The sequence below is a fragment of the Marmota monax genome, unplaced genomic scaffold (assembly GCF_021218885.2).
Source record: "Marmota monax isolate L192 unplaced genomic scaffold, Marmota_monax_Labrador192_F-V1.1 WCK01_AAM20220418_F8-fsc00109, whole genome shotgun sequence".
NCBI classification, from domain to species: Eukaryota; Metazoa; Chordata; class Mammalia; order Rodentia; family Sciuridae; genus Marmota; species Marmota monax.
Window position 1 is genome coordinate 2,556,660 of NW_026695229.1, and position 284,752 is coordinate 2,841,411.

The following is a 284,752-nucleotide window of genomic DNA, read 5'->3' on the forward strand; positions in this document are numbered from 1 at the left end:
GAAGGGATGGGCTGGCCCTGCTACAAGTTGTTCTCAGGTCCTGTCCCCTCAGAGCCAAATAGGTAGCGACACTGAGTAGAGGCCAGAGATAGAAGATATCACATAATTCTAAGGTCTCTCTATAGAGACTTTGGTAGGTGAAATATCAAGTGTAGGACCTAACGCCATCTTTAGGTAGAATGAACAATTACATATATAGACAGATTTGTGTCATTGTGTTGCATATTCGTTTCTCAACATAAGAAACTACCCAGCAAATTAGGAACAACTGTGCTTTGTCTCATTTAGAACATGACCCAAAGTTGTAATTTTGGAAAGTCAGATCCACTGTGAGATCTTCTAATTTTTCTGGTACTTCTAATGTGGAATTGCTCTGGTCCTCTTCATTCATTTGAGTTTAAGTTCTGTACTGTAAGTTGACACAGCATCTGATTGCTTCACCATCAAGATAATGGGATTGTTTGAGCATACACACATTAGGACATATTTTAATATAAATGGCTTTCAACTTCTTCATATTACAGTTTGAGGTATTATATTGATTTTTAAATGTTTTTGTGAAGCTAAGTTGCATATCTGAATTGAAAAAAAAATGAAATGAATTTTACTTCCAGACAATAAAAGAGGTGTTAACAAAATATTTAAATAGGGGACCTGGAGTCTAATGGATGAGAGTGCCTGCCCTCTTTCAGCCTACCACTGATATATATGGGCCTTGCATAGCTGGGTTGGGGTGAGTGTTGCCAGCAGGTCCAGCCAGGGAACCCACTCCTGCCTCTCTCAAGCAGTCCAGCTTCTCTAGCTCCTCTAAGATGCCCCTGGTCCCTCAAGAAGCTGGTGAAGTTGCTGCTCTGAACAGCAGAGGGCGTCCCGGCCCCTCTGTCCACAGTTCAACACCACCTCAGAGTCCCTGTGACCCTCTTTCATGGGGTGCCAGGGGAGGGTCCATGCTCCAAAAACTTCATGCAAAACAGAATCACATAGACCTGCTGTGTGCAAGCCCTCTGGGGTTCAGGTGTTGAACAGGCTGGGTGTTCAGGAGGAAGCTACAAAAACAAGTTAGCCATCAAGTGAATGGGAAACATGCCCACAGTTCCCAGTTAATGTCATCATAGAGGTGCTAAAGGAGGTGGAGTTGAGGCTTGTAGGACAGCAATATTCCAAATGAAGGATATGGGAACACTCTAGAAGAGCAGGCCACAATAGCAGGGGCACAGAGGTAGAGAGTAGCCGGTACACTTTTCACCCCCAGAATTGCCCCAAAGCCAAGTAAATGGTCCTACAGGGTATAGACAACTCAGAGATGCCTGCTGTCACTTAGTCAGGGGGCAAGAGGCCAGAGCTGAAGGTCTTCACCAAAACCTCTGGGAATCCCAGGTTTTAGACCAGAGATCATCCTCAGAAACACTGTCTCCTTCCAAGCAAAGTGGTGCATGCTTGTAATCCTGGGGGCTTGAGGGAGGGAGGTTCAAGGCAGGAGGATCACAAGTTTAAAGCCAGCCTTAGCAACTTAGTGAGGCCCTAAGCAATTTCAAGACCCTAACTCAAAATAAAAAATAAAAACAGCTGGGGATGTGGCTCAGTGATTAAGCACCCCTAGGATCAGTCCTTAGGACCAAAAAAAGAAAAAGAAACACTGTCTCCTTAAGCCTATAGGGCCTGGACTGGCCTGGCCTAGCCAGAGCCTGAACTGGACCTGCAGAAGAGATTCTCAGATAAGGGGCAACAGGAACCCTTAGCTGGTACCTATAATGGTGAAAGCTTTGAGCTACTCTGCTCTGGGGAGACACAATGAGTGGTCACATGAGATGGATGGACCCCAAGATGTTACATGTGGACATGAAGGTCACCAGGAATGTAACTGGAATCTGCTTGGGGCCCTCATCCTCTTCTAGCCCAGTCAAGGGCTGCCAAGTTTGGGCCTGTTCTCTGCTGCTCTCCTTATTTGGACCGCCAGGTGATAAGGCTGGGACATAAAGGGGGTCTGGCAGCAAGAGGGAGCAGCAATTCGCGTCAGAGAAGATGGTAAGTGCCTGGTGGGGACAAAGAGACCAGCAGTCTCCAGGGTTGGGAGGGGACGGAGCCAGGGACTTCTGTGGCTGTGTGAAGCCTGAAAGGTAGTACCCAGGGCTGGAGAGAGGATCCTCACCCTGAGTCTCCTAGGACTGCTCTTAGATTGTGCATGACGAGAAAGGGACATTTAGGGGACCTGGGGAGAGGACTCCCTCTCATCTACAGTATTGTAGGCCAGCAGGAAGACTGGGATCCGGGGAAAGGCTGCAGCCACCAAGCAGACTCAGCGTGGATCTTCCAATGTCTTTTCCATGTTTGAACAAGCCCAGATCCAGGAGTTCAAGGAAGTGAGTGCCCCACCCCCAGGAAACCCTAACCCCATCCAAAACCTACCCCTTCCCATATGCACACTCTTCTCTGTGTGTTATGGCCCTGGCCCCTGATTGTCCTCCATACACGACCCAGGACTCTCTACCTCCTCACAGGCATTCAGCTGCATTGACCAGAACAGAGATGGCATTATCTGCAAGTCAGACCTGAGAGAGACCTACTCCCAGCTCGGTGAGTGCCTCTGCCTTCCGCCCACTACTCCCCCATCTGCTCACTTGCTTTCCCAAGGGTCCCTGCTCAGGGAAAGAACTGTTTCCCTGCCCCCTTCTCTCTCTCCTTCCCATCTCCTTACACCTCCCTTTTCCTGCCTTTTCACCAGAAGCCAGGAAAAAGGGGAAGGGCAGACTGGCCCTTCTCTGGGATACCAGAGTCCCTGTGTTTGTATCATCCCCACCTTCATAGGCAAGGTGAGCGTCCCAGAGGAGGAACTGGATGCTATGCTGCAGGAGGGGAAGGGCCCCATCAACTTCACGGTCTTCCTCACACTCTTTGGGGAGAAACTCAATGGTGAGCCTGGGGCAGCTCTGGGTTCCCTTGACCAGACATGGAGTCTGAACCTGCCAAACCCACCTGACCCTGCCAGAACCCTGTCTGGACTCTGCCTGGCCATGGCCCACCCAGGGGATGTGGGGCCTACCTCTGCACATCCTGGGCCCTGGTCAGCCCAGTGCTGACTTGAGTTCAGGAAACATCCATTCCTAAATCCTAACTCCTAGCCAGCCCTGCCCACTTCAGGAGGGTGGTCATTCCCAGACCCTCTGATCCCCAAGGAACATTCCATAGGGGGGAATGCCCCCACCTCTTCTGGAACATGGAGAGCTCCCCCCATGCAACTCTGGGCTCCTCTTGGATAGGGCTTGAAAAGCTGGGGACCTGAGTATTCACCTGGCTGCCTTGGTCTCCCAGGGACAGACCCCGAGGAAGCCATCCTGAGTGCCTTCCGTATGTTTGACCCCAGCGGCCAAGGGGTAGTGAACAAGGATGAGTAAGTGTCAACTCCCCTACCCACAGTGAGGGACAACATGCAGAAGCAGAAAGGGGCAGTGGGGCCGCTTACGTGGGGGGCCACCTGAACCTTGGCCTTCAGTGTTCTTTGAGGGGTGACCAGCTCTTTCCTGGGCTGTGCCACCCTTTCTCTTAGCTCAGATCCTCCCCACTTCCCAGGTTCAAGCAGCTCCTCCTGACCCAGGCAGACAAGTTCTCTCCAGCTGAGGTGAGCCTGCCCAACCCTGTTAGTACCTATCCCTAGGAACTTCTCAGGGCCCTCCCCAGCAGGGCATTGGGGATGCCTCCTGACCCACTGCCCCCATCACCAGTGTAGTATAGGCTGAGAGGGCAACTGGGCCTTTCCAGAGGATGTTCCATCTCTATCAAGACCTGTAGGGGTAGATGTGGGGTTGGAGGGTGGAAGTATACCAGGCAGGGAGACTGTGCAGACCAAGTGACCATTGGAAAAGTGTCTTCATAGGAGGCTGGGACCATCTCTGTGACCAGGGTGCACCTTTTGACTTCTGCCTCCGTTTGAGCCTACTGCTTAGTCTGCCCAATGATGACCAACAGGAAAATAACCAGGCATTTGGGGTTTGGAGTTAAAAAGTTTGAGGCCCCAAAACAGCCCCAGGTTGAGGGTAAAGGGTCCCCTAAGCCACATCTCCGCCAGTTGTTGCCTTCACAGGTAGAACAGATGTTTGCCCTGACACCCATGGACCTGGCAGGCAACATCGACTACAAGTCCCTATGCTACATCATCACTCATGGGGACGAAAAAGAGGAGTAAGGGGCAGGCCTGGGATATCACAATAAACTCTGTTTCTGAATGAAAATTGTAATGTTGGCTTATCTGTGACAGAGGGGGTGGGGACCAGATAGGAGTCTCAGGGACTAATACAGGCCCACTAAGATAATGACCATCACACACACAACTCACTTCATCCCATGCTGCAAAATGAATTATGAACCATGACCATGAGCAGTTTATAGATGAGTACACTGAGGCCCAGAAAAGTGGTCACCTTGCTCAAGGCCAATTTCTAGAAGAGGATTTGTACCTCCTTCCACAAGCCCATGAATGAATCTCAAAGTAGGCACTGTCCATATCCTCCAGGTTATGCAGAACAAAGGGTTTCTGGGCACTCAGCAAACTTTCTACCCAACTAGTGACAGCAGCCCCAACTGTAGAGCACCCCAGACCCACTGTACATTCCCCTCTTGGCACAGTGGTGTAGGTGGGTCCCATGTGAAACCATCCAAAAGCACAACCCAAATCTCATGGGAAATACAGGTGAGAATTATGGCATGACAGGAAATGGACACCAGAGCCCAGACCAGAGCACTTGGAGATATTCAAAATAATACCAGAAATTGGCCTCGAGTCTCCTGAGCCCCTTATGCGTACGGTGAAAAAGTACGGGAATGGGGAGGAAACTAATCTCACAGAATTGTGAGTGTCCCCATCTCCTACCTTATTTCAGAAACCAGTGGCTGGAGAAGTAGGTGACTCCTATCATTGGTACCTAAGGGGCAGCAGGGGTCCCCCAAAGCACCTGAGGGAGAGATAGAGAGGCAATGACAGTTTAGTCAGACCAGAGCTGAGTAGTAGCAGCTCTTTGTGCCCCTCAGCTCCCTGCATGCCCTGCTGCAATGTCTGTAGCTAGTCAGATGAGAGGAGGTGATCAAGAGAAGGATGAACCACCCAGGTTCTCTTCCTGAGGTCCCAGGAGAAAAGGCATTTTCACCTCAAGAAATGTTAAGTTAATCAGGATTTGGCAATTTTATTACTAAGTGAAGTCTTGAGATTTGATGTACTCATGGGTGGGATTTTTGTGTGTGTGCATGTGATACTGGGGGATGAACACAGAGGGGCTTTACCACTGAACTATGTTTAAGTTGCCCAGGCTGACCTCAAACTTGAGATACTCTTGGCTCAGCCTCCTGAGTCTCTGGGATCACGGGCATGCACCTCCAAGCCCACCTTCAAGAATAGCTGATTCTAGCAGGGCATGGTGGCACATGCTGGTAATCCCAGCAGTTTGGGAGGCTGAGGCAGGAGGATGCTGAATTTGAAGCCAGCCTTAGCAACTTAGCAAGACCCTTAGCAACTTAGTAAGACCTTGTCTCAAAATAAACTATAGTGGGGCATGGTGGCATACGCTTGTAATCCCAGCAGCTCGGGAGGCTGAGACAAGAGAATCGTGAGTTCAAAGTCAGCCTCAGCAAAAGCAAGGCACTAAGCAACTCAGTGAGATCCTGTCTCTAAATAAAATTCAAAATAGGGCTGGAATGTGGCTCAGTAGTCGAGTACCCCGAAGTTCAATCCTAGTACCCAAAAAATTAATTAATTAAATTAAATTTTAAAAAATAAACTATAAAAAGTGCTGGTGATGTGACTCAGTGGTTGAGTGCCCCTGGGTTCAATCCCTGGTTTTAAAAAAAAGAACAGCTGATTCTATTGCTTACGAATGATACTGAAATTCATGAATCTGCTTGTGTTTCCATTCAGACAGTGGCCCCTGTTCATCCCTCCAAGCATGCTGAGAAGACAGGGTGAGCAAATCAAGGAATTGTCCTTATGCTATCCTAAGTTGTTTTTTTTTTTTTTTTTCATGAAGTAAGGGATAAATTTAAAATCCAAGCCTCTACAGGTGAAATTGTGATAGACTTTGAAATGGATGAAAACACCACAGGTGTCTCATTATTAATTGGATGGAGTCCTCTGCACCTTTATCTTTAAGCAATTTCATAACTCTATAGGTTATAGAAAACTAATAGCAAGGCAATGACTCTTGTCCACAGACATGCAAATAAATGTTCAGTGGAAACATTTATTTTCCCTTTTACTCTGTTAAAAGAAGCCAATTTTGCAACTGTTAAGCAGATTCACCTCAGCATTCCTGACTGCCTATCCATATGGATGCTTTTTGCATTCTTCCTGAATGAGTTGTAACATTTTATTGTTTCCCTAGTGAATTAACAAATAAAATCTTTGGTGGTGTTCACTATTTGCATGTGAGTCATGACTTTGCTTTGGAAAAAAAATTAAAAATATTGATAATGCACTGCATGTCTTCAAAAAGCTGGATGAAAGGATTTTAAGGGATTTCACAACAAAGGAATGATAAACATTTGAAGAGATAGATATGCTTAACCTGATTTGGTCATTATTCAATGTATACATGTATAGAAACTTCACATAGTCCTTCATGAATCTGCATAATTATCATGCATTAATTAAAAACAAATAAGAGAAGATACAATATTATTATCTTTCTTTTAGAGCATTTCCTTTAGAAAACTTATAATTGTAGGTTCTTTGTCAACTTCTTTTTATGTAAATCTGCCCAAAGGCTTCTTGCCAATTTTACAACTCAGGAACAATTCATTAAGGACCTGGGAGCCCCATCTGAAATGTCATCACCATGGTAGACAACATTCTTATCTCCCAGTTTCTATGAGAGGGTGTTTCTATGAGAGGGTGGGAGTCTAAGTTCAGCCTGGTGCCTGCCTGAAATTGTAAACCCACTTCCTGTCTTAAGATATGAGTTTATTTTTTCCTTTGGATGAAAGCAATTAACAAACCAGATGGCCCAGGAGGACTCAGTGTACACTGCATGTGATCAGTGGTGTTGTGGAGACCTCTTACCTGAGGACAAGTTCCCCATTTCTCCTGAGAATGTGGACAGAATGGATTGTACCTGGCTATGTACAAGGGCAAGATGTCCATCTTTGCAACCTCTTAGAGGATTGCCAATAATGAGCATTACAGTCTACTTAATGCTTATTTAATAATTTAACTGTTTTTTTCCATTTACTTTTATGGAAGATTTTCTGGTTTGGCAGATTTTGTTTTTAATCTTCTGGCCAACATGGCCTGATGTTCCATCACTCCAGAGACTCTGCAAGCTGGGGGAAGACATGGGGGTGGGGAGGGACTTTCCCCAGGAACAACTCCAGCCACGCTGGCTGGGGTGCAGAGCATAGGCTGATCCCTCAGAGGCTCAGGTCAGTGGTGGTCAAAGCCCTGCTAATATTGTATCTTCTGATCTTATCCTGAGTTCCTTTTAGCCCTCAGGGTGGATCTCAGGCCCTGCCCTGCACCCACACATCCTCCTTCTCTACACATTCTTTCTTTATCCAAGTTAACACCACTGATAAGGTTAAAGGCAGGCTCTTTAGCTGTGTGCCCTGGCATGAGGAATATGTGACCCTGCATGCTTCTCCAGCAGGCGTAGGCTGTTCAAAGTCTCACACTGTCAGGGCTTGATGGATGCCTGCTGTCTCACAGCCCACCCACTCTCCAGTCCAGACGCTCTCCTCAGGCTGAGACTCCTCCTCAGGCAGAGGTAGCCAGAAGGGAAAATACAAATTAAAATAATAAAAAGTTAAATGATAATTTCATAAAAGTTGAAAGTCAACAGTGGTTGCCTGAGGCTGGGAAGAGTGAAGTCAAAGAAGGAATGGGAAAAGGTCAGTCAATGGTCCCAAGTCACAGTTAATAGGAGAAATTGCCTCCTCATGCTCTAACCACAGTGCACAGGAGTGTAGATGGTCCAGGTATGCTGGACAGATGGGGGAGTAGGTCCATGTGTGTCTCTTCCCATGCAGCTAAACTTCTGGAATTTTATGGACTGAAAGTTAGCAGAGGGGGCACAGCTGTGAGTGAGTCTGTACCTAAAGTAAAGGAGCAGACACCCCCGCCCCAGTAGGTACATAAGTGCTCCCAAAGTGTCTGGAGCTTAGTGTCCTCATATGTCAAGGAGGGTGGGACTGCATATTGATAGGATCTGATGGCCATAGAGTTCTCTGCCCTTGACACTCATCAGGGCTGGCGCTCCATGCACATGGCAATCAGCTCATCCCCAACTGATGCCCTTCCTCTTTCAGGACCCTAGAAAAAAGCCTCCACTTTCAGCCTCCTTTGGTGGCAGGGGTGACCCCGCGTGGTGACAGTGTTCTCTTTAAGAGACAGATATGTGCACCTCTATTAAACCCTATCACATAGCTCGTACACAGCCTCCTTGGGCCATGAAGGTGTGGGCAGGGGCTACAAACTGGGCCGTCATGGGCCCTGACACAAGGGTATGTCACACATCACCTCAACCCCTAACACAAAGAGAACAAGCTCCATCTGATAGAAGCTGCTACTGTTGGGAGTCTTTATACTTATAGTGGAACCTAATCCTAAACAATACAGAGTGACTTATCCCCATCTTCAGATAGGAAATAGAGGCACTGCATGGCTAAGCAAAACCTGTCTAGGGTCATAAACATCCCAGAGAGGTAAGTTTGAATTTGTCCTGATCTTTGTTTAGATCCCAGAGCACAAGGCAGCTGTGTGGGGCTCCCTCTCTAGGAGCATAAACTAGCTGTACATATCCCATAGATCCTTGCACCTAGAAGTTTCTGTGTCCCCTGCATAACCATGGCCTTCGAATGAAGATGTCTGAATTACACAACCTCTTGACAACACCTACCCAACCTTCGGGCCTCCTCTTCTGAGGCCCTCCCAGAGTAGGCTGATTTTAGTTCAGAACCACTTGGTATATCCACAGGCTGGGGGCCAAGTAGCACTGGATTAAAGAGCAGATGGTTCTAGGGAGGGCCACTACCCCTGATCATCTCCTCCTCTCCAGGTGGCAGAGTCCTGGAAGCCACAGTCACGTCCACACACCACCCAGAAGTGATAATATGATAGAATTCAGTACATCATTTAGTGCAAAGTTTCTACCATCATGAGTCTGAGGCCACTTCTCCACCTCCTGAATTGTTGCTGGTCTATGGCACATTGACTTCCACCTTGCAGTTCTGCCCTCAATTTCTTGAAACCCAAAGTCACCAGGCTGAGACAAAACCCAGAATAAAAGATAACATGGAGATAGAAGCCTGGCCCTTGGTCATCCACCTAAGACTGGACATGAGGGAATGAGGCCTTGATGAACCCTCAGCCTCAAATAGCCACATCCAAGCTCAGGCAGGAAGAGAAAAGACCTGCCTGGTCAGCCCATTGTTACTGTTTTGAGCCAGTAAGATTTGGCACAGCTTGTGCTGTACCAATAGGTAAGTGGTACATCAACTTAGCCAATATCCTGATGAAGACAAACAGAGGCATTGATAAAGTTTTAAGATTAGTCAGAAACTGAGACACTTTTCTTGATTTTGACTATTGGTTTCAAGAAACAGAACCCTATACCCCAAATACTGTTTAGTAGCACCCCAGGTACCAAGTTCTCTGGCTAGTTACTTTGGGCCATGCCAAAATAGAGGGCAGGGAGCACTGAGGTTGGAAGAATTCAGTTGAGGTATATGGGAGTGCAGCCAGAGGCACAGGGACAACTCTTGCCAGATCATCAAGGTTGGCCCTCCAAGATCATCCTTACTGCCGCAGTCTGTCTGGCTGCAGCAAAATAACCAGGGGGTGACGAATAACTTGTGTACGTTGATACAGCAGGAGTGGGAGCCCTTTATTGCAGGACAGGAGCAGTATTTATACATTCCACAGAGCTTATCTAATTAGCATAAACTAGATACATCAGTCAACCAATCAGGAATCTCCACACTTAATGGCTTGCTTTTGTTACTTCTCAAACCACTCCCTCTGGCATTTTGCCAGGCACCATCCAGACTTGTTTACGAACTCTAACATTCCCCTGGCAAAATGCCAGGTGTTATTTTGACTTGTTTACAGACTCTAACACTTACCTTGCAGTGAACCCCCTCAATCCAGTCTCTGCTACCTGCTGGGGACTGTCCCCTTGCTCCTATTTAGAAAAAAAAAAACTTATTTAATAATACTGATTAAATCATGCTAAGGAGACTTTATTCAGGACCATTATGATAGGTAAAGGACCATGGTGATGGGATTTTGCAGTGAGAAGAAACTTTAGGATCAACTCCAAATACAGTGTGGTCATGTGGAATTTATAATCAAGGAGCAGGTGGAATCAGTAGATTGAAAATGACTAAGAGAAGACAACAGGATAGGAAAATTCAGTGACATTAACCTCCCAGAATTCTTGCCAACGTGGTCAGACATCATGGGGGGAAGGAACAGGATAAAGAATCTGATCAGTTATGGGGACAAGGGCCTCTGGTTAAACTAACTTAGCGGGTTCTTTGCAAAAACTAGAGAAACAGAAGTGTGCCAGTGAGCCTAAGAAAAGGATCAGGGGTACTTGCTTTGGCAGCATATATACTAAAATTGGAACAATACAGAGATTAGCATGGCCCCTGTGCAAGGATGACATGCAAATTCATGAAGAATTCCATATTTTTATGTATGACTAATTAAAACAAACTTTAAAAACTAAAATTTAAAAAAAATGATCAGGGGCCTGACTGTAGTTTGGCCAAGTGGAGAATCTCTGTCTGCATGGGGTTAGAGGGAATAGACCTGGCTCTGCCTCTATGGCTTCAGGTCTCAGCCCACAGTCACTTCATCCAAGAAGGATCTCCTGACTCAATGCTGAGCACCATTCCTCCCAGGGCTGGCCTGGATCACCATGACTTCCTGTGAGCACTTTGAAGGTGGCAAACATATTTGTCAGCTCTGTCCTGGCACAGAGCACACAATCTGCAAATGAATTGTGAATGAGTGAAGTGACATGAATCTCTAGACTGTGAAGGTTGAGGAGCTTTTATATAGATGTTGTGGTCCAGTGAGTTTGCCAGACTCAGCTGTTTATAATTGGGGGTTCCTCACTGGGTAGTAAATAAAGTACATCTTCATCTAAAAGCCATCAGCATGGGACCTGCCCTGGTAGCCAGAGGCAGTGCACCAAGGGAGCCCCTGCAGTAGGAAAGAGTCTCCTTGTAGCTGCTATCTGTGCTGGGCATGTGCAAGTGTGCACAAGGGGAGAGGGGGTTGCACATGTGCATGCATGTGTGTGTATGCATGCAGTGTGGGTGCTGTAAGGAGACCCCCTCTTGCTGGCCTCTCTTCCACTGCCCATGCATCCCTGTCACCACAATCTGCCCTCACTGTCCCTTTCCTCTGGGATACATGGCACTCTCTCTGCCACCTCAGGCATCTGGAGAAGCCTCTGATCTTCCATTTGCCACTTAACCTCAGCCCTCCCCCTCCTGTCTATGGATCATCCCCCAGGATGTTCTGCTGACATGCAAAGCCACACAGCTCCAAAATAGAACCTTATCTCTGCCAGCAGCACCTCCACCCCCTTCTCCCCAGGACCCCCTGAACTCTCAGCTTCCTCTGCATCTCCACCCCTCCCACATGCCAGAGAAATAGGCTGGGCTTCTGCACAAACAGGGGAAACACCCTGAGAGTCCTGTGAACAGTTTGGTCAGAGACACTCATGTCACTGCCTACTGCCACTTGCATGCTTATGACTGGATGTCAGGAATCCATTGCAGCAGCCCCAAAAGAAAGAGATGACTGAAGAAACTAAATCAGTAACCAAAATGTTAACCATACTTTAGAGCACAGGTGCAGCTGGCTTCACCACTGAGCATCACCAAATTCCCAGAAAAGTATGTATGATGTGTGGGAGCAAGAGTGTTCTATAGTTTGTGACCATGTTTTAGCAAGCCTGTGCCCCTGGGCTGTGACTTTCACCAGTGCTTCTCAGGCTCTTTTTTCCGCCCATCACTTCCAGGCGAGATAGGAAGGATAGAAGTGCCTAGAGTTGGAGGAACACACACACACACACACACCACCACCAGATAGGCTCTGGTACAAACTTCCCTTGTGGGCAGATCTTGTTAAGAACAGAATGCTGGGGCTGGGGTTGTTGCTCAGTGGCAGAGCACTTGCCTAGCATGTGTGAGGCAATGGGTTTGATCCTCAGCACCACATATAAACAAAATGAAAGTTTATCAACAACTTAAAAAAAAAAAAAGAACATAATGCTCTAAAGCTAGGCTTATGGTTCACACCTGTAGTCCCTGCTACTTAGGAGGCTGAGGCAGAAGGAGTGAAAGTTCAAGGCCCGCTCAGCAACTTAGCAAGACCCTGTCTCAAAATAGAAAATAAAAAGGACTGGGAATGTAGCTCAGTGGTGAAGCACCCCTGGGTTCATATTCAATCACTGGACTAACCAACTAACAAAAAACCAGAATGCTCTAGAATATTTCAAAATAGTTATTTTTGAAATATGCAAGGCCTGCCTTCCTTCCTTCCTTCCTTCCTTCCTTCCTTCCTTCCTTCCTTCCTTTTTCCCTTCATTGTGAGAGCTTGGTTGGGCTTCTGGAGATAAAACCTCATAAAAGCATGGAGTCTTCCTAAGAGTGCTTCCCTGGAGTTTTTAATTCTTGAGATTGTCCATGTTGAACCCCCAACAAATTTTCAATATTAATGTAAGTTCTCATGCCCTAATACTGGATGCAGCTGTGGATTTCTGTATTTTCCTGTCAGAATCAAGTACACTGTGGCTATGTGTATTTGCCTGTCAGAATCAAGTTTCTATTATAATGGTTTGTCCTGAGACCCAAATTCTTTGATGGATCTCAGTTGTTAATTTTCAGTTTATTCAACTTTTATTTCTTATTGTGAGAATTGAGTGGTGACTTCCAATCTCTTTATATGCCTGACCAGAAACCAGACGTTAAAGCTCTTGTTAAAAAAAAAAAATTCAGTGTCTCTTTATATTAATTTTTTTTCTAAAAGTATTAGTAAGCAATTGAGAAGTGATATCAGGAAAGATGGTGGAGCAGGAAGTCCCCAGATTCTCTCTCTCCACCTAGATAGCAAACCGGCAGAATCCAACTGATACAGTATTCTAGATTCTACATTTGTTTGTTTGGTACCTATTCATCTGTAACCAAAAAAAGTAACATTTTTTTCTCATAAAAGGAATATGAAAGCCAACATTTTTTCTTTTGTGAACTTGCTTTATATTACTCTGTTGTATCCAATTTTTTTCCAATAAGAAAACCCCAAAGAAGCTGGGTGCAGTGGCACATGACTGTGATCCCAGCAGCTTGGGATGCTGAGGCAAGGAGGATCACAAGTCCAAAGCCGGCCTCCAGCAACTTAGTGAGACCCTGTCTCTAAATAAAATATAAAAAGGAATGGAGATGTGGCTCAGTGGTTAAGTGCTCTAGGTTCAATTCCTGGTACCAACGTAAAACAAAACAAAAAAAAGCCCAAAGAGATATAAAAGTATAGTAAATGGCCTCTAAATGACTGTTATGGTTTGTTTGTCTTTAAAGCCAAAAACCTTTGAAAATTGGCCTTCAGATTTGACAGATTAAAACAAATTCTCAAAAATTCACTTTCTCCAAGATTTCAACTGGCAAGCTTTCCTACTATAAGTTGTGTACTTTCTACCCACATGCTCCCATAAATGTAACTTCAATTCTTCAATTCATCCTCCTCTTCTAAAAGATCACATACCTTCTCTAACAGCTGAGTCTTCAGGCTGCTAATGATATTAACTCTCGATATTTCAACAATTATCCTGATTTTTTTCAGAATCTGGCATTCTAGCTGAAGGCAGTCCTTTAAATAGGAGTTTGTCTGTCTCTTCTGCATCTTCTCCATGAAGTACCAATGTGTCCCAATATTTCCAACGAAATTTAAATCTAACACTGAATTTGGTTATGGTCAACTTCACAGCTCTCTTTAGAAGCCAGTTTAATGATCTTAGTCCTTAATTGTATCAGTCACTCATTTCATTTGTATGACTTTTCCCTTCCTTGAAGTTCCTATCTGACCTATCAGTTCACCTTGTAGAAGAACTTAGCTCACCCACAATCAATCAGTTTCCTCCCCTGAGTAATGTTGCTGTCCAGCAGGTATGAACTGGATTTCCTGCTGCAGTTTCTGCTGCTCTCAGAGAAGTTTTCCTCACTGAAAGGCCTGAGAGGAATATTTCTTCTTGGGTCTGCTTTAGCCACCTCCTCTTTCTGACTGATGACAGATAGTCCTTTGATAATGACATCTCACTGCTCCTTGAACTATTCACAGACCCAGTAACCATTCTACTTTGGTTTTCAGCATTTTGTTGTGACAATGTGATAGATACTTTCCCAACAGTGGGATGAGAAGTCAAAATTGAGAAGGTGCCTCTTGGAATACAAAGAGATCTCTGTTGACTTTGCTCTCCCTCACTGTGCTCAGTCTGTATTCTTCTGCCATCACTATGGAGACAGGGAATAGTCAGACCTAGAACTGTGTGGCTGTAGATCTGGGAAGATTCTGCTCTGTTTTTCTATAATATATTCATATGAATTCAACCTGTTCTTTGGCCTTTGGTCTTTGTTTAGGGGCTCCAACAGCCTCACTGGTTTACTCTCTTCCCCACTGCCATTGACAGAGGACCATAGGCTTTCAGGCTGAGCACTGGACTTAGTGTTACCCTGCAGACCCTCTTTCTTTACTTGAGAAATATTGCATTTACCTTTTTGCTTGTTAGAGGCATCTACGTGTCTTGGTTGATTTTTCAGAACTACATTGTAATTTATTTAGTCTCTACTTTCTGCAGGTAAGATGTCAATATTTACCCTACTGAGTGTGACTAGTGACTCTGCAGTATTGCTCATGTCTGGTTTGCCGGTGTGGCCTTCTAGAACAGCAGGTTATTTCAAGGGACTGATGGCCATGAGTTTCTCCTGGGATAAATATTTACCTTCATTCATTACATGTGACTTGGAGCCCTCAGCAGAATGTGGTTGGGGATGGATTACTTCATGATTTGATTCTGCCTTTCTAGAAAACAATGGTAACAACAGGTTTGGATTTAGAATCATCATTTTTAATGTTAGTTTTGGAGGTTTTTGTCTTTGTAGACTCCAAAATCAAGGAGAATGGGTGTTTTATCTGGGCCACCTCAGGATGTTCTTCATAGAGGGTCTTTCTTCATAACTTTCCCTTAATGTTCTTATCAGTTTTGCCAGCACTGGGCTATAAACTCTTGACCTTGGTGGAAGCTTTCCTTCAATAATCCAATAAAGAATTCATGTTTTTTTTTTGCATTGAAATCATGGTTCAGATTCAGAGTGGCCATTACATAAACACAAATCAAGATGTAGGCTCAGACCCTGGGAAACAGATTCTGGATTCTGGATCCCAGAAGGTGAAGGAAGATGTGAGGCACAGTTGAGATAATAGACGTTCTTTATTTGGAAGCTACAGCAACCCCCCAGTCTCCAGCTCCAGCCTCCTGAGTCCTTCCATGGATCATCTTTTTTTTTTTTTTTTTTTGCACCGAGATTGAACTCAAGAGCACCCAACCACTGAGCCACATCCCCAGCCCTACAGGGTCTCACTGAGTTGCTTAGTACCTCGTTTTTTCCTGAGGCTGGCTTTGAACTCATGATCCTCCTGCTTCAACCTCCTGAGCCGCTGGGATTATAGGCATGTGCCACCACGCCTGGCTCCATGGACAATTTTTAATATGCAAGCCAGACAAAGAAGACATATTGCCAACAGGTTACATAAGTCGATGAATGCTCACAAGCAAATGTTCATGGCCTTGAGGACATACACTGAGTCAGGGTGTTCATGACCTTGGCTACATACAAAAACCTAGTCTACTGAAAGCCTCAGCAAAGAGCGTAACTATAGCCATCTTGGCTTGCCCAGCAACACAGCATCCCTAAGCCCAAACATCAGACTTATAGGATCTGTTTAAGAATAATTCAAGGCTCATCTAATAGGGTAGGCCAATGAGGCTGTTTGCCATGTCACAGTGTTCTCTAATAGTCAATTCCTAGGTCACCCATTTGAATGATGTTTGTTCATATCAGAAAGAGATTTTGAGTTTTTTCAGATCTAGATGAAGGTTGTATTTCTTATGTAAATACTGAAAAGTTATGCCAAACTGTACAAACCACTCTACTATTAGACTGTCAGGCAGAAATTCCCCTTTTTGCTCCTGGAGCTCTGGGTACAGATCACCAGCTTCACAGAGGCCATGAACAATGTAGAATAGACCTCTCCTCCCTCCCATGATGCTTTGTAGTTGACAGTGTTGGAGTACTTCAACTGAGACAAGAACTGAGCTTCCTGTTCAACATCTGGAGGTATTTAAGAGCTTCATTTTTTGATATCATAAATTCTGATGTCCCACTGGTACTTCATAAGCATCACCTCCCTGTAGCTTCCCTGCCCACAATCTGCAGGGAGCAGTAGGGGCATATTCCCAGCTCAGACCCCAGGTGGGATGTGGCAGCAGCATTGGGTAGGTCTGTGGGCCATGGCAGAAGGCCCTGCTCATGCTGGAGAGGCTGCAGGGGGATAGGCTATGGAGGTCTGGCCAGGGCAGGAGAACTGAGACCTGACCCACCACATCATTGCTGCCATAGCTGATAGTAATAATTTTTAAATAAATAAAACTTAGCAAACTTGGAGAAAGGGGAAACACCTGGTTTTCAGAGTTTTCACATTGTGAAATAGAAATATTCAATTTTCAACTAAAAACATCACAAAGCAGACAAAGAAACAGGAGTGTATGATCCATTCCAAGGGAAAAATAAATCAACAGAAACCATACCAGAGAAAGGCCAAATAGGGCCAGGCTTGTGGCTCAGCGGCAGAGTGCTCACCTAGCATGTGCAAGGCCCTGGGTTCAATCCTCAGCACCACATAAAAATAAATAAAATAAAGGTATAAAAAAAGAAAGAAAGAAAGGCCAAATAGGTGACTTGCTAGACAAAGACTTTAAAACAACCATCTTAAAAATACTCAAAATAAAAAAGTTTCTTCTCAGCAAAAGAAACAATCTGTGAGGTCAATAGAGAGCCTACATCTTGGAAGCAAATCTTTTACCCCTCACACAGATAGAGGACTAATCTCTAGGGTACATAAATAACTCAAAAAGCTAAACACCAAAAAATCAAATAACCCAATCAATAAATGGGCCAAGGAACTGAACAGACACTTCTCAGAAGATGATGTACAATCAATCAACAAATATATGAAAAATGTTCATCATCACTAGCAATTAGAGAAATGAAAATCAAAACTACTCTAAGATTTCACCTCATTCCAGTCAGAATGGCAGCAATTATGCATACAAACAACAATCAGTGTTGGTGAGGATGAGGGGGAAAAGGTACACTCATACACTGCTGTATGACTGCAAATTGGTGCAGCCAATATGGAAAGCAGTATGGAGATTTCTTGGAAAATTGGGAATGGAACCACCATTTGACCTAGCTATCCCTTTCTTCAGTCTCTACCCAAAGGACTTAAAAATAGCATACTACAGGGATACAGCCACATCAAAGTTTGTAGCAGCACAATTCATAATAGCTAAACTGTGGAACCAACCTAGATGCCCTTCAATAGATGAATGGATAAGAAAACAATGTGGTATATATACACAATGGAATATTACTCAGCAATAAAAGAGAATAAAATCATGGCATTTGCAGGTAAATGGATGGAGTTAGAGAAGATAATGCTAAGTGAAGTTAGCTAATCCCAAAAAACCAAATGCTGAATGTTTTCTTTGATATAAGGTGGTTGATTCATAGTGGGATAGGGAGAGGGAGCATGGGAGGAATAGACAAACTCTAGATAGGGTAGAGGGTTGGGGGGAAGGGAGGAGGCATGGGGTTATTAATGATGGTGAAATGTGATGATCATTATTATCCAAAATACAGGTATGAAGGCATGAATTGGTGTGAATATACTATGTATACAACCAGAGATATGAAAAATTGTGTTCTATATGTGTAATAAGAATTGTAATGTATTCTGTTGTCATATATTTTAAAAAAGATACCAGAAGAGATAAGTGAAGATATGGACAGTCAAGAAAACGATGTATGCACAAATGGGAATATCAGTAGAGAGATAGAAAACTTTTTATTGTTGTTTAGGTAGTAAAAAAGAAATTCTGGCTGGGCACGGTGGCACATGCCTATAATCCTAGTGGCTCAGGAGACTAAAGGAGAAGGATCCAGAGTTCAAAGCCAACCTCAGCAACTTAGCAAGGCCCTAAGAAATTCAGCCCTTTCTCTAAATAAAGTATTTTAAAAAGAGCTGGGGATGGGACTCAGTGGTTAAGCATGACTCTGGGTTCAATCCCAGTACCAAAAAATAAATAATAATAACAATAATAGTAATAGGATGAAGGGAGGGAAGGGGAAATGGGATTAGGAAAGACAGCTAAATGAATTAAATATAACTTTCCTATGTTCATATACATTACCAGTGAAACTCCACATTCTGTACAACCTAAAGAATGGAATCCTAATTAGAATTAGTTATAGTCCATGTCTGTGTATGTCAAAATACACTCTACTGTCATGTATATCTAAAAAGAACAAATAAAAAATTAGAAAAATAATTCTGGAGCTGAAAAGTACAATAACAAAATGAAATAGTCATTAAGAAATTCAAGGACAAATTTTAGCAAACTTGAAGATTAGACAATCTAAATTATCAAATATGAAGAACAGAAAGAATAAAAATGTTGCAGAAAAGTGAACATAGATTAAGGGACCTGTGGAACACCATCAAGCAGACCAATATATCTATGATGGGAATTCCAGAAAAAAGAGTTCAAGAGATGAAGGGATTATTTGAAGAAACAATGGCTAAAAATTTCTCAGTTTGATAAATGATATGACTATAAATATCCAAAAAACTAAAAAACAAACAAACCTCCAAGTATGCTAACCTGATACCCATGCTGAGGAAAAAAGTGATACAAGTCATGCCACAGTATTCATAGTGGATTGGTTACACACCACCAACAGATATCAAAATTAGTAGATGCCCAAGTCCTTTAAGATGGCTCTCTGTATCCACAGATGCAGAACCCATGGACACAGAGGGTCAACTATATAACAAGCTGCTAAAAGCCAGCTTTTTTAGAGAATATCTAAAAAAAATTTAAATTTTAATCACACAATAATTGTACATATTTATGGAGTATTGTGTGACATCAATTTATGTATACAATGTATGATCAGGGCACCTTAAGCATTTACCATTTCTTTGAGTTAGAAACATTCAAAATTCTATTAACTATTTGAAACATATAATTTAACTTATAATTTGAAACATATAACATAATTAACATATAATTTGAAACATATAACTATTATCATCCATAGTTACCCTCCTGTGCTATAAAACTTTAGAACTTATACCTCTTATCCACTTGTATCCCTGTAACTATAAACTGTTCAAGGAGACAATCTTGAAGGCATCAGGAGAGAAGTGACCCATCAAATATAAGGGATACTCAAAAAGATGATCAGATTTCTCATCAGAAATCTTGGAAAGAAATGCTAGGGGGAGTCCTGCAAGTTGAAAAGAAAGTAACTCAAAATCAAGAATAAATAAATAAATAAAGACCTCTGGTAAAGGTGAACAGGGGTAATTATAAAAGCTAGTATTGCTGTAACTTTGGTTTGTAGTTCCACTAAGTGGTTACTAAGTCTACCAAGTGGGATTTTCTTCTGAAATGCAAAAATGGTCCGACATAACAAAATTTAAAAATGTAATAGATCACCTGAATGAAAAGGGGCAGAGGGAACCACATGATCAGCTCAATTTATGCAGAGAAAAGTATTTGGCAAAATTTAACATCTTATCATGACAAAACAAAAACTTCAGAAAACAAGGAATATATGGAAACTATCTCAAATAATAAAATCCATATATGAAGAATTCACAACTAACATCACACTCAATGCTGACTTTTGAAATTTTTTCCTTTAAGATCACTTTCACCACTACCGTTCAATTTAGGTATGGGAAATTCCAACCAGAAACAAGAAAACAGAAAAGGCAAGAAACAGAAAAGGTATCCAAATTGCAAAGGAAGAAGTAAAACTATGTACGTTTGCCCAGTACATGTACAATGTTACAAGTGAAGCCTCAGTACAGTACAATGTTACCAGCAGTCAGGCTGCCTTTGTATGAATCCCAGTTGCTGCTAACTGGGTGACCCCTAATTTGCCTGTTTCTTCATTTGTAAAATGGAAGGACAGTTTATGCTTCAAAGGGTGGATTAAAGTGTCAAGTACTTAGAACAGTGGTAAATCTATTACGGAGCTTCCTAGAAACCCTCCACCCTGCAGAAGTACTGGGACTTGAACCCAGGGACTCTCAATTAGTGAGCTACGTCCCTATCCCTTTTCATCTTAATTTCTGACAGGGCTAAAATCACCCAGGTTAGCCTTGAACCTAGCCTCAGGGTCCCAGCAGCTGTGATTACAGGTGTGCACTATCACGCTGGTCCACTACAGGAGGATAGTGTGTTCATTATCAACTTCTGACGGAGACTCACAGCAAAGGTGGGAGAGGGAGGAAAACTGTACAGGGAAGAACCGATGGGTTCCGTTAGAAATACTACGAATTAATGGGCAGAAAGAGTACGAATTCTGGGGTGTGGAGGACATCGGAGGGTGGGGAATATAGGATGGCCGCTGTGGAGCACTTGACAGCAGCCCGCCGGGGTCGGTTGCACAGGGCTGCAGGACTGGAGGGCAGAGAGGGACTGGCCGCTGGCGCCTCCTTCCTTCTGCCAGGATCCTCTCACTTGCGGCCGCTTGCGATCCCTTGCGCTCAGGTGAGCCACTCTGCAGGGACAGCGAGGACCCTGGGAGACTTTGGGAGACCCGCCAGGCAATTTCGCGGGGCAGGGCGTCAGGGCGAGGCCTGACAGTCAATGAGACCCAAAGCGACCGGGTACCTCTCACCGCTCACCCAACCACCCAGCTCCCAGCGTGCACGCATGCGTACGGGATCCGCTGCGCCTTTCCCCGCCCCTCGTTGCCAAGGGAACCTGGGACTCGGCTAAGCGCTTCCTTAGCTGGAGCTTCCCCGGCTAAGGTCGCGCGGGGGTCGGCGGGATACGGCGCAAGATGATGGACGGAGATGAGCGGCAACGATTGGCAAGATGCGAATATGGGCGGGTCAGGCGCGTGGGGATTGGCAGAGAGCGGCGATGGGTGGGACAGGCGCGCCGGGATTGGTGGGATGCGATGACGGGCGGGCCGGGCGCGCGGGGATTCGCGGGATGTGGAGAGTCGCGCGGTGAGTGCAGACCTGCGGGGTTAAATGGGCTCAAGGCCACGGGTCCGAGACAAGGGCTTCCCGGGCCGCAACTCGCATCTTGGGGAACATTCCGCACTGCCGCGCGGGACCTAGCTCCGGACGCTGGGGGGAGGGCGGCCACGGGTGGATCCGACTCCCGCCATATGAGACGCGGTAGCTGGCGGGCCGCGGCCACCGTAGTGCACGTTTGGCTTAAAGTTGATTTAGATTCGCCCTTTGGGCTAATAACGAGAGCTTGCATTGTGCAGCACAGCTGTCCAGTACAGGGAACACCAACCAGCTACGAGGTTTTGAACTTCCTAAACAAAACAACAAGTAGGTTTGGGGGTGGAGAAAGCTGTGGTGGTAAAATATCCAAACTACTGTCATTTCAATTGTGTATGAAGAATATCTTGAGATATTGTTTGTATTACTTTTCAAAATCACATGTACGTCCTGCAGGTACAACTCGGTTAAATTCCAATGAAACAAACAGTGCGGTTCTAGGTGCTGGTAATATCTCCAGGAATAAAACAAAAATCTTTGCTGTCCTGGAGCTTATCGTCTAGTTGGAGGAGGCAGGCAAACTTAAAGTATACAGTTTATTAGGAGAAAATGCTGTGAACAACAATTAGAGAAGCAGACATACCGGGGAGGGTTGCACTTGAAAATTAATATGGAGAGGGGTAGGTGAATTTTTGAGTAAGGACATGAAGAACCAGTGAGGTATATGGGAGAAGAGCCAACCAGAATACAGAGACCTCTCCTGGAGCCCCTGCTGTGGGAGGGTCACTAGGAGGAGTGAGAGACATCGCAGGGGAGGACCATTGGGGCCGATCTCATAGGCCACTATAAGAACATAGGACTTTACATAGTGAAATAGGGAATCTTTGAAAAGTTTCCAGCAGAGCACCAACTGATTTATGTTTTATTTAAATTAGTTTTATTTTTATTACTTAGTTATTATTATTCTTTAATGGTAAGCTTATTTAGTAATAAGGCTGGCCTCATTTTCTGAGATGAAGCAGGGCTGGGGAGCTGGATGGAGGCAAATCAGGTGTTCCAGTTGGGTTGTACTAAGTTTGAGACTCTGGTAGCTGTCCAGATGGAAATGCCTGAGTGGATGCCTGAATTTGGGATTTGCAGAGAGCTCCAAATGGGAGAATCACTCTCAGCTTTCCTTTTCTCCCTGCCTGGCCTAGGGTTACAGAGTGAGACAGATATCCAGACACAGATAGTTCCAGGAAAACACTATGTCTGTTCTCCCTTCCCCTAACCCTTTTTTTTTTTTTTTTTTTTGTGCAGGGGATTAAACCCAGGGGTGTTTAACCACTGAGTCACATTCCCCGACCTTTTTATTTTTTACTTTGAGACAGAGTCTCCAGAAGCTGCTTAGAGCCTAAGTTGCTGAGGCTGGCTTTGAAATTTTGATCCTCCTGCCTTAGCTTCCTGACCTGCTGGGATTACAGGCTGTTCACTACCCACACCCAGCTTATGTTCCCCTTCTATCTTAGTGCCCTTTGAAGTGTGGGCAGCTTGGTTGAGACACCAGCAGAATTGCTGCCTTGGGTTGGGACGGGAGTGGCAAGAATGCCTTTGTTTTCTTGCAGTGACCCTCTTTGGCCTGGGCACAGCTGTCTGACGGACAAAGCAAGCCAAGAGTACAGCCATGTTTTCTGAACAGGCAGCTCAGAGGCCCCACACTCTGCTGTCTCCACCAACAGTCAACAATGCCACCTTCGCCCGGGTGCCTGTGGCAACTTACACCAACTCCTCACAACCCTTCAGGTTGGGGGAGAGAAGTTTCAGTCGACAGTACGCCCACATTTATGCCACCCGCCTCATCCAGATGCGACCCTTCTTGGTGAGCCGGGCCCTGCAGCATTGGGGTGAGTTTAGGGGGTAATCCCCCTACCAGCTCAGAACTTAGAATCAAAATTTTTCTCTAACTTCTACTTTCTAGTTACCTTGGGAAAATTAACCTCTTTATCCTTCAGTTTCTTCTTAAGGTAATAATGAGGATTAGGTAACCTGTGGGTTTAATGTTAGGTTTAGTTCAGAGACTGGTTTGAGGTAAGGGCTTAGTTTTGGTGGTGACAGTGAATATTTCATTAGCAGAGGGAAATGTTTTTCCTATCTTCAGTGCAAATTATTCAGCTGTTTGTTCACACTATAGCTAAAGGGCCCCTTGGTATGTCAAGAAGACAAGATTTCTGGAGATGCACACTATGGTCTCCAGGGACCCCTCTCCTTACTTCACTGATGGCTTCTCCTGGCTTCCTGTATTGGTAGCCTTGAGTCTTCTGTCTCTTGGGCTTTCTCTGTCTTTCCTAATAAAGTGGCCTGGGCAACATGACCCATTTTCTTTTCCTCATTTCTTCTTTGGTGATTGCACCTGCAATTAGATTATTCTCAGTGGTGAAAAAGGACCCCCATCTCCCACTTTTAACTTTTGGATGATGTTACATTCTCATGATTTGCATGAGTGATTTTCCATGTTGTTTTCAAATTCATCTCCTATTATGTTTTTAAATTGAGGCTTTTATAGGTAAGACCCTGCCTTACTTATCCCTAGCACCAGACTTGGTGAATCTCAGCCCTGGTGGCCCATGGGAACCACTGGGAACTTTGAGAAACACTGGCTGTCAGGTCCCTCCCACCTCTCATTGAACCATTGGATTAATTCTCAGTTTGTTTAGGCAGTGGGAGAATTCTGGGCCTGGAAGTTTGCTAGGTAGATTAGCAAATTCTTTGGGGATGTGATGTTTTCTTTACCTCAGCCCAAAGTACTATTTGCCTGTCTTCTACCACATAACAAGGGGCTACTTCCTCCCTCTGCTAGAGGAAACACATAAAGGGGAGTAATTTGAACTTTTTCCTTGCTTTCCTTTAAGCCGCTGGGGACACTGTCCGTGGATTCTCCTGCTGCTTGGGCCCAATGTCAATACCACCTTTCAGGAGTTTTACAGCAGCACGTTCTTTCCCGGTGATTGAACCTGCTAACAATGCTCCCAGGTGATTGACAGCAGCCATTGCATTCCACACACTGACTGTGGGCAAGAATTTAGGCAGCTTCCACAATGAAGGGGGTGACTGGCAGCAGGTCACCACAGACCTGGTGGTGGATGCTGGCTATCACCCAGAATACCCACAGGAGGCTTCTCTGTGTAGCCTGGGCTTCCTCATTAAAGCTTAGCCTGCCTCTCAGAATGGGTCTCTCTCTACTCACCTGTTCCCTGAACATGCCAAGCCTTCCTGCTGTAGGCTTTTTCCATTCACTGGCACATTCTCTCCCTAGTCTTCTGGCCTTACATTCTCACCTAAGGTGGCATGTCCTTAGGGAGACCACCTTTGGTGACCTTAACCTGTCAGAGTCCACTCTATATTTTCTACCTCAGCTCCCTATTTGTCTGTGGGCAATTATTTGTGTACTGTCTGTTGGCTGTCTGCCTTCTGGAAGGGGATCAGTGAGAGCAAGTGTTGGTCTTTGTGTCCAGTTTTGTTGTTGGTACCAGTGCATTACTTGGAGAAGGGTATCCTGCCTTGGGTTAATGTTTCTACCAAGTACTTAAGGTCATACATTTGTATCCCAACTCTGTGACCTTGGACATAATACTTAACCTCTCAATGCCTCAGTGTGGGTATAATATTTATTCTTAGCGTATTGTTAGGATTGACTGAGTTCAGTGTACTGTGCTTAGTGGGGCCACCTGGGGTGTGAGAGCATATATTAGTCCATTTTCTGTTATTGTAACAAAATTCTTAAGGTGAGGTGCGTCGTGTAGAAAAGAGGTTTATTTAGCTCATAGTTCTGGAGGTTAAAGGGTGTGATACCAGCATCAGCTTCATTCCAGTGAGCACCTCATAGCAAATAGTAGGAGCACATGCAAAAAAAAAAGGGGGGGGGTAGAGATCACATCATAAAACTGGAAGCCAGAGAGCAGTTCAGGGACTGGGCTCATTCCTATAATAACTCACTCTCAGGAGAGCTTTAATCTCTTCTGGGGGCTGCTCCCCCAGTGAGATAAGGACCTCCCACTAGATTCCCCCTCTTAAATATCTCTCTACCTCTCACATTGTTACACTAGGGACCAAACCTCCAATACATGAACCTTTGTAAGACAAGCCATATCCAAATTCTAGCAGGAATGTGTTGTTTTCTTTGGTGTGTGGTGTTTCTTACTGGTGGTGGTGCCCCTCTTATCTTGTTTCAAATTACTCCCCTCTTTGTGCTTCCCCAGATGTACCTCGGAGGAATGTTTTTGGTTCTTCCAGGGCAGGAGAGGGTTGGGCTGTGCAGGGGTCAGTTAAGCTGAGGGACTACATGATCTTCACATTACTGTGCCTCCTCCTTACAGGGGTTTTTCCTAGGCATGGGGATCCATTGTGATGAGTCCACAGGCCTTTAGAGACTTGCATTCCTTCCTCCTGCCCACCCTGGCTCTCTATAGCTCTCCTCTAGAATGTACAGAACATTCTGATATGTTCTAACTTACCCCAGGATCCTGGGTATGCCTGGTGATCAGGGCTGCCTGACTCCAGAAGGAACAGAAAACACAGTGGGGTGGAAGAGGGTAGGATGTCTGACCTTTGGATATCTCTGTTTTCAGAGGATGAAGCATTTGGGGACAGAGGATAGAGCAGAAGAATGAAAACTCTTAAATTGTAATATTTTTAGGGCCGGATTCTGTTGGGATTTAGCATGCTTCTTTTTAAGAATGACTATTATAATTTAGGCATAAGTGAAGTAATGCTCTGTACTAGTTTCTTATGGCATTGTAATAAAGTACCACAAACTTGCTGACTTAAGACAATATTTATTCTCTCCATTCTAGAAGCCAGAAATCTGAAATCAAGTTGTCAACAGGGTTGGTTCCTTCTGGAGACTCTAGGGGAGGATCCTTCCTGCTTCTTCCAGCTTCTGGTAGCTCCAGTCCCTCCCAGGCTTGTGACCACAGAACTCTGGTGCCTGCCCTATCTTCACAAGGCCTTGCTTCTGCATATCTGTCCCTATTTGCTTCTGACTGTTAGGTGGATACTTGGCATCTTGGGCCCCACCACACCCACAGGCTTTGTCCCTCTGGCAGATCCCCCTTCACTGTTGTGCTGAGGTCCAGGAGGTCTTTCCTTCCTGGTAAAGACAAGGGCCCAGGCCTACAGCACTCTGGTGAGGCTCTTTGTAAGTGCCCCATGGCAGAGGGCTGGGCAGGGGCTTCCGCTTGCTTGGTCAGGGGTGGGGCTGGTCTCTGAGTCTGTATCCCTTACACCAGGCAGTGAAGTTGAAGTAAAGAAGCTGTGTGAGCTGCAGCATGGGGAGAAGTGCTGTGTAGTGGGCACTCTGTTCAAGGCCATGCCACTCCAGCCTTCCATCCTGCGTGAGATCAGCGAAGAGGTAAGACCTATGTGGGAGGACACTGATGTGCCACCCTAATAGACCCAAGGGGTTGGGGATGGGTCTCTGTCCATGGAGAGCGAAGGAGCAGGTCCAGAGGGGCAGGGGCTACAGTACCATCTTGAAACATAGGAACTTTGGTGGCCTTGATCCCAAGACTATCTACCATCTCTGCCTTTCAGCACAACCTGCTCCCCCAGCCTCCTCGAAGCAAATACATCCACCCAGATGATGAGCTGGTCTTGGAAGATGAATTGCAGCGTATCAAACTGAAAGGCACCATTGATGTGTCAAAGTTGGTCACAGGTGGGAGCCCAATGAGAGTGGGTAGAGCCCAGCATGAATATGTTAGCATGGGGAGAAACAGGGAATTCAATGAGAGGGTGGTAGAGGTAGGGAGTCCAATGAGGGTATATTGGTAGGAGGTTGGGAGAGACTTCACCATGGTTGTGTTGGGGGGCTCTGTGGGGGCTGTCAGGGCTTGTGCTTGAGAGGCTGGTGCATTTATGTTTGTGGGAAAGTAGGGTGCCATCACTGGGTGAGACCAATCTTCCAGCCTCTACCCAGGGACAGTGACCCCAGAAAGTTGGCTTTAGTTTCAGAGTCCTAAAGAAAATTAACTGGTGTGTTGAGAGGGGCTGGTGGTTCTGCCCATTTGGGTGATGGGAGGAGGTGGGAACACCTGACCACCTCACTGCTCCCCAGGAACAGTCCTGGCAGTGTTTGGCTCCGTGAGAGATGATGGAAAGTTTCTGGTAGAGGACCACTGCTTTGCTGACCTTGCTCCACAGAAGCCTGCACCCCCTCTTGACACAGACAGGTGAGGAGTCCCAGTGCCAGGGCCCCAGTGCCAGTGCAAAGAGAGGTATATCCTTCCATGGCACCCTGCAGGACCCCACTGTCTCTGCAGGTTTGTGTTGCTCGTGTCTGGACTGGGCCTGGGTGGAGGCGGTGGCGAGAGTCTGCTGGGGACTCAACTGCTGGTAGATGTGGTGACGGGGCAGCTCGGGGATGAAGGAGAACAGTGCAGTGCTGCCCACGTCTCCCGGGTTATTCTTGCCGGCAACCTCCTCAGCCACAGCACCCAAAGCAGAGATTCTATCAACAAGGTATGGAGGCTACCTGGCTGTATTCAGCCTTCCTGCTGCAGTGGGCGGGCTCCTGCACTGGGGCTATGTTCACAAGCAGCCCTGCTTCTTGATGGTATATGGGCCAGAGAGGGGTGCAGGGTCTATGAGGCAACTCTAAATCTTTCTGCTGGTGGGCTTTGCTCTGCTTTCCTCAGCTGAGAACTTAGGTGGGCTCTGGGTGTCCCTTTGACCTCAGGGCCTAAGGGCTTCCTGGGTTTCTACTCCCAGGCCAAGTATCTCACCAAGAAAACCCAGGCAGCCAGTGTGGAAGCAGTCAAGATGCTGGATGAGATCCTCCTGCAGTTGAGTGTGAGCAGCTTTGGGGGCTGGCAGGGTATGGAGACCCCAGTCTGTGAAGCTGTTGAGTGGGGATCGGGAGGTTGGGTGGCTGACTTGGGAAGTGGGAGCTCCCTCAGGTCCTGCAAGCTTTCCCTACCCTATGCCCTCTAGGCCTCGGTGCCTGTGGACGTGATGCCAGGTGAATTTGATCCAACCAACTATACGCTCCCCCAGCAGCCCCTGCACCACTGCATGTTCCCACTGGCCACTGCCTACTCCACACTGCAGCTGGTCACCAACCCCTACCAGGCCACCATCGATGGAGTCAGGTAGCTGGTACAGCAGAAGGAGCAGGGGAGAAGGTTGGGGAGGAGGCAGGGCAACAAAAGGTTCTTGTACAAGGTTGGCCTGGAGCACCCCAAAAATATGATATGAGCTCTGGGCTGGCTGTTATGGGTGGAGCAGAAGCAGTGGGCCCCAGGCCAAGGGTCAGCAGAGCCTTGCCTTGCAGGTTCCTGGGGACATCAGGACAGAATGTGAATGACATTTTCCGATACAGCAGTATGGAAGACCATTTGGAGATTCTGGAGTGGACTCTGCGAGTCCGTCACATCAGCCCCACAGCTCCTGACACCCTAGGTAACAGCATAGTCACACTGGTGGGATCTGTGGGCCAAGACAGCTTCCTGAGATTACACTGCCTTGCCCAGGCCTGTTAAGGAGAAGCCTGTTCTGGAAGCTACTCTAGACTCTTAATTTGTCTTTGACCATGGCTCCCCAGTGCTCAAGACCATGGGAGTATATTGGAAGTTTGGGTTTTGCATGGTATAACCCCCCAGTCCCCACCCCTGAGGGCAGAGGCAACAGGGCCCCTGACCTTCCCCTCAGGCCTTGTGGTAACATGGCACTTTTTTCACAACTGGGACCTGCTACTGGCATTTAGTGGGTAAGGGGAGGAATGCTGCTGTATATCCTGTGCAGAATAGCCCCATGGCAGGACTGCCTAGTCCCGGGTATCCTCTATACAGGCTGAGAAGCCCTGCTCAGCAACAGGCCCCTTTCCAGGTTGTTACCCCTTCTACAAAACTGACCCATTCATCTTTCTGGAATGCCCTCATGTCTACTTTTGCGGGAACACTCCCAGTTTTGGCTCCAAAATCATCCGAGGTAAGTTTTGTCTTTTGACAACCCTGAGCTCACAAGAGCAATTTGTTCTTCCCTGGGGGAGAAGTCCCCATGAACTAGATTGCCTGGGGTCTGCCCTGTGACTGTTATTTTATTTAAGGGGGCCAGGCTGACTGGGGGCTGAAATGGCTCTGAGCTGTGTACTTCTGTTGTCACCCCCCACTGTGACTCCTCTTTACTTCTGGGGGCTTTCTTGTGAGGCACACCTTGCCCAGAACCCTAAGTGGATCCAATATGGCTCCTTTGTAGGCCCTGAGGATCAGATGGTGCTATTGGTGGCCGTTCCTGACTTCAGTGCCACCCAGACTGCCTGCCTGGTGAACCTGCGCAGCTTGGCTTGCCAACCTATTAGCTTTGCTGGTTTTGGAGCAGAGGATGATGACCTTGGAGGCCTGGGATTGGGCCCCTGATTTAGAGGGGCAGCCTGAACCAGGCCATTTGCCTTTGCAATATAAGCCTTGTAAATAAAGCATTTATGTTTACTTGTCTGAGCTTTGACCTCCTCCTGGGCATACCTGGGATAGGATCCTAGTAGGGGGCCAGCCTCTCCCCTTAGAGCTGGTCAGAACAGCAATGGTCAGTGCCATGAGCTTGTTTTATTGGTGTGACCTTGGGTGTCTCCCTGCCTCTCCCTGAAGGCTGGCAGGCAGGGCAGGAATCTCTGCACAGACACTGGCTCTTGGGTCCTTGTCTCCTTTGTGTCCCCTGCAGGACCTGCACGAGGGGCCTTCCATGTGCTGATGGGTGTGTCTGTGGGCACAGGCTTGGGAAGTGTTGCTGTAGCTTGAGCTGGGCCAGGTGGTGATGAGACCCTGGTCTCAGAAGTCTCCAAAGTTCACCGTGTAGGTCTCCACTGTTGTGAAGGGGAACGCAGGGCCAGTAGCTATCTCCTCTTCCTCCTCTTCCCCCTCTTCCCCCTCCTCTTCGGGCTCCAACTCAGTCCCAAACTCTGTTCCAAACTCTGTCCCAAACTCTGTTACTACCTCCGTGTAGGTCTCGGTTTCCGATTCCTCCCAACCTGCAGTGGTTGTAGGTAGAAGGCCCCAGGGTCCCCAGGTAGTGCCTGGGGTGGGAGCAGCAGTGGGGCTGGGGACAGGGGTTGGAGTAGTGGTGGGACCCACAGTGGTATTGAGGCGACGCAGTCGCATCCGCTCTCGCATTCGCAGGCGGTACTGTAGGCGGCGCTGCTGCAGGCGGCGCTGCTGAGGGGTCATGGGGCGTAACGGGTCAACACGCAGAATGGGCCGGTTCCCATTCATGGCCATGATCTCCCGAATGCGTTTCCAGTTGGAGCGAGCCAGGATGAAGTTGCACTGGGTGGCCCCAATGTCATAGTCCACATTGCAGGTCTTGGAACTGGAGGTATAACCCTCTGCATGGGCTGTCACTCGATACTCACCCGGGTTCAAAATGCGCCAGTAATCACCACCACTTGCTACACAGGAAAGACAAGCTGGCTGTCCCAGAGCCTCTTTAGCTCCACCCTTCCCCTCTGAGCTTCCCAGCCCCAACCTCTTCTAGGTGCCCACTAGTCCCTGTTCTTCCTGTGGCCAGGCCTTTCTCTGGCTGAGTCCTGCAGAGCAGGCCATCTTGCCTCACAGATGTGTCTCCCTTTGTTGTGGGTACTTGGGGAGGACAAGATAGACTCCACCTGGGGAAGGTGGGTAAAGGTATGCACACAAGGTACCTGTCTTCACGCCATGGTTGATGCCATTCACAGAGATGGTGGCATTGGCAATGGGAATGCTTTGTTCATCTGTCACTACACCTTTGATGCCACGATGCACCTGTGGGAAGGAGGGAGATGAGGCTGGGGGACCACATGGAGACCCTATTTTGAGGACCCTGTCCCAGACTTCACCCTTCTCTCCACATGCAGCCCAGACTGCCCTACCTGCTCCATGAAGGTGAGCAACGCCTCCTTGTTGTTTTCCCACTCCCGGGGCAGCTCACTTTCATGGGGGAATTTATCACAGCCCAGGTAGATAGAGAGCTCCAGGCAGTTGGTATGCAGGTAACTGAAGTCATTGATAGCTGGACGGACAGATAGAATTAGTCAGCCTCTCCTTGGGCTGTTCCCCACCACAGCCCGTCCCAGGCTGACTCACTCCCTGACCGCGGATTCCACTTGGCCCCGTTGACAATGCCCATGCCGTTGGTGTAGTCCTGGGCCTGACAGCCTCCTCGGTAGGGCTCTGTCATGGTGAGGTGAGCAGAGGCAAAGGAGATGGCCAGCCAGCGGAAGATGGCATGGTCTGGGGTCTCCTGAGCCTCAGATGCCTCTTCATCATCCTCTCCACGGGCAGCTGCCATGGCTGCAGCTAGCAGCTGCTCCTGGCTGGGTGTGCGGGCCATATCATAGGGGTAGGATACGAGCCGCTCACCACCATTCAGATTTGCTCCGAGCACAAAGGGGTTCTTCTCCATCCAGGCAATGATGGCTCTGACCTCCGTGGATACCTGGGGGTGGCCAGCACAAGAGGCCAAGGCTCCCATCATCATACCCCCTCCATCCTCCATAGATGCTCATGACAGTGGCTCACTTTTCTCATCCTGTTATGTCCCTCTGACTCTCTCCCAGCCCCTAAATCTTAGCACCTGAGGTTAAGCCACTTTCCTACTCCCCAGCCCAGATTTTCAGGGTTAATTCCTCACCGTGGCATCTGGAGACAGGTAGCGCTCAGGGATGGGCAGGTTATTGTTGGGGACCCGGTAGGGGACCCACTTCCTCTCCTCAGCTCCCCAGAGCACAGAGTTTAGATCCGGAAAGTCCTCAAAGATGTCAAAGCCTTCCTCGGTCCACAACCCCAGTGCCCAGTTCCCAAACTCTGAGCCCTGTGAGAAGTCAACAGGGTCAGCTTTGGCCTCTTCAGCTGCTCATCCCCCAACCCCCACCCTTCCCTGGCCAGCCCCAGGTCCCACCTACCATCTGTGCAGCCACTTCATAACCATCAGGGTTCAGTGAGGGCACCAGGTGGATGCGAGTGTCCTGCACCAGGTTGCGCACACGGGGGTTCCCATCACGGTACTCTCGGCACAGGTACTGCATGAGCAACAGCAGTAGCTCTCGGCCCAGCACCTCGTTGCCATGGATTCCAGCTGTGTAGCGGAACTCGGGCTCCCCTGAAAGGGCAGGAGCCACAGCAAGCACTCAGTCTCACGAGGCCCAGGGCGTTTGAGAAAGGGCCCAGACTCCAGGGGACAGGGGGCAGGGAGCAGCTGAGGTTTATGGTGCCCAGCAAGACAGGCCTGGATCCCCAGAGGGACTCCAGGAGCAAGCAGGAGGTGGTGAACTCCACATAGCAACTGCACAGGCCCTGCTGCAGTGCCAGGGTCTTGCCTCTGATCCTCTGTGGAGTGGAAGCTGAGCCAAGTAGCTCAGGGCCAGGCAGCCAGGGCTAGCAGAATGATGCCCTCAGGCCCTCACCCAGCTCATGATCCCCAGGGTTGTCCGAGATCTCCATGGCATATATCTTGAGCCCTCGTGAGCTCTTTCCCAGGCTGTATGTGCGGGTGATGGTGGGGCATTCTTCATTCACCACCTTCATCAGCTGGCAGGGAGAGGGCACCACATCACTGACCATGCCTCTTCTTCTGTCCTGATCTGTTTTATGGGATGGATAGCTAAACCCAGCCCCTCTCAGGTGGCCCACAGGTTCTAGCCTTCCTAAGTCAAGGGGCAATCAACATCCCTCTAAGGGAGGCTGGGCCCCTGAATCAGCAGGACTGGGCTAGGTATGAGTTCCAGTCACCCCTGCAAAGGGCCCACCCTGGCATGGGACACAGGCTTCTAACCTGGCGCATGTCCTTGTAGCTGTGGTGCCGGAAGTCCAGGTCATCAGTCGCCACCACCTCATTCTGTGCATAGTAGCTGTGGACAGCTGCAGAGGGGTAGGCAGTCGGGATCTTGATGTTGACTCACCCACAGATCAACTCCAGCCACCCCAACCCCTGGCCAGCCCCTCCATACTCACGAGTCACGGGGCAGCCCAGCACTTCCAAGCGCATGCACAGGCTGCCATTCCAGGTAAGTGGGTAGATCCGGATGAATCGGGCCACCACTGGCTCTGGAAGCTCACTCAGCACAGGTGTGTCCTTGTCCACATTCCCGTGGAAGATCTGGGGAGGGACAGGCCTCAGAATAGCACTCCTACCCCTTCTGAGAGCCCACTCTGGCCCACACAACAGAAACAGCACAGGGTTCAGGTGCCTACCATTTCCTCATAGCCATTGGTGTACATCATCCATGTCTGGCTGTCATTGCTGAAGCCCACGAAGAAAGTGGTCACAAAGTCGTCACTGTGGAGAAGATGTTGTCAGGGCAAGGCTTCTCTCCTGCACCAGGCCCCAGGCCCCAGGTGACCTAATCCCCCTTTCTGAACCAGCAGGGCTATGGAGTTTTACTCAGGCATCAGGTACCAGGTCCTGTGCCTGTCCATGGCTATGGGTGGTAGTTTGTCCCTGACCTCATGCTCATCTGAACTCAGGGGCTAACTACTATGGCTGAGGGTCAGGGGCAAGGCTGGCCACTCATGGATTTTACTGGCTTTTCTGGACCAGCTCAAGGGCTGACTGAAATGTCCCAAATGGGACTCCAAACCTTGCCAACTTCCCAAGAGCCCAGCCACGTACTGAATGCTGGAGTCTCGGCCCTGGGTGATGACGCCAGTGAACCGAGTAGTCCTCCTGGTGTCCACCTCAATCCACTGGGTCTGTGAGTCATCCTCAGCACACCATGCCCCATCATAGTAGTCATCCTCATTGGCACCAGCCTGTCCAGAATAGTAGGTGCTGAGCATGGGTGGAAGAGCCCTTTGCCTGCTAGGGGATGGGCCAACCACTCACCCACCTGCATGTTGAGCCGGCCACGCTGTGCCCCTAGGCCATGGCGCAGCATGGAGGAGGCGCGGATCTGGTTGTCCTCAACGCGGTGCGACTCCATCCCAATGGGCGGGCACTCTGAGGACACACACCCCAGGCTGATGGCTAGGGGCTCAGATCTCCCTCCACCAGCCCAGAGCTACAGGGCCTACAGCCCATTCCCCTCAAATCAGAGATGCTAATTGGAGGCTGTGGCAGCTTGTGGCTCTGCTTCCTCTGCTTGGGCCACAGCTGCCCTATCTGGAGAAAGAACATGCTGATGGTGCCCAGCTCTCAGGAACCCAGGACTCACATTAAATCCCGTGCAGAGCCCTGCCAGTCATGACTTCACCCAGATGATGAGGTCATCTGCACACTGGCCCCCACAAGGATGCCCACCTGTAAAGGCAGCTGGAGGCCTTGATTTTCACCCAAGGCCCTCCTCACTCCCTACCCTGCCCCAGCTGCAATTTTATTTGGTGTATGGTCTTGAGCTAGTTTTTGTCCTATCCCTACCCATCCCCACTCACTGATTTTCTCCACTGGAGCCCACTCCTCTTCCAGCTCCTCGCCCTTTCGGGGACCTGTGGACAAGGGAGGAGCTAGATCCAAAGGCCCAAGGCAACAAGAGTCAAGATGCCCCATGGGGACCAGCCACACACCTTTTTGGTCCTTGCCCTTTTCCACAGCCCACTTGTCCTCTGTTTCCTCCTTGGGGCTGCTGCCCTTTTTGGGTTTCTCTGGAGGATGCAAGGTAAGAGGTCTGTCATCCTGGGCCTCAGCATGGGTGTGGTCAGACTGAGCTGGGACGTGTGAGTAACAGACTAAGCTGCGAAATGGCTGAGTTGGGACATATAGTAGGTGGGCAGGTTGAGCTGGGGTACTTGGAGGTTGGTCAGGCTAAGTTAGGGTATATGGGGGGTCAGGATGAGCTAAGACATATGGTGAAGCTTAGCTAGAGCATTTGGGAAGTCAGGATGAGCTTGGACTCATGGAAGAAGCTAAGCAAGGGCATATGGGGGGTCAGGCTGAGCTAGGGCACATGAGGAGGAGGTCTGGCAGGCAGAGCTGGCCGTAGGGGGTGGCCCTGGTCCCACTCACTTAGCTCTTCCTTCTCTTCATCTGTTTCCAACTCAACATGGGGCTTCTGTGGCGGAGGAGGCAGGAAGTAATAGTCCACTGTGGGGAGAGAGAGCTTGGCTGCGGCAGCTCTGATCCTGCTCTGGGGGCCTTGGTTCCTGGGTTCACAGGAGTCCACAAAGCAGGACTGGGCAGGAGGGGAGGGAGGTAGGGATCTCGGGGACAGGCTAAGAAGAGGAGAGGGGTCCTCCTATGAGAGGGTGGGGCATCAGGTGGGACAAACAAGACCCTGCTGAGGTCCCCAACTTGGTCCCACAAGGCAGTTTGGCCTGAGGCAAGAAGGAATCAAGACTGGGCAGAGAGTGGTACCAGGGCAGATGACATGCCTGAGTGGCAGCTGGCACCCTATGGAACCGTGAGGACTGAGCTAGAGAGAGGGTTGGAGGAACTGACAGGGATCTGGAGGCAGGAAAAGAATAAGGACCTGCTCAAACCCATAGCCCAGGAGAAAGGGAATCTGCAGGTGCCACAAGCACTGGGGATGATGAGCTGGAGCAAGGTGACCCTCAGGAAAGGTAGCAAGGAGCTGGGAGGAAGGAGACTAGAGCACAGGACAGGGAGGGCTGGGCATGCATGGAATTGAAAGGCCTAGGGACACCCCTGAGGGGATAAAGGCAAAGTCAGGAGCCAGGAAAGCAGGCAGGGAACGCCCAGTCCCTGGCCAGATTCCTGGCCCCATGTGTCCACTCACCTACATCCCTCAGACTCTAGGACACTGGATACTCACTGTCATCATAGTTAGGGATCACGAAGCCATCCCCGTAGTCAGGGGGCAGCACAGGCTTTGGAGGTGGCTCTGTGGAGGTGTGGAGTTGGGGGTAGGCCAGAGTCCCTCCCCTGCACCTTTTCCCCTTCTGCCCCCCATCCTACCAGTTATCTCCTTCCTCTCTTCTGGCTCCTCAACCTTCTCCTTTGGGCGCTCTGGCCAGAGCCTCCTCCTGATGGGTGGTGGCCTAGGCTGCTTCTGGCGCCGGATGTACTCAACTGAGGGGAGGCAGAATCTGATTTGCCCTGCTGAGACGAGTCCTCAGGTAGGGCCACCATTACCCAGGCCAGGTCTGAGCCACTGGGACAGCGGCCTACTCACAGTCCTCGTAGTCCTCCCTTTCTATCTGGTCATTGTAGTCCAGAGTGGGCACCTCAGTCTCCTCCTCAGGCACTAAAGGAAGATGCCAGTGGCTACTAAAAACCCCACCCAAGCCCACTCTGGGAAACCCCTCAAGTGCAGCAAGCCAAGGTGGTTTGTCACCCCGAGGCCAGAAGGATGACAGCCACTCACCAGGCTGGTGCTCTCCGGCCTCTACATGGATCTCCTCTCCTTGACCCTGCCAGGTATTTGGGAAGGCTTCTCCTGCAACACAGATGCCCCAGGAGCAGGTGGATGGGGGCCTGTCCTAACCACCCTGACAGCCTAAGGCCACCAGCCATCACAGGCCCTGTGGACATACTGCTAAGCCCACACTCCTTGGAGTGAGCACTCCTGTACCCTGCTAGCAACCCTGAAGTCAGAGAGCTGGGCTGGCTATTGACACCAAGGAAGACAGGAAAGAATCCTGAAAGTTCATACAGCTGGGGACAGAGATCCCCATCCCCAAGCTACCAAGCCCTCTTCCTACCCAGGAAAGGCTAGAGCTCTGAGGAAACTCATTGGTCAAATTGCCAAGTTCATGATAAAAAAATGAAGCCCCAAATCCTACTTTCTTTGTAGGGAGAAGAGTTCCAGGGACCTACCCTCCCCATTCCCAGCCTCTAATAGAGGTCAGAGCCCCATAACCCCAGAGAAACCTGGCACAAACCTCCCTCCTGAGGTGGCTCCCCAGGGTCGGTGTTGGGGGGTGGGGGCAGTGGCCACTCCAAGGTTTCCACGGGGGCTGGAGTGGGGAGTCTCTTCCCGGTCGGGGGCCTTTTGGTGGCCTTGGGTGGCTTCTCCTTGGGCTTCTTGGTGGCCTTGGGTGGCTTCTCCTTGGGTTTCTTTGTGGCCTTGGGTGGCTTCTCCTTGGGCTTCTTAGTGGTCTTGGGTGGCTTTTCCTTCCCCTTCTTGGGAGGCCTCGGGGACCCCTCCAGGGGCTGCTTGGTTGCCTTTGGGCCTTTGTCCTTCTTCCCTTTCTTCCCTTTGTCTTTAGCCTTTTCTGGAGGTACTGTCCAAGATTAAGATTTAGAGCCCACTCTGTCTCCGTGTGGCCCCTCAGGATGCCCACAACTTGGGTACAGAGGCTCTTATCAGTCCCCAGAGCAGTTCAGGAAACTAAGAGGTTAAACACTGTGACAGACCTAGTATTTGAGCCCCAGCTTTCTATCTGTGAGTCTGGGATTGTCACCATCATATCTCAGACTCTCTAAAGCCTAAGTGTGTGACACTCAGATCCAGGGAGAGGCCTACACCTGCCAAAACCTCAAGAGGAGCCCTCCACAATCCACTCCTTCACCAAATGTCCCTTTATCAGTCATGGAGTACCATTCTGTGCTGGACATGGAAGGGACAGAGAGGTGACTAAATCATGCAGGCCTGAAGAAGCAACAGTCATCCCTGTAACTATCATACAAATTGAAGGACATGGACCTGGGGTCTCCCTGCAAAGACAAAGAAACTTCAAAGAAAAGGCACACTTGGTGGGTCCTGAGGCCCCCAAAAGAAGAAAAAGTAAGAGATCTTGGATGGGTTGGGGACCTGAGGGCCACACAGGGGACAGAGGAATAGTCTAGGATCTTCTGGCTGCCGGGTCATCTCAGGGAGTCTGGGAGCAGGTGCCCCAGGTGAGGCTGCCCCATGGGAATCCTCCCAGGATGCATTAGCAGGAGCTGCAAATGCTGCTGTGAGTTTAATGGTGGATGGGAGACACGAGGGCAGTTTGGCTGAAATACAGGAAAGTTACAAAACAACCAGGAGAAGGCCAGTTCCAGCGATATTCCAAAACCCTAGACAGCAAGCCTGGGCTGCTGAAGGTGCCGGGAGGTGAGTTGTACAAGGAGAGTCAGGAAAGATCTACAGCTGGGGCTACAGGGAGCAGGAGGAGGAATCTGCTGACCTCAAGAACGATGAATGGTGCCTTAGAGTCTCCTGGGAGAGAGATCATAAGATCTTTTGCCACCCTCCAGAGAGCCACGGGAAACAGCCAAGATTTATTGACAACTGATTATATAAGAAACCTTGGGTTACATGCCTTGGTGATGCATCACCTCATGTAATTCTCATAATAATCCAGGATTGCCCACTTCCACCTATGGCCGTGGGCTATAGGTCTTCAGCAGCCCCTCCCCATACCTGTGCACTCTTGGGGTAGGTGGGCAAGTGCAGGCGTGGGGTGGGGGTGGGGGTGTGGCCTGAAGAGAAGGCCTGTCAGGAAGGACAGCTGGGTGATGACAGTTCCCTAGCCTAGCCTAAACCCTCTTGGGGCCTGGGGGGGATGAGCTATTAGAACAATTGTATCCACTGGCTCCCCAAAGCGGCCCTACCACCCTGTGCTGGATGTGCCTTCAGGTCCCAGGGCTCCGCGCCAGCACTGCCCTCGTCTGGCACAGCGTCCCAACAGGCGCGGTTGCAAGTCCTCACCATGAACAGTCTGGGGAGGAGCCAGGCCCTTCAAGTCCTTTCATGCTCACCTAAGGTGCCAATCCCCCCACGGGTCGCCCCGGCCCCAGGCTCTCACCTTCTGCACCCGCCCCCAGCTTGCCCCCTGGCTTGGCTTTGCGGGCGCGCTGGGTGGGTTTGGGAGGCGGCGGGACCTCCACGTCGTCCTCCCGAGGTTCGGGCTCCAGCTCTGACAGGAAGCCTTCGAGGAACTCCTCGATCTCGTCGTCGGTCAGCACCGTCTGTGAGTGCCCCCCAGGACAGAGTGCTAGCAGTGCCAGAAGGCAGCCGAGCAGGGGCACGGTACGCACTGCCATGGCCGCGGCACGGGGTGTGGGGGTGTGGGGCAGGGGCGCTGGGGGCAGGGGCGGGAGAGGGGTTCTGAGAACTGGGGCGGGGCGGGGATCCTCCGGAAAGGGGTGCAGAAAAGTGCGGGGTAGGGGATTCTGGGAAGGGGTGTGGGTGGCACGGGAGCAAGGGGATCTGGAAGAGGGTGGGAAAGCGTTTCCGAGGTGAGGGGAGGTCTGGAGAGAAGTTCGGCGGGCTCTGAGGCTGATGCGGCTTGGGGGTGGTCGGGGGCGCTCCAAAGCTCTGGCGGCGACTGGGCACTCCAGCCCCGCGTGGCGCGCTCCCGCGCGGACCGCCCTCCAAAATGCTAGCTGCGGCCGGGGCGGGGGCGCCGGGGCTTCCGGAGCGGGCTCCCCACCCCCCGAGGGAGGAGGAGGCGAAGGAGGAGTCCGGCACCGACCGAGGGGCTGCGGGGGCGGGGATGGGGGGGTGGAGCAGTTAGGGCGCCGCGCTCTTGGCAGTTCCCAATGCGCGGACTACCAGCGCTGTCCCGTTGGAGGCCGGAGCCCAGCACCGAGGATCTGAGGGTCTGGGTGGCAGGGACGACTGGGGGGGATGAAGGGCCTAGGAGAAGAAAAGGTACGGTCTGGGGGTAAGTATCTGACGAAGCCAATGCCTCTACCCCACTTTGATCTTAGCACTCGCCAAGTCTGCCAGAGGTGCCTGGGAACTACGGGTCGTGAGGGTTCTGGTCACCCCATCCTTTCCACTCTGTGAAGCGTTTGCCGGAGGGCTCTTCGAAATGTCACCTGCAGCAACCCAGTGTCAACTTCCCGCACTCGTCCCGCCAACCTCACCAGGTTTGTGCAGGACCAATCCCTGTGCTTATAGGAAGAACAGCACATTGAGAATTCACTTTCTAGCCTGGGGCAGTACAAAACTGCTCTCAGCAGCAACTGCTCTGTTTTGGGTAGATGCCTCAGACAGAGGCATCACCCCAGGTCTAAACATGGACAAATTACCATTTCATTTCTTCCCCTTACCAATACCTGTGTTTTTTGTTTTTTGAATTTACACCAGGCATTGGGCATCCTCCTGTATTCCCAGCTATTGGAGAGGCTGAGACAGGAAGGTCACTAGTTCAAGGCCATCCTGAGCAAATTAAGACGCTGTCTCAAAAATAAAAAAGGCTGGGGATGTAGCTCATGATGGAATGCCCCTGGGTTCAATCACCAATACTGCAAAATTAATTAATTAATTAAATATGTTTCTAATGGCTCCAGGTACCACAAGAACTCAAGGGCACATAGATTGGGTATCAGGGCATCAGGATCCATCAGTGGTGTCCATCATGGTGCCAGTAGAGGGAGATTTACCACATGTGCCTTGGTGTTTAGCTTCTAGAAGAGCAAATATTGACTGGCCCAAAATGGCTATCACAGCTAAGGGCATGGCTTCTACCGCTGAAGGAATAAGGAATTCAATTCACCCTTGAAGGAATAAGGAAGCAAGACAAAGCACACTTGTAGCCAAAAGTCAAGGAGAGCAGTAGCCAGCAACCTTAATCCAATGTTGTAAGAGTTTGACCCTAGTAATGTAGTCCTATAGGAACACCCAGGAGCCCTGGAAATATTAAGAGTTGAGTTTGGACTTCGTATGTACATAGAGAGAAAAAGCAAGTCAGGAAGCACCTGGGTCCTGATGTGCCCTGGGCCAGCCTGAGCAGACAGCAGCAGCCAGGCACATCCCAGTGGGGCTGCTGAGCTGAGCACCAACAGGACTCACCAGGAGTGGGAGAGTCCTCCAAGGCCTTCCCTCTGCTTTCCCACTGGCTCTCCTTAAGAAAGCAGGGGCACAGTCAAGAGCTGGTCCCTGAAGTCAACCCTGGCTCTGCCTTCCTGGCCCTCTGATCTCTGAAAGTGACCTCAACAGTACTCATCACTACTACTATGTGTGGATCATGCATGTGCCATACCTAGCACATGTGTTCAGTATTCACACCCTACTGGCTCTTGGCTCCTGATTTCCCCTGGAGACCAGCATGGTCCCCAGCCCCTGGGCTCTCAAAATAGCCCCTCACAGCCAGGCCTCTGCCTGCCCTAATGGCCCCAGCCTGGTCCTAGTGGCAGCAAGTGTGAAGCAAGCTCTCATCAACCACTGTCCCCTGCAAACCTCTGACTCATCATTCTCAAAACTGCTTCTGGGAATTTGCTCTGCTGCTCCAGGTCGAGTGTGTCATGCTGGAGGCCCAAGGCTGGGTGAGGGGCTTTGGAATGTCACTTCTCTGGGAATGGCTCACACATGAATTGAATTTGAGCCTGACATCTTCTGCCAGGGAAAATAGAAGCCATTTAGAAAAACAAAAAAGAACTATAAAGAGCCCTTTCCCTTAGCTGCAGTGAATCACCAACATGAATTTGAACAGAAGCCCCGCCACCACCACCATGGGGAGCTGGACCCTCTGTGTCCAGGAGGACTAAGGGTTTGAGGGCCTCTAACTGGGCAGGAGAGGGCAACTTCTCTCCAAGCAAGGCTGAAGTTCCTCCCCTTGGGACCCCTGCTAAGCTTAAAGATCTGCCCCCAGGCGGTCTCTGGGGCTCTGTCTGGGATAGGGAGATCAATCAGGGAGCCTGTGAGGAATCTTCTCTCTCTGCTGAGGAGCATATGCCAAGCTTCCCAAAGGCACAGCCAAAACCAATCTAGAAAGTGGGAGGCTCCTGTTCTCCGTGACCTTGAGCACTAAGGGGCTTCAGAGTCCCAGCCCCTGCCACACCTCAGAGCGTCTTTATCTACATCCAAGGATTTTCCTGAGCTACCTTGGGGGGAGTCAGCTAGAGACCCAGGTGACCTTTCACCCCATTCCCCCTCCCTCCTGCTTCTCACAGCAGGACTGGGCTGGCCTGAAAAGGGGAAGGCCACCCTCTCCCTTGTTGCTACACAGTGAGAAGCAGAGCTGTGGAAGAGCCAAGGAACTCTGAGGGTGGAGGCCTAAAGCAGAGGAGGAAAGAGCAGAGAGAAAGTGGGCTTCAGCCGGTGAGTATGTCCTGGGAAGCTTGTGGGCCAAGAGTGCACCTCTGAGGACCCTTAAGAAAGAACCCTGCCAGGAAGATTCCCTGCTAGGGGAAGCCCCAGGAGAGGGAGAGAGAGGTCAGGCCAGGGACACCTCAAGTTGTCAGGGGCAAGGCCACAGAGGAGGAGTGGTGCCATGCAGAGTGTCACACAGGGAGGGGGGCGCACCAAGGCCTCTTTGCCCTTTACAGTAACACCTCTCCTCCTAGAAGTAAGGGCCCCCTCCTCACCCAGGGAACTTTCTGGGATCAAGCCTTTGGGGTGGGGACAGGAGATGCTGCCAACAGGATGAGAAATCGAAGCTTTGAGTTAGACTGAGTTTAACTAGTTGATGGGCCAGCAGTGGGAGGGAGGGGCCAGAGCCGGGCTGTGAGAACAAAGCCCTGGTTTCCTGCTTTCTCCCACTGGTCTGCATCCAATTTGCAGGCTATGACTTTAAATAAGGTCTCTGTTCCCTCAGGCTATGTTGGGGGAGGTCTTCACAGGAAGGTCCCATTCCTTTGGATAGTTTTGTGGCAGGTACAGTTTGGGCCTAGAGGCAACACTGGTCTATCTGTACTTGGGAGGCATGAGGGTCAGTCCTGACCCTGCATGTTGGTGATCTGACCCATCTCTTCTCCTCCCCTCTGGACTTAAGAGTGCCATCTTATTCACTTTGTGACCATACAGTTTCCACTAGCCCTCATTCAATTCTTCTTGTTCAGAGAATACTGTGACTCCTGAAGGAGGACCCCAAGACCTGGGTAGCCTCTCTTTGAAGATACACTTCTGATCCCACAAGAGTGGGAGACACGTGGACTGGGGTTGCAGGTTAGTGGAAGAGCACTTGCCTAGCATGTGTGAGGTACTGGGTTTGATTCTCAGCACCACATATAGATAAATAAAATAAAGGTCCATTGACAACTAAAAAATATTTTTTAAAATAAAATAAGAGTGGGAGGTATGTGCTGCAGCTCCCTCTCAAGGAACTGGGAAAGTCTAAAGGTCTCAGCAGAAGTCCATGCAACATACTCTGTACCCAAGTACACTTGTCAGCTTCCCTGAGTTTGTGAAAAGACACCCTTAGCCATCTTGGCAGGACCTGCAGCACCATTTCAAGAGAGGACTGATGAGATGTCACTTGCCCCACTTCTCTGTGGCTCCACATATGGGGTGAACAGGATAGACCACTATTCCTCAACCTACCAGGCCACCCTGAGCCCCCACACCCCGCACCAGTTCAGTGCCCTCTAGTTTCCAGGGCACCATAAACACCTCAAAGGTGTGTTCCTATCAGTGTTTCTTTGGTTCACTCAGGGTATCTATGGAACTTTCAACAAGGTGTAGGTCTGAGGGTGGTCCAGAGGTCCAGCAATCATTGATAGGTAACCTCCCTTCAAAAAGCTAAGGCTGGATGGGGCCTGAGGCATACAAAGTCAGCAATTCAAATGCCTAGACACAGAGGGCATAGGTAAGGACCCTGAACTCCTTGGGGGAAGGAGGAGGGGAAGCTCAGGCAGGCAAATTCTGTCCCCAGGCCCTTCAGGGCATCGCAGGTAGCACAGTGACCTAATACTTGCTAAGTATGTGCATTTCCCCATTTCTCAGAAAACTGAGACCCTGAGAAGTGACTTGTTCAGGACACCTCATGTATGTGATAATGAAGGTCCAAATTAATCCCTCTGAGGCTGAACCAAACACTCCTTCCACATGGGCTTCACCCTGTGGGGCCATCATGCAACAGGGCCACAGCAGCCTCCCTCCAGCCTCCCTCCTGCTGAGACCCATGCCTCAGCCCCTGAATGCCACATGAGCCATGAGCCTCACTAGGGCCTCAGCTTGACAGGGGACCTAAACTCACCTGCCAGCAGGCTCCAGAGGGCCTGTGTTCTATCTGGGAACCCACAGAACACAGGGACAGGAGGCTTCCAAGGCCTAGGAGCAGATCCTCCCAACCTGAGTCTGAGGCCTCCTGGGCCCATGTGGCACAGCTCAGACAAAGAGGGTTGTGCCCCCAGAGGAATGAATCCATGATTAGTGATAGCTTGGGGGTTCCTTTATGCAGAAACTTGTTCCACAGTTCACTGTCCAGTAGCACTGTATGCATTTGTGTGTGTGTGTGTGTGCATGTGCGCACGTGCATGTGTGAACTAAATAAAAGGTGCAGGAAGTCTGATCTTAGCCAGCAGGCCCCCCAGATCCTAGATACTGTTTCTCCTGGAGACTGGGTTCACCCATGGGCAAAGGAGAAGGGACCAGGCCTTGTTCCTCCCCTGGGGGAGGTCTTTAGAGACACCCCCTTCTCAGTAGCTCAGGTGCCTGGATGTCATCAGTAGGGTCAGCTTCTGGAGTCCACAAGGATGGGTGATTCCCCAAGCTGTGGTGACTAGGGTCTTCCAGACAGCGTCTAGCCATCCTTACAACTGGCAGAACAATTTCCTTGGTTTCCAACAACTTGAAAACCACATGTGATTTTCCACAGTCCCGGCTCTGCAGGCCTGGCTGCTGAGTGAGCAGAGTCCATGCTGAATTCCTTCCACTCACCGCAGGGCAGACAGCAGGCCCAGCTGTGGGGAGATTCACTGGGATGGGGGTCACCACAGCAAGGCAGGGGCGGACTTCCAGCACTGATGAGTAATTCTGCAGTCAGTAAATCTGGGAAGAGGGCATGTGACCACTTAATGTAACAATCAGCCCAGTGTTAAGTTACAAAGGAGGAGGCATTCTTCAAAACAAGGTTGAGTGGCAAAAATAGTTTAATCCCCACCTCACATCTTCATCAAAATTAACTCCAGAGGATGGAAGATATCAAGGTTAGGGGAAAAAAACCTCAAATGTAGTAAAAGAAAATATGAGTCCGTGTTTATATTCTTGGTGGGGGAAGTTATCTAAGGAAGGATAGAGAATTTTGATTTCATAAAATTTTTGCCTTCTGTATAATAAAAATACTCTGAAGATAAAATTTAAAAGCAGGGCTCGGGTCATAGCTGTGGTAGAATGTTTGCCTGGCATGTGTGGGGCACTGGGTTCAATTCTCAGCACCACATATGAATAAATAAAGGTCCATCGACAACTACAAAAAAATTTTTTTTTAATTTTAAAAGCAAACAAAACACTGGAAAAGAATCTGTAATCCTTCCATCTGAAATAGCCTCTTGTAGCCAGGCACAATGGCACAGACCTATAATCCCAGAGGCTCGGGAGGCTGAGGCAGAAAGCTCACTAGTTCAAAGCCCCCTCAGCTAAGCAACTCAGTGAGATTCTATCTCTAAATAAAATACAAAATAGCAGGGCTGGGGTTGTGGCTCAGTGGTAGAGTGCTTGCCTCGTGTGTGTGTATGTGTGACTGGGTTCAATCCTCAGTACCACATAAAAATAAATAAATAAAATAAAGGTATTGTATCCATCTACAACTAAAAAAAATTTTTTTTAAAATGGTACAAAGATTCACAGGTAAAAATCCAGACACTTATGCCTTGATAAAGGAAAGCTGCTAAATAAACTTCTTTATATTTTTTAAAACTAATTTGACTATATTGTTCCTTTAAAAAGTGATCTAGAGTGCTGCTTGCCTGGCATGCATGAGGCCCTGTGTTCTATGCTCAGCATTTCAAAAAGAAAAAAAAGTGAGCCAAGACTCAGTGGAATACTGTGTGCTTAGCATGCATGAGGCCTTGGGTTCAATCCCCAGCACCAAAAAATATGTATAAATAAATAAGCTCACAAAAGGAGAAACATAAATGAGTAGGAAACATGCAAATGTTCTACCTCACTAAAAGTTGTAAAAGTTCAAATTCAAATGTACCCAATACTGCTTTTTCCTTAATTCTCAGTTAAAAATCTCTCAATGTAAGCAGTAATGGGAGATTACTGTCTGAGTACTACTAGTAACAGGGACCTTCACACTATTTGGGTCATCTTATTCAAGGTGATTTGATTGAAAAGAGCAGAAGCCCTACAAAGCAGCTGAACCCCAATCAGCCATCTTGCTAAGTGACAGAAAATCCGATGTAATAATGACTAAAATAAGGTAGAAACATATTTCTTGCTCACGTAACTAAATTGAGGCAAGTAGTCTGAAGCTGGTATGGTAGCCTAACAACCACCAGAGATTCTAGCTCCTTCCATTTTGTTGTTCCCCTAAGCTCCACAGAGAGCTTCTTTCTCAAGAGTACAAAATAGCTATTTGAGACCCAGCCATCATTGCATCATCCTAGCCAGCAGAAAGAAGGGAAGGGAATAATATTAATGTTCAACATCTTCCTCTACAAACACTTTCTAGAAGCTCACACAAAACTCCATGTTCACTCCGTTGGCCTTAGCCACAACTCTGTCACAGGCCATGCCCAGCTACAAAGAAAGCTAGGAAGTATGGTCTTTTTCTGATGTTCTGGGCTCACTAAATGTCAGGTGTTCTATCCCTAAAGAAGGAGACAGATACTGAGGAATAATTAACAGTCTTAGTTACATATGGTATTCTCTTGCTTTTGTGTCTAGTAAGAGTGCTAAAATCTTAGACCAGTGTAAAAAAAAAGTCAATATTTGGAAGAGGAAACTGTGAAAGCTGAAATCCCAGGAAAGTGTAAGAATAAGAAATCAATGGTGGCATTAGCAAGTTTGTAGCCAGTTTCTGAGTGAGGTATTCATATCCTTGCCTGTTTGTCTGCAGACTCAGCCCGTAGCTCAGCCAAGGAAAGCAAGAAACAGGCACCAGCTTCAGGAAGGGAGGGGATCCTAAAAGGCACCCATCCCATTTCCACAGCTCCTGCTGTTAGTGAGGGTGCCAGAAGGGCTGGGGATGTAGTTCAGGGGTAGAGTATTTGCCTAGAATGCATGAGGACCCTGGTTAAGTTTCCAGCACCACAAAAGAGAGAGAGAGAGAGAGAGAGAGAGAGAGAGAGAGGTGGGGAGCAGAATGCCCCCCTAGTCTCTAGCTATGACCTCTTCTAACAGCCACGCTTCTCCAAGGAGTTGTTTGCACTTGAAGTTTCCAATTCCTCAGCCCCAGGCATCTGTTCTTGCCCCTGGCATCTGGACTCAGACCCAGGGACCACACAGGCAACCAGTCCTGCCCAGCCACTGCAGGCTTTCTTTGACAGGGTTAAGTCTAGGATTGCCCCGTTTTTCTCCTCTCCCACCCCCAAGGTCAGCTCCTTTTTTCCTTATGAAAAACCAGCCTCTACCTCAGAGCAAAGCCTGCCCAAATAGGTCCCCAACTGAGGGAACTATGATTGGTTCCCAAGTTTCCAGACAAAGGGGGGAATGAAAAACCAGCCTCTACCTCAGAGCAAAGCCTGTCCAAGGAAGGGACATGACCTTTGTCCTTGGAAAGACCCACAGAGCTCTCCTAGGCACATTCCCACCCTGCTAAGTTGTTTATCTACAAATAACAGGAGAGACCTGCTGCGCCAGGTGTCCCTGACTCAGTGGGGATCCATAGTAACCCCCTAGCAGCCACCAATCAGCATGAGACAGGGAAATACCTGGGATGCCAGATGACCCTCCCAGTAGTTTATGGTGGTTGATAACATGTTGGGAAACCATGTAGTTCAGCACGTACACCCGTCTTGGCTTAAACCAATCAGTTCAAATGAATCCCCCTCTTGTAGTAACCAATCACCCCTACCCAACTTGTTCCTGTCAGTGAATGTGCTAATCATGTCTTAGAGTTGTTATTTGATTTTCCCGTGGTGTATGATGATTTGCTAAGAGATGCTATGATGTATGTGGGGGTCCCTGCCTTCTCCAAAGAATGTATAAAACAGCTGCAAACCCTGGGCTCGGGGCCTCTCAGCGTCACCAGTTGCTGTGTGTGCGCGGAGGACCCAGCTAGCTCGCAATAAACACCTTTTTGCTGTTTACATCGATCTTGGTCTCTGGTGGTCTTTTAGGAGTCCCGAATTCAAGCATAACACTTACTCTGCCTTTTCTCTCTGGGAACCTGATGCTTTCTCCCTGTTTCAGAGACCTCCCCACCTGCCAAAGATACTTCTTCTTCTTTTTTTAATGCCAACATCCTTGGCCTTTGTAATAGTTAATTTGAATTGTCAATTTGTCACAGATTAAGAAGATTAAGAGGATTATGGCTTTGTAGATAAGGGTGTGTCTAGGAATGACTGGCATGTGGGATAGCCAACTAAAATGGAGACCCTCCCTAAACATGCGCAGCACCAACCAATAGGTTGATGGTTTGGATGGAATAAAAGTTGGAAGAACAAAGAAGCAGCAGCTGATGAAAGCTGCTTTCTTCTTGAACGGGTTCTTGATTGCTGCTGCAATCGTCTTAGGATATCAGACTCTCTCTTCTTCACTCTTCCAAAGTGGACTCTGATAGTGATTTTCCAGAAGGCTTAGGTCTCAGACTAGAGTAGCACTGTTGATTTCTCTTGTTCTGGGGCTTCAGCCTCTTGGACTGACCAGCTATTGGTTTTTCCAGTTCTCCAGCCTGCAGGTGGCCCTCGTGGACTATCTAGCTTCTGGTCGTGTAGCCAACCTAATAAGTGCCCCCCCCCCCTTTTTTTGATACTGGGAATTGAACTCAGGGGCACTTGAACACCGAGCCACATCCCCAGCCCTATTTTGTATTTTATTTAGAGTCAGGGTCTCACTGAGTTGCTTAGTGCCTTGCCTTTGCTGAGACTGGCTTTGAACTCGCAATCCTCCTGCCTCGGCCTCCAGAGCTACTGGGATTACAGGCATGCGCCACTGCGCCCAGCCAAATCCCCTTTTTATAATTATACTTCCTATTGATTCTGTTCCTCTAGAGAATCCTGACTAATACAGCCTACTGCCTCCCATGAGCCTAAGCTTTGGTCATTCTCCAGCATTCTCACCACAGCTAACCCACATGCCCATTCCAGGCCTCTCTTTGAGCCTCCACATATCACCCACAGACCATCATAGAGGGCTTGGGGAACTCCCTGTGTTCTTCAAGGAGGAAGTTTCACCCTCTGCTTGAACCCCTCCCGAACTTCCTCTTCCCTCAGGCTTTGGAATGAGCCTGCACTCCCAAGAAGCAGGTACCTCATTTCTGGGCCCTTGAAACCCATGCTCCCTCCAGTTCACTATGGCTGAGCCTCACCACTGCAGGCCTAGTACCTTGTCCCTTTGGTAAATCATTCCTTCACAGTCCTGAAGGAAATATATTCCCAAAGGGTAAGGAAGGCTGACTTGGTCACTCTGTGTCCACTAGCTTAGAGCTCACTTTTGGGGACTTAAAAAAAAAATTAGCTTTCCGGGAGGTTACTATTGGTGCATCTAAAGCCAGACATCAGGGCCCTTGTGAAGTGTGGTCTGCTGATAGGATGGGGGCGGGAGTCTCCTAGTAGGAAGTACCTCTCAGGGGCAGCAAGAGGCAGGGGCTTACATTCAGCACAAAGACCATTTGCTCACTCAGAGAATATCTGTAAACGACTTCATGTGTCAGGATCCCAAGCCCACACAGAGGTGCCCTGCCCTTGGAGTCTTCTCTCCAGAAGAGGAAAGAGTTGGCTACAACCTAGTGCTGGGGGTACATGGGGCCCAACCCTGAGGACCAGCATGGACTTCCTGGGGGAATGCATGAGTGGGATGAACCAGGTGAATCCCTGGGAGAGGGTGACAGGGTATGTCAAGGCTCCAGTTAGGATGACCTTAGGGGATGTCAGAAATACGGGCACATGGTACAAACAGGGTCTGAGGACATGGGAGACCAGCCTGAGATTGGGTTCCATCATGGGCAGAGGGGCTTCATGGGGCTAACTAGGCAGGGATAGCAAGTCACTGGGATGGCCTGCACTGAACAGAGGTGGATGGCCAATGGGGACAATGCTGAGATAGACCACAAGAACTGGCCCAGGAGTTTATGGAGGCTAGGACAGAGCCAGCAAGGTTGAGAACTTGTGGGAGGTATCTGAAAGGGCTATGGGGAGAGCAGGGGACTGCAGATGTGGAGTCCCCCATCCCCAGGGCCTCTTACAGAGAACCAGCTATACATTCCTGTGAAGAGTGAGGGGAGGGCAGACAGCAGGTGGTGATAGGGACACATGAGCCCATTCCAGCCAAATGCAGTGGTAGAACTGGATATAAGGAAGGGGTAACCACATTGTTTATCCTCCCTTGAGATGTTACTTCCCAAAGTCAGTTTGTGGTGTGGGGCCTGAAGGGCCACAGGCTCCCATACCCTATGTCCCTTAATGCCTGGTGCCAGGCTGGACACCAGGCGTTTCTGTTGACCTCCCTGCCCGGTCTGCACTCCTGCTAGCTGTTCCCCATCACAGCTCAACTGGTTCTACACAATTGCTACTGACACAGGGAATAAGGATGGGGACAGAGAACTTTAGAGTGGTCAGTGTCTTCCCCCTACCCTGAATTGCAGGACCAGGCAGTGCCTCTGTCCATATTGGTCAGTGCCTTTCCCAGTTGCCCACTAAAGCCAGCAGGAGCCTGGGCTCAGCACCCACCTAGCAGAAGCCCTTTCATGCCCATGTTGGTCACCCCACTGGCTGTGGCTCTGTTGAATATGCTTACTTTTAAAAATATATATATTTATTTTTTAGCTGTAGATGGACAAACACCTTTACTTTGTTTATTTATTTTTATGTAGCTGAGGATTGAACCCAGTGCCTCACACGGGCAAGGCAAGTGCTCCACCACTGAGCCACAACCCCAGCCCGGATATGCTTACTTTAAAAAAAAAAAAAAAAAAATATATATATATATATATATATATATATATATATATATATTTTAGTTGTAGTTGGACACAATATCTTTATTTTTTATTTATTTATATGGAGTGCTGAGGATCAAGAACCCAGGGCCTCGCAAATGCTAGGCACTGAGCCACAACCCCAGCACCCCCATATGCTTACTTTTAAAAAGTCCTTTATTATGCAAGTACTGCATGCTCATTGTAGAGAAATTAGAAATGACAAAAGGCCAGGGGCTGGAGTGGTAGCTCAGAGGTAGAGTGCTTGCCTGGCACATGTGAGGCCCTGGGTTCAATTCTCAGCACCACATACAAATAAATAAATTAAATAAAGGTCCATCAATGACTAAAAAATGTTAAAAAAAAAAAAAAAGAAAATAAATGACAAAAGGCCAAATAACAAAGCTATTCTGTTTTATCAAATTCCAGACCATCCCACCTCCCAGGAAGAATAACTACCAGTTTGTTACAACAATGTCCAGAGGTTTTTTGGAAGTGAGCAGACCTGGAGAAGCCCTGAAGGAGCCAGACAGCCAGGTTCACACCCCAACACTGCTGTTCATCAGCTATGCAAGCTTGGCCAAGGGGCTTGCTCTGTCTGTGTCTACAACTCCTCCCCAGAAGGATGGGGACAGTGATATCACCCTCTGACAGGAGTTCCAGCACATTCATGAGTTGACACGTGTAAAGTGCTTACAGCAGTCTGGCACAGATCACTGGGCAAGGCTTGATCTCATTTTGAATATGTGCACACACTTAGAAACATTCTATTATGGAAAATTTCAATCATCTGCAAAAACAGTGAAATGATATACTGAACTGTCTGCCCTGGCACCTGCTCCTGAAGTTCAACTCATGACCCACCTTATTTCATCTGTGTTTTACCTTTTCCTCCATCCGAAGACATCACATGATTTCACCAAGAAATATGTTATTGTGCCTTTCTTTTTTCTTTATTTTCCTTTTTTTTTCTTTATCACGAGGAATTGAACCTAGGTAAATGTTCTAACATTGAAGTACATCCCCAGCCATTTAAAAATTTTTTAATTATATTTTGAAAAGAGTCTTGCTAAGTTGCCCAGGTTGGCCTCCAACTTGTTTGTGATCCTCCTGCCTCAGCTTTCCCAAATATTTATTGTTCATTTTTTAAAAAATTCTCTTTCCTATAAACTTTTATCATTTTTGAAAATTCCAACTATAATTCCTTAATAGCCAATATCCACCCATAGTGCATATTTCCTTAATTGCCCCATATGTTTTATTTTTATTTTTTACAGTTTATTCATTTGAAACAGGATCTAGATAAGGATAGTGGGCTGGGATTGATAGAACTCTTACATCTGTTTTAACCTATAGACTCCCCCTCTTTTGTGGTTTGGATCTGAAATGTCCTCCAAAAGCTGATGTGTTGGAGGCTTGGTCCCTGTGTTAGACAACTTTGCAACACTGTGACCATTTTCAAGGATTCAAGAAATGGTCAGCTGGCTCCATTGCTCTGGGCCTTTGGTGAGGCAGAACATCATGGAAGGTTTGCAGCCAAGGAAATCTGCTTAGCTCATGGTGGCTGGGAAGGAGAGAAAGACAGAGAGAAAAGGAGAGAGGAAGGGGTCGGAGAGAAAATAAATTCTTCCAGGGCATGCCCCTGTGATCTACTTCCTCCAACACCTCCCAGGAATCCATTCAGCTATCATCAAATAGATTAATTCACTGATGAGATAGGAGCCTGTTAGGGTTTGGATATGAGGTGTCCTCCAAAAGTTTCTGTTAATGCAGTAATAGTCAGAGGTAAAATGATTGGACTGTAAGATCTGTGACCTAATCAGTCCATCCTTGCTTGAATGGACAGATTGGGGGTTAACTGTAGGCAGGTAGGGCCTGGCTGGAGGAGGTGGGTCATTGGAGGTGTACCTTGGAAGGGTACATCTACCCTGAGGCCCCTTCCTCTACCCCCTCTCTATCTGCTTCTAGACCCTGCCATGAGTTGAGCAGCGTTTCTCCACTGGGCTCTTCCTCCATGACATATTGTCTCACTTTGGGCCCAAAGCCATGGAATCAGCCATCTATGGTCTGAGATCTCTGAAACTGAGTTCAAAATAAACTTTCCCTTCTCTAAATTGTTCTTTTCAGGTATTTTTGTTACAGTGATAAAAAGCTAACTAAGACAGCCTCATCATTCAATCATTGCTTAAAAGCCCCACTTCTGGACACAGCTGCATTGCCTCCAACACATGAGCCTCTTAGGGGACATTCCAGATCTAAACCATAACAGTCCCCAAAGCAGCAGTATTCCAAGGCAGGAGGTGATTGTTAATGAGGGCTCTAATCTTATCAATGGAGGAATTCATTGATGGATTCATAGCTTAATGGGGTTATTGGGAGGTGGTGGAAACTGTAAGAGGTGGGGCTTAGTTGGAGGAAGTGGGTCACTGGTGACTGGTCCCAGAAGAGTATATCTTGTCTCAGGTCCCTTCCTCTCTGATCCTATCTGCTTCCTAGCTGCCTGAGCTAAGGAGATATCCTCTACCAAACTCTTCTGTCATGGTGTTTGGCCTCATCTCAGGCCCCAAGCGAAGTGGCCAAGCAATCAGGACTGAAATCTCTAAAATCATGAGCCAAAACAAGCATTTCCTCCTTTTAAGTTGTTTATGTCAGAATTTTGTCACAGCAGTGGAAAGCTGACTAACACACCCTCTCTCTCTTTTGTTCTTGTACTTTATTTGTTGAATCTAGGCTGATTGCCTTTAGTGTTCCCCAAGGTCTGGATTTAGCATTCTGTGCTAAATATTTAAAACATAGATGAAACCATTCTATTTTTTTTTGTGAGTGTGAATTTAGTCTAACAATTCAGAATGCCAGAAATGCATTTTAATTTTTCCTTGTAGCAGTGCTGATGCATGCCTGTAATCCCAGCTACTTGGGAGGCTGAGATAAGAGGATCACAAGTTTGAGGCCAACTTGGATAACTTAGTCTCAAAAAGGACCTGAGATGCAGCTGAGTGGGAAAGTGCTTGCCTATGCATGAGGACTTGGGTTCAATCCCCAGTATTGAAAAAAAAATGTTTTCCTTTAGTGGGTTCATGTCCATTTTGAGTATCCCATTCCACTTCAGTCTGTGGGATACCTGCTTCCCTTTTCTTCCCAGGTCTCCAGGGCACCAGCATGTAAGGTTGAGCTGGAGCATCTGGTCCCCAAGGTCATCTATGTGCTGGAGCATCTGTCTTCCCATCCACATGTGACCACAGAGTCACCATGAGTAACCCAGGGGGATGTCCAGGTGGTAGGGAGGGTACAGCTTGGCATCTGTCAGTCTACACTGCTCAAAACCACTCCTCTCACTCCAAGGAAAAAACCAAAGTTCCTCCAGTGACTGCAAAGCCGCATGATAGAGCAACTTTCTACTCCTTTTCCCTGTCAACTTCTGGGTGAGCTATCAGTTGCCCTGGGTGCTCCCTCTCCCCTTATCTTGACTTTACAGCAGTGATACAGTACTCTGTTTCTATACGTTGCTGCCCCTTCCCAGTGTCAGCTGGAGCCACCATGCATTGGTACTCAGCAGGAGCTGGAGTTGGTACTATCCCTGCAGCCTTGGTTCTTGTCTGACATGGCCTCTCATCACCACAGACCAAGCAGCTGCAAGCCTTTGTAAGGCTGAGCCTGCAAGGGCTAAAATATCACTTCTGCTGCACTTTGTGAGTCAAAGCAAGGAGATCCCAAAATTAAGGGGAGAGAGCAAGACCCTAACTCTTGTTGAGGGGAGCATTAAAGTCACTCTGCAAAATGGTGGCAGGTAGAAGAAATTCAGATGACCAGCTTTGCTATCACTGACTACACCTTCTGGCCCAGCACCATTCTCTCCTAATTGTTGCTCCACTAAAATATCATGTGGGCAGGGGTTTCTATGTCACAGATGCTATGCTCCTTATGTTTCGAACAAGCTGGAACACTACCCTGTTTGTTGAATGGATAGTAGTAGGGAGGATGGCTATGAAGTTCAATAACCAGCATTTTTGTTTGCTTTTGCTTTTGCAGGGCTAAGGATTGAACCCAGGGCCTCATGTATGCTAGGCAAGTGTTCTGCCACTGAGCTATATCCTCAGCCCCACTAGCCAGTGTTTAAATCACTTATGTGAGATATATGGTCCTTCTCCATTGCCAACCATGCCTCAACTGTTGGCTGAGCCAGGACTGATTGGCTAAACAAACCCAAAGTGCCTCTATTATTATTATTATTACGTGCTGGGTATTGAACCCAGGGACTTGTGCTTGCTAAGCAAACACTCTACCACTGAGCTATATTCCCAGCCCTAAAGAGCCAGCCTTCATTTTAAGGTTCCATCCCTTCTTCACTGTTCTCTGGCCAAATCTGTGGATAGAAAGGAGTGAAAATTCTCCTTTGCTCCTCCATCACAGTCTTCACACTTGGATCCTATCCCAGCCCTCCAATTCCCCACCCCGTTTTTACATGGAGCCTGTCCATGAAGCAAACAGACACATACCTTCCTTAAAAGGCAGTAATAGTTTCTTAAAAATAAAGCATCTATATTTGTCACATAACCAACCAGTCCTTATGCAGTCCACAGTCCCAACACTAGCACATCTACTGTCAAAAATCTAAATCCCGAGGATATCACCCCAGTTCTACTGGGAAGACGGGTAAAACTGGGCCCAGGGTAGCAGGTTGAAAAGTACCCTCTCACCAAATTAATATCCACTCAGAACTTCAGCATCGGACCTTATTTGGAATAAGGGTCTTTGCGGATGTAATTAAGAAAAGAATCTTGAGATAAGATTATCCTAAATTAGGATGGCCTAAATTCAATGACCAGTTTCTTTATAAGAAGAGTAGGGACACACAGACAGAGACCCAAGGAGAAGGGGGCCATCAAAGGTAGCAGAAGAGTCTCCTTCTCCGGAGAATGCAGGGAGCATGGCCCGGCTGATTCCTAGATTTTTTACTTCTGGCCTCAGAAACTGGGACAGAATAAATTTCTGTTGTTTCAAGTCTGCGAGTTTGTGATAATCTGTCACAGCAGTCACAAGACAGGAGTATACCAGTTTACCCTAACCACAACTATGTGCCGAATAGCTCAGAGATGGCCCGGGCCAGCACCACTAGGGCCAACAGCCCTCAGGAGCTTGGGTCCAGCGACATCAGCAGTTTGGCCACGCACTTTCCAAGTGCTGCTGGCAAGCAGCCTGTAGGGAAGAGGTGATCAAGACAGGAGGTGGGCCCCAGAGCAGGGCAGAGTCCTGGTTCCTCAGGCCTCCAAATAGGCCGAACACAGCACTGAAGTGAATCTGGAGCGAGGTGCCTGGGGAGGGGGCTTGAAAAGGTTACAAGTACTGAAAAGTCACCCCTATGGACCTCTCTAGAGCTGAAAGTTGGAACAGGAAATAGCCAGATGAGATTCATCTTGGAAAAACACAAACTCATACATCTGGGCAAAAATAATCCAAAACATGCACCGGAATAGCCATGGCTGGGAAACAGCAGACAGATAGCAACCCTCAGGGTAGCCAGCAGAGCCCAGTCAGGAGGTCTGAACAGACTCCCTGATGTTGGAAGAGAAGGGGGAGGAAGCTGGGGTTTATACTGGAGCCCCCAAGTCATGTTCATTGATAGAGCCTGAAGTTCTTACTTCCTACTAGTCCTGACAGTCCACGGAGCAGAGGAGAGGAGAGGAGACCCTACCTATCCACCCATCCTTGCTGTAGCCCTGCCCACTACCTAGGCCTGCCTTCCTTGGGCCATCTCCCCTGTCTTGCAAAACTTCCCTAGGCTTTGTTTCTGGGGAAAAATATGCAAGCAGAGATTGGCATTTCACACAGCCCCAGAAATAACGATTGGCCTTAGGCTAGGAGGTTCTTCATTTACAAAATGAGGTTGGAAATTTGTTTTTCTTCCTAACTTCCCTCCCTCCTTTCTTCCTTCCAAGTAATATGCCCCCTTTGTAGGAATTTTATTTTATTTATTTTGGTACTTGGGATTGAACCCAGGGGTTAAATGCAGCCACTGAGCCATATCCTCAGTCCCTTCTATTTTTTAATTTGAGACAAGTTCTGACTAAATTGCTTAGGCCCTTGCAAAGTTACTGAGGCTGATCTCAAACTTGGAATCCTCCTGCCTGAGCCTCCTGAGTCACTGGGATTACAAGTATAGAAAGTTTAGAAAGAACAACCAAAATGAAAAACTTTTAGATCACTCGCAATCTCACTAACCTTCACAAACATTTTCTTGGCCATGTTGCCACTCTATTTTTCATGTATGTCACATATACAGAAAGAGGATTTTAGAAATATGGCTTCACGTTATACACACAGCTGTCTGTTTTCATCAGGAATAATATCAGGCAGTATCTCATGTATCTTTTCATGGCAGTGAATATGGCTGTACAGCACCAGTTTTGAAAAGCCAGGCTTATTGAGGTTGTCATACTGGAAAATGCACCCTTTTTAGTGCATAATTATGAGTTTGACAAACACAGTTCTGGAACCTCCACCATAGCAAAGAAACATTCCATCACTCTCAAATTCCCTCAGGGCTCTTTGCAGTCAACATCTATCTGCCTCCACCTCCAACCCCGGCCAATCATTGGTCTGTTTTCTGCCCCACAGCTTTTCCTTTTCCAGACTCTCTTATTCACAGGATCAGAGCCTACTGTAGATGGTTCTTCTCACTTAACATAAGACACCTGAATCTCATCCAAGACGGTTGTACCAGTATCCCTGTCATCTCAAGGCTGCCTAGTATTCCTTGGTATGGATGGATCAGTGTGTGAAGTTGTTCCCAAAGAACACTTGGGGTGTTTACAGTTTTTTTGGAGATTATGAGTAAAACTGCACAGAATCATGTTTAATGGCTCCATAGTATTCTGTGATGTGGACATAGCATAGTCCTTAGCTATTAGATACTTAAGTGGTTTCCAGCTTTTATTTTTATACATGTAAACTTGTTGTCAATGTCTTCCTCTCCCTGAAGAGCCCTGTGCTAGTCAGCTTTCTGTTACCATAACAAAATAGCTGAGCCAGGAGTGATGGCATTAACCTGTAATCCCAGTGACTCTGGAAACTGAGGCAGGAGGACTGCAAGTTTGAGGCTAGTTTTAACAACTTAGTGAGACTCTGTCTCAAAACAACAAAACAAGACAAAACCAAAAACACCTGAGATAATCAACTAATAAATAAACAAGGTTTATTTTAGCTCACACTTTTGGAGGTTTCAGTCCCTGGTCTGTTGGCTGTATTGCTTTCAGGGCTTTTGGGCCTATGGTGAGGTAGTACATCACAAGTGAGCACATGTGGAGCAAGCAGCCAGGAATCAGAGAAAGAGATGGAGAGAGAAAGGGGATGGAGGTTGGCGGGGAGGATAAGAATAAATACGCGAGTGTAAAAAGAGACTAAAACCCCACAAGACCTTTCTTTCCTTTCCTTTCTTCCCTCTTCTTCCTTCTTTCCTTCCTTTTTTTCCCAGGGGTACTCTATTACTGATCTACACCCCTAGCCCTTTAAAAAAATGGTTTTTTGTAGTTGTAGATGGACACAACACCCTTATTTTATTTGTTTATTTTTATGTGGTGCTAACGATCGAACCCATGCCTCACACATGCTAGGCAAGAGTTCTTCCTCAGCCTCACCCCTAGCCCTTTTTATTTATTTTTAAAAATATGTATGTTTGTATGTATGTATGTTTGGGAACCAAGGGTTGAACTCAGGGGCACTCAACCACTGAGCCACATCCTCAGCTCTATATTGTATTTTATTTAGAGACAGGGTCTCACCCAGTTGTTTAGCACCTTGTTGTTGCTGAGGCTGGCTTTGAACTTGCAATCCTCCTGCCTCAGCCTCCTGAGCCACCGGAATTAATAGGTGTGCACTACCATGCCTGGCCCTTTTTATTTTTTGAGACAGGGTTCTGCCTCAGCTTCCCAAATTGCTAGGATTATGTGAGCACCACCACACCTGACTCACAATCTCTTTCAATATCAAGCCCCCAGTGACCTAAGACCTCTCACTAAGCATCACTTCTTAAAGTTTCTATCACTTCTATAGCTGCCAAGCTGAGGACCAAATCTTTAACACATGGGCTTTTTGGGGACACTCCAGATCCAAACTATAGGGGTCCTTTCCTCCAGAGCAATTGGGTCTCACCTTCAATCCCAGATACCTCCCACTCCCAAAAAAGTGTGGTTTTGTCATTTTCTTGGTTGCTAATTCAACAGAATCATGTTGCCATTTCCCTTCGCACCTTCAACATGTGCCATTAATTTCTTATATATCTGATAAACCAACAGGTGAAGATATTCTTATCTAAACTTGTACTTCTCTAGTGACTGCACAGGCTTGGATGGGTGAGTGTTGGGGGTCTCACCTTGGCCACATATCAGAGTCACTTGGAAGATTTTTAAATGCCAATGCCCAGGCCACATCCAGGCCAATTAAACCAGACTGCCTGGGGAGGGCCTGAACATCAGATTATTTGAAATGCTCAGGGACATCCTGCTGTACTGTACTGGACATGCCTCATCACTGCCCCTGAGGCAGGCTCCCTGCCTTTCCAGACCACTCCTCACTGCCTATCCTTAGTGACCACCACAGACCAGTATGGAGAGATCAGGCCAGGTGAGGATGGAAGCATAAAGACAATTTTCACATGTGCAAGAGATAACCTGAAGCCTCCCTTCAGTGGGATCTTTCCCATAGCCCAAGGTTCACACTCTGGGAAAGGCAACTCCTTCCAGGTGCCTCCTGGGCACACTCAATTCCTGATTTGCCCCAAGTCCTGCTTCTGGCTTGTTGCCAAAGCTACCTCCAGCCCCTGTATATTCTCAGCCAGAGTATGGATCCCCCTTGTGCTAGGTCCTGAGCCCTCCTGTGTTGACACCCTCTCTTCCCCTCAGCTCTTTATTCTGTTTATTCTCCAGAAACACCTTCCTACTCTCTAACACACACAAATAAACACACCACACTCACCAAACACTTACAACACAGAGTGGGCACTTAATTTCTGAGACAGGAGATCATCTCAGAAACAGAAGAGTGCTTACTTTGGCGGCACATATATTAAAATCATAAGCAGCAGGGCTGGGGATGTGGCTCAAGCGTAGCTCACTTGCCTGGCATGCGCAGGGCGCTGGGTTCAATCCTCAGCACCACATAAAAATAAAATAAAAGATGTTGTGTCCACCGAAAACTAAAAAATAAATATTAAAAAATTCTCTCTCTCTTCTCTTAAAAAAAAGTCATAAGCAGCAGAAAATCCTGTCTCCAGTTGCCCCCACCCCCACCAATGGCAGGCCACTTCTCCCTGGAGTACAGGGCAGAGCAGATGAGTGTCCCTTCCCATCTCTTTCACCACCCAAATCACCCGGCATGGACAGTTTTCATAATGGTAAGCCCACATGTGGTCCCAGCAGACACTTGTCTGCAGCAGACACCACTCAAGGGCCTGGCCAATTTCTAAGCCAGGCAATTTCTTTTAGCATCACTTGAAGGGAATTCTTTGCACAAATATTTGTACACAGTTGCCCAGGAGTTTGAATATTCAGGTCTGAAGGATTATTAAATATTGCCTTTGCCTCTCCAGGAGAGGAGGAAGGCTCTAAGGTGAGCCCAGGTACCCTGGCCCAGACAGGAAGGACATTAGGAGAAAAGAGGGACAGACAGTGGGAAGGGACTTTCAGGCAAAGCTGTGCCTTGAGGAGAGGAGGAGCTGGGATCACAGATGTGGGACACAGAGCTCTAACCCTGCTGGTAGCAGAGGAGTAGGGAGAGAGGGGGCACACCCAAGTCTTCTCATGGTGGTGTGGTGTGAAGGGATTAAGTCTTCTCATGGTGGTGTGGTGTGGAGGGATTAAGGAAGTTCTGTAGGCTTGGATGGGTGAGTGTTGGGGAGTCTGAGAGGAGAGGGAGGCCAAAAAGATGACTGGGCTAAGTCACTAGCCTCTTCCTCTCAGCTCTGTGCCCTCAGTCAGTCAGAACTGGGGCAGAGAAAGGGCCCATAGAAGATAATAAAAAAGGCAGGGGTTGGGGACAACGAGGAGAGAAAAGCCACTGGCTGGTAGTACAGGGCTGGAGGAGTATACAGTTCAGGATTGAGGAGGGAAAAGAATTGCTGGATCAACATGTAGTTTGGGCTGGGCACACTCAAGAGCTCAGGAGGCTGAGGCAGGAGGATTGCTAGTACAAAGCCCGCCTCAGCAAAAGTGAGATGCTAAGCAACTCAGTGAGACCTTGTCCCCAAGTAAAATACAAAATAGGGCTGGATGTGGCTCAGTGGCTGTGTGGCTCAGTGCCCCTGAGTTCAATCTCAGATACCCCCACCCCACAAACAAGTGTGGTTTTGTCATTTTCTTGGTTGCTAATTCAGCTTCCAGAGCCTCTTCTACAAATTGCCATTTCCCCTCGCACCTTCAACATATGCCATTAATTTCTTATATATCTGATAAACCAACAGGTGAAGTTATTCTTATCTAAACCTGCACTTCTCTAGTGTCTGCACAGGTTTGGAGATTTGGTCATAATTGTATGAGAGAATTACTCAATTGTGTTTCTTTGCCAATTCTTCTATTAGATCATTGTCTCTTTCTTGTTTATCTGTGGGTAATGTTATCCCCCCCCTTTTTTTTGCTTTAGCATTTTTTTCGATTTATAATTATGAGAATCAGTCTTAATTTAAAAATATCACGCTTCCCTCATTTTGCTTTAATTTTTAAACACATTTTAAATTTGCATGTGGTCCAGTTAGCCCTTTCTCTTTTTTTTTGCTTTAGTATTTTCAAGTTAACTACAATACTTAGATCATAAAAACATTGATATTTTTTCAAGAACGGTTTTGGTTTCTTTTTCAGATTTAAATGTTTGATCCATGTGGAATTTATTTGGTGTTAAGCAGTGAGGGAGAGCGCCAATTTCCACTTTTCCAAGTGGCGCCAGTTGTCTCAACATCATTCCGCTAGAAAACTTTCCGCTGCTACCTCACGAGCACACGTGGACCCTGCAGGCGGCACGGTCCTGAAGTCCCACCCATCCGGGGCACACGTGGGTCCGGAGCCCTGCCCAGCCCCGCCCACTCCGAGAACAAGGTCCCTCTCCAGAAAAGGATAAGGCTCACGCTTCCGGTTGCGGCGAGCCTCCCCGCCCCTTGGCCTGCAAAGCAAATCGGGACCTTCCGGGAGGGTAATTTAAATAGAAGGCGTGCCCTCGGTGGTTATTTGCATAGAGGCGGGGCCTCTGGAACGGAACTCTGGACCGCCACAGGGCTCCTACCAGACTTAAGGGCGAATTCCATGGGGACCCCATTTACATAGGGCGGGGCCTTCTGTGGCGCCACTTCCTCCTCCAGCCAGCTTTAGCCTGCTTTCCTTCTGTTGTCGCCCACTTTCCTTCATTTTCGCTCTCTTTCCTTACGGATATCGGCCCCTTTTCTTCCTCTCATAGCCCGCGTAGGTGTCCAGATGCTCCCGAAACGGCGGCGAGTGCGGGTCGGCTGTCCCGGTGGTGCTGTCACTTCCTCCACTTCGCCCTTAGTGCTCTTTCCCGGCGTCGCCATCTACCTGGCTGAACCGCGCATGGGCCGTAGCCGCCGGGCCTTTCTCACACGCCTGGCGCTGTCGAAGGGCTTCCGTGTCCTCGAAGTCTACAGGTGTGCCTACCTCTGCGTGGGGCACTGCGAAGATCTGATGTTGGTGTGGGGCCGGCTAAGCAGGCTTTTTCGCTGGGCCCGTTCAGAGACCCAGGTGACACATAGCATGCTCCTGCGGGGCGGCTGCACCTGCGTTATTGGATTCCAAATTATCTGTGGCTCTTTGGTCAAGTAATCTTTCTTGAAAGGGATTTTTAAAAATTTTTAGGTACTGGGTATTGAATCCAAGGGCCCTTTACTGCAGAGCTACATCCCCAGCCCTTTTTATTTTTATTTTTTTAAAGATAGGGTCTTGCTAAGTTGCAGAGGCTGGCCTTGAACTTTTGATCCTCCTGTGCCAGCTTTCCCAGTCACTCAGATTACAGGCATAGAGCCACAATCCCAGCAAAGTTGCTATTAAGATTGCTAGGAATGTTCCACAGGATTATTGACAATCAAGCCAGAGGCTTTTCAAAGAGCCATTCAGGGGAGAGGTAATTACAAGTAGTATTTGCCCACGTGCCCTAGAAGCCACATTGAGCCATCCTGAAACCTTGAACCTGGAATATAACTGGCGCTCTCATAGGGAGGCAATCAAGACAGTGCCCAGAGAGAGTAGTTTTGAGATGGGGAAGCTAAGTGGACTTGGGACCAGTGCTTCCCAAAGCTTTTATTTACTATTTTGTATTTAAACATCTCCAGGGAAGGATAGTGCACCAGACCCGCTCACACAGTGCACATGATGCAACTTTTACAATAGCTCTACCAGGTAGTAGTTATTTCTGTTTTATAGAGGAGGATGAAGGGAGACTAGACTTGCCCAAGGGCACACAGCAAGTTCTCAGGGCTGGGGTTCAGACAAAAGTATGCACTGTCCGGCATCTGTGCTTAAATCCTAGCTCTTAAATAAAGACCATGTGGTGCCAGACCATAAGGCATTCCTTTCTCTGAGGTTGAGAAGGATACAGGCAAGTCAACACAAAGCCAGGTTGGCTTGTGAGCATAACTGGAGCAGAAAACCTCAATATAAGAGCGGTGGAAATTTTCATACACCAGGAGGGGCTTGAGAAGGCTTTCTGGAAGAGGTGGCATTTGAAGAATGAAAGGCAGTCACCATGCAGAGGGGACAGCAACAATAAAAGCTTAAAGGTATGGAGCCAAACAGGAAGGTCAATGGATTTCACAGTCCTCCTCTGCCTTTGCCCAGCTCCGAGGTGACACATGTGGTGATGGAACAGACCTCAGTGAAGGAGGCCATCTGCTGGCAGAAGCACATGGCTGCTGCTCTCCCGTGCTGTCCCCACCCAGCTCTGCTGGACATCAGCTGGTTCACAGAAAGCATGGCAGCTGGGCAGCCTGTCCCTGTGGAGGACCGGCATCGCCTGGAGGTAAGACAGTTCAGGCCTAACTCAGTTGGGATAGGTGATGCGCAGCAGCAGTGCCCCAGTGCCCTCCAGAGGGCTCTGCTCAGATCACCTGGGGTGCCTGAGAATCAGCAGAGAAGCCATGGCAAGAGCTGGGGCTGGACCATCCCAGCTTCTGTCCTCACCACTTGAGGTTCACTTATGTTTAGCTTCTTCATGCCTTCCAAAGTGGGGCAGCCCCTGCAGCTGGGGCTTCACTTCTTCCTCAATGAGTAATTGGGATGATCCATGGATTGGTAGGAGCCTATCCTTGGGACTCTAGAGAGCTAGATTGCTTGTACTCAAATCCTGGCTCTACCTGTGAGCCATGAGGGAGGAGGCATGCTCCCTAACCTTGAAACTTTAGTGTCCCCAGCCCACTTGATTGTGAGGATTTGGGGAGGCAGGAAAAGTGCACTGTGAGGATTAACAGATTATTGCTACTACTCTGGTCTGAAGAGCCTTGTCCTCAGTTTGTTCTGCAATGTAGTCTGTCTGTCCCTCCATATAGGGCTCTGAACCACCAAGACCCATTGCTGTGTCTCCCTCTGCCCATGCCTGTAGTTCACTACCTCTGTCCTGTGAACTCTAGAGGGCCCAAGGTGAATGCTCAGGAGAGTCAGGACTCTGATTGCTGCCTGTTTCTGTCAGCCCTGAAGCCTCATGATCTGTGCATTGCCCTTCTGCAGGTGGTTGAGCCCAGGAATGAGCCCCCAAGCCTAGTGTGGGTGTCGATTTATGCCTGCCAGCGTCCCACACCCCTCACACACCACAATACCATCCTCTCGGTGAGTCATGTCTGTGAGAAATTTTTAGCTTTCAGGGGACAGGGACATGGGTACAGCTGGATGGTAGCTGGTAGATTGAAGCAAAGTGTCCTGCCCACTCTGCCCCTTAACCAAGGGCCTCTCCCTGCAGGAGGCCTTGGAGACTCTGGCAGAGGCAGCAGGCTTCGAAGGCAGTGAGGGCCGCCTCCTTTCCTTCCGCAGAGCAGCCTCTGTGCTCAGGGCCCTTCCTTGCCCTGTCACTTCCCTGAGTCAGCTGCAGGGGTTGCCCCACTTTGGAGAACATTCTTCCAGGGTTGTCCAGGTAGGTGTCTGCCATGTGTAGCCAGGTGAGTAGGTGGGGTGGGGAGGCCCTGGGGCCCAGTGAAACAGCCACGAGTCCTGGTATTTCAGACCCCAATGTGGAGAGACAAACATGCACAAAGATGCTGCTCCAAGACCACCACAGCCCACCTTTAGCACAGATCCCTTGTGAGTCACTTACCTCCCTCAGAGTGCCTGAGAGGACTCGATAAAGGGAGCTTCTGGCATTGGTGTCATTGTCATTTGTCCCAAACTGCCCAGGGTGGGGGAAGAGAGCAACCAAGTGTAAGTTTTTGAAAACCCACATGTTAAGCTGCCCTTCTGTGCACTTTCACTGTGAGAGCACAAAGTAAACAAAAGATGCTTTTAGATAAACTGATACATGTTTTTAAAAAGAAAATGTTTATAGATCCTGGAGCTATTTTATCTGAGAGATGACCAGTATTACCTGGGACCTAAGCTGTTGTAACTCTAACCTCAAGGAGCTTTGAAGCTAGAGCCCCATCTCATCCCCCAGTTGTGTGGCAGCAGCTTTTGTCACTGCCCTGGGCACACTGTCCATTGCCAAGTCCCACTGTATCCTCATATCACAAAGCCCCTGTCTGTAGGGTGTGGAAAGGACCCCCAGCCCCTACCCTGACTGCTGTTCTCTTTCCGGTTCCTGTGGCTCAGTGTTTTGCTTTGTCTCCTCCCCCAGGAACTGCTGGAGCATGGAGCATGTGAGGAGGTGGAGAGAATTCGTTGCTCAGAGAGGTACCAAACCATGAAGGTGCGCAGGGAACTTGACAAGGGTGCACAGCACTGTCCAAAGCACTTACAAGGGAGGCAAGCAGGGGTGGCTGATCCAGCTCTGGGGTCAGAGAAGGTCTTACTGAGGAAATGGCAGCTAAGCAGACACCTGATATGCTCTGGCCACCAAATGAAGACAGGCAGAAGCCTGTTTTGAGCATGGGGAGTTTTCTAGATCACTGAGAGCACCATCTGTTTTATTAGACTGTTTTTGACAGACTAATTTTAAGCATATTAGCACACTGAACAAACTATAACCTATTCTTGGGTGCTATAGGACCCAAGTTGTGTGTAGTAGGGCTGCCACTTTACACTGTGCTTTCTGTGATCTTGTGTGTTACTTTTTCTATACTGTGGGCCCACCTGTCTCCATGGTGCATCTTCCCCCTGTGCCTGCTCACTGCTAACCTGGTAGGGAGGCACCTCCAACACTTCTGGATACCTCAGTTTATCTTCTCAGACATTCCAAAATTCCTGGGAAGAGTCTGAGTGCTTGGCCCAGTGGCAGGTGAAGTGCTTGGCCCAGGGTCCTCTGAACTGGTCCATGTTCAGACCCTCTCCACTCCATCCCTTTGTGTATGGGTGAGAGCAGCACCCACCATCCTGATGTTCTGGAGGCTTGAGTAAACCCAGCTAGCCTATCCAGTACATTTGCTGAAGCCACTCTCTCATTTATTAACTCCATGTTGTTTTTGCTGTTTCTTGAAGAGAACCATAGACATAAGTTCCAGCTGCTGTAAGTGGGAGAGGCATGGTTTTCCCAGTGAACCAAGAGATGTATTAAGATGACTCTTGGTTCTGTTGGAAGCACAGGCTGGACCTATGTTTTAGTAGAGGGGTGAGGAAATAGCTTACCAAGGTCTTTCCTCAGCTTTCAGCAACTGGGCAGCAAAGCCCCCAACATACTGCCTCTCCTGGGGCTTCTGCCATGGTGTGTGAGTTCACTCCTCTGTGTTAATGGGCTGGGCAGGCCAGACACTGGGTTTGAGTCTTCAGCCCATGATCTTGGGCATGAAGGCAACACCTCAGGTGCATCTTCCTGTGGGTGCTTTGTTCCTGTTCCAACTGTTCCTTCCTCTACATAGCTCTTCACCCAAATCTTTGGGGTTGGGGTGAAGACTGCCAACCGCTGGTACCAGGAAGGGCTGCGAACCCTGGATGACCTCCGAGGACAACCTCAGAAACTGACCAAGCAGCAGAAAGCAGGTGAGTCCCCCAGAGAGGACTGGCCTTGGGCTTCCACAAAGTCATTTGGATCTGGAAAGTTCTGTACACTGAAGCCCTCATACTGGCACTGGATGTACTGATTGCATGAGTGGCAGAGGTGGGTGGTGCAAAGGGGTCCTGGTATCAGGTACGTGGACTTCTTGGAATTTCTCTACCTGAAGTCAGATTCTGCTGTGGCTCTTTTAGTGAGCAGTTGTGGTCACAGCAGTGCTGTGACCTCTAGGACCCATGAGGCTCCCTCTGGTTAGGCTTGGACTTAGGTGAGGGACAGCCTGGGTCTTGACCCACCTATCCAGGATGTGCCTTGTGCATATGGGTCAGCTGAGTCCTGCCCACCATTTTCCAGGTATGTGACCATGGTCCCAAGACTAAACTCTCTGAATCTCAGTTACCTTTTCTGTGAAATGGGAGAAATGACAATGTGGAATGCCATAAACTCCTCTGTGATCCAGCAGGTGGCAGGTATTAAGCAGACACTCATTCGGCCTGTGTGTCCTGCCTGGTGCTGCCACCATACTGTCTGGACCTAGCCTGGTTGAGGGCTTTGCTAAAGGCACCATAACCAGCAGTATGCCCATTCCCCACCTCTTTGCACATCTCCCTGGGGCTCCAGCATAGTGCAGATGACAGTCAGAGAAACCTACTTTTTTTAACCTGTTCTCAGGACAAAGGTAGATAGTATTACCATCCATTGTTTACTAAGGACTTGTTCTGTGCTGGATGCTGCTGTTCTTCACATTTAAATCTTTCTTTAACTACATGTGGAAGGTACGATGATATCCCCTTGACAGGTGAGGAAATAGAAGCAGGCTAAAAGATGGGTTTCTATTGGTAGAGTTACCTTCTTCACACTTTTTTGCCACCTTTTTGTTGCATTTTATTTATGGGAAAACAGAAGGCTTAAAAGAAATATCTGCAGCCTGCTTGTGTCAACATCAGTACCCTTAGATTGAGTTCTATGAGATTTGTAAGGTGTTACCTTTGAGGGGAACTGGGTAAAGGGCACAGAGACCCCCCACCTCCCTCTCTCCCCCCTCCCCCTTTCCCCCTCCCCCTCCCTCCCTCCTTCCTTCCTTCCTTCTTCCCTCCCTTCCCTCCCTCTCTCCTTCCTTCCTCCCTCCCTTCCCTCCCTCCTTCCTTCCTCCCTTCCCTCTCTCCCTCCCTCCCTCCCTCCTTCCTTCCTTCCTTCCTTCCCTCCCTCCCTCTCTCTTTCCCTCATTCCCTGTCTCCCTCCCTCCCTCCCTCTCTCTCTCTCTTTGGGGGCGGTACTGGGGATTGAACTGAGGGGCACTTGACCGCTTGACCCATCCCCAACCCTATTTTGTATTTTATTTAGACACAGGGTCTCACTGAATTGCTTAGTGCTTTGCTTTTGCTGAGGCTGGCTTTGAACTTGCGTTCTTCTTGCCTCAGCCTCCCGAGTGCTCAGCCCAGCTGAGCATCTCTTTTAATTCCCATGAACTGCGTGTGAATCTACTAATTATCTCAAAATTAAAATTTAATATTTAAAAGGGGATAGTGTCATGCTTCTATTGGGATCACTCAGCTTCTGCCATAGCCTGTCCCTCCTCAGAGGCTTTTCCCTATCTCACAGCCACAGGGATGGGTGACTGCCTGATACTAGAGGATGGGGCTCTGTGGGGAATGCAGGCTGAGAGAGTCAGGAGGACTGTGCTGCCCACAGGGCTCCAGCATCACCAGGACTTAAGCACTCCAGTTGGACGGCCTGATGCTGAGGCTCTGCAGCAACTGGTAGAGACAGTCGTGGGCCAGGTCCTGCCTGGGGCCACTGTCACGCTGACTGGTGGCTTTCGAAGGTAAGGGGGTTTGACATACCCTTCTGGCTCACCTCCAGGACTCTCCCCAATGCAGTTGGGGACATTGAGGTGGCTTTCCCATTCACTGGGAGGGGCATGGCCCATAGCTGGAATGAGGGCTATGTCCTTATCCTTCTCAGGGGCAAGTTACAGGGCCATGATGTGGACTTCCTTATCACCCACCCTGAGGAGGGCCAGGAGGCAGGGTTGCTGCCGAGAGTGATGTGCCACCTGCAGAGCCAGGTGAGGGCTTCTGGTGCCTCTGCCCAAGAATTGACTGCTACCTGGCCTTCTGTTCTCCTAGTACCATGGTGGTGCCTGGCCACATCTGCCTTTCCCCACAGGGCCTTATCTTGTATCATCAGCACCAAGCCAGCTGCTTAGAGACCCCTACTCACCTTGTCCAGCGGAGCCATACCATGGATGCCTTTGAGAGGAGTTTCTGCATCTTCCGCCTGCCTCAACCCCCAGGAGCTGCCTTGGGGGGTGTCCTGAAGCCTTGCTCAGCGTGGAAAGCTGTGAGGGTAGATCTGGTGGTTGCTCCCATCAGCCAGTTCCCTTTTGCTCTGCTTGGCTGGACTGGCTCTCAGGTAGGTTGTGTGCTGCTGAGGCTGCCAGGGCTGAGGTGAGCCAACCATACTGAGGGCAGTTACTCCCCCCAGCTTTTTGAGCGGGAACTGCGCCGATTCAGCCGGAAAGAGAAGGGACTGTGTCTGAATAGCCATGGACTGTTTGACCCAGAGCAGGTATGTCAAGGATTAGGGTGGGAAACAACCCCCTAGCCTGCTTCCTGGATCACAGCCTGAAATGGCCCTAAATCTCTCCATCCTGGAACCCATGGTGCCCAGATCTTGGTCTTACCTCCCAGATCCTAGCCCTCCCCAAAAGGCATCTTGCCTTAGCACTGGGCTCTGCCTCCCCATCTAGCCTGTCTCCAGGGGAGCCATCCTGGCTGGGCACCCTGTGCATTGTGCAATGGTGCCACTGGGCATGGCCCCCAGCTTCTGAAGCCTCTGCTTCTGTTGCAGAAGACATTTTTCCATGTGGTTTCCGAAGAAGACATTTTCAGACACCTGGGCCTCAAGTACCTTCCCCCAGAGCAGAGAAATGCCTGATCCAGCCCATCTGCCCTCACTCCTCTTAGGAAACGGGGGGCTGCTGGACACTTTTGAATATCTCCAGGCAGAAGATACGCTGCCACGCCATATCCTCATCTCCAAGTGGAAGAGTCTTTACCTGTGGGAGCGTCTGTGAGGCGCGGCCTTCCTCACACTCCAGCCTTATAGCTGTGTGATCATGGTCAGCATTCAGCCTCCCCAGGCCTCAGGTTCCCACCTGGGTCAGGAAATCTGAGCAGTACTCAAGTCATGGAGCTGTGGCAGAGCCTGCAGTCCCAGTGCGGCAATTGAGGTGTGGTTGAATGTCTTCTATAGGGCACCCCACTCAGTTGCCCAGAAGAGAACCGTGTATCCCTGCCCTGCACTTGAGCCATGAGGTGGAAGCTGTAGTTCTTGCTCTTAGGAGTCCTCTGTGGAGGTTAAAATGGGTATGCTGCAATCACCTGGAATGAGTGAAGGTCCAAGTCACGAGAACTTCCAATGCTGGGATTTTGGCACTGCAGCCCCTACCCTGCTTCTGCCTTTAAGTCCTATACTCTCCCTACTTCAAAACAGGTCACACCCTGCCACTTCTTGCTCATAGTCCTGCGGCATTCCAAATCCCCAAATCCTCATGTGATCCCCTAGGGTTCTAGCATTTCTGCCACCCCTGCCAATCTCATCTGCACTCTTCTTTCAATACCCCCCGCCCCACCCCTCATTTGCTTCCTGTTTCACTGTTTCCTACTGATGTGCTCAGACCCCATGTCTCTGACTCCCTCCCCTTTCTAAGGCAGAAACACTGAAATGAGCTGGACACACAGGTGTCCTGTGTGTTCCCTGATCTCCTTCAGGGCCTTTGCCTTTGCCACTCTTCGCCTCCTTCAGGACTTGACTCAAGGTCATCTTGTCAGTCACAGCTTCCCAGACTACTCACCACATCACAAAGTGTTTTTTAAATTAACATGCAATAAAATGCTATCTTTTAAGGTTTGTTTTTAATGAGCTTTAACACAGGTATAGACTCTGCCATCTCAGGACCCAAAGGTCTGTCCCCCAAGCATTGCCTTATGCCATTGCATTATTGCCACATGTTCTTTATCCCAACTCACTCATTTTGTTCACTTATCTACAATTTTGCCCTCTCCAGAATCTCATAGAAGTGGAACCAAATTCTCCCTTTTACTTGCCTCTCTCTCATCATGCCTTTGAGATTCACTCAGGTTTTTGCATATATTGATAGTTTATTTTTATTTATTGCCACATAATATTACATTCATGGGGTGTTCCAGGATTTATCTGTTCAGCTACTGAAGAATGTTTAGATTGTTTCCAGGGTTTGGTGATTATGAATAGAGCTACTGTAGCCATGTGTATATAGATTAGTGGGTAACATACCTTTTCAGTTCTCTTGGGTAAATATGAAGGTATAGGAATATTGGGTTATATGAAAAGTATGTTTTTAAGAAAGAGCTAAATTGTTCAGAATGCCTGTCATTTTCCATTTTATCAGCAGTGTGAGCCACCCATATAAGTTAAACATTTCATAGTAGCAGTTACTGTGTATCTGTCAGCAATTGATAATTTTGGTTTTTATTTTAGCTGTTCTATGATAGGTCTGTAGCACTAATTAACTGCCTTCCTTTTTTTTTTTCCCCTTTCCCTTCCTTTCTGGGGATTGAAACCACGGGCTTGTGAAATAGTAAGCTCACACTCTGCCATTGAGCTATAATCCCAGCCCATTTATTATGGTGGGTTTTTTTTGGTGTGTGTGTGTGTGGCAGGACTAGGGTTTGATACCAGGGCCTTGCAAATGTTAGGCAAGCACTCTACTCTGGGCCACATCCCCATCAATACTTTTATTTATTTTTATGTGATGCTGAGGATTGAACCCAGTACCTCACACATGCTAGGTAAGCACTCTAACACTGAGCTACAACCCCAGCTCCCCATCCTTTTTTATTTTGGGATAAGGTCTCTAAGTTGCCCAGACTGCTTTGAAGTTTCAATCCTCTTACCTCTGTCTCCTGAGTATCTGGGATGAAGGCATGACCACCGTGCTCAGCTGTTATTTTTTTGTTTTTGTTTTAGGAGCAGTCTTTTATTTATTTATGTTTGCAGTCTTTTGTTTTTATACACTTTGACAAAGAGGTTTTCAGGAGGCAATCTTTTCAGTGGAAAATAGAGAACATGAAAATTTGCCTCCAGCTATCAGTAGCTGCTCTGTTCAGAGTCTGTCATCCCACTTGCTCAAGGAATGAAGTGGAGGGGTGTATTTCCCTTCCTTTCCTAGCTGATTTCAGTACTTTATCCTCCCAACACCTGTACTAGGGTTTGAACCCCAAGGGGTGCTTAACCACCGAGCCACATCCCTAGTCCTTTTTTATTTTTTATTTAGACAGGGTCTTACTGAGATGCTTAGGGCCTTGCTAAATTGTTGAGTCTGGCTTTGAACTCATGATCCTCCTGTAACTGGGGTTACAGGTCTGCCCTCGAATCCTACTGCTTCTTGATGGTATTCATGTGTTTTGTCATTTTCTGCCTAAGCATATATTCTGTGAAATCAAATCTGTTTTGTACTCTATGCCTAGATGTTATTGGTTTTATGTGCACATGCTCTCCATTCTTTTTCAAAAGCATGATATTGAATAGGAACTTTGGATTGTCATCTAATGGTCTATATTAAGGCCCAGCCTTTTCTGCACATCAGAAAAAGGCATGGCACTTGGTTCACACCTGTAATCCCAGGAACTCGGGAGATGAGGCAGAAGGATTGCAAGTTTGAGGTCTCAGATTTTTTAAAATGACAGGGATGTAACTCAGAGGTAGCACTCCCCTGGGTTTAGTTCCCCCGCAAAAAAAGGGGGAAAAAATGGCATGACATCCTGCCATACAGCCCTTATCTTCTTGCTGCCACTGCTTTCAGTGGAAGTTTAGATTGTTAATTTGAGATCTTTCTTTTTTCCTAATATAAGCACGTAATGCTTTAAATTTCCCTCTGAGCATTACTTTAGCTTCATCCTACAAATTTGATGTATTGTGGTTTTTTTGGTGGGGGAGATGGGTACTGGATATTGAACCCAGAGGCGCTTAACCACTGAACCACATCTCCAGCCCTTTCTATTTTTCATTTTGTGACATGGTCTCAGTAAGTTGCTTAGGACCTCACTAAATTGCTGAGGCTGGCTTTGGACTTGTGATTCTCCTGCCTCCACCACTCAAATTGCTGGGATTAAAGCTGTGTGTCACTGTGCCCACGGAGTATATTTTTATTTTTTATTCAATTGGAAATGTTTCCTTTTTTGGTGGGGGGAGGAGGGTACCAGGGATATTGGACCACATACTGAGCCCCATCCCCAGCCTTTGTTTGCATTTCATTTAGAGATTGTCTCGCTGAGTTGCTTAGTGCCTTGCTTTTGCTGAGGCTGGATTTGAACTTTCGATCCTCTGCCTCAGCCTCCTGAACCACTGGGATTACAGTGTGAGCCACCATGCCCAGCAAAAATGTTTTCTAGGGCTGGGGATGTGGCTCAAGCGGTAGCACGCTCGTCTGGCATGCGTGCGGCCTGGGTTCGATCCTCAGCACCACATACAAACAAAGATGTTGTGTCCGCCAATAACTAAAAAATAAATATTAAAAAAACTCAAAAAAAAGTGTGGGATAATATTAAAACAAATACACTTTGAAAAAAAAATGTTTTCTAATTCTTCTTGAGACTTTTTCCTTGATCCATGGAATATTTAGAAGAGTGTGTTCTGTTTCCAAGTGTTGGAAGGTTTTTCCCATTTATTTATATATATATATATATATATATATATATATATATATACACACACACATATATGTATATGTGTGTATATGTGTGTATATGTGTATATATGTGTGTATATGTGTATATATGTATGTGTATATGTGTACATATGTATGTGTATATATGTACATATGTGTGTATGTGTATATATGTATACATATGTGTATGTGTATATATGTATACATATGTGTGTATGTGTATATATGTACATATGTGTGTATGTGTATATATGTATACATATGTGTGTATGTGTATATATGTATGTATATATGTGTGTGTATATGTATATATATGTGCGTGTGTATATGTATATATGTATGTATGTGTATATACGTGTATATATGTATGTATGTATGTATATATGTATGTGTGTATATGTGTATATATATGTATATGTGTATATATGTATAGGTGTATATATATGTATAGGTGTGTATGTGTGTATATGTGTGTGTATGTGTTAATTGACACTATTGTTCACATCTATATCCTTATTTATTTTCTGTCTAGTGAATTACTAAGAGGAGACTTGATGTCTTTTTTTCTTTTTTTGGTATTGGGAATTGAACCCAGGGGCACTTTACCACTGAGCTACATCCCCAGAATTTTTTATTTTTTATTTTTGAGAGAAGGTCTTGCAAAGCTGGCCTTGAATTTGTGATTCTCCTGCTTCAGCCTCCTGAGTCACGTGGGATTATGGTGGGGTTATGGAAGTGACCATACCCAATCTGAAGTCTTAAACTATAATTGTAGATTCCTTCATTTCTCCTTTCAGTTATTTCATATTGTGATTCATGTACTTGGAAGCTCTGTTGTAGGAATTTTTATATCTTCTTAGTATCATTGTTATATAATGTCCTTTTATTCCTAATATATTTTCTTGTTCTGAAATCTACTTTGTTTTTTTTTTTTTTTTTTATTTTTTTTTTTTTTTTTTTTTTTTTTTTTTAAAGTGTAACTTCCCCCATGCGATTATTACATTTCTCTTTTTTATTTTTTTTTTAATGAGAGAGGGAGGGGGGGAGAGAGAGAGAGAGAATTTTTAATATTTATTTTTTAGTTTTCGGCGGACACAACATCTTTGTTTGTATGTGGTGCTGAGAATCGAACCCGGGCCTCACGCATGCCAGGAGAGCGCGCTACCGCTTGAGCCACATCCCCAGCCCCCTGAAATCTACTTTGATAGAAATATATCTGTTCCAGCTTTTGATTAGTGTTTGAGTGATATATCCTTTTCCTTCTAACCTACATAATTTTTGCCTTTTTTGGGGGGTGGGTAGGTACCAGGGATTGAACTCAGAAGCACTGAACCACTGAGCCACATCCCCAGTCCTATTTTCTATTTTATTTAGGGACAAGGTCTCACTGAGTTGCTTAGTACCTCGCTGTTGCTGAGGCTGGCTTTGAACTCTCGATCCTCCTGTCTCAGCCTCCCTAGCCCCTGGGATTACAGACATGTGCCACTGCACCTGGAAATATATTTTTGCCTTTTATTATTTGTTTTGGGGGTGAAATTGGACTCTGGGTCTTATGCATATTAAACATGTGCTCTACCACTTGGCTCTCAGCCTACCTTTTACTGTTTTTTGTTTGTTTGTTTGATTTTTGTTGTGCTGGGGATGGAATCTGGGAACTTGTGCATGCTAGGAAGGTACTCTATCACTGAACTATCCCACCACAATCACCTATCTGTCTTTTTCATGATAACCATCCTAGTGGATGTAAAGTGCTATTTTGTTGTGGTTTTGATTTATTTAATTAACCATTTTCTTAAATGATATAATGTTGAGCATCTTTTCCTGTACTTATTGGCTATTTATTCTTAGAATTGTCTCTTCATGTCCTTTGCCCATTTTGAACTGGGTTATTTCCCTGTTATTGTTGAGTTATAAGAGTTTTTTGTATTCTGAATACTAAACTTTTATCAGATAAATTATTTGCAGATATTTTCTCCCATTCTATGAGTTAACTTGTAACTTTCTTATGGTGTCTTTTTAAGCTCTAAAACTTTTAAATTAACCTGTGTTGGTTTTGTATACCTTTGACTTGGCTACTCAGGAGGCCAGGGCAGGAGGATCATTTGAACATATGAATTTGATAGCAGCCTGGGCAACAAAGCAAGTCTTTGTCTCAAATTAAAAAAAAAAAGGAAACAAACAATAATTATTATATTTGATGAAGTCCAATTTGTCTTTTTTTTCCCTTTGGTTGTTTTTTTTTTTAAAAAAATATCATTTTAAAGAATAATAACCATTGCTATGGTCATGAAGGTTACCTCCTAAATTTTTACTCTGATATTTAGGTTATTAATCCATTTTGAATTAATTTTTATATAGGTATATCGTAGGGATCCAATTTCATTGTTTTGCATGTGGATATCCAGTTGTCTCAGCACCATTTGTTAAAGAGATTATTCTTTCTCCATTGAATTCTTTGGCACTATTGTCAAAAATTCTTCAACTACTGTGTAAGATTTCTCCTTCCCACTGGGTTTTCAATTCTGTTCTACTAATCTATATGTCTCTCTGTCTTTTTTGTTTCTAATTTTACATTTCACACATCACCCAGTTTTTTTTTTAAACATATGTCTGTCTTATGCCAGTAGTACAGTGTCTTGATTTCTGTGGTTCTGTACAGAGTTTTAGAAATTGAGAAGTGTGAATCCTCTAACTTTATTCTTTTTCAAAAAAATGTTTTGGCCATTCTTTTTTTTTTAGAGAATTTTTTAATATTTATTTTTTTTAGTTTTCGGTGGACACAACATCTTTTATTTTATTTTTATATGGTGCCGAGGATCGAACCCAGCGCCCCGCTCATGCCAGAGGAGCGCACTACCGCTTGAGTCACATCCCCCGCCCATTTTGGCCATTCTGGGTTGCTAGATTTAGCTTTTCAATGTATGCAAAGAAGCCAGCTGGGACTAATAGAGATTGCACTGCATCAGTAGATCAATTTGGAGAGTATTACCAATTTTACTTAACAATATTGTCTTCTAATGCATAAACAGAGTGTCTTAATTTATTAAGACCTTCAGTTTTTTTTCAACAATATTTTATAGTTTTCAGAGTATTAAGTTTTACACATCATTTGTTAAATTTGTTTCTAAAGCCAGGCATGGTGCCATACACCTGTATTCCCAGCTATTTGAGAGGATGGGGCAGGAAGATAGCTTGAGCAATATAATGAGATCCCATCTCAAAAATAAAGAAGTATACACACACATGCACACACATGCATATTCCTAAGAATTTTATTCTTTTGATGATATATGAGGTGGAATCATTAATTTCATTTTCAGATTACTAAATACTAATGTATAGAAATAGTTGATTTTTGTATTCCTGCAAACTTGCTGAATTCATTAGTTCTAATATTCTTATAGTGGATTCCGTGGAATTTCCTTTCTAATCTGGATGTCTTTTAGTTCTGTTTCTTGCCTAATTGCCTTGGCTAGATCTCAGTACAAATTGAGTAGAAGTGGGGAGTACAGATCACCTTCTCTTGTTCCTCATCTCAGCTTTCATCATTAAGTATGGTATTAGCTGTTGGGTTTTTTTGTAGATGCCCTTTGTTTGGTTAAGGTTCCCTTCTATTACCAGTTTGTAAGTGTTTTTATTATGGCGGGGTTTTGAATTTTTTTGAAATTTTTTTTGTAGTTGTAGATGGACAGAATGCCATTATTTTATTTGTTTATTTTTATGTGGTACTAAGGATCAAACCCAGTGCTTCACACATGCTAAGCAAGTGCTCTGCCACTGAGCTACAGTCACAGCAGTGTTGGATTTTTTAAAATGTGCTTTCTGCATATATTGAGATGATTATGGTTTTTAAAAATTTTGTTGTTGGACAAAATATTCGTTTGATGAGTGCTGTATTCTGGGTCTGGAAGGTCCCTCAAAGGCCCATGTGTTAAATGCTTGATCCCAGGGTGGCCCTATTGGGAAATGGTGGAACCTTCAGTAGATGGAGCCTAGTGGAAGGTCTTCAGGTCATTGAGTGGTTGGTAATTATTTTAGTGCTTTCATTTGAAAAGGTATATTTTACCTTTATTCCTAGAAGCTATTTTTGCTAGATATAGAATTCTTGGATGACAGTTCATTTATTTCAACATTTAAAAACTGTTTTTACTTCTTTCTGGCTTCATGGTTTCTGTTGAAAAATCCAGCCTTTTAAAGAAGTTGTTCCCCTACAGAAAATTTATCATTGTTTTCTGGCTGATTTTAGGATTTTTCTTGTTTAGTTTTCAAAGTTTCATTATGACATATCTGGGCTTGGAGTTTTGTTTTATTATTGCTAATTTATTCTGTTAACTAAGCTGCTATTGCTGCTGTTTCTTCTTCTTTTGTTTTGTTTTGTTGTTCTGGAGATTTAACCCAGGGTGCTTTACTTCTGAGTTATACCCCAACCCCTTTTCACTGAGCTTTTTGATATGGAAGTTTATATCTTTTTTCAAACTAACATCAAGTTTATCCTTGTCATCTCCACTCTGATATTGAGCCTGTCCTAAGGATTTTAAGTTTTGGTTATTTGTATTTTTCAGTTCTAAAATTTCCCCTTCATAACTTGTTTCTTATCTTACAATTTCTTTTTTCATTCATTTTAAAAATATTTACCAATACTTTTTTTTTTTTTTTTTCAGTTTTGGCAATACTGGGGATTGAACCTAGGACACTCTTTATCACTGAGCTACATCCCATCCCCAGGCATTTTAAATTTAAAAAAATTTAAATTTGTAATCCACCTGTCTCACCTCCTGAGGAGGCCATGCGTTGCTGGGATTACAGGTATACACCACCAAACCCAGCTAGTATGTTTACCAATACTTTCTGAAGACTGGTTTAAGATAGTGCTTTATGTGACAGTTTGACAATTGACTCACCTCACTGAGAGCATCCTAATTGTCCTTTTTGTGCCATAGTGAGATTTCACTGATTTTGATACACTGGATAACTTTGGATTATATCCCGGGTATTTGAATATTATGTTGAGATGAGGGACCTTGTTTAAATCCTAAGCAGAATTTTGATTGTTTAAAGTTTAACTCTAGTTAAACTAGAGTTTTCTCAACTAGCCTGATTAGGCCTGTGTCTGCACTAGTCAGGCTTGGATCTGTAGCATACATCTGGGATCTGACCCCACATACACAGCTGGGCATTAAGCCTGGGAGCTCACATAGACTTACCCAATCATTCAGTCTCTCCCCCCCACAGGCTCTCTGTGGTAATTTACAGCTCTTCAGGGCCTCCCTTCCAAGGTCTCCAGCCAGAAATATAGAGCTTTTGCTTCCCAGCCTGCTACATAATTCCTCCATTGTGTCCAGGCCCACTGCAGGGGCAGAGGGTACAGCAGAGTTGCCCCATGCTCTGGGGGCTGTAGCTTCCCTCTCAGGGTTCAGATACCTGCTTGGTGGGCACAGACAGCCCTCACCATACCGCCATTGCCACCTCTATGAAGAAAGAGAAAAATGGAAATTCCCCAGACTCTCTAACTGTAGGGCTTCATTTCCTCCTTCCTAGACACATTCTCCAGGGGCCTTTCTGTCCACAGTAGGTATACATCCAGTTTCAAACTGCCTTCTAATCCAGGCTGAGCAATATTAGAAGAAAAAAGTAGTGACCTATTCCAATGAACTTTTGAGTGTGGTCTTTCTCATCTGCCTGCCCCTGCAGCTGATGGTCATGGTCAGCAGGGATTATAATGCAGGGCTGGAAAAGAGGGAAGGCCTGCCAGGGAGAAATCAGGACACCTGAGGAAGGCCCCCCATCACATACAACTAACCAGATTGAGCAGAGCAAAGCCACTGGTGGAACTTGGCAAACATATACCTACAACACAAGTATTGCAGACAGTGCACACAGGCACACAAGGAATAGATTTGTGCACACAATTTGCTGCACACACTTGATACGGATGTGTACTTGACTCGTACACTTAGACTCACAGACCTACATACAAGGGTGACACATGCACACATCCCTGGGCTTTTCTTGACACTGGTCCAGTTTCTTGAGACACAGGTTTGTCCCATTTAATTGAGAGGGGCTGGGGATGTACTCTAGAACATTTGCCTGGCATGTACAAGGCCCTGGAATTTGTTCCCCAGCACCACAGAGTGACCCATAAAGGGGCAGTGATGGATTGATGGGGCCGCAGAGTTCTGGCCTCAAGGATCCTCCCCCTGGAAAGCCAGCCCCCACTTGCTCCAGGCCTGACTTTTGCCCTTCACCCTGGCTCTGCTCAGCAGCCCCACCCAACCTGGGCCCTAGGCTGGTTATAGACACGTCAGCAGAGCTGGGTCAGGGGCTGGTGGTTATGTGAGGCTATTTTTAAGTCCAGCTCTGTGGCTGGCACTCCCACCCCCAGCCACTCTGCCACTACTGGCCACCTGCCGCCGCCTGTCCCGCTTGGAATGCTGATTGGCAGTTGGCTGGGATGGGGGTTGGGGACAGACCGTTATAAAGCTCAGGGTGCTAGGGAGGCAGCTGTCCCTTTCTGGAGCCCCTGTGTCTCCCTGCCACCATGGCTACCCACCGCCTAGTGATGGTCCGCCACGGTGAGAGCACATGGAACCAGGAAAACCGTTTCTGTGGCTGGTTTGATGCAGAGCTGAGTGAGAAAGGGACAGAGGAGGCCAAGCGTGGGGCCAAAGCCATCAAGGACGCCAACATGGAGTTTGATATCTGCTACACATCAGTGCTGAAGCGGGCCATCCGGACCCTCTGGACCATCCTGGATGGCACAGACCAGATGTGGCTGCCTGTGGTGCGCACTTGGCGCCTCAATGAGCGGCACTATGGGGGCCTCACAGGCCTCAACAAGGCAGAGACCGCCGCCAAGCACGGGGAGGAGCAGGTGAAAATCTGGAGGCGCTCCTTCGACACCCCGCCGCCCCCTATGGATGAGAAGCACCCCTACTATAATGCCATCAGCAAGGTGGGCTGCTGGGAAGATCCCTGGAAGGTCTGAGGTTGGGAACCTGGGTTGGAAACCAATTGCCCAGGGAGGGAACAGCAATGTCCCCGTTCCTCTCCCCAGGAACGTCGGTATGCAGGCCTGAAACCTGGGGAGCTGCCCACCTGTGAGAGTCTCAAGGACACCATTGCCCGGGCCCTGCCTTTCTGGAATGAGGAGATTGCCCCCCAGATCAAAGCTGGCAAGAGAGTGCTCATTGCAGCCCATGGGAATAGCCTACGGGGCATCGTCAAGCACCTGGAAGGTGAGGCCCACCCTCAGGAGGGTGTGGGGCAGACAGGTGGGGATGACAGTACCTTTCCTTTTGGCAGCTGAGCAGACGTGATTGAAAATAGAGGGCTGAGAAAACATTTTAAAGACCATTCTGTGACTTACTTCGTTTCTATACGTTCTGGGAAAGTTGTGGGTTTCATGGACACAGCACCCATTGGGCCAGCCTGCCTGGAGAGGTGGCACCCCCCCCTGCCCCACCATAGGAGCTTAAAAGAGGTGAGATAGGCTTGAAGGTGGCATCTTTCCCAAGGATACCCAGCTAGGAAAAGGGCCAGGACTCAGGGCACTTGGCTCCAAATCATTGCAGGGGAGCTAATGTGTGCAGGGCTCTGCTCTCTTGGGTTACCGTTCCCAAGAGAACCATGAAATTTGGTGCAGAGTTATTATTAGCTGTTATTATACCCACCCAGCCTCCAGGCATGTACTGTGGCTCCCACTAAAGAGCAAGGAAGGCTGGGTGCATTGGCAAATGCTGGTAATCCCAGCCACTTGGAAGGCTGAGGCAGGAGGATTCCAAGTTTGAAAAACAGCCTCAGCAACTTGGAGAGTCCCTAAGCAACTTAGTAAAACTCTCAAAAAATAAAAAAATAAAAAAAAAGGTTTGGGGAGGTGGTTACTCCCTGTCCCCCCCAAAAAGAGCAAGGAATGTTGACAAATGGGCCTTGAGATCTACGCAGGCAAGGGGAGGCTCCCAAGTGATGGTCTCTTCCACTAGTTCTTAGATGTCAGGACAGTCTAAATTAGCCTCTGAATGACCTTCAGGTGTGTTGAGATCATAGCAAAGGAGTGGGATGTACTCTAGATCTGTGGCTCCTATGTGCTGAAAAACCTCCCCCACCTACTCCTTCTGGGGGCTCCATAACCCCACATGCTTCAACCTGCACTAAAGGGAAGAGGCACCATGGTGTGATCAGGCACCAGGCGGGTGGGGGCGTTCCCAACTTCCCAGGGAACATTCTCTAGTCCTTCCACATGGTGGGGGTAGGGTGATGCCAATGCCAGATTGAATTGCTATTGGTGGTGGGTCCTGCAGCAGCAGGCAGGGTCAGGTTTCCACTCATTCCTCTGCTCAGAATTTAGAACCTAGAAATCAAATGGTTAGGATATCCTTCCGACCTTCAACTTCAGTCTGGCCAGTTCATATTGGGCTGAGGAAACAGTGGATAGCACCACCACAGGTCACAGCTGCTCACGGAGGATGAAGTTCATGTCTTGCCACTGGGCTATTTCTGTAGGCTGCTCAGTCTAGCTTAGTTCTGCCTTGACCTTTAGGTACATTTTTGTGGCCTTGATCTCAGGGCTGGGAGGATTAGTGCCAGGCAGCCCAGCTTGTTGGCCCCAAAAGGCCATGATGTCTGTTGTATGGAAAGGCTGTGGATAGAGAGGCTAAGGATGTTATTTTCTGGTCCAGGGATGTCGGACCAGGCCATCATGGATCTGAACCTGCCCACTGGGATCCCCATCGTGTATGAGCTGGACCAGGCACTGAAGCCCACCAAGCCCATGCGGTTCCTGGGAGATGAGGAGACAGTGCGGAAGGCCATGGAAGCTGTGGCCGCACAGGGAAAGGCTAAGTGAGGGTGGGTATGGCAATAAAGACAACTCTCTGCATATTGCCTTGAGTTCAACATGGCCAGGTATGGCAGGGTCATGGCCTACTCAGCTCACCCCATTAGCTGTGTTGACCCCAGAGACCAGTACAGCTATTCCTGGAGCCTACATCACCCAGGCACAGGAGCCTAGTGCCCAGACCTGGCTATTGGGGCTGAACCAGGGCAGTGACTACCTGTACTCCAAAGAAACCCTCAAGCTTTAAAGCCACTTGGTAACCATGTTCTTGAATTAGGGTATTTTAGGGAGAGGAGCCTAAGTGACCCAGCCCTCCCCAAAGGAAGCACAGGACAATATTTCTTGGCGAGCTTCCTTTAGAGAACAAGTGGTTCTCTACTATCTAAGCCCCACCTCCTGGTGAGCACAGACAAGCCCATGGGGCCTCACAGCTTGCAACAGGCCAGATTCATAAGGTTGCCATGGCCTGCTATCTTTATAGTAGAATGGGAGGAAGCCTAAGTAAGGGACAGGCAGGATTGGCACTGGGGAACATCAGGCTTGACCACTGCTTTCCTCTTGCAGCCTTCACCCTAGGCTGCCAGCAGGTGAGGCCCGGAATCAAGCATGCCATCGGGCACCTCCTAGGCACAAGGACCTTATTTCCCAGTTATTGAGCAGGTCTTGGGTGCCTTTCTCCATGTGTATTGTGCCATATAGCAGAAATTCCTTATGGTAGGGAGCTGCACCACCTTGGCCTTTCCCAGAGGAACTAAAATGCAGGCAGGCTCCAACTTTAGTCACATGCTAACATTTATGCCTCTCTTAGTTGACTAATTGGTCACTTAGGTCTGAGGATAGGACCGTGCATATGCATGTGCATTTTCACTCACACAAACACATCCATCCCAGACACAAAGCAGATGCAGACTTCCAGGTTGGGGTTTGTTTCCACATAGGAGTGGCAAGCTACAGCAGGTCAGACCAGAGCTGGGAGCCTGGGTACCAAACTGAAATTCTTGGATTTGTTTTTCAGACTCACAGGCTGGGATAGAAAACAGGGAGACAGCAAGGATACATCGTGTCTTTGATTTTTGACATACCCAGAAATGGGAGCTTGGTCATCCCATCCCCACTTCCCAAGGCCCAAACAGAGGGACCGAAATGGAGTGGGGCCAGGCAGGCTCCAGTAAGACAATAACTCCCTGCTGTCAAACTCATTATGGTCCACTGACTTTGGTCACAGACTGATAAAAGCAATTCTCTAAATTCACTGTTCCCAAAGGTCATTCTAAATAGTTGCAGCCACCATCCTTTAGAAGCCAGAGAGAAAGAAAAGGCAAATGCAGAAGGCTGTTCCAGATGCTCCTGCTCAGAGACCTGGCTTAGCAGTACTTACTCTTTTCAGGCAGAGATTACCTGGGGGCTCACTATGGTGGGGCTTAGCTTAGTGTCCCACAGATGTGAAGAGCCACACTAGTGGAAGGATCTGGGAAGTTGCAGGAAGTGTGTTTGTGAATCACTGGGTTATTGCTGCATCTGGGGTGACAGAGGCTGAACCACCCAAGCCAGAGGAGCCCTGAGGCCTTTTCCTCATTGTGGTTCCATTCTTGGAAGTCCCAAACACTGACTCTTGCATCTTCTCTTTTAACAATAAGGAAGCCACATCTGGGTGGGGAAGGGAAAGATGGGCTTCAGCCTCATTCAATGAGCTCCACGTAGTTGGCAGGGAACATGCCAAAGTGGCCATCGGGTCCATAGCCACGCCACCAGCCTTCGTCGATCACCTCGATGCCAGTAATGAGGTTCTCAGGATCAAAGGAGATCTCAGTGTCATCCGCTGCAGGAAGATTAAGCCCAGGTGCTACATCAGGGGCCCTGCTCACAAGTCCCCAATACTTGTGTGCCTCTTGGGCAGCCCCGTCCCCTCATGCACTAGAGCTCAGGGCTGTCTGCTTTCTCCTTGGTCACATCCCATTGTCATACAGACCATACAGAGCCTAATAGTACTGCAATGCCTGCCCCCTACACCTGGGAACATCTTCCTACAGAGCACTTCTACAAAAGGCTGCTCCCCAAAGACCCTCAGCCCTTTCCCCAAGGTCTCCTCTGGGAAGTCAGCTCCATTCTCTGGTCAGACCTGGAGGCTATACAAGATGGCAAATGGGGTTCCTGTGAAGGGATGGTAAGCAGCTGGCTAGAGTATGTGGGGGAGGCCCAGGCTGTCTTAGGATAGAAACTTCAGTGCCATGGTCATCACAGTTCCAGTGGGGCTTCCATCCTTAAACTTACCTCCCACCTTCCTCTTTGTTTCCCAACACCCTTGGTGCTGTCTCCCTACAGAGCCCCAGTCATTTGCTCCTATCTCCTAATCTCAGAACCCATGATCTGTGGCAGCCAGGTAGGGCACCTTACCTGCTTGGTAGTCGTACAAGGCCCGGGCACACAGCCCTTGCCCACTAAGCCCCTGGCCCTGTGTATAGTGGTCAATGTGCTCAGAGCCAGTGTCTTGCTGCTGGACCTGCTGAGAGAGAAAGATGGGATTAACCCAGACTCAGCCTTCTCACCCAGGTGGCTCAGGTCAAGTTAGGGCCTGAGAAGGCAGGGGTAACAGCACATGCAGGGTGAGCAGCAACATAAGGCTGGGGGCTACTGCTGTCCTAACACACCCGCACCACAGTCATCTCCCCAAGATATAGAGGCTGAAAGACAGTGCAAATGCCTTTGTAGCCCCAAACTGCAAGGTGCTTCCCTCACCCAGCATCAGTCACATGGGCACTGGCCCACATAACTTATAGCATGGGGCTCTTTCAAAAGTTGAATGAGAATCCATAAGTGCTTCAAAACCGTTAGTGTGTCACAGAAAACTCATGCCTGTGACTCCTTCACTGCCCCACCCCACTTCAGAGAACCCACCATTGGGGGCTCCTCGTAGAGGGCCTCTTGCTCCGGAGGCTCCTCGTACGTGGCTTCCTCTTCTGCCTGCACCAGACTTGGAGGAATGCTGGGTGCTGGCTCCTCACAGACATCTGCATAGAGGACATAGCAGGTTCTGACTCCTCTCCTTCCCACAACCCTCCCTTCTCCACCATAGTCCCCCTCCAGGGTCCCATAGAATAACAAATGCCTTGCCTGCCCTGGGCCTTGAGACAGCAGAAGTTGGCTCTCTGCCAAAGGAGGTCTCTGGTTGGGTGAGCTGTTTCTGCAGGAAGGGGCTCCTCAGCTTGCCTGCAAACCCCCACAAACAACATCCCCACCACTTCAGAACCACTTCTTGGCACCCACAAACCCACCTGGTCTGTTAAAGCAGCCCAAGGGAGCTGGCCCCAGCTAGCACAGGTACAGAGACTCCAGGGCTGTACAGAGAGATGGCAGGCAGCACAGCCATATGGGTAGGAGGAGACACCTCAGCCCGAAGCTACTCTCCTCACTTGTTCCTTGTCATTCTCCAATACACCTGTCTTGTGACCAGGCCCAGAGGGATGACCCACCTGGCTGAGGACTAGAGATGGAGGTGGTAGACATGGCCCTCTCCTTCTGCTTGAAAATCTCCCGTGGGTGTGCAGTCCGCTGATCAGAAAACACCTAGGGGAGCACACATTGACCCGAGCAGTAAGACTCAAGAGCTTCTCACCTCACTGCCCCCTACCCCAGCAAGTAGGCCCTGAAGGCTACAGCAGGGCCAAGAAGCCAAGGGGCTGATAGGGCCTCTCCCAGGACTAGGTTGCAATCCATGCCAGAAGTTTCTGCTCCTGGTTTTCCTTCCCACTGGCATATCTGATATGCCCAGATGTGTCTCAGGAATCTGAGCTGAGCCCTCAATCTGAGTTCAGGCGCTTTGACATGTGATGGATCCAAACTAGAAAGTTTCCAGACCCTTTGTGAGAAAATGCCAAGACTAACCTGCTCCTCCCTGTTCTTCGAAACCACTTCTTGCTGCTGTTCACCTGTCCTGTTGGGAAGGGCCAGAGTCGGGGGAAGACAGCTAAGGCTCTTCAGCAGCCCCTCATGCTGTACCCTCAGTCGTCCTGCCTCTGAGGGATTAAGTGAGCACACAGGGACACCCAAGGGATCCCCCCACCATGAGGCCAGCACCCTAGCCCAGTGAATGGTGGGCTTACCTTGAGGGGCTGGTTTCTCTGTGCTGCTCCTGGTAGCGCTGCTCTCGGCGGGCAGCCTCCTGCAGCTCCCGCTCCCGGCGTTCCTTTTCCAGCTGCCGCTGCTCCTCCTCAGCCCGTCGCTTCTCCTCCAGCCGGCGGTTCTCCTCCTCCTTCTGCAGGGAGGGCTGGCCACTCAACCCTACACTGACCCCTGGCCTCACCCCCTGCCTGGGACCAGGTCCCACAGGCATGTGGTTGAGGAAAGACACTACAGCACATCCCTCACATGCCTTGTGACTTAATCCACTTACGCCTTACTTTAACTACCTATAAAAGATCAGGTAGAACACTCACTACACACCTGTGTAGCATGCTTATCAGCGTGCCTGCCCCTACTCCATGGTTCTTACCTCAGCTTTGGCCCAGAAGCTGTCTTTTCCAACTCTCTTGATCTCAGATATGGCATTGGTCTTCTGGTACACAGAACCCTGTGGGGGATAGCAAATGCTAGAGACCTGGCCCTGGGTGGAAGAACAGGCCCCGAGGTACAGAGGTAGGAGTAGTGTGGAAAGGATTTATAAGAGCACGTAAGTGGACTCAGTGGGTACGTAAGAGCCTGGCCCTTCACCCTCAAGGAGATAGATATCACGTGCCCAGAAAGAGGCCCAGGAAACTGCCCCAGCAGTGATGCTGAATCCCAAGAACACTGGAGGGGTCTCTGGTGGCACCTAGCCCTTGTGCATGGGGGCCAAGGCAGGAAAGGTCCTGTCTGCAGTCTCCTTGGGACCAGGTAGTTCTAAGGCAGGCCTCTGGCCAGGGCTACCCCTTAGAGAGCTGACTGTCACAGCATTGTCCACAGGAATTACTGCAGAACCCAACTGTATGTCTGATGCTACAGTTCCCCACTATCAACTTGACCACTCAGTGTAAGGACCACAAATCTACAGGTGTCTCCCTATAATGTGGGTAGGTAGGGCTCTGCTCTGATGCCATCTGAACTTCCTCTACAATGGTTCCTGCTAGGGACCACCAAGGACTTACTGGCACTGTGACCCTGGGAAATGGCTGGACCATTATAGCTGTGCATTCCTGAAGAGCCTCCAGCCTGACCATACATAGCTGGCTCCAGACAAAGGCTCTGGAATGGCTGGGCCAACCAGCAAGTATGGTTACCATCTATGGAAGCCAGGCATGAGGAGTCCAACTACATAGACACTGGGAACCATATAGACTCCTGGCCCCCATCCTCAAGTACTCAGCAATGAGAGCTCAGTGATGGGCAGGCAGCACTCACCACTGGGGCCTGGGGTCCTGCATCCTGGAAGCGGCTGCTTTCCCTGTGGAAGCTGTAGTTGGCCCCGGAGGCCTTGGCCACCTTCTGCATGATACACTCAGGCTCCACATCCTCCTCTGCTCGTGCATTGATGGTCACATGGGCCCCCTGTGGCAGAAGCAGCACTTAAAGATAAGCTTTGCAAGCACAGGGGTGGATGAAAAAACTCATGTCTATCCATGTAGCAGGGGCCACCATTGCCCACAGGAGACGGCAAGGCATCTGTCTGGCTGCTGGGAATTGAGGCCCTTCCTCTCTGTGTTGTAATAGTTCCGGCTGCAGCTCAGGAGATGCCCAGTCAGCCACCAAGTTCTTCCTGAGAAGCAGACCCATGACCTCATTATCTGTTATACTAGACCCAATAACGTTTTTTTGGTATGGGGAATTGAACCCAGAGGCACTTAAGCACTAAGCCACATGCCCAGACCTATTTATTTTGACACAAGGTCTCACTAAGTTGCTTAAGACCTCACTAAGTTGCTGAGTCTGACCTCGAACTTGTGATCCTCCTGTCTCAGCCTTCTGAGTTGCTGGGATTACAGGCATGCATCACTATGCCCAGCTAGACCAAATAAACTTGGAAGCCTTTTCAGCTACTAGATGGAAACACTGAGGCATATCAGAAAACGTATTTGTAGAACTGGGAATCAAAGATGTCTCTTTGCTAGTAATCAAAGAAGTTCAAAAAGGTCATCTAGCAAGTGAACAAATAATAATTACAACATAACTGCTTTTGAAATTGAAAAAAGGTGACTATAGAACAACTGATGTGAATACTTGCAGAAATGGGCTAAAAATGAATACACTAAAATGATGTTATGGTGGTGGGCACAAGCATCCTTTTTCTTTCTCCAAATCCTGACAATGCTGCTAAACTATCTAGAGTACTTATAAACAAAACAAAACCCAGGGCCAGCCCTTCCCATTGGATCAGCTCCAGCATGATCCTTAATCCTGCTCTGTTGAGAACAACCTTCTATCTGGTCACATCCCTGCCTCCTATGTACCTCCAATGTACCTGGGTCACCAGAGGAGCAGCCTCTGCTCATGCCCTGAGAGCCAAACAGAGCATTAGTCAATAGCATGCTCCTGACTCCAGCTCCAATTCCAACTCAGATGCACCCAGGAACCTGGAGTGTTTGATCCTGTGAGGCCCCTTATGGGACAGCAGGATTGGTGTAGCCCTCACCTTCAAGAAGTTGGCCATGGTGCTGACGTGGTTGGCGCATGCTCCCTTCCGCACATCATTCACACCCTCGCCTGTCTGCAACACAAGTACATCCAGCATGACCCAGGCCTCCTCCCAAAGCCATTTCCCTTTCCACAAGTTCCCAGGCACATAGCAGCTTTCTTATCTTCCCAAACAGAATCCCCTCAAAGTAGCCATCATTCTCCCAACTGAGTCACACAATGAGTTTAGTTCTTACACCTCCAAGGAGCTCAGGAACTGTTCTCTGGGCAGGACAGCGGCTGGTTTCCACTGTGGGGGAGTTTCCTGAGCTTTCTTTTTCTTCTTTTTTTGGTACCGGGGAATGAACCCAGTAGCACTTAACCACTGAGCCTCCAGCCCTTTTTATATTTTATTTAGAGACAGGGTCTCACTAAGATGCTTAGGGCTTTGCTAAGTTGCTGAGGCTATCTTGAACTTGTGATCCTCCTGCCTCAGCCTTCCAAGCCACTGGGATTATGGCATGCACTACCGCACCTGGCTTCTGAACTTTCTTCATTCCCAATGAGGTGGGTTACGCTCTGCTGGAGCTCCTGTCCCTGCACACTCCTTAGGATTTCTGCTTCACTAAAAGGACTACCATGAAGGAAATGAGGCAGGAATTTCTTCTGTTGACTATTTTTATTTCACTTTGCAGGACTAATTCTGGGATTAGAGAATGAATTTTGTGTAGCAAGGCCAGTTATTTTGTTTATTTTTTGCTGTACTGGGGATTGAACTTAGGGCCTCACACATTAGGTATGGGCGGGCTCTACCATGGAGCTACATGCCTAGTTCTTTTTTAAATTTTTATTCTGAGACTAGATTTCACTAAGTTGCTGAAGCTAGCTTTAAACTTGTTGAGATTCCTCTGACAAGGACAGTTATTCTTTGGGCTACAATGAATTAATTAACTATTCTGCTCTTTCAACAGCTTTCAACTGTTCTGTTTAATAAATCATGCCAGTAAAATACACTGTTCCCAAAAAAAGTCAAAATAAGAAAGAAATCAAGGGACTTTCCCCTGTCATACTAGATGAGATGAGTCCACGTACCCAGTTGATGAGGACAAACTTGGGCAGGCCAGAGTTGGGGTCCTTCACCCTGCAGAAGGCATACATCACCTTCCCACTGTTGAGTTCTTCCACCAGCTCCTCCAGACCACCTTCTGCAGAGTCACAGAGAGGGTTAGAGGTGGCCAGTGTCCCTTGCCCACCCCAATGCCTGATTCATCAGTAAGGGAACCCAAGCCACTATTCACTAGGGCTTCTTACCCCATCAACCTCAGAATCATCCTTGGGAGCTGAATTTAAAATCAGGTTTCTGGGGTTAGGGGTATAGCTCAGTGATAGAGCACTTCTGGCAGGTTTAAGGGTCAGTGTCCAATCCCCAATGCCACAATAAAATAAAAATAAAAACAAAATAAACTACTTACACTAGGCTGATTTAGCATAGCTCGTGAGACCTGAGAGACTGCATTTTCTTTTGTACCAGGGATTGAACCCAGGGGTGCTTAACCACTGAGCCACATCTCCAGCCCTTTTTTCTTTAGAGACAGGGTCTTGCTAAATTGCTTAGGGCTTCACTAAGTTGCTGAAGCTGGCTTTGAACTTGCCATCCTCCTGCCTCAGCCCCCCAAGTTGCTGGGATTACAGGCATGTACCACTACTACACCTGGGTAGGAGACTGAATTTTCTGACAAGCACCTCAAGTGACTTTTTTTTTAAAAACCCACACTAGTTTAAAAACCACTCAAAGAAAACTCTGGAAATTAAAAATATCATTTCTACTACAGATCACAAACATCAAAGTGAAGGATCTCTACATCAATTTTACTGTTGCCTGGACTCCACAAAGGGCCCCAGGATAGTGGGGCTAATAAGTCACCCCCACTGGGAGCCACATGTTCACTTAGACATCAGAGTCACCCAGAGGGTCAGATCTCTTGTAACATCTCACAACTGAACAACTGGCTTGGTCCTCAGAGTCTCAGATGCTGGGAGTAGGATGGGCTGCATAAGCCATTCTCCATGACACTCATTCTCAAACCCCAAACTTCCAAAGCTGAAAGGAGGAACTGGGTCAGGCATTTTAGCTACAGGGCTCCACAGAACCTGCGCAGTCAATGCTGCATTGGTAGCATAGTCCTGCTTTGTGTCACTGGCAACAGTAGAAGGACACTCAGACTGCTGATCCCTGCAACTCTCAGGCACCTACCATGTCATGTGAGATGCCCATTCAGTGCCCATTCAGTAAAGAGGATGCATCAGTGAAAACAGCTTGTAGGAGGAAAGGCTTTCTATCAATAATTGTCACGAAAACTGTACTTGTTCCACCAAGCAGAGAACTTGTTCCAGGCACTCACTGAACAACACAGCCACGTTCTGCTCAGTACTGGGAGTGGGAGGAAGTCAGGTGAACCTCAGAGTATAGGCATGCTGGCCTTGAGCATGGGGAGGGATCAGAGTATCAGTTCGGGTTCATACCACATCATCTCTAGCTCAGCCTACTTGACAATTTCTGCCCAGTGGTGGCCAGGAGCCAGTTCTTCCTGCAGAAACTGCCCATACTGAGGTCCCCATCATCACCTGCAGTGACACTGCCTCTCCCCAGTGCTCTTGCTCATGATAAGGGCAGAGAAGAGGCAGAGGAGAAGGTCTGTGGGGCTTCTGTACTTGCACTAGCCGGCATCCACCCTGGGCACAGACTGCCCATGATCTGGAGAGAGCTGGCTACTTTCACTTGGCTTCTCCAGAAAGAGCAGCACTTCCCTGTATCCAGGGATAAAATGTTGAGGAAGAATGTTTTCACTCACAAATATCTAAAACCCAAAGCTTACCAGAAATGTCCAGTAAAGGGCCAGGACCCATGCTGCCCAGAGGACTGAAAGAGCTCTGGCCCCTAGACCTGCCTTGTGTTGGTCCATATCCTAATCAGGGGGTCAAGGAATCCCTCAATGGAGCTAATATGGGGATAGGTCTGCAGAAGGCAGGCTTCCCACTCTTACTCTCAAAGAGGGGAAATGTGACTGCAGTGGAGTCACATGCAGAGGAAACCTGTCTGCCTGAGTCCTTTTTCTCCTGCTGGGATAGCAGAAATGCCAACAAGATGGACCAGTAACAGTCAAAACCCTCTTCCTTTATACACCATATTCTCTGGCCTCCTGGTGCTAAGAGTCCATTTGAGGGATACTCACCTCCTGTGCCAGCCACACGAATGTCATTGCTATTGCCCTCGTAGGTAAACAAAGCCCTGAAATAAAACAAAAGTGGGTATAGTGGTCAGCACCCTGGGCTCCATCTGCCTTCACCACACCTACCATGGCAAATGCAGACTCTGCTTTGCCCCACTCTGACCTGCCAGACAGGTTCTCATGTCTGAGGCCATGCTGAGGCTGACTAATCACAGGACTTGCTGTGAGAGACAAAGCCATGGAGATAGGAAACACATACCTACTTAAAGGAAAATGTAAGTTGTTGAGTTTTATGATAACATTCCACACATTTATGTGTAAAATACTCATCTGGCTACCAGGTTCATGAATTTAAAAAGACAAAAGATACATATATATTTCTGAATCCAAAGCATCTCAAAGGAGAGATACATATGAGGTAGGTAAGTAGATAGGAAGGAGAAAGATGCACCAGGCAACTTGAAGGCTGCCAACACTTGGGGGTGCATCTGCCCTGCCTTAGTGAAGGGTGGTGTGGCAGGTCTCCCCCAGATAGTCTCCTGGCAAACTCAGATTTTAATAGGTGTGCACAGTATCAGAACCCACAGGGACAATGTTACAAGAAGTCAATTAAGACCAGTGACCCACCAACCTCTTACAGACAGGAACCGTGGGCAAGATGCAGACTTTCTATCTTGTGGAAACTTAACTGTCCATGGCTGACACTGGGCTGCCTTTCTTTCTGGTAATACTAATTATTTATAAGACTCTGAAAAAATTTTGGCTTACAAACTTGTGCCCCAGAGGTGGTGAGAAAAGACAGTAAATCTGACAGTTAAAAAGACAGTTAAATCTGAGCTATGAAGAACAAGGGTTACTCAAGGAGAACATTCTTGGAGAGATGGCCTTCGAGAGGCAAATTTTGCTTGAGATTCCCCATAGTGTAATCATAGTCATCAGTACCAACCATGTAAGAGCTTAACACCTCTGACAGTGCTGGTGGGTATAGGGTAGAGGCAATGATCTCTCTAAAAGAAAGTCAAAGATAAAACCCAGCCCAGTATCTGTCATCTCTCCAGCTTTGGAGGAAGAACAGACAGGATAACGGCCTGCCAATGCCACTGGGCGGATGCATATGCCTGAGAAAGATAAATCAAACCCCATGCCCAGTGGACCTGGTTAGTAGGCAGGAGGCAGACCACTAGAAAAGAGCTGCTGCTTATCAGGAGAGGAAACAGAATATAGAAGGGGGGGGGGTGGACCACAGAGAAATATGAAGAAAGATTTGGAAAGCAGTAGATGTCAGCCTGAGTTGGTGGAACTTTCTGTGGGGGGAAAGAAGGCCATTCCTCTCTCTCTCTCTCTTTTTTTTTTCCTGGTGCCAGGGATTGAACCCAGGGGTGCTTAAGCACCAGGCCTCGTGCCCAGCCATTTTTTAATGTGTTGAGACAAGGTTTTGCTAAATTGCTCAGAGCCTCACTAAGTTGCTGAGGTTGGCTTTGAACTTGCAATCCTCTGGCTTCAGTCTCTCAAACTACTGGGATTACCGGTGTGCACCACCATGCCCAACAAAACCATTCCTCTTGATGGCCACAAGGCCTGGCTGCCAGGGCACAGGGACTGGCACAAGCAGCAGGGAACAGAAGATGGCAGCTTATCTCTTCTAAGAAGAGATCTGGCAGTTAATAAGGCCAACTTGGTATCTGCCACCTATCCCTCCAACTTCATTCCCCTCTCCCCAAGTTCCACTCTAAACCACCTTCAAGACTGTTCCCAGTTCAGAGGTACATTCCCATCTCTTCTTTCAAAACATGAAAAAATCTGGTGCACTGGCCTGTGCATAGCAAGGATGTGTGGCATGTAAATAAAGCCCTTACATTCCATCATTCTTTCAAATATGTATACTAAGAACCTACTGTTTACTGGCAATAGGAATGCAACTATGAACAATCACCAAAGGCTCCGCCCATGGAACCTGCCTTCTAACAAGATAGACCACACACCTAGGCTAATGTACTGCCACAGAGTAAAAAAGGCACAGGATGGGACAGATGAACCAGATGAGCACAATCTCATCAAGATCTGAAGGGAGGGGACTAGAGACAGATCCAAGTTAGAGAGCTAATAGGGCTGTGGTTCTGGCCTTAAGGCCTGATGCAATGCCATCTGCTGTGTGAAACCTTTAATGACCCACCAAACTGGAGATCAGCTCTTCTTCCTCTGATATTCTCTACTGCTTCTTCTATATCATTCAGTCCACCCTTCATCTGACCTTTGAGTACACAAAACAATTTTGTACCAGGCACCAAGGAAAGAGACAAGTTCATCCCACCCTTTTTAGTGAAGAGATAAAAGCGACAAGAAAATCCACAAGGTATGTAAATGAAGGAAGTGAAACTAAAGGAGAGGAAAAGGTGATTGTAGTCAGGGAGCTCGGAATTCAGAAAGGTCTCTGAGAAGGAAACCTCAGAGCAGAGACCTGAAGGCATGCCCATACCTGGGATGATGAGGAAGTGTGCTCCAGGCAGAGGAAGTAACAAGAGCAAGGGCTCTGAAGAGGAACCAGATTATAAATTTGAGGAAGAGAAAGGCAAGGGTAGAGTAGTAGTGAGCAGGTGTGGCCACAGTGTGGTAAACAGGAGGCAAAACAGGGTTATACAGGGCAAGTCAGTGGGGTGGAGTCTGGGCTTTATTCAGTGTGCAACGGGAAGTCACTGCAGAGTTATGGATAGGGAAGTAAGACAGTCCAGATCTTTTTCAGCTAGTGAAAGGGGACCTGCCTCAGTTTGTTGAGTAACTACCTAAATGGCTGTGACAATTAGGGTTGGAGGCCAGGGGCTCATGCAATTGACACAATCTGCAGTCATTCAGGAGCCTGGAGGTGAGTAAGTGGGCAACAGCATGGCTATCCAAGCAGAGTATGGTAAGAGGAGGCTAAGCACCTTTAGGAGGAATACAGAGTAGATGGGACAGATCAGAACCAGGCTGTGGTGGCAGTAGACAACTTTGGTAAGAAACCCAAGAAAAGACTAGAAACAAGGGAAGTCTGCATTACCAGCTGGGCTGTGAGGTATCACACCCAAACCAGTGACAGTTCGCCAGGCATAGTGGCACATGCCTGTAACCAGTGACTCTAGATATGAGGAAGGATGATTGAAAGTTCAAGTCCCACCTCAGCAACTCAGTGAAGCCCTCAGCAACTTACTATAGCAAGTAAAAAATAAAAAGGACTGGGGATGTAGCTCAGTGGTAAAGCATCCCTGGGTTCAATTCCCAGTACAAAAAAAAAAAAAAAAAAGCAAAACAAACAAAAACAGTGACAGTTCCTGAGAAGACTGAGGCACCAGGCAAGTATAAAGGAGACAAGAAAGCACTTAGACAAGGAGAGGTGGCTGGTTACAGCAGCAAAGCCTAGCCCAGAACACAGAAAGGGAGTCCATGAGGACCCACACAGTAGGGTATACTCAGTAGAGAAGGTCTCAGTGCTGACCACAGGGTGGGGGTGGTCCCACCACAACTCCACCCCCAAGTTCTAGTTTCTAATTTCCAAGTTTGGTTACCTAAATCTACCATACTAAGCATATTTCTTAGAACTGAAAGCACTAAAAACTGGTCAATGAAAACAGTTTAAGCAAATGGGAAAGTGAAAAAGAGAACTAGAGAATTACTTACAGCTATGCATATGGCAGAGAGTTGATCTGTATGGGGGCTACCCAGGGTTACCCCCAGAAACTTCAGATTCAGGCTCCCAGTACTGTAATTTCATCAACTGCATAAGGGGACCTACACAGTGATAGCCTCCCAAAGCCTGCGGGGGAGTGGTGGAGGGAAGACCTGACTTTTTTCTAAATAGGTGGCCAGCATCCTATTTTTATTCTTCCCATGATTCAGACACAAGAAAAGAGAAGCAGAGGTCTTGAAATCCACATTCCCAGAGAACTAGGGCCCCCAACCTGTCCTCCTTGTCTGAGCCTCCAGAGCAAGCTCATGTTTCCCAGCCCGGCTGTCAGACCCCTCTCAAAGGCCATCCCTGAACTCAGCGTTCGGAAGAACCCAAGCGATGCTTCCGCCTTCTCAGGAGAGAGTGGAGGAGCTGCGGAGGACCCCTTTCTCCAGGGAAGTCCCAAAGCTGGAAAAAAGAACCTGGCGAGGCCAGCAAGTAACACCGAGCGAAGTCCTACAGAGAGGGCCGCGAAGCCGACACTAGGCGTCGAGGGTGCAGGGGAAAGGGCTGGGTCTCCCAAGCTGTTCCACCCGTTCACGAACTACGCGGCAGCGGTGAAAAGGGTGGGACAGCACAAAGCTGGGGTGTGGGGCGGGCAGGCAGGTGAGCCTCGCACCACCTGCGGCCGCGCCGCCTGTCGCTAGCGTCCCCCACCCACTCCGGGCCGCCAAGCTGCCCACCAGTCGGTCGGGGACTTCTCGGTGACCACCCGCACGTAGGCCTCTTGCAGCGCGGGCCCGTTCCGGCTCAGGTTCGCCGCCATGGTCCGCCCCACAGTCCCCGAGCCTCAGCCGATGCAGCTTTTGGGGCCAGCCTCCCTTGACCGCCGGAGCCCCGCCCAGGTGGACGGAAGCCTCGCCTCTGACAGCCGGAAGCCCCGCCCCGAGACCGGAAGTGAAAGTAGAGGCGGGACTGAACCGTAGCCTTTGGGCTCCCCTCCGGGTGAAGGCGGGTTGAGGTTATTGTTTTCAGGCGCTGGCGAACTAGAGGAACAGTCTTGTCAGCTTCTGTTCGTCCGCAGGGTGGTCTCCCCAGGCGTGGCCTAGCGTGTGCTCTGGTTCCAGTCCAACCGCTTAGTAGCTCCAGGAGTGATGCTTAATTCTGTTAATTCTTGTCGGAGTTAATGCACTTACTTGAGAGAGCCTGCATTCACGAGTCTTCCTCCACACCGGATCCCACGAGCCAGTGTGTGGACCCTCATCAGAAGTTTGATTTATGAATAAGTCATGTACAGCTCACATAATGAATACACGAATGAATGAATGCTAAGTGATGATCGCACGGCTACAAAATCTGAAAAAAAAAAAATGCTTTTGTGCCGGTGCTCACTTTTTTTTTCTCCCTCTGCAGTTTGGTTAAGTGTGGGGTAGTGGAGGAATGAAAAGGACTCACTTTGTGCTTTACCTTCACATGGAGGAGGTGGTTGTACTACCTTGAAGGATAAGAACCATCTTGCCTCAACCAGCCCCCTTCCAGGAAAGACCATTTTTTTCCATCCACAAATGTGCATGGATCATGAGAAGATCTGGAAGGAAGGCTCCCAGACGTTTTCGTTCTGAGGTGTGAACCAGACTAAAGGGTCTGAAGGATAGGGCACAGGTAGAAGTCCAGGGGAGGGGCATTGTGTTTCTTGGAGATCTAATGGAATCTTAAGTGGATTTTAAATGAGAGAGGATGGGACCTACCATAGGTAGATCATCTCCATTCCTGTTTCCCACCCACTCACATTTTTCTTGTGTTTCCCTTCCATCACATCTTGCATATGAGAAACTGAGTGACTCCATTTTTGAGAAACCAGCCTCTACCTCAGAGCAAAGCCTGTCCAAGGAAGGGGGTGTGACCCTTGTCCTTGAAAAACCCAAAGAGCACTCCTAGGCACATACCCGCCCTGCAAATAACAGGAGAGATCTGTGGCACCACGTGTCCCTGATTCAGGCTAGGTGAGGACCCATAGCAAACCCCTAGCAACCACCAATCAGCATGACACAGGGAAAATACCTGGGATGTCAGATGACCCTCCCAGTAGTTTATGGTGGTTGATAACATTTTGGGAAACCATGTAGTTCAGCATGTACTCCCCTCATGGCTTAAACCAATCAGTTTAAACGAATCCCCCTCTTGTACTAACCAATCACCCTTACCCAACTTGTTCCCTCCAGTGAATGTACTAATCATGTTTCAGAATTGTTTTATGATTTTCCTGCGGTGTGTGATGATTTGCTAAGAGATGCTATGATGTATGTAAAGTCCCTGCCTTCTCCAAAGAGTGTATAAAACTGCTGCAAACCCTAGGCTCGGGGCCTCTCAGCATCACCCAGTTGCTGTGTGCGTGGAGGACCGACCTAGCTCTCAGTAAATGCCTCTTTGCTGCTTACATCGATCTTGTCTCTGGTGGTCTTTTGGAGGTCCCAAACTCGAGCATAACACATACTGCTTTCATAATGCCACTTAACATAAATAGAAAATTATTACAATGACCATCTGGGAGTGACAGTCTTTCTTGCATGATCAGACACTGGCACTATTGTAGGCGGACTAGGGGACAGCAGAGTGAGAGACAGGCTCCAAGAGGCAGATCTGCTGTTGCCCTCCAACATGAAGGCTTGCTAAGGTCCTGCCCTCCAGGGGTATCCTGTTGTAGGCAGCTGGATGCCATTGAGCCTGTCTGGAGGGTGGTGACCTAGAAGAAGCAGGGAGGTGTTAGGTGACATATTTTAGAAAAATCAGAGAAGCCACACTGTTTGGACTGTTGGGAGTTTTGCAGATTTCCCATAGCTTTAGGTTTTGTTTAAATAAAACCTGTCAACAGGGAAAGACCAGACGGTAGGGACAACAAAGTCAGAAAACTGGCCTCAAGAATTGAACAGTAAGTCCTTCTTCAGGTGAACAAGCAGGCCTCTGGAAGGAATGCTGCTCAGGATTTATTTGCTGCTTCTGCCCACATAGCATCAAGCTGCTATTTAGGGATGCTGATAGCCACATCCTCCATTTCTCAGATAACCAGCACTCATGGCTAGATCCAGTGCTATGTAAGGTCCACCCCTTATACAAGGTGCCAGTCAGAAGAGTCAGGCACCAGAAGGGATGAGAGACAAGTGGCTCCATAGTGAACTTAGGGCTCCTTCTCTGCCTCTTTGGGTACCAGGTTCCAGGCCAGTAATTCTGCAGATCAGGCCTATAAGCATCTTTTCTGACACTGAGGAAAACTTTCTTTGAAATATGACCATCCTTAAGAAACTTCAGTGAGGTGGTATGGAATTCTTCTGTGTTGATATACTGCTCAGCTAGCTACAAGCTACCATTTTACATGGGTCTGTTTTGGGGAATTGAACCCAGGGGTGCTTAACTACATCCCCAGCCCTTTTTATTTTTTTTCGCTTAGAGACAGGGTCTCACTGAGTTGCTTAGGGCCTTGCTAAGTTGCTGAGGCTGGCGTTGAACTTGCAATTCTCTTGTCTCAGCCTCTCCAGCTACTGGGATTACAGGCAGGGAACACTGTGACCCAAGCTACCATTTTAATACGGTTAAAAATGCTTGCTGTGAGATTTTGACCCTTTGTCATGTTCTTATAACTCCCAGATATTCCTGGAACCTGACGGATGATCAAAATCTCAGCTCCATTCATCAAATCCAGAAACTTTTGGGAGAGTTAACAGTCATTTATTCATTATACATTTGTTGTTTAAGCATGCATCTCACCAGGTAAGCCCAGTGGCTCAGGAGGCTGAGGCAGGAGGATTGCAAGTTCAAAGCCAACTTCAGCAACTTAGCAAGGTACCAACTCAGTAAGACCCTGTCTCAAAATGAAAAATAAACGGGGGTGGCGATGTGGCTCAGTAGTTAAGTGCCCCTAGCTTCAATCCTTAGATACAATAAATGCATCTCCCTGACCTCTCTAGTCCAAAGAAAGAAACACATTACCCCACAGCTGACTTTTCAGATCTGCTGTCCAGTTGCTAACCAGGGACTTGCCTTGGAAGCATGATTTCTGAAGATGTGGGTTACACAGGAGCCCCCACACCATAGTTAATGTTACAACAAAGCTTTGACCCAAGGAGTGTTTTCCAGGCTGACTTGAGCCCTGGAAGGCATGACAAGTGGATGACTGTCTCATTGGGAGAGAACTTAAGGGGATTTCTCAAGAACATGCCTGTCCAAGGGGTCAGCAAGTATAAAGCCCACTTAAGATTCACAATGAGTCAAGATTTTTACTGGGAATCCACAAAGGGCTGATTTTACTTTCTCTACTACCTATCTCAAGCAGAGAGGGGAAGCTTGGGAAATTTTGACTGGATGCAGAAAATCCACGTTTCTTCAAACTATTATACTTGAAAATCTAGAATGTGGATACCCACATCCCTGACACCAGTTTGGGTCTGGATTTTCCCCTCTGACCTGCCTATAACATGTGAATCATTCTCCACTTCCTAATCTACATAAACCATTATATGCAAAATGCTCTGTGATGCTGAAGTACACAATTTCACACATTGCATGGCATTGCTGCTTAGCAGAGCCTGCATTAACATCCTTTCTGAAAGATATCTTGGTAAAGGCATTCTCACCATTTATTAAGACTTACTGTTCTGTTTAAGCAAAGACCAAAGGGGTAGCAAAGAGAAATTAAGAAGGCAACCCTAACCATGGTGAGAAGCAAGGAACAAGGACCATAGGACCCAAAAAGAAGCTTTATGATAACAGGATAATCCTAAATGGAAACCCCCAAAAGGCAAATGCAGACCAGGCTCCATCTACTCCATCTTTTGCAAAAGGAGTAATGACATGAATAACATCAGGAAGGTATTCTCATTGACAAAACATCTCGCAATAAGGTTGCAGCTACAACTTAGGAGTTTCAGGAACAAATCAAACTCCCACAGTCATCTTTGGTTAACCCCAAGTTCTAGATCTGCAGACCTTCCAATTGCCCTCAGAGGTTTTTCCTGGCCTTTTGGTTGCAGTTTTACTCTTCGCTGCCCTGTTCTTTACTTCTAGCAGTAGTGGTTATTGAACCCAGGGGTGCTCTACCACTAAGCTAGGTCCCCAGCCCTTTTTAAATTTTTTGAGACTGGGTCTTGCTAAGTTGTTGAGGCTGGCCTTGAACTTGTGATCCTCCTGCTTCAGCCTCCCAAGTTACTGAGATTGCAGGTGTGTACAACCCAGCTCTGCTTCTGTTCTGAATCACTCAAGCATCACTCTGTGAGAATGGAATAACCAACCTGGAAAAAACTAAATTTGGCTTTAGAAATTTGAAGCCCTTCAACTTTCCTCCTTCTTTGGAGGTTTTATTTGAAATCCCTTTCATGCCTTTTCCTAAGTCACCTAATCTCAAAGCTGTCAGCTCTAAAGTCAAAACCTTAAAATGTGTTCAATCAGAAAGTCAAACCTGGGCTGGGGATGTGGCTCAAGCGGTAGCGTGCTCGCCTGGCATGCGTGCGGCCCAGGTTCGATCCTCAGCACCACATACAAACAAAGATGTTGTGTCTGCCGAAAACTAAAAAAATAAACACTAAAAATTTATCTCTCTCTCTCTCACACTCACTCTTTCTTTAAAAAAAAAAAAAAGTCAAACCTTAAAATGTGTTCAATCAGAAAGCCAAGCAAGGAAGCCAGGCACTTAACAGACTATTCTAATTAAGGCTCTGAAAACCCTGTCAAGTTTTCATATCTTCTGTTCTGCCTAGGGGGTGGGGTGGGGGAAGGAGACTTAAATATCAACTATTATTTAGACTCTTAAGGGAATTGCATTTTTATTTACAGTTGAGTCTCTACCCCTCCCTGTGTTCTAGTCTGCAAATGGCTTACACTTGGACTTTGTATAGGATCCTGGTGGGAGGAGGTGGAGGTAGGGAAAAACCTCTCACATAGAAAAGCATAACCCAAATCTCACTATGGTTTCATAATTTTGCTCTTGCATCTAAAAAAAGACAGTCATCTCTCATGAGGGAGGGTGTTATGTGCTTTATATCCTGACATTTTCCACTCGCTGCTTCTTGGTGTGTGGAGAGATATGCAGCATGTGGCACTGCAGAGGAAGATACAGAATGAAACATCCGCTTTCCGGTGATGCTGTCCCATTCCTGGGAGCCTCCAGGATGCACTCAGACTCCTTGGGATGTGATTCTGCAGCAGACAGGATGCAAGGAAGCCCACTCTGTCCTGGGCACCCAGGACAACACTGAGTTCTAAAGGCAAAGGGCATGTAGTGAGGGGCCAGGCTAGGCCACCATGTGGTGCCATAGTGAGCAGCAGCACCATTTGAGGCCAGGCAGGGGAGGCGTGCAGGGACTGGCCTCCCAGAGACGAGCAGATGAGTTAGGGCAGACCGACCCATTCCAGTGTAACCAGAAAGGTTGTGGATCATAGTTACAATGGTTGCTGATTAGGCATCAAAGATGTGACATTGTCAAAGCCACCATGGCTGAGAATGGCACCAACATGCTGCAGCCAAAGAAAGTGGGTGGCCCACATATGTGTGAAGAATGGGTGGCACTCTGTCGGTGGCTTAGCTGACAGCTCAGAGCTTCACAGGAAGACCTCTTTGCCTGGCCAGCTTCTCTTGAACAATGTCTCCCACGAAACCTCCGAGGCACTTACATAGCATATTTCTGTGTCCACTCTCTTGCTAGTCTGTTGTACCTGGAAGAAAAAAGCAGAGGGAGTGACACCCTCACTTGAAATGGTCATGTCCCTTCAACGTGGAGCAGAGAACATGACTGATGTGGGGAAATGCTGCTGCTTGTCAAACATCCAGGATTGATGGATGAATTAAAAAATAAAAACTTTCCTTGGAGCAGGAACACTTCAGTCATGGCTGTAACCCCCTTACTTGGTGAGTCCTGTTGATCCTTCTTAACTATCTGCTGTGGAAAATGTAATACTGCAGCAAATCTCTACCCTTTCTCTCTCCTGTCCTTCAATATGGATGCAGAAGATACTCAAGGTTCAGCTTGGAATAGTTCCAGGCTGTCCAGAACACAAATTTTAGAACCTGTCACTTGTGTGTGAATCAGCACCACCCTCTACAGCTGGGCCACCTCTTTGTGCCCTCATCTCCTTGGATGTTCACCATAAAAAGACTATCTGTTTGAGGGGACGACTGGACAAGTCTGTATATAAAGTACATGGAGAAGGCCTGGCACCAGTGAGAGTTATCTAGGTATGTGCATTTATCTTCATTATTGTAATGAAATCTGATGCCATGAGACTGTAAATTAGAGATTTGTAGTTAGGGGACACACTGAAAAAAATGCCTTTTGTTATATCTAAAATAGCTTATAATAATTTGGTTTTTTCCCCCTGTGGTGCTAGGGAATGAGCCCAGGGCCCTGTGAATGCTAGGCAAGAACTCTGCTACTAAACTACATCAGTGGGCTCATAAGAAATGTTAAAGTAAGTAAAAACAACTTAAAATTTAATCAGCTAAAACTTATTTTGATTGATACCAGGAGACTTCAATGAGTATAATAATGAGGTCTATACAGTTCTCAAGAAAAATGTTACAAAAACCAATTCATTCTAATCTCTTCAGACAGAAGATAAGTAATAAACTAAAAGACTCTCTGAAGATACTCTTTGTTTTTTGAGAAAGGATCTTGTCAAGTTACCTAGACTGGCCTGAAACTCTTGATCCTCCTGCCTCTGCCTCCAAAGAAGCTGGGATTACAGGTGTGCACCACTACACCTGGCTTTGCAAATATTCTTCACAAGAGTCAGTAATATTCTCTCCCAGGTGCCATTCACATGACACTTCTGCTGTCTGGGTCCCATCACACCTGGCCTCTTTCTTGATAACTGTCAACATACAGACTAACACAGGGTAGTGTCTTCTGGGCCTGCTCCACTAGCCAAATACTCCCATGCTTCAGCGCACAAGGTTGTACCTGGCCAAGGGAGTAAGAATTCTGGATCTGGTAATTGATGTTTAAACAGAATTGGCAGTAAGAGTCTGTTGGTGAAACAGCAACATACTACTGACTTCTGACAGCACCCAGCAAACTGACCATAGCTGTGTTTACCACCTTGACTGGCTTCAGCCTCACTCTGGGTATGTCCAAGCAGACAAACCCTTGTCTTATGCCATAAACCTTAGAATTTAATCCAGAATTTTCCTGTTGTCAGATTCTTCTGAGTCCATTCTTGGCTGACCACTGACTTTGCTGGCCTCAAGGCAGGGTGTGACAAACAATATTTTAGGGTTCTGTAGGACAGCTGATGAACTATCCAGGAGGGTAAACTGCTTTTATCCCCTTCTCTCTCCTCAGAGGAGAGTCAAAGGACATGTTAGTGAGAGCCAAGAGGCCACACCCAGGGCATATCCACTGTGCGCACAGGCTCAGCTCAGGCAGGAAGATGTCTGTGGGAACACTGGCAGCCATGGCACAAAGGCAATCCAAAGAGGACGCATACTTCTCTCTGTCGGCCTTGTAGGTGTGGGCTATTTCTGGCACCAGAGGGTCATCAGGGTTGGGGTCGCAGAGCAGGGAGCAGATGGACAAGAGAACTGGGAAGAAAGAAAGGGTCAGTCAGCTGTGGCCATGAAGCTGTGGATGTAGTTAGCCCCCCAAAACTTGTGCTTTCAGTTGACCAGGCAGTTCTTTTCCCCTCAACACCCTAATCTAATAATGATTCTGCTTAAGTCATGAAAGTATTTGCTTTGGCTACATTCTAACTGGGAGGCAGTTTGTATTGCGAACTTCTTGATGCAGTCTCAGCACACTGCTCCAGGACACTTCCTCCTCTATATGGTCTCGGGCCCTTACTGAAGCCCCTGTGGTCTTAGCCTCTGACATCTTTCAGGCCCACAGTTTTTAACCATACCATGTATCTTTGGTGTTTGGTTCCAGGAGCCCTGTTAAGAGAACTGGAGTTCAGAGCACTCACTTTCTAAGGTCATAGACTTGGAATACCCAGTAAATGGGTAAAAATTCTTAACTAGGTCTATAATCACAAAGCCAAAGAACCCTTCCACTCTTGCACTCATTTCTGTAATGTACATTCAGTGTGCTCTGGAAAAAGGGAATCATCCACTAGGGTCTGGTGAAGAGCAGAAGGAACTGTGAGAGGATTATCATTCCTGCTTTGTTCTGGACTGCCAGGACACCCAACAAACTGCCTTCAGTGAGTTCATCAGAGTGCTAACCACAGGTCCCCAAGGGTAAGCTACAAATGGTAGAGCAGCTCAACCCCTCTGCTAGTCTCAGCTGAGATGTAGTCCTCCAGGCCACTCAAGTTCCAGTGCTTTTCTTCCTTCTTTCCTTCCTTCCCACTGAAGGGCCCCTTCCTTCCCACTGAAGGGCCCCTTCCTAACTCCATATCTAGGACTATGCTGGCCCTGGGTCTGCCAGCTCAGCTTCAGGTAGACCCTCAAGGTTGGCATTTTGCCATGGCTGCCCCTGCAATCCTTCCTGCATATACTTCTCCTAGGTTCAACTCAGAGGGAAGCTATCTTGGGAGGATGTTGGGATGTTTCCTGGATTTGTCAGCCCAACAGAATCTGTTCTGCCCTGGCAAAGATATGCACCATATGCAGGGGTGGTGCTTTGTCTCTCTGGATTCACCATGCCTACTGCTGTAGGCCCTCTCCATCCTTCTAAAGCCTGCCCCTGCCAGCTGTCCCAGGCTCTCTGCAACCTTTCCTGGTTGGTTACCCAAAGCTTTGCTACCTGCACTGCCTCATGCGTACTCTCTGCTTATTTTGGGAAGCTGATTTTTTTTTTTCACCATCCCACCCATCCCCTACCTGAGAGGCCACCATACTGACTATATTCAGGACTCATGTGAACACACAAACACACAGGTCATGCTCAGCACATCTTAGTTCAGAGGGAATATCTGCATTTCTTGTCTTTTTTTTTTTTTTGTACTCAGAATTTCACCATTGAGCTGCATTTCCAGTCCTTTTTATTTTTTATTTTGAGACAGTGTTTTGCTAAGCTGCTTAGGGCTTCACTAAATTGCTGAGCGTGGCCTTGAACTTGTGGTTCTTTTGTCTCAGCCTCCTGAGTTGCTGGGATTACAGGCTGGCATTACCAAACTAGGAGGAGTATCTGCATTTCTACTTGTCTGGTTTTTCGAATCTCACCCAAAGACATGTGTTCAGAATTGCTTATTTTAGAAAGGGAGGATTTTCCATCAATCGTGAGGCTCCTGAGAATAGGTCATGTATCTCTTCTTTCAAGGCTGACTCACATTCTCAGATGTTCCTTTTTGGATGAATGGATAAATGATGGAACAGAAAAGGTAGTACAATATTTGTCTTTCTGATTTTTAGATGAAGAGTGTAAGTAAAATTGATATTTTCTTCTTGCACCTATATGATGTCTTAAGCACCTCATAGTGACTGACTACTAAGAACTGATAAGATACAGGACACTGAGCTTGGTTAATGTTACTTCTCTGCAGTGCAAGGACATCATGTGTGCACAAGGCTAGATGGGGCTTTGAGACCTGGGTAAGCTGCCCATTCTCCCTGAGCCTCCATGCCCACCAGTCAGTGAGTGGGTAAAAACACATGAGACAGGGCACATGAAACACACATCAGAGTTTCTACCTTTGGACACAGTTAGTGCTGGAGACCACTGTGACCGCAGGATGTCCAGGCAGATGCTGCCATTGCTGTTGATATTGGGGTGATAGATTTTTGTTGTGAAAGCGACCTGTAGAAATGAGAGATCCCAAGTCAGACAAGCCAAAGGGGACATATGGAAAACAACTGAGTAAAGCTGAAGTAGCCACTGCTGGGCTATACTAGGGTATGCTCTGTACTGGCCTCACACAGTCCTAGGTGAACTGGAAGCCCATCTCAATCCCTAATAGGACACAGGAAAGGTAACCCAAGAAGTCCCCTGACTTATTTTCTGTTGGATTCTCATTCTGAACACAGGAAGACTGATATTATCTTCCCAAAAGTACTGTACTCTGAAGAGCAACAAGGAAGGTGGTGGAAAGAACTCAGAAAGCCAAAGGTCTGTGCAAAAAATAATGACTCAAACTGTGGATATAATGAGGAAACAGTTACAACAGGAAACAGCCAAAATTTACTCCTCATCCTTTACTTAATTACTTACTTGGGTCTAACTAGCTTGGACAAAACTTGGATTTCACCCATCACTGATTTTGGCTACACATAAAACATAGATGCTTTGTTAACATAAGATGTATCACCACCAGCAGATAAGCCCAGGTCACAGACCTTTTCCTCCCCTACCCCCACCCCCAGTGCTGGAGATTGAATCTAGGGCCTCATGCATGACAGACAAGTATTTTACCACTGAGCCATACTCCAAACCCTCTTCTCTCCTTTTAGTTTTTCCATTCTCAGAATTTAGCCTTCAAAATACACTTGCACATTTCAAATATGCAAGGATACCCACTGTAGCAAAACACATAAAACAATGCAAATGTCTCTCAAGAGATTATTGATGAAATTAGTGTTACATATATACAACTGTTTAAAAAGCGCACAGGAAATACTCGTATGCTCAAATGGAAAAATTTCCAATATGCACTCTTGATGGAAAAATCAAATGCAGCTTTGTGACATCTTGGAGATGCCATGGGAGAAAAAAGGAAACACACACAGGTGGTTGTACAGGTGTAGATGATGCTTGGAAGAGAAAAAAGAAAGATCCAGACCACTGGGACAAAGAAGACTGTGTTCACTGCACATATTCCTACCATTTGATCTCTTCTAGAAAAAAACATAGCCACACATTACTTCTTGAAATGAATTTCCTGGGGACCAGAATCCTCTCTTTAAATAGGGAGTGATGCTGTTCCCAGGGTTGATAAGTCCCCCTTATGTGAAAGGTGCTCCAAGTCACATGCAGTTTTCACTGTCCTTGGAGTAGGATGAGAATAAGGCTTGCCCCCTCAGTCCCACCCACACCTCACAGACCAGCAATGTCAGCAATTGCTGGGCAATGCAGCAGCAATGATTCCTTCCCATGCTCTGATGCTCTATTACTATTTCTTTGCTTGGACAGTGGGTGAGAAGCATCCTTTATATTGTCATCCATGATTTTTTGCATGAGTGATATACTTTAAAATATTTTTTTGTTGTTTTTCTTTGGCTTTTTGGTGCTGGGGATCAAACCCAGAGACTCTTACATGCTAAGTAAACGTAAGAACTTACTTGAAAAGATGAGGTGAAGGGGGCTGTGTGTATGTGAGCTTAACCAACTTTTACCATATGATTTTTTTTTAAATTTATTTTATTTTATTTTTTTTTTAGTATTTGGCGGACACAACATCTTCGTTTGTATGTGGTGCTGAGGATCGAACCCAGGCCGCACGCATGCCAGGCGAGCGCACTACCGCTTGAGCCACATCCCCAGCCCTGATTTTTTTTTTCTTTTTCCCAGTAAGGTCAAACTTCAAAAGGGTCTTGGAGAGTATCTGCTTCAATATCTCCTATAAAGATCATGCAATTCTGCCAGATTCCTCCTACAGTCAGAAAATTCTTATGAAAACAGACTATTTATTTGCTTCCTAAGTGAAGTACTGGGGATTGAACCCATAGCACTGCACCAATGAGTGACATCCCCAGCTCTTTTTATTTTATCTTGAGACAGGATCGTGCTAAGTTGTTCAGGCTGGCTTTGAATTTGTGATTCTCCTGCCTCAGCCTCCTTAGAAGCTGGGATTACAGGTGTGCCACCGAGCCTGGATTCCTGTGAAAAATTTTAAGAAGACAGAAGCACTTTCTTTTTTTGTAGAGTATCACTCTCATATTTCAGTTTACATCTTTCCCTGTTAAAATAATCCCAACTCATAGAATTTACTTCTGTCTTTTAATAATAGCCAATGTTTTCACTGTCTCCTTGGGCAGTTAGTGATTCTAAAAAAAGGTCCAACTGATATATAGGACTACATCCTTATCTGTTTAAGGAAGATTCTTAGCTGCTTACATTCTAATGATTAGAAATTGTTACTTTAAAGATAATGCACAGTCTTTCCATAGGGAAAGGGGACTGGAGGGTGGGTTAGAGAAACATGAAGCAAGCTAATGCTTTTTCAACCACCCCACTACCATTACCACCACCAATAGTACCCAATCCTGAGGGGCTATTTTAGCTCTATCACTACACACCCTCTCCCCTGCCAAAAGCTGGAAAAGTCTCCAGAGTACTGAACACATTTAACCTTGATTTAAAATATCCAGGCACCAAGTGGCTGCTGTTGGCAACACCTGCACAGAGCTGCAACAAGTGAGCCCAAAAGGAGCCTCTTACAATGAATCAGATAAGCAAAGCGCAAAACAGTGGCTACAAACTTAAACTACCAGGGCCAACTCAGGTGGTAAGGCACAGAGACATCACGCTCCTGGACTTTGACACCCTGACAAGACTACCAAGTAAGTCTGATAAAACATGCTACCCTTGATCGAATCCTGAGGACATATCACACAAATCCAAAATGACTGACTTCTGACATCATAATTGATTAATTCTCCTCAAAACCATCAAGATTTTATTTATGTATGTGTGTGTGTGTGTGTGTATTTTTGTGTATGTTTTGTGTGTGTTGCTGGGGACTTGAACCCAGGGCCTAGTGCATGCAATGCAAGCACTCTACTAACTGAGCTATATCTCCAGCCTCCCAAACCATCAAGATTATGAAAAACTAAAGCACCATTACAAACTGCGATGATAGAAGAAACTAAACAGTAAGTGCTGGGAACCTGAAGCTCAAGGGGAACACTGGTAGAAACTGGTAAAGTTTGATCAAGTTGTCAGTTTAGTTCATAGTACTGTGACCAGCACTGATTTCCTGGTTCTGATTGGAGCAGTACAGTAACATAAGATGTTGGTATCAGGGAAAGCTAGATAAAAAATACATGGAGGCGGCTTCCATGTGTTCTTTTAAAAAAAATTTTATTTATTTGTTTTTATGTGGTACTGAGGATTGAACCCAGGGCCTTACCTATGCTAGGCAAGCACTCTAACACTGAGATACAATCACAGCCCTCCATGTATAGCTTTACCTGATACCAAACTATAGAGCACTAAAGAAAGAAACTGAAGAAGACCTTAGAAGGTAGAAAGATCTCCCATGCTCCTGGATAAACAGAATTAATATTGTCAAAATAGCCAAATTACCAAAACTGTTATACAGATTTAATGAATTCCTATTAAAATCCCAATGACATTCTTCATAGAACTAGAAAAAGCAATCATGAAATTCATTTGGAAAACTAAGAGATCCAAAATAGCCAAAGCAATCCTTAACAAGAAAAGTGAAGCAGGAGGCACCACAATACCATAACTTAAACTATACCACAGAGCAATAGTAACAAAAACAGCATGGTATTGGCACCAAAACAGACACCACGTAGACCAATGGTACAGAATACAAGACACAGAGACAAACCCACATAAATACTGTTATTTCATACTAGACAAAGGTGCCAAAACATTTATTGGAGAAAAGTTAGCCTCTTCAACAAATGCTGCTGGAAAAACTGGAAATCCATATGTAATGAAATGAAATTAAACCCCTATCTCACACTCTACACAAAATTCAACTCAATGTAGATCAAAGACTTATTCACTAGAACAGACACCCTGCACCTAATAGAAGAAAAAGTAGGCCCAAATCTTCATCATGTCGGCTTAGGAACTGACTTCCTTAATAAGTGTCCTAAAGCATAATAAGTAAAATTATGAATGGGATGGATTCAAACTGAAAAGCTTTTTATCAGCAAAGGAAATAATCAATAACGTGAAGAGAGAGTCTACAGAATGGGAGAAAATCTTTACCACATACACCTCAGGTAGAGCACTAATCTCCAGGATATATAAAGAACTCAAAAACCTTAATACCAAAAAAACAAATAACCCAATCAATAAATGAGCTAAGGAACTGAACAGACACTTCACAGAAGAAGAAATACAATCAATCAACAAACACATGTAAAAAAGTTCATCAACTCCAGCAATTAGAGAAATGCAATCAAAACTAAGATTTCACCTCACTCAAGTCAGAACAGCAATTATCAATAGTACAAGCAATAGTAAATGTTGGTGAGGACGTGGGGAAAAGGTACACTCATACATCGCTGGTGGGCCTGCAAACTGGTGCAACCATTATGGAAAGCAGTATGGAGAAAACTTGGAATGGGGGCTAGGGATATAGCTTAGTTGGTAGAGTGCTTGCCTTGCATGCACAAGGCTCTGGGTTCAATCCCCAGCACCCCCCCCCCCAAAAAAAAAAGCAAAAAAAAAAAAAATCTTGGAATGGAACCACCATTTGACCCAACTATCCAACGCCTTGGTTTATACCCAAAGGACTTACAATCAGCATACTACAGTGATGCAGCCACATCAATGTTTACAGCAGCTCAATACACAATAGCCCAATTATGGAACCATCCTAGATGCCTTTCAACAGATGAATGGATAAAGAAAATGTGGTATATCTATACAATGAAATATTATTCAACCTTAAGAAGAATGAAATTATGGCATTTGCAGGTAAATGGATGGAGCTGAAGAATATCATGCTAAGTGAAATACGCCAATCCCAAAAAACCAAAAGCCAAATGTTTTCTCTGATATGCAGATGCTAATTCATAATAATGGGGATGCCTAGGGAATAATAGAGGTAATATGCATTAGGCAGAGGGGAATGAAGGGAGGGGATAGGAAGGATAGTAGAATGAATTGGACATTTTTACCCTATGTACATGTATGACTACACTAATGGGGTGATTCTGCATCATGTACAACCAGAAAAATGAGAAATTATACTCCATTTATGTATGATGTGTCAAAATGCATTCTACTGTCATATATAACTAATTAGAACAACAACAACAAAAAGAATACATGGAAACTCTTTATATTACTTTTGTAGCTATTTTGTTGTAAGTGTGCTATATGTTGTGAATGTGCTGGGGCTAGGCCCAGGGCCTTGAATATGAAAAGCAGGTGTTCTACCACTGAGCTATACTCCCAGTCTTTGCAACTTTTCTAACTCTAAAATTAACTAAAAAAACTTTTTTTAAAAAGACTGAATATCTGGGTCTGAGTTTCACCTTGTATTATCCATGTCATCTTAAGGAGATATACATCACCCTTTAGACTTAGCTTCCTCATTCACAAAACAGAATTGGCATTTATTTTTAAAATGAGAATAAAAATATACATTGGTGTATATGGAAAAAATCTTGGAGAAATGTACACCAGGCTGTTAACTGTGATCTTCTGTGGGACTACAGCAAGCTGGCTTCCATCTGCACACTAGTTATTTCTCTAATTTAAAAATAACAAACTTTTTCCAGTTTTGCAATCAGAAAAAGAAAGCAGTTAAAAGTGATGTGAATTATGTACCCACTATGTATGACCACAGCTGATAGGCAGCTCAACCACTGCTTGCTTGTGTTTCTTCTCAGTACTGACTAGCTCACGTAATAAATATCTCTATTCCTCCCTACGACTGTGAACCTCAGAACAGCAGGCTTTGCTTTGTATATAGAGTCCAGGTTAGTGAGGACAACACTGGTAGTAGGATGTATGTCCAGAAGCAAGACAACCTGCAAATAGAAGATCCCAGAAATCTACTTGACAGGCAGAGGCAGGGTAGTCAGGGAGACCCCAGGTCTCTCCCTCCTATCAGTGGCATTGTTCTCTGAGGCTCTAATGAAGGAATGGTTTCTGTGTGAAAAGCAAAGGAAAGTAAGCTACCATTCTAAATTAATAAAGGAAATTGATTTGCCAGGGTCCTAGACCAGATGACTCCACCTTGGCATTTTCTGTTAGAGAAGGGGAATAGTCCTGGACACTGTAGGGTGCTGAGCAACATCTTCAGTCTTCACTCATTAGATACCAATAGCAACCCCCTCAAGTTTTGACAACCCAAAATATGCCAAGATCTTGTCCATATGTTCCTGGAGCAAGTGCAAAATCACCCTGGCCAAGAATTCCTATCCTAGACCATAAGTAAACAACTTCAAAGAAGGAAACGGTAGCCTGCAGACCTAACCAGGATTAGCCATAGCAATGAGGAGTATTATAGAGATTCAGATTGACTTACAGCAGCCATTCTGAGTTGTTACTGCCATGACTGCCCTTGAGTAAACCTGGTCTATTTTCTCCACATAGTATAAGATAAAAAACTATTAGAGTGGCATGTGGATCTTTACAATTGAACTCTGGTGCCATCAGCTCTGGGAATATGCCTGATGTCTGTGATGTTAGGTTGAGATAAACCAGGTACATTCCAGCTTGGATGAAAATCAAATTTGTCCTGATCACATTGTAAGTTCCCTCCCTCTGACCCAAGTCATGAGGATCCACTGTTTTGATGTCACCTTCAACCATGTTTCTGTCTATAAGCCCCCAATGAAGATGTACTCTGTAATTCTGGATCTGTTTGCCTCTTCTGCAGACTCTTGGTACCCTCTGCTTATGTAGTCAGTCCTTCTACACCGATTTTCTTCAAACAAGAGCATCCTTAAAACTGAGACTTCAGCAAGAAGCCTGTTCATCACACTCTCCCTTGCTCACAACAGGGATTAATTCTCAAAGTCCAGAGTTTAAAGTCCTAGAAGGCTAAAACCATGGAACTGGAATGACAGGCCCTGGAAAGAAGGTTCATACACAGCTCTCTTTACCTGTAACCTGAAGAGGCCCCTTCATCACAAGCTGTCCTTTGTCCAAACATCAGAAGAGTTGGGGGGTGCCTCACCTTTGGGGGCTTGAAAGGGTAATCCGTAGGAAAGTGGATGGTCAGGAAGAAAACACCTCCTTGGTAAGGACTGTCATTCTGGAAGACACAGGAAGAATTCAGTGCTGGTGCTAAGTATAAAGTATAAGAAGCAAAACTGAAGCTGTGCACTCAGCAGCACTACCTACCGGGCCCATGATGGTGGCCTGCCAGTGGAACACTACAAGACAAAAGAGAGATGGGAACATATGAGACCCCCCCCAAATAACATGTCTATTTTACTGAAAAGATGCTGCTTAGTTTAGAGTGTGCTATTTACACAAGACTGCCTGACTTCTGACACCAAATGTATTCTAGAGTTCAATAATTTGCTAGGATTCCCAGAGCTCACTGAAGGCTATTGTACTCAAGGTGACAGTTTATTACAGGGAAGTGGCACAGATTAATAAAAGGAGGGGTCTAAATGCAGAGCTTCCATTATTCTCTCCTCATGAGGACAGGACTCTCTTGACATCAACATGTGATAAAACACAGATATTGCCGATCAGAGATGCTCGCCTAAGCCTCAATACTCAAGAAATTTTTGTTGGGGCTCTGTCATAAACATATGATTAATGACTTGAATGCCTACAGGTCTGATTTCAATCTCCAGTCTCTCCAAGCATGATTCAAAGCCTCCATCTTAAGTCACATAGTTGGTCTATTGGCATGGCTAGTCCTCACTCTAAATCACATTGTTGGTGTGGGTCAAAGCCTCTAGACAAAAACTCTGTTTGGGTGAGACATCTTTGAGATCACCTGCCAGAGGCTGAGGATGAAGTTCAGATCTTTTGGGGGCAAGATTAATTTTTATATCTATTTATTTATTGAAATACTGGGAATGAAACTTAGGACCTCCTGTATGTTGAGACAAGTGCTCTATCACTGAGTTATAGCTCCAGTCCAAGATTAATTTCTTTACTACAAAGGTGCCAGTAACTATAATTCAGACTTCTCTTGGCACAGAACTAGGCCTTACCCAGGCTTTGGGCTCTTTTCATATTGCTCTTGATAAGTGCCTTCTATTCCCTGGTTCTTCCCTTGATTCATTCTGAAACCTTCTCCAAATAGTCTCTCTAAAGAACCAATTGCCAACAGCTGTGGGGGCTCACGGCTGCCACATCTACACATGTCTTCTTGTGCATATCACCAGACAGTGCTCTGGGGACTCAGTGACAAGATAAGATGAGGCTCTCCTGGTTTTTCCTCCTAGGTTCCCAGACTTCAGCAGCCAAAGCTGCTACACATCACACCTCTTGCCCTCTAAAGGGTCCCTGGTTACTTTTATTGCTCTGTCCATCCCCAAAGCAGCTCTAGTGCACTCAGCAAGGAATCTTTAAGTAGACCACATACTCACCTTCCAGGCTCCCAAGTCATATGTGTGACCCAGGGCAAAAACTCCAAAGCCTTTGTGGAAAATGGCTACACAACCATAGGTTTGGGCTTATGAGAGCACCTGAGAGGCCAATTATTCTCAAGGGAATTCATCTCATTTGGACTCATGATGGGTGTAAAATGGCTCAAGGTTTCAGGCCTGGTCCTGTCTTGGGTTTCCTGTTACCTGTTCAAATATTCCACAGGCTTACCCATGACAGCAGGATGGGGAAGACACCAAGGCAAGGGTTCTTGTGCAAGAACTAAAGAGAAGTTTCCCAAACCCACTAGGTGAGACCAAAGATAGTCAAGGCAGCCAGTGAGTCTGTTTCAATATTTCAACAAAATACTGATGAAGAAGATACCTTTATCTGTAATAAGACTGCCTCAGCTAATGAAAATATCACTTGTTTTACTTCTGTTCTTATTCCAACTTATGCTAATGGAAGGTCTGTTGTTTCATTTTTTCCTCCAATGAAAAAGCAATTCACAAAATGAAAGAAAAATAGGATTGTTTTCTTAAAAACTGCTCATCTGATAAATTTGGGGGGTTAGCTGAAGCCCTAAAAAATACTTACAATCATCACAGGTTCTGTGGATCAGTGGGCAGGAGGATCTCCCTGAAATTGGTCAGTTCCTACAACACTACTGGGGATTGAACCCAAGGCCTTGTGAATGCTAGGCAAGTGCTCTATCACTGAGTTAAATCTCCAGCCTCAACTCATGTTAATTGTTAGATGGCAGTTTGCCTAATAAAAATGTAGTATAGAATTCCTTATTAAATAAGTGTTTTTAAAATTTTTTTTTGTAGTTGTAGATGGATAGAATGTCTTTGTTTATTTTTATGTGGTGCTGAGGCTGCAACCCAGTGCCTCATGGATGCTAGGCAAGCACTCTGCCACTGAGCTATAGTCCCAGTCCTAAATAAGTGTTTTGATAATATATTTCAGAATAGGAGCCCATGACAAATGAGTAGTTAATAAAAGTGGTCCTTTCTTGGTTACAGGATAGGATCTTCTGGTTTTGTTCATTTTAACCCCTAATAGCCGCTGGGGTGCTGAGCAGGGCTTGAGGACACAGTCAGAAGAGACCCAAAAGGGGACCCAAAAGAGAGAGGATGAGAGAGGAAATAGAGAAGAGATACTGTATGGGAGCTATCTGTTAATGGGGCAGGCATAAAATAAGCTTGAAAGGAAAGCCAGCTTCCAAGGTTGTCTGAGCCTCATCCTCCAAGGTATTGGTTAGGGCAAGTGGACTTGGTATTAGTCTTTTTAACAGTGACAGCTGACTCCTGATATAGGGCTGCAGTGCAAGGTGAGCAAGAATGTAAGCTAAGTATCAAGAAGCTGCCTCTAGTTAATTAGAACCAGCCCAACCTTGCTATGACCTTAGTTTAACTTGATATTCAGTAACAGGTCAGAGGGAAAATATGCTATGGAGATCTAAGATGCTTATGAAGACAATACAAGCAAAACAGTGACTAAAGGGGAGCAAGCAAGAAGCAGGTGTCAGGAGGCTTTGGAGCTTGTTGCCATATTCATACTCTGCCCATGCAAATGAATCATTTCTGCTCTGCTGAAAAAATTATTTAAACTCCCACAGAAAGCCTTCAGAGCTTGCACTTTCACTAGCTTCATCTGCCTAACCTTGGCTCCTTTGAGCTCCAGCTCTTCCCAGGACATGAAGGCACACATGGGATACCACCCAACTTTTTCCCACTAGTTTCACAAAATTTTTCTTCATTAGATACTGGTAAACTATATGTAACAAAATATGAGATTTATATACAACTTTTAAATGTGCAATCCAGTGGTATTAGGTATTATATGCATCTACAATGTTGTATAACCATTGCCACTATCCATTTCCCTCTCCCTCCCTTCCTCCCTTCCTTTCTTCACCCCCCCCACCCTGCCCCACCTCTGTGGTGCTGGGGACTGAAACTGAGAATTTTCTAAAGCTTTTCTATCATCCAAAACAGAAACAGTATGCCTATGAAACAATCTATGTCCCTTTACCATCTAGTAATCCCTCATGAACTTTTATTTTTTGCTACTAGAGATTGAACCCAGGGCGCTTAACCACTGAGCCACATCCCCAGCCTTTTTTGTATTTTATTTAGAGACAGGGTCTTACTGAGTTGCTTAATGCCTTGCTATGGCTTTGAATTGGCAATCCTCCTGCCTCAGCCTTCCAAGACACTGGGATTACAGTAGATGCCACCATGCCCGGCAGCTACTTTCTATCTCTAAGAATTTGCCTAGTTTAGACATTGGTATAAGTAGAACTATGCAAGATTTGTCTCTCCCCTTCCCCTCAAGGTTTATTTCACTTAGCATGCTTTCAGGTTCATCCATATTGTAGTGCACGTCAGGATCACATTTTGTTTATCCATTCATCTGCTGATGGACACTTGTGTTGTCATCACCTTTCAACTATTGAATAATGATGCTGTGAATGCAAGCATATTTCAGTCTATAGGACCCTATGATTTTATTATAGCTGTTGCCTACCAGTGGAAGAGAGAAGAAAAGAAGATAAGGGAATTCTTGGAAACTCTAGTGCTGGGCGGCTTCAGCCTCCAGCCAGCTGGCTGCAAAGAGTGGCACAGGGCTGGCCAGCGTTGCTTTTTTCCCTTAACCCCTGTCCCAATCAACTGCTTATAGCTGCTTCTTCAGTCTTCCCCTCGTGAAGCACAGAAGTGTGAGAAAAGAATAGATACCTGTGCTCCAGGTACCAGAGGCATGTAGCTGCCACCCTGCCCTCTAATCAGCCCTCCTGTTTGGCTCCCAGGTATACTTATCTATAACTAGTTGTATAACAACTTTTACATCAGTGCCTCAAGTCTGACTTGGTCAGAGGCCCTTTATAGAAGCCTATATGCCCTGGGACAAAATGATTTTCTCATGACTCAGTGGAGGGAGGGGTGCTTTCTGGCAGCAGAGTGTAACCTGACCTGCCACACTGAGGTGAAATTAAGACCTTCAATGAAAAAGCAATTGACAAAATGAAAGAAAAATAAGATTGGTTTTCTTAAAAGGTGCTCAGCTGATAAATTTGGAGAGTTAGCTGAAGCCCTGAAAAATACTTACAATCATCACCCACAGGTCCTGCGGAACACTGGGCAGGAGGATCCCTCTGCAAGTCGGTCAGTTCCTACAACAGGAGACAGTGGATTAGGCTGAGGCATGCCTGGGGTCATCTTTACCCACAGATCCCCCTGGACACAATTCTTCTCTAGGTGGGAAGCCTTAGGAGGTGAATGAAGACAAGGCCAATCCAGGGCCTACTCTCAGCTGTGAAGATACCAGAGAAGTTAAGTATTATCATTTCTATTTTGTAAATTAGGAAAATGAAATGTAAAGCAGTGAGGTAAATAAGCCAGGGTTACAGAGCTAGATGAGGAGAGGGCAAGGAATCAGTTACCGATAGATCTGCCTTACTCCAAGCCTACCTTCCCACCTGCTCAGATGGAGGACACCACCTCACAAGAACTTAGAATAAAAAGAGCCCCAAGAAGCTCTTGGTGGTGTGGTGCCTGCCTGTAATCCCAGCTATTGGGCAGGCTAAGGCAGGAGGAATGCAAGTTAGAGGCTAGCCTTGGCAACTTAGTGAGATCTATCTTAAAAAACAAACAAAAAAACAATTGGGGGCAGGACTGTGGATGTATCTCAGTGACAGAGCACCACTGGGTTCATCCCCAATAATGGGGGTGGGGGAAGAGCCCCAAGAGAACCTCTGGGAGAATGGTAGGGGTCAGATGCTATCTGTGGGCTAACGAATTAAGTGGAATGAATTAAGTGGCACAGAAAAAGTGCTCATCATGCACAAGGTTCTGGTACTTCAATCTCTCTACTGTACCTCCCTTATCACCATTTCAAAGCCCACTACTGGGTGTTTAGCAAGTCCTAGGGCTTCATTATAGAGACCAAGGATATGGTTAACCCACATTTAACACTGCTACCTTATGCTCCAATGGAGACCAGTAATTACACCATGACTAGATTCCCTTTATGAGATATCAACTTTGACACAATCCCTAAAGATGCCCCTGGCCCAGTATGAGCCTCAAGGCCCAAGATTTTGGGAAATGACTCTCAAACTTTAGTTTGTATGTATGAGAATGTTTCTTAACATCCCGTATCTTCCCCAAGTTCCAGATCCCAACAGACTTCTTGGGGTTTCCAGAGGTTGTAAAAGTAACTGTCCATCACATGTTAGGCAATCCCAGGGTCCAGTACCTGCACAAAGTTCACACTTGGATGGTTACATTCTTCCTTACCTGAAATAAGCCATATACCATCTCACCTACAAAGACCTTCCTGCAACCACTATGTCTTTGGCATGGTGGTCATTCTAGAAACCCCTTACTGTCTAACCATGCTTTACTTACTCCACTTACCCCTAAATTTATTTATTTAAAAAAATTTTTTTTTTAGTTATAGATGGACACAATACCTTTACTTTATTATTTTTTTTTTTGTGGTGTTAAAGATGGAACCCAGTGCCTCACTGTGTGAGATAAGCGCTCTACCACTAGGCTACAATCCCAGCCCCTCCCCTAAATATAATTAGTCATGATGGCAGTATTCCCACAGAAGCCTGAAAATTCTACAAATCAGGAATGTTTTCTCTCCTAGAGTTGATTTCTAAACATCTGCCAGGGCCAGGCAAGGTGGCACATGCCTGTAATGAACAACTCAGAAGGCTGAGGCAAAAGGATCACAAGTTCGAGGACAGCTTGGCCAATTTAGTGAGATCCTGTCTCAAAAAAAGGAGGTGGGGAATAGGGATACAGTTCATTAGTAGAGTGCCCCTAGGTACAATCCCCAGTACTGGGGAAAAAGAATCTTCAGTACACTACTAGTTAGTTCTCAATAATTACCTAATATATATGAACCCATTTCCTCACACACAAAATGGATTATACTTGGAAAGTGTTCAGTCAGCAGCATTACTAGTTGAGAGCAGAAGAGAACTTGGGGAACATGCATATGAGGACATACCAAAAAATGCAAGTGCTACAGAAATCTCTGCAGAACAGTCCTTTCTGCTTACATCTCTGAGCTGTGCCCCTCAGCACCTCATCTGTGACTCTGCAGGATATGTATTTACATCCATTGTGGTGCTGCATGAATAAATGAGCTCTTCGATGAGACTGTTAGAGCAAGTCCTGGACAGACCACATGAATGGTAAGGGGCAGGAAAAGCCAGCAGTACAAGCTGATTCTCCTACAGTTCACAAGGTTTTCCCAGAACTCCATCCTTTTGTCTCCACAGATTACCCAGAATCTATGTCCCTCCTTTATGGGCATGATAAGTAGTTATTAGGACTTAAATACTTTTGAAAGGCCAGAAGTGACCCCTACTGATAGATACCAACTAGCACCAAGGGGTTCTGAACAGTAACTGGCATTTTCAGGAATAATAGTGTGACCTATTCTATCACTCACATAATTATTCCTGTGCTCACTGAAAGGAGCTAGAAGATTCAAATTCAGCTCTAGCATAGGGAAAATCACTTTTGGGTCCTAATATAATTATCTGTTAAACTGTAATTACGCTTGTTTGCCAACTTGTCAGTGCTATTGTGTGGCTACAGATTTTTTTAATGCATATAATGGTAAACAAGAGCACCCAGTAAGATCAAGGACAGTGCACAGACGATTCGACCATTAGCATTATAAAGGGGAAGAAGATAGAATACTTGCATAGCATGCAAAAAGGCCCTGGGTTTGATCCCTAGCACCCCCACACACCAGGGGCGGATGGGTAGAATATATATGCGTGTGTTTATGTATATGTATATATATACTCAGGTCCATCTGACACCCAAGTCTACTTTTTTTTTTACCCCTTTCAGGTAATAATTAAATAAATTACTTACTGCCTACACATAACCCTCCCTCCTCAAGTTCTGTCAAACCCACCACTGCTGAGCTGTACAAGCACTGTTCTTGCCTGGTATCCATTCCATGATCATTAACTTGGACAAAGCAATTGCTGGACTTTCATAATAGTCTCAAGTCTCCCTATGCCCTATTCCAAGTCATATGATGCCAGAAAGCTCTTTTTATAATAGATCTGAGCATATCATTCATCTGCTTCAAAGCCCTAGGATGAAAGATGACCCTTTTTAGAGACCAATTGGTTAAAATTATCTCTTTTGGAAAACTACTTATAAAAGAGAGTTAAAGGGTGGGACAAGATGGCACATGCCTATAACCCCAGTGACTTGAGAGGCTGAAACAGGAGGATCACAAATTCGGGGCCAGTCTCAGCAACTTAGTGAGATCCTTAGCAACTTGTCTCAAAATGAGAAAGACTGGTGATGTAGCTCAAGCGGTAAAAGCACCCCTAGGTTCAAACAGAAGTACCCCCCCCCCAAAAAAAAAAGTGAGTTTTGGGACTAGGGGCACAGCTGAGTGGTATAGCATCTGCTTAGTGTACACAATATCCTGGGTTCAATCCCCAGCACTGCCCAAGGAGTGGGGAGACTGGTGTCTCTCGTATTCTTAAAGATCGTGCAATTCTACCTCCAACAATCAAATCTAATAATATAAATTTTTAAAAAGACTGATTTGGGCAAGTGTCTGTAGTCCCAGATTCTTGGAAGACTGAGGCAGAAAGATGGCTTGAGCCTAGGAAAAAACAAATGGAAAAATAAAAAACCCATCTCAAAAAAAAGAAAAAAAATTAGAAAAGAAAGAAATAAGCTAAGCCTCAATGCAAAATGGTATTCATTACATCCTTATTTATGTAAAGAACATCATTATTTATGTTAAGAACGATGTAGAATAATATAAAGGAGAGTTAATTCATTCAGTGCTTGGTATATGTCAACCACATACTAAACATACCATCTTATTTAATTCTCAAGACAACTCTGTAAATAGGTAAGATAGGAAGGCTAGGAATGATTAAGTGCTTTTGTGAAGTTCCACTAGAAGTGACCTTGCATTCTTTAACTCAGGTCCATCTGACACCCAAATCTATTTTTTTTTAAACACCCACTCCAGGTAATAATTAAATAAATTACTTACTGGCCATGCACTGGTGGGATGATAAAATGCTAAAAATTATGGTTACAGCCGGGCACGGTGGTGCATGCCTGTAATTCCAGGAACTTGGGAGGCTGAGGCAAGAGGATGGCAAGTTTGAGGCCAGCCTCAGCAAATTCGTGAGACCCTGTCTCAAAATAAAAAATAAAAGGGAATGGGGATATAGCTCAGCAGTAAAGTACCCCTGGGTATAATCCCCAGGACCCCCTCCAAAAATCGTTATAAATAGCCAGGCGGTGGGGCTCACCCATAATCCCAAAGCCAGCCTCAGCAACAGCGAGGCGCTAAGAAACTCAGTAAGACCCTGTCTCTAAATAAAATATAAAATAGAGCTGGGGATGTGGCTCAGTGGTTGAGTGCCCCTGAGTTCAATCCCTGGTACCCGTCCTCCCCCCAAAAAACAGTTATATTCAAATGTAGGACAAAATGCAGTGTGTGTGTGTGTGTGTGTGTGTGTGTGTGTGTATGTATGTATAAGAAAAAGACTGCAGTAGCTATGCTAAAATGTTTAAATGGTAAGAGAGTAGTATTGGAAATACTTTTTATTCTACTGCTGTGCATTTTCCAAATTCTAGTATAATGTACTGAACTCCTACCAAGACACCGTGTTACTTACAAGATAAAAGCCTGGTATTCTTTCTAGAAGCCCTGGGCCCCCACCCCCATTCCGAGGATCACGGTCTCCAGGAAGGACTTTCTCCCTTTTCTCCACTTCTGAGTTCCTATTCAACCCCAACACTTAGCGTCAACCTCGAAACCCCAGTCTAAGTTTTCCTCCGGCCTCTAGCTGCTGGGCAAGGCGCACACGTGACCCGGACTCATGACCCCGCCCACGTGAGCCAACCCCGCCCCGCGCACACGTCGACCCCTTTTAAGGCTGCGCCGGCGGCGGTTCTCCCTCCCACCGAGACAGGTGTCAGTGCCTTTCGCTGCGCCAGTCATCGGTCGCTTCGCGGCAGTTGCATCCGGCCCTCATTTAGACGCTTTAGACGCGCATGTCGAAAGGTGGGGAGGCCCCTTACCTTCTGGATCCGCTTCAGCGCCATCCTCTCCGCTGCTTGGGACCGGGCGGCCCGGCGGGGCTGCCTGGGGCGGCCCGCTGCCGGCTCGGCCGCCGCGCTGCACGCCGGGAACCGCTGTCTGCGCGTGCGCAACGCGGGGCACTGTGGGGCGGTCGTCGCGCGTGGCTCGTCCGAGCGCGGTTGGGGGCCAGGTCCTGCTAGTCAAGTTATTGTGGCCCCGAGTAGGGCTCTGCGGCTTTGACTTTGGTCGGCGAGGGCCTGGGGCACAGCGACGCGCCGAGCGCCGTACGCTATGCTCTCTATTCCCTCCTGGGCTCCTTCCTAGACTTTCGCATAACTCCTGAGGGTATTCTCCACCCTGTGAGTATACGTATGCGTTTTATACGTTGTGACTGGAGGTTCTAACAGCTGTTTCCATATAGATGCAATCCCAAACCTGGCGCCGTGGCGCACTCCTGTAATCCCAGCGACAGGGGAGGCTGAGATGGGAGGATCACAAGTTCCAGGCGCTGCTTAATGAGACCAAAATAATAATAATAATAATAAATAATAAACTAAAGGAACTGGGGGGATGTAGCTCACTGGTAGGGTGCCCCTGGATTCAATTCCCAGGACCGAAAAAAAGTGTACATACGAAGCAGACAGGCACGCATAACTATGTGGTAGGGCCTCCATTTTCACTAATTCAGGTAGTTCTGATGCACTGCCAAAGTTTAAGAACGGCAGCCTGAAACTTAATATCCCAAACTTAATTCTGTACCTTTCCCCCTTTCCGAAGACCTGGGAGTTGTCTAGGTCAACTTCAGTTCATGGTTATGAACTAATTAGTAGTGTGTCATGAAATCAGCTTAACGAATTGCATCTACAATTTAAAACATGAAGTGTAATACAATAAAATATGTAATGTCGGTGTATCTCACATAGTAAAGACAAGAATTGTCAAAGTTCTGTTGATGTGTGCAAGTGTGTTATATGTTGGTGATATTTTTTTTTTCTCCAGACACTTTACAGGACAAGGATACTAATGCAAGTACTGTAGGACCAAAGATGTAATCTGGGATTGTCTCTGACCAGCCAGGACATATGGTCATCTTTGAGTTTATATTCAGAATATAAAATAAATTATATTTAATGGTTCCCCAGTCCCTGCCTTCCATTCTCTCATTCCCCCAAACTGTCCTCCCCACAAGTTCATGAATCTAACATAAGTCTAATCAAGCTGTATCCTTTCCCAAAACTCTTAAGGAATCCCGGTAATCTATAGTAATACATTCAGGGTTATCCATGTTCTTTCTAGAATCTAGTATCCTCTAATTTTACCTCTTCCTCCCTAACTTTCAATCCTGCTATCAAAGATTTCTATTAATGTTCCTACTTATATTCCTTTACTCCTGGCTGCCCTTCATCTGGAAAACTCCCTGTTTTTCCCCCTTAACTTTCCAGCTAAGCACATTGGTGCACTCCTGTAATCTCAGCACCTCAGGAGGTTAAGGCAGGAGGATGGGGACTTTGAGGCCAACCTCAGCAACTCATCAAGGCCCTAAACAACTTGTCTTGGAAAATAGTAAGGATTCAATGTGTAGTACCTTCCAAAACTAGCTCAATCATCACTCTCTGAGTGAGCCAGGTTAAGAAATTTCTCTTGGTTTCACATCTTTGCAGTACAAATTTCCAGCCAGGTGCAGTTGCCTGTGCCTCTAAACCCAGCTATTTAGGAGACTAAATCAGGAGGATTGCAAGTTTGAGGTAGGCTTGGACAACATAGTGAGACCTGGTCTTGAATACATAAACAGAATAGATAAAAAATTTGTGTTAGACCATAGCCCATCCAGCTCTACATTGTTTACCTGACTCTCTCTTCTATGGAACAAATTATCCCCCACATTTTTAAAAAAAATATATATTTATTTTAGTTGTAAATGGACCTTTATTTTATTTATATGTAGTACTGAGACTTGAACCCAGGGCCTCACACATGCTAGAAAAGTGCTCTACCACTGAGCCACAACCCCAGCCTTGAGTCCCAAAACTTTATAAGTGTTTCTGTATTGGTGTTAGAATATAAATTTCTATGATAATATTATTCCTGGATAGTGGGTCTACTAGTGATACCAATTTCCAAAAATTTGTACAGATGATTTGCATCACTTGTGTAATCCAGGGAAACAAATCAAGCTCTAAAGAATAGAAAATAAAAAGTTGCAATTTTACTTCCTATTGATAGTTTAGGTTATAGTTTTCTTAACTTTTTATTATTCTTATATGTATTGTTTAATTTTTAACTTTGAAATATTTTAGATATACAGAGTTAATTTTAAAATGTTACAAAAAAGATTTTAAACATCAGTGCTTACTTTATAAAAACTTAAAACTGGGCCATATATGGTGGTGCTTGCCAGAAATCCCAGCTGAGAAAAAAGCTGAGGCAGTAGGCTAGAAGTTATAGGTCAGCCTGGGCAACTTGGTAAGACCCTATCTAAAAATAAAAGTTAAAAAAGTTCTGGGGAACCAGGAGCATTGGCATCTACCTGTAATCCCAGCTACTCTAGAGGCAGAAGCAGAAGGATCACAAATTGGAGGCCAGTCTCAGCAACTTAGTGAGTGAGACTTGTCTCCAAATATTAAAAAAAAAAAAAGTGTTCCCTGGTTGGATCCCCAGCACCAAATATTCAAACACAAAAAGGTGTCTGGGGATATAGCTGAGTGGTAGAGCACTAGCTTAGCATGCATAGGTCCTGAGTTCAAACAAACAAACAACAGCAACAACAACAACAAAAAAAAAACTGGGCAAAAGATTTGCATATACATTTCTTTAAAGATAAGAAATTGGTAAGCACATTTTTAAAAAATCATAAGAAAAATGCAAATCAAAGCCATGAGATACCACTTTGTGCCCTCCAGGATCAATACAAGTTTTGATAAGAATATGGAAAAGCTGGAGCCTTCACACATTCTGGTGGGAAAGTTAAATGGTACAGTCATTTTTGGAAAATGGTTGATAGTTGCTCAAAAAGTTAAACCGAGTTATCATATTACTCTTAAATATACATATAAGATAAAATATGTCCATACATAAATCTGTATACAAATGTTTATAATAGCAGCATTATACATACTAGTCAAAAGGTCACAATAACTGAAATGTTCAATGGCTAAACAAAAAAGTGATGTTTCCATACAAGGGAGTATTTTGGGGAATAAGTTACTGATATATACTTTATATATATGTTTCCAGGGTTGCTGTAATAAATTACACAAACTGAGTGGCTTAAACAACAGAATGTATTGTCTCATAACTCTGGAGGCCACAAGTCTGAAATCAGGGTATTGTCAGGGTTGGTTCTTTCTGAGGGATGTGAAAGAGAATCTTTTCCATTGCCTTTCCCCTAGCTCCTTAACAGCCTTTGTTAAATAAATAGTGTTCCCTTGTATCTTCATAGTATCTTCCTGCTATGTGTGTTCCAGTCCCTTTTGTAAGTATACAGTCAGAGCTGAGAGTATAGTTCATTGGTAGAATATTTCCCTAATATGCACAGTGATCTAGGTTTGATCCCCAGCACTGCAAACAAACAGAAAAGATACAATTACATTGGATTAGAGGCCCAATGACCTCTTAATAACTTGATCATCTCCAAAGATGGTTCCAAGTAAGGTTTCCAAGTAAGGTCACATTCATAGCTGTTGGAGTTAGTAGTTTAACAACTTTTGGGGGGACACAGTTCAACACAATAATAGATGAGGAGCAGAAGGTGTAACTCAGTTGTCTAGGATGAACAAGTCACTGGGTTTGATTCCCCAGTACCAATAAATAAACCCTGAAAATACTATATTAGGGTGCAGTGAGTGGCCCATGCCTGTAATCCCTAGGGACTCAGAAGGTTGAGGCTGAAGAACTGCAAGTTTGAGGACAGCCTCAGCAACTCAGCAAGATGCTGTCTCTCTCTCTCTCTCTCTCTCTCTCTCTCACACACACACACACACACACACACATACACAAAGCAGGGGCTGATGTAGCTCAGCAATAGAGCACCTCTGAGTTCAAAAAGAAAATATTAAGGGCTAGGGATGTGGCTCAAGTGGTAGCATGCTCGCCTGGCATGCGTGTGGCCCGGGTTCGATCCTCGGCACCACATACAAAGATGTTGTGTCCACCGAAAAACTAAAAATAAATAAATAAATATTTTAAAAAATACTATCTAGATGTTAGCAGTGAAGGTTGGTTGGGCTTATAACATCTGTGAAAGGAACAAAAGAAAATTGATGGAATTACCAGATTAAAAAAAAAAAAGAAAATATTGTCTGATCTAATTTTACTCAACATTTCTAACACCAAAAGTGTGAGTTTTTCACCTTTTATCAACCAATTCTTTTGACTCTCCAGACACACACTGGCTATACTATAATTCAATTCCATTCCAGTACCAACTTCCCTGAGTTAGCACAAAGCAAACCCCACAGGTTAAGAGTTTAGTCCCCACAAGACTGCCCCCATTTCTAATGCCCTCACAACTCTCAGGTTGCCACCTGAATGAAAGAGAGTGAATTTGGAGTCCCTACTCTGAATTAAGAGCAGACTTCCTCCTGGGGAAAGAAGGAAGCTAAACGGCTAAAGGAAGCTAAAGAATGAAGATCCCTTCCCTGCCCCAGCTCTAATACAGGGTAATTAAATCTATGTATGTATATCATCTGGCTTTTGTTTCTATAAATTGTAACTGCTTCTGTGGGGCTGGTGGAGAAAAGCAATCTAACTGCTTCTTGATTTGATCAAACTGCATGAAGTTCACAATTTATTTTTCCATCTTTTGTTTATTTCTTAAGTGAGCCAGTGGCCAAATCCTCCAGCCAGGGTCCCTGGGTTAGGCTGTCTGTAACATGAACCCAGTTAGTAGGTAGGCATGATTGATGAGATCATTGGGTGTTGATGATGAAACCCCATGTCCAGCTCTTTTTCCCTGGTAGTCCTGGGGTGATGCTGGAAGTTCCAGTCCTCCAGTCACAGGGTTAGATCCTCAGGAATCCTACTCATCACTCTGAAACTAATCTATGGGCCTACCAAGAGACTCCTATAGGCATATCTCAGGTTTTTGTTTTTGTTAATGAAAAACAAAAGACCTTCCTATCATTTCTGTCATGCAGGAAATTCCAAGGGTTGTAAAAATTGTGCCAGGGGGCTGGGATTGTGGCTCAGAGGTAGAGCGCTCCCCTAATGTGCGTGACACAGCACTGGGTTTGATCCTCAGCACTACATAGAGTAAAATAAAGACATTGTGTTCACCTATAATTAAAAAATAAATATTAAAAAAACTGTGCTAGGACCAGGGGCAAAGACCAAATATATATTTCTTATTATATCAAATAAGTGAAAGAGGCCAGTTACCAGAGGGCAAATAGTGTATGGCTCTATCTGTATATCCAGAATAGGCAACACTGTAGTGACAGAAAATAGATTAATGGTTGCCTGGGATGAGGAAGGGAGGGAATAGGGAGTGATTGCTGATGGGTAAATTATATGTTCATACAGATGTTTAACATATGATGGTGCAAGCCTGTAATCCCAGCTACTCAGGAGGCTGAAGCAGGCCAGCCTGGGCAATTTATCAAAATCCTGACTCAAAATAAAGATGGGAGTGCAGGGGGTGTAGCTCAGGGGTAGAATTCTTGCTTAGCATGCAGGAAGCCCAGTACTGAAGGAAAAAAAAAAGGTATATATATATATATATGTATATATATAATCTGTAGATTACTTTGGGCAGATTGATATTCCATTTTTTAAAAAATGTCTTTCAGCAATGATTTAAAAAAATTTTTTAGTTATAGATGGATACAATACCTTTATTTTATTTATTTGTTTTATGTGGTGCTGAGGATTGAACCCAGTGCCTCACATGCGCAAGGCAAGGGCTCTGCCACTGAGCCACAACTCCAGCCACTCAGCAATGTTTTGTAGTTTTCAGTGTATAAGTCTTTCACCTCGTTTTTTGGTTAAATATATTCTTAGACATTTTTGTTCTTTTAGATGCTATTATATATGGAATTCTTAACTTCCTATTCTGATAAGTTTTTGTTTATTTGTTTTGTTTTGTACTGGGGATTAAACCCAGGGTTGCTTTACCATTGAGCTATATCACCAGCCCTTTTATTTTTTATTTTAATACAGAGTCTTGCTAAGTTGCTTAGGGCCTTACTAAATTACTGAGGCTAGCCTTGATTTTATGATCTTCCTGCTTCAGCCTCCCAAGTTGCTGGGTGACAGGCCCTACTCTTGATAGTTCTTTACAAGTATATAGAAACACTACTTAGTTTTTTGTTATTGATCTTCTACCCAACAACATTGCTGAATTTGTTTATTAGCTCTAGTAGCTTTCTTATGGATTCTTTGGAATTTTCTATAAGGTCATGTCATCTGCAAGTATAGTTTTATATCCATTCCATTTTGTAAACCTTTTCAATACTATATTGAATAGAAGTGGAGAAAGTGGGCATTTTTTTCTTGTTTTTGATCTTAGGGGGAAGTTTTCACTCTTTCCCCATGGGTATGATGTTCCCTGTGGATTTTTTTGTAAGTGCCCTTTTTCATGTTGAGCAAATCCTCCTCTATTCCTAGTTTGTTGATTTTTTGGAGGAGGGGTACTGGGGACTGAATGCAGAGACACTTTACCACTGAATTATATCCCCAGTCCTTTATCCTGAGTTCAGCTGAGGACTGAACTCAGGACCATGCGTGTGCTAGAAAAGTGCTCTGCCACTGAGCTAAATTTCCAACCCCTGTTTTTTTAGATTTTGAGACAAGGTCTCACTAAGTTGTTGAGGGCCTCGCTAAATTGCTGAGGCTAGTCTCAAACCTGAGATCACCTGCCTTAGCCTCCCAGGTCTCAGGAATTATAGGCCTGTGCCCCTGTGCCCAGCTACTTTTCTGCATATTCTCCAGATATTTTTGTAATTATCATAGCGATTACATAGAGCATCCTAAAGTTATAGTAATCTAATTTAAATTCATACTAACATCTTTAATTGCAATAAAAAACTATTCATACAGTTTTCTTCCCCCTTCATATTATTGGTGTTATAAATTCTATCTCTATACATTGTATACCCAACAATATAGATTTATTTATTGCAGTATTGAGAATTGAACCCAGGAGTACTCTACTACTGTGCTGTACCCCTCTTTCCCTTTTTTTCACTAAGTTTCCAGAATGGCCTCCCAACTTTTGATCCTCTTGCCTTGGGCTCCCAAGTAGCTGGGATTATGGGCGTATGCCACCCTGCTCAGCCCTAATAGTACAGATTTAAATTTATAATTTTTTATGCATTTGTCCTTTTTTGAGATTTAAATTTTAAATTTATAATTTTTATGCATTTGACCTACCTACCTTCCTTTCTTCCCTCCTTCCTCCCTCCCTCCCTCCCTCCCTCCCTCCCTTTCTCTCTCTCTCTCTTTCAGATGGGGGGGGGGATCTCACAATCTTGCCTGGGCTGGTCTCAAACGCCTGTGGTCCTCCTGCTCAGCCTCCTGAGAAGCTGGGAATACAGGTATAAGCCACTGCACCTGGCTCAGTCCTGTTGAACATAAGAAGTGGAGTTACAAACCAAAATTACAATAATACTGACTTTTATATTTGCCTGTACATTTATCATCACTGCGGATCTTTATATCTTTGGCTTGTGAGCATCCGTTCATTTCAACCTGAAGGCTCCCTTTACGGTTCCTTGTAGGGCTGGGAGCATGCAAAGAAGATCTGCTATGCTTCCTCCAGTTAAAAAGAGGAAAAGGGAAATGGGCTGCTACTGCTTAGGACCAACTCTACCACCATGCTGGTGAAGAGCACATATTTTGAGTAAAAATGCCATGAAACATTCCTACCTCTTAAAGCTTTTTCTTGCTTGAGTGTTTGCTTGGTTGTGGTAAATCTTTGACTTTTCCAGAGCTTCTAGTTGTCTAGAAGGCTTCTAGTTGTTTCTGCTTGTTTCTGTGGGGAATTCAAATTGGCAATGATTTTTTTTTTTTTTTTTTAAATATAGAGAGCATTTTGGGAAACTGGCACTATCATTCGGAGCTTGTGATTGTGCTAGGAGGATAATCTGTATGTGTGTTTGTGTATTTTTGTATTTGTATATATGTGTGCAAATTTGTGTATGTTTATGTATATGTGTATGTGTATAAACACATACACACAGAGATAATATATGTATCTGAAAAGCCTTAAAATGTTAATATACTACTGACCTAGAAATTAAACTTCTACAAACTTGGCTTAAGGAAATAATCATGTATGTGTGTAGGCCATTTTGGGTACAAGGATATTTCTTGTCCACATTCCTTATAGTAATGAAATACTGGTAGAAATATTTATGTCCAACAGTAGGGGTTGTTAAAATATACCATGGACCACCATGCTGTAGGATGCTAAAACTCATGTTTTAAGGAAGATTTAATTTCAGCAAACTTATATTCCTTAACATTTTTAAAGTGTTAAAATAGATCACATTGTAGGTCACATTATAAATCTTAGCAAATACAACGAAATGGAGATAATTTCTTGCATCCTATGAAATCAGAATAGAGTGAAGTTAGAGATTAACGATAAGATCAAAAACAAAAATCACTCTAATACCTGGGAACTAAATAGTATGCTTTTGAATGAGGAATGGATAGCAGAAGAAATCAGGGGAGAAATAAAAAAAATTCTTACAAATGAGAATAGTGATAACATATCAAAATCCTTGGGACAGCATAAAGGCAGTTCTAAGAAGAAAATTTATAGCCCTGAGTTCATACTTTACAAAAAATAATTCAACATTACGTATCAAGTCCCTAGAAAAAGAAAAACAAACCAACACCAAAATCAGTAGAAGTTAGTAATTGAAATCAGAGCCAAAATCAGTGAAATGGAGAATAAAAAATAATACAAAGGATCAATGAAATAAAGAGTTGGTTTTTTGAAAAGATAACCCAGATTGATAAATCTTTAGCCAAACTAACCAAAATACAGAGAAAGAGGACTCAAATAAAATTGGAGGTGATAAAGGAAATATCTCTGGTCACGGTGGCATATGCCTATAATTCCAGCAGCTTGGGACACTGAGACAGGAGGATTGTGAGTTCAAAGCCAGCTTCAGCAATGGCAAGGTGCTTATCAATCCAAAAAAATTTCAGGAGTACTAACCCATTCACAATAACCTAAAAAGAAAAGAAAAGAAAAAAACAACTCAAAACTTTGTAATTAATCTAATGAAGGATGGGACAAAACAGATGTGAAGACCAATGGAATAGGGCTGGGGATGTGGCTCAAGTGGTAGCGTGCTCGCCTGGCATGCGTGTGGCCTGGGTTCGATCCTCAGCACCACATACAAACAAAGATGTTGTGTCCGCCGATAACTAAAAAATAAATATTAAAAAATTCTCTCTCTCTCTCTCCCTCCCTCCCTCTCTCACTCTCTCTTAAAAAAAAAAAAAAAGACCAATGGAATAGAATAGGAGACAAACCTACATAAAAAGAGTTACTTCGTACTAGACAAAGGTATTAAAAACATACATAGGAGGAAAGATAACCTTTTTAATAAATGGTGCAGGGCAAACTGGAAAGTCATATGTAAAAGACCCCTTTCTTGACCTCTGTCTCACACCCTGCACTGAAGTCAACTCAAAGTGGATCAAAGACCTAGGAATTAGACTAGAAACTCTGCAACTGCTAGAATGGGAGATTTTTGCCACCTGTTCCTGAGGACATTAACATCCATAATATATAAAGAACTCAAAAAAACACCAAAAAATTTTTGATAAATGGACAAAAAAACTAAATAGACAGTTCTCAAAAGAAGAAATACAAATGGCCATATATTTACATGAAAAAATACTCAACATCTTTAACAATTAGGGAAATGCAAAGCAAAACTACACTGAGATTTCATCTTACTTCAATCAGAATGGCAATAATGAGGAATAAAAATAATAAGTGTTAGCGAGGATGTATGGAAAAGGTATATTCATTCATAGTTATTAGGACTGCGAATTAGCGCAAACAATCTGGAAAAACAGTATAGAGATTCTTCAAAAAACTAGAAATGAAACAACCTATGACCCAGCTATCCCACTCTTCAGTATATATCCAAAAGATCTAAAATCAGCATACTAACTGGGCACGGTAGCACAAGCCTATGATCCCAGCAACTCAGGAATCTGAAACAGTAAGATCATGAGTTCAAAGCCAGCCTCAGTAACTTAATGAGGCCCTAAGCAACTTAGTGAGACCCTGTCTCAAAAAAAAAAAAGTAAAATGGGCATGGGGATGTGGCTGAGTGGGTAAGTGCACCTGGGTTCAATCCCTGGTATCAAAAAATAAATAGATTAAAAAAAAATAAAATCAGCATACTATAGGGACACAGCCACATCAGTGTTTATAGCAGCAGAATTCACAATAGCCAAGCTATGGGATCAACTTAGGTACCCTTCAACAGATGAATGGATTAGGAAAATGTGCTACATGTACACAATGGAGTATTACTTAGCCATACAGAAGAATGAAATTATGGCGTTTGCTGGAAAATGGATGAAACTGGAGACTTTCATGCTAAGTGAAATAAACCAGATCCAAGAAGTCAAAATTTGAATGTTTTCTCTGATATGCAGAAGCTAGTCCAAATAAAAAGGGTTAAAGCAGGGGGGAGATCCAAGATAGTGGACTAGAAGGAGGTTGCATTCCTTGTTGCTCTGTGACTTGAGATTCAAACAGAGGAACTGTCTTCCTTAACATGACTCCTAAAGCACAACAAATAAAACCAAAAATCAACAAGTATTTTTTCTCTACAAAGCAGTTGTTGCTGCCCACTGATCCCCTGCTGTTTACCCACTCTTTGTCTGCCATGATCACCCACTGTCTACCAGCATATCACCTGCCTTTTGAGCATAGATTGCTCATGACTATTGCCTATCATCAGCCATTTTCCCATTTACCTGCCTCTTACCTGCGTGCAGCCCGATGAGCACTTTCGGATCCCAACGTGCACCTGTGGATCACCTGCCATGAGCTTGCCCACTGCCCCCTGCTGCCTGGAAGTCCACTGTCACAGTACCTGCAGGATACATGTAGCTGCCACCATTTTGGGACACTGGCCAGGGCCTGCAGGTTTGCAGCAGTCTGGGGGCGTGGCCACCTCAGTCTGGGGACACCAACCAGGGCCTGGAGATACGTTGTCAGAATACCTGCAAGTCTGGTTGCACCTGAGGTCTTTCTGCTGGGTGTGCTAGTGGCCACCATCTGGCTGCTTTTTGGTAAGGTCGCTCCTTTGTGTGAGTGCATCCCTGGTGGTCTCTGCAAGTTGAAATGGCATTGAGATCTTGGGACTGCAGCAAGGCAGACCCTGGGGAATCTGACACCAGGTCCGTCAGATTGTACTTGGGCTTGAATGGGCCAGTCTGGGTCTAGCAAGCCTGTGGAAAGCTGGAGACTAGGGGCAGTGCCCTGGGGGGAGCTCAGGTTGGAGAAACTGGAGAAAACCAGACTCTCTCCAGCTCATTGAGTCCTGAAGTACTCAGGGACATTGGGTACTGTTCATATTAGTTTCTCCCTTAAAGATGAGATACTGGAAGCCTTCAGGAACACTATAAGACTACAGGGTAGAAACTATTCTGCCTCAGATCCATACCACTAAATGGGAAGACACACAAACAACATGAAAAAACCAAGGGAACAAAGTGCCTCAAACAAACCAAGATGTTTCAACAATAGAATCAATAGACAACACAGTAGAGGAAATGTCAGAGAAAGAGTTTAGAAGATACGTAGTTAGGCTGATTTTCAAAATAAAGCATGGTATCAGAGAGAAAATATAAGAAGTGAAAGATCACTTCAATAAAGAGGCAAAGATTATAAAAAGGAATCAAGCAGAAATACTTGAAATGAAGGAAACAGTAAACCAAATTAAAGTTTTAGTGGAAAGTATCATCAACAGACTAGACCATTTAGAAGACAGAACCTCAGGCAATGAAGACAAAATATACACTCTTGAAAATAAAGTCAACTGAACAGAGAAGATGGTAAGAAACCATGAAAAGAACTTCCAAGAAATATGGGATATCATGAAAAGACCAAATTTAAGATTTATCAGAATAGATTAAGGCCTGGAGGTACAAACCAAAGGAATAAACAATCTTTTTAAAGACATAATATTAGAAAATTTCCCAAATTTAAAGAATGAAATGGAAAATCAAGTACAAGAGGCTTACATGACACCAAATATACAAAGTTACAGCAGACCCACATCAAGGTACATTATACTGAAAATGACTAGCATATAGAAAAATGATAGAATTTTTAAAAAGGATACGAGAGAAAAAAACTCAAATTACATATAAGGGGAAACCAATTTGGATTTCAGCTGATTTTTCAACCCAGACCCTCAATGCCAGGAGGCCCTGGAATAACATATATCAAGCTCTGAAAGAAAATGAATGCCAGCCAAGAATACTATACCCAGCAAAATTAAGCTTCAGATTTGAAGATGAAATAAAAACCTTCCATGATAAACAAATGTTAAAAGAATTCACAACTAAAAAGCCTGCACTATAGAACATTCTCAGCAAAATATTTTATGGGGAGAAATTGAAAAAAAATACAAAAACACTGAAAATCAACAAAGGGAGGAGCTACACAAAGGAGAGGTCAATTAAAGGAGAAACTAAGTCACATGAAAAAACAAAAATAAACCAAAATGACTGGGAATACAAATCATATCTTAATAATAATCTGAAAGTTAATGGCCTAAACTCATTCAAAAGAGACTGGCAGATTGGATTAAAAAAAAACCAAACCTAACAATATGCTGTCTTCAAGAGATTCACTTCCTAGGAAAAGACATTCACAGACTGAAGGTGAAAGGTTGGGAAAAAACATATCACTCACATGGACTGTTAAACAAGCAGGGGTTTCTATCCCCATAAAGTGGAAGTGGGACTCTAAGTGAACTCACAAAGTGGACTTCAAACCAGAGTTAGTCAGAAGGGATAAAGAAGGACATCTCATACTGCTTAAAAAATCATACATCAACAAGATATAACGATAATGAATTTTTATGTCCCCCAAAATGGAGCATCTAAGTACATCAAACAAAACCTTTCTCAATTTCAAGAACCAAATGGACCACAACACAAAAATACTGGGTAACTTCAACACACCTTTGTCACCACTGGATAGATCTTCCAAACAAAAACTAAACAATCTATAGAACTAAATAATACAATCAATGACTTAGACTTAATGGACATATATAAAGTATTTCATCCATCATTGAGCAAATACACCTTTTTCTCAGCAGCTCATGGGTCCTTCTCTAAAATAGACCATATGTTATGCCACAAAGCACCTCTCAGAAAATAGAGATATTACCTGCATTCTATCAGATCATAATGGAATAAAATTAGAAATCAATGGTAAAATAAAAAATAAAAGCTACTCCAACTCCTGGAGACTAAATAATATGCTATTGAATGAACAATAGATAGCAGAAGACATCAGGGAGGAGATAGAACAATTATTAGAGGTAAATGAGAACACTGATAAGACATCAAAATCTCTGGGACACTATGAAAGTGTTAAGAAGAAAGTTCATTGCATTGAGCTCATTCGTTAAGAAGAATAAAAAGTCAAAAAATAAATGTGGTGTAACTCAAAGCCTTAGAAAAAGAAGACCAAAAGTAGTAGAAGACAGGAAATAATTAAAATTAGCTGAAATCAATGAAACTGAAACTAAAGAAACAATTAAAAATTGGTAAAACAAAAAGTTGGTTCTTTGAAAAAAATATAAATAAAGTTGATAAACCCTTAGCCATGCTAATGAAGAGGAGAGAGAAAACTCAAATTACTAAAATTCGTGATGAAACAGGAATTATCACAATGGACACTACTGAAATACAGAAGATAATTAAAACTATTTTGAAAATTTATACTCCAATAAAATAGAAAATCTCAAAGACACTGACAAATTTCTAGAGACATATGATCTACCCAAACTGAATCAGGACATACACAATTTAAACATCAATTTCAAGCAGTGAATGGAAGACACCATCAAAAGCCTACCAACCAAGAAAAGCTCAGACCAGATGGTTTCTCTGTCAAGTTCTAGAAGACCGTCAAAGAAGAACTAATATCAATACTCCTCAAATTATTCCATGAAATAGAAAAGGAGGGAACCCTCATTCTGTGAGGCTAATATCACCCTGATACCAAAACCAGACAAAGACACATCAAGGAAAGAAAATTTTAGACCAATATCCCTGATAAACATAGACACAAAAATTCTCAATAAAATTCTGGCAAATCATATACAAAATCATTAAAATGATAGTGCACCACTATCAAATGAGGTTTATCCCAGGGGTGCAAGGTTGGTTCAACATACAGAAATCAATAAACATATTATATCATATCAATAGACTTAAAGACAAGAATCATATGATTATCTCAATAGATTCAGAAAAAGCATCTGACAAAATATAGCACATCTTCATGTTCAAAACACTAGAAAAACTAGGGATAGTAGAAACATACCTCAACATTGTAAAAGCTATTGATGCTAAGCCCAAGGCCAACATCATTATAAATGGAGAAAAATTGAAAGCATTCCCTCTAAAAACTGGAACAAGACAGGGATGCCCTCTTTCACCACTTCTATTCAACATAGTCCTTAAAACTCTAGCCAGAGCAACCAGAGGAAAGAAATTACAAATAGGAAAATAAGAACTCAAAACTATTGCTGTTTGTTAAGGACATGATTCTATATTTAGAAGATCCAAAAAATTCCACCAGAAAACTTCTAGAACTAATAAATGAATTCAGTAAAGTAGCAGGAGATAAAATCAATACCCATAAATCAAATGCATTTCTATACATAAGCAATGAATCCACTGCAAGAGAAATTAGAGAAACTACCCCATTTATGATAGTATAAAAAAATTGGGAATCAATCAAACAAGAAAGGTGAAAGCCTACCAACCAAGAAGCTGGTTGGTAGACTCTCACCCTGTACAATGAAAACTACAGAACACTAAAGAAATTGAAGAAGACCTTAGACGATAGATCTCCCATGCTCTTGGATAACAGAAATAATATTGTCAAATATTTGGCCATACTACCCAAACTGTTTTACAGATTTAATGCAATTCCTATTAAAATCCCAATGACATTCTTCATAGAACTAGAAAAAGCAATCATGAAATTCATTTGGAAAACTAATAAGAGACCCAGACTAGCCAAAGCAATCCTTAGCAAGAAGAGTGAAGCAGGAGGTATCACAATACCAGACCTCAAACTATGCTACAGAGCAATAGTAACAAGAACACCATGGTATTGGTACCAAAACAGACATGTAGACCAATGGTACAAAATAGAAGACACAGAGACAAACTCACATAAATACAGTTATCTCATACTAGACAAAGGTGCCAAAAACATACATTGGAGAAAAGATAACCTCTTCAACAAATGGTGCTAGGAAAACTGGAAATCCTTATGTAGCAAAATGAAATTAAACCTCTATCTCTCACCCTGAACAAAAAATTAACTCAAAGTGGATCAAAGACTTATGCACTAGAACAGATAACTTATGCCTAATAGTAGACAAATTGGACCCAAATCTTCATCATGTCGGCTTAGGATCTGACTTCCCTAACAAGTCTCCTAAAGCACAAGGAGTAAAATTATGAATCATTAAATAGGATGTATGCAAACTAAAAAGTTTCTTCTCAGCAAAGGAAACAATAACGTGAAGAGAGAGCCTACAGAATGGGAGAAAACCTTTACCATATACACCTCGGGTAGAGCACTAATCTCCAGGATATATAAAGAATTCAAAAAACTTAACACCAAAAAACCAAATAACCCAATCAATAAATGGGCTAAGGAACTGAACAGACACTTCACAGAAGAAGAAATACAATCAATCCACAAACACATGAAAAAATGTTCATCATCTCTAGCAGTTAGAGAAATGCAAATCAAAACTAACTCTAAGATTTCATCTCACTCCAGTCAGAACAGCAATTATCAAGAATATAAGCAACAATAAATGTTGATGAAGATGTAGGGAAAAGGGTACACTTATACCTTGCTGGTGGGACTGCAAACTGGTGCAACCATTATGGAAAGCATTATGGAGATCCCTCAGAAAACTTGGAATGGAACCACGATTTGACCCAGCTATCTCACTCCTTGGTTTATACCCAAAGGACTTAAAATCAGCATACTACAGTGATGCAACCACCTCACCTCTATGTTTACAGCAGCTCAATTCACAATAGCTAAATTATGGAACCAATCTAGATGCCCTTCAACAGATGAATGGGTAAGGAAAATGTGGTACATATACACAATGGAATATTACTCAGCCTGAAAGAAAAATGAAATTATGGCATTTGCAAGTAAATGAATGGAACTAAAGAACATTATGCTAAGTGAAATAAGCCAATCCCCAAAAGTCAAAGGCTGAATGTGTTCTCTGATAAGTGGATGCTGATCCATAGTGGGGAGACAGGTAGGAAAGAATGAAGGAATTTGGGATTATTCAGAGGGGAGTGAGGGGAGTGAGGGGAGGGGTGGGGCTGTGGGGATGGGAAAGTCTGTAATATAAGACAGACAATATTACCCTATATACATGTAAGACTACACTACTGGTGTGACTCTGCACCATGTACAGCCAGAGGAATGAGAAGTTGTGCTCCATTTGTGTACAATGTGTCAAAAAGCATTCTACTCTCATGTATAACTAATTAGAACAAATTAAAAAAAATAGAAGGGAAAAAGAGGGAAAGGAAAAAGGTGGGTGGGGGAAAAGGTTTGGGGGAGGAAAAGGGTGAGTGGGAAGGATTCTATCAAAGTAGAAGAAAGATCAGTGAACTAGATGAAGGGGATTGAGAGGGAGGGAAAAAGGTTGGCATAAGGGAAGAACAGTGGAGTGAATGTGACCTAACTTTTCCTATGTACTTTTAGTGAGACAGGTCTCATTAAATTGTCTAGGCTAACCTCAAAATAGAAAAGAGAAAGTTTTTAGGTTGGCCTGGACAATTTAGTGAGACCTGTCTCAAAAAAAAATAAATAAAATAAACATAATAAAAATCTGTTGGGGCTTGGGCTTGTAGCTTAGTAGTAGAGTGCTTGCCTAGCACATTTGAAGCACTGGTTAGATCCTTAGCACCACATTAAAAAATAAATGAATAAAGGTATTGTGTCCATCTACAACTAAAAATATTATAAACAAAAATAATTGTTGGTTTCCAAAATATTAAGTAATACAGGACTGGGGATGTAGCTCCGTGGTAAAGCACTTGCCTAGCATGCACAATGTCCTGGGTTCTGGGTATTAAACCTAGGTTCAGGCCTAGTGGTCAAACGATTTTTAGAAAACAAACTTCCTTGTCAGATGTAGTGGCACATTCCTGTAATTCCAGCCTGAGGGGACTGAGGCAAGAGATTCACAAATTCAAGGCCAGCCTCTTCAATTTAGGCAGACCCTGACTCAGAAATAAAAAGGGCTTTGGAGTATGGCTCAGTAGTAGAGGGCCTCTAGATTCAATCTCCAATACCACAAAAATCAAACAAATAAATACAAATAAAATTAATCTGACCTCCAGCGGCAATCATTACTGCCTTCAATCAAATCCATTTAGGATTGCCCACTCCCCAAACTCTTCCTCACTGTATCTATCCCTAATCTGGGTCCCCAAAATCCCTCTAGCTTTATATTTCAGCTCCCATTTACAGATCATTAATTGTCCTCTGAACTTAGTGGTTGCTACCACTTAAAATGGTAGCAACTGTGAGCTACTATTTTATTGATGAGGACAAGGCTAAGAAACGTTGAATGGATTCTCCCAGTACAGAATGAAACCTTGTACCAGGCAACATATTAATCCCATACAAATATGAACTAATTTAATCCTCAAAGAGAAGATAGGACATAATACCCCTGTTTTTCAAAGGAGGAATTGTGGCCCTGGAGAAGTTTTAGCTTGCCAGAGCTCCTAATTATTAATGGATCTCAGATTCCAATCCAGGTATTCTGGCTCCAGAAGACTTTTAAACACTGCTTTGCTGTCTTGTATACTTCATAAAATAAATAATAATAATTTTTAATAATATTTAATGTGACAACGCAGAAAATGCTGAGGTTCAAAATTTTATCTGTCCAAATACTCATAGCTTGTGGGTGAGGGTGTAAAAAACCCCACTGCTGGAGTTCCAGGTTCATTATAGTGCTTATTAATACAATATAAAGAATATTCTTTAGAGCTTCACAGTGTGAATTTACATCTTTTGCAAAGGTTAACAGGCCAGAAACACGTTCAAAAACAGCCCTGCAAGTTAGAAGTAGAAAGTTGCTGGTTTGCTTAATAACAATAACAGAGATTCGGAAAAAGGCTTTTCTTAGTAAATTAAACTCAAAACGCAGAAGGGTAGATTTCCCCCAGGTCCTGGAGCCAGGTCCTCAGGCAGGTTCGGCACCTAAGGTGCAGCCTGACCCCTTAGGGCCGGGACAGAGTGGGTGGGAGGCAGTAGGGTAGGGCTGTGCTGGCCCAGGCTCACGCTCCGCACCTCGGCCAGTCGGCCGTCAGTCTGTCCCCTCCCTTGCCAGCCGTCGCCTACCCTCCGCCCGGAGCCCCGCGCGATGCGGAGCGGGGCGGGCGCGGCTGCGAGGCCCCTCCCCGGCGCCCGCCGCGGCCGTGCGAGCAGCGGAGGAGGTGGGAGCGTGAGGCCTCCGCGTTCATGGCGTCTCCCGGGTGAGTGCCGCCTTGGGCCGCGCCGCCACCTCGCGCGGGGCGCTGGCCCAGCGGGGGCCGGGCCCCGAGCTACCGGTGTCTTGTACCCACGTCCTGAGTTGGCCTCGGACGCGGCCCCGGCGTTCCCTCCTTCCAGGTCCGCGGCCCGCGGCCGCGGCCTCCCGGCCGACCTTGGGCGGACGCGGCCGGGCCAGGGTCGCGGCGCCGGGTCGGGGTGGGGGTGACCAGAACAGCCGCGGGCTGCGGGCAGGGGTCGGAGCACTAGGCCTGAGGGTCTGGGTGACGTGGAAAGGGTTTGGTACTGGGGTCGCGTCGGAGAATCGGGATGCGGGTCTTCGCAGAGGCCTTGGGGAGGCTCACCCGCCCCTGGCATCTGCGTTTCTGGCGTTTGAACTTGATTGCGTTGGAAGCTGAGGTTCGGTGTCGCTGTCGTTAGGCTGTTCCTAGGGTGTCCCAGGATGGCAGGGCAGACAGACAGCCCTATCCTTGCCCAGAGCTGAAAAGCCGGCCTGGCGTCTCATCCGTCCAGCCGGTACCCACCGGCCTGCTTAGGGTGGTTGATATTATTCTGATACTACCTTTTTATTTATTTTTGTTTGTTTGTTTAAAAATGTTCTGTCTTTTGGGAAATGATGGTGACACATATAGTTTGTAATGTTTTTTGGCACTTGAGAAAATAAAACTCAGAATTAATTATTACCTTTTTGATAGTTTTGCTGGACATGAAATCTGAGATTGGCATTTAATCAAACACCTTCATTCTACAGAGGCAGAAAATTAGTCTCAAGGTCATCCCATTAGTTGGTAAAATTCTTCTTTGACTATTGCCAATCATTCAGAGGGTCTTAGACCCAGTAGCCATGGTAGCAATTCATGTTATACATCTTTACAGTGCACTGTAAAGGTGTGTTTGAGAAATGACCCACAGCCTTCTGTGTTATACATCTTTACAGCTGCTGGGAGACCTGTAGGTTGAAGATGGGGATGCTGTGTCTCTTACAAATGAGACCTGAGCTAGACTGAGTAATTTGGCTCAGTCCAGTGGCCTATATGAAGCAAGCTGAACTTGAATCTAGGCCTACAGACTCTAGCTGCAGGCCCACTGTTTTTCTAGGCTTGGGAGCAGCAATCACTGCTGGGACCTGGCCTTTTCACTGCCAGCTCTGTACCCAGTACTTTGAGCTCATAAATAGAATAAGCAGTGGCCCATCCCTGGGAAGGCCAGGTTGATTGACTCAGGGGTTCAAGGTCCCTCTGCATTCCTGTCCCACTTGTCAAGAAAGTGCAAGGCAAGGCCTCCTAGAGTCAGCATGTGGGTGACTGAGCCTGTGTAGAATTGTCATGAAGCTTTGAAAAAATCATGGTGCACTTCGTTCCTAAGCAAACTACTCTTTAGACTTGGGTCAGAGGATAACAATGTTGGGCTGGTGATTCTGTGAGCCAGTTGGGCCTAAACTATGTCTCTGTTGTAAGTGACATGCAATATGTGTGGTTCGAGCTATTTGTAAGTGACCCAGAATCTGCAGTGTGTAGTAATTTTTAATTTTATGAGGAGTATACATTGCAAAACTGAGGTCACAAAACCTTTAGTATTCTTCATTTTGTTTTATGGAGGAAAACTATGTGCTTATTACTGGATATACAATGCACATCTCTTACAAATGAGACCTGAGCTAGACTGAGTAATTTGGCTCAGTCCAGTGGCCTGCATGAAGCACATCTCCAGACATGACTCCCAGTGTCTCCTTATAGGCTTCCTTGGAAAACGAGCCCAGCAAAGGAGACAGTGCTTCCTGAGACCCCTGTCCTGTCTTAGTCAGCTGATTACAATCATCAAACCTACTACAGTAGGTGTTGGGGGAAGCAAATCTGGAAATATAGGGTAGAGATAGGAGAAAAGTTGACTTCTGACTGAAGTGTTTATGTAGGGGTTTCCAAATCCATTGTTTTTTTATTGATAAGGTCCATGAGAGAGCTAAGAAGGAAAGAAGAAATCTTAAGCATTTTTGCAGATCTTTTGAATGTGTCAGGCGTTGTGTTAAAGAAAAAGGTGTGTTTGAGAAATGACCCACAGCCTTTTGTGTGGAGACAAGGCCAGAGGAGGTGGCAGGGCCAGACTCTGGGCTCATTGTCTTACTAATTGCTGAAGGGCCTTTCTTGCCCATATCCTTGTGTTGAGCTCTGGGAGAAACCATGTGAAGCAATATGGAGTAGGCAGAGGGGCAGAAAACACATAATGCTCACCCCCCCTGCCACCAGCTAGCCTTTCCTGAACACATAACACTCACCCCGCTCCCACCATCCCTGTTCCTTATCTGCCCTTCCCTGCCCTTTCTACAACTGCCTAAATCTCCTTTCCTTGCCTTGCTTAACATTGCCTTCTCTGCTTGCTTTTTCATTGTTGGTGTTTCCTTGGGTTCTGTGATCTGTTTTTATTTCTCTCTCTTTTTTTAAGTGGTACTGTGGATTGAACTCAGGGCCCAGGGACATTCTACCACTGAGCTTCATCCCTAACCCTTTTTTTATTTTGACACAGAGTCTTGCTCAGTTACCCAGGCTATCTTCAAACTATGCTCCTCCTCCCTCAACCTTCTGTGTTTTAGAGATTACAGCTGTGTGCCACCATGCTCAGCCTATTTCTGTAGCTTTAACTGTTGGTCCATGATTTATAGGTGGGTTTCTGGGGTTGTTCCTGCGTTCCCTGAAATTGTGTGTAGTGTTAGGTGTGGTGTATATTTTTCCTGGAAGCATCTTTGGCTTTCATCAGATTCTCAAAGGTGTTCTTATCCCTAACAATCCCTAACCATCCATCCTGAATTCCCAGATTTTCATTTCTATCTGTGCACTAAATATAGCTCCTCAAGTTCCTTTAATAAACCTGGGTTACCTATACAAAGTATATACATTTTTCAGATTATATTGGTAGATAATTTGAGTAACATAAAATGTATAAGACTGAAAATAAAAATCAAATGTAATCCAGGTTTCTCTAGACCATTACCCCTTTTTCTTCCCCCCTGTGGTACTGAGGATCAAACCTAGGGCCCTTCACCCCTGAGCTACATCCCCAGCTCTCTTTAAATTTTGTATTTAGAGACAGTTTCGCTAAGTTGTCACGATTGGCCTCAAACTTGTGATCCTTTTGCCTCAGCCTCTCAAGTCACTGGGACTACAGGTATGCACTACTGCTCGTGACTATACCACCACTCTTAAATTACTGGTGTATAGGAGCTGGGATTGTGGCTCAGTAGCAGAGCGCTTGCCTCACACATGTGAGGCACTGGGTTCAAGCCTCAGCACTACATAAAAATAAATAAACAAAATAAAGATATTGTGTCCATGTATAACTATATCTGTGTAGGAGTCATTGAAAGATCCTCAGCAAATGCCTGAAACAGTGGCTAATATAAAATTCTGTTTTTTTCGTACATACCTATGAAAAAGTTTAATTTGTGATCAAGTTTAATTTATGAACTAGGCACAATCAGAGATTAACAATAACAATAAAATATATCTTTTGTAATAATATACTAGAATAAAAGTTTGTGACTTGGGACCATTATTAAATGAAGTAAGGGTTATTGAACACAAGCTGTGACATAGCTGATCCGATAAATGACTACTAAATGACTGATGGATAGTGTATAGATCATGGATACACTGGGAAAAAGATGATTCATGTCCTGGGTGTGACAGGGCTGGACAGCAGATTTCATCATGCTATTAGAACAGCACAAAATTTAAAACTTAGGAATTATTTATTTCTGGAATTTTCCATGTAACATTTCTAGACTGCAAATGACCATGGATAACTGATGCTGTGGAAAGCAAAACTAGGGATAAGAGAGAACTACTGTATTTTTAAATATTTTGTTAATCTTAGAGAGACAGCCTTACAGAAATAAGAGTCCTTCTCTGTTCCCCACCTGTGGTTGTACTACCTGACAGACTTTTCCTTTGCATTTACATATCATGTTTTTTCTTTACTGTTTTTATGTAAGTGCTATCATACTGTTCTGCAGCTTGCTTTATTCACTCAACAGTATGCCTTGAAGTTCTTTGAATGTCAGAACAAGAAACAGATCTACCTAAATGTTGACAGTTATATAATATTCTATGGCATGGTTATGTTATTTAGTTAAGAATATTTACAGTTTTGTCTAATGCTGCCCATCTCTGTCTCCCTCTAGACATCTGTAGCAGATGCAGAGAATTGGACTTTGTGGTCAGAGATCTTGCCTGTTTTTAAATTGACACTAACAAATTATCTCTAAAAATGTACCACTTTCCCCTTTACCACCAGATTTTTTAAGCGTTCTTCATACCTCCCTATACATGACATCAGCCCAAAGAGTAGGAAACATGACATTTTCATTCACCCATTCTCTAGAAACCTCATCCCAGTCCAGTTTGTTTGATCTGATTGGTAATATCAAGTTCTAACCACCCACATTCCACCAGTAACATTTGATCCACATAAATGAATTTATACTCCTCAGCTTCTCATTTGCAGAAAATATGGTCATTGTTATACTGAAATTTTCCCACACATGGAATGAGGCCTGTCTGGGAAGGAAGGAGCTCAGGCTGAGGAAAGAGGAGAGGATGTGGGAGTGTCAGTCAAGTTCAGGGGAGGAAGCTTGGGCTCTGAGTGGAGCTGGAGAGAAGTAAGACTCATGGTAGTAGATGAGGGAACTGATTGAATTCAAGACTGTGTGAAGCTGTCACTGGACATAAACCCAAAGCCAGTGGTTCTCTGTAGACCCAGAGCCAGTGCCTGAGGAGAGAGAGGGTACCTGAACTGAGCCAGTCTCCCTTCCTCTTTTTGCTTTCTTCCTTCTCTCCTCTTTCCTCTCTTTCACTCACTCCTTCCCTTCTTATTTCCCCTTCTCCTCTTTCCTCCCCTCCCCTTCTTTTTATTCTTTCCAGCCTTCCTTGACATTTCTTTTGGCCTTGTCCTTATTTGCTTGTCCTTTATAACCTTAACTGGAGACCTCATGCCCACTCCCCTGAGCAACATCACCATCCATTGGAATTCTCAAGGACTCATCTGCCTTGGTAACTAAAGCACTCCTATTAACATTCATTGGACATTTACAAATTCTTAAAGCTTATTTTAACCTATTGTCTTTCTTATCTAGGAAGGTTCTCTCCCAACACAGGTGTCTTCTTTTTTTTGGGGGGGGGGTGGTGGTTATTAAGATTGAACCCAGGGGCACTTTATTACTGAGTTACATTCCCAGTTCTTATTTTGAGACAGGGTCTCACAAAGTTGCTGAGGGTCTTGCTAAGTTGCTGAGGCTGGCCCAGCCTCTAAAGTCACTGGGCATACAGGTATGTAACACCATGCCTGGTCTAACACCAATATCTTACAGGGAAGGAAGGGCTTTGCTTTCTCACTGTGGCCTAGACTGACTTAAGGGAGCCAGATTGAGGACCAAGTAGAGGAGGGAGGAATGGGGCTTATATACCACACATTGAGGAGAAAGCACTAGAGAGCTTGAACAAGATTTAACCTGCTCTTGGAGAAATCCATCAGGGCTGTGGTCTGTGTGGAAGGGACATAGTTTTGCCTGTAGTGCTGAGGCCTTGCAGTGGCTTTCATTGCAAATCTAGGATTCTCGTTGTTATACCCGGAGGTCTCTCAGGGGTGGAGGCGGCACTGGTTCTATAGAGCAGCCCTTCAAGCTTCACTTAATCAGGGCTTCAGTAGAACATCCAAGCAGTTGACCTGAAACAGAAGAGCACCCCTAAGCTCAGGGGAGGGCCTCTTACCTAGAACCTCCAGGAAAGGGACTTTCCAGTCCTAGGAAATGCTCTTTTAAATTTAAATCCAGTCCATTTCCAAAAAGTATGTTGACAGGCCTGTACTGAGTGCTTTTTGCATATGTTAGCTAATCTTCACAGCAACCCTATGCAGTAGGTACTATTATTATCCCCTTTACATAGATGAAGACACTGAGGCCCAGCTCAACAGTTTAAGGTAAAAAAAAACTTGATGCAAAATGACTGTTACTAAGTTTTTGTTGCTGTGATGAAATACTTGAAAAATCACTTAAAAGAGGAAAGATTTATTTTAGCTCATGGTTTCAGTCCATGGTTACTTGGTTCCATTGCTTCTGGGCCTGTGTTGAAGCAGAACATCAATGGCAGGGAGCATGTGAAAGAGCAAAGTGACTCACCTTATGGCAGACAGGAGACAGAAAAAGAGAGGAAGGGTCTGAGGACAAAGTAAACCATTTAGAGATGTGCCTCCAGTGACTGAGTTTCTCCAATTAGGTCCTATCTCTTCAAGTTTCTACCACCTCCTAAAAGTTCATTAAACTATAACTTCATTTATTAATGAATTAATTCATTGATGAGGTCAGATCCTCATGATACAATGATTTCCCAAAGTTCAACCTTTGAACACTGCTGCATTAGGATAAGCCTTTAACACATGAGCTTTTGAGGAACATTTCAGATACAAACCATACAATGACTATTCAAGATTATTACTGTTGGTTTAAATTTGGTTTCCAAGGCACAGACAAAAAGGTTGGATTCTGTAGTTTTTGTTCTTCAAGAGCACAGGCAGCTTCTCCTCATACCCTCTGAGTGAAGCAGAAGTAAGGATGTGCTCATGTGGGTTCCAGAGTAAGAAGCTGTGTTAACCAAACAGACCATACCTTCAATTGTGGCTTTACAAAAAGAGAGAGAGAGACAAACAAACAAAAAACCTAGAATGGAATAATTCAGAGACAAATCTTTCCTTTTAAGGATTTGCACCTAGAGACTGAGTGTCCAGGCTACCTGCACACCAGGAACAATACTGCTGTATGGGTCAGAGACTGAGATCTGTTTTATATTCTCTTCATTATAGCTTTTTATAAAGTTGTTAGGTTTTTTGTTTTGTTTTGTTTTTTAACAGCACTGAGGATTGAATCCAGGACCTCGTGCATCCTATGAAAGTGCGATACCACTGAGCTATAGCCCCTGCTCTTTTTATTTTTTACTTTTATTTATTTTTTATTTTTAGTTATAGATGGATATAATACCTTTATTTTATTTATTTTAATGTGGTGCTGAGAATCAAACCTAGTGCTTCACACATGCTAGGTAAGCATTCCCCCATTGAGCTACAACCCTAGCCCCTATTTTTTATTTTGAGATAGGATCTTGCTAAATTGCTGAGGCTGGCCTTGAAATTGTGATCCTCCTGCTTCAGCCTCCTTCCTGAGTCACTAGGATTGTAGGTGCATACCACCATGCCTGGCTAAAATGCAAATCGATTCTTATCTTTGTTGTAGCTAAACCTTGATGTGGAGGAGCTTTAGAGTCTATGTCTTTGGGAAAATTCCTGCCCGTGGTTTCCCCAGTTACAGTGGGATGTTGACTCTCCTGGACTCCAGGCCCCTTCCAGCTCATGTTGGCAAATGGGAGGTAGGGGCTGGTTTATGTCAGCATGTCAGTGCTGATTTGCTCATGATCCCCTCAGCCTTGCTTTACCCACAGCCGTGGCCAATGGAGATAGGACCAACTGATTGAGTCTAAAATCTTGGATTTAACCTGTGTCTTCTGTCTTTCTCACACCCTCTGTCTTGTGTGTTGAGGATTTCACTTCATAGATACCTTGAGGGCCTAGCCATGTGCTGTCATCTCGAGGGCTGCTGGCCAGGTCTCAGTCTTCAGCCAGTGACACAGATAGGCCTGTTACCCTGACTCAGAGCCAGTGATGGCTCTTCTGTCCTGAAGAATAAAAGCCAGAGTCTTCTTTGTGGCCTCTGAAACTCAGTCTCCCTGCCAACCTCTGAGCAACTTGGGGCCTTTTCTGGGCTGTGCCTCTAAAGCCTGTGCTTACGTGGTCCCTTCTGACCATCCCACAATACAACATCTGCTTTTACCCTCTCATGCCTGCACCCCACCCTGACTTAGCCTGCTTTCTATTTTCTAAGCACTTAACATCTTCTAGTTTGTTTTTGGTATTACTCATTGTCAATTTCTCCTTGCCTCATTGAGCTAAGTGAAGAGTCAGGCATTTCTGCCCTTCACCTTTATATCCCAAACTCCTAGAAAGGTTCCAAGCAGTAAATCCATGTAGGGTAAATCCAAGAGAACATTGACTTGCTTAGGATGTAATCTCTTTGGATCCTTGTAGCAACCTCATGAGCTATGCAGGCCAGGGATAGCAAACCTCATTTTATGGATTAGCATCTGTGTTATGCAGTGTTTGTGCAATGGGGGATTCTTCATCTCTCCAACCTAAGTCTAGGGTACGCTGTTGGAGGATTAGGGCTGCTCTTGAAAGTTCCACTTCCTATCATATGGTGAGCCTTACATGCCGTGGAAACCTTGACAAAGACTGGTGGCTTATTAGAACTATTTCTCTCAGAAATCTCTCAGTTTGGGGGTGTTGGGATGATTATGGCCTTAGGGTTCAGGTGGTCACTCTGCCTCCTCTCCTAGCAGGCAGTGTTATTTTATCTGGCACCTCCTTGTCCTTCCTGTGTGTCACTTGATAGGATCTTTTCATGTATATTGTACATTGTCTCAGCCATTCCTTTGCTGCACAGCAAGTTTTTGTTTTTTGTTTTTTGTGGGTTTTTTTGTACTGAAGATTAAACCCAGGGGCACGGAACCACATCACCACCTCTTTTTTATATTTTATTTAGAGACAAGGTCTTGCTAAGTTGCTGAAATCCTCTCTAAATTGCTAAAGCTCTCTCTAAGTTGCTGAAGCTGGGTTTGAACTCAAAATCCTCCTGCCTCAGCCTCTCAAGCTGCTGGGATTACAGGCGTGTGCCACTGCAACTAACTTGCACAGCAAGCTTTAAGCCTTTCAGAGTTGCCTTTTATAGGTGGGATGTCCCTACCCCAGATTTGTCCTAGATATCATTGTGTATTGAATTGTGTCCCCCTGAAGAGATATGTTAGAGTCCTAAATGTGTTTCTTTTTGGAAATAGGGTCTTTATAGATGTGATTAGTTAAAATGAGGTTATACCAGATTAGGCTGGTCTCTAGGGTAACTTGATGGGTGTCTGTATAAGAAGCAGAAAAGAGGCACATGGGAGAAAGCCATGTGAAGACAGAAGTAGAAGCTAATAATACATCTGACAAGCCACACACAGGTTGGTATTAGTTTCTAGTGGCTGCTGTCAGAAGTACCACAGACTAGGTGGCTAAAAAAAAGAAGTAGTAGTTTATTCTTTTACAGCTCTGGAAGCCAAAACAAAGAGATTAGCATGATTTGTTTTAAATCTGGAGATTCTGAGGGGTTTCTGCCCCAGACCTCTCTCTGGCTTCTGGCAATCCTTGACTTTCCTTGGATTGTAGATGCATTACATCAGCCTAGCCCTGTTGTCATATGGTATTCTTTCTGTGTATCCAGATTTCCCTCTTAAAAGGGCATTAGTTTTTGCATGAGAGGCCCAGTCTATATCACCTTATCTTAAAATTTAACTAATCACATCTGCAAGGATCCTGTTTCCAAGTAGAGTCACATTCACAGTACCAGAGTTGGGACTTGGGGCACCCAGTTCAACCCACAACATATACCCAAAGGTTTAAAAAGATTTATTGCTAAAAGGAGTGAGACTTTTGGGGCAGAGCAGATATCTTGGAGTTTTGCTTTGGTTTAGGGTGGTAACTGAGTGAGGGTCCCCAGCCAGCACCAAGGAAGGAACCTCAGGCTTTCTTGTCATCCCACCAGATGTAGAGCAGAAAGGGAAGGGGACTTGAAAAGTCTTACATCTAACCTCAAAAATGGAGTTGCTCTTTATTATCCAAAGCAGTTTATAATGTATTGTCAATTACATTTTTGTAAGTATTTATAGCTGTGTCATCTGTTATCATGATAGGATGACAGTGTACCTGTGCTCATCTAGTGCTCATCTGGGACAGTTGTTTTTCTAGGTACTATCTTGTCTTTTGGCATCACCCAGTGAAGAAGCCATGGTTGTTGGTGGTAATCAGTGGTTGATGTGAGACAAGACCTGGGCCTGCTCACAGTTTTACCCTGTTTGTGCATGGCATTGATGGGCATTGTCCAGGGGTTGTCTGCTCTGAGGCAGATCAGCAGAAAAACAAAGGTGTGGCTTATCCCAGTGTCCAATGGATTCTTTTCTTCCCTTTCCTACTCTTCCCCTTTCTACCCCTCCTCTTCTTTTCCCTTTTTCTTTCTTTCTATCCATCTGTTCATCTATTTATCTATCCATCCATCCATCCTGGGGATTGATCCCAGGGATGCTTTACCACTGAGCTATGTCCTCAGACCTACTTACCTACATACGTATCCATTTTTTATTTTGAGAGAATGTCTTGCTAAGTTGACTAGGGCCTCACTAAGTTGCTGAGGCTGGCATTGAACTTGTGATCCTCTTGTCTCAGCCTCCTGAGTCACTGGCATTACTGGTGTGTGCCACCACACCCAACTCCAATAGATAATTTCTTATTCATTAAACACCCAGGTCTGCTGAATCAGAAACTCCAGGTATTGGTACAAAAGCTCCCCAGTTAATTCTGTTGGAAAATTAGAAAAACATAAATAAAATAAGAAAAAGAAAGGAAAGGGAAAAACAAGAAAAAGAGACTAGGAAAGTTAGTTTTACTTCATCTTCCATGGAGAGGTGGAAGAGAAAGGTGAGCCATTGTAGACTTGCCAGAAATAGAAATAAGACCACCTCGTGCCAGTCACAATAGAGGTAGGTCTCTGGGTGGATTCCATCTGTATCCTGGCAATGTTCAGGGTTTTCATCCTGTAGCCAATCTGGAATAAACTTCCTAACATGGTGAGAAAGAGCTGAGGACACTGAAGGTCAAGTCACTTCTGCCCTGGAGAGATGTCTGTGCTAAGAGGTGCCCCTGGAAGGCACACCCTAGAGGCTTGAGAGGATTTGTTTGTTTTGGTGTGTGCATGTGAATGTAGGTGTGTGTTTATTTATTTAATTTTATTCTGGTACTGAGAATTGAAGCCAGGGGTCTGTTTACCAAGTTACATCCCCAGCTCATTTTATTGTTTATTTTAGGACAGGGTCTCAGTTGCTGAGGCTGATGTTGAACTTGGGATCCTTCTGCCTTAGCCTTCTGAGTCCCTGGGTTATAGGCATGCAGTACTGTGCCTGGGTTGCTTGCTTGCTTATTTATTTATTTATTTAAAAATATTTTTTAGTTGCCAATGGATTTTTTACTTTATTTGTTCATTCATATATGGTGCTGAAGATCAAACCTAGGGCCTCATACATGCTAGGCAAGCACTCCACCAACCCCAGTCCCTTATTTATTTATTTTTGAGATAGATGTTATACTGCATTATCCACAAACTGGTGGACACAAATGATCCTCCTGCCTCAGTCTACTTGAGTAGCTGGGACTACAAGTATGTACCGTATGTTCTGCTGTTTTCTTTTTCTTTTCTTTTCTTTTTTTTTAAGCTATTTATAGACTAGCTTCTAAGACAGGGTTAGATTACTTTTGCAAATGATGGAGCTCATTTGCAAACCTATGGATTCATTTTTCACCTCTAGAAAGTGACTTTATCTCCATATTTTGGGGCCACCTAAACATGTATTTTGAATACTGGTAAGAGAATATTTACCCTTGCTGGCATGGGGGTACACACCTTTAGTCCCAGTGATGTGAGAGACTGAGACAGGAGGATCACACGTCAGAGGTCACCCTCAGCAATTACTGAGACCCACTTAGACCCCTAGCAGCTTAGTGAAACCCTTTCTCAAAATAGGAAAATTAAAAGGTCTGGGGATGTAGCTCAGTGGTAAAATGCCCCTGGATTCAATTCTCAATACAAAGGAAAAAGAGAGAGAGGAAAGAAAACATTTACCCTTTAAAAATTACCTCTAGTATTAAAAGTTGAAAGTTTTCCAGAATTGCTAAGGATATGGGAAAATATTCATGATCAGTTAAGTGAGTAAGAAAGTAGAATATGTAGAGTAAAATATACTAATTAAGAAAAAAGAGCATAGGGCCAGAGTGAGTCTCAAGAGAAGACTGAAACTACACAGCTACTAAGGAGGGAGTCAGATGGAGCACACAGAATGCAGTGTATCAGTTAACAGATGTCCTAGAGTAGCATCAGTGGACTGAAAGGAGGGAAGGACAGATTAATGTAGGGATAGTTTTTGAAAGTATGATAGGAAAGAGAGCAAAAGCATGATACTTTTCAATATTTTATATTTATATTATTTTTGGAATTAAAAAAAATAGTGATATTAGTAATTTGCAAAAGCTGCTTTTCAGAAAAGCTCCCTTGCCTGTGTCTAGGACCTATTAGTATTTTGCCATCCTAATTCAACTCTGCCTGTAGTATAGATGGGAAGATGCCTAAGGCTACAATGCCCACTGCACAAAATGGGGCTGGAGTTAGGGTTAACAGATTGACTCTTTGTATAACTTTTGAAATTATTAGCTATCATTAGAAGTTATCTCAAACCTTCCTGAGCCTTAAAGATAATGAGCTAGGACCGAGGGTATAGCTTAGTGGTAGATCTTTTGCCTAGCATACACTGAGTCCTGGGTTCGATCCTCAACACTGCAAAAAAAAAACAGAAAAAATAATGAACTAGAAGAGAACCAGATATTCAGATATTTGGGTCCTAACTCTGGTGATGTGGGCAGATCCCTTGGCCACATCTCTCTGAGCCCTGCTTTCCACCTTGCAAAGTAGATTTGGGGTATTGAATTAGTCTGCTTGAGCTGCCCTCTAAAGTACCACAGACTGGGGGCTTACACAGAGAAGATTTACGTTTTCCAGTACTGGAGGCTGAAAGTCCCAGATCAAGGTACTGCAGATAGGATTTCTAATCAGGTCTTTTTCTCTGTGCATTTTCAGAGAGAGCGCGCGCTCGCGCAATCGCGAGCCCTCCTCTTATAGGACACCGATTTCATCACATGAGGGCCCTGCCCTCGTGGCCTCATTTAGTCTTAATTACCTAAAAGCTTCATCTCTAAATATAGCCACATTGGGATGAGGACTTCGACATAAGAATTTTGAGGATACACACAATTTAGTCCAGTACAAGTATTCAAAGATATCATGCATATGTGTAGTAAAGTTGTAAAATAAGAATCATTAGACACTTGGCTCTGCCTCCAGTTTCCCCCATTTTTCAGGAGCAGTGATGGATCCACAAATAATGGTTTGTGCATTTCAGTTGTGATGGGTTGCAAGCAGTTTGGGAGCAAGAATAAAGTACAGAATTTGCAAATATGTACTCTTTTCTAAATTAGCACAAACTCAAAATCATCCCTGTGGCTTTGCCACTTTCTCACGTGGGATGGAAAGGGGTGAAGTTAAACTCCTGTCCAGGGCACTATCTGGAAGGCATGTCTGGGGGACAAGTGCCCAGCTAGGAGGCCTGTTATTGGCATCTTGGGCTGTAAAAACCTGTCATCTGCTCTCTCCCTACCTGACATTCTCTGGCAGCATCCTGGAGCCTCAGGGCTAGGCTTGTAGCTTCCCCTCTGTGGAACTATTTTTAACCTGTCATGCTGTTTTTCTTTTTTAAGGTTACTTTTGGTGTTTTTCATGTTACAAAGCAATATATAATATGTTTTCTGCAGACAAGTGAAGAGAAAGCAATGAAAAACTTGTGTTTTTTTCAGCATCAAGGTTTGATGAAGTCACATTTTTTTAATGCTTTGTCTATAATGACTAAGATGGCCATGCACGCAGGAAACCTTTAGCTATTGGGACCATCTTAAGTGGGTGGCAGAAGTCTCTGGGTAGAGAAGGAGACCCCAAGGAACATGCTGGAATAACAATGAAAGGTTCTAAAAGTTCCTCTGGGAGGATGTACTTAATACAAAACTTTTGTCTTGCTGAGCAACTGAATGGGGGTTTAGGGAGGTGCTCTATGCCTTCTTCAAGGGGCCTGAGGCCTGTTCTCTATGCCACAGACTCACATATAAAATATGCACTCTTGAAAGAATAATTTTTTAAGGACACCATGTTATCAAGTCTTTTTGGCACCCATTTGTCTCATCTGTCCCAACCCTGAATCATCATCATTTTAATAGCTCTATTAGTTTTATAAAATTAACACATGCTATTATTAAAAAATACAAATAAGACCAAAATAGTTGAATGTCCTGTTTCCCAGATGTAACTATCCACTATTAATTTTAACTTTTTTTTTAAATATATATATTTTTTTAGGTGTAGATGGACACAACACAATGCCTTTATTTTTATGTGGTGCTGAGGATCGAACCCGGGTCCCACCTGTGCTAGGCAAGCACTCTACCGCTGAGCCACAATCCCAGCCCCTAATTTTAACTTTTTAATCTTTTTATTTACAAATAATTTCCTTTTAGAGATAAGTTACAAAAATAAAAAAGGTCCCAAGACCCCTTCTAGAGTCTCTCTTTTTTTTTTTTTTTTTTTTTTTGTGGTACTGGCAATTGAATCCAGGGGCACTCTACCACTGAACTACATTCACTATTCCTTTTTTATTTTGAGTCAGGGTCTTGGTAAGTTGCGTATGCTGGCCTTAAAATTGTGATCCTCCTACTTCAGCTTTCCGAGTTGCTAGGATTATAAGTGTGCGCAACCATGCCTGGTCAGATTCTCCCATTAACATTTTACCTCATTTATCATTGTTGTTCATCACTTCTCTTGTGTACTCTTGCATTCTCTCATCTGTGTCTATGTGTGCCTATATACACACACACATAAACACAAAAATATTTTTTTCTTACCATTAGAAACTTCTTCCATTCAGGTTGCTGTAGCAAAATAACATAGACTGTGGGTGGCTTATAAACAACAGAAATTTATTTTTCATAGTTCTGTAGTTTGGGAAGTCCAAGATCAAGGCACCATTTAGTGAGAGCCCATTCCTTATAGTGCATTCTTGCTGTGTCTTCACATGGTGGTAGATGAAACAAGCTCCTTTGGGCTTCTTTTATAAGGGCATTAATCCCATTCATGAGAGCTCTACCTTCATCACCTAATCACCTCCAAAGCCCTATCTCCAAATATCAATACGCTGGGGGTAAACTTTTTAACATATGAATTTTGGAATGATACAAACATTTATTCCATATTCATTTCATAGAGAGAGTAAGTTATATATACCACCTGACTTTTCCCTTAAATCCTTCAGTGTTTCCTAATAATAGAGATACTTTCTTATATAACCACAGTACAGTAACACAACCATATTTCTTTCTTTTTTTTTTGTTTGTCTTTGGACCCCAAAATTTCCTTTTCTAGTGCAGGATCTAGTATAGGGTCAGGTATTGTGTTTGGTTTTGTCTCTTTAACTCCCTTTAATCCTGAACATTTCCATAGTCTGTCTTTTGTGACATGCACACTCTGGAATAATACACTTCTCCTCTTTAGCATAAAGTCCCTCATTTTGCATTTGTCCTCATGATTGATCAGAACTTTACCTTCTGGGCCAGAACACTGCAGAGATACTGTGTCACAATAGGGCACATGAAGTCTCCCTGTCCTCCACATTAAGGTTCATTTTGATCATCCAGAGTATCACCTGAGCTCTCCATTGTGTTTTTTTCTTCCTGGCACCTAATAAACAGTCTAAAAGGAGACATTTTAAGACCAGGCAAATAGCCTGCTCCTCATCAGCATTCTCCTCTTTGAGAGTTAGCATTGGGTATTTGCTCTTGCTTGGACTATCTTAATATAATGTTTGCAAAATGATAGCATTCTGACTACAGCACCCCTTCCATATTTAACATTCTGTTGTGAGCAAGAGCCCTCCATTTATTTGTCTGTTATCTGTATGGACTAATTAATTCCTGGTTTTCAATGGTTTTAAATTAATTACTGTATTCTATTCATGCTCACACTGTCCCCAGTTTGGCCAGAGGAAGCCCCTCTAGTTGGCACCCGAATCCTATACATGCCCCAGAACTTTTCAGAGCACTTGCTTGCTTTCTGAACTAATATACTCAAGTCCTCTTGTTCTTTCCCTGCTAGCCCTGGCATTAGCCAGAATCTCCAGGAAATCGTTGTTTCTTTTGCCATGGAATTAAAGGTACGAGGTGTGCGCATTGCTATTGCAGTGTCTTTGCTTCCTGGCTCATATTGGGGACAGAGCTATGTGTGTGTATACATATTCATATATACATATCTACACATAGAAATATGCATGTACATAAACAGATCTGAGCATCCATGTGAAGTTACAGTTCATACTAGTGCCTCCATTCCATTACACCTCTGTAAGTTTTGTAACTTCTTCTTATATTTATATGTCCTTTCTTCAGTGAAAACCGTGGCTTCTGACAAAATCAACACATATATTTGTTTGCTTATTTCTATGACATACCTAAAATAGGTTATTCATAATGGAAATACAGTTCTTAAGTCTTTATAAAAGAATTCAGGGACTGCTAGTAGTATAGCTCAGTGGTAGAGTACTTGCCTAGCATCTGTGCTTTTGGTGTATAAATTGCCTAGGCTAGTCTTGTTTGATTCCCAGCATCACTTAAAAAAATGTTAGGATCATCCCTCCCTGCCCACACTATTAACTTTTAAGAACATTCCTTTAGATTTCTCTATATATGCCTATAGATAAATACACACAATTTTATTAAATTGTATCATACTAGAATACTATTTTGTAACCTGACTTCCCCTCCTAATTAGTATATCATTAACATCTTTGTTCATCGAAAATCATTTTGCCCACAAAAAGAAATCCACAGGATATTTTGTAATGGCTGCAGAATAAGATCATAATTCTTTGTTATCTGTCTTTGATTTTAAAAAGGCATCCAACTTTTTGCTATTATATATAAAGCTGGCATCAACATCTTTATAACTAAATCTTAATTATTTCCTTAGGATAGAAGTGGAATTACTGGTCAAAGGGTATGTATATTTTTATGTCTTTCTGAATGGCTGTATTTATTCTCTGGCCAGCAGCTTTTGCGAGTGCTGGAGTTTCCAGGCTAATGATTCTTGACTGGGCTGCACATCAGAGTCATAGAGGGCACTTTTAAAAGCGGAGATGCCCAGAACCGGCTCCCAGAGGTTCTGGTTTTGTGGACCTGGGGTATAACCCAGAGTTTGTAGTTTTTAAAAGCTCCCCAAGAGATTTTCATATGCAGCCAATTTGATAGGTGTAAGCCATAGTTCATTATATTAATTATGTTTTTCTTCTGAAATTGTTTCAGACATTCTGATTTGGGAGAGGTGGCCCCAGAAATAAAACCATCAGAGAGACGAACAGCTGTGGCAATTGCAGGTAAAGTTGGACTTGAGCCCACTTTGAAGCAGATGTGTTTTCTTCTGTCCCATTGGGTTTCTGGGTTCCAGTACTTTCCTGGGCTGGGGATCATGGATCTCAAAAATAAATAAGTGTTAGACCTTTATTTTTCCTTTTTATAAGAAGATTGTATCTCAAGGTGTTCTATTCAAGTCTTGTGCCCACTTTTTAGTGGAGATATTGTCTTTGTTATAAAATTGTAAGAGTTCTTTTTTTGTATGTTTAGTATGGGGCTTGATCCCCGGGGTGCTTTATCACTGAGCTGCATCCCAGTCCATTTTATTTTTTATTGTGAGACAGGGTCTCATTAAGTTGCTATGGATGGACTGGAACTTGCGGTTTTCCTGCCTCAGGCTCTCTGAGTCCCTGGGATTACAAGTGTTTGCTACCACTCCCAGCATAAAGAGTTTTTTATATGGATACTTAGATCCTACCAGATATATGATTTACAAATATTTTCTTCTATTGAGTTGATCATCTTCGTTCCTTCCTTTTTTTTTCCTTTTCTTTTCTTCCCCCTATCCCTCATCTTCCTTATTTCCTTCCTTGCCTATGCTGGAGATCAAACCCAGGGCCTCAAACATGCTAGGCTAGCACTGTGCCACTGAGCTACATCCCAAACCCTCTTTTTTATTTATAATGTCCTTTGATGCACAAGTTTTTTTTTTGTTTGTTTTTTCTTCTGTTGCCTGTGCTTTTGGTATATAAGAACCCACTGTCAAATCTAAAATTATGAAGATTTATGTCCATGTCTTTTTCTAAGAGTTTCATGGTTGGGCACTTTCATTTGTATCCTTGATCCATTTTGAATTAATATCTTGTATACAGTGTTAGATAGAGGTGTAACTTTATCCTTATGCATGCAGATACCCATACCTCATTTCTTTTTCTTTCTGTTTTTCTTTTCTTTTCTTTTTTTTTTCTTTTTTTTTTTTTGTAGTACTAGGAATTAACCCTGACTCTACCAGTCAGCTACATCCCCAGCTCCTTTTCTTATTTTAAGACAGGCTTTTACTAAATTCCATAGGCTAGCCTTGCAGTTGTGACATTCCTGCCTCAGCCTCCCAAGTCACTGAGATTATAGGTGTGTGCCACCAAGCCCAGCTCATACCTCATTCTTTCTTTTTAAATTTTTTTTTTGTAGTTGTAGATGGATAGCATGCCTTTATTTTGTTTGTTTATTTTTATGTGGTGCTGAGGATCAAACCCAGTACCTCACATGCTAAGCAAGCACTTTACCACTGAGCCACAATCCCAGCCGTCATACCTCATTCTTGATGCTAATAGCTCTAAGGTGTGAAATGATGTCTTAAATTTCTGTTTACTGCCCAATAACAAGTATTCCAAAATTTGATGGAAAACACTATAGAGGGTGCATACCAACTATTGTAATAATTGGTGGGAGGAGATCATTTCGTTTGAGTGAAAATGGCTTTAATTGCCCTATTTTGAGTTCTCCCACTTAGGCTAATAACAGTTCTTAATGGATATAATTTTAATGGTAGGTCTGGCCCACACACTGCCCTGTGCCCATTTGAACTTGGTGCTCCTATGGTGTTGGAGTTCAGGCTTACCTCCTCTTGGGCCACACCCTAGTAAGAATTCTAGTAGAGTCCTTGGCTCATGGATCTGAGCCTTGTGGCCTCCCTGTATTTGCTGTGGATTTGTGCTCTTGCTGGGGCCCTGCTTTGTCCCTGCCTGTTTTTTGCATAGTTTGCTTATTTGCCTTCTGCATCTCTGCCTGTGGAACATTAGGTTGTGTCCACCTCTTAGTTCCCTGACTTTGACTACTTTGTGCTCACTTGACTTCTTGTACCTGTTATCTCTCTGAATCCAAATCAGGCTCTTTTCCATCCCTAACCAAGCAAAGCCCTGTTTCCTCTGGGGACTGAAGGTTACTTTTGATTCCAGCTCGAACTACTCTAGAACCTCCAACCCCATCCCTGGCTCTCTAGTGTTTCCCATTCTCTTCTCTAGCCATTTCCATATATGGTATTTTGGATTCTTTGTAAAAAATTTTTCTGATGTTTACTTCACTTTGAGCAAAATAACCTTTTGACTGCTAGACATTGCAGTTTGAGTCAGGGGAACTGTCCTGCATTATCTCTTATATCTTTGGGCTGTTTAAGAAGCCCTTTCCTTTTTTTCTCTCAGGCCTGTCTCATATTCATTTCCCAGAGACATCATCAAAGAAGACAGTTTGAAATTTTAGAATTTTCTCTTAATTATATGGGAATCATGAGAGAATTGAAAATATCAGAATCTTTTTTTTGATAATAAGTTCTTAAAAATGTAAATTTGGGGACTGAAGATTTAGCTCAGTGGTAGAAGGCTTACCTCACATGCACAAGGACTCGATTTTTTTTAAAGTCTTTTTTTCCTGATATAAATATCTGATAGCATTAATTAAATACATTCTATCATTAAAATATTAGTGTTGATGAATTTAGTGTTATGCTAGAGACACAACTTTTCCTACTCTGCCCTCCCTACCTGGGGATTTGTACTCTCATATAAATATCACTTTAAGTGATTACAAAGACTCTGATGGAATAAAAATAATGTTGAGCTGGGCATTGTGGCACATGATTGTAATCCTATCTGCTTTGGAGGCTGAGGCAGGAGGATTGCAAGTTTGAGGCTAGCCTGAGCAATTTAGTGAGACCCTTTCTCAAAAATTTTTAAAAAGGGCTGGGGAACTGAGCAGGGTGGCACATAACTTTAATTTCAGTGACCCAGCAGATAAGGCAGGAATTAGAGGCCAGCCTCAGCAACTTAGTCAGATTCTGTTTCAAAAATAAAATAAAAAGGGTTGGGGATATAGCTCAAAGATAGAGGGTTTCTGGATTCCATCCAATACCACAAAAAATTGGGGTTGTAGGAGGTGCTTGGGATATAGTTCAGTGGTGAAGTGCTTGCCTGATATGCCTGAGGCACTGGATTCAGTCCCTAGTACTGCAAAGAAAAATTCCAAAACCTAAAACATTTCTTGAGCATGAGGAACAGTTATCATTGACCACAGTAACCTTACTTGAACTTTGTGTGTGTGTGTCTGTGTGTGGTGCTGGGGACTGAACCTCAGGCATGCTAGGCAAGCAAGCACTGTACCACTGAGCTATACCTCCAGCCCCCTTACTTAAGTGTTTTGATAGAAGTGTTCTAACTTGCTGATGAAACTAAATGCCTGTTTTTTGTTTTTTATTTCCCTAGATTTGGAATGGAGAGAAATGGAAGGAGATGACTGCGGGTTCCATTATGGAGGTAGAAACTGTGGGACTTAGCATAGATTGGTTTGGAGAAGGAAAAGGAGGGGAGAAAAGCGAAAAATAACTAGGATTTCATATTTTTAATAATTGAGATACTTTGTTATTTTGGTAAGAAAGAAGGAGAGTTCTGGGTTTAGCTTAAATTACTTTGTGTCAATCAAAGGCACATATTTGATTGACCTTCATTTTTCTTTTCTTTGGTGCTATACTGGGGATTGAACCCAGGAATGTACTAAGCTGTTGTTCTACCACTGAGCCACATTCCTAGCCCTGACACTTTCTTTTTCTTTTCTTTTCTCATAGATGGTACGAATGAGGCTCAGGACAATGACTTCCCAGCAGGTATGCATTTCCTCTTTTTTTTCTAGCTTTCTTTTCTTTTTTTTTTTTTTTTTTTTTGGCGGGGTGGGTGGGTACCAGGAGTGCTTAACCAGTGAGCCACATCCACAGTCTGTTTTTATTTTTTATTTTGAGACAGAGTCTCACTTGGTTGCTTATAGCCTCGCTAAATTGCTGAGGCTGGCTTTGAACCTGTGATCCTCCTGCCTCAGCCTCCCAAGCCATTGGGTTTATAGGCATATGCCACCACACCCAGCTGTTATAGCTTTCTGATATATTATTGGAGGGGGACATTACCTAGGCTGGTGGTTCCACATCTATCTGCATCAAATCCTGGGAAGGCAAAGTGCCAGATCTGGGATGCCCTAATCCATTAACCATTTATGGAACATTAGTAATATTGCTGAAAACCAAACCTCTGGGGAGCTCAAACCATGGGGAGTAACTAGCAGTAGTAACCTTCTCCTTCAACACATCCACTTCCATATTTAGCATCTTTGGAGGGGAAGCTCAGGAATCTTTTTGTGTGTGTGGTACTAGGGATTAAGCCCAGGGACCTTGTACAAGCTATGTAAGCTATACCCCGATTCCTTTTTTGAACTTTTGAAATAGGGTGTTGCCAAGTTGTCCAGGATGGCCTTGAATTTGCAATGCTCCTGCTTTAGCCCCCTGAGTAGCTGGGATTGTAAGTGTACTACCATGCTTGGCTGGATGGAACCTTTTTTTTTTGGTGGGGGTACTGGGGATGGAACTCAGGGGCACTCAACCACTGAGCCATATCCCCAGGTTTATTTTTTATTTTATTTAGAGACAGGGTCTCACTGAGTTGCTTAGCACCTCACAGTTGCTGAGGTTGGCTTTGATTTTGCAATCTTCCTGCCTCAGCCTCCCAAGCTGCTGGGATTACAGGCATGGGGCACCGGTCCAAGCTGGATGGAATCTTTTATTTATTTATTTATTTATTTTAGTATTTATTTTTTAGTTGTAGTTGGACACAATACCTTTATTTTATTGATTTTTATGTGGTGCTGAGGATCCAACTCAGGGCCTTGCAGAGTGCTAGATGAGCGCTCTACCGCTGAGCCACAACCCCAGCCCTGGAATCTTTTATTAAACAAGTTCCTAAAGTGATTCTAATCTCAGCTAGTCTGGAAACCCTTCAGGTGGTCCAGTAGTTTCACCTGAGTTTGGGAATGCAGGCCCAGAGCTGCCAAACGGCCTGCCAAAGGCCACTGTTTAGGCACAGATGCATAGGAGAATGGGTTGTTTGTTCTGGCTTTTCCCTATTGCCTTTTACTCCTTGTAACTTAATAAAAACATTTGTTCTTTATATAGATGAAAAATTATGTCCCTCATTTCATCCAGGCAAAACTATGAAACTTGAATAATATCCACGCAGGATATTGCCACAGTGTAACCCTCCCATGCAGTTCCTCTGTTTTTGCAAGTTCCCATGCCACTTGTTCTCTCTGGAGTGGTCTTACAATCACACTGCTGAAGAACTCTGAGCCTTGTGGTCAGTGCTGTGGAGCATTTAGGTCACTTGGGAAAGGTCCTGAATCTGTTACTTGACCTTGGGAAACAATAGAAGGGCTGAATCAACCAGTGCTTTTTCTCTTGGTTTATTTAAGCATATTGCTTCCTTTCAAGAGGAACTGGAGAAAAGTTTGGAGCTTTTATTATATTTATTGTTATATGCATTAACATTTAAAGTAAAGTGATTATGTGCAGTTTGAACATTGGTAAGATGCCATGCCAGACTCTTGGAGATAGCAATCCTGTCCAGAGCATCTAACTTGTAAGATTTTATATTGTATAGAGTGATATTTGACTATCTGCACAAATAAACAAGTTTTCACTTAGTCTGCACCAGATATTTTACTATGACTAAAAATTACATATTGGTCTCAGATCTGATGCTGATCTATGATTGCTGACTTTCCTTGCTTACTAATATTTTCCTTTAAAATATTATCCAACTTATTTACAAGGAAAAATAACATTAATTAGAAACCAAAGAGTAAATAGTGATTGTGCCCCTGTGGAAACTTCCTGGTGACATTGAGGGAGCACGAGGCTCAGCTTATGTGTGTGGCCAGAAGCACTGGAATAACTCTGGCATGCATTATGGCATGGGAGGTGGGGCCTGCATTCATTACCTAAGGGGCATGTTCTGCTCACTCTAACCAATTAATTTTGAGCTAAGTGTTAGATTTTGGAGATTTCTAGAGAAACCAGAAATTGGTGCTTTTACGTGAACTCTCCCCAGTTTTTAATTGTGACTCTTTTTTTTTCCTTTCTGTTTTCTAATGTTATCACATCTGTGTAGGATGATAGTATTTACCTTGATATTGGGTCCCATCCCCTCCCTGATCTCAGATCAGCTAAACATACCCTGAGCCTCCTGTTTTTGCATCCCACTCCTAGGGACATCCTTTCTAACCCTTTCCTGCTGGAGTCTCCCTCTCCAGCTCTACAGTGGCTCTGACTCAGGAATGTAGACTAAGCAGTCATGTCTCCATTTCTTTCCACAGTGGAGAGAAGCAGGCTTCAGGAAATGCTATCCCTGTTGGGACTGGAGACATACCAGATGCAGAAGCTCAGCCTCCAGGACTCTCTGCAGATCAGTTTTGACAGTATGAAAAACTGGGCTCCTCAGGTTCCCAAGGACCTGCCCTGGCATTTCCTCAGAAAACTGCAGGCCCTCAATGCTGAAGCCAGGAATACCACCATGGTGCTGGATATGCCTCCAGATGCCCGGCCTGCAGAAAAGGAAAACCAGATGGAGGAGGAGATGATCTACTGGGATCCAGCTGAGGATATCGCTGCTGATGACATCTACTCTTTCTCTGAGTTGCCAACACCCGACACACCAGTGAACCCCCTGGACCTTCTCTGTGCCCTGCTGCTGTCCTCAGACAGTTTTCTGCAGCAGGAGATTGTGCTCAAGATGTCCCTCTGCCAGTTTGCACTCCCACTTGTGTTGCCTGACTCAGAAAACCACTATCACACCTTTCTGCTGTGGGCCCTACGGGCCGTTGTACGGACGTGGTGGTCCCAGCCCCCTCGGGGCCTGGGCAGCCTAAGAGAGGACAGTGTGGTCCTATCCAGGGCACCTACCTTTTCCTTCGTGCGCATGGATGTCAGCAGCAACTCTAAGTCCCAGCTGCTCAATGCCATCCTCAGCCCTGGCCGTAGGCAATGGGACTGCTTCTGGCATCGGGATCTCAACTTGGGCACTAATCCCCGGGAGATTGCAGATGGGTTAGTAGAGATTTCTTGGTTTTTTCCCAGTGGCAGGGATGACCTGGATGTCTTCCCAGAGCCTGTGGCCTTTCTGAACCTGCGAGGTGACATTGGGTCTCACTGGCTGCAGTTTAAACTTTTGACAGAAATCTCCTCGGCTGTGTTTATTCTGACAGACAACATCAGTAAGAAGGAATACAAACTATTATACTCTATGAAGGAGTCAACCACAAAATACTACTTCATTCTGAGTCCCTACCGGGGGAAACGGAACACAAACCTCCGATTCCTGAACAAGCTGATCCCTGTGCTGAAGATAGACCACTCACACGTCCTGGTGAAGGTCAGTAGCACTGACAGCGAGAGCTTTGTGAGGAGGATCAGAGGGATTGTGGGTAGTGTGGTACGGTCCCCCTGCAGGAGGGTGTCTGTGGAAGACATGGCTCATGCAGCCCGGAAGTTGGGCCTCAGAATTGATGAGGACTGTGAGGAGTGTCAGAAGGCAAAGGACCGAATGGAGAGAATCACCAGAAAGATCAAGGACATAGATGGCTACAGGAGGGATGAGCTGAGGCTGCAGGGAGACCCTGGAAGGAAAGCGGCCCAAGTGGAGAGGGAGTTCTGCCAGCTGCAGTGGGCCCCAGACCCACCTGAGAAGCACCGGGCTGAGCTGAGGCGTCGGTTTCTGGAGCTCCGGATGCAGCAGAATGGCCAGGAGCCTACCTCAGGGGTACAAGAGTTCATTGCTGGGATCAGCAGCCCCTCTCCGGGTGAGAGACAATACTTCCTGAGGTGGATGGAGTGGGGGCTGGCTCGGGTGGGCCAGCCACGGCTGAGACAGCCCCCAGAGACTCTTCTCACTCTGAGACCAAAACTCAGCGGGGCCTCAGACTTGAGTGAACCACTCTGGCCTGAGCCTCTTGGGGTAGAGCATTTCCTGCGTGAGATGGGGCAATTCTATGAGGCAGAGAGCTGCCTGGTGGAGGCAGGGAGGCTGCCAGCTGGCCAGAGGCGCTTTGCCCACTTCCCAGGCCTAGCTGTAGAGCTGCTGCTGCTGGGGCTGCCCCTGGAATTGGTGGATGGGGGAACCCTGAGCATCCCTGTTCGCTGGGTCACAGGGCTCCTCAAGGAGCTGCACATCCGCCTGGACAGGAGGTCTCGGCTGGTAGTTCTATCTGCCCTGGGGATACCAGGCACAGGGAAATCCATGCTTCTCAACACCATGTTTGGCCTGCGATTTGCTACTGGGAGGATCTGCAGTCCCCGGGGGGCCTTCATGCAGCTCATCACAGTGGCTGAGGGCTTCAGCCAGGACCTGGGCTGTGACCACATCCTTGTGATAGACTCTGGGGGGCTGATCAGTGGGGCTTTGACCTCAGCTGGGGACAGGTTTGAGCTGGAGGCTTCACTGGCCACTCTGCTAATGGGGTTGAGTAATGTTACTGTGGTCAGTTTAGCTGAAACGAGGGACATTCCACCAGCTATTCTGCATGCATTTCTGAGGTTGGAAAAAACAGGACACATGCCCAGCTATCAGTTTGTGTACCAGAACCTTCATGACATGCCTGTCCCCAGCCCCAAGCCAAGAGAGAGGAGGCAGCTCTTGGAACCACCCAGTGACCTGAACAGAGCTGCTGCCCAGATGGAGAAGCAAGGTGGTGGCTTCCGGACACTGGCGGGCCTAGCCTTCTGCGACCCTGAGAGGCAGCATGTCTGGCATGTCCCAGGACTGTGGCATGGAGCACCACCCATGGCTGCTGTGAGCCTTGGGTATAGTGAGGCCATTTTTGAATTGAAGAGATGCCTGCTAGAAAACATCAGAAATGGCCTGTCCAACCAAAACAAAAACATCCAGCAGCTCATTGAGCTGGTGCGGCGGCTGTGAGTGTTCAGGTGTTGGGGCTGCTATGGTGGCCTATTCTGATGGGGTCTAGCAGGCTGTGCCCAGGCACCTGAGAAGGAAGACCAGTAAAAGACGGGGGTAGGGGTCTCCTAACAGTGTTAAGAAAAGAGATAACCTCACAGACCAGCTCAGAGATGTCACTGGGGAAATCAGAGGCCCTGGGTGGGATGACACAAGCATCCTGTCAAGGATGAATCCTGTCAAGGTTCCTGAGGGTTGGTCCTATAGACAGCTATTCCTTCATTGGCCCCTGGAGTTCGGAACAGCTTCCTCAGTCACTGTAGGCCCCAGCAGGCAGGGACATCCAGTTGAGGTTAGGAGTTGTCCTGAGGAAGCATAGGGGAGGTCTTGCTTCCACCCAACCTAAGGGTTGTGGACCAGCATTTGAGGTTTTGGTGATGTGATCCTGCCCATGTGTGGAAGACACTGCCATGGCACCAGATATGTGGACTGATCTGTGAAGCCTTCCCTGACCCTTGCCCCCAGGAAGCGTTCATCAGAAACCCTGTTGTGTCCCAGCACTTTTGTCATACCTCTGCCTCAACATTTCATGGCGTATTGTCACTCATGTGTTTACTGTCTGCCCCCAGACTGTGAGCTCCTTGAGGGCAGGGACAGAACATCCAGCTGTGTATCCCCAGGGTCTGGCACACTGTAGGCACTTAATAAATGTTTGTCGAATGAATGAATGCTCACATGATAGTAGTGCACAGGTTCTGCCTCTCTGTACCTTCACTGTTCTGTGTGCTCAGAGAGGATGCAACAACTGCCTAAGGAGAGCTCTGGAGAACTACATGACAAATGTGAAATTGTTCCCTTTCTTTAAGCAAAGAGCAATTCTGGCTGTTAACTAAGAAAGGAATTAAGTGCTTTCACAAGCACTTAGGTAATTCCATCTTTGCCCCATTTTATAGGTGATGGAGGAAGCCCCAGACTGTACACCTACATGGCAGAACACAAAGGAACCAGTGGTGTACTCATCCATTGGCTCTTCCTAACCTCCACAATATCTAAGGATCCCTGAACCACCAGGGCAAGCCAACCTGACCCTTATGGTGTCCTCTCCACATCTTTCGCTGCCCCACTTAGCCACCATTTAGGCCTGATACTTGACCAGAGACCTTGGACTCCTGCCCTGTTGATCCTCCAGCTGGAATCCTACCCTGTTTCTTGTCCTTTTACCAGACTCAGCAAAGGTGCCCTCAGCTCCAGGGCTTCTGGTCTGGAACCCTTTCTTAAATGGAAGTTCCCTGATCCTTCTTCTGTCTGCCTTGCTTGCTGGGGGGACCCAGTATGCTCCATCTGCTGATCTCTTCACTTTCAAATTATTGTCACTGTGATATGGGAGCAGTTTCTAGTTATATGTAGTAGGTAGATAGCAGTTAAGGAAAAATTTTCCCTTCTGAAACATATAAGTTGGGCATGGTGGTGTAATCCCAGCTACTGGAAAGGCTGAGGCAGGAGGATTGAAAGTTCCAGGCCAGCCATAGTGAGGCTGCAACTTAGACCCTGTCTCAAAAAAGCCTTGGGTTGTAGCTCAGTGATAGAGTGTTTGCATTCAGTGTGTGAGGCCCTGGGTTCAATCCTCAGTACTGGGGGTGGAGATGGGGAGAAGATGCTAGCTGAGTTGGAAATACCAAGGCCTTTCCTTTTTTTCCACCAGAGCCGCAGAAGCTGCCCAGGGGCTTCTCCAACATAGTAGGAATTTCATCCAGGATAATCCTGGGCCTCAAGTTAAAACACTGGAAACTCCTTTAAGAATTGCTGAATATCCGTTCCCTTAAAAGATTGAGCTGGTTAGGCTGGGGATATAGCTCAGTTGGTAGAGTGCTTGTCTCACATGCACAAGGACCTGAGTTCAATCCCTACTACCATTAAGAGAGAGAGAGAGAGAGAGAGAGGTGTATGTGCTAAGGAGGTAGTTCAGTGATAAAGCATTTACCTGGCATGAGTAAGGCCCTAGATTCAATCCCCAGCACTGGGTTAAAAGAAAAAAATTGATTCAAGCTGTTCCTAAAATCCATGACAGGGAAGTCAGCCCTAGTGGCTTCTAACAAGTCAAGGATTCTTTATATAGGATCTACCCATTGTCCAAAGATAAATTCAATCTAAATGCCTGAGGCTTAAGTGTATGCAGCTCATGCTTTCATCAGCCTTTCAAAGGGATGCAGGATTTAAAGGAAATTATTACTAACCACTTAATAATCAGGGAAGTTATTCTATACATCCCCTATAAAACAACTGTACAAAATATTTAAAATTTTGAAAAAGATCAGTCAGCAGATTGGGAGCAAGAGAGTCTGCCAGGGGTAGCCTTGGTCAGAACCACTTTGAAGGAATTCTGAAACTACTTGGGTCAAGTGAGAGATCATTGCTACTCTGAGATGCAGGAACAGAAGAGGTCACCCTGGAGCTCTGCCTTTTTTCAGGAAGTCACTTACATGTTCTCCTTGCCCTTTTGGTGGGTTGATGTCTCAAGCCCATGACTATGAAAAAGGGATTGACCTTCAGACCCTCAAGTTAGGGTTGTTCCTAGGATTCAAACTTACATAATCCCCAAAACTAGTTTGGTAGCTCTAGAGCTACAACCACAAAGTATCAGTCTGCCCTTCTCATTTCTGGATGTTTACCACAGCCAGAGGCCAATCTGCATCACACCTCAAGAAACACCTTTAGGATTTGAGAGGCCTAGAGCTTACAAAGAGGCTACTGGGGAGGTCATGTCTTATAGCCAAACTTTGCAATGGGAGAATCACTCAGGGGGAGCATGGGCAGAACAGCAGGCTGCTCATTAGGTGATCCTGTGAGAATTTGAGACAAAGGACCCTTGAGATGGACTGTGCTGTTACAGCACACAGGATTCTCAGCCTGGTCTGAATCTTGTCCTTGCTTCCTCCTAACTGACCCTTGAGCAAGGTTACTTGGCTTCTCTAAGCCTTGGTTTGCCCACTAGCACCTGCTTAACAGTGGAAAGTGCTTACACAGTGCCTGCTCTGGAGGAATATTCTGTGAACAAGTGCCATGTCTCAAATGTCAACATGCCAAATTAAGAATCATTAATGTATCAATGTATCTTAAAAGTAACCATCTTTCTTCCTTAAGAATATACAAAATGGCATCTTGTAACTGATGTTATCTTACATTCACTAAATACAGTACTGGGTAGGGCTGGTGTTTTGTAGTCTGTACCAATGTAAACCTGATCTGTAGCTACTCCAGCTCCTTAGATGTGATGAATTAGCTCAGGAAAGAAAAATCCTTTCTCTTTTTGAGTCAGTAATAAAATGGTTTTGGCCCTAATCCTATCTGATTTCTTCTAGGACCAACAAAATACATCAGAGTGCAGCTTTATAAGCAGTGATGAGGCAGGGCCACAGAAGAGATCCTGGTTCATGATATTCTGCTCAGTCCACAGCAGCCACACCGTGGCTACCTCCATGCTGTTGTCGGCTGATGCCTCCCCCTGCCTGGCTGGCCCTGGCTTGCTGTGGCGGCACTTCTCTTTCACTTAAGTATCTGAGGCCAGCCTCCCTCATTCACACCACTTGACAGGGTCAGGGGCCTGTCCTCTCTTGGTCCTTGTTTTATAGCATTTTAATTGTTTCCCCATTCAAGCTCATTTTAAAAAAAAATTAGTTGTAGATGGACATAATACCTTTGTTTTATTTATTCATTTACTTTTATGTGGTGCTGAGGATTGAACCCAGTGCCTCACACATGCAAGGTAAGTGTTCTACCACTGAGCCATAACCCAGCCCCCTTCCAAGCTCATTTTATTTATTTTATTTTTTTTTTAATGTGGTGCTGAGGATCGAACCCAGTGCCTCACATGTGCTAGGCAAACGCTCTACCACTGAGCCACAACCCCAGCCCCCCAAGCTCATTTTTATGTCCAGATTTAGCAAAATTCTGAGAACCTCGGGTGAAGATCTTAGTTGCCCTACACATGAGGTTTGTTCTTCCAGCTACCTTTCTTCCTCTTTCTCTTCCTTTTCCTTCCCTCCCCACTTTTCTTCCTTCCACTGGGGATCCAATTCATTGGCCTTGTTCCTACTAGGGAAGTGATCTCCACTGTACTTATATCCCTAGCCATGTCTTGGCTTTCTTTTTTATTTTTTTATTTTTTTGTAGTTGTAGATGGACAGAATGCTTTTTTTTTTTTTTCCTAATGTGGTGCTGAGGATCCAACCCAGTGACTCATGCATGCTAGGCAAGCGCTCTACCACTGAGCTACAGCTCCAGCCCTGTGTCTCAACTTTCTTCAGGCAGATTCCATCTCCAAAGCCCAGGTTTGGCCCCTCCGGGTTCTGATATTTCACCCAGGATCATGGTGTGGTACTGGGTCTTTCTAACTGCACTTGGCTCTGATACCAGGAGAGTGGACATTCTCAGAGCCCAAAAGCTAAAGCTAGTAATTATAGCTTGGTTCTAACCCATGCACCTAGACCCTTTTCCCTGACCCTCAATGGAGGGAGAATGTGTGGAAGTGGGAGCTCACAGGAATCATGGACCATCTGTGGTAGGAGACACTTCTTTTTGGTTTAGTTTAGTTTTTGTTTTGTAGTGCTGGCAGTTGAATGTAGGAGTGCTCTACATTTGAGCTACATCCTCGGACCTTTTTATTTTATTTTGAGACAGGGTCTCACTAAGTTGCCCACACTGGCCTTGAATCCTTTGGCTTCAGCCTCGAAAGTAACTGGGATTTACAGTTGTGCTTTGTAATGGCTTTTCAGTGGTTGTTTGATTTATTTCTCAGAAGAGACAACCCCTGGGATTCTTGGTAAGTGAATTACCAGGAGTAATAGGTTTACAAAGAATAATGTGTCCACCTCTCAGCACTCTGGGTGGCTGGACCCAGCTGGACAGACCATCTCCAGGAAGTCCAGATCACTCCACAGGCCCTTTCTCTGCCTAGTGGCCCAGGAGTGGCAGGCCTGGCTGTAACAAGTCCCCTCAGTGCCATGGTCTTCCCCAAACAGGTCTCTGCAGATACAGGTTTTGGGAGTCCCTCAAATAAACTAATTTAAGATACTAATTCTCCACCCTACTGCAAACCAGAATCACCTAAGAGGTATTAGTTTTAGTCTGCCCTTTTGTACTGTTTCTGTGACCAGAAGACCTGACAAAAACAATTAGAGGAGGAAAAGTTTATTTGGAGGCACATGTTTCCAGATGTCTTAGTCCATGGAATGCCAACTCCATTCTTTGGGGCCAGAGGTAAGGCTGAACATCATGGTGGAAGACTGGCGTGGCTCAGAACATGATACCTGGAAGCAGAGAGACTCCCTTCACTCAAGACAAAATATAAACCCCAAAGGCACACCCCCAAGACTCACCTCCAGCCATACCCCACCTACTTACAGTTACCATCCAATTAATCCCTATTAGGGAATTAATGAATTGATTAAGACTCTCATCACCCAATCATTTCATATGTAAGTTTTCTTGTATTGTCTCACAAATGAGCTTTGGGGGGACACCTCACATCTAAACCATACACCCATCCTAATGTATCTTTGAGCCCTTGCCCAACCATGGAACCCTGGAAGAAGACACAAGTATATGCTCTATAAACAGGAGCTAATTCTGTAATCTCAAGTGATTTGGGGGCCTTCCTCTGATCTGTGAAGTCTAGAAATACTGCCTCCTTAGCAAGATGGATGGGAAAAACAGTGTGTCAAATTACAAAAAAAGATGTTCCCATTAAAATGTTTCCATTGGTGGGACTGGGGTTGTAGCTCAGTAGTGGACTGCTTGCCTATCAGGTGTGAGGCACTGGGTTTGATCCTCAGCACCATATAAAAATAAATAAAGGGACTGGGGTCATAGCACAGTGGTAAAGTGCTTGCCTAGCATGTATGAGTCACTGGGTTCAATTCTCAGCACTGCATACCAATAAATAAAAATATTCATTGACAACTAAAAAAACCCAACAACCAAAGGCAATGTATCCATCTACAAGAAACATTTTTAAAAAGTTTTCATTGGTGATTTTAAACACAGTTCATACTAATGTACACAAAGTGTCATTTTAAGTTACTTTAATCATGTAAATTAACTCATGTGATCCCTCCCCCAATCAAGGAACCAGCTGAATTTTTTTTTTTTTTTTTTTTTTTTTTTGCAGCAAAGCATTGTATCAACAAAGGGAAGGTTATGGTGTGTTTAAACCATAGGATTTTTGCCCTGAAATGTTCATTGTACTGCTAGATAGGTTTACAATTCCCAGGAGGCACCTTAGGAAAGGGGAAATGGCTTGAATCAGGAAAAATAAATAAATCTGATTGTACTGTGCCTACTGCCTGGAAGAGAAACCTGAGCTCCCAAGCACAGCATTCCTGTCCTTCTCATCTGGTCAACCTGTCTCCTGCTGCACCTGTACCTTGGCCCACTAGGTACTTGTGCCTTTGTCACCTTTGCCTGTGGTGATTCAGGACTCAGTGTAACAATCTGTTCTTCCCCTATTCCTTCTAGTTCATTCAGGATTTATCTTCCTAAAATGATGAATAGCTATCAGGGACTCTTTAAAACACTAGAAAACACTAAGCTGTTCCTGCTGCCAGAAATCTTACTGTGTAATTTTCACACAAAAAAAATTTGGGGGGGGTGATGCTCAGGTTTCAACCCAGGGTCTTACACATATTAAACATATACTCTATCAGTGAGCTACACTCCAACCTCACAACTATTATTGTCCCCATTTTACAATGAGGGAAACTGGGCTCAGGATGGTTCAGTCATGACCCACATTACACAACCAAGAGGTGGATCCAGGATTTGGATCCAGGTAGTTCAAATGCTAAATCCTATGTTCCCTGGCACATTGGAGCAGACTTATATAATTTATCAAATTGTAAAACCATCAAACTTTATGAAAACTTTAAAAGAAAAAAAGACTATCATTTAAAAAGGATTCTTTAGGAAAAACTGAATTCTTATGTTTGCAAGGCATTGTGGATTGTGGAGAACATCACATCTGTCTGTGCTCTTATCCAATATTCAGGACAACACAGGCTGCAGTAGGAAAAATGAAGAATAAAACATTCCTAGGGAGGTGAGGATGAAAGACCCTTTCATTTTATTAAGGGTTTTTAAAAATCAAGATCCCAGAGAGGAATTTTGGTCACAGAAATCAACTGGACTGAAGCCAAGTGTCGCGACCCCTCGCCGGCAAGGGAAAACACGACACAGGATTCTTCTTTCAGCAGTTTATTCAGGCCTTGATTCAAGTATCATCTTCTAGTGACCCCCCCGCCGAGCGCCCAAGCACAGCCTAATAAAGCCTCCCGCATAGCAATCCCAAGCTGCCACGTGGATCTCTCTCATAGGGTGGGAAGGGATTGCACGCCAACTCTCCAAAAAAGGAGTTGTTTATCACAGGCCACAGTGGAAGCCGGCGCCATCTTCTAATGGTGGCCACGGTCTATAAGAATGGCTTACCACAGCCAAGAGACTCCAGTCTTGCTCACTTTCTGTCTTTGCCCCAGTGTGACTGTGGGCAACTCACTTCCCACCTTGGTTTCCATTTCCCTCTTTATATATGATCACCTAGTCTTCCCTCCCTTGACAGGGTACAAGCATCATTAGGATGAAAGATGCAGGTCCTAAACAGCCAAATACTGGCAACTTCACACCATTCAACCTAACACAACCCAAATAGTTATCATTTATTAAATATCCTTTTGACCCTAATAGCTCTATGAAGTAGTACTAGCAAAAAAATAAGCCATTTGATAGATAATGATACTGATACTGAAGTTTGTACAAAGGTTGTTATACAAGAGCCCACGTGTTTTCCATTACTGTAGTGAGTTCTAAAATAAGATACCAAGTGTTGCTATTTTCCCCTTTGACATTAAATAATTACCGGATACCAATTAAATTGGCACCCCTCTGGTGTGAATATTAAGGCCCTGGGATATCCCCATACATTTCCTTGCTTCTTAAAAATTTCCCTTCTTACTGGTGGCAAGTGGAACATGCCCGGAATGCCAGCTACTCAAGAGGCTGAGGCAGGAGGTTGGCATGTTAGAAGACAGCCTTAGCAACTCAGTGAGAGTCTGTTTTAAATTTTTTCTTTTTCTTTTTTTTTAAGCTGGGATGTAGTTGAGTGGTAAAGTGCAATGCCCAGTACTTGGGAGGTGGTGGCAGGCGGTGGGGAGAGTCGCTCCCCTAGGGTAGCCACTATTAGATGATCATGAATGGCAAACCTCTGCATAACACATCCTTCAAGAACTGGGCACAGTTTTGACCAAAAACATGTTTCTTCCTTGTGGATAAAAGCCCAGAGTTTGGAGGTTTTGTTTTCTTGCGGTGTGAGGACTGAATGCAGGGCCTGCACATGCTAAGCAGGTGCTCTACCATTGAGCTATACACCAGCACCCACGCCCCGCTTATTTCACAAGATCTTTTGGAGAAACGCGCAGTTTAATTTCTAGCACCTGGACGTCCTGAAGTCTAGATGGAGGCGGGGGGGCGAGGCGGCGCGGGTTTTCCCCTTTCTTCATTTTCAGGACGCCATCACCTTCCCTACCGCGAGTTCTTGGAGGGCGAAAGCTCACGTTTGCATCATCAAATTTCCGGATGAGAAATCTAACACCCAGCAATCAAGGCCAGGAGGCTGTAACCCGGGTGAGCCCGAAAGACCAGCACCTGGCGCCAGGTAGTGCTCCTCTCCGCGGAGGCCGCCCCGCCTCTCCCGCCACCCAAGGCACGCCCCCGCGCGCAATTTGGTCTCGTCCGCGCTGTCCCCCCCCTGCCGGTGAAGCACAGTGGCACGTCCTGGGCCCTGCTCGGCTCAAGATGGCGGCGTCCGTGTGCGCTCTGGCCCTGTGGCCACGGGTGAGTGGGCGGTACGGGCTGGAGGGTCCGGGTGGCATCTTGGTTTCGGTCTCACGCCCCTTCCCCACAGGTGGTGCCGTGGAGTAGGGAACTTCCGGGCGCCTGGCGTGCCCTGCACACCTCCGCAGTCTGCGCCAAGGTGAGCGCTCCAGGCCGGGTGGGAGTGGGACCTGGACGATAGCGGGAACCGGGAGTGGGTGGCGGGCCCGGGGTGAGAGCCGAGCCTCGGAAAAGCCGGACGGGTGCGGGGCTCAGTGGGCGGGACTCGGGGCGGGGCGGCGTAGTAAGAGCCCTTTGCTCCTAGAACCGGGCTGCCAGAGTCCGCGTGGGCAAGGGGGACAAGCCCGTGACCTACGAGGAGGCCCACCCACCACACTACATCGCCCACCGAAAGGGATGGCTGTCGTTGCACACAGGTGAGGGGACCTCAGCTGGAGACCCCAGCTCTCCCGGAGGAGGAGCGCGCAGTCCAACTGTCATGTGAGCTTGGAACAAGTTTAACTTGGTCATTGAGGCCAGTGTCAGGAATCTGTTAATCCAGTTAAGAGGAGACACAAAAAAAGCAAACACAGATCTGGCTGTTGAAATCAAGTTGAAGATGAGTATAAATCTAACTTTTTCCATGGGCCCAGGAACTTGGTTGAGCCTCCACTAAACAGAAATTATTTGCATGTCTTCAGACAAGATTTTGCATTGTTATCAGTTTTGTTTTTTCTTTTTTTGTAATTTACATAGATGTAAAACAGAGGCAATGAAAGGAGTAAAGCCTCCATAGCATCTGTAACCAGGAAGAGTATGCCCAAAATAATGTAGTTTTTCACTGAAGCACATATTTTTTTTTTTTTTGCAAGTATGTACAGTCAATCCTTGTTATTCACAGATTCTGTAAATTCTTGTTTTCTTCTTTTTCCTTCTCCTTCGTGTGTGTGTGTGTGTGTGTGTGTGTGTGTATGTGTGTATGTACGTACACACACATACATACCAGGGCACTTAACCACTGGGTCACATACACAGAGCTTTTTATTTTTTATTTTGAGACAAGGTCTCACTAGCTTACTTACAGCCTGTTAAGTTGCTGAGGCTGGCTTGGAACCTGAGATCCTCCTGTCTCAGCCTCCCTAGCTGCTGGGATTTCAGGGGTGGGCACCACCACACCTGGCACTTATGTGTATTCTTCTACTGACTAAAATTTGTGACCTCAAAATCAATGCCCTATCACTTTCAAGTTATTTAGGGACACAGGTAGAGCAATGCCCTTATGTTTTTTTGCAATTGAGGTAGCACAAGTTTCATAGTGTAAAAAGTGCCCTTTATCACAGTCTAGCAACACATTTTAAAAATTAATGTGCCTTTTGTTTGTGATTTTGCTGTTTAAAAGGATCCTGAATTACTGTCTAGTGCTTCTGAGCACAAGACTGTGATGTGCCTTACACAGAAAATGTTGTGTTAGATAAGCTTTGTTCAAGCCTAAGTTACAGTGCTCTTGGCTGAAAGTTAAATGTTAATCAACCATATATATTAAAGTATTTTTAAACAGAAGGGCACCTGAAACTAGCTTATGTATTAACCTGTTAATGAAAATATTTTGACCAGAGGCTTGCACAAATCTAATAGTGTACTCCTCCTATAAGCATTGTTTCAGAATTCACTAGCTCAGTGTTCACAGTGACATTATGGAACATAACTACTGTGAAATAATGAGAGTCAACTGTATTTTGTTCAATATAAGGGTTATCAACTTATGTTTGGATGAAGCTAGAGTATTGGCGATTGAACCCAGGGGTGCTCTACCACTGAGCTACATCCCCAGCCCTTTTGATTTTTTGTTTCCAGACAGAGTCTTACTAACTTGCCCTGGAGGGCTTTGATCCTTCTGCCTGGGCCTCCTGAGTTGCTGGAATTACAGGCAGGTGTCACCACACCCTTTTAGAAAACTTATATGTTCTTGGGCTTAATTCCCGGCACAATGAAAATAATTAAATAAAATACAGGTTCTGGTCTCCCACCCTTTTAAGTTCCTGTTCTTGTTTTGAGGCCTGGGTTTGTGTGTGCAGATTCAACATGTACTGTAAGGGCTTCGGGCTTCCAGGGCCTATACTGAGAACCCATTTATGGAAGCTGTGGTCCAAGCTCTTGAGAAGCTACTGTCCGTAATTTCATAAGTATTGGCATCATCTGACTGGCCCACAGGATGACCCGTGCTTCTTTAAAGCTGTTAAGAAAGACTGGAGCCAGGCATAGTGGCTCATACCTATAATCCCAGTAAAATGAGGATAATAGTACTTGCTTCACAGAATTGGTTTGGGAATTAATAAGATAATGTATTTTTTACTTTTAATGTGTTATTCCATTAGTGGAAGAAAAGGGAATAGACTGTGGCAAGGAGTGGGATTGAATGCCCAAAGCTCTTAGATATTAGATCTGACTTCTTGGCAGCTCCCTGGGCAATATGGCTGACTGCTGTGGTGCCTTCTCTTCAGGTAATCTGGATGGGGAAGAACATGCTGCAGAGCGAACGGTGGAGGATTTTTTCCTACGCAAGTTCATGCTGGGTACCTTCCCAGGCTGTCTGGCTGACCAGCTGGTCCTGAAGCGCCGGGCCAACCAGGTGGAGATCTGTGCCCTGGTCCTGAGGCAGCTGCCAGCACACAAGTTCTACTTCCTCGTGGGCTACAGTGAGACTCTGCTGTCCCACTTTTACAAGTGTCCTGTGCGACTCCATCTCCAAACTGTGCCCGCAAAGGTTGTATATAAGTATATTTAGGATGATGCCCTTTTTTATATCAAGGTGCAATATGCAAAGGTGAGAAATGTGGGAAAGAAGACCAGTAGAATGAGGAGAAATGCAAATCCTTGGAAGACAAAGTCATCATCACTTCTAAGCTGCTGTTGAATAAACATCCTCGTGCTGCCTTGCTTCTGTTTACCTTTACCCTTTTGTGGTTTTTAAAATTTTATTATTTATTTATTAATTATTTTCTCTGCTGGTGATGTGAACCGAGGTCTCATGCAGGTTCAGGGAGTACTCTACCACTGAGCTATATCTCCAGTTCTTGCCTTTGCCCTTTTGGTCAGGGAGCTAGAGTAGGGTTTTGTTTAGGTGCTTCAGGGCTGGTAGGGAAGCTGCCTGTTTTCTGAAGTTTAGCTCAGTTCAGTGAGGACCTGTTTGTGCAGTCACTACCCCATATACCACATACTTCACCTAATAAAGATGCATTTTAATAAAGTAATTAAACAATATACACAGTCCCTTTGTATATCCTTCCATCATTCTGTTTCCTTACTCATCCCACTCCCTTCCCATGACACATCACTGTCAGAACCAATCTGTTTACCATCTCTCTGGTTTTGCCATTTCCAGCATCTCATTAATTGGCTCCACACAGTGTGTAGCCTCCTCATTCTGGCTTCTTGGACTCAGCCATATGCATGTAAGCTTCACTCAAATCTTTTATATGAGTTCATTTCTGCCTCTTGCTGAACAGTGGTCTATTAATGGATGTGCCCCAGCTTCAGCTATTGCAGTTCATGTTGATTCATTAAAGTGGCTGGCCATTTTAAAAGAGCTGCTATATAAGAATGCAGACTGGTTTTTATTTGTACATGTTTTTCTTGTCCTGGGGATTGAGCCCAGGGGTGCTTTACCACTGAGCTGCATCCCCAACCCTTTTTATCATGAGACAAGTTTTCATTAAGTTGCTGAGGCTGACCTGGAACTTGCAATCCTGTCTGTCTCCCAAGTCTCTGGGATTACAGGCATGAGCTGCCACACCTGCCTATTTGTATGTTTTCAAAGTAATTTTCTTCCCCCTTGATGGTACTGGAGATTGATTCCAGAGTCACTCTAGTACTAAGCTACCTCCTTAGCCATTTATTTTTATTTTAGGACAGAGTTTCACTAAGTTGCCCAAGATGACCTCACACTTGTGATTCTATTGCCTCAGTCTCTGGAGCTGCTGGGAATACAGGTATGCACCTATGTGGCTGGCCTCAAAGCCATTTTGTGAATACCAGGGAGTGTAATTTCTGGATCAGGATGTTAAATTTAATTTTGGAAAAAACTCAAAACTGGTTTCAAAATTGAACCATTACACATTCCACCATCAATTAACTTGAGTTCCTGTTCCACATCCCCCACTGTATTTGATGTTGTCATTATTATTTTTCAGTGCTGGGTATAGAACTCAGGGTTTTGCCTATGCTCAGCAAGCTCTCTCACCACTAAGCTACATATCTGACCCTCATACTGCCTTTCTTAGGGCTGGGGTGTAGCTTACTGGTAGAATGTGTGCCTAGCATGTGTAAGCCCCTGGGTTTGGTCCCCACAATACACTGATGCAAAGAAGGTTGTTTTTAATTTAATGAAGATGATGTTATATGCCTGTAATACCAGCTAAGGAGGCTGAGTCAGGAGGATCTCAAATTTGAGGCCAGTGTGGGCAATTGAAATCCTGTCTCAAAAGCAACAAAAAACAAACAAAAAAATGCTTAGGGGTATAACCTAGCCACAGAGTGCTTGCTTAGCATGCATTAGGACCTATATTTCAATGTCTATTACTGCAAAATAAACAAGAACTCTATACCAAATACGAGGTCAAGTTGAATTTTTTTCTGTTCTAGAATTTTCAGTGTTGTGTTTTAAACATATCTGTATATTATTTTGAAAGTTTTTTTACTAAATATTTTTATTAATATGTTTTAGATGGAAACAATACCTTTATTTTTATGTGGTGCTAATGTATAGGAAATGAGTTGATTTTTGTCTGTTGGCCATCTACTTTGCTTCTTTATCCATTCTGATTAAGGTACAAGATGCTGGGCTCTATCTCAGTATGAATTTTTAAATGATGGCATGGAATAATCAGAACACTGAATTTCAGATTCACTGGAATTGTTGATGAGGGGACTAATGACCATGGCCAAACAGCACTCATTGTCCTGCACACCTCTGGCAACTGACAGAGGATGCTCAACCCTACCTTCTCTGACCTGTGTGAAGTGCCCTGTGTTCTGAGGGGAGATATTCGGGGTGTGTCTAGGGTGAGGACTAGAACTTCCTTCTCAGGACCAAGCCAGTGTTGGAATGCTTGGGGGGTCCCATGAGGGAGAGGTGAGGAAAAGCTGTTAGCTTTTCTTATTGCAGGGGAGGGAAGTTTGATGCATGTTTTGCTTTCTCAGGTGATATTTTATTGCTCAGGCTGGACTTGAACATGCAATCCACCTGCCTCATGATTATAGGTGTGTGCCATTGTGCAGCCATTCTTTTATTGCAGTTTTGATTGCTTTCATCAAAGCATGCCAAAGGTGGTTTTGTTTTGTTTCTTATGTGTGTGTGTGTGTGTTTTGATTGTTTGTCTTTTTATAGATTTGGGTTTATTTTGGACGAGAAATCCCTGCACTGAGGGAGCAGAAATGCTGAGCAGCAACATTGGAATGATCATATGGATCCTATATATTTGCTCTTCTTAAAAAAAATTTTGTGTATCAACCCCCACAACTGTCTGCAGATGTTTATGGGTGCATTCCTTTATTCCTTTACTTTACAACCAGGATCGCTCTGTTTAGATCCTCTCCTAAAGATTGGCAATAAGAGGAGTGTCCAGCTCCCCCTCTCCATTTCCCTCATCATCACCTTCTTTTAGAGATATTCTTATCTCACTACAAATTTTCCTAGGCACTGATTAGTGTTTGACTCAACTCTCCACCCCTTCAGTGTCTTGGAAGCCTCTTCATGTCCCTCACAATCTCAGACCATAGCATGTGTTCTGCAAGGCCCTCAGGACAGGGCTCTGGAAGCACATCCATACTCCACAACAGCAGTATAAAGAGCAAGAACTTATTAATTAGCAAGCATGTTAAGGTAATTAAGAAAAATGTTGGTGAGGAGGTGGGGAAAAGGTACACTCATACATTGCTGGTAGGACTGCAAATTGGTGCAATCATTATGAAAAACAATATGGAGATTCCTCAGAAAACTTGGAATGGAACCACCATTTGACTCAACTACTCCACTCCTCAGTTTATACCCAAAGGACTTAAAATTAGCATATTACAGTGACACAGCCACAAAATTGTTTATAGCAGCTCGATTCACAATAATCAAACTATGGAACCATCCTAGATGCCCTTTAACAGATGCATGGATAAAGAGAATGTGGTACATATACACAGTGGAATATTATTCAGCCTGAAAGAAGAATGAAATTATAGCATTTGCAGGTAAGTGGAAGAAGCTGGAGAATGCCATGTAAAGTGAAATAAGCCAATACCAAAAAACCAAAGGCTGAATGTATTCTCTGATATGTGGATGCTAATTCACAACAAGGGGGGTTATGGAAAAATAGAGGTACTTTGCATTAGGCAGAGGGGAATGAAGGGAGGGGAGGGGACATGGGGGTAGAAAGCATAATAGAATGAATCAGACATTATTACCCTATGTACGTATATGATTACATGAATGGTGTGATTCTACATCATGTACACCCAGAAGAAGAAGTTATACCCCTTTTATATATGATGTGTTTAAGTGCATTCTACTCTCATGTGTAACTAATTAGAACAAATAAAAATATATAACAATGCTAACAAAAAAATTCAAAAATATAGCATTAATTGGTTTAGACATTTGGGTTAAGGCAAAAGATCTTGTTTTAATCCAATTCTATTTTATTTAAGTCCATTCCATTTCATTTGCAGATTGGACTACCCAGGGAAGTCCTTGTGCTGTAGTCACAGGGAGTTCTGAGCAGACCCAACCATCAGTCTGACTGGCATAATGTGCAACTTCCATTACCCTTTCCAGGAATAGGTCACTTGTTGCTACCCTATGATTAATGATGTCAAATCAGTTCCATGAGGCAGAATACAGGTTGCTGTACAATCTTGTGTTGGTAAAGCAGCCTGCATAGTGCGCTTACCTGGGCATGTGTACCACATCAATCTGTACATCAGGTGTATATAAAGAATAAGACACCTCAAGAATATATGACTGCCTACAGGCATGGTGGTGCATGTCTGTAATTCTAGTGGCTTGGGAGGCTCAGGCAGGAGGTTAGCAAGTTCAAAGCCAGACTCAGTAACTTAGTGAGACCCTGTCCCAAAATAATTAAAAAAAATAAATAAATAAAGGGCTAGTTATGTGGCTCAGTGATTAAGTGCCCCTAGGTTCAACCCCTGGAACAAATGTGTATATATATTTCTGCCATAAATGGACACAAAGTGTTCCTTAGGTGATGACACCCAAGGGTAACATCACCTGTATTTGTGAGGGCCATATTCCCAACACAGTAGGCTTTATTTATAAATTTAGACATTCTTCCTCCTCCCCAAGGAGTCATTAGAGCAAACTATTGCTTATCTTGTTTCTTGTCTCCAATGTGATGTCTGGAGGAGCCAGCAGCAGTAAGTTGTTATTTGTACCCCAGGTTAAGAAAATCCTCAGTGAAAGTGTCCTTTATTTGTAACCTTAACATTGAGAGCAAGATAGCATAGAAATGGCTGCAGGCCACTGAAATCTGGGTTTCTCATTTAGTGTCCTTAGTACCTCCATCCATTTACCTGCAAATGCCATGTTTTTATTCTCTCTTATTGCTGAGTAAAATTCCATTATGTATATATGCCACATTTTTTTAATCAATTCAGCCACTGAAGGGCATCTAGGTTGGCTCCATAGTTTAGCTATTGTAAATTGTGCTGCTATAAACATTGATGTGGCTGTGTCCCTGTAGTATGCTGTTTTTAAGTCTTTTGAGTATAAACCGAGGAGAGGGATAGTTGGGTCAAATGGTGGTTCCATTTTCAGTTTTCCAAGGAATCTCCTGCTTTCCATATTGACTGCACCAATTTGCAGTCCCACCAGCAATGTATGAGTGTACCTTTTCCCCCACATCCTCACCAGCACTATTGTTGTTTGTCTTCATAATAGCTGCCATTCTGACTAGAGTGAGATGATATTTTAGAGTAGTTTTCATTTGCATTTCTCTAATCGCTAGAGATGATGAACATTTTTTCGTATATTTGTTTATTGATTGTATATCCTCTTCTGAGAAGTGTCTGTTCAGGTCCTTGGCCCATTTGTTGATTGGGTTATTTATTTATTTATTTGGTGCTTAGCTTTTTGAGTTCTTTATATACTCTAGAGATTAGTGCTCTATCTGATGTGTGAAGGGTAAAAATTTGCTCCCAGGATGTAGGCTGTCTGTTCACCTCACAGATTGTTTCTTTTGCTGAGAAGAAACCTTTTCGTTTGATTCCATCCTATTTATTGATTCTTGGTTTTAATTCTTATGCTACTGGAGTCTTATTAAGGAAGTTGGGGCCTAATCCCACATGATGAAGATTAGGGCCTACTTTTTCTTCTATTAGATGCAGAGTCTTTGGTTTAATTCCTAGGTCCTTGATGCACTTTGAATTGAGTTTGTACATGGTGAGAGATAGGGGTTTAATTTTATTTTGTTGCATATGGATTTCCAGTTTTCCCAGCACCATTTGTTGAAGAGCTATCTTTTCTCCAATGCATGTTTTTGGCACCTTTGTCTAATATAAGATAATTGTAATTTTGTGGGTTATATATTAATATATGCACATATATTCAGATTTAATTATACATAAATAATATATTTATATATGTTTAAATTATTATATACACACATCTATTCAGATTTAATTAACCAGAGTACATGTTAGGTCAGTCTTGGTTTCCTTGTCTTCTGATCTCAGCAGGAGGAAGTATGGGATACAGAAAAACAGTTATTAGGAAGTTACTTTAATTTCAAAAGGAGTGTTTCAAATCCCCTGTTATTTCATCCCTCAGTCTTGAGGGAATTAGGACCCTGTGTCATCTGGCTGGCAGATTATAGTGTGGTCAGTGTGTACAACCTATCAAAGGACTCAAATGTCAGGAGTTAGATTCTTATTCCTGAAGGAGGCAAAGTCTGAAATATCAGCTCTTCCTAGGTGAAGGAATTCAGTTTTGATATGGGTAAAAACTCCCTTTCTGTAACTTCCTGGCTGTTGATTGTAGTGGAGTTTGACAAGTGACTACTTGTAATTCCCCCATCTCTGCATGATTTCCTCTCAAAATATTTCTGATTATTTGCCAAGTGGTTTTGTTATACGGTGCAGGATCCTTGTCCCATTATTTGATATGATTGGTCCCATACTGGAGGGAAAGCTACAGTTAATGATTAGTGTCAAAAGATCCCCTTTACACCAATTTTAAGCATCAGAAAGCTTTTGGAAAGATTGACTCTTAAGGCCAAAGAATATAAGAGCAAAGCAATCCAGTCTCTCTCTCTCTCTCTCTCTCTCTCTCTCTCTATATATATATATATATATATATATATATATATATTAAACATAATCTTTTTAGTTCTATCATCTTTTTCCAATCAAATAAAACCAACTTGTTTGTAAAAAGTAGTTTTGTTTCATCTGCACTAAAGAGTACATTTTAACTAGAATTCTTATGCAAATCAAGATTAATCACCATCTGGGTAGAAAGTTCAATACCATATTCCCTAACATAGTCAAAATTTAGGGATATTTCATATAAATGCAAAAACCTTGAACACAGTCTACAAGAATTAAAGTCATTCCATTGATTAAGAACACACACAGACACACACACACACACACACACGTAATGTAAACTGTCATAATACAAATAGTACAACTGAGAAAACCTCTTTAAAGTAGCCTATACCTATGCATAACAAAATCCTCAACCTTGAATTTGTCTTGAAATGGAGGATGATTAGTGTAACCTGAGACATGGCTTGAGTTTATGGAGTTTGAGACAGGATCTCACAAGGTCTATACTCCAGGGGCAGGGAGTTCTATGAGAGAGACTGGAGTAGTGAATGATGGGCCCGTTTTCTTTGGAATAAAGTAGGTGTTACAAAGTTTGGAGGAGGGCGTGCAATGAACGGGAATCCCTGTATGAAAGAAGATTCTTTCTGGCTTGAGCCCTCTCACCAGCATTTCAGATCAGAGGCAGAGTGTCCTAGAAAAGTGAAGTTCCTAGCATTGGATGGACTAAGCAATTACTGACCCATTACCTACCTTTGGACCACACTGCTTACCTTCTTCAGAAGCTAGCTGGTGTTGTTGGAGGGTTTGAACCAACTTTCAGAAGGGAGAAGTGAGGAGAGCTAAGATAGGCAAGGGCCTAGGAAATTTTACTTATTGGCACAATCTTGAAGTTGTAGGCCAGTCTGAAGGAATACCCTGTTACACCTGAGAGGATATGCTTACAGTTTCTCTCTCGTCTTTTAGTACTGGGGATTGAACCCAATGGTGCTTTACCACTGAACTGCATCCTCAGCCCTTCTTGATTTTTTAGTTTGAGACAGGATCTCACTAAGTTGCTGAGGCTGGCCTCAAACTTGTAATTCTTCTGCCTCAGCCTCCCAAATCACTGGGATTACCCCAGCATGAACTACTGAGCTGAGTCTTACAGTGATTCTGTACATACACCCATTCCTTCAGTAGTCTTCTCTGTTTCCAGTATGTGAGGTCTCTTAAACCTAGACCAGAAAAAAATTGATCATCTGCAGATATACTGATTATTTCTCTATCCTGTTATTCCTGATAGTTCAAAAGGGTTTGCCAGAATACTTCTGCTTTATAAGAAAGAGGAAAAAAAGTTGGGTTCAAAGAGATGAGTGACTTGCCCAGGGTCACATGATATATAGATGTCAGACACATCTTGACTTTTTGGCTAATATTTCCTGTTTTGCACAATCAATTTAAAACAAGTATTTGCTTATTTTTGAGATCACATTTGTCACACTGAAGTCAGTTTAACAGGAACATTATTTATGATTGGGCCTGTTTGGGACTTTTTTTCCCCTCTTTGGTGCTGGGAGTGGAACCCAGGGACTAGTGTATGCTAGGCTATCCCTCTATTACTGAGCTGCAACCCTCAATCATCAAACATTGCTTTAACACACCTCTCCCTTGTCATCCCCAATATTTTCTATGCATTACATGCCTCAAAAGGGTTAAAAAAAAGAAGCATTTATCACTTAATGTCAGCAACTCATTCCTAAAAATCATTAATTCTGCCAGAGGTGGTGATGCATGCCTGTAATCATAGTGACTCAGGAGGCTGAGGATCACAAGTTCAAGGCCAAACCTAGGAAACTTAGTGAGACCCTGTGTCAAAATAAAATAAAAGGAGCTGGGGTGTGGCTCAGTGGTAGAGGGCATGTGGATTCAATACCAATACCTCCCCCGCCACACACACACGTTACAATTTCTTTAGGAAAATACTAACAGACTATTTAAAATATGTAAAATAGAAAAATTAGACTGCATCATACTTGTGCTCCAAACTAAATAAAATGCAACTAAAACACAGCACAATACTCGCATATAAGCAACAGACTTATGTTATGGTGTAAAACACTGCACTCATCTTCAGACATTGTTTAAATCATGTAGCTCAACAACATTGAAGTCCATTCAGTTGACATTTGTTGTGCTTTTCAAAACTGGTAAATGTGGTTCTGAAATTATGTATTGCATTTGGCAGGTTCAGAGACTTTTATCCCACTCCCTAATATGTTGATTTCTAATCAACCTTTGAATCAGCCTTTGCTGTATCAAAAAATCATCCCAAATTTATAGGCTTAATAAAAGAACCACTTAATTTGATCACATTCTTCTGGGTCAACATTTGTCCTGGTCACAGTTAGGAAACTCCTATGTTCATGCTACCTGTGATCACAAATAAGACATTAGTCTCCTGGTGCCTTCAGGTAGTTTGTCCTTTCAAGATGGCACCGCTCCCATATCTGGCGGTGGGTGCCTGCTCTTGGCTAGTCCCTGTGTCTCCAGTAAGGTCACCCCAGATTGTGTCCAAGAAGACAAGCACCAGTGAGAAAATGCTTTTCAAACTTCAGAAGCTAATGGGTCAATGAAAAACAAATGCAAAGAATAAAAACAAGAAATACTTTTTCATAATTTGTACTTTTTGCTGATACAAATTTATGAGAGTAATTCTATTCAGAGTTTTTATTAATAGCAATTGTTTTTGTAGTCCAAAAAGACCTGTCATGTTTTCAAACTCAAAGATTCATTTAATTCCTCTGATGTTTTAACTAACCATGGATAAGGAAAAATGGATGTGTGTGCCAATCATGGCTGTATTTATGGACTAAAACTGGAGTTTATGTTTGGGAAAGAATAAAAAATGTCAAACTTATTAACTAAACATTTAAATTCACCATTATATTATGAGATATAAGATGTAAAATGTACTTTATTAATTTATTTCGTATCTAAATTTCAGTTGAAACCTTCACATTCCATGTTTCAAACTTCTACAAAACCTACTGGCTTACCCAGGAAATCTCATCTATTACAATTTTGTGAATCAGGAAAACTGACAGACAATGTGGATTGGCTGCATCACAGTGTGTCTGAGGCAGTGTGGTCTACTACACAATGCGTCTGGCCTCAGCTGGAAGGACAGTAATGTCTGGGGACATGAGCAGGCATTCAGTCTTGTCTTTGTGGCCAGCTTGAACTTCCTCACAGTATGGCAGTCTCAGAGGAGTCAGACTTACTGACTCCTTCCAGAGCAACTATACTAGAGACTCAGGCTGAAGTTGGAAGGCTCCTTCATCTCCCCTCAGAAGTCCCAAAGCACATCTCCTACCACATTCCTTAGCACATCACTAAGACCAGCTTTGAATCAAGAGGAGGACAGTTACAATTCATATCTTGATAAGAGTGACACTGACTTTACAACAATCTTTAAAACAGATCTTTGCCTTCTACCCACAAATTATTTACATTTTTCCAGAATTCAAAACATACTTGGCCTCTCTCATTGCCCCTGAAATCTTTTCCTATTATGGCATTGGCTGATAATTTGAATTCAGGTCCTGGTGACTTCTTACCTGCTTGTGCACACACACCCAGCACACAGTGATAACACTGGCATGGTCTTGGTTGGCACATGTGTTCGGGCAAGGCTGCTGGGCTGCAGGAGGCACCCTGCATGCTTTGATCTGAGTGTTTATCCCCATGAAGCATCTGCTCCAGTTCTTTGATTACAGCCCAGTTCTGGTCCCTGGGAAAGAGTCTTCATGCCTCTTCATTCTGCTCTCTGGACTCTTGCCATTCTGAGTTGATATTCTTTTTTCTAAAGTTAAGTACCTGAGTTGCAGTTGATCAACTTTCCCCACATATGCCATGCTTATTTGAGTACCCAGTAGTCTCCTTTTCATTTAAAAATTTTTGTGTGCGTGTATGTGGTTTGGGGATTGGGTCCAGGGCCCTATGTATGCTAACATGGACTGTGCTGCTGAGTTGCATCCCCAGCTGCCTCCTCTTGTCATTTTTATTTTCTGACTGTGGCCTTTTTGTATAAGAATTCATTCAGTGTAATCACTTCTTGTTATGGTTTGGGTGTGAGGTGTTCCCCAGAAGCTCACATGTGAGGCAATGCAAAAAGGTTCAGAGGAGGAATGATTAGACTGTAAGAGTCTTAACCCAATCAGTGAATTAATCCCCTGATCAGGATTAACTGAGTGATAACTGAAGTGGCAGAGTATGGCTGGAGAAGGTGGGAATTGGGGTGTGGCTTTGGGGTATATATTTTGTATCTGGCAAGTGAAATCTCTCTCTGCTTCCTCATCACCGCAGCCCTGAGCCCTGAGCCCCGAGCCCAGAGCCCAGAGAGACGGAGCCAACTTTATATGGGCTAAAACCTCTGAAACCATGAGCCCTTAAATAAATGTTTCCTTCCCTACAATTGTTCTGGTCGGGTCCTCTAGTCACAGCAATGAAAAAGCTGACCAAAACACTTCTTTAAAAAGTGGGCTTCCTGTGTATCAAAATCCATTAACAGAAGACATCCACTCTTTGAGACAGGTCCTCTGTTCTCTGATCTCCCCTTCCCTAATACTGCTTTGGGACAACACCTTTAGCAGTCCTTAAATGGGACTGTGAATCATGCCCTAAAACTTTTAGAATACAGAACATCTTTTTTATCTCTTTCATCTCTTTTACTAAAACACTGGGTTGGATCCTTGCAAGCCAAAGCATTTCTTTGAAAATGTTTTGCTAGGCAACACTGTGGATGAGAACAGTTTTATTTCAAATCCAGCAAATCTTGGCTCCCTGGTGTTTTCTCTTAACTCTGTTTGAAAGTTAAGCATCTTCTTTAATTCATCTCTCTACTCTCATATTTTCTCAAAGCAGAGAGAAGAGAACAGGTAGTATTTTTTTCCCATTCTTCTCAGAAATCTCCTTTTTGCCAGACCTCTGTGAGTTACTGGTTTTAGTTTAATGACGGGAAATAGCTTTTTTTTTTTTTAAACCAGGATTTTCTGTTTCTTATTTTATGGTTTTATGTTCAGGAAAATATATTTTATAAGGTTTGTTTTATAAAGGAGATTTGTTTTATGGCTTAATACATGGTCTTTCTTTTTGAAAGGTCCATATTCTGCTTTATAAACATCAGGTCTACATTTTGTCACTGAAATCTGCGTTCTTGTTGACTTTGTAACTGGTGTTCCATCGATTACTTTTTGTTGAATATTTAGGGTTTTCTCCCACTATAATAACATGGTCTCTGAGCAGAGACAAATTTACAACTTTCTTCTATTCTTCCTTCCTGTCATGTATTTTATTTTATTTTATTTTTTTCGTGCCTAATTGCTCTGACCAGGACATCCAGTATTGTGGTAAATAGAACTGATAAGAGCTGGTATCCTTATATTGTTCCTGATTGTAGAGGAAAAGTTTTTAGAGTTTCGCCATTGAGTAAAGGTCAACTATGGACTTTTCATACATGGCATTTATTATGTTGAAGTCGTTTCCAGAGTGCCGTTGGATACCCTTGCCACCAGAGGAGCCTGAGGACCAGCTCAGGGCTGGACTCCGGGCTACCTCTTGATGGCCAGGCAGCGGCATCTGGGGACCTGGTGCTGAGGCCGCCCTCGGCCGGGATCTGCCTCTTCAGCGGACCGGGGTGCTGGAGTGAGGCCCCGGACCAGGGTGACAGCCCAGGCGGGGGAAACCTTATCGTGGGCCTGGACCGGAGAGGGGGAAACTCGATCTTTGGGACTTTGAACAAGTAAAATGAGAGAAGTTTGCTAATAAAGCTATCACCAAAGGTTAGAAACAAAATCAAGTAGAAGAAATGCTTATAGTATGGCATGTGGGAACACCTCTACAGCAGATAGTCTTGTGTTAGGGGCTATCCAGATTATGATTGGCATTTTTCATATTTTCATGTGGTATTTCCTATTGGTTTTGTATATGGGGCAAATTAAAGGAGTCTTTGGGACATATGAACCTATAACTTACAAAACAGGATGTGCTTTTTGGGGAATTTTTTATATTGTGTCAGGAGCTTCCACAATAAGATCAACACAGAAATCGAGTCAATACCTGACGATATTAGCTTTGGTCATGAACATCTTCTCTGTAATTACTGCATTTATTGCACTATGTCTAACAGTATTTGAGTTGTCTACTTTTCATACTGTGTCATATAGGAATTATGGACAAGTGTATGTAGAGGATCATCAGTGGAAATAATTCAGAGAATAGAAAACAAGACTGTATGGCCGGGTGCAGTGACCCATGCCTGGAATCCCGGTGGCTCAGGAGGCTGATGCGGGAAGATCGTGATTTCAAAGCCAGCCTCAGCAAAAGCAAGGTGCTGAGCAACTCAGTGAGACCCTGTCTCTAAATAAAATACAAAATAGGGCTGTGGATGTGGCTCAGTGGTCAAGTGCTCCTGAGTGCAATCCTCAGTATCCCTCTTCAAAGAGAAGAAAGAAGAAAGAAAGCAAGACCTTAGAATAATAAGAAAATAATTGAAAGTACAGTAATACCCCAAAATAGATGGTGTGTAATAAATGGTTTAAATAAACATGCCCAGATTTTCCCTATAAATTCTAAGAAAAATCTCCAATATCTGGTGATTCAATATATAGATAACTTCAATTGTGATTTTGTTTGCAGAGAATAAGAAGGGTGTACTTAAGTTATTAAGTGTATGATTGTTTCAGGGTACTTAGGTCACCATTCTTATTCCTAAATTTATAATCATCAATTTAAGATAATATTGCATAATTGTCAAGACCTTCTATATTAGTCTGTTTTTTCAAAGCTATAACAAAATAACTGAGACTGTATACTTAGAAGAAAGAAAGGCTGAAAGTCCCAAGATAGGTAGCCCTGTTTGACCTCTAGTAAGGGCCTAATGGCAGATAATATCAAGGGAGAAAGTACCTGACAGGGTCTACAGGTAAGACATGAAAACAAAGATTGGGAAAGGCTCAGTCTTGCTCCTTTATAACAACACTTTCACAAGATTTAGCTAGAGTCTCATGAGAACTACATTAATTCCTTTTAAGAACAGCACCTCCAGTGACCTAACAATCCCTCCTCCCATGTCCATTTCTGAAAGTTCCCTGCCACTTCTTACAATTACCAAATGAGAACCAAGTTTCCAACACATGAACCCTTGAGGGGCACACTGAAACCTTGTCCAAATCACAGCACCTGTCTTTTGCAATAAATATTAAGAACCACTGTTGACTGTACTTATCTGAACTCAGTACTAATGATTTTCCCCAAAACCACAAGTTTTATCTTTGTTTTCTGTGATTAGTTATACAAAATGAACTTGTATATTAGACGTACATTTCTTACCCACTGGCTTTTCCCGGTGGCATTGTTGAGTTATGTCTACATTTATTAAGATAGCCAACACTTTACAATATTTTCACATGCCCCTTTTATAGCATAAGAAAGGTGTTTGGCTACATCCACAAAGTCATCCAAGTAATCAGTGTTTCCAGGAACACTATCATCTGTCCCCCAAAGGGCATACCTCTGATATATGTCTCCCATATAACAACATGGTTAATGGTATAGACTCCAGAACCAGATTGCATTGTTCAAATACTATCCTTATACCTGCTAGCTATGTGTAATGCTTTGACGAAGTTTAGCTTCCTGTTCCTTAGTATCCTTATGTGTAAACAGGAAAATGTTCTAATTCATGCCTGTTAGCTAATTGTTTTGTTCTTTTCTCAAACTCCAAGCCTATTAATCTGGTGGCTGGCTTGACTTTTTTACTTGGCTATACTTCTATCATCATCTCAAACTCAAAAGATATAAAATAGAAATTGCTTACTTACTCGAAAGTACAGTACTGTAAGACCCCCTTGTTGAAATTTTCTAGACCCAAAATCTTAACCTTGGCTGCTCTCTTTCTACTGGCTTTCCAAATTACCAAATATCATTTATTCTTTATTTAACATTTTAAAATTAGATTTCTTTTAGGTTTAAGTCTAGGAAATATAATGCAAATTGACCTTAGCAAAAAAGAGCCCTTGCTGATTTAAGCCTGGTTCATAAGCATAGGTTATATTTCAAGAACTCATATTCTCTCTCTTACTTTGCTATTTGAGCCGCTCCATCAGACATCTTGCCGCTTTAAGGGAGGAGATTGACAACCTTACAAATAAAGAGATGTAGGCAGAATGATTTTTTAACAGTCTTGCCAGTGAAGAGGCCACAAATAATTTCCACCTGAAATTTTATGATTTTGTATTGCTGCCAACAAACATAAATTAGAATTAAATCCTCCAATCTTCCTAATCTTCCTGTTCATGTCATACATGATCAAACACTGTTTCATTTAAAACTTCTTTGTCATTCCTCAAACATGTTAGTTTCTTGTGTTGTTTGCTTGTGTAAATACACTAGGTCATTGTGATACAACTCCATTATTCATTTTATTTTATTTCTGTTATTATTTTGTCACACTTTTAACTTATTTGGGGGAGGCTATTTCTCTTTTTTCCCCACTTTTTTTAAATTGGTGCATTATGGTTGTACACACTGATGAAATCTGTTGTTACATATACATACATGCACACAGTACACAATATAACAATATAATTTAGCCAGTATCACTCCTCTGCGCTCCCCACCCGCATCTCCCACCTCTTGGCCTCTTTCCTCTACTGATTTCCCTTAGATTTTCATGAGATCCACTGCATCTTTCTTTTCTTTTCTCCTCCATAGATTCCTCATGAGAGAAAACATGATGACCCTTAATCTTCTGAGTTTGACTTATTTTGCTTAACATAATTGTGTCTATTTCCATCCATTTTTCTACAAATGCCATAATTTCATCTTTCTTTCCGACTGAATAACACTCCGTTGTGTATAAATGCCAACATTTTCTTTATCCATTTATCTGTTGATGAACACCTAGGCTGATTCCATGGTTTGACTATTATGAATTGTGCTGCTAAACATGGGTGTATGCATGTATCACTGTGGTACGATGACACTAATTCTTCAGGATGAATATTGAAGAGTAGTAGAAGAACTGGGTCATATGGTGGCTCCATACCTAGTCTTTTGAGGAGCTTCCATACTGATTTCCATATTGGTTGTACTAATTTACAGTCTTACCAACAGTGTAAAAGTGTTCCTTTTTCCCCACATCCTCTTCAGCATTTATTATTATCTGTATTCTTGATGACTGCCATTCTGAGTGGTATAAAATGAAATCTCAGTGTAGTTTTGATTTACATTTCCCTAATTGCTATGATATTGAACTTTTTTCATATACTTGTTGGCTATTTGTATTTTTTCTTTTGAGAAGTGTTTGTTTAAATCATTAGCCCATTTATTAATTGGGTTATTTGATTTTTTTGGTGTAAATTCTTTCTGAAAAAAGACAGGTTGCAATGAAACAAGTAAATAAAAATTGAAGCTGCCTTAAAAAAAAGTCGTTTCCATCTATTTATTTTTTGTCAAGTGCTTTTTACTTTAAAATGTGTTCTATACTTTGAATGTATTGATTATATTGGGAAAGATTGGTATTGACAATAGTTTACCCATCCAGGAACATATACTCCTATAATGGGAATATACATATAATGGGAACATATACTCCCATTGATGTAATTCTATACTTTTGTTCATCAGAGTTTTGTAGTTTTATTCATATACATCTTGTACATATTTTGTTAGATTTATACCTAAGGCTTTCATTTTTTGGCAGGGGGAGGGGATGGTAATGCAGTTTTCATTTCATTTGTTTTTAAATGTGCTTGGTTGTTGATGGTGTATGGGAAAGCAATTGAGTTTTATGTATTATCTTGTATCCTGGAATCTTGTTATAATCACTTACTAGTTCCAGGAATATAGTTTTTAGTTGTACATATTTTGAAATATCTTGTGATATATGTTTACATTTTGTAATGTAAAAATTAGGGTGAGCTTAGTTATCTCCTCAAGTAGTTATAATTTCTTTGTGGTGAAAACATTGAATATATTCTAGCTTTTTTGAAATATACAGTATATTATTACTACCTATAATCACCCTACTGGTCAAGAACACCAGAATATACATCTCCTATCTGACTGTAACTTAATACTTATTGATCTACCTTTCCCCATCTCTACTTCCCCACATCTCTCTCCAGCCTCTGACAACCACTCTTCTACTCTGAACTACTCTGAGATCAACCTTTCCAGATTAAGTGTATGAATGAGATCATGTGATATTTGTATTCCTACACCAGGCTTATTTTGCTTAACACAGTGTCCTCTAATTTTATCTATGTTGTTACACATGACATAATTTCATTCTATTTTGTAGCTGAATAATTTTCTATTGTGTATATATGAACCACATTTCCTTTATCCATTCATCATTGATGGATAGTTAGATTAATTCCATTTCTTAAGGTTTTGTGAATAGTACTGCAACAAACATGGGAGTGCAGGTATCTCTCTTTTTTTTTTTAGTTTTCGGCAGACACAACATCTTTGTTTGTATGTGGTGCTGAGGATCCAACCCGGGCCACACGCATGCCAGGCGAGCGCGCTACCGCATGAGCCACATCCCCAGCCCAAGTTATCTCTTTGACATACTGATTTTGTTTCATTTGGATATATACCCAGTGTGGGATAGCTGGATGACATGAAACTTCTGATGGTTTGAGGAATCTCAATGCTATTTTCAATAATGGCCATTGTTTGAGGAATCTCAATGCTGTTTTTTCAATAATGGCCATGTTCATTTGCATTCCCACCAATGTGTGAGTATTCTCTTTAATTCACATCTTTACCAATACTTGTTATCTTTGACTTTTTTTTCTTTGTGTGTGTGTGTGGTATTAAAAATTGAAGCCAGGGACCCTCTACCACTGAACTACGTCCTCAGCCCCCTACCTCTTTTTTGAGACAGGGTCTTGCCAAATTGCCTAGGCCGGTATAGGACTTGCAATCCTCTTGCCTCAGCCTCGCCAGTAACTGGGATAACAAGTATGTGCCACTGTGACCAGCTTTCTTTTATCTTTTTGATAATGCCAATCTAAGGGTGAGGTGATATATTATTGTGGTTTTGATTTGCATTTCCTGATAGTGACTTTGAACATTTGTTCATATATCTGTTAACCCTTTGAATGACATCTTAGAGAAATGTCTATTTAGGTCTATTGACTATTTAAAAATTGAATGATGGGACTGGAGTTGTGGCTCAGTGGTAGGGTGCTTGCCTAATAGATGTGAGACACTGGATTCGATTCTCAGCACCGCATAAAAATAAATAAATAAAGGAATTGTGTCCATCTACAACTAAAAATAAAAAAATAAAAAAATTTAAAAATTGTATGATGATGATGATGCTATGGAGTTGTTGAGTTCCATATGTATTTGGGGTCAATTGTTTTGAATGTTCTACATGAAAGATCATGTCGTGCAAAGGTAGTGCTATTTCTTCCTACTCAATCTGAAATGCCTTTCATTTTATTTTCTTGTCTTATTTATTAGCTAGTATATCCACTTTGGTATGATGTTCACTAAACTGCCCAAGCTGCCCTTGAGCTTGTGGCACTTCTGCCTCAGCCTCCTGAGTAGCCTGAACCACAGGCTTGCACCAACATCTCTGACTGTATAATTTCTACTTTTAAAATTTGTTCAGCTGTGTTTTATGGCTGAGAAGGTGGGCTGTTTGTGAATTTGAGGAGAATGTGTAACCTGCTGTTAGAAGTAGTCTGTAGATGACATGCACTCAATTGGTCCTTTTGTTAAGAGTTAAATTATGTCACTACTGATTACATGTCTGCTGGAACTGACCATTTTTGAGAGAGGGTTGTTGTAGTCTCCAGTTATGATGGTGGATCCCTCTTTTCCTCTTTGTAATTATAAGTTTGACCTCACATAGTTTCAAAATCTGTTGTTAGGTGCATACGTGTTAAGAATTGTTAACATCTTGGAGAATTGGCTTGTGTGTTATTTATTATGTAATGCCTTTATAACTTTCCTTCCTTTGAAGTCTGTTCTATCTAAAATCAATGTAGCTACTGCTGATTTTTTTTTTCAGCATTGCTGGGGATTTGGACCCAGGACCTTGCACATGCCAGATAGGTGATATACCACTGATCTCTATCCCTAGCCCCTGGTTTCTTTTATTAATATTTGCATGATATGTTTTTCTCTATTTACTATATTTACTTTTTTTTTAGTTGTAGGTGGACATACAATACCTTTATTTTATTTTTATATGGTGCTGAGGATCGAACCCAGTGCCTCATATATGCTAGGCAAGCACTCTACTACTGAGCCACAACCCTAGTCCCTCTATTTACTTTTAATCCATGTGTGTGTGTATATTTTAAAATAAAATTCTTGTAAGCATTATCTGGTTGACTTTTGTTTTGTCCCTCTCTCCTTGAATGCTGTCTAGTTTATCCATTAGATTCTTTATTGCCTTAATCAGAGTTTTTAATAATTTATTGCCTAATAATCCCAAATCCCTGCCATGTCTGGTTCTGATGCATTCTCTCTCACTTCAAATTGTGTTTTGCCTTTTAGTAGTATTTTGTCATATTTTCTTCGTAACCTGACATGTCATGCCAAATGACAGGAACTGTTGGAAATAATGCATTTAGCAATGTGGTGGTAAGGTACAGAGGGAAAGGTAAACTGCTTTAGTCTGTTTGGGTTACTATAATAAAATAACTGAGACTGGGGAATTTATAAATACTACAACTCAGCTGTAGTAAATACTATAAATATAAATATATAAATACTACAAAACAGTTCTATAGTCTTGAAAGTCCAAGATCAAGGAAGGCCCCAGTAGATTCTGTGTGTCCTGTTTTTGTTTTTGTTTGTTTGTTTGTTTTTTAGTTGTAGATTGACATAATGCCCTTACTTTATTATTTATTCTTATAAATTGAACCCAATGCCTCACACTGCCAGACGAGTGCTCTATCACTGAGCCATAACCCCAGCCCCCCCTTTTCTTTAACAGATGGCCCCATCTATGTGCTTGCATGTAGTAGAAGAGGATTAAAAAACTACATCAGGCATTTTATCAGGGGTATCAGGGGACTAATCCCACTTCCTGGGGCTGTGACTCATGAACCAATCACCTTCCAAAGGCCCCACCTCTGAATATTGGTGCATTGGGGATTAGGTTTCAACATGAATTTGGGGAAGACACAATATTCAGGTCATAGTGAAAGGGCTCGGATGCATTCTCTGTCACTTCAAATTGAAGAAACGGGCATAGAAAGATCATTTTGGGGATATTTCCCAGTAAGATACATGGAAAAAAAGTCATGATAACCATGTCCCCAAATAAGCATTTGTGGATAAGAATACTTATTTTTCTTCTTTAATATTTCCTGCTCATAGAAAATTTTAACATGAACTTTTATCATTTTTTTAAGACTCAAATATTATAAATAAATTTTAAAAATATTTTTTGGGTGTCAGTTTTCAGTCTTTGAGGGAGTCTCCTCCTCAAAATTTCTCAAACGTTTCTCAGTTTTTTCCTTCCTCTCCCCATAGGAGGAACAGGATGGCTAGAGAGGTTGGAGGTGGGCATTTTCATTCTCCAATGTGGATGACTAGATGTCATGATTGGATTAGGTATTTCCTTCCCCCAAGTCACGTAGGCTACAGTAATACCTGCACTAAATGAAACTCTGTTTAAGTAGTTTCTCCTAAGAACAGGCCTTGTTCAGAGAACAGAATTATGTGATATTTTTCAAAATAGTTTGTCTTTTCCTCTCTTACAGGAGGGTTCTCCCCAGTATTTACTGTAGGATCTCGGTCAAGATCCTGGAGGTAAATTTTATGGTATTGTTGGTTCCCCCTATGACTGGGTCCAACTGAGGATTTTTAACTCTCTGTGGTCCATTGGACAAGCAAGCTCCATACCCCTCCTCACCACCCTCTGCCCTTGCTCCTTCCTGTACAGACAGGGTAGGAAAGCCATGCTGTGCAGAAGGTGAGGAAAACAGGTGATAGATATGTGGGGGTATGAATCTATGGGTGTATTTATGTCATATGACATATGTAGAGAACAAATTTAGGATATATCATATATAAAAAGCAAAAGATTTCTTCATTTAAAATCTGGATGTTCTATACTTAAAACCATGATGCTGCTTCCTGGTTGTGTTGCTCTAGCATATGGAAATTTTTTTCTCCTTGCCGGTTATATTTCTAATTATTCAGCAGTAAATATGAGTTATTTGTAGGTTAGCAATCAGACCCTTTCAGGCAAGGTAAGGGCCCTCTCAGCTTGGAGTTTCTGGTCAAAACCATTTCAGAAGTAATTAGGAAACAACTATCTGAAGTCTAAATGCACACTTTTGACAGGGTTTCTGCTTAGGAAGATGACTCCAAAGAGATGCTCATACCTCTGTTGTGACAGAGGGTGCTAGAGAACAGACACAATCAGGCTGGCTCCACAGAGAACCAGTTTCATAAATAAGTCTGTCACACAGCAGCATGCCCTGTAGCCCTTTAAGAGAAATGAGGCCTGTTCGTATGTAAGATGAGGAGCAGTCTCCTGGAAACATCTTGCGACAAGGCACAAAACCCTTGATAAAAAATGAGAAGGCTGTAAATTGATAGCTCTGCTGTATTACAAAGATCAGCTCACCCAAACCTCACAACATCCTCTTGTGTTATTATCCCCATTGGTCAAGGGAAAAAACAGGCACAGAAAGATCATTTTTGGAATATTTCCCAGTAGGATACATGAAAAAAAATCATGATAACCATGTCTCAAAATAAGCATTTGTGGATAAGAATACTTATTTTTCTTCCTTAATATTTTCTGCTCATAGAAAATTTTAACATGAACTTGTATCACTTTTTAAAGACTCGAATATTATAAATAAATTAAAAAAATATTTTTTGGGGTGCTCTTTCCTGAAACTACCCTCAAGTGTGCCATGCTGGGAGGCCCTAGGTTGCACAGGATTACACAGGACTGTGTCAGTACTCTAAAAGGAAGCATGGAGTCCAGTGTCTGGGAAGCACTCACACTGCTACCTAGAGCCTGGCATTCCCCTGGGAACCCTTGGACCTACAAAAAGAGAAGGCTACTGGCACCAGCCTTCCAGGCCTGAGCTCAGAGGATGTGCTATCAGCAGGTTCAAGATCAGGATCAAGTTCACATTCAAGGTCAAGTTCATGTTCAGGGTAAAGTTTAGTCTGAGATCAAGTTCAGAGTCAGGCTAAAAGTTCAGTTTAAGGTCAAGTTCAATATCAGGGTGTAGGTATAAGTCAAGACCAAATTCAAGTTTCAAGTAAAGGTCTGGTTCAAGTTCAAGGTCAGAGTGAGTTTCAGGTTCAAGTTCAGATTTCACTATCCAGAAGTTTCAGGTTCTGCAGCTCCTAGAGATCTCTGTGGAGAGGGCTAGGTGGACAGAAGTTCAGACTACACTGCCCAGAATTCCATGGGGCCTACCCAGGTAAGCAAATCGCTCTCTTGATACTCCCTGGAATGGGACGTGGGGGCAGAATTGGACTACACTACCCAGAATCTTCAGGGACTCAAAACTCTCATGAGCCTCCATGGTAAAGGCTGTTGCCGCGTCCGGCTAACGGAGCCGAGTCCATCGAGGGATGGCGGGGTTAAAAAATACACAGGACACCAAGGTTCTTCATCCAGGAGGGAGCATGTGCGCGCTTTATTGCCAAATTTGTTCCCCTTATATATCTTTTTAACAGCTGCAGGAAATCACTCAAAAGTGAGGATGGAAGAGTAATAACTGCGTCCTTGGGTTACCGTCACGTCACAGTCCCCTATCAGGAGGCTCGAACAGGTCAAGATGTTCCCGAGAGACACATATGCGTGAGGCAGATAAACAGGGAACCGCAAGCCTGCGACACGGCCTTGTGAGCTGGCCACATTGACATGCATAACAAAGAACTGGGGGTTGAGTCCCCAGGGGCCAGGGCGGGCCTGCTACCAGCAGGCTGTGAGGGCAGAATGTCAAATGACATTACCCAGAATCCTTGGATATATCCATATGTCACATCCTACAGCTCCCAGAGGCCTCTCTAGAGGGGCAGGACACCAAAGTATTCATCCCAGGATCCTTGAGGGCCCACAGTTCCCACAGTCTTCTGCCATAAAGGCTGTGCAGGCAGAAAGCTGGACTATGCTACTTATAATCCTGCAGGGGCAGCTGGTGACCAGGCTAGTGTGTGACCTGCAGCTCCCAGAGGCCTCTGGGGTGAGGGCTGCATAGGCAGAACTCCAAACTGCACTATCCAGAATCTTTGGGGGGTGCCTATGGCATGTATTTCCAAGGAGCCTCAGTGGTGAGGGCTGGGTGGAAAGAATATCAGGCCGTACTATCCATAATCCTTGGGGTCCTGTAAGTTCTGGAAGCCTCTGTGATGAGGGCTGTGCAGGCAGGATACCAGACTACACTGCCCAGAATTCTCCAAGGTGTCCAGGCAGGCATGCCGCCTGTGAATCCCCGAGTCCTCACAGCAAAAACTTTGAAGACAGAAGACTGGGAGACACTACATATAATGCTTGGGGATCATCAGCTCCCAGGAGCTTCTGCAGCAAGGGCTGTTTTGATAGAATGGCAGAGTACGCTATTAGAATCCTGAGGGGCCTACAGCCCCTCTCCCCCAGGTCTTGGAGGTGAGGACTATTTGGGCAGATTGCACTACCCAGAATTGACAACCAGAAGATCTTAGGAGCCTTCGTGGTGAGAGTTGCACAGGTAGGATGGACTATATTACCCAGAATAATTGGGGTGCCAGGAGAGGGGTGTGTGTGTCCTTCAGTTCTAGAGGTCAGCTGTGGAAATCTCTTTCAAACTACAGATTCTCCTCACCTCAACAGTGGCCATTGTGTTGTGACATTCAGTTTACTTTCTTAAAACTCATGACCTTAAACACAGGGCCAGTCCCTGGCAAAGTCATTCAATCTCAAAGACTACACTTTCCAGAAGCTTTCCCAGTGGCTTCTGTTTCTGGCCTTTGTTGGGAAAAGTATAAACGGCAGCCATACCCCAGAGAAAAAACCCCAACATGGCGCCTAAGCACCTTTTCTTCCTACCTTCTTCTTTTCTGCAGTGGTGCGAAAAGTTCCCGCCCGTGTGAACTCTCCCGCCGGCGCCAATTTCAAACCTTGCTGGCGGGGAACCTTAGCCCCAATGAGAACTAATTCCTGGGCTCCGGAGCTGATATCTGAAAGAACTTGCCAATAAACGGGTTGCCTGCCATTTATCTAAACCCTACCATCTCCCCCTTAGTTCTATATAAGCACACTGCTTTTTGCAATAAAATTGGAATTCTCCCGGTGAAGTGTCTTTGCATGGGGAATTCTTTCAGCCTTGGGCTCAGTCTTTAGATGCATGGAGGACATGTCAGGTGCTCTCTGTGGAATGTGTGGCCATCTGTGACCACGAGCAACTGTTCATGCCTGTCCTCTTCCTGGTTTCAGGGGTACAGCAGTGCTTGGTGTGGTTAAGTGCAGGGTTGGAGTCTTCAACAAGTGTTAGCCTCAATTCCATTTTCTTCTCTCTTGAATTTCCAATTCTGGTGATGTCAAAGGTAAATGATACATAAGGTATTAAATACATAAGAATATGAGGTAAAGCTGTGGGAAGAGATTTTGTTCAATAACTACTGATGGTAGAAGAAAGAGCCGAGCTCCACTGTGATTTGTACACAGGTGACTTGTGCATTTTCTTTCTTTCTTTTTTCTTTTTTTTTGTAACACAATGCCTTTATCTTTATGTGGTGCTGAGGATCGAACCGGGTCCTGCCCATGCTAGACGAAGGCTCTACCGCTGAGCCACAATCCCAGCCCCCGGGCATTTTCTTTTTAATTTTTTAGTGATATTGAGAATTGAACCCAGGGGCATTCTACCACTTAGCTACATCCCCAACCATTTTATTTTGAACTTTGAAAGATGGTTTCGCTAAGTCGTGTAGACTGGTCTCAAATTTGTGAGCCTCCTGTCTTAGGCTCCCAGGTAGCTGGGATTGCAGCCATGTGCCACCATGCCCCACTGGTTTGAGCATTTTAAAGGGAGGATGAGGGACAGGGAAGTGTGTGAGTTTGGGAGAGTTAGTGAAGTAAAAGGAACAAAGGGGTTGGGCAGTGTAAATGTGATTAGGCCAATTGGTCTGTGGCATTTGTCTAAGTAAGGATTTCTGTAGAGGGGATGGGGATATAGCTCCGTTGGTAGAGTGCTTGCCTTGCACAAGGCCCTGGGTTCAATCTCCAGCACCACACAAAAAAAAAATTTATCTAGAGACTGGAAGATAATTAGACTCCTCTTCCTGTTCCTCCTTCTCCTTGTTGTTTTCTCCAGTACTGGAGATTAGACCCAGGGGATTCTACCATCGAGTTATATTCCTTGCCCTTTTTATTTTTTATTTTGAGACAGAGTCTTGCCAACTTGTTGAGGCTGGCCTCCAACTTGTGATCCTCTTGCCTCAGCCTCCTGAGTTGCTGGGATTATAGTAATATGCCACTGCCTGGCTCTTCATCTGTTTACTTTTAAACCATATGCATTTATATTTTTTAAAATGAGATTCTTGTAAGCATTAAATGGTAGGATTTGCTTTGCTCATCTGGTGGGTGGTCTGGGGCTGGGGTCATCTCTCCTAGGATCAGCACAGTGATAGAAGATGTGGCATGTTTGGTGCATTTTCTGGAAGCTCCTTGTTTCATCAAGAGGACAGATTCTGTTTGAAGGTGGGACTTCCTGAGGTCCCACAGGGAGGTCCTGACTGTGTGTGTACTGAGATTCAGGGTGGGGTGCCCAGTCTCTGTAGCTGTTAGAAGGCCCCAGTCACATGCTTTCAGGGGTTGCTTTGTCCTTAGTACCTGTCACTGCATGCTGGCTCAGGCTACTCCAAGCATATGGCTCAGGGCTGATGGAGCAGTGAAAGGCCTGAAGGGAGACAAGGTCCCATGCTCAAGCCTGACTGATGCATGGGTGGGAAGACAGGATATCTGGGCACAGGTGCTGCTTGGCCTCTGGGTGTGTATGTCAGGAGAGCTTCCTGGGGGAGGGGAGGAGGAATGCTGGACCTGATGAGGACATCACTGCTGTTCCCACATTGAGTCCTGAACATGCTTCCCGAGCCGCCCCTCCCTCCCTGTGCTTTTTCTACTGGGGTCCACAGAGCACCCTACAAGGAAAATCAAAGTCCGGTGTCTGACAGGCCACCACACTGCTCACCTGGATCCTGGGGTGTCCCTAGCAATCCTTAGATCTGGGGGAGGATGAGGCACTAGTACTGGCTTCCCAGGGTCCCCAAGCTCTGCAGATGTGCTGCCAGTCGTGTGTGCAGTGTTGGGGTGCAGCCATCTGCCTACCTACTACAGGAGGGTGGATCCTCATGTTCTCTACCAGGCCGGGTCATGAAAGGAAAGTGACCACAACAATCAGAGCAACCAAGAGATCTTTATTGCAGCAGTGAAAAAAGAGGAGAAGAGAGAGAGAGAGAGAGAGAGAGAGAGAGAGAGAGAGAAGAAAGAGAGAGCAAGAGCAAGAGAAAGAGAGGCAGAGCAAGAACGAGAACAAGAGAGAGACAGAGAAAGCAAGAGAGGGAGACAGAGAGCAAGAGAGCAAGAGAGAGGGGCCCGGCAGGAGGGAGTTTTTATAGCCCAAATCTAATGGGATCTATGGGTCTGCAAACTCCCTTGTTGGCACACAAGGGGGTTAAGTGTTCAGCCTTGAGTCGAGAGTTGAGTGTTCAGCCTTGAGCAGGGGGGCAAAGTGTTCAGCCTTGAGCGGGGACTGGGGCATTTGGGCTTGAAGCAAACAGGTGATAAAGAACCAGACAGAGGGTTTGAGAAGCCAGGTCATCCTGCAGCTAACTTTGTTTGGCATGCCCTGCAGACAACTTATTCAGCCTGTCCTGCACCTGACAGCTCCCCCAGACTCAGATGGCAGAGGCAGTGACTACTATGCCTTGTGGCACCATGAGGGGTGTCACCCTATAGACTTCCCAGGAAACTAGTGTACCCCAGGCCTATCTCAGCCTCCACCTGTTCTTTCCTGTGCCCAGCAGGGTCTGTGACACCCAGCAAGGAGGTACCTGTAAGGGAGCTGGTTGCAGTGAGAGGCAAGGACTGTGTGAGGAACTCTAGGACATTTTGCTCTCTCCTATCCTGGACAGGAAGCAGGCTCAGTCCTGAAAGTTCTAGAACTGTGATTCGGCCTGCTGCATCATGCCCATTTGGGGGACAATGAAAGAAAAGTCACTGGACTTGACTCTTGTCTGGGACTGGATCTTCTGAGAAGGGGCACCTCTGGAGTGGTCAGAAGTCCTGTCTAGATGGAAGAGGAGGCCCCTCCTCATCCTCTCTCCACAAAGTTCTTATATGGAAGGGGCCTCTGCCTTTGGCATCCTGTCAACCAAACCCTTCCTTTTCCTCTCCCTTTTCTAGACTTGTCTTTTGGGTTTCCCTTAGAAGAGAGGTGTGTCTCTCCCAGCCTGTTCTACTCTCATCCCTAAAGGGCCAGCCTGGACCCAGTGGACACATGTGATGTGCCAAATTCAGGTGGATCATCTTCTTTCTGAACGCTTTCCCATTGAGTTTAAAATGGACTTCTTTGCTCTTTAAAACTCCAGATGGCTAGGAGTCGGTATAGAGGAGATGAGGGGTGAGATTTGTCCAGCCCAAAGCTTTCTGGGCTCTAGAAATATTAGGATGAACTCTTGGTTACCAGCTCCAGGGATGATGACCTCTTACCCCTCCTTGTTCTCATCCTGCCACTGTCCTTAGGAGGTTGATTGCTAAGTCCAGAGCTCCCACTCAGGGCAGGAAGTGACCACCCTGCAGCAGCAATGGCTCATGAAGGATCCTGCTTCTGTCCCCACCTTCTTGTGGGTTGGGCTGGGGGAGGCAGCTGTGGCCAGGAGAGTGTTGTATAGAATAGTTCTGCCCATATTATTCTCCCAGGGCTGGCCTGACAAGTACCATAGGCCAGGGGCATTATAATTGCAGAGATCTGCTGTCCCATAGATCTGAAGTTCAGAGGTCTGGGGTCGAGGTGTCAGCAGGCTAGCACTGCATCTGGAGGCACAAGAAAAAGGTCTGTTCCAGGCTCTGTTTCAAGTTCCGTAGTTTCTTGACTTGTGGTAGCAGAGCTCTGGTCTCCACATGGAGTTTTCTCTTTGTGCATTTCTGCATCTGAATCCTCGTTTATATAAGGACACGAGGCTATGTAGATTTTCTTCTATAACTTTTGTAACTTTGCATTTGAAAATGTTAAGCTTATGGACCATCTTGAGTAAGGTTTTTGGGTAAGCCATAAGCTTGTGTCTATGTTCTTTTTCTTCCCTGATAAAAGTCCCTCCTTGGCTTATTTTTTTTTCTATAATCCTTCTGTAAATATTTGTGAAACTTTTCTTTTCACTGAATTCCCTTTGACAAAATTAGTTGACTATATTTACATAGGTCTATTTGCAATTCTCTATTCTGTTCCATTTAGCTGTTTATTGATTCTTTACCTAACACCACACTCTCTTTATTACTATAGATTTATGATCAGTGCTTAGAGCCAGATGTGTTGGTTCTTCAATTCTTCATAAGTCTTATGCTGTCTTTTCTTGGTTTGGAAACAGTTTGTTAGCATCTTTGGTGGGAATTTGACTGAGATTCTGTTGAATGTATACATCAGGTTAGATGATTGAACTATTTCTGAACATGGAATACCTACTTATGTTTCTTTTGATTTCTTTCAATCATCTTTCAAAGTTGGCCGAAGGCATATTTGTCTGTTTGTTCTATTTCTACTTCAGTACTTCAGTGCTTGGAATGCAACTGTAAATAGTATTTTTTTTTTTTTTGAGAAAGAGAGAGAATTTTTTAAAATTTATTTTTTTAGTTTTCTGTAGACACAACATCTTTATTTTATTTGTATGTGGTGCTGAGGATTGAACCCAGCGCCCTGTGCATGCCAGGTGAGCTCGCTACCGCTTGAGCCACATCCCCAGCCCAGTAAATGGAAATTTTTAAAATTTCAAATTCCAATTATTCTTATATTCTGATACATAGAACATCAGTTTACTTTTGTGTATTGATCTTCTGTTTGCTTTTTGTTTTCTTCACCTATCTTGGTTGCTTTCTGTTGCTATTACTAAATATCAGAGATTGAATAATTCATAAAGTAAATAAATGTGTTCTCACAGTTCCAGAGGCTAGGAAGTTCAGAAAAATGGGTTCTATGTGTTGATGGCCTCTTTGCTAGTGGGGCCTTCTGCAGAATCCTGAGGCCAAAGCCTCTCTCTTGACAACCTGATGACCCATTAATTCATGATTGGATGAATCCATTTATGAAGGCAGAACCCTCATGACCCCATCATCTCTGAAAAGTGCTCCTTCCAAATACCCTTAACATATGAATTTGGGGTTAGAGTTTACAATACATGAATTCTGGAGGACATTCAAACCACAGCATGTACATTCCGATCAAGGCATTGGATGGTGGATTCTACTTCTGTTTGAATGTGCAATAGAATGGCAGTGGTTATTCACAGTGAATTAGAGATTCACTAGGTGTTCCTGGAAAGGGCACCACCATCACCAAACGTGAGTTCTCATCCTGTGCTGCCTCAGAATACCAGCAGGGGGCAGCAACCTGCCTTCTCTGAGGTGCCTCAAACACTAACCCAGGCCCAGTCCTGAGACTGGCCAGGTCCATCAGAGCACTGCTGCTCCCTTCTCTGCAGCAGATCCCTGCAGGTGCTTCAGAAGCTCTAGGGGAACAGGGCAGCATATGAGGAAGAGTGAGGAAAAAGCCTCCCATTTGAGGCCCGGAGGCTGAAGAGGGAGCCTTCTGTGTTCCTTACTTACTCATTTTAGGAAGATTTAATTTACAAAATTATCCCTTCATTGAGGTTTGTGCTGCTCATCATTCTAACACAGGGACTCCCGGATGGTTGTGTGGGAAATCCTGGCACAGAGCAAGGCAGAATGCTGAGTCGCAATGGAGCTACCCCGAGCCCAGGGGAAAGGGCCACCGTGCACCCCATCACTTGCTTTTATTCGTGTTTTGAGGATTCATTTCTATTACAGTGTAAAAGTAGTAGAAACAGTATTGGAAATTTGAAATAAGTGCATTAAAATTTACAACACTATTTCAGTTTAAATTTATTATTTATACCAAAGACAGAACTTGTTACATTTTTCATAATTTCAAACTTGTTACATTTTCATATTTTCATGTTTACTTTGTGGCTTTCCTGGGGGTAAACTCATTAACAATACCTTATCTTTTATTGATAGTCTTACAGTTCATTGGTAATATACTTGTTAGGGTACCCAAAAATAACATCTGATATGTGAACATTGACATCTTGCATTAAATACCTTAACTGTATTATTATAGTATAAAATGAATTGAAAAGTCACACGTCTTTTTTTCTTGATCTTTACTATTTATATAAGATCAGAATTTATTAAAGACCCATCTACACCTGTAAGGCTAAAAGAAATTGAAGTTAAAGCGTAAAAGTTAAAGGGTAAAAGACCGGGTATTGTAAAGTTCCTAAACTGCAAGGTCTGAGTTAAAATGTAAAGGATTAGGTATTGTTAGGTTTCTGTGCTACCTGCAAAACCTGAAATCCCTGTAGCTGTTAGGACAATACTGGAACTGCCCAGTAAATATTCCCACTGACTCCCTGGTTGTCTAATAACTTGGGACTCTGTGTAACTTGTCACGTAGTCATTTAGGCCCTAAAACCAATCAGTTTGAATGTGTACCCCGCTTAGGAGTGACCAATCACCCCCGTCCGACCTGTTCCCGCCAATGAATGAACTAATCATGTTTAGGAGTTGTTGTTCAATTTTCCCACGCCTCATGATGATTTGTTCTGATGTATACAAAGCCCCCCGCCCTCCCCCAAAAGTGTACTTAAGCACTGCTTGACCTCTGCTCTGGGCTCTGGGCTGCCCTCCCTTCTTGAGCGAGCCTGCCTGGAGCCTCAGCGTGCTGAATTGGATCCTCAATAAACTCCCTCCTGCTTATTGCATGAAGCTAGTCTCTTGTGGTCTCTTCCTCCGACGCTTCGCCGGACCCTTACACACCCAATTGTGAACCCCTAAGGTCATGGGATCTTTTCAAATCAGAGATCTCTAAGCATCATTTTGAGCTTTTCTTTCTTTCTTTTTTAATATTTTTTTTTTAGTTGCAGATGAACACAATACCTTTATTTTTATGGGGTGCTGAGGATTGAACCCAGTGCCTTACATATGCTAGGCAAGCACTCTACCACCCATTTTGAGCTTTTCTATGTGGGTTGGTCTTTTTATAGTTTTCTTAATTTTTAATGTGTATTTTTTAATAGGGAACTAGTCATTTCCAGTTCAGTCCAACAAGTTTCTACTATTTGACTTTTCACCTTTCTATTTTTCCAGAGAACTTTTAATCACACGTATTTCTGCTATTTTTCATGGAGAAATTAAAAGTAATACTTCTTTTTTTTTAATATTTATTTATTTATTTTAGTTATCGGCGGACACAACATCTTTGTTTGTATGTGGTGCTGAGGATTGAACCCAGGCTGCATGCATGCCAGGCGAGCGCGCTACCGCTTGAGCCACATCCCCAGCCCAAAAGTAATACTTCTTAGCTGAACTTATTTTTGAGAGGAGTCATGTTTAGAATTTCTCATAATTTTTAAAGATTCTTTTTTGTGGGGTGCTGCTGATTCAACCTGGGGCCTTATGCATACCTGACACACAGTCCCCCACTGAGTTGCACCCCTAGTTATTTAAATGATTTTAACCTAATTTCTTCTTAATAAGATATCTTTGGAGACTGGGAATGTCCCTCAGTGGTGTACTTCTTTTCTACCATGCCTGAGGCTCTGAGCACAATCTTCAGAATTGCTAAATAAATAAATTATAAAAATTTAAGAAGATGTCTTTGGAAGGAGCCAACTGTCCTTGGTATTGTTTCAAATACATCATATGTACATACACACACAAACTTTTTCAAATTTGATGAGATTGTTCTTAGCAAAATATTTGGATCAGTTTTAGAAGATGGAAAAGGAATGGTGATTTTTAAAATAATGTATGATGCCTAAGATCATTTAAAGTGAAATTTCTTCTAGATTTAAATCATTAGAATATGTAAGAGAGCAGGTGGGAAGCTGCGTTTTTAAAATCATATATATCATGTAGGTATTAATGTATCATGAATATATCATGTCTGCATACATGAATGTCATGTTATGGTTTGCATGTGAGGTGTCCCCCAAAATCTCACGGGTGAGACACTTTTCTTTGTAGAGTTTGGTGAGGGTGGCGCTTGCGTTTTGGAAGGAGACCCAGAGAGAAAGTGCTGGCTGCTGACACACTCGGTCGTGGCCGACTCTGGAAGAGGTGCCACAGCTTGTGCTGTTTGTGCTCAGGCTGCAGGGCGGCCCGCTGCCGCCTGCTGCGGCTCAGGGGAAAGTTGCTCGCCCTGCTGGGCCAGGGCCAAGCACTGCTGCTCCCACTTGGAGAACCAATGCACGGGCTCTCTGCCTCGCCCCCTCCTTCTGCTCCTTCATCCTCCCTGGCCTCAGTGCAGAGGCCATGCCTTCGCTGCTACCATGTCCCCCTCAGGCGGGGGCGCTGGAGAGCGTCGTGATGGAGCAGGCTAGTGACAGGCTCGGCCGCAGTCAGGGGCAGCTCGAATTGGCCCAGGCCTCCAGTACTCCTATGGGACAGCCAAAGACCCCGCCCTGTGGCCCGCGGAGGCAGGACGACTCCCACCCTGAGCCTCCCTGCCCCTGGGCGCTCTGAGTGCCTTGCCTCACCTGCTGCGTCTGCTTACCGCCCCTACCCTTTGGCTCTGCTGCCTCCCTAAGGCTGCCACTGTGGCTTCAGCCTCAGAGCCCACCCGGAAGTTTGTTTTTCATGAGGAGTCATTGATACACTGAAGACATAAAAGATGACAGCACACAATAAATGCCACTTTTTTTGTGATGGAATGCTGATGTGGGAGCAGGTAACAGGTGCCTCAGGAGACATCAGTGCATTGCCTGACTTTAAATCAGGGGCAGGTTGCCCTCTGTCCCAACTTTCAGAACCATTATTTGTGGAGGTATTTGAGTATGTTAGGTTATCTAGGGAACCAGAACCAGTAGGATGTGTATATGGAAAGAGAGGGAGAGGTTTATCATGAGCAATTGGCTCATGCAGATAGGGAAGAAGCTGACAAATCCCAATTTTTACAGTGTGAATCATCTAGCTGGAGACCTAGGAGAGCCAAGTGTGGAGCTCAAGTCTGAGTTCAAAGGACAGAGGACCAGAAGAGGCAATTGTGTAGTTGATCCTGGAGCTGGCAAACTCAAGCTCTAGGAAGAGCCAATGTTTCAGACTAAGTTCAAAGGCAGAAAAAAGTTGATGTTCCAGATGGATTGGCCACCAGGCAGAAGGAATTCTTCCTCAACCTTTTTATTTTATTTTGGTTTTCAACACATTGGGCAAGACCCACCCACATTAGGGAGGGAAATTCTTGATTCAGTTTAGGAATTCAAATGCTAATATCATCTCCAAACATATTTAGACACAGTCAGAACAGTATTCAACCCAATATTGGGCACTATGAGGTCCATTCAAATGCACATGAAGTTAACCATCACAGCAGGGGAGGGCTGATGGGGACTTGTTCCTCTCCCCAGAGGTCTTGGACTTTTGGTGGGTTTACTGAAGAATGAGTTGCCAAACTGGCAGTGAACTAGACATTGTCCTTTTTCTGGGTCATAGAAGGGAGGTAATGGCCTCTTTCTGCAGCTTCCTTGTGCTGAGAGCCATAGCCAAGTAGGAATGAGGCATGGCATTTTTGGTTGAAAGGTGACAGCAGCAAGCCATTGAGATGGTAATGATTGTGTTAAGATGTGCATTCAATTGGAGATTAGACCCCTGCTGTCCGCCTCAGCCTGCTACTTTGGAGCTCTTGTGGGACTCCCGGAGAGTTCCCATTGGTTGGGGAAGTGCAGTAGGAGGGGATTCCGGAGGAGGGATTTCCTGTTGGTGGAGTGTGTCCCGGGAGAAGGCCGCTTGCGTGGTATTCGAGGGAGTTTTGAAAATAAAGTTTGTCCTGCTTGAGTGGCTCGTGATTTTGTGCCCAGCCAGACTGCAGCATTTGGTGGCCACCAGTGCTAAGATAGATCTTGCCTGTTAGGACAGGCCAATTTGAGATATACCACTAGTTGGAGTGACATAAATGGACCTAGATGAGAAAGGTCAAGGGGTCTTTTCATATGTGAAGGGAAGCCAGGTGACCTGGAGGTAGACATTGAAGGAAGGATGACTCTTGCAGCTTCCACTTGTAGACCTCTTCCTGCTTGGGGGATGGTGAATTTACCCTCCCCTTTCCTAATGCCCTGGTGACTTTTCCTACTGCTAGCTGTCACACACCTCCTCCAAGATGCTGCTTTAAGTTCCTTCCCTGAAAAGAAAACATGCAGCATAAAAATTTGCTCAGGATGAACTTCAAACAGAATTATGCAGTGTTTATGAAGGCAATGTTTGGTAAAGACTCAAAAAGAGTGGAGTCTGACCCTTTCTAGACAAATCTTACATACGTTTTGCAAAACCTTTCTTAAGGTTTGGGAGTGGTGGATGGACATCTCAATAAGAAGTTTCTTTCTACCCATTGGAGGTTTTGTGTTGTCAACAAGGGTAAATAAATTCTGCTCCTTAGAGCATTTCTTCATTATGCTATAAGCAAGTGAAATCTTCATCAAGACTTTCATATCATAAAATATATATAATAAAATAGCTGATCTTCACAAGGACTTTCATACAGTGCAACGTAAGTGTTATGTGCCTACAGACTGCTTGCTGCACACCTTACATGCATCATTTCATTTCGTCCTCAGAATAATCCCGTGGGAAAGAACCATGAAGAAACTATGCCCCCATTTTGCAGATGAGGAACACTGGCTTAGGGAGATGATAGAACCTGCCAGGATAGTCCACCCTGGGGAGACCAGCCATGTCCTGCCCCCATAGAACACATACATTTAACCCACTGATGGCAGCTCTGATTTATATCCAGCTGTTATGGAAAGAAAGCTTTCACTTCAGTCTGAAGGCTCCAGCCAGATTCTTAGGATTGCAGCACATTGAAGAAGACTTTGTTTTCCACACATCAAGTGAAACAACAGTCCAGCAAACCCAGCAGGAAGCAGTCCACTCCAATTGCATCACTTTTACTTCTACTATTGAGTCATGATTGCATTATAGAGATGTCCATCCCCCACTCCCAAATGCCTGGTTGTGTAAAGCTTGGTCATGTCCTCTCCCAGCTTTACCAGCGGTTTTTATTATTATTACTTTTTTTCTTTTGAGACAGGGTCTGGCTAACTTGCTTAGGACCTCACTGTGGGGAGCCACTTTGAAAGATTCATGCCTTCCATCCTGAAGTGAGAGGCTTTGACCGGTCACTACATTTCCTAGTGACCTGGATGTTGTCCAGGTTCAGAAAGTTGAAGGTGTGTTTTCAGATGTAGGCGTGTCACCCATGACGTTGAGCTACACTCACCTGTTCCTTTGTAATACTACCCCTTTGCCCTGATTGGGATAGAATGTTCCATTGAAATGCCCTTTGTGTGTCCCCTTCTCTTGCTCTGCCTTTGGGTGTGGTCTTCCTGGATGTCAGTCAACCTGCTGACAGCAGACATCATGAAGCTAGACTCAACCCTCTGAAACCTGTCTTCTTGCCTCATTTGAATGGCTTTTCCTCAATAAAAGGGTTAAGCATGTGCTCTCCCTCTCTCTCTCTCTCTTTCTGTGGACCCTTAAGGGTAGAGGAGTCATCACAAGACCCCAAAGAAAAAGGTATCTCTGTCTCTTGTGTGGTTATTTCGTGCAGTCCAGTTCACCTGGAGTGACCCTGAGTGTTTTAGTCGCGAGGAGCGTGACACCTCACTATGTTGCTGAGGCTGGCTTTGAACTTTTGATCCTCCTGCCTCAGCCTCCTGAGTTGTTGGGATTACAGGTATATGCCACAATCACCTGCCAGATGATCCATTTGAAATCAAAGGATTTTCTCCAGCTTGTGACAGAAGAGTGTGTGTATTATCAGCAGTAGAAATCTCTCCTGATAGCTTAAAGGATGGGCTACTGTGTCGGGGAAGGGGCCAGGTGGCAGGGAACAGTAATCAGTTCCAGGTGAATATTACAATTTCACCTCACACACCTACTACTGTTGAATAGTAGAAACAACATGGTCTTTGGAACTAAATGAACCTGTGTTTAGCATAGGGCAAGTGACTTAGAAGCTCGCTTCTTAGTAAGCACTGCACTGTAGTGTGAAATTGGAGGCAGGTGTGTAATCAGTCTCCAGGAGTGGGGAACAGTCTCTGTGAACAGCGAGCAAAAGCAAGGATCTCAAGATCTATGGCTGTGAGGAACTGTATCTTGCTGAGCTCTGGAGGACAGGGTAGCCCAGCCTTGTCTGTCAATCAGGCCCTGAGCAGAGGACCCACCATGCCTGATCCCTGGACACTATAACATGAATGTGTCATTTTCAGCTGCTGAGTTTGTGGCAATAGAAAACTATTACAGTTGTTCTTCAGCATCCATGGGGAATTAGTTCCAGGATCCCCAGCTCAAAATATTCAAGTTCCTGATAAAAAATGGTGTAGTATTTGCATGGAACATATGTGTTATGGTTTAGATGTTAGGCATCCCCCAAAAGCTCATGTGTGAGAAAATGCAAGAAGGTTCAGAGGAGAAATTTTTGGGTAATGAGAGCCTTAACCCAATCAGTGAATCACCTGATGGGATTCACTAAGTGGTAACTGAAGGCAGGTGGGGTGTGAATGGAGGAGGTGGGGCATTGGGGTCATGGCTTTGGTGTCTATATTTTGTATCTGGCAAGTGTAGTCTCTCCCTCTACTTCTGATCATTATTTGAGCTGCTTTCCTCTGTCATACCCTTCCATCATGATGTCCTGCCTCTGTATCAAAATAAAAAATAAATAGAAAGGACTAGGGGTGTGGCTCAGTGGTAGAGCACCCTGGGTTAAATACCTAGTACTGCCAAAAAAGAAAAAAAGAAAATTCATATAATTGTCACCTACAATATACAAAGAAGCCAGAACTTGCAGATTCTGGTTTTTGTGACCAGAACTGATGAGCTAATAATTGTGCTGTTACAGGTGCTAGTGTCATTTGAGGATGTGGCTGTGGACTTCACCTGGGAGCAGTGGCAGGACCTGGCTGATGCTCAGAGGACCTGTAGAAGCAACCTGCTGGAGACCTACAGCAGCCTGGTGTCCTTGGGTGTGTGAAACTCCCCCAGTAATTCCCATAAGCAAGCTCTTTCTTTGTAATAAATATGTGGACATTTAAAAGATTTAATGCTATCTAGGTTTAATATTGCACTCTATGTAGAATGTGATTTTACACCCCACCCTAATGAAAGGTTCACATCAGCCCTTTCATTGCACAGCTCTTGAAACTGAGCTGCTTTCAGTCTTCAGAGAACGTGACTTAGTGGTTTGGCAAAGTACTAAGTTATTTCCCATTAACAAGGCCCTGCATTATCAAACCCGAAGTGATCTTGAGGCTGGAGCAAGGAGCAGATCCATAGATGGGAGAATTCCCAAATTAGAGCCTCCCAGGTCAGTGAATACATGCTGGGCAGAATGGTCCTAAAGGGGAGAGCTAAGCAGATGCTGGCATGTTGAGCTGTTTTCACCAACATTTCCTGTAGATCCTAGGTGGTCAGTATATACCAAACATGTGCATTACATACTCACCAAGGAGGTTTCTCATGCATTTATTCCAACCTTTTATTTTGCAGAATGTTTTCTCATGTTTAACCAAAATCTAATCCTCACCTTTGTCTTCTTAGACATTTTTCTTGGTTGTTTACTTTCTCAATATTCTCAGTTGTCTCTTATCTTCTATTCCTGTGGACTATTTCCCCAGACATTGATTCATAAATTCCTTTATGCTTTAGTGCATCCTAATGGAGCAGGTTTTAGCACTAGTTATTTTATAGTTGTACTTTTAGGGGATTTCTTGTTGTTCGTTTTTGTGATTCAGAGGATTGAACCCAGGTCCTCATGCATTCAAGGCAAGTGCTTTTCCACTAAGGTGTATTCTTGGGGGAATTATTAATGTTTACTTTGTTACTACTTCAGTTTCAGTTATTGTTTTCAAAATTCTACGTATAATACATACATTGATCTAAAATCTAGACTGAAGAGTGCGTATCACTTTTGGAGATACATTTTGGAAGTTGATAACTTCAATGTAGTATTTAAAGCTATTCTTAAAAAGAAGTTCACCTAGGAAGTTGATAAAAAAAATGGGAGACGAGGGCTGGGATTGTGGCTCAGCGGTAGAGTGCTTGCCTAGCACGGGTGGGATCTGGGTTCGATCCTCAGCACCACATAAAATAAAGGCATTGTGTTGTGTGCATCTATACCTAATAAATAAATAAATAAATAAATATTTAAAAAAGAAAAGAAAAGAAAATGAGAGATGAAGCCCAGGAGTGAGACTTGTGAACCCTAAATTCTAAATCATGAAAGTGAGGCCAGTCAATCACAGGGTCAAGGAAGAAGGTGGTCCTGGATTTTGGAAATGCCCAGAGATTCTTGGTCACAAGGACAAGTGAATCAAGAGTTTCCTGTTGAAAAGATGTTTGGGAGTCAGGTCAACTGGCACTTAAGGATCAACCCTCAGAATGGCCTTTGGAGCCATTGATGGAACAAGTTCACTGTGATTCAAGACAAAGGATTGTAGTTACCCTCCATTTGTTATATGAATGAGAAAAGAGTAAATACATACTCTGTGGAGTCATATTGTGTGTGTTCTATTGGCATATAGCAAAAAAAAAAAAAAAAAAAAAAAAAGCCCACTCTCCCTAATTCACTTTGTGAATATGTGAGAGCTTTCTGAGAGAAGTTTATCTTATTTATTCTTCAGATAAACAAAGTCCTTGTTTATCTGAAGAATCATACAAAAGAGAAATTTTCTTTTCTTCTTTTATCTCTATGTCGGTTTTTGGAAGAAACTAAGAAATGTGGATAAAACGACAAGAATGAAACAAATTAGAAATGCCTTTATCAGGCAGAGGGATCTCACTAAATACTAAGAATAAAGTAAATATTTATCTTTAGTATGTTAAAGCTTTTCATAAAATTTCCAACTTTTTAATGTATCAGAGACTTTTGTAATGAAGGGAAAAACTCAATTTATGTCGTTTAATCTGTTTCCCAATAGAGATGTCAAATATATTGTAAGGGTCCCGCGAAACGTCGGAGAAAGAGACCACCAAGTGACCACTCATGCAATTGGCAGAAGGGGGATTTATTGAACCAGCATGCTGGGGCTCCATGCCCACTCAAGAAGGGAAAGCAGCCCAGAGCCCCGAGCAGGGCCTGAGCACTGCTTAAGTACACTTTTTGGGGAGGGCGGAGGGCTTTGTATACATCAGAACAAATCATCATGAGGCGTGGGAAAATTGAACAACAACTCCTAAACATGATTAGTTCATTCATTGGCGGGAACAGGTCAGGCTGGAGTGATAGGTCATTCCTAAGGAGGGGGTTACATTTAAACTGATTGGTCCAAGCCCTGCAATGCCTATGTGCGACCACACAGAGCCCTTATTAAACAATCCAAATAGTCAGGGGAAATATTTACTGGGTGGTTCTAAGCATTGTCTTAACAGCTACAGAAATTTCGGGTTTTGCAGGTAGCATAGAAACCTAACAATACCTCCTTTACATTTTAACTCAGACCTTGCAGCTTAGAAACTTTTACAACACCTGGTCTTTTACCCTTTAACTTTTACTCTTTAACTTCAATTTCTTTTACCCTTACAATATTATCAGCAGTATAAAATATTATAGTATGTGCCACTAATGGGATTATGAGTGGGGATATTGCCTGCCAGGCACATTTGACTGAAGAGATTTTTGTTTGACATAATTGGAGGTTGTGCATCTACTGAGTAGAGGCAAGGATGCTGCTACGAGCCAACAGAACACAGAACAGACCCCTCAAGTACATAGGGTTTATGCAGGTGAGTATTTTATGTTAGAAATTTTCCTTTAGGGATTGAAAAATAACCAAAGGTACAAAATACATACACCTAGCATAATAAACATTGTGACTAGTATTAGTCAGATTTTCTTCACTAGGACCAAAAAACAAGAACAACTTGTAGGGGAAAATTTTTATTTTGGCTCACCCTTACAGAGGTTCAGTTCATAGCTGGCTGAATCCATTGCTCTGGGCTGGAGAGGAGAGGGAGCATCATGACACAAGAGTGTCATAGAAGAAAGCTGCTCACCTCCTGGTAGCTAGAAACCAGCAGGAGAAGGAGAGAAGGAGGGGAAGGGGCCACAGGGAAGATGAACCCTTCCAGGGCATACCCCCCAGTGATCTACCTTCTCTAACACATGACTTAAATTGCCACACGATGTGGCCCTGCCTTACAAGAAACCCATTCTTAAAGGAAATGTCTGCAAGATGAGCATTAATTCTTTGGGTTGCACCACCTCCAATGACCTAATTCACCCTCACTAGTCCCTAGATTTTAAAGGTTTACTCATCTTATCAACACCACCACATTCAGTACTAAGTTTCTATGAACCTTTGTGGGACAGATCAGATCCCAAGCACATTAAATACCACTGTTTATATCTTGCTAAATATAATATATTAAATAGAAAGTATTATACTTTTCATTTTGCCTACTCCTAGTGTGTGTTTAATTTTTATTACCATTATTACCAATCTCTTAAGTAAAGAAAATAATTTTGGGGGTGGGGATTACAGCTCAGTGGTTCAGCAATTTCATAGCATGTGCAGGACCCTGAGATTCATCCTCAACACTGGAAATAAAAAGTACTTTGTTTTGTTGGGCATGGTGGTACAAACCTGTAATCCCAGTGACTTGGGAGGCTGAGACAGGAGGATCTCAAGTTCAAAACCATCCTCAGCAACTTTGTAAGGCCCTTAGCAACTTACCAAACTCTGTCCCAAAATAAAAAATAAAAAGATTTGTGGATGTGGCTCAGTGGTAAAGCATCCCTGGGTTCAATCCATGGTAACAAAGAAAAAAACCCACTAATTTTCCCTATAAAGTCTGCAACTTACATAATGCCAGCCAGTGGGCTGAAAAAACCCCCAAAACGACTTTCTCTGAAATGCACACAGCAGGCACATAACGGTTAATAGTTTAAGTATAAATTGGCATAAACAAGCTAGGCACAGTGGCACATTGCTGCAGTCTGGCTGGGCACAAAATCAGGAGACACTCAAGCAGGAACAAACTTTATTTCCCAAACTCCCAGGAGTCCCGCGAAAGCTCCAAAGTAGCGGGCGGAGGCGGACAGCAGGGGTCTAATCTCCAATTGAATGCACATCTTAACATAATCATTATCATCTCAATGGCTTGCTGGCATCACCTTTAAACCAAAAATGCCATGCGTCATTCCTACTTGGCTATGGCTCTCAGCAGCACATGCCTGTAATCCCAGTAGCTCTGGAGGCTGAGGCAGTAAGATCACAAGTTCAAAGCCAGCCTCAGCAAAGGCGAGGCACTAAGCAACTCAGTTAGATTCTGTCTCTAAATAAAAAAATACAAAATAGGGCTGGGAATGTGGCTCAGTGGTTAAGTGCCGCTAGGTTCAATCCTTGGCACAAAAACAAACAAACAAAACAAAAACCCCAAAACCTAAATTGGCATAAACAGCTACAATTAATGGTACTGATTCTGTTCAGTGAAAAGCAACCTGTGGAAGCAAAACCTCCTCTTCACTCATCCCCATGTCTTTACATGGGGTAGCAGCATAGGTGTGTACTCAGTGCTGTGTAACTGAGCGGGTCTCTACATTTACATTTTCATTGATCGAGTGTTCTGTGCATGCAGATGCGTGGAGTAATATGATAATCCTAGTCTCTACCACTTCATGCCCATGACTTCTTACCATAACCTCTCTGGGCTTCTGATTCTTCTTGTTCAAAAAGGAAGCAATAGTACAGTACAACTAAAAAGAACAAATGGAAAATTTACAAAAAAAGAAGTAATAAAGGAAACTGTCTCAGAGGGTAATCTAAGGACTACATTAGATAAGTAAACTTCTTTCCATATTTCCTTTGCACCAGATAAAGAGTATATAGTCTTTAGCCATGATGTTGATAGTGATTGTCATAATTGACAAAATTACTATATTAAATTGGTAGGACTAGTTTGACTCTACTTCAGCCATGTTCACCATTCTGACAAAGTCTTGATTTGGTTTTGTTACCTACTTCAACACAGGGGTTTATCTAAGTTTAGCTTTTATGATTATCTGAAACTATTATTTCCTTTAGTTATCCTTTGAGCAATATCCCAGCTATGCATAGGGGTATATTAGGAGGATTCTGGGGCATGTCCGGGAAAGTTTCTACAACAGAAAGCACATGGGACAAATGGTTCTTCTATGGGAAGACACTACTATTTGTTGACATATTGTGGGGTTGCATATAGTGGCCCTCAGATGTGGGGCCTGACATGGCAAGGAGGAATGTTGTAGAACTAGTGTGAGGGGAAACTAAGAAAGTCAAATTGGGACTTGGTGTGTTTTGGGGTATTTATGTAGGTCATGAGGTTTCTACTGGAGCATAAGAAATAGCCTTCAATTAGCTCAAAAGAACATGCATTTACTGTCAGCTTTTGTGTCTCAGGAGTCCTGGTGGTCTAATGTTCAGACATTCTGGACATCCCTGAGGCCCCACACCATGTGCTGTTTCTTGTGAAAGATTTTGTACCAGAGTATTATTTTTCTTTTGTTTCTTTGTTGGGTTATTGATATGGGTTATTATCTATCTATCTATCAATCTATTGACATGGGGTATACAATCCAGGTGAAGCCAGATTTAAAATTAGGTAGTCAGTGTAGTTAGGTAAATCGGGTCTAATATCAGTGAAATCTAAAATGGAGGCCATGCTGAGAATGATTCCGGGAAACGCAGGACAACTCATGGAATGATAATGAAGTCACAAGGCCCAAAGTCCATCCCAAAGGAATGTTAATGAACAGCCCCAGCAGATTTGAAGATAGCCCATCCCAAAGAAGTGTTAATGAAGTCCTTCCTGCCCAGTTCACTTCTTTGGCCCACCTGTGTCCTACCCCTCGGGCCTTCCCACCTACATTCCATCACTGAAAGAACTCTAAAAAAGGGAGACAACAGCCCTTCCACGGATTCCACCTCTTGGGTCCCCTTCTTCCTCCGGGAGAAGTCTTTTCTGCTGTCCTTTAATAAACTTCTAATTTCTACTCTGACCTTGCCTTGGCGTGCTTCTCTGGTGTTATTCTTCAACATTGGGGAAGCAAGGACTCGTCACTGGCCAACAGCGGTAACACAGGGACACTACCACTAAGCTATATCCCCATTCATTTTTATTTTAAGATAGAGTGCCACTAAATTGCCAAGGCTTGCTACAAATTTGCTGCTGCAACTAAAAGACCAGACCAGCATAATTGTGGAGGAGGAAAAGTTTATTTGAGTTCTCATAGTTTCAGAGGTATCAGTCCATAGAAGGCTGGCTCCATTCCTCAGGGCTTCCTCATAGAAGTGAGGCAGAACATCATGGCAGATGAGTGTAGCAGAGGGAACCAGGTCATATGATGATCAGAGAGCAGAGAGGGAGGTCTCCACTTGCCAAATACAAATATATACCCCAAAGCCACACCCCAATTCCCACCTCCTTCAGCCACACCCTACCACTTACATTACCATTCAGTTAATCCCTTTCAGGGGATTAATTCACTGATCAGGTTAAGACTCTCACAACCCAATAATTTCTTCTCTGAACCTTCTTGTGTTGTCTCCCATGTGAGCTTCTGGGGGACATCTCACATCCAAACCATAACATCATAAAAAGACACAAATAAGTGTGGCCTATGTTAGTGACAGAGCTCACTCACAACACTCATCTCCTGAGTTGCTGGGATTTCAGGAGTGCGCCACTGCACTTGGCTAAGGTTTTTCTATCACAGAAACCCCAAGTATATACCTGAAGTATAGCAACAGACACTGCAGACATCTACCAAGTACAAGCCTTAAACATCTACCAAGTACAAACAGAAACCTGGCTGACCAGCAAACCAGGTCAGCAAAAATGCTGTAATGCATGTGAGTATAACAGTTGTCCATTTTATGCTTTGACTATAGCCCTTGCTGCTCTTCCACTGCGACTTATTTTCAAAATGGACATGTTTCTTTTTCTTCCTGTGGCTGTGGGGTGGGGTGTTGCGCTTACTTTTCTTCCCTATCCTAGGCAGAGTTATCTGTCCTTGAGCACACACACCCACCATAGAAATGAAGTAATCCAGACTTGGGGGGTGGCACCAGAAGATCTAAGAAATGACTGTCTCCTAAATTAATGAGTGAATTACAACTCCAGACAGAGAACACATGGAATGTAGCCTTTGAGTTGCCTCTTTAAAAACACCCTATTCACCCTGATGTGGAGAATCACAGCCTCTAGAACAGGAGTCCCCTGTGTTTCTCCTTTGTTAGCGAAGCAGTGAAACATTTTTCCTTTTCTCAAAACCACTTCTTGTTATTGTATTGGCATGGGGGACAAGGACCAAACTTTGAGTAACAGGCTGTTGCTGAGGATTGTCAGGGAAGGGTCCTTGTGGCAGTCACTTTCATCCTTTGTGGTGATTACTGTTTCATGTCAAACAAGGTGTTTCTCAAGATTTCAGTCCCAGATAACAATTCCCTTTCCTGTGTAATAATGGAGTATTGTCTGGGGTTTAGGTCAGAGCTGAATTAGAGTTACTGTGTGTTGACTCTTGTTCCAAGATGTCGAATATGTTTGAAAATGGTGTGGCCTATGTCAAATTCTCCCTAACACTCCCCTGCAACTGTTTCCCTCAAAGGACTGGGATTGGACAGCTCAGTGGTAGACTTTTTGCCTAGAATGTGGGAGGCCCTCAGTTCAAGGCTCACTACAAAACAAAATAAATCCTTAATTAAAGATTAGATACATGGGTGGATGGATGGATGGATGGAACCTCTGCGACTTCATTGCAATACATACACAAGAGCAGTGTTTCCAGCTGATTCATATGATGCACTGGAGATGTACAAATCAGCTTGGTGAGGACAAACAACTTTTAATGGGTCAGAAGAGAGTTACCGGAAGAATTTCTTGTTCGTTAGAAAAATTCAAGTAAGAAACATGATCTTTCAAGCCTTGGAATGCACGTGTACCAACTAGAGACGAGTTGACAACCACAATAATTTTCAATAACATACAAAAAGCACAATGTGGTGGATTGCCAACTATGACATAAGAAAGAAGCAAAGTTCCACATCCCACGAACAGTCCAGAAGCACCCCATTCTGGTCTCAGGGTGTTAGGATTGTCATCCTGGGACTGACCACAAGGCCCTTTGAGCTTGAAGGACCCGCGCAGAGCCACCTGGGAGACCGAGTCCAACCTTTGCAGAATAAGCCCCCCAACCCAGGGCGTTTCTCCTGGGCAAGTGCCGCCCCGCCCAGTCCCGCCCTTTCCTTGGTCAAATCCTGACCCGCGGTTTTCCAACGCTGGTGCGCTGTGTGCTGGTTTGGGTCTGCGTCTTGGAAGGTCGGGTGCGGCGCTAGGAGAGGATCCTCGGGCTCTGGGACACTGAGGGGCAGACCAGGTGTCCCTCAGGTAGGTGGCGGCTGGAACGTCCGTGGGTCTTGCCGGTGGGAGCTGAGCGGGTCTGGGAGGGGACTCTGGCGAGTGCTCAGAGGGGACCGGGGGACTGGGCTGCGCGCTCAGGATTGCTCTTGGGAAGAGGCTGCTCTGCCAGGAGGTCGGGTATCACTGCAGGTGTCCCGGCGGTGGCTCCAGAAGCTCCGCGAGGCAGATGGTGGAGTCGGGATGGCGACGTGGGGTGGGTGCACTCTGCAGGCGGCTTGTGCTGAGAGGTGTGCGTGTGAGTTCACACCCTGCTCTGCTGCTGAAGGAGCCTGTCACTCAGCTACGTGACTTCACTTGTCAGCTGTGAGATGGGGGTATTAACAGTGCTAGTGAAATTCTCCCAAAAGGAAGAGAAGTAGTTATGAAGTGTGTGCAGATTGAGCCTTGCTGTGTGGCTGTTCTCTTTGTGGGGTTTCTTGGTGTCTTCAGCAAGTGACATTCCTGGTATTTGGCATCGTGTAGCCTCCCCGGCGCTCCTGGTTAGAGGCCCCAGAAGGTTTTATATAGGCTCTATTTCCAGGGAAATGGAGTTTTATAGGGAAGATTGGGGTATAGATTACAGTCCTATTTCTTTTGGAACAAAATAGAGGTGTTCCAAAGTTTGAAGAAGGGTATCTCATGCGAAGGAATCCCATCCGAGGAACACTTTTGTGGCGTGAACCCTGTCACCAGAATTTCAAATCAGAGACACAGTGTCCTAGAGAGGTGAAGATGCTAGCTTTGCATGGCCTAAGTAATTATCCAGGTGCTTAAAGAAAACTACATTATAGGGATGCTACTGCCTTCTCCAGAAACTGTCAACAACTACGTGCTCATGGAGAATTTGGACCAACTTTTGTTACCGCTGTTTACCCATGTTTACCTTGCTTCCCCAAGTGCTGAAGTATAACACCAGAGAAGCAGGTGGAGGCAAGTGTAGAGTGGAAAGTAGAAGCTTTATTAAAGGACAGCAGAAAAGACTTCTCTCGAAAGAAGAAGGGGACCCCAAAGGTGGAATCTGCGAGGTCTTCCCTTTTTTATAGCTAGGTCTTCTTTTAGCTTTCCCACATTTTGTCTTTTGTTTCCCTTTATCTTTCAGTGATGGAATGCAGGTGGGAAGGCCCAAAAGGTGGGGGATAGGTGGGCTGAAGGAATCTGGGCAGGAAGGGCCTGGGGAGCTCTTGATTACTACCACCCTGTTTTTTGGGAGCTGCTTCATTAACATTTCCTTAGGATGTGCTCAGGGCCTTAACATTTAAATTTCCCGAAGTGCTGCTCTGGTTTCCTGGATTCCATTCTCTATAATGGCCTCCATTTTATTTATCTTAGTCCATATTAGACCCAATTTACCTAACTACACTAACTACCTATCTGTAAATCTGGCTTCACTTTCAAGGGAGAGAGGTGAGCTGTACTGAGAAATATGGGCAATGACCTGGGAAAGGTAACATTTCTTATTGGAGGGATCCAACAGGTGTGCACTGTAGTGGGGGGCTACCCTGTCACATTTGAGAAAATCTGTTTTTAGTGCTATCTAGACACACCTACTCTTTCAATCTGCCCCCATTGTTTCCAGCTTGTGAACTCACTTAAACCTGGATTATCATCAAATTTTTTATCTGATGATCCCTCCATCTTGTTATTTCTACTATCACAGGAATTATTTTCTGAAGTACTTTAACTTTCTAAGAAAGATGGAAAAGAAAAAATGGCTTGAAAGAGGATAGGGACTTGTAGATGTCTGGTATATCTTGCTTTTTTGGTTAATGTTACCTGTTTCGTATAATTAACTCAGAGGGCTTTTGTTAGTTTGTGAGATCATTTTTGAGACTTCAGTCAGTTTAACCAGTGTTTGCTTTCATTTGCATTGCTGAGGACCCAAATTCAGGGCCTCTCACATGAGAGGCAGGCACACTTCACCCTGAATATAGCCCCGAACCCTGAACATTGTTTTAAAACTACTTTTCCTTTCTTATCCACAGTGTATCTGTGCATTTTGTGACCTATAATAGTTGTGACCCTCTTAATGTCAGTAAAGATTCTAAGTTTTGCAGGAAAATGATAGTGGCTTTTAATAAATTGTTTACAGGTGGAAAATCAGATTATATCATACCTGAACTACACATTAATAAAATGTACATAATGGGCTGGGGATGTGGCTCAAGCGGTAGCGTGCTCGCCTGGCATGCGTGCAGCCCGGGTTCGATCCTCAGCACCACATACAAACAAAGATGTTGTGTCCGCTGAAAACTAAAAAATAAATATTAAAAAAAATGTACATAAAACAGTACAATGCTAATAGATAAGTCACAGAATTATGTTAGTGTGAGATACTTAAAACTCTGTCCATCTAGTTGGCCATGATCATGGTTTTCAAAACTTGTACATGTTATGTTTTCTAATTGCATTTGGTATGTTTGGAGACTTTTTATTTCTCCCACTCCCCAAAAGGTTAAAAAGTCCTTAGATTAGGCATTGCTGTGTTGAAAAAAAAAATCAAGAAAAATGTATTGACTGAAGAACCATTTGATTTGATTACATTCCTCTGGGTGAACATTTATCCTGGTCTCAACTAAGAAGTCCTTAGGTTCTTGCTGCCTGGGATTATATGTAGGTGTAAGTCACCTGGTGAGGCTGGTTGGTTCAAGTTAGCTTCACTTCCATTATTGCCTGTGTGTCCAGTAGGTGGCCCCAGGCTTCTTTCTGACCGTATCCAAGAAGGCAAGTGCCAGTAAGCAAATACTTTTCAAACTTAGGTTTTTCATCACATTGAATGATGTCTTTTTGGCCAAAGCAAGTCAAATGCCCAAGCCTGTGTTATTGTCAGTGGAGAGTAGAAGAAGGGTGTAGATACATGCCTCATTTGGAACCATAACTGAAACAGTATAGCACACACCAAAAAATGTACATTTTGTACATTCTTGAAAGCAGAAAATATTGTAATGGAATATTCTTGTGGATTCCTGTGTGGGTATTAAAAGAATAGTTCATCTAGCCCAAGAGGATTTCTATAACATTCATTTTAGAGAAGGTATAGCATTTCTTTGGCTTAAATTATTATTTTTTTAGGGAACATTAATTATTGCTAATCAATTGATAATGTATGTTTTCATTAATACACTAATACATTTTCTATCTAATCTCTGCCAATTAAAGGACTCATGGGTACATTTTGAATGGGGTCTGTTGCTTTCTCATTGATGGGGCTATTCTCTTACTGAGAATTTTTGTTGTTATTCTTTTGTCTTTTTTTTCCTCTTTCCAGCTAACGTGTGGAGTGCTTTGAGCAGGAGAATTTAGGGCAAATGTTGCCTGTGCTGTCTTGACTGCTTCCCTTGCCTTCTCGCAGCCATGTTTCCAGCGTCCTCAGCATGTTTTGAAGAGCAACAAAAAATGAGTAAATCTCTGGTGAGTTGTTTATCTATTCCTTGTTTGTTTTACATCATATGTTGGGAGCTTTATGAAGTCCAGGAATTAAAATGGAATTGTAGAAATGAGTCAAGTTCAGCATCAGAGACATGTACATATATAAGGTAAAATTGACATGGAGCTAAGAGAGGGTCATCTTCTCTGCCTCTGATGCTTGAGATTAACCCATAGGTGCATACCACTGAGCTACATCCCCAGCTTTTTTTAAAAAAAAATTATTTTAAGGCATGGTCTTGCTAAGGTGCCTTAACTGTGAAATTGTGATCCTCCTGCCTCAGTTCTCAGATTGCAGATATGCATGCATGTGCCATTGCACTCAGCTATAGGCAGGCTTTGAGACCTGAAAGACATCTATGTTGAGTAGAATTAGTTTTTCTGATGCCTGACACAATGCAGTCACATTTGCTACATGATTTGAAAAGAACCTGAGAGGAGTGCATGCTCACCTTTGATGGGACATAGCACCACCAAAAGCTGAAAACATTGACTTCATTAGACATGGAGGTGATGCTGTGGTGAGTTTTTTCACTAACACCTGGAAATAAACACTTCTAACTTTCTGCAGTGGAACTAACTTGTTCTAAAGGAAAGCTGTCTTAAGGTTTTTCTGAAATTAGTAAAATAGTGTGGTCTTTGGCAGGTTTTGGAAGGCCATATTGATTCTTGGATTTTCTGGAGGATTCTTCTGACCACAGGTCATTCAGTAACTCTCTGTACACATGTCTCAGCCCATCTACCTACACAGGGTGTGCAGCCCCCTGTTCAAAGTAATTTTCTGGCAAATATTCCCATTGCTCATTTATACTTTGTCCCACTCAGTGCTGTCTTAGTTCTTCATAAGCTCATTAATAATCTGAAATGTAGTTGAATCGACAGTACCTTGCCTTGTTAGAAATCACTGCCCATGATTTACTCCTGGAAATTCTTTGTCAGTTACTGTCGCAGCCTCTGTCATGATGCCTTTATTCTCTGTTTCCCTGAATTGTGCTCCCCTTTCTACTTGTTCACAGAGCTCATCCAGGTGCTCCATCCTGGGCTCCATTCTTCTCACTCTACAGTTTGCTTTGATGGATTTGGCTCCCTATGGTTTGCACTCCTCTTTTTCTCTAGTGTGGACCTGTGCCCCAGCCCTTCAGCTCCCTATTGAACTACCTTTGACTGCCCAACAGATCCAAAATGAAAATCTTTTTTTTAGCTCACCCCTGTTATGGTTTAGATATTAAGTGTCCTCCAAAAGCCATGTGAAACAATGCAAGAAAGTTTAGAGGCAAAATGATGGGGTTATGAGAGTATTAACCTAATCAGTGCCTTAATCTTGGATAGGAATTAACTGGGTGTAACTGTAGGCAGGTAGGGTATGACTGAAGGAGATTGGTTCCTGGCAGCATGCCTTTGGGGTTTATATTTTGTCCTTGTTGAGCATGGCAGTCTCTCTACTTCCTCTTGGTAATGTCCTGACCCACTTTCCTCCATCACAGTTTTTCACCATGATGTTCTGCCACACCTTGGTCCCAGAGCAGTGGAGCAGGTTATCTACGGACTGAGACCTCAAAATATTCTTTCTCTAAAACTGTTTTTGTTAGGTCTTTTGGTTACAACAGTGAAAAAGCTTGCTAAAACAACCCCATCTTGCCAGTGATGCAGCCCTCAAAGATGAGTTTTTTCCCTGGATTCCTATCTCATGTGGTGCCGGGTTTCTGTTTGAGACTAAATGGCTCAGGGGTCACTCCAGGTAAACTGGGCTAACTGGGCTGTACAAAATAACCACACAAGAGACACAAATACTTTTTTCTTTGAGGTCGCTGTGAAGGCTTCTCTGACCTTAAGGGTCCACAGGAAGATAGAGAGAGAGAGAGAGAGAGAGAGAGAGAGAGAGCACTTGCTGACTCCTTTTATTAAGGAGAAGCTATTCAAATGAGGCAAGGGGTCAGGTTTCAAGGGGCTGAGTCTATGTTCATGATGTCCACTGTCAGCAGGTTGACTGACATCTAGGTAGGCCACACCCAAGGGCACAGTAAGAGAAGGGGACACACACAAGGCACTTCCATGGAAGATTCTATCCTAAACAGGGCAAGGGGTTAGATTACAAAGGAACAGGTGAGCATAGCTTCACCCGTGGGGCTGTAAGAAGACACGCCCGGGCACAAAGACACAGTCACTCCAACCCTAGAAGAGCGGGGTAGTCTAGCAGCATGGGTGCCTGACTGCCACATCGCCCAGCAGGGAAGTTAACTCAGTCACACGTGCGAGGTTGGTCTCCCCCAATGTGGTGTTAATTTTTGCAACTTTTAAAAACTTCCTTTCATTTTATTCTAATATTTATATACAATTCCAGTGTAGGGGAGGAGCTGGTAATGCTCATGAATAAAACACAGAAACTATAGACATGCCATTCCTGGCAATACTGGAAGGCTGCTCCCTTGGGTGGTGCAGCTCTGCAGCATGTGTTGTGGTGACTTCCTTAGGAATCTGATGGAGCCAGAAGGTAGGAGTTAGTGGGCCATATGGAAAGGTCACTAGAAAGTCATGCAGAGAATGAAAACAAGAACAGATTTTCCTAATTGGTAACTTGTCTTTATAAAAATTTGTTATGTTACAGTGGCTCTATGTAGAGTTTTTTTGTTTTGTTTTTTTAAGTTGTAGTTGGAGACGTCTTTATTTATTTATATATTTTTTATTTTTATGTGGTTTTGAGGATCAAACCCAGTGCCTCATATATACTTGGCAAGCTCTCTACCACTAAGCTACACTCCAGCCCTCTATGTGGAGTTTTTATAATTTACAGTTGTGTTTATAGTTAAAAAATTCTTATCTTTTCAAACTCTTTCAAAGACTGCATTTCATTTCACTGCTCTTTCCTCTAACCATTTAACCATGAATAAGGAAAAATGGATGTGTGTGACAGTCATGGATATATTAATGGACTATAACTGTAGTTCATAATAGGGTAAGAATAAACCTTATTGGGCTGGGGCTGTATCTTTTTTTTTTTTTTTTTTTTTTTTTTTTTTATATTTATTTTTCAGTTTTCGGTGGACACATCTTTATTTTATTTTATGTGGTGCTGAGGATCGAACCCAGCGCCCTGTGCATGCCAGGCAAGTGCGTTACCGCTTGAGCCACATCCCCAGCCCTGGGGCTGTATCTTAGTGGCAGAGCATTTGCCTAGCATATGTGAGGCACTGGGTTCAATTCTTAGAACTACATAAAAATAAATAAAATAATTTTTTAAAAAAGAAATAAAAGAATAAATCCTTATTAACTGAAATTTAAATTCATTATTATATTGAGATATAACAAAATGTGAAATGATCTTTATTTATTTTGAACTGAATTTTAAATTAAAACCTTCACATTGCATGTTTTAAACTAAGGTACTATTTGTGACCTGTAATGAGTTTTAAGGTGTTCCAATTGTCTTCTGCATGTTAAAGTCCCCCAAAACTTACTGGCTTAAACAGGAATTCTCATAACGATTAACCATGTGTGTGTCAGGAACTGCACAGGGGAATGTAGGTTTGCTGTTTATCCTAATCTTTTCCCTAAAAGATTATCGTAGAAAAGATTTTAAAGTTCACCATTGAGTTATTGTCAACTCTGTGCTTTCCACTATGGCTTTTATTATATTGAGGTTGTTTCTGTGTATTCCTAGTTTGAGTGTTTTTTTTGGGTGGTGGTGGAAACTTTTGGTTGTAGGGCCTAGTTGCAGAAAGTTGGTTACTGGGGGTGTATGATTGAAAGGTAAATAGCCATCATGATGTGTGATAATTTTGCTCTAACACATTTTCCCTAGCAACATGTTGTGCTTTATAATAGGCCCCCAAACAATGGAACTACATGACTGTAGACTAAAAACTTGGAAACAGAGGGTCAAAATAAGTCTTTCTTCCTTTTAGGTTGTTTATGTGAGGTATTTTGTTACAGTGACTGAAATCTGGCTAACATAGAATATTTGTTGTGAGTCATCCACAGGCTGTGTGTATGAGCTATGCACATTTGAGCAATATGAAGGGACTGGTCTGGCGTTGTATGTAGATTGGGCTGTATGACGAAAGTGTGCCCTCTCATTCTGCCTGTGATCCCACACAGCACATGAGAAGGGTATGACTTGACAAGACGTCAATCAATATGCTGACCACAAGACATCACAAAGCAAGACTCCACCTTTTGAAACCCTATCCCTTGCCTTATTTGGGTGGACTACTCTATCCAATGTCTTTTCCCTAATAAATAGAGGTGTTCTGGGTGCGTTCTCTCTCTCGCCTTCCAGCATGGAAGAGGACCCTTGAGGTCACAGAGCAGTCCCCCTCTGGACCTGAGAAACTTGTGTGTGTGTGTTGCATGGTTTTTTCACCGATTTCTTAGTTTAATGTTGCAGCCAGCTCTTTTATACCCAGCTCGCCTCGCCAGCCCAGCCAGCTGGCAGGAATTATTGTTACCAAGAATAGGGATTGTTGCTTTGACTACATCTGACCATGAATCAGAAACTTTTGGACCTGGTTTGTAGAAGGAGTTTGGAAAGGTTTGGAGATGCAGTGTCAAGAAGCCCTAGAATTCTGAAGGTAGAGTTTAGTGGACGATTCTGTGAGATTAGAAGACCAGAATCTTGACTGAAATACCGATAGTAAAGACGATGCTCATGGGGTTTAGAACTCTGTTGGAATTGGAATAGAGGCATTTCTAGCAAAGAACTTGTCTATATTTTGATTGTGTTCTGAGATTTTATGTGAGGCTGAGCATAAAGGTGATGGACTAATTAATTTGGAAAAGGAAATTTCAAGGCAGCACAGCATTTAGACAATGCCTTGGGCATTTCTGGCTGCTCTTAGCCAGATTTATTATGGAAATTGAGAGCAAAGAGCAGAGTGGAAAGATTTACAGACTTGTAGTTTGACCAGAAATGCTTCAAATGTGAAATGGGGGCTGAGGAAGGGGTGTATTTGCTGAAGACATTAGGACTATTAAAAGAAGCCAAATACTTTGCAGGAAGACTACAGTAAGAAAGATGGCTTGAGAGCATCTCGGGAATCAGCAAGACCCTACTCCTCACAGGCTCAAGGGTATAAAAGTATAATTCTTTCTTTTGAGAATAGAACTCCTGGGTGCTCTGCTTCCACTGGGCAATCTAGCAGGTTGTTTCTCAGGATTTATTTCACCTTGTTCAGCCCTCCAAGCAGTCAGAGGCCACTGCCACCATGGTCCAGGAGGACCTAGTTCCTACTGAATTCAGTAGCAGACATGACATTGACCACTTGATGGTGGTTTTGTAGCAGTGCAGAATGGAAGAAGTGTGGGGTCATGGAGGCTCCCACCAAGGCTTCAAAGGAAGACCTGTGTGGCAGGGTTGGAGTGCTTGCAGGAATTCTTTAAGTAGGCAATGGGTGAAGCTATAAGAATGAGCTGAAGTACCATGGAGAACCTGGATGTCAGGAATGTGGATAGCCTGCCAAGGAAAGCCACTTGGAATAAGCAGAGCCATCCAAGAGTGGCTATATGAACTGTAGCCTTGGAAGACCATAGAGTTGGGGCTGCGTTAGCTCTTTGGAGCTCTCAGCATGCCACCATGTGCCCTGGATATCAGATTTGAAGCTATAGGATTTAATGTGTACTGGGCAAGCACTCAACCATTGAGCTATGTCCTTAGCTCCTACTTTCATTTGAGTACTTCTGTGATATGTTTTTCCTCATGTGTTTACTTTTCATCCATATATGTTTATATTGAAAGTGAACTTCTTGTAGTGAATATATAGTTGTATTTTATTTTCTAACTACATTTGCTGTCTGATATTTCTTACATCCTGCCATGTCTGTTCTAGTGCATCCTTTGCCACTTGAAATTGTGTATGCCTTTGGTATGCCCTGTAGCATTTTCTTTGTAGCCTGGCATGTTATGCCAAGTAAGAGGAGCTGTAGGAAATCATTTTAGCTATGTGGTAAGGTGTAAGAGGCTGTTTTAGTCTGTACAGATTACAGTAATAAAATAACCTAGAGTGGGCAATTTGTAAACAATATGAATTTATTGCTCACAGTTCTGGAATCTTCAGAGTCCAAGAGCCCCAGTAGATTGCATGTGTGGTGAGGACCTTTTCTTTATAGATAGCCCTGTCTGTGTGCTGTTACACACCTGGCAGAAGTTGTGAAAAAGCTACCTTAGTCTTCTTATCAGGGTATTAACCTTGTTTACTGGTGCTGTACCTTCATGAATTAATCCGTTTCCAAAAGGATTAATGCTACTGTGAGGATTAAGTTTCAACATGAATTTTGGGAAGACACAAACATTTACACCATATTAAAGGGCTCTGTAGCAAGATGTGGTGGCACACGCCTGTAATCCCAGTGGTTCAGGAGGCTGAGGCAGGAGGATCACAAGTTCAAAGCCAGCTTCAACAACTTAGTGAGACCCTGTCTCTAAATCAATAAATAAGACAAAAAGGACTAGGGATGTTGCTCAGCGGTTAATCTCAGTGTCTTCTCCTTACTTTTATATTCAAGAAGATTTATTGATTTTTTTTTTCTTTTTAGTCTCTTAAGTTCTTTACTTGGTTTAAGAATGGAAAGCTGTCTTTCAGATTTCCATTACTGAGAAAAAATTTCCTGAGGTCATCAACTTAAAAGGAGGAAAGGTTTATTTTGGCTCATAATTTAGGAGGTTGCAGCCCATGGTGAATTCACCTCATTACTTTCAGGCCTGTGGCAAATGGCAGTGGAAGCTAGCCTGGATGCTGGAACAGGCCAAGGTCCCAGTGTCCCCTACAAGTGTAGGACTCTGATAATCTAACTTCTACATATGAAGCCTCACCTCTTAATGATTCTACCACTCCTTCTTATAAATTTGAGCCTTTCACACATGGGTATTTGGGGTACATTGCAAACTAAAGCAACTTTCAGGCTCTTTACATATAGGGCTGGATGCTAGGATGGTATTTTTTTATAGTGTCATCTGAATGTCTATGCAGACAACCTAAAGAATTTATCCTTGTAGAAGTATGTATATGATAAATTATATTAGTAGTGTCCTTAATGTTGAATTTCCCTCTTCATGGGATAAAATCAAATTCTTTCATTCTTTACACTTTTATTTCTCTGCTTTTATCAGCATATATTAGTTTCCTTGGATCCTTTTCCTGTTACTTTTCTTCTTCTTCAGTCTCTTACATTGTCTTCAAGCCATTTTCTTCACTCTGATGACTTCAAACAACAGTTAAATTGTATTACTTTCTAAATTTTTAATATTCAGCTTGCTTCTCTCCTGGACTCTCCAGAATCATATGTTTGTAATTGCCTTTTGGACATTCCACATCTGGGACTTTAGGATTCCAGATATGATGTGTTCAGGTATGTGTTACTTTTGCCATTATGTTCTTATGTTTTCTAAATTCTCTTTATAGTACCAGTATCTAACTAGCAGCATGCATGCAGGAAGCCTAGAAATATAAGGTCTGTTTTAATCTTCTGCTCAGCAAGTTAGTACTATATTCTGTTCCTGTCTTTTCTTTTTTGTCTTTTTGGATTGCTTATTCAGTGTTCCTACTTCTCTATTTTCTGGTGGTGGTTTTCATGTAGTCCCATCATGTCTCATTCTGGTTTCTTCCCTTCGACTCTTCATTAACCCTTTCCAATTCTTTTTGTAAATTAAAAATTTTTTTTTGTAGATGTACAGAATGCCTTTATTTCATTTATTCATTTATTTATTTGTTTATTTTTATGTGGTGCTGAGGATCAAATGCAGTGCCTCACACATGTTAGGCAAGCACTCTGCCACTGAGCTACAGCCCTGGCCTCCAGTGTTTTTTTAGGGAATGACTACTGAAATATAGAACTTCTTAGTTAACTGACCTGATCTTCTATGATCTCACTGTTTTCACCCTGTGGTTTGGAAAGTGGCAGTGCTCAGCCTGAAGTGAATATAAACACACCTTTGGCATACAGGAAGGAAATATTGGGATGCCTCTCTACATGCTTTTAATTTGTAAGTAATTATAAACAATGTTGCTTAAAGTTGGAATCTTTTCAGTATTTAAGTGTAGAATCACCCACTCCATAATCTCTTCTTTCAGTGTTGTGTTTGTGTCGTCATGATCCAGATTCCTTCACCTGGATTCAGCCAGGTGTGTGGTGTTTGTGTGCTGGTGACTGGATTCCTGCTGTCATGAGAACACATGGTTGATACATGGCAGAGCTTAAATGTTTTTGGTTTTTCAGCGAGGGGCAGTCTTATAGTACAAAATAGAACTTTATTCTCCTTCCTCAATTCATCTACATGGAAGTTGTGTTTGGTTCATCAAAGAAATTATTGTGGGTATTTATTCTTGTGTTGTCTTCATACTAAATAATAAGTGTTTTGAACAAGCAAAATTATATTCACACTTTAATCCCTAGCAACAAGGTTGATTTTCAGATCCAGAAGGTAAGCTTGATAATAGCATTAGTAACTAATTAATAAAATGATGCATGACTTTAATCTTAACTACTTAGGAGGCTGTGGCTGAAGGATCATAAGTTCCAGCCAGCATGTACAACTTATCAAGATCCTATCTCAAAGTGAAATGAACAGGGCTGGGTTTGTATCTCAGTGGTAGAGTGCTTGCCTAATATGTTTAATGCCATGAGTATAATTCCCGGTGGTAAAGATAAATAAGTATTTAATTAAAAGGGCAGGATAGTGTATGATTTTTCTTTTCCCTGCCATGTAGAGTACAAAGCAAGCTGCATTCTATGTAAAATTCACATAACCCCCACCCCATAGCACATCCTTTAGACTAGGACTGATGATTTGAGAAATATGCTGTTACAAGTACTAGTGTCATTTGAGGATGTGGCTGTGGACTTCACCTGGGAGGAGTGGCAGGACCTGGATGATACTCAGAGGACTCTGCACAGGGACCCGATGTTGGAGACCTACAGTTCCCTGATGTCACTGGGTGAGTGAAACTCTGCAGTTATTCTCAGAAGCAAGCCCTTTCTATAGTAAACACATGAACACTTGTAGGATTTAATGCTGTTTATATGGAAGATTCCAGTCTATGAAGAATTGATTGTGTTCCCATCTCTAAAAGGCTTACATAGGCTTCTTAGTTGCGTAGCCCCTGAAGTTGAGCTGTTGAAATTCTTCAAAGAACCTGCCTTAATAGTTTGGTAAAGTCTCAAGTTATTTGCCATTAACAGGACATTGCATCAGCAAACCTGAAGTGAACCTGGAGCAAGGAGCAGAGCCGTGGATGGGAGAACTCCCAAATGAGAGCATCAGTGAGTGCATATTGGGCTGGGAGGTCCTGAAGAGGAGAGCCAGGAGATGTTGGCCATGTTGTGCTGTTTTCACAAGCATTCCCCTAGGTCCCAGACATGAGAACAGCTATTCTATATACATAAGACATGTGAAATATAATCACTAAGGAGGACTCTCACATGTATTCCTACCTTCAATTTTGCTGAATATTTTCTTACATTTACACCAAATCTAGTCTCTTAGACACTTCTTAGACATTTTTCTTTGATTTCTACTTTTTCTGATTCTCTGTTATCTCTTATCCTTCATTCTCATGTACTTTTTTTTTTTGCTGTCAGACATTTCTTCATAAATTTCTTTATGCTTCAAGCACATCCTAATGGAGCATATTTTTACTACCATTGATTTTATATTTGTACCTATGACAGCAATGATGGTGATTCTGTGCCTCTCATAGAATTTATTTATGATAATATTTAAATGAGAAGTTCCTGTGTATTGAGTAGGCAGTTAAGAACTGTGAAGAATATTTAACCAGAGCGAGACAGAGAGAAACAGGAAATGTTATAATTTAAAAAGGATGGTGAGAGAAGACAGCCTTAGGGTGATTTTTTTTTGTTCATTGGTTGATTTGTTTTTATGGGGCTGGGCATAAAACCCAGGTCCTTGTGCATACTCGTCAAGCACTTTTCAACTAGGTTATATTTTTAGGGGAATTATTAATATTTACACTGGTTGGGGCTGGGGATGTGGCTCAAGCGGTAGCGCGCTCGCCTGGCATGCGTGCGGCCCGGGTTCGATCCTCAGCACCACATACAAACAAAGATGTTGTGTCCGCCGAGAAATAAAAAAAAAATAAAAAATATTTAAAAAAAAATATTTACACTGGTATTGTTTCAGTTACTGGTTTTGAAATTTTACAGAAAAAAACATAGGTTGATATAAAAAAAAGATCTGGATTTGCAAGCAGACCTCAGTCTTGGAAATGTAAATTTGGAAATTAATAGTGTAAATGTGGTAAAGTTATCCTTAGAAATTCAACAAAGGATTTCATAAATAAAATGAGAGAAGTCCAGAGTCACATATGTGAACCAGAATATCAGAAATCATCAAAGTGAGGATCCAGTATATGAGCATGGAAAGGGGTGGTCTTGGACTTGGGGAAGAGTCAGGAAATTTTGGCCTGAAGCACAACAGAACCAAGGGTTTTACATTGAGCTGGCATTTTGGGGAGTAGAATTTGAATTTAGCATTTCCCTTTTCTCTTTGTGGCTATTATCCTAAAACAACATACACAACGAGAAATGTACAGAAGACTCCACTTTGCATAAAATTAGCAAAAGTGCTAACACTGCAGTGCATGAGATTATATTCCTCAAAAGCAGTGGATTATCAACCAATTGGTACATGTCCCAGGAATAGTGGGGAAAATGCCAGGGCTGTTAATCTCAGAAAGAGCCAGAAAAACACTTTCCAGATATTATGGGCACCAAAGGTGAGTGTTCAGGGTGGGGCTCTGAAGCTTCCTGTACTTGTTTTGGTTCTGAGAACTGGAGGAAGCCAGGTTAAATTAGAAATTGTCAGAAAGCTGTCCTTTTCTAGAGTGTAAAACAATTTTATATTTAGAAAACTCCCATATACTTATAGTCTTTCCCTAGGGAAAAATGAAAACTAAATGAACATAGATACAAAACACTTTCCATTACCCATGTTCCTTCTCTAGGGGACAGTCATTTGACCTGATTCACCCTACAAGGAGCTGGTCACGGAAATTATTGCCACCTTCAAAACAGAATAATGAGAAGAATGTCAGTGGGAGATAATTGTTATAAAAAAAAAGTGGAGATAAAGAACAGGGAAAACTAATGGCAGGGTATAAGCACTCAATGAAGAATTATTGCAAGAAGTAGCTGAATATTTTAACCAAATGTCTGTTTCTTCATGAAATAAACATAGAAAAACAGTTGTGCACTAGAAAAACTACCAGTGCAATTTATTAAATGAACTCAGTAGGAAGAGAATGCAAAACCAATACTTGTTATGTATTTTATAAAATTTTACGCCCATAGGATATGCTCGTACATATACATGAGCATTCCATAGAAATATTTAAGCCAGGTGTGATGACACTTGTCTTTAGTAACTCCAGCCTCTTGAGAATCTGAGGCTGGATGATCACAAGATTGAGACCAGCCTGGGAACTTGGTGGGACCCTCTCAAAAACATGAAGGGCTATAGATGTGGCCCAGTAGAAGAGTGCTTGCCTACTATGCATGAAGCCTTGGGTTCAATCCCAGCTGTCCCATGAAAAGAAGAAATGTTCAGATGTAGTTCATAGGTGTGTTCTTTTTTTTTTTTCCTCTCATTTTAGATGTGAAGAAAATGGATGATTTAATTGAGACTAACCAGGGAAGTCAAGATAGCCATTTCTGGCAAGATGTAATGAACACCAACAACATGTTAACGGAGAAAAGAGATGGGTTAGGAGACACTTTTTCTTTGATCCCAAATTGTATTTCAGATTTGATTATAAATAATGGAAAGTACTCACAAATGACGCCTGAAGAGTTTAATATATGTCAGAACTCTCATCTCTCTTTTGAGCCTGAGGAGATGCATCCTGGAGAGAAATCTGGTGATGACTATAACATAACTGAGACATTCCTCAGATGTCCTGAACATTTTGATCAGCATCAAGAGTGTACTCTCAAACAAAATCAACAAATACAAACAGAGATGACATCCTGTGACTATCTTGAATGTGAGAAAAACATCATTAGCAAATTAGATTTTCCAGTACATCTGGGGACACATACAGGGCAAAGACCCTACTCATGTAACCAGTGTGAGAAATCCTTCAGCTATGGGTCAGACCTTACAGTCCATTGGAAAACTCACACAGGTGAGAATCCTTACAAATGTACTGAATATGTTCAATCATTTTACCAAAAATCCGACCTCAGAGACCCTCAGAGAATTCACACAGGGGAGAAACTATATAAATGTACTCAGTATGGAACAACTTACAGCCGGGAGTCAAACCTCACACTAAATGAGGCTGTCGACACTGTGGTGAAACTCTATGAATGTAATCAATGTGGAAAAACTTTTCGCCAGAAATCACACCTCACTCGACATGAGAAAATCCACACTGGGGAGAAATCCCATGAATGTAATCAATGTGGAAAAACCTTTGGCCAGAAGTCCAACCTCAGGAATCATCAGAGAACTCACACAGGGGAGAGACCCTATGAATGTAAGCAGTGTAGAAAAACCTTTTGCTGGAAGTCACAATTGACATATCATGAGGCTGTCCACACTGGGGAGAAACACTATGAGTGTAAGCAGTGTGGGAAAACCTTTTATCAGAAGTCAGGTCTCAGGAAACATCGAAGAATTCACACTGGGGTACCACCCTATGAATGTAATGAATGTGGAAAATCCTTTGGCCAGAAGTTCAATCTCAGGAAGCATCAAAGACTTCATATAGGGGAGAGGCCCTACAAATGTAATCAGTGTGGAAAAACCTTTTTTTGGAAGTCACAACTGAGTCAACATGAGGCTGTCCACACTAGAGAGAAACACTATGAGTGTAAGCAGTGTGGAACAACCTTTTATCAGAAGTCAGATTTCAGGAAACATGAAAGAATTCACATTGGGGAACCACCCTATGAATGTAACGAATGTGGAAAAACCTTTGGCCAGAAGTTCAGTCTCAGGAAGCATCAAAGACTTCATACAGGGGAGAGGCCCTACAAATGTAATCAGTGTGGAAAAACCTTTTGTTGGAAATCACAACTGAATCAACATGAGGTTGTCCACACTGGAGAGAAACACTATGAGTGTAAGCAGTGTGGAAAAACCTTTTCCCGAAAGTCCAGTCTCAGAAAACATCAGAAAACTCACACAAGTGAGAAATCCTATGAATGTAATGAATGTGAGAAAACTTTTACCAGAAGTCCTACCTCAGGAAACATCAAAGAATTCACACAGGGGAGAAACCTTATGGATGCAATCAATGTGGAAATCCCTTTTCCCAGAAGTCAGACCTCAGGAAGCATCAAAGAATTCATACTGGGGAAGAACCCTATGAATGTAATGAATGTGGAAAAGCCTTTGCCCAGAAGTCAGACCTCAGGATACATTAGAGAATTCACACAGGAGAGAAACCCTATGAATGTAATCAATGTGGGAAAACCTTGGCAGGAAGTCACAGCTGACTGGGAAGAAACCCTATTAATGTAAGCAATGTGAGAAGACCTTTTGCTGGAAGTGTAAGCAATGTGGAAAAACCTTTAGCCAAAAGAAAACATCAGAGAACTCAGAAGTGAGGAACCCTTTGAATGTAGTGAATGTTGAGAATCTTTTACTAGAACTACAACCTCAGGAAGCATCAGACAGCTCTCACAGGGAGAGAAACCCTATGAATGTAATGAATGTGGAAAATCCTTTGCCAGAAGTGAGGGCTCAGAATGCATCAGGTATTCTTACTGGAGAAACCAAATGAATGTAAAGATTGTAGGAGAATGGGCTGGGGTTGTGGCTCAGTGGTAGAGCACTTGCCTAGCATGCGTGAGGTACTGGGTTCGATCTTCAGCACCATGTAAAAATAAATAAAAAAAGGTAAAAAACAAAATTATAGAAGGCTGGCATGGTGGCCCAAGCCTGTAATACCAGCGATTTGGAAGGCTGAGGCAGGAAGATTGCAAGTTCAAAGCCCGCCACAGCAACTTAGCAAGGCTCTGAGCAACTTAGTGAGGCACTGTCTCTAAATAAAATATTTTTAAAAAAATGGGGCTGGAGATGTGGCTCAGTGGTTGAGCATCCCAGAGTTCAATCCCCAGTACAAAAAAAAAAAAAAGAAGTTTCTACTGTGTCATCCTTCACTAAATATGAGATAATCCACACAGGGCAGAAACAACTATCAACATATTCAGTGTTGAAGACCTGTTATCAGAGGTTAGTCCTCAGGAAGCATCAAAGAATTCACAGTGAGAAGAAGAGTATGAATATACACAGTGTGGAAAATTTTTTTTACCAGAAGCAGACCTCAGTAGGCATCAATGAACTCACAAAGTAGAAAAAATCTTATAGCATAAACATACTACACGTCCCCCAAAACTATTTTATTTTCTCTGGGACACAGCCTGCGTTTCTCAGGTTTTCATATGGTCACTATCATCAGTTAACTTAGCTCTGTCTGGGGAATATGGAAAAAAGGAACATTACTTTAAAACCTGCCAACATAAGAACAACCATTCAGTTATCTTAGATTTTTCTTTAAAAAAAAATTTTTTTTTAAATGTTGATGTTAAGAGACATCCAAACTCCACTGTAGTCCTCATTCCAACTTTTAAAGGCATTGGCTGGCAATAAAATCTCAAATAGAACTTAGAGTACTTACAGAACAGGCCACAATTCCAGCTGCTTTGCCTGGTTCTGAGGCTACAATTGATACCATCATTTCCTACTAAAGACGTTGCAATTTTTTTTTAACATTTTTTATTTTTTGGAAGTGGTTGGAAACAATACCTTTTTTTTTTTTTTTTTTAATGTGGTGCTGAGGATTGAACCCAGGGCCTCATATGTGCTAAACGAGTGCTCTACCGCTGAGCCACAATCCCAGCCCCAACAATTTTTAATTTTTAATTGATGTCATACTTTTTAGCATTCTCATTTTTCCCACTTCAGGAACATGCTAATGATGTTTAAATAGGCATCAGTGAACTCACAAAGTGGAAAAAATCCCAAGTACACTCTCTGAGGCATTGAGGAATATATAAAGAGAAAAGATTAAAGAAATTGAAATGCTACATTACAAAATATTCACTTGTTTAGCAGTAAAAAGGAATGAAAAAATATGGGATGAATTGAAAACAATAATGGCAGACAGATCCAACAGTATCTAGAATAACTGTGTAAATGGATTAAGGAATATATCAAAAAGCAGCGATATTCAGATTTAATTAGAAAACAAAATACAACTGTATATGAGTAACTCAAAGTTACAAACAAAAGCAAACAGTTGAAAATGAAGCTATGTACACAGAAACCACAAAAAATTACTAAAATAGCTTTCTTAGTACTAGAGATGGATTTTGAAATAGAGATCCAAGGACATTTTATATGGATAAAAATATCACTCAGTAACATAGAGGAAATACCAACATATATTTAGCAATTAGTTCTGTTCCTCTTCAAGGTGGTGTCTGGAGACACTGAGAATGGTCCAGCATTTGACATACTGTAGACATTTCTACAGTACAGCCTCTAAGTAGGCTGCCCCCAAACCCTGGAAACAGAGTTTGCCTTTACACCAAGGAGGTTGGGAAAGCACCAAAATCTGCATGTGTTGTATACCCAGGGATACTAATAGGGTGTTGTGTAGTAAAAACTAACATTCATAGGAGGTTGTCTAAAATGGAAAAAAAAAAAGCCAGCAAGGCCCATGGTTCCATCTGTGCTAAATGTCTTTGTGACAGGATTAAGCATATTTACCTTATTGAGGAGTAGAAAATTGTGAAAGTGTCAAAGGTTCAAGCATAGTCAGAAAGCTTAATGAAAAAATGAAACTTGAATCATAAAGTCTTGTTCTGTGGAAAAAATACATATATGTGCCCAATAATATATCACAGAACTATGTCAAATAAACAAATGGAAAAAATATAAAATTGAAGAATTCTGGTTAGAGCCTTCAGGACCTTATTCTCAATACAGGTTGGATGTGTGTGTGTGTGTGTGTGTGTGTGTGTGTGTGTGTGAATTAGAACTTGAGCCAAGGGGTGTTTCACCACTGAACCACATCCCCAGCCCTTTTTATTTTTTTAGAGACAGAGTGTCACTAATTTGCTGAGGCTGGGTTTGAACTTGCAATCCTCCTGCCTTTCAAAAAGGGAGACATGAAGCCTAATTCCTGATGCAATTCAGCTAGTTGTGTGTCCACATGAAGCCCAATTTCAGATTATTAGTGGTGACTTCCACTGAAATTAAACCCATAACTTGGCTAAATGCTCTGAAATGAGTGATAGAATCTCTCCCAGAACACAGATCTGACAGTACTTGCCTCCATAATAAAATAAAAAATTTTATAAGTGTGCATCACGTGGGAGATCAGCATTATTCTTAAAGTCAAAAGGAGCTATCCCAGAATGGTTTTGAGAATTCTATATCTGTTCCCAATCATTGCTAGCAGTTCATGAACTGCATGTCCACTGTTAGAATTTATCATTGCACTAACTATGTATATAGCTGAATAACAACAACATATAAGTTCATATAAATCAAAAAATCAGCAAGTTTATTTCCCTACTTCTCAGTATTATTCTACTGTGAAAATGAATATAATTTAGCAGAGAGTTTAGAAAATAGTATAAACTTAGTTATTTTTTCAATATTTACTAATCCTATAATGGCAATCTTTGTCAAAATTATTTTTGCAAAGTGCTCACATAACATTTGTTATTCCTTTGGTCTAAGATTACCTATGGAGTCGGGGATATAGCTCTGTGGTTTTAAAGTACCTGCCTAGCATGCAAGAGGACCTGGGCTCTATCTCTAACATAAAAAGAAAAAAAAAATAAAAACCTGTTTGCTTAGTTTAGTGGCTTTCATGCCACTGTGTTTATCAAATGAAAAGTGTGGTTGTCTCCAGATGTTGGATTTTCTCTGTATATTAGTACATATGTCTTTATTAAGTCTTTTGAAAGAGTAACAATTTAACATGTGAGCTCAGAAATAGTACCAAGGAGTATATATGCCCATCAGTAGGTAAAACTATGTATAGAATGAACTACTCCTGTCAAAAAGATATGGCCTTTTTGTAAAATAATTCAAAAATTGCACATAGTATACTATTTTAAAATGATTATAAATCTTTTTGTCCCACACTGAAAGCTTTTAAATCAAAGATGATGTTTTAGATATATATTTTATATTCAGCATCTTGTACAATTCATATGAATGCTCTAGATATTTTTATGGAATAAATGAATTAAATTTATAAGAAATAACAAGCTTTGTGGCACTGCATTCACTAATAAGGAGGGTCAGTGTGGTATAGATGAATTCTAGATAGGGCAGAGGGGTGGGAGGGAAAAGGAGGGGGCAGGGGATTAGCAAGGATGGTGGAATGTGATAAACATCATTATCCAAAGTGCATGTGTGAAGACATGAATTGGTGTCAACATATTTTATATACAACCAGAGATATGAAAAATTGTGCTGTATATGTGTAAAAAGAATTGTAATGCGTTCCACTGTCATTTATTTTTTAAAAAAAATCAATAAAAAGATTGATCTAAGTTTTTATAAACATAATAGCTCTTGGATAAATGTAAGAGGGACTATTAGGTTTGGAAGGAGAACAGAGAAAAGGAAGAACATCTCAGGTGGGTGAGTTTCTTAGTGAGTCAGCAATAAGCAAGAGTAGAAAGGAATGAATTGAACAACATCAGCCATATAATTGACTGAATAAGAATGCTATTTGGAAGACAGTGAAGGGGGTAGTTGGCAATTGTGCAGTAATAAAGAGTAAAATGAGTGGGACTAAATTATTCCTATCCCTGAAATTCAGACAGAAGAATTAAAACATAATTGATAGCAGGAAAATACTATGTATGCCAAGGTTGCCTGCCGCAGTCTGGCTGGGCACAAAATCATGAGCCGCTCAAGCAGGAACAAACTTTATTTCCAAAACTCCCGAGAATGCCATGCACGCGGCCTTCTCCTGGGACACACCACACCAACAGGACATCCCTCCTCTGGAATTCCCTCCTACCGGGCTTCCCCAACCAATGGGAGTCCCACGAGAGCTCCAAAGTAGCAGGCAAGGAGGACAGCAGGGGTCTAATCTCCAATTGAATGCACATCTTAACATAATCCTTATGTCAATAGCTTGCTGGCGTCACCTTTCAACCAAAAATTCCATGCATCATTCCTACTTGGCTATGGCTCTCAGCAGTTGACATTAATCTGTCCATCAGTCACACAGTCAATCACTTCAAGTTTGTTGTGTTCAGTACTGTGTATTTCCTGCAGATTTATCAGATTTCAATATAGAGTTAGGGTAGAAACTAAAGACTTAAAATTTATGTTGGAAAAGATACACTGTTGAGTTCATATGGGATTCAGGATTCTGCAAAATTAACATAAGGGTAAAAGATGTATCTATGGGAAAATTCAAGGATGAAAAATAATATACAACCTGTTTACAGATTGTCTAGCAGGCATAATGAGAGGAAAAAATGAAAGAGACTTTGACACGTGTGTACCACTATAGGAGAGCACCAGCTGAGACATACATCCTTCAGTGTACGAACTGTGCTTGTCTTGATCTTTACTGAAATCTACATACCTGCACAGCCCTCACCATAACATAGTCACCTATAGCTATTTGTTCAGTGAATGAAAGAATAAACAAAAGGTTGGAGTACATATATTTTAGTCCGTTGGCTCTTGCTATATCCAAATACCAAACAGTAGATAATTTATAAAGTAAAATTTATTCAGCTCATGGCTGTGGAGACTGGGAGCTTTAAGGTCAAGGGCTGTATCTGTTGAAGCTGTTCTCACTTTGGGGAATTCTGTGTGGTCTCCTGGGCCAGTACAGGGAATCATAGGCAAGAGAGACACAAACAAAAAACAACCCAACTGGCTTTTTAACAGATGTCCTTATCTTGAGATAGTCTATTAACCCATTAATTCATGAATGGATTAAACCATTCATGAGAACAAAGTCCTCTTGATCCAATTACCTCTTTAAGGTCCCACCTGTCCCCATCTTTTATTTTCTAACATTGGGGATTAAACTTCAACATGGGCTTTGGTGGGAACATTCAAGCCATAGCCATACCTATTATTTGCAATGTTCAGTATTCTATACTGAAATAAGAGTAATGCCTGTATGTATATATTTATCAATATAATTTATTTATTTATTTTAAAAAATATTTATTTTATTTTTTGGCGAACACAACATCTTTGTTTGTATGTGGTGCTGAGGATTGAACCCCGGCCGCACGCATGCCAGGCCACATGCATGCCAGGTGAGCGCGCTACCGCTTGAGCCACATCCCCAGCTCTATCAATATAATTTAATTCTATCATCTATGTATCTGCTTTTTTTTTTTATTACAGTGCTGGCAATTAAACCAAGACCTTGTGAATTCTATGCAAGTGCTCTACCACTGAGCTATACTCCCAGCACCTGTGTTCAAAATTTTCAAAATAGTGATTAAAATCTATATATAACCCTAAGACTATATGTGTAAGATGCATAGGAAGCAAAAATAAATTTGTTTGAATTGAGTCCCAATTATATATCTCAGTATTCAGATATTCCAAAATCTGAAAATAATGGAAAATGTAAAATACTGTGCCGCAGTCTGGCTGGGCATGATTCAGGAGCCACTTGTCAAAAGAAACGAACTTTAGTTTTAGAACCACACACGCCAAACAGAAAAGCTCCTCAGGAAAACCTTCAGAGCCCAACTGCCACCACCGGCTTCCCACAAGCCTCTCCCCCAACCCCAAGCCTCTCTACCTCCCACAATCCTCCTGCTCTTGAGGCCGATTGGCTGGGTCGCATGGGAAGAGCCAAAAAAGTCCCCCAATGAGCAGCTCCGTGGTCTGAAAGGGCAGGGAAACAGCCCAATGAGCATCACCAAAGAGGAGCCAATCAGCTAGATGTTGCTGGGGCCGCTGTGAGCCAATCATCAGCTGGCAGTCTGAAAGTTTGCTGGGGCCCCTTCGGCTGTGGCTCTCAACATCTCCCCCTCTCTGTTTAAACAACAAGCATGTGGCTTAGGGACCCTGCCTGCCTTAGGTTGGGTTGGTACCATTGCAATTGGATCTTACCCGTCACTGACTACCGGTCCAGTATACAGCAATACCTGTGGAGAGGTCTTTGTACCAGCGGGGGGGGGGGGTGAGGTTCTTTGCCTCACCTCTGTTGGCCCCCAAATTTTGGCTGAACGATCATGACAAGCAGAAGGGAGGAAGATACACCAAGCCAATTGACGGCTCCTTTTGGAAAAATTGTACCACTGATGACATCATCAGTAAAAATACCCCAACACTACCACAAGTCGCTGCACCAACAGATAGTTCACAATGCATACAGGTGAGTTCACAATGCATACAAGTGATACATAGTCCAGGCAAGTTCTGCAAGCCGTTCAGTGATGGCTCCTTTTGGAAAAATTGTACCACCGATGACACCATCAGCATAAATACCCCAACACTACCACAAGTCGCTGCACCAACAGATAGTTCACAATGCATACAAGTGAGTTCACAATGCAAGAAAACAATTTTTTCGTTTTTTTAGAAAACAATTTTCTTAACAATGTACCTTATCTTCAACAGAATTATTAAATATAATGAAAAAGAAAGGTGAAAGTAAACAAACAGATTTGTTAACCTCCTTTTTTGTTCATATTAAAACAATCCTCAACAGCTGTTTACCCAATTTAAATTAAACCATTTAAATCACGGGAAAAAAAAATATTTGGATCCATTTTTTCATGAGCTCTCATCATATATGATATATGGACATACGTACATTCAAACATATAACACAAAACACAAGTGTGCACACATAATATAATACATACAACACATAACATAATAGTAAAGGCCTTATAACTTTATACAGGTGAAATATCCATTGCAATGTTTAAAAACTCTATAGTCAAAAAAATAGAACTGATCAGCAAAACATTAACCTAGGTCTGTATGAGCTCAAAAAACAAAATAGAACTTCATGATATGGCAAAGGGCAATAATAAAATAGATATTGAAAAAAGCATCCTGGTTCTGTTGCAGATGTAAGAATAGCCAAATTGGAGTTTTGGATATCAGTTGTTATGGATTTGAGCCAAATCATCTTCTTTTTGGTCTGTAGAAATTGCTTTAGTTAATCTTTCTGGAATCCAAATTGGTTGCTGTTCTCCCTGTGGAAACACATAAACAGACCCCCGACTCCAGACAATCACTGGGTCAGGACCTTGGTTAATCTCTCTGGAATCCAAATCGGCTGCTGTTCTCCCTGTGGAAACACACAAACAGACCCCCGACTCCAGACAATTACTGGGTCAGGACCTTTCCATTGTCCTGTTAGAATATCCTTCCAAAGTACTTTGGGCTTATGTACATTTTTTGGACACATATGCCTTTCCGCAGCACTAAGTCCTGATGAATCCAAATTTAAAAGGTTTAGAGTAAAAAGGGTTATTTTAAGTTTATCTTTGGGGAATGTATACCCCTTCCCAATTCCTTCTTTTTGCTTTAATAAGTACATTTTAATAGTTTGATGAGCTCTTTCAACTATGCCTTGTCCCTGTGGATTGTATGGGATTCCTGTTATATGAGTAATGCCAAATGTTGAGCAAAATTGTTTAAAAGAGGTAGAAGTATAACCAGGGGCATTATCTGTTTTTAACTGTTTTGGAACACCCACAGTGGCAAAATTTTGTAAGCAATGAGCTATAACATATTTAGGTTTTTCTCCAGCATGAAGGGAGCCCATCAAAAATCCACAAGAAGTATCAACTGTAACATGCAAATATTTTAATTGTCCAAATTCTGGCAAGTGTGTGACGTCCATCTGCCAAATATGGTTAGGTATCAATCCTCTAGGATTGACTCCAAGATTAACTTGTGGTAAAAAGGTCACACAATTTTGACATTGTTTTATTATTTGTCTAGCTTGTTCCTTAGTTATTTTAAAGTGCTTTTGTAAAGTATTAGCATTGACATGGAACTTTTTATGAAAATTTATAGCTTCTTCTAGTGTAGAGAAAATATGTATGTCATGTGTAGTTTTATCTGCTAAATCATTGCCCAAACTAAGGGCTCCAGGCAATCCTGTATGTGCCCTGATATGTCCTATAAAGAATGGATCTTTTCTGTCCCAGATTAGACTTTGTATAGTGGAAAGCAAAGAGAAAACAGTAGAGGAAGGGGAAATCCTACCAGCATCTTCAAGGGATACTATAGCATTAACTATATACTGACTATCAGAAAATAAATTAAATACAGAATCTTTAAACATCACAAAAGCTTGTAAAACTGCATTAAGCTCTACCTTTTGAGCTGATTGTTTGGGTACTAAAAATGTAAGTTTGATCAGGTGTAACTATTGCTGCTGTACCATTATTTGACCCATCAGTGAATATATTTGGAGCATTCATGATAGGTGTTTTTCTTGTCATTTTTGGAAAAATTACAGGATGCAATGACCAGAAAGACAATAAAGGATTAGATGGTAAGTGGTTATCAAATGAAACATTAGATTTGCACATGATTATTGCCCAAGTATTTAACTCATTAGCTAACTCATCAATTGGATTCATAGTATATGGAGTAATAATTTTATTGGGAGAAATTCCAAACACTCCCTTTGCTGCTTTTATTCCTTTGAGTATTAATTGTCCTACAGCCTCAGGATACCTAGTAAGAATAGTGTTAGGAGAATAAGATAAATGTATCCATAATAATGGACCTTCTTGCCAAAATACTCCTGTAGGAATGTTTTTTGTTGGTAGTACAATAAATAATAAAGGCAAACTTATATCAATTCTATCCAAGTGCATATTTTCCATATATGTTTCAATGATTTTTAATGCCTTTCTTGCTTCAGGCGTTAACATTCGGGGTGAATTTGGATCTGATGGACCTTTTAGGATATCAAATAAAGGTCCCAACTCTCCTGTTGGTATACCTAAATAAGGCCTTATCCAATTTATGTCTCCTAATAACTTTTGAAAGTCATTAAGTGATTTGAGTTGATCTACTCGTATTTGAATTTTTGGTGGACGGACCATGGTTGAGGATAATAGAACTCCTAAAGAATTAATTGGAAAATTTAATTGTACTTTATCTACTGCTATCTCTAGATTATAATTTTTTAATAAGTTTGTAAGTGTGGCATAACATTCTAGCAATGTGTTTTTATCTTTGTGTGCTAATAATACATCATCCATATAGTGAAATATTTGTAGTTCAGGATTTTGATTTCTAAGTGGCTGGATTACTTTGTTAACATAAATTTGACACATAGTTGGGCTGTTAGCCATCCCTTGAGGGAGTACTTTCCATTCATATCTCTGATCAGGACCTTCATGATTCAGTGCAGGGATAGTAAATGCAAAATGTGGACTAACCTCAGGATGAATTGGAATTGAAAAAAACCAAACTTTAATATCTATAACTAAAACATACCAGGTTTTTGGCAAAGCAGACAATTGAGGAATCCCCAATTGAGCAGGTCCCATAATAACCATTTCATTATTAATGGCTCTTAAATCTTGCAGTAATCTCCATTTACCAGATTTCTTTTTGATGACAAAAATGGGAGTATTATGGGGAGATACAGAAGGTTGCACATATCCTTCTGCTAATTGTTGTTTGACCAGGTCATGGGCTGCTTGTATCTTTTCTTTAGTCAGGGGCCACTGAGGAACCCATACTGGTCTTTCTGATTTCCAAGTAATTTTTATTGTCTCAGTGACCCTTTCTGAAAATCCAACCCATGTCTGTCTATTCCTTGATCTATTTGTATTGGTGCTGCTATAGCTTGTTCTTGTTTTTCTAATCTTTTTCCTTTCCTAAAACCTTGTCTAGTTATAATAGTGGGTGTATTTTGGTTGATGTTATTTGTTAATGTCAAACCTAATTGATCTAGGACATCTCGTCCCCATAAATTTACAGGAAGATGATCCAATACATATGGCTGTATAGTTCCTTCACATCCTTCAGGATCCTTCCAATCTAATACCATTGCACTTCTATGGGGATTAGTCGACACTCCTAGGCCTCGAAGCATTTGAGTGGCTTGTTGTAATGGCCAATGTTTTGGCCATTCTTGACGAGAGATGATGCTAAGGTCTGCACCTGTATCCAGTAGGCCATTAAATTCATGTCCTTGAATATTTAGTTTTAGCATGGGGCGAGAATCTAAATTTAAAGAAAGCATAGCCCAATCTACACCTGTGGAGCCTAATCCCTTGGAACCTCTTTCTACAGCACGACTGGAAAATTTATCATGTAGGCTGGGTATTATTAGTAACTGTGCTATTCTATCTCTTGGTGAAATTACTGATACACCCTTTGGAGAACTGGCTATAATTTTTATTTCACCTTCATAGTCGGGATCAATTACCCCAGGACTTAACATAAGTCCTTTTAGAGTAGAAGAGCTGCGTCCCAATAATAAGCCTACTGTTCCTTTGGGAAGAGGTCCTTTCACCCCTGTGGGAATGATTTGAACTCCCATCGCTGGAGTTAGTACTGCTCTGGCGGAGGCGCAGATGTCCAACCCTGCGCTCCCTCTGGTTTGTCTGATGAGGGATCTGATGGACAGTGTGTCCTGGGCACTACCCTGATGGGGTTGCTGGGTTCCTCCAGTGCTCCGTATATTTGTGGTTTTGGGCCCCGGAGCATTGGGCCCCCCTGTCCATTTCTTGGCAACGGAGCCCGATGCCTTTCTCCACGATATCGTGGATAAACACCTGGTCCTTTTTCGTTTTTTGATAATGGAGTACCCTCTATGGTGGTTTGAGAACGGCATTCATTAGCCCAATGTCTCCCTCTACGGCATCGTGGGCAAATACCTGGTATTCTACTCCTTTGATACCTAGTTTTGTTAAACCCTCCTCCAATGGGGCAATTCCTTTTAAAATGTCCTGTTTGTTCACAATTGTAGCATGTTCTTGGCCTGGCATCTAAAGCCTGTTTTACTGCAGCTGCCACAATTTGCCCTTGTTCATTAATGTCTCTGGCATCTAAAGCCTGTTTTTCTGCAGCTGCCACGACTTGCTCTTGTTCATTAATGTCTCTACATAATTTAATATATGTGTTTAAATCTTCATGTTTCCATGGTCTAATGATATCTCTGCACCAACGATTCGCTTGCTCATAAGCCAGGTGCTTTAGTAATGGCATTGCTTGTTCTGTATTCCCAAAAACTCTGGTAGCTGTTTGAATAAGCCTATCTACAAATTCAGCGTAAGATTCATTAGCTCCTTGTATTACCTTAGATAATTGACCTTGTAAACCTCCATGTCCTTGTAAAGTCTTCCATGCCTTAATTGCATCTACAGCAATTTGTGCGTATACACCAGGATCATATGCAATTTGTTGCTGCTGATCCTCATAAGGTCCCTTTCCTAACAACATATCTAGATTTCTCTGAGGATAACTAGCTGCTGCATTTCGCCTAGCCGTCTCCTTGCAAAATTCCTCATTGGCAACCTTCCATAACAGGTATTGTCCTCCATTTAGCACAGCTTTACACATATTAGCCCAATCTGCTGGCGTCATGTTCAAGTTGTTAATGGATTCGACCAAGCTTACAGTGAAGGGTGCTTGAGGACTATAGGTTGTTACAGCCTCTTTTAGCTGCTTCACTGTTTTGAAATTTAAAACTTGGTAAAATCGCTGCCCTCCTGCCTCAAATACAGGGCATGTTAATATTTGAGATCTTGTCTCAGGATCCCAACTATCAACTTCGGGGGTTGGGAGCCTCCCAGCATATGGAGGTGGCCTTGTTGGTTGGACACTTATGTCCTCTGGTGATAGAAAGGTGTTAGTAGCAGTCTCCTGTAGAGGTGGTGCTGTTGGTTGGACACTTACACCCTCTGGTGATAGAAAGGTGTTAGTAGCAGTCTCCTGTTGTAACTTTCCCCCTGATGGCTTTTTCTGCTTACACTTTCTTTCTCTGTGTGACTAGCTTGAGAGGCCTTCTCTTTTACTTGAATTTTTTCCTCTTTCTGACTAACTTGAGAGACCTTCTCTTTTACTTGAATCAATATGTCTTCTCCTTCCTCTACCTTTGTCTGAACTGAAGGCTTTGGACTAAGCAAACAAGATACCAACGTCCACAATGGCAATGTGCCAACTGGCAGAGTCCCTGGGCTTTTCTTTTCTATTCTTTTTAAATCTTCACCATGATGGTTCCATTGTGATATATTTAACAACTCCTCCTTAAAAAGCCATGGGCTACATTTTTGTATTGTATCAACGTATGCCCTGACTGTTCTTGATTTTACTGAGATGCATCCTTCCTCTAACAATTTACTTAACACTCTTTCAGTTTGTTTTTTACTAATTTCTGATCCCATATTTCTACTATAATACAACCCAACAAGATAACGCCTAACAAAACTGAAACAGAGTGAAACAAAATTGGAACAACACAAAATCATTATAATAGCCTCCTGAAATGTCCATCCGTCCTTTCTCCCTATCTGTTCCTCAGATGTGAGCCGTTTTTCTTCCATCTTACACATCTCCAGGGACCGGCAACTTAAAACAAAAGTGAAACAAAATAACAAAAGAAGAATCTTAAAATGGCTACCCATCCTCTCGCCCTGCCCTCAGAGGCGAGCAGTTTACCTTCTCACTTACCCTCAGTTGTTCCCCATGCGGCCCACCAAATGCCGCAGTCTGGCTGTTGTTCAGGAGCCACTTGTCAAAAGAAACGGACTTTATTTTTAGAACCACACATGCCAAACAAAAAAGCTCCTCAGGAAAACCTTCAGAACCCAACTGCCACCACCCGCTTCCCACAAGCCTCTCCCCCCACCCCAAGCCTCTCCACCTCCCACAATCCTCCTGCTCTTGAGGCCGATTGGCTGGGTCGCGTGGGCAGAGCCAAAAAAGTCCCCCAATGAGCAGCTCCGTGGTCTGAAAGGGCAGGGAAACAGCCCAATGAGCATCACCGCAGAGGAGCCAATCAGCTAGAAGTTGCTGGGGCTCCTGTGAGCCAATCATCAGCTGGCAGTCTGAAAGTTTGCTGGGGCCCCTTCGGCTGTGGCTCTCAACAATACTGCTTATCCCAAGGGTGTCAAATAAGTGATACTCAACATGTAATGAATATAACAGGCAGACAAGCAATAAGGGTACAGAAGACACAAACAGTCCAAATGGACCTGGGAAAAATGTTAGAAATATTTCACCCATCAACAGCCAAGTATACTTCTCAAGTGCACAGAAAATTTTCCTGGGTAAACTCTATGCTAAGCCCTTAAATCAGACTATATGTAACAGGATAGAAACAATATACAGTGTGACTCATCTCAATGGAGTAACTCTGGAAATTGATACATGTTGAGAGCTGGTACAAAGACCTCTCCACAGGTGTGGCTGTATACTGGACCGGTAGTCAGTGACGGGTAAGATCCAATTGCAATGGTACCAACCTAAGGACCATATGTACTATTGGACAACCTAAGGCAGGCACGGTCCCTAAGCCACATGCTTGTTGTTTAAACAGAGAGGGGGAGATGTTGAGAGCCACAGCCGAAGGGGCCCCAGCAAACTTCCAGCTGCCAGCAAACTTCCAGCTGCCGGCTGATGATTGGCTCACAGCGGCCCCAGCAACATCTAGCTGATTGGCTCCTCTGCGGTGATGCTCATTTGGCTGTTTCCCTGCCCTTTCAGACCACGGAGCTGCTCATTGGGGGACTTTTTTGGCTCCACCCACGTGACCCAGCCAATCGGCCTCAAGAGCAGGAGGATTGTGGGAGGTGGAGAGAAGCTTGTGCGGGAGAGAGAGGCTTGTGGAAAGCCGGTGGTGGCAGTTGAGGCTCTGAGGGTTTTTCCTGAGAGGCTGTTTTGTTTGGCGTGTGTGGTTCTAAAAATAAAGTTAGTTTCTTTTGACAAGTGGCTCCTGATTGTGCCCAGCCAGACCGCGGCACCAACCTTCAAACTCTCTCAGTAAGGCGATACGGGAGTGACGTTAATGTGATGGAGGTAGGCAGTGCTCTTAAAAGAAGATTGTCAGTTCCCAGAAGCAGAGTAGTGATGAGGCAATTCATAACTGAAGACTTTTCTTATTAACTTTATGGATTTCATCAGGCCATGGAAACAGAAACTGGCACCTGTTAAACAGAGTTATTACCCTGAGAAGCTAATACTGGAAGAGATGAGAAGGCCATCCAATGTTAGATTGAGTCAGGTGTTCTAGACATCCAGGGTTGCCTCTCCAGTTACTCCCCTACCCTAACCTGAAATGTGGGGAAGGGCCAAAGGTACAATGGCAATCTATATTGGTTCCTTTCATGGGGAGCTGAATGGTGGCTACTACTGATGTGAACACTCACATGAAGTAGCCTTAAGGATTTTTTTTTTTTTAATTTTTTATTTTGGAGGGAAAGAAGAATCTGAAATATGGGGTAATGGGATGCTGTATAAACAAATTTCAAACACACTTTCCACCAAAAGAGAGAGAAACTGTGCTGTCAGAGGAGAAACAATGTTTTATGTCTCTATGGTCTTGTGTCCAGATTGGTGTCCTCCATAGATATAATAGGACTCAACAAATCTTTGTCATCAATGCTCATAATGAAAAGCCTTTATTTTTAAAAAATCATCCAGGACTTTTTGGGGCAGTGGTCAGAGAATGAAAATACATATGCTTTTTTTTTTTTTTTAAATCTCATGAAGCATTAATGAGTTGTCCTTTTACAAAAAACTATAAAAATATTTTTTAAAATTTTTAATTGATTTTATTATTATTTTTTTAAATACACGACAAGAGTGGAATGCAAAAAAAATATTTCCAAACTATTCTATAGACTTCTATTCCCATTTCATCTCCTTTTCTTTCTCAATACTTATAGATATCACTTAAGTTTCTGTTCCTTGCTAGTTGTGTGATCTTGAAAAAATTACATGATTTCTTTGAATTTTATTTTTAGGTCTGTGAAGAAGGGATGATAATAATAATACCTGCCTCCCAAGGGTGTTTTGAAATATAAACAAGTTCTTATGTGTGAATGTATTCAGTAAGATTCTCAATGTACTGAAACTGCTGTAAAATTACTGGACTTAGAAAAACATGCAAAAATGGCAATTCAGGTTTGCTGATGATATTAAAAATTATATCTTTTTATAAATCCAAAGAAAAAAGGAAAAGAGCAGGGAATAGTCCATATTTTTGACAGTACTTTAAAAGAAAGTCAATGACATGTAACTTAAAGTTTTTTTCTCAGATTTAGACCAGTTTTCTTTTCTGGTCAGTTTGAATTTTCTTTTCTTTTCTTTTTTAAGAATTTTGTTTAAATCAAAGACATTTGTTATTCTGGGTTTTTCAGATATAACAACAACAATAACAGAAGAAAAAAGTCCCACAGCGTTTCTGGTTTTCTCTATATTTTAATTGATAGTCTTGTCATCTTTTTTTATAATTTTTTTTTTCAAATAGGGCACACCTTCATGAATCCTGTCATACTCAATTAAAATTTTTGTGCAAAAAACCTCATGCAGTAAGTTTCTGTTGATATGTCCAAAGGGAATTTGAAGAGATTAATTCAGTGTCTGTCTGTCGCTCTTTTTCTCTCAGAATTGAACCCAGGGGTACTTTACTGCTGAGGTATACTTCCAGGCCTTTTTCTTTTTTAAAATAACATTTAATTTTTATTTTCAAAACGTTGACATGAACATACAAACAAGACTAAACTTGATTCCCTCATTAGCTGTCTGTGTGCCATGAAGCACTTGTGACAAACAAAAACATATGTAACCTTTAGGGTAAAGGTTAACAAGGAATCCAAATATTTTCCCCAAAATCAGGGTAGGAGCAGGAGAAATCAATAAGTTAAAAATCAGAGGTTTCATTTTATAAAAAATAGTTTGAATAATCTTATAAATCTTCAATGCTTAAAAAGCAGGGAATACATTTAAAATAGTCTTTTTAACACAGATTCATTTGAACAACGTGAATATGGTAAAAAAAAAAAAACCTCACTAAATGATATTTCAGTAGTCTACATTCTCTTCTCAGCAAATTCCACATAAAAGTTAACCAATTTATAATTCAGAGTAAGACTATTTTTAATATTTATTTTTTAGTTATAGTTTTTATTTTTATGTGGTGCTGAGGATCAAACCCAGGGCCTCGAATGTGCTAGGCAAGCACTCTACTGCTGAGCCACAACCCCAGCAACGCCCCCAATCCCAATAAGACTTTAACTGCCAACAAGGTCAGACTAGTTGTAGTTAGAACCAGAATACCAAGCTCTCTTCCATCTAATATGCTACACCGAGGTTTTAATACAGTTCAATGACAGGTACTGGTAACAGTACTTGACAGCGTGGTTTCCACTGATGACTACTGCATTGCAGCTTAAAACATGCTTTGGTCAGTAAATTAAAAAGACATAGATCAAATAAAAAGACCAGAGTAGCTGTTTCAGAACCAATTTCCTGACATTAAGAAAACTTTAAATACATTGAAAAGACAAGGAAAAAGTATGATCGTACCTAAAGTTTATTACTTTTCAACATTTGGCTTTGTATATTAATAATTTCCCTGCTTAAAATATTATTTCATACTCCTGTGCACTGTGGACCTGCAGTGAATTTGCTGATAATCAGAGGCAATATTATCTGTAGAGGAACCACCATTAGGGCTAAATGTTCTTTGGTACTCCCTCTTCTACCAATTTCAGTCCTGTTTCTGCATCTGCTGCTGAAAAACCAATCTTTGAAGTTAGAATCAGAAGGCAAAAATGTCAGAACTGATGGCATTTTTATAATTGCAAAAAGCGGCTTTAAGTGTCTATGATCCCTTGTGTTTCTTCTTTTACTACGGATACTTCTTTGTTTTCTTTTTTCAGAAAGGCAACTAATGTTATTATTTAAAAATATAGTTGGGGAGCGGGGGGGGGGGGGGGGGGAAGAAACTCAGAAAGAGTAACAATTCCCCTTGGTTGAGGCTGAAATGGCAAAGATTTGCTACAATAGTCTTCTGATTCAAGGGCCCAAACCAAAACATTGCCCCCAAAGCAGCCAGTGGTTTGGCCCAGGGAATTGCCTGTGTAAGCGCAGCCCTTGTTTTGTCGGGATAACATAGTTAACGCCTAGCCATGGTGTCCTGAGTGGTGGCCAAGAATTCAAACAAAAAGATTGTCACAGTGAAAGAGACTGCATCAGACTCCCAGGCCTTTTAACTTTTTATTTTGACATAGGGTCCCATGAAGTTGCTGAGGCTGGCCTCAAATTTGTCATTCTCCTGCCTCAGACTCCTGAGTAACTGGAATTACAGAACCAGGTGACTGCACCCAGCACAGATAAAGTTGTTTATTTTTTAAATCATAATCATTGATAAATAGTCAGTGAATGTTTACTATTTTATACACTATGCCAAAAATGGCATATAATTCAAGCTTTGGGGAAATTTACATTCAAGTAATAGGAAAAGTAAAAGGAAAGGTAGGGAATTTGGCTATAAGTGAGATTATTATTCTATGAGAAAACAGTCCTCCTTCCATCATAGAATTTTTTTCAGTTTTTTTTTGTTTGTTTGTATAATTTTGTTTTTTTGTATAATTCTGATGTTGAAGTCTGGGAAATCCTAAGTGGGGAATTGCAATAGGGTAATTGAATTATAAAGGGATCTGGGGGTGGGGTTAGAAAGAACAAACAGGGACTTGATTATTCATCAGGTTTAGGATTTGTCCATTATGTAAATGAGCTGAGAACTAAAGCCATTATTTGAAAACATTCTCAATAAAGACCAGTATTTTTTTTTAATGTCATAAAGTTACAAATGTGAGATCAATGTTAGAAGACAATGAAGAAGCCAAACTTTGATGTGTTATCCAAAAGATGCTAGGAAAATTCCAAGATGGCATACAACCCCAAATTGGAGTAATTTACAGGGTTGCTTCCTGGTGAATGGTAGACCTAAGTTGAACTTTCATGGACAAGCAGGACTTAGCTATGGCAAAGAGGATTGTGAAAGAACTCCATGTCTAGAAACTCAGGTTCAGGAGCTAGCATTACCATATTTGCACTGATTAGAGAGAGAGGGGTGAGGCCAGAGGATGAACAATGATCAGATCTAGAAAGACCTGATGCTATCTTGCAGGTGATAGAGATCCAGAAAAGGATTTAAATTATGAGAAGGTCTTAAACAGATTTGCCTTTGGGTAAAGTCTGTTAGAACTAGTATGGTGATTAGATTGAAGAACGTAGTTCCATTTTCCTAAATGGCTTGGAAGAAAGCAACATGTAATAAACCTATTTCTCAAGCTTAATTTAATTTTAATTTCTTAATATTGTTCTCAGAGACATACTAGAGCTCTTGAGTAACTGCCCAATTACATCAATTAAACTTGCAAACTTCATGGAAATATACCATGCTAATATGTTAGTAGGTTTGTTTTTTTTTTTAAATAAAAACAAGAATTTCAAGATAATCTGGGTATTGTTCTAGAGATGATTTTACCTTTTGTACAATCTCTATGGTTTAATTCCTTTGGATTTACCATTTGAAATCATTAGTCATTCCATATGTCATGAATAGTTATATACTTAGAGGATCATATTCCTTTTTTTGAAGAGCACAAATAGCTCCATGGAACATAGATGTCACTTTTAAGTGTTTTTCATAAGTGACTGAAAAATGAAATCACCAAAATGTATTCTTAGTTTTTTTAGTTTATCAGTATTGTAAGACTTAACAGATACAATTTTCAGTAATTTCATTTCCATAGTTTAAAACACACTCAGAATTAAAGACTCTTGTGACCTTCAAAAAAGACAAATTCTGGGGTTGAGGATGCAGTTCATGGGTAGAGCACATGCCTAGCATGCAGGGCACTCTGGGTTCAATACCCAGAACAGGAAAATCATCATCATCATCATCATCATCAGGGAAACATCTATGGTGAAAACATATACATTTTGCCTGTTCTTTGAAAGATGCTAAGGCCTATTTTTCTCCAGAAAGAAGTGATGCTCTTGATATTCCTCCAAACTTTCCCCAACTGTTGGCTTCTATATTGCTGAGGGCTGAAGTGAGGGGGGGAGGCCAAGCATGATAATGCATACCTGCAATCCCAGGGACTTAGGAGGCTGAGGCAGAGGATTGAAAGTTCAAGGCCAACCTTAGCAACATAGTGAGGCCCTCCCCAACTTAGCAAGTCTCTGTTTCAAAATAAAAAAATAAAATAAAAAGGGCTGGGGATGTGGTTCAGTGGTAAAATCCACTCTGGGCTCAATCTCTAGTACCAAAAAAAAAAAAAAAATCAAAGAATATAGAAGAACTTATAATAAAAGCAATGGTCACCTATCCCCCTATCCCACTCCCTATACCATTTTCCAGTTCAAACTTTAGACATTTTCTTTTTACTTCCTGCTATATCATTGAAGATTTAAATAAACTTATACTACACCTCAGTTCACTTACCTCCCTTCTAAATCCTGTCAGTCATATCCCTATTTGTATTTAGTTACTGTACTGCAGTTTGCAAACAGATGGCCTACAGGCTGGATCTGACTGTAGATGTGTTTTGTTGAGATTACAGAGAGTTAAAAAAAAAAAAAGACAAGATTAAAAATTTGCAAGATTTATCATTTTTAAAAAATTTAAATGCTTAGTTTTTCACAAAAACTTACTTTTCTCATCCTGTTTAACAAAGGGGGGTAAAGTTCATCACAGTTCCTTAAAACACAGTCCAAAGGGGTGTCAGGCTTACTTGCTTTATTACCCATTTTCACGTCCAATATCCTTAAGTTTTTACCACAGAAATCACACAACAAAACGCACAAAAACAAACAAACAAAAAACCATATAGAACACAGAACAAAACACAAGAAAACAGAAACCCGGCGCCGAAACAGAAAAACAGAGGAGCAATGCAACGTCTTGCCAAAGCTCCGGGGTAGGAGCGCGTGCGTGCCCGTCGGCACCTCTCTACCCTTCCAGAGGAATTTCCTACAGAAAAGAACAGAGGACAGAACGATTTCTCGTTACTGTCCGGACAGGAGTATGTGTGAGCCTCGCCAGGCCACCTCTCTGTCATCAGAAGACATCTCCCTTAACCAGATACCAGATGTTATAAAGGCGCCACTTACCTATGGAGGCCTCCTCCACCAGGTGCTTGCTGATAGTTTTAGTGCGGCAGTTCACCGCAGTGCTCCGGGGACCAAAGGCTCACTCCGAGGCCTTGGAACGTCTCAAGTTGCGCACCCCCTAGAGTGGCTCTCCAGCCTGGAGCCCTGGAGCGAAGGCCGGCTTCAGAATTTCCAGCAGTCTGGTCTTGTGATCTGGTCGGGCAGGGTCATCTCACTGGGGCCTCCAAAATGTTAGACCAGGGTGCAAGAAAAGACCACTGACTCCAATTAAAATCAAATTAAAGCAAGCTTATTTTTTTGACCGGCCGGGCTGCCTTTCCCTTCCAAAACAGCGGGAACAAGACAGCACCCCAGCTTTCCTTCAGCCCAGCTTTATAGCCCAGAAAGTTACACAAAGGGGGGTTACAGATAACAGAACTCTGACAAGCATCACACTAATGGTAGTTTATATTTTTTGCTGGCCCCAATATCAGAATTTATGAGGACCATTAGAGTCTCAGAGAGGGTCGTTGTCTGGCCAGGGAAGGCCAATATTTATGAGGTGTCACTAAGTTTCAGAGAGGGCTGCTATCTGGTCAGAGAGCCAGGCATGGGTGAGTTCAAGGCACGGGCAGGCATTCCAAGCAGGTTCAGAATTTGCAGTAATTTATAGTAAAGCCGAAATTATCTTTTTCATGGCTTTGTGGTGAGATTGCTCCCAATTTTAAAAAAGATCAGGTTGGGTCTATCACAATGGACAGGATCCTAAGGAAAAGCAGTGCTCTGGGATGAGTGGAAGTTTGGGTGGATCGCTGCTTTGGGCATGCTTGCCCAGTTGCAGCCTGTTATTCTCTGCCCAACTTCTCTGCCCTGAACAGAACCTGGGTTCTGTCAGTGTTCAAAACATTAGGAAGATTCCCTACTACTGGTCCAGTCACTGCCAAGGGTTCCTCTCTCAAATTGGCATAATCCATGATAAGCACTAAATTCAGGAAAGGAGGTAGAGTTTTCTTGCCACCATGTTGCCAGCACATTCCAGATGTGATGGGGAGGCTAAAGATCTGATCTCTCACAAAAAGTGAATGATATATGTCAATGAAAATGAGACCCAAAGGGTGATGGAATAAATTAAGTTTATCTTCTATAAAGATGCTAGGCTTAAGTTTCTAACACTTAGGGATGGATGAGGGGTTTTAAAAATGGCTGTAAAACTCTTTTACATGCCTCCCATCAAGATGTGAGGTTCATGTGTTGTGATGGCAAAAGTGAGACATCTGTAGTTGAGGGGAGAGATAAAGAATGTCCATGGACTTCTGCCGTTTCTAAATTTTATTTACTCAAATCACTTGGTACAATTTCACTCTATAGGTTATTAATCAAGGAATGACAATCCTTAATGCTGGGCATTGCAATAGTCATGATCAATTCAAAGCAAACAATTCTAAGCTAATTCCAAGCACTGCAAACACACTTAATCATGACAGACCTATTACAGACATTCCTTCTGCATGCTGAGCTTAAGTGCTAGATTGAAAGTCTTAAGTCTTAGATCTTAAGTCCAGCAGAAGCACACTCAGACTGCAGCAACCAGGTCAAGAACCAATAGAGGCTTTTCCTGGGGTGGAGTTCATGGCTGGGTGAGGAGAAAGCTGCTGTACAGTTGGAAAGCAGTGAGGACAAGGCAGAGGATTAGGCAGATGAGAAGAGTTGGGATGTCAGGCTCTCAGGCTTGTGTGCTTCAGTGTTGGATGGCTGAATGTCTGTTCCTTTGCTCCATCATTTATGCTAAATCTGAGGGCTTCTGACCGCCCTTTCAATCCCTATCAGCTGTTACCAGGTTTCTCTGTGATGTCTTTCATTCTGAGGTCAAGCCATTTCATCTGGTGGTCTCCGTCCTGAACTCTTGTCTTTTGTGTTTATCAGGGCAAAGGCAAATGACAGAGACTTCACTCTGAGTTTTATCAGGGTTGTGGAAGGTGACTTATTTTATCAGGCTATGCCTAATGACCATATTGGAGGGCTCCATAGGCATGCCTGGTGGGGACTGAAGTTTTATTTCAAAATGGAGTTACTAAGGCTAAGGCCCTTCTTAGGTTAAAGCTATCCTTACGTCATAAGGCTATCCTTATGTCTCCTGCCTGGAAACACGGATAGACTTGTAACTACTTCAAACAATAAAATATGATGGAGGTGGTACTATGTGACCACCAAGGCTGGATGATAAGAAGCAATGAGACTTTTGCCTTGCCCATTGGAACCCTTGTACTGGAGCTACAAGCTGTCAACTTATATGTTAAACTATCCTGAGGCTGCCATGTTTGGAGGACACACAGATGCATGGAGAGGACTCATATATGCACTCTGGTCAAAGATCTTGCAGAGCTCAGTGTGCAAGACATCTCAGCTCAGGTGCCAGACATGTGAATGGAGACTCCCAATGATTCTAGCCTCCAGCCATCAAGTCCCCCTCATGTCTCTGAGTCTTCCTAGATGAGATACCAAAGAACATGAAGCAGAGGCAAGACATCTCCCTGTACTCTGTCCTAATTTCTGACCCAACAGAACCTGTAACCATAATTCACTACTAATTTTTGAGGCAGTTTGCTATTCAACCATAGTATCCAAAACAGATCTTGATGATAGTGGAAGCCTCTTCCACTCCCATACTTGAAAATCTAATGTTCTTGAGGAAAAAACAGATCTGTACATGGCAGTTTGTGCCAAATAATTGTTTGTTTTTTGAAAGGATTAATGTTTAGCATTGTCACATAAGGTGGCAGGTTTTATGCAGAGTGCATGAATAGTTAGGTTCTCGGCACAGACAAAGCACATGTAAAATGATGCATACATTTTTTCTATCATGAGGAAAACAATATTTCATGTACAGTATTAAAATAAGTTAAATGAGTGAGAATTTTTAGACATATTCTTCAGTGTATGAAACTAAGGTATTTCTATGCTATAAGGCAACAGAAATATACAGTTAAAATGTATTATATGGGTATCAGGCACTGCTCAAAACACTACATCCTCCTATCCATCCATCTATCCAGCCTGCCAACCAACTTAGTGGCAAAAGAAATTATCAAAAAAAGGGAAATAATAGATAGCATTTCCCCCATCAAGCAGTTGCTAACACCTCTGAAGGAGGGGAAAGGTGGGACTTTCCAATACAAGCAAGCACCCCCTGAATAGCTGTTTTCCGCCTTTTGGTCATGTAGGCATGGGAAGAAAGGAAACCATAAATCTATAAAGGGGTAGGACAGGCCCACTCCCATGGGCACCAACTCTGGGTTCCCTACCCTCCCTACCCTCTCGCTTCTCTTAAATAAAATTTACATTTTACTCTTGCCTCAGCATTTCTCAGGTATTTAATCTTCAACACCCCAGGGGAACAAATACCCCATCCTGACTTTCAAGACCAGTATCACAATCATACATCTAACTATTCATGCTTCCTTCCTTCCCTCCATCCATCGTCCATCTCTCCACCTACCTCTTTATCTCTCCATCTGTCTATTTGTCCACCCAGTTGGACAATGAATCAACATTAAGGGAAATCTCCAAGGGGTTAAATTCTATATTAGGCTCTGGGCATCTAAAATTAAATAAGATCCACCCCTGTTCTCACTTAAGATAGTTCATAGGCTAGGAGAAGTGCTTATACCAGAGAAGTTTTGACATGTGCAGGACTTTGATGTTTCTCATGGCCCTTGGTTCAGTGTGGTTTGTGTCCTTATGATGAGATCAGGGTGGGGCCCTTGGTTCAGCTTGGCTTGTTCCCTTATAAGGAGATGAGGGTAGGGCCCTTGGTTCAGGGTGGTGTTTTGTCCTTATAAGGGGATAAGGGCGGGCCCTGGTTCAGCTTGACTTTTGTCCTTATAAGGTAAAAAGGGTGGGCTTGGTTCAGCATGGCCATTGTGAGGGAATTTCAAAGAGCAGGTATATAAGAGAGTGGCCACCACTGGGTTTTTGTCCATATGTACAGGAAGCTCTTGGTGGTGACCTGTCGGACTCCCAGATAGTTAGTGCATTTTGTGGTGGTTGGTGGCTGGTGGTTGGTGATTAGCGATTGGTGGTTGTGGTCTTCTGGGTTTTTTGATTTGATTTTTTTTTCCTTTTGTTTCTTTGCTTTCATTTTGGGGGCTTTTTTATTTTAGCTATTTGTTTTGGTTTATTATTTTTTTTTTAAGCTAGCATCCTAAGATGGTGTTCCATTTTAGTAGCAGCAGTGAGAGTAGTGAGAGCAGTGAGAGCAGTGTAGAGAGACCAGGGCCGGGCTCCTATGAGCCTGCCATCACCGACCATTATGAACTTCTGCGGGACATTGGGAAAGGGGGCTTCGGGAAGGTGAAACTTGCCCGCCATCGCCTCACGGGGACAGAGGTTGTGGTGAAGGTTGTGGCAAAAGTAGGCAGGAACCTCCCCTTCCTGTCTGAACCCCATATAATGGCGGGCTTGGATCACCCAAACGTGATCCGACTCTTCCAGGTCATTGAGACCCTCAAATATATGTACATTATCATGGAGCATGCAGGTGGGGGACATCTTCGGAGCCTCATCTCGGAACCTGGTGGCATGCCTGAGGAGGAGGCCCGCAGACTCTTCAGGCAGATGGTGCGTGCTGTGCAGTACTGCCATGAGAAGGGCATCGCACACCTGGACCTCAAGCCCAAAAACTTCGTGCTGGATGCCAGTGGTACCGTGAAACTCATTGACTTTGGCCTGAGCACCAGATTCACAGCCGGGCAGAAGCTGAGCAAGTTCTGGGGCACTCTCCAGTACTTTGCCCCAGAAGTTGTCCGTAGGGAGGAATACGAGGGCCCCCTGGCGGACATCTGGAGCCTGGGGGTGGTTCTCTATGTCATGCTGACAGGGAGCCGCCCATTTATAGCAAACAGTGTTGGGGAGGTGAGGAGGCTGATCATGGAGGGAGCCTATGGCATTCCTGAACATGTTTCCAAGGGAGCTCAGAGCCTCATCCTTGAGATTCTGAAGGTGGACCCCAGGCAGAGGCCCAGCCTAAAACAGATAATGAGCCACCCATGGCTGAGCCAGGGCAAGGAAGATTCACCCCGTCCTTCTGGCGAGGCCCTCCCCACCCACCCGGATCCTGCCATTATAACAACTATGTTCGACATGGGTTACGACCCCTATAACATCTGGGTGTCCCTGTCAAATAAGAAATACGATGATGCCATGGCTACCTACCTCCTGCTCAAGTGCCAGAGAACCCAGGGGGTGGGTTGCACATGCCAGGAGAAGCCCGTGCAGCGTCGGGTGGTAGGGCCTCGCCCAGGCCCTGCAGATCCTCCTAGGGTCGACCCCAGGAAGTGCTCCAGTGAGCCTGCCCTTGGCTTGCCCTGTGAGCAGCAGCAGCAGCCAGAGGAGGCCAAGCTGTCTCTGCAGAAGGGTGGTGGCAGTGCCAGTGTGCCTGGCATTCGTCTCCGCTTTGTCCACGTGGACACACCCCCTCCCAGCCTAACCTCCCAGCACCACCCTGTGCCCAGCACAACCGACTCCTCCAGCCTCAGTAGCGAGATCACAGAGGACCACAGCTCCTCCTCCCAAGCTACCTCCACAGAGCCAACCCACCACTGCATCAGGGGTTGGAGGAGGGTGAGGAAGAGTATTGTCTCCTGCCTTCGACAGCTGTGTTTCATCCCATGCTTCAGTCATTGTTCAGGAGCACAGTAGTTCCAGTGGAAATCCCCAGCCAAGACCAACAGAACCAATGAACAGCCCGAAGACTGAGGTGTGCCAACAGGTTTCCAGGCAGGAGCGCATCTGGGTCCATCAGGAGTCTCTTCTGCCCCCACCTGCGAAGACACCTCATAGAGACTTTGCCTTGGGTCATGTTTCCCTGTCCTGCTTTTTGTCCTGTTTCTCCCCTTGCTTTGGGAGAAATTTTTAATTTTTTTTCACAAATTATAAAATTGTTTCAAAGATTTTAAAAATGCAGTTTTTGTTTGTTTATTTTTAAGACGGGGGCCTCAGGATAAAGGCCGGTGCCCAGCAGCCATCCTTTCCAAGGCCTAGACTATTGTGCCTCCTTCTCCTGCTCAGTGTAAATACTCCCTCACCTTGAATCAGGGTAGATTGGGAACTTACTTGCCTTGAGCCAATGTAGGTAGGGACTTATTCCCCTTGACCTAGTAGAGACAAATTCTCCCTTTGAGCAAATATAGACTTGATTCACTTTGAACTGATCACTTTGGCCAGAAGAAATTCTTTTCCTGGTCTTTAGGCCCCTCCATGAATTGTGTGGGGAGTGTGGAGTGCAGCTGTTGAAGATGTTGGTAAAGATGGTGCCCAGACTGCTTCTCTTCAGGGAGTTTAGGTCCATGACACACTGAATGGCACGTGAACCGTCACCTCCAATCCCTGTGAATGGCGCACCTCCAATCCCTGAAGTGGCGCGAACTCTCGGCCAATGAAGAAGTAACAGTCCACTCGCCTTGCTGCTCCTCATCCTGTGTTAAGCCCATAAATATCAATACCCTGTTTGTGTTCATTCTCTTATTCTCTCTTACTCTCTCCCCCCTCCCCTCTCTCCCCCCTCTCCTCTCTCTCCCCCCCTCTCCTCTCTCTCCCCCTCTCCTCCTCTCTCTCTCTCTCTCTCTCTTTCTCCTCTGTGACTGGCCACTATGGTCCTGCTAATAAAATCTCGGACAGGTATACGGTTGTTTTGGCTTGTTGAGTTTACGGAGCTTTTCCATCTTCCTTTACAGAAGACACCTGCAGCAAGGTACTGGGGACTCCAGAGTGTTCTATGGCTTCATTTCCATGATCCTATGGGCAGGGAAACAAGAGCTGGGCCAGTGGGAAGGAGAGGGCCTGCCTGCAGCAGTGGCTGGGTGCTTCACCACATGGCATGCATCCTGCCCACCCAAAGGCTCCTGCTGGTCACACCTAATCATAAACAGTGAATGAAAAACCAGCCTCTATCTCAGAGCATAGCCTGTCCAAGGAAGGGGCATGGCCTTTGTCCTTGGAAAAACCCACAGAGCACTCCTAGGCACATTCCCACCCTGCTAAGTTGTTTATCTTCAAATAACAGGAGAGATCTTCTGCGCCAGGTGTCCCTGACTCAGGCTAGGTGGGGATCCATAGCAACCCCCTAGCAGCCACCAATCAGCATGAGACAGGGAAATACCTGGGATGCCAGATGACCCTCCCAGTAGTTTATGGTGGTTGATAAAATGTTGGGAAACCATGTAGTTCAGCACGTATACCCCTCTTGGCTTAAACCAATCAGTTCAAATGAATACCCCTTTCGTACTGACCAATCACCCCTACCCAACTTGTTCCCGCCAGTGAATGTGCTAATCATGTTTTAGAGTTGTTATTTGATTTTCCCGCGGTGTGTGATGATTTGCTAAGAGATGCTATGATGTATGTGAAGTCCCTGCCTTCTCCAAAGAATGTATAAAACTGCTGCAAACCTTGGGCTCAGGGCCTCTCAGCGTCACCAGTTGCTATGTGTGTGCGCAGAGGACCAAGCTAGCTCACAATAAACACCTCTTTGCTGTTTACATCGATCTTGGTCTCTGGTGGTCTTTTGGGGATCCCGAATTCAAGCATAACATTCTGGTGGAGTTCGGCAATAAAGAGTTGCTGTTTTGAACCTACAAGTGCTTCGTGGCGGCTCGGTTATTTGTGCCCAGCCAGACTGCGGCAAAAAAGTAAATTTTGAAAAGTAAAAAAAAGGGCAAGGACTTCTTGAGGTTCAGGGACAGGATGAATCAAATGTGTGCTACCAAGAACACTAGAGCATTTGGAATCAGAGAATGCTTTCTCCTTTTGACCTTGGATCTCCAACAGGAAATGAGTTTGTACCAGGACAAACTGCCCCAGAAGACAGTGCAGAGAGCAGAACCTGACTGGCCTAAGGTTTGTTATGATGGTAATTGATATTTAGAAGCTTTACCACCAGGAGAAAAATGAGGTAAAGAGGAAATGTGAAACAGTCACAAATCATCACCCTACACAAAGAGGCCTCCAGTTTCTGTGAAAGATAGAAACTCTGAAAAATAAATAATCTAACAATAAAAATTCTTAAGTGGTATGGGGGGGCAGGGGAGATAGCACTTAAGTTATTTTAGAAAGATCACAATTTTTAAAAAAAGATCACAATTAAAAAAAAAAAACAACCTATGGTTTGGAACTGGGCTTAAGATCATTTCATTTAAGATTATTTCATTTACTTGAGTGACACATAGTGAAATGGTTTCAAGTGTTTGCCATTGCCATTGTTTGCATCTGGAATGTCCCCCAGAAACCCATTTGGTAAAGGCTTAGCCTCCACTTGGTGCTAATTGGAGGTGGTAGAAACTGTTAAGAGGTGGGGCCTAGCTCTTTGGATCATTGAGGTGTGCCCTTGAGGAGATTATGGGACCTCACTCTCTTCTCTTTTATGTCCCTGTCATGAGGTGAGCAGTTTTACTCTGCTATGCATTCCTATGAATTCCCATCCTGATGTATCACTATAGGCCCAAAGCAACAGGGACAACAGATCACAAACCTCTAAAACTGTAAGCCAGAACAAACCTTTTCTTTTTATAATTTGTTTATCTCAGGCATGTGTTATACTAATAGAAAGCTGACAGAGCCTGAGTACAGACTTTTCAGAAATAGAATGAATAAATAATTTACTGCTACTTGCAATTTAATTAATTTTTGCAATAGTTCTAAGTAGCAGCAAATTAATTAAATTCCAACAAAACAAAACAGAGGCAGTAGATAGACCAAAATTTCTCTCTTAAGAGTACTCTGCTAGGCACAGTGGTGCAAGCATGTAAGCCACTTGGGAGGCTGAGACAGGAGGATCAGAAGTTCCAGGCCAGCCTGGGCAATTTAGCAAGATTATGTCTCAAAATAAAAAATTAAAAAAGAACTAGAGATGTAGCTCAGTGGCAAAATGTTTCTAGGTTCAATCCCTAGTACTGTAAAACAAAGCTGTGCTGGGAAAGGTTGTCTCAGGATAGAACAGAACCAAGGGAAAGAGCTAAAAGGGTGACTTGGTTTGAGTTGTATATTAAGCTTTAAGTCAGATCTACCATTAAACTTTTCATGCTAGGGATTGAACCCATCATCTTAACTTGATTACATCTGCAAAAACCTAACTTCCAAATAAGATCTCATTCACAGGTACCAGGGGTTAGAATTTGAACATTTTTGAGGGTATGCAATTCAACCCACAACATCTGATATTTGGGTGGATAAAACAATCCTCTGGGATGGCCTCAAACTAAAAAACTTCTTTACAGCAAAGGAAACAATCAAGAATGTGAAGAGAGAATGGGAGAAAAATCAAAGCATTATCTCCAGGATATATAAAGAACTCAAAAAAACAACACTGAAAAACAAGTAATCCAATCAATAAATGGTCAAAGGCACTGAAAAGGCACTTTACAGAAGAAATACATATGGTCAATAAATACATGAAAAAGTGTTCAACATCTCTAGCAATTAGAGAAATGCAAATTAAAACTACACTGAGATGGAGCTGGGATTGTGGCTTGGTGGCAGAGCACTTGCCTAGCATGTGTGAGGCACTGGGTTCAATTCCCAGCACCATATAAATAAATAAATAAAGTATTGTAATCATCTACAACTAAAAATTTATTTTTTAAAAAAAACTACACTGCAATTCCATCTCTTCCATCAGAATACAAGTAACAGGGGCTGGAGTTATAGCTCAGTGGTGGAGTGCTTGCCTCATGCATGTGAGGCACTGGGTTCGATCCTCAGCCCCAATAAAAATAAATAAAGTAAATAAAGATATTGTGTCAATCTTTTAAAAAAGATATTTTTAAAAAAGAATGCAAGTAACAATAAATGTTGGCAAGGATGTGGAGAAAAAGGTACACTCTTACATTGCTGGTGGGACTGCAAACTGGTACAAGCACTCTGGAAGGCAGTATGACAATTCCTCAGAAAACTTGAAATGGAACCAGCATTTGACCCAGTTATTTGACTCCTTGGAATATACCCAAAGGACTTAAAATCAGCATACTACAGTGACACAGCACATCAGTGTTCATAGCAGCTCAATTCACAACAGCTAAGCTATGGAACCAACCTAGTTGCCCTTCAACAAATGAATGGATAAAGAAAATGTCGTATACACACAATGGAATATTACTCAGCCATAAAGAAGAATAAAATCATGGTGTTTGCTGGTAAATGGATGTAACTGGAGACTACATGCTAAATAGTCTATCAAATGTTCTGTCTAATATATGGAAGCTGACACACAATAAGGGGGAGAGAGAAGAGAAGTTCATTGGATTAGACAAAGGGGAATGAAGGAAAGGGAGGGGGTATGGGTATAAGAAAGACAGTAGGATGAATTGGACATAACTTTCCTATGTTCATACATGAATACATAACCAATGTAACTCCAAATTATATACAACCACAAGAATGGGAAGTTATTCTCAGTATGTATAATATGTCAAAACACACTCTACTGTCATGTATATCTAAAAAGAACAAGCTTTAAAAAAAGCTCAAATGAAAGCATAACCAACAGAGTAGACCACTTGTAAGATAGGACATCAGACAATGAAGACAAAATACATAATCTTGAAAAGAACATAGATCACACAGTGACAATGGTAAGAAACCATGAGCAGAACATTCAAGAAATATGGAATAGCATAAAAAGACCAAATTTAAGAGTTATTGGGATAGAGGAAGGCATAGAGGTCCAAACCCAAGGAATGAACAATCTATTCAAGGAAATAATATCAAAAAACTTTCCAAACATGAAGAATGAATTGGAAATCCAAATTCAATAAGCCTACAGGATGCCAAATGTACAAAATCACAACAGATCCAAGGCACATTTTAATGAAAATGCCCAACATACAGAATAAGGAGAGAATTTTAAAAGCCATGAGAGAAAGGAATCAGATTACATACAGGGGAAGACCAATTAGGAAAACAGACCCTCAAAGCTAGAAGATCCTGAAACAACATATATCAAGCTCTGAAAGAAAATGGATGCCAACTAAGAATCTTACATCCAGCAAAATTAAGCTTTAGACTTGATGATGAAATAAAAACCTCCCATGATAAACAGAAGTTAAAAGAATTTATAGCTAGAAAACCGGAACTACAAAACATCCTTGGAAAAATATTCCATGAAGAGGAAATGAAAAACTACAATGAAAATCAGCAGAAGGAGGTAGTACCCTAAACGAAAATTTAATCAAAGAAGAAAATCAAGTCAAGTTAAATAACAAAAATAAACAAATATGGCTGGGAATACAATCCATGTCTCAATAATAATCCTGAATGTTAATGGCTTAAACTCATCAATCAAAAGACATAAACTAGCAGATTGAATTTTAATAAAAAAGACCCAACAATATGCTACCTCCAGGAGACTCATCTGATAGGAAAAGACATACACAGACTGAAGGTGAAAGGTTGGGGAAAATCATACCACTCACATGGACTATGGAAGCAAGTAGGGGTTTCCATCCTCATATCAAATAAAGTAGACTTCAAGCCAAAGTTAATGAAAAGGGATAAAGATGGGCATTACATACTTCTCAAAGGAACCATACACCAACAAGACATATAAATCATAAATATATAGGCCCCAAACAATGGAGCAGCTATGTTCATCAAACAAATTCTTCTCAAGTTTAAGAGTCAAATTGAATACAACACAATAATCTTGGGTGACCTTAACACACCTCTCTCACCACTGGATAGATCTTCCAAACCAAAGTTGAATAAAGAAACTATAGATCTTAATAATACATTAATAACTTTCACTTAACTGACATATACAGAATATTTCAACCTGCATCAAGAGGATACACTTTCTTCTCAACAGCACATGGATCCTTCTATAAAATACACCATATAATATGCTACAAAGCAACTCTTAGCAAATACAAAAAAAGTAGAGATACTACCCTGCATTGTATCAGATCATAATGGAAAGAAATTGGAAATCAATGACAAAATAAAAAATAAAAATTATTCCAACACCTGGAGACCAAACAATATGCTACTGAATAAACAATGGGTAGCAGAAGACATCAAGGAGGAGATTTAAAAATTCCTAGAGGTAAATGAGAACATAGACACAACATATTGAAATCTCAGGGACACTATGAAAAGACTACTAAGAGAAAACTTCATCGTATGAGGTTCATTCCTTAAAAAAAAGAAAAAGTCAACAAATAAACTATCTAACATTACATCTCAAAACTCTAGAAAAAGAAGAAGAAATCAACACCAAAAGCAGTAGAAGACAAGAAATAATTAAAATTAGGGCTGAGATCAATGAAATCTAAACAAAAGAAACAATTGAAAAATTGACAGAACAAAAAGTTGGTTAATAAATAAAATTGACAGACCCTTAGCAATGCTAATGAAGAGAAGGAGAGAAAAATCAAATTTCCAGCATACGTGATGAAAAAGGTAATATCACAACAGACACTACAGAAATACAGAGGATAATTAGAAATTATTTTGAAAACTTATACTCCAATAAAATAGAAGATATGGAAGGCATCAACAAATTTCTTAAATCATACGATCTGCCCAGATTGAACCAGGATGATATACACAATTTAAACAGACCAATATCAAGTGCTGAAATAGAAGACATCATAAGAAGTCTACCAACCAAGAAAAGCCCAGGACCAGTTGGATACACAGCTGAGTTCTACAAGATCTTTAAAGAAGAAATCACACCAATACTCTGCAATTTATTTCAGGAAATAGAAAAAGAGGGAGCACTTCCCAACTCATTCTATGAGGCCAATATCACCCTGATTCCAAAACTAGGCAAAGACACATAAAAAAAGAAAACTTCAGACCCATATCTCTAATGAATATAGATGCAAAAATTCTCAATAAAATTCTGGCAAATCGAATACAAAAACATCATGCACCACAATCAGGTGGGATTCATCCCAGGGATGCAAGGTTGGTTCAACATACGGAAATCAATAAATGTAATTCATCACATCATATGATCATCTCATATGAAAAAGCATTTGACAGAATACAGCACCCCTTCATGTTCAAAACATTAGAAAAACTAGGGATAACAGGAACATATCTCAACATCATAAAGGCTATCTATGTTAAGCCCCAGGCCAACATCATTCTAAATAGAGAAAAATTGAAGGCATTCCCTCTAAACCTGGAACAAGACAGGGATGCTCTCTTTCACCACTTCTATTTAACATAGTTCTTGAAACATTGGCCAAAGCAATTAGAAAGACAAAAGAAATTAAAGGGATATGTATAGGAAAAGAAGGGCTTAAATTAACACTATTTGCGGACGAGATGATTCTATGCCTAGAAGACCCAAAAAGCTCCACCAGATAACTTCTAGAACTAGTAAATAAATTCAGAAAAGTAGCAGTATATAAAATCAACACCCATAAATCAAAGGTATTTCTGTATATCAGTGACAAATCCTCCAAAAGGGAAATGAGGAAAACTACCCCATTTACAATAGCTTCAAAAAAATAAAATAAAATAAAACACTTGTTGGGAATCAACTTAACAAAAGAGGTGAAAGATCTATACAATGAAAACTACAGAACCCTAAAGAAAGAAATAAAAAAAGACCTTAGAAGATGGAAAGATCTACCTTGCTCTTGGATAAGCAGAATTAATATTGTCAAAATGACCATACTACCAAAAGAACTCTACAGATTTAGTGCAATTCCAATCAAAATCCCAATGACATTCCTCATAGAAATAGAAAAAACAGTCATGAAATTCATCTGGAAAAATAAGAGACCCAGAATAGCTAAAGTAATCCTTCGCAAAAAGAGTGATGCAGGTAGCATCACTGTACCATAGCTTAAACTACACTACAGAGCAATAGTAACAAAAACAGCATGGTATTGGCACTAAAATAGATTTGTAGACCAGTGGTACAGAATAGAGGACACAGAGACTAACCCACATATTTAGAATTATCTTATATTAGGCAAAGGTGCCAAAAATATACATTGGTGCTTGGAAAATTGGAAATCCATATGCAACAAAGTGAAACTAAAGCACTATCTCTCACCATGCACAAAACTCAACTCAAAGTGGATCAAGGACCTAGGAATTAAACCAGAGAAACTACATCTATTAGAAGAAAAAGTAGGCCCAAATCTCCATCATATTGGATTAGGCCCCAACCTCCTTAATAAGACATGAATTGGTGTGAACATACTTTATATACAACCAGAGATATGAAAAATTGTGCTCTATATGTGTAATAAGAAATGTAATGCATTCCGCTGTCATTTATTTTTTAAAAAATCAATTAAAAATTTTTCAAAAAAGAGTTCAAAGTCAGCCTAAGCAACTTAGTGAGCCCCTAAGCAACTCAGTGACCCTGTCTCTAAATAAAATATAAAAAGGGCTGAGGATGTGACTCAGAAGTTAAGCACTCCTGGGTTCAATCTCTGGTACCCCCCAAAGAAAAAAATGTACAAAGAATCCATAAAGTCCTTTACTTGTGTTTTATTCATAAAACTGTACACACAAATTATGGATATGTCACACTGTAAATACTCAACAGGTGTTTACTATTATTTTAATTCAGAATGTTTTGTGAGTCAGTGATTATGTATCGAATTCGTGATGGAGCTGAGTACAGTGACACATGCCTGTAATTCCCACAGCTTGGGAGACTGAGGCAGGAGTATTTCAATCTGGAGGCCAATCTCAGCAATTTAGTCAGTCCCTCAGCAACTTAGCAGACCCTGTCTCAAAATAAATAAAGAGGACTGGGGCTATAAAAAGCATCCCTGGGTTCAATCCCTAGCACAAAAAAAAAAAAAAAAAAAACTTCCTACTGGAAAATATTTCAGATCCACAAATCTTTCGCTTTTATATAGGCTGTATCTAGAAGACAGTGAAGGGTTTTGATTAACTTCACAGTAATTAGTTGTAAAATTTTTGTGTCTCTTCTTATGTGTTCCTTCAAATTTTTCTGATGATCAAAGAGCTTTGAAGTACCAAACTCATTAGGGAAAATATTATGATAGAAATATAACCAGTGTCAGCTCTTTTTACAAAATATTATTTGGATGGAAAAGCTGTTTTTATGGCAGCGTTTAAGTTTACTTTCCTAAATGTCCAGAGGGTGGCAGCACCATGCCAGAATTTTCCGGAAAAAAAATATTGTTCTGAATTCACACTCCCAAGCTGGCTTTTTTGCATTTTGAACTCCTTTTCCTGGATCTCAGATTCTTTCATATCCTTATTTAGACTTTAGACCATCACTTAGGTGGAGCGAGCCCCCTTCTTATTGGAGGATGCTGGTCAATTCATGGATTGGAAAAAATAGGCTTTTCACTTTGGCCACAAAAGACTAACCTAGAGTGTGACTCTAAACAGGTGCCTGTGTTCCTCAGAGCCTCAGTTTTCCTTGTGTGAAAAAAAAAAAAAAAAAAAAAAAAGGACAGCGGAAGACTGTCAAACCCAGGACTTCACACATGCTAAGAGATTCTTGGAGGTCCTCAGCCCTGACAGGACCTTGTAACCTTCAGGGTGGGTGGGTCCAGATCAGAGATGGGGAAAGCCACTAGCTGGAGTTCCAACGTGTGAGTCAGAGGCCGTAGGTGACGGAGACTCGCAAGGTGAACTCTGGGGCATTCTGATTCCCTGGAATAAAAAGTGTAAAACGGTACTGCGATTTTAAAACAAACCGGGATGTATTCGGAAACTCCACGGTGAGTCACGATAATCTTTAACATAAAACTGAAGACGTCAACAAGATTCTGTGCTTTAGAAGGCTTTTCCAGAGGCTACCTATCCACTCCTTTCTGCCCTTGAGGTTACTTCGATGGAGACCGTCACTTGGGGCAACTGTTTTGTTTACTTGAAGCTTTATGGAGTTTGTTCAATAGAAACTTTTTTTTTTTTTTGAGACGGGTGTTCTGGCGCCCTCTGGTGACCAATCACGAGCACCACTCACCTAATGAGTTTCAACCTCTCAAACCAAAAAATCAAAGTTTTAACATTTTGAGTTATACATTACTTTGCAAAAGCAAGGCTTCTCTCAGATGCTTCCCACTAAAGCTGACACTATCTCTAGGAGTACTTGTTGGTTTTCTATAAAATGAATCAAATCTTTGTAGTTGATTTAACTCATCAATTTTTCCTCTATTGGTGCTTGGAGTTCAATTACTAATGCATAATCTAATAACTTTCTCTTCCTCCTCCTCCTTCTTCTTTTCTCCTTCCCACTCCTCCTCTCCGTTCCACTCTCTTTCCTTTTGCTCCTCCTTCTCCTCCTATCCTTCTTCATTTCCTCCTTCTTGGTGTGTGTGTGTGTGTGTGTGTGTGTGTGTGTGTGTTGCTAGTATCAAACCCAGGGCCTTGAACATGCTAGGCAAGTGCTCTACCACTGAGTTCCATCCCCATCCCTGAGTGTCTGTATTTCTGCAGCCACTTCCCCACCTCAAGGTCAGCACAACTCCACCTTCTTAGTCTTTACCACTGTCCTGGACTGGATGCACAAGCGTGAACCTCCTGGCTGCTTTCCCAGGAAATAATTAATAAGCTCTCCAGCTCTTTCATGCATCCCTTTTTCCTTCCACCAGGTTTTTGTTTCTGAGGTTGCAACAAGATTCTTTATTGATCAATCTTAAATTATGCCCCCACCATTAATATAAAAAGTCAAGGTTAAATAAATTGAATATGGGAAGTCATAAAAGTATATGTAATTTAATATATGCATATTCCCTGAATAATTTTGATTTAGGTAAGAAAAAAGCTATCTACCAAACAACTATTATTTTGTGAGTTTTGTTGAGATGAAGCAACTGTTGCCTCCATTTCTGTCTGTCCATCTCTATATTCACTTGACAATAGCAAGAGTAACTTGAAATTGAACACCTGTTTCTATTAGATAAAATCATCAAGGTAAAGCCCCTGAAGCCCACCACTGGAGTTAGGGACTCAGTGCTGGAGAGAATATTAGAGTCCAACTTCTTCACCAGGGCAAGAAGCCAATTCTTGGCACCGCTGACTGACGGGACATTATGCTAGATTATGCTTCTGTCTGCCCTTGGACCTTTTCCAGGTAAACCTTTCATCTGAGCACCCCAGTGTCTCCTACCCCTTCCAAATGAGGCAGAGAACAACAGCCTAAAAAGTTCATTAATGATAGTTACTAGTGTTACCAGTTCTGATGTTTTAACATCCCTGACTGGTTGGTGCTGTCCAATGTGGCAACCTCTAGCCATATGCCAGTATTGGGCACTTAAAATGTGGCGCCTGAGGTAGATATTGTAAATATATTCTGGAGGTGTAATAAGAGTACAAAGTGTCCCATTAATAACTATATTTTGATTGTGTGTTGAAATTATTATATGTGGATATACTGGGTTAAATAAGATATATTGTTGAAATCAATTTCAGCTGCTTATTTTTCCTTTTCAAATTTGGCTGCTCAGCAATTTAAATATGCATACATGGCACATATATTTCTATTGTACTCTATTTGCTGCTCTCTAGACCTTTCTGGCCCAGACAGAGGTATTTGTCTGACCATCTCCACTTTAAGTTCTTTTGGGGGCTAAATACTTCCCTAAAGGGCACGATCTGCCTGGTTTCTCCTAGTTTGTCTCCTCCTGGTTAGTCTCATCCTACTGCCCAAGGAGTTATGTGACACATGATGGCTACTGTGAGAAAGCATTCTAACATGATGTCCTAGGTTGTTCGCTCTATTCTTGGATAACTCTAGCTGTTAGAAGATTCGTTCTTATATTGTAGCCCAAAATGTTTCCCTATTACAGCCTTCTATGTGAATAAATGTGAGTCATGGTTAATGACTAGATAGTAACAAGTTTATGGCATTTATTTAACCAATTCCTTATTGTAGTCATCTTAGGTTTAAAAAAATGAACCATAATGATAATTCTCCTCATAGTTAAATCTTTTTTTTTTTTGTACCAGAGATTGAACCCAGGAGCGCTTAACTACTGAGCCACATCCCCAGCCCTTATTTTAATTATTATAGTGAAACAGGGTCTTGCTAAGTTTCTGAGGGCCTTACCAAGTTGCTTAGAGTGGCTTTGAATTTACAATCCTGTTGCCTCAGCTTCCTGAGCCACTGAGATTACAGGCATGGTCCACTGGGCCGGGAAATAGTTAAACATTTTTACACATGTTAAATGAGTTTCTTTGGATAAACTCTGGCCCTTATAATTACTGAATTAAATGGTATATACGTCTTTAAGCTTCTGACACCATTCTGCATTACTTCAACAACACTGGCTATTATAATACAAAAACTCTTTGTAATTTTTTTTTGTTTTTGTTATTATTGTTGTTTGCTTCTTGGTGGTACTAGGGATTGAACCTAGGGTCTCATACATGCCAGGCAAGTATTCTACCACTGAGTTATATCCCCAACCTTTTTTAAATTTTATTTTGAGATATGGTCTTGCTAAGTTGCCATGGTTGGCATCGAACTTTTGATCCTCCTGCCCCAGTCTCCTGAGTAAATGGGATTACAGGCATGTACTACTATACCCAGCAGTAATTTTTAATTCTTATAAAATGACTTTTTAAAATGGCAATTTATTGCATTAGTGGTATAATGCTTTAACTTTCGGGTATTCTATGCATTTTCCCCACACATAGTTTTCTTTCCTTTGCATTTTCATATTTTTTATTGTTCTTTTTTAAAGAAAATTCTAGATTGGCTTTTCTCCCCTTCTTAACAAATGTCACCTGGTTACCCTAGCCTTGCAATGATCACAAGAATTTACTTTCTTAAATTAGTGGTTTCTTTTCCATTTATTTATTTATTTATTTATTTCCAGATGGAAGAGCAAGCAGTCTGGTTCTGATTGTCCCATGGGTCCTGAGTGACCCACAATGACAACTTGCTACTTTTGTGTCTTGTGAACTGGAAAAGATGAGCACCCATGTCCTTGGCTGAGGTGCAGAATCCCCTCCTCTAACACCTGCTGGTAGAGACAACAGGTGAGGAATGAGTGATTTCTCCTGCTTGTAAGGAAGCTCCAAACTCTCCCTCAAGGTTTGTTTTTCTCTTTTATCTTTCTGTTATGGTTTATATAACAGGTGACCCCCAAAAGCTCCTGTGTGAGACAATGCAGGAATGTTCAGAAGTGAAAATATAGGGCTGGGTTTGTGGCTCGGTGGTAGAGCACTTGCCTAGCACCTGTGAGGCAATGGGTTCGATCCTCAGTACCACATAAAAAATATTGTGTCAATCTACAAATATATATATGACTGATCAGGTTGAGATGAGAGTTGTAACCTAATCAGTGAATTGATCAACTGATGTGGATTAACTGATGTGGTAGTAACTGTAGGCAGGTAGGGTGTGGCTGTAGGAGGTGGGTCATTGGGAGAGTGCTTTTGGGGCTTATATGTCTTCTTGTAGAGGGAGCTCTCACTCTGTTTCTTGTGTCATGAAGTTGCTTTCCTCTACCACACTCTTCTGTGATGTTCTGCTTCACCTTGGACCTGAGCAATGGAGTCAGCCATATGTAGACTAAACCATGAGCCCCAAAATGAACTTTTCCTCCTCTAATTGTTCGTTTCAGGTTTTTTTTTTTTTTTTTGTTTTGTTTTGTTTTTTTGATCACAGCAGTGAAAAAGCTGACCAAAACACAAGCCCAGGGAAGCTGGGGAAAGAAACTCACTGACAGCCACAGGAAAGGCATCTTGTCTTCTTATCAGTGGGTGCCCACTAGAGAGTGTTTCACAGGGCATGAGTGTTGCCATATTTTACACCTGCTGTGGTTTGGATGTGGTTTATCCTCCAAGGGTTCATGTGTGGAAAACTTGGTCCTCAGTGGTGATTTTCAGAGATGAGGTCTAGTGGAAGGGCCTTAGGTCACTGGAGGAGCTCTCTGGAAGGGACTAAGTTTTGGTGGGACTCCTGAGTTAGTTTTTATGAGAGAGTTGTTATAAAAGGAGTAAAACTGCCTGTCACCCCGACCCCTTGCCCCTACACCTTCCAGGCTGGTTATGTGATCCCTCCCTCTCACACATGCTCCTGCCACATATTATCTGCCATTAGGCCTTTATCAAAGGATGAACTGATTGATGGGAACTTCCAATCCTGAACTTTCAGCCTATAAGACTATGACCTAAACAAACATTTTTTTCTTAGTAAAGTATCCAGTTTCAGATATTTTGTAATAGCAATGAAAAACTAACTGCTGGGTCCCCATTTGAAGACTTTCATCCATATGCCTGTGCCCCAGATCTCCTTGTCACCGATTTCCTAAAATTTGTCCTTCCAAGTCCATGGCCATTTGAGTCAGTGTGAATGTGTCACTATAGTTCTCTACCTCAGGCTACCCTCTTCTTTCACAAGAAGACATAGCATATAGAGTTCTGTCCATAGAAATATTCCTTCATTCCTGTTTCTCAGGACCACCCTTTAGTAGAGTGTAGTATAGCAGAAGTCCATTTCCAGCAAGTGATGGCCTACTAGGCAGATAATTATAAACTTGGCCTATGTTTCCTTCTCCCCTATTAACTGGCCATTTGGAACTCCTCACAAGGGCGCTGGCGTGGACTGAGAGATGACAAAGTATGGGGGTCTGTGCCACCTGTGTGTGCAGGATGCTGTGTGTTTATAGACCTTCTTATAAGGATGGGCATATCATTTCCATTTTATGAGAAACCTGTTGTGTGTAACTAAATTTTTATGTTTTGATGGAGCATACAATACCCAGTTCAGGATGGGCAGCTTTGGTCACAAGTGTCTGCCAGGGCTTGGAAGTAATTCAGGAAGGTTTTCTTTGTTGTTGTTTGGTCTGTTTATTTTGCAGTACTATGGATTGAACCCAGGGACACTCTATTATTGAGCTACCTCCTGGCCCCCACCCCCTTTTAAAATTTTGAGACAGGGTCTTGCTAAGTTGCCTAGGCTGGCCTCAAATGTGAGATCCTATACCTCACCCTCCTGAGTTGCTAGGGTTGCAGATGTGCACCACCATGTCCAGCTGTTTTTATTTACAAATAGAGAATAGTCGAAGGCCTTTCAGGAGCTGAGTCTTTCCAATGAGGGGTGTGCAGCCATTTTATGGTGACTCCTTTGGAAGCTGGAGGAATAAATATCCTAACTTCACTATCCTTCCTCTCTCTGATCACCTTCTGGGTTTATTGTGGGCAGAACCCAAATGGAACCCAGAGAGCAAAAGGTTCATTAATGACTGCAGACGACCTTATATGTCACACTAAGGATCAAGAGTGCACCCATAAGGGCAAACGAGAGGTATCCTCGTATCAGGTGATGCTAATCAAGGTCGGAGCAAAGGAATTAAGGATAAGGCAAGAGATCATAAAATTTAGGTTGGGAAAGGAGAATGACAAAGATACAGCAAGACAGTAGTAGGAAAGAGTTAGGATACCATAACCATTGCCACAGTCTGGCTGGGCACAAATCACGAGCCACTGAAGCAGGAACAAACTTTATTTCCGAACTTCCGGGAATGCCACGCACGCATTCTTCTCCCGGGACACACCACACCAACCGGAAAAATCCCTCCTCCGGAAATCCCTCCTCCCGAACTTCCCCAACCAATGGGAACTCTCGGGAATCCCCTCCAGAACTCCAAAGTAGGCCGAGAACTTCAAAGTAGCAGGCCCAGGTGGACAGCAGGGGTCTAATATACAATTGAATACACAGCTTAACATAACCATTATCATCTCAATGGCTTGCTGGCATCACCTCTCAACCACTCCATTCTGGCAAAAATGTCATGTGTCATTCCGACTGGGCTATGGCTCTCAGCAAACCATAGAGTCCAAATGGAAGTTGCTGGAGTACTTAGGTGGGGATACCAGAGAGCTAGAAGGTGCTCTTTAATAAATGGGCCAGATCCTGCCTCAAATATAAAAAGGGCCGGGATGTAGTTTTATAGGTAGGATGCTTCTGGGTTTGATCCCCCATAGTGAAAAAAATAAAATAAAAAAATACAACTATAGCAGACCTATGAATGGAAAAAGTCACTTGGGACCTATAGCAACAAAAAGTGGCCAACTGGCTGACTTGAGGGTGGAGGAGCAAATCCCTTCTCTTCTTCTTACTCAGAGATTCCTATTCTATTGTGGGAGTTGAGTGGGTTTCTAGAGGAAAGGATTTGTCCACACTCAAACTGATTCCTAGGGGTTTTTTCTTTCTTTCTTTTCTCTCTCTTTTTATATGGTAATGGGGATTGAACTCAGGGCCTTGCAAGGGCTAAGAACACACTTTATCATTGAGCTACATTTAGCCCCTTAAGTTTGCTTGCTTGCCTGCCTGCCCTGCCTGCCTCCCCTCCCCCATCCCCCTCATACCACCTCCCTCTCATGCTGGGGATCAAACCCAGAACCTTGCACAAGCTAAGCAATCACT

The 284,752-nt window shown here is 43.6% G+C and overlaps 11 protein-coding genes and 3 pseudogenes across 28 annotated transcripts; 10 read left to right on the forward strand and 4 right to left on the reverse strand.

Annotated features, from left to right (window-relative positions):
• The first annotated feature begins 1,916 nt into the window (after positions 1-1,916).
• Positions 1,917-6,401, forward strand: Myl7 (myosin light chain 7). 2 transcript variants are annotated; one of them, XM_046437836.2, is made up of 7 exons: positions 1,917-2,025; positions 2,247-2,360; positions 2,499-2,574; positions 2,806-2,910; positions 3,310-3,388; positions 3,568-3,616; positions 5,903-6,401. In XM_046437836.2, the coding sequence occupies exons 1-7, from the start codon at positions 2,023-2,025 to the stop codon at positions 5,948-5,950; spliced, it is 474 nt and encodes a 157-aa protein (XP_046293792.1). In that variant the 5' UTR covers positions 1,917-2,022; the 3' UTR covers positions 5,951-6,401. The 2 variants fall into 2 exon arrangements, with proteins under 2 accessions (XP_046293792.1, XP_046293791.1); XM_046437835.2 differs by lacking the exon at positions 5,903-6,401 and adding an exon at positions 4,079-4,226 and having other exon boundaries at positions 1,925-2,025.
• A 4,170-nt stretch (positions 6,402-10,571) lies between these two features.
• On the forward strand, positions 10,572-10,671 carry LOC124088351 (U6 spliceosomal RNA; annotated as a pseudogene).
• Positions 10,672-13,625: 2,954 nt separating this feature from the next.
• Positions 13,626-21,055, reverse strand: LOC124088307 (serine/threonine-protein kinase Nek4-like; annotated as a pseudogene).
• Positions 21,056-21,289: 234 nt separating this feature from the next.
• On the forward strand, positions 21,290-29,823 carry Pold2 (DNA polymerase delta 2, accessory subunit). Of its 4 annotated transcripts, none has more exons than XM_046437877.1 (13): positions 21,290-21,355; positions 22,966-23,244; positions 26,191-26,279; positions 26,387-26,522; positions 26,626-26,747; positions 26,930-27,053; positions 27,453-27,567; positions 27,658-27,856; positions 28,106-28,186; positions 28,328-28,485; positions 28,668-28,795; positions 29,222-29,323; positions 29,591-29,823. In XM_046437877.1, exons 2-13 carry the CDS (start codon positions 23,025-23,027, stop codon positions 29,749-29,751), a joined length of 1,635 nt encoding a protein of 544 aa, XP_046293833.1. In that variant the 5' UTR covers positions 21,290-21,355; positions 22,966-23,024; the 3' UTR covers positions 29,752-29,823. The 4 variants fall into 4 exon arrangements, with proteins under 4 accessions (XP_046293833.1, XP_046293834.1, XP_058432826.1 ...); XM_046437878.2 differs by lacking the exon at positions 21,290-21,355 and adding an exon at positions 21,407-21,691; XM_058576843.1 differs by lacking the exons at positions 21,290-21,355; positions 26,387-26,522 and adding an exon at positions 21,413-21,691 and having other exon boundaries at positions 26,191-26,223.
• Positions 29,824-29,917: 94 nt separating this feature from the next.
• On the reverse strand, positions 29,918-39,570 carry Aebp1 (AE binding protein 1). Its single transcript, XM_046437876.2, has 21 exons — positions 38,989-39,570; positions 37,138-37,479; positions 36,621-36,692; positions 36,429-36,500; positions 36,212-36,325; positions 36,069-36,137; positions 35,303-35,380; positions 34,864-34,941; positions 34,732-34,785; positions 34,191-34,300; positions 33,974-34,113; positions 33,556-33,640; positions 33,316-33,460; positions 33,137-33,222; positions 32,769-32,892; positions 32,268-32,464; positions 31,997-32,176; positions 31,450-31,801; positions 31,236-31,375; positions 31,029-31,128; positions 29,918-30,776 (listed from the first exon to the last, which is right to left on the reverse strand). The coding sequence occupies exons 1-21, from the start codon at positions 39,224-39,226 to the stop codon at positions 30,160-30,162; spliced, it is 3,393 nt and encodes a 1,130-aa protein (XP_046293832.1). The 5' UTR covers positions 39,227-39,570; the 3' UTR covers positions 29,918-30,159.
• Positions 39,571-62,226: 22,656 nt separating this feature from the next.
• Polm (DNA polymerase mu) lies at positions 62,227-70,127 on the forward strand. Of its 2 annotated transcripts, none has more exons than XM_046437882.2 (11): positions 62,227-62,575; positions 63,762-63,942; positions 64,647-64,745; positions 64,876-65,046; positions 65,743-65,814; positions 66,920-67,040; positions 68,656-68,878; positions 69,019-69,121; positions 69,223-69,468; positions 69,541-69,624; positions 69,907-70,127. In XM_046437882.2, exons 1-11 carry the CDS (start codon positions 62,388-62,390, stop codon positions 69,991-69,993), a joined length of 1,575 nt encoding a protein of 524 aa, XP_046293838.1. In that variant the 5' UTR covers positions 62,227-62,387; the 3' UTR covers positions 69,994-70,127. The 2 variants fall into 2 exon arrangements, with proteins under 2 accessions (XP_046293838.1, XP_046293839.1); XM_046437883.2 differs by having other exon boundaries at positions 62,229-62,575; positions 68,746-68,878.
• Positions 70,128-79,828: 9,701 nt separating this feature from the next.
• Pgam2 (phosphoglycerate mutase 2) lies at positions 79,829-82,643 on the forward strand. Its single transcript, XM_046437886.2, has 3 exons — positions 79,829-80,720; positions 80,823-81,003; positions 82,444-82,643. Exons 1-3 carry the CDS (start codon positions 80,307-80,309, stop codon positions 82,608-82,610), a joined length of 762 nt encoding a protein of 253 aa, XP_046293842.1. The 5' UTR covers positions 79,829-80,306; the 3' UTR covers positions 82,611-82,643.
• Positions 82,644-83,511: 868 nt separating this feature from the next.
• Positions 83,512-96,959, reverse strand: Dbnl (drebrin like). Of its 2 annotated transcripts, none has more exons than XM_046437884.2 (13): positions 96,797-96,959; positions 92,417-92,472; positions 90,276-90,388; positions 89,203-89,277; positions 87,975-88,121; positions 87,091-87,168; positions 86,702-86,853; positions 86,484-86,532; positions 86,072-86,165; positions 85,713-85,808; positions 85,497-85,609; positions 84,996-85,104; positions 83,512-84,420 (listed from the first exon to the last, which is right to left on the reverse strand). In XM_046437884.2, exons 1-13 carry the CDS (start codon positions 96,877-96,879, stop codon positions 84,281-84,283), a joined length of 1,305 nt encoding a protein of 434 aa, XP_046293840.1. In that variant the 5' UTR covers positions 96,880-96,959; the 3' UTR covers positions 83,512-84,280. The 2 variants fall into 2 exon arrangements, with proteins under 2 accessions (XP_046293840.1, XP_046293841.1); XM_046437885.2 differs by having other exon boundaries at positions 84,996-85,101; positions 96,797-96,958.
• A 5,103-nt stretch (positions 96,960-102,062) lies between these two features.
• Ube2d4 (ubiquitin conjugating enzyme E2 D4 (putative)) lies at positions 102,063-123,389 on the reverse strand. 7 transcript variants are annotated; one of them, XM_046437895.2, is made up of 9 exons: positions 123,283-123,389; positions 122,243-122,387; positions 118,292-118,355; positions 113,975-114,006; positions 113,808-113,885; positions 106,669-106,774; positions 104,526-104,619; positions 102,714-102,755; positions 102,063-102,301 (listed from the first exon to the last, which is right to left on the reverse strand). In XM_046437895.2, exons 4-9 carry the CDS (start codon positions 113,981-113,983, stop codon positions 102,079-102,081), a joined length of 552 nt encoding a protein of 183 aa, XP_046293851.1. In that variant the 5' UTR covers positions 113,984-114,006; positions 118,292-118,355; positions 122,243-122,387; positions 123,283-123,389; the 3' UTR covers positions 102,063-102,078. The 7 variants fall into 7 exon arrangements, 6 of the variants coding, with proteins under 6 accessions (XP_046293851.1, XP_058432829.1, XP_046293849.1 ...); XM_058576846.1 differs by lacking the exon at positions 123,283-123,389 and adding an exon at positions 122,877-123,011; XM_046437893.2 differs by lacking the exon at positions 122,243-122,387 and having other exon boundaries at positions 123,283-123,383.
• Urgcp (upregulator of cell proliferation) lies at positions 123,186-168,725 on the forward strand. 6 transcript variants are annotated; one of them, XM_046437891.2, is made up of 6 exons: positions 123,186-123,265; positions 158,863-158,889; positions 159,195-159,265; positions 162,497-162,547; positions 162,856-162,894; positions 165,426-168,725. In XM_046437891.2, exons 4-6 carry the CDS (start codon positions 162,514-162,516, stop codon positions 168,020-168,022), a joined length of 2,670 nt encoding a protein of 889 aa, XP_046293847.1. In that variant the 5' UTR covers positions 123,186-123,265; positions 158,863-158,889; positions 159,195-159,265; positions 162,497-162,513; the 3' UTR covers positions 168,023-168,725. The 6 variants fall into 6 exon arrangements, with proteins under 6 accessions (XP_046293847.1, XP_046293846.1, XP_058432828.1 ...); XM_046437890.2 differs by lacking the exon at positions 123,186-123,265 and adding an exon at positions 123,424-123,642; XM_046437888.1 differs by lacking the exon at positions 123,186-123,265 and adding an exon at positions 141,963-142,054.
• An 8,033-nt stretch (positions 168,726-176,758) lies between these two features.
• On the forward strand, positions 176,759-179,797 carry Mrps24 (mitochondrial ribosomal protein S24). Its single transcript, XM_046437892.2, has 4 exons — positions 176,759-176,881; positions 176,952-177,020; positions 177,186-177,297; positions 179,362-179,797. Exons 1-4 carry the CDS (start codon positions 176,843-176,845, stop codon positions 179,643-179,645), a joined length of 504 nt encoding a protein of 167 aa, XP_046293848.1. The 5' UTR covers positions 176,759-176,842; the 3' UTR covers positions 179,646-179,797.
• A 57,290-nt stretch (positions 179,798-237,087) lies between these two features.
• Positions 237,088-241,776, forward strand: LOC124088308 (zinc finger protein 883-like). Its single transcript, XM_046437842.1, has 3 exons — positions 237,088-237,226; positions 237,471-237,551; positions 239,903-241,776. The coding sequence occupies exons 1-3, from the start codon at positions 237,088-237,090 to the stop codon at positions 241,774-241,776; spliced, it is 2,094 nt and encodes a 697-aa protein (XP_046293798.1).
• A 1,979-nt stretch (positions 241,777-243,755) lies between these two features.
• Positions 243,756-244,101, forward strand: LOC124088309 (large ribosomal subunit protein eL34-like; annotated as a pseudogene).
• Positions 244,102-266,561: 22,460 nt separating this feature from the next.
• On the forward strand, positions 266,562-268,071 carry LOC124088310 (sperm motility kinase-like). Its single transcript, XM_046437843.2, has one exon. The coding sequence runs from the start codon at positions 266,581-266,583 to the stop codon at positions 268,069-268,071; it is 1,491 nt and encodes a 496-aa protein (XP_046293799.1). The 5' UTR covers positions 266,562-266,580.
• Positions 268,072-284,752: the final 16,681 nt, after the last annotated feature.

What these genes read in the sequence shown, in the direction of transcription:
- Pgam2 (XM_046437886.2), top strand. Translation starts at nt 80,307, where the DNA reads ATGGCTACCCACCGCCTAGTGATGGTCCGCCACGGTGAGAGCACATGG. An exon ending in ACTATAATGCCATCAGCAAG is followed by an intron (nt 80,721 to 80,822) that starts GTGGGCTGCTGG and finishes TCCTCTCCCCAG; the next exon opens with GAACGTCGGTATGCAGGCCT. An exon ending in CATCGTCAAGCACCTGGAAG is followed by an intron (nt 81,004 to 82,443) that starts GTGAGGCCCACC and finishes TTTCTGGTCCAG; the next exon opens with GGATGTCGGACCAGGCCATC.
- LOC124088308 (XM_046437842.1), top strand. Translation starts at nt 237,088, where the DNA reads ATGCTGTTACAAGTACTAGTGTCATTTGAGGATGTGGCTGTGGACTTC. An exon ending in CAGTTCCCTGATGTCACTGG is followed by an intron (nt 237,227 to 237,470) that starts GTGAGTGAAACT and finishes TGCCATTAACAG; the next exon opens with GACATTGCATCAGCAAACCT. An exon ending in ACTCCCAAATGAGAGCATCA is followed by an intron (nt 237,552 to 239,902) that starts GTGAGTGCATAT and finishes CTCTCATTTTAG; the next exon opens with ATGTGAAGAAAATGGATGAT.
- Ube2d4 (XM_046437893.2), bottom strand. Translation starts at nt 123,306, where the DNA reads ATGGCGCTGAAGCGGATCCAGAAG. An exon ending in AGCACTAACTGTGTCCAAAG is followed by an intron (nt 104,620 to 106,668) that starts GTAGAAACTCTG and finishes CTTTCTTCCCAG; the next exon opens with TTCTCTTGTCCATCTGCTCC. An exon ending in TACAAGGCCGACAGAGAGAA is followed by an intron (nt 102,756 to 104,525) that starts GTATGCGTCCTC and finishes TTTTTCTTCCAG; the next exon opens with GTACAACAGACTAGCAAGAG.
- Mrps24 (XM_046437892.2), top strand. Translation starts at nt 176,843, where the DNA reads ATGGCGGCGTCCGTGTGCGCTCTGGCCCTGTGGCCACGG. An exon ending in CCTCCGCAGTCTGCGCCAAG is followed by an intron (nt 177,021 to 177,185) that starts GTGAGCGCTCCA and finishes CTTTGCTCCTAG; the next exon opens with AACCGGGCTGCCAGAGTCCG. An exon ending in ATGGCTGTCGTTGCACACAG is followed by an intron (nt 177,298 to 179,361) that starts GTGAGGGGACCT and finishes CCTTCTCTTCAG; the next exon opens with GTAATCTGGATGGGGAAGAA.
- Pold2 (XM_046437877.1), top strand. Translation starts at nt 23,025, where the DNA reads ATGTTTTCTGAACAGGCAGCTCAGAGGCCCCACACTCTGCTGTCTCCA. An exon ending in CCGGGCCCTGCAGCATTGGG is followed by an intron (nt 23,245 to 26,190) that starts GTGAGTTTAGGG and finishes TCTCCATTCTAG; the next exon opens with AAGCCAGAAATCTGAAATCA. An exon ending in TGTGTCAAAGTTGGTCACAG is followed by an intron (nt 27,054 to 27,452) that starts GTGGGAGCCCAA and finishes ACTGCTCCCCAG; the next exon opens with GAACAGTCCTGGCAGTGTTT.
- Aebp1 (XM_046437876.2), bottom strand. Translation starts at nt 39,226, where the DNA reads ATGGCAGTGCGTACCGTGCCCCTGCTCGGCTGCCTTCTGGCACTGCTA. An exon ending in ACCTGTCTCCAGATGCCACG is followed by an intron (nt 31,802 to 31,996) that starts GTGAGGAATTAA and finishes GGCCACCCCCAG; the next exon opens with GTATCCACGGAGGTCAGAGC. An exon ending in GTGGAATCCGCGGTCAGGGA is followed by an intron (nt 31,376 to 31,449) that starts GTGAGTCAGCCT and finishes CTGTCCGTCCAG; the next exon opens with CTATCAATGACTTCAGTTAC.
- Myl7 (XM_046437835.2), top strand. An exon ending in AGATCCAGGAGTTCAAGGAA is followed by an intron (nt 2,361 to 2,498) that starts GTGAGTGCCCCA and finishes ACCTCCTCACAG; the next exon opens with GCATTCAGCTGCATTGACCA. An exon ending in CTTTGGGGAGAAACTCAATG is followed by an intron (nt 2,911 to 3,309) that starts GTGAGCCTGGGG and finishes TTGGTCTCCCAG; the next exon opens with GGACAGACCCCGAGGAAGCC.
- LOC124088310 (XM_046437843.2), top strand. Translation starts at nt 266,581, where the DNA reads ATGGTGTTCCATTTTAGTAGCAGCAGTGAGAGTAGTGAGAGCAGTGAG.
- Urgcp (XM_046437888.1), top strand. An exon ending in CTGCGGGTTCCATTATGGAG is followed by an intron (nt 162,548 to 162,855) that starts GTAGAAACTGTG and finishes CTTTTCTCATAG; the next exon opens with ATGGTACGAATGAGGCTCAG. An exon ending in GGACAATGACTTCCCAGCAG is followed by an intron (nt 162,895 to 165,425) that starts GTATGCATTTCC and finishes TTCTTTCCACAG; the next exon opens with TGGAGAGAAGCAGGCTTCAG.
- Dbnl (XM_046437884.2), bottom strand. Translation starts at nt 96,879, where the DNA reads ATGGCGGCGAACCTGAGCCGGAACGGGCCCGCGCTGCAAGAGGCCTAC. An exon ending in CCATGGCCAACTTCTTGAAG is followed by an intron (nt 88,122 to 89,202) that starts GTGAGGGCTACA and finishes CTTCTGCCACAG; the next exon opens with GGGGCCCATGTGACCATCAA. An exon ending in CAGGACCCCAGGCCCCAGTG is followed by an intron (nt 87,169 to 87,974) that starts GTGAGTGCTGCC and finishes TATCCCCCACAG; the next exon opens with GGTTCTGTGTACCAGAAGAC.
- Polm (XM_046437882.2), top strand. Translation starts at nt 62,388, where the DNA reads ATGCTCCCGAAACGGCGGCGAGTGCGGGTCGGCTGTCCCGGTGGTGCT. An exon ending in CGTGTCCTCGAAGTCTACAG is followed by an intron (nt 62,576 to 63,761) that starts GTGTGCCTACCT and finishes GCCTTTGCCCAG; the next exon opens with CTCCGAGGTGACACATGTGG. An exon ending in ATTCTTCCAGGGTTGTCCAG is followed by an intron (nt 65,047 to 65,742) that starts GTAGGTGTCTGC and finishes CTCCTCCCCCAG; the next exon opens with GAACTGCTGGAGCATGGAGC.